Here is a 231,401-nt window from a genome sequence, read left to right as displayed (position 1 = left end):
GTTGCGGTCCAGCCCTCTGATAATAGGAACGAGACCCCCTTGGCGACGTCTGTCGCGAAGAATATGTCGTATGGCGGTCATCCTCTAGAAAGGGAGCGCCATGAAAGGACACTGGGGACACAGATCTGGCAGGGGAATGCCTTGCAAAGGATGTCCCTGGTGAGCAGTCAATGGGAGGGGGGCAGGGCTGCTGCTGCCTGCTGTGAGAGTCAGACGGAGTCTTAGAGAGCTCTGCAGCAGACTCTCGAAGAAGCCTCTCATTGTCTGTTGCCGGTGCCGGTGCCGAGCTCTGGTTTGTGGCCGGCTGTGTATTAGACTTGCTTTGTTGCGGTGCGGGTTGTTTTAGCGGTGCCGTTCCTTTAAGCGGCACCGGGGTTTTTCGCGGTGCCGGGGCTTGCAGCGGCGCCGCGGTTTGAAGCTGCGCCGGCTTTTCTTTTCGCCCGGGTTTCTCAGTGCGTTCCCGGGAGGGCTCAGAAGCAGCGCGCACCGGCGTTGATGTAGACCGGGAGGATTTTCCCTCTGCTTTATTAGCAGGGGTCCTCAGGTTTCTTTGCCCCTCTCCCTGGGTTTTGGGGGAGGAAGAAGGCGGGAGAGAGCGAGATGGTGAGGCTCTCTGCCTTGTAGGTTTCGTTGGCAGGGGAGTTTCATGCTGCAGTTCCCCCTGCTCTGAAGGCTGCAGATTCTTGTCAAATAAAATCATCCTCAGGCGGAGCTCTCTATCTTTTCTAGCTCTCGCCGTGAGGGAAGCACAGTGTGTGCAGCTGCGGGGTGAGTGAGCTTCCCCCAAGCAGCGGATACATTTCGTATGGCCGTCAGAAGCCGGCATAGGCTCGCGGCACTGGTCGCATTTTTTAAAGCCTGAGGAGGCAGACATATCTTGCTGCTTGTTTCTTTAAAGTGTTGGTATTTCGTTTCTTTTTCTTTCATATGGTTTATGTGTTTTTCTCTGGCTGAGGAGCCAGGAGAGAGGGAGCTCCGGTTCACCCGGGGCTCCGGTCTGAAGGGAGTTTTAGTCCCCGAGGGGGGATTTTGTTGTCAGTTTCGTTCTTCTTATAAAAAAATATTTTGTTATTATTTCAAAGAGAAAATAAGGGAAACTAACTTGGAGTAACGGGAAAAACTATGTAACCTAACTAATAGAAAATACAGTCTGAGAGACTGTGAGGGAGCTCCTGCTTGCTCCGTCCGCTGACGAGGGCGGTTAAAGAGGAACTGAAAGGGAGGGGGTTGAGCCGCGCGCTGCAGAGGGCGGGAAGGGCTCGAGACGCCCTCTGGGCATGCGTGGCTCAACAGGAGGAAAACTGCTTTGAAAAGCTCCGATCTGCGGCTCAGGGCGACCCTTCACCTAGAGTGGAGCACCCACGGGGACACTACTCGAAGAAGAACTAGAGGACACCAAATGAAATTAATGGGTAGCAGGTTTAAAACTAATAAAAGAAAGTTCTTCTTCACACAGCGTATAGTCAACCTGTGGAACTCCTTGCCAGAGGAGGCTGTGAAGGCTAGGACTATAACAGAGTTTAAAGAGAAGCTAGATAACTTCCTGGAAGTTAGGTCCATAAGAGGCTATTAGCCAGGGGATAGAAGTGGTGTCCCTGGCCTCTGTTTGTCAGAGGCTGGAGAAGGATGGCAGGCGACAATTTGCTGATCATTGTTTTCTGTCCACCCTCTCTGGGGCACCTGGTGCTGGCCACTGTTGGCAGACAGGCTACTGGGCTAGATGGACCTTTGGTATGACCCAGTACAGCCCTTCTTATGACTCTGCTGTTGCGTAGGGTGCCACCTTCTACGAGGCGCCCAATGGCGACGTCACGCCATTGACGGTCGTGTAGGTGGGGGCACTGATTGTGCGTTCCGCCTGGGGCACCAGTTGCCGCAGCCCACCTCGGGCCGCCCCGGGTACAAGAAGGGTCTTGGGGCAGGGTGTCTGGCCAGAAGGGAGGGTACAAGAGGGGATTTGGGGCAGGGTGTCAGAGCAAGCTGGGAATGCAGGCTCTTGGCAGGAGGAGAGGGGAGAGAGGGGGATATGGGTGCGAGGTCTGAGCATGAGGGGGATGCTTACCTAGCTTGGCACCCTGCTGCAGCAGGAAAAGCCTCCAGGCAGCACGCTCTTGTTCCTGGGGGAGGGAGTGAGCTCAGTTCTCCTTTCCCATGCAGTGGGGAACCCAGCGTAGATGCAGCACCAGGTCATGCTTCCCGCTGGCAGGGCGGTGGAAGGAGAAATCCCCGACCTTCCCCACCAAAACAAACTCTGCCACTTCCCCAGCAGGCTGGGGATGGGCACAGGGGAGAGAGAACAGCAGTACATTGGGGGCAGCAGAGCCTGAGCGCGCCCCAGGTGTGTGTGGGAGGGGGAGGGGCGAGAGGGAGGCAGCAGAGCCCGAGCCAGGTTCCACGCAGGCGGCAGTTTTAAAATGCCACGGTCTGAGAGCAGCTCGTCAGCTCTGGCCACCCATCCCCCTCCCAACAGCAGTGGCCACTGTAAAAGCTGCCACCTGCACACGAGGGGAGGAGGCTGCAAGGCACCAGGACAGGGGCAGTTCTGCGGGGTGAGGAGGGGCCATGCCATGCACAGGGGTGGGGCAGCCGCAGTGGATGGTGGAGCGTCCAAAGCCACAAGCCCCCAGAAGCCCGTTCTTGCCGGCAATGCCCCAATGGGAGCTGCCTATAGGTTCTGCAAGGGGCGAGGGAGCAGAATTTTTTCGTGGAACCCCAGGGTTCCACAGAGCACCATTTGGGAAATACTATTCCAGAGAATTTAGGACTTGTCTACACTAGAAAATTCCCTTTCATTCCCAAGCCCCTTCCAACTCTTGTCCCCTATAACAAAACCAAACCTTACCTCACTCAGAGTTTGACCTCTAAAAGGCGGACATGCCAGACACTTCAATTCCATTAGGAACTTTGCTCTTCCTATCAATTTATATGGAGAGCATTCAGATCCTTCACTTGATGGGAGGCAACATAAAACACTACAATAGCAAAAGTACTCAGGATCAAGCCCATAAACTACTAATGCTTCACATTATTGCTTGATTTTGTGTATGTGTCTGTCTCCCCTCCTCTCTGTGTGTCTTAGTAGGTTTTATGCCCCAATCTTGGAGTCTTTTATTCTATACTACTATTTTACTTTATTTTAAAAAAGTGTTTTAAAAGCCGCCTCAAATATTTTAAATAGAGAGTCGGGGTAAAAATATTTTAAAATAAAAAATAAACCATAACAGTGAGCACTAATCAGCTTCCAGGCCCAGCATTATAATGTAAGGCATGTATATTATGGCCTTCTTGAATGCAGTAACTAGAAACTAAAAAGATGGAAATGCCCACTGAGTTTGCTAAAAGGGGACCATGTCTGTGCCCTTGCAGTGCCAAGTATATGAGACTGTCACCACTGGATGTCATTGGATTCTTTGGATAGAAAATTGGCCGAGTGCACTTGATTGTAATCAGAGACTACAGTTTTGTACACACTTCATCATTGAAGCTTTACAAACCATCTGATCATTTGATCTCATTACTGCTTCCTAGTAAAACGATGTTGAATAAATAAACTTCAGGGACATGGATTCGTGTTTCATTTTGTTTAACTGACTCTGACAGTTTCAAATAGACATTTTTTATTTTCAACTCAGAGGTTGAACAGAACTGCTAATAAATGCCTGAACAAATCCTTCACGAGTTTTGACAGTACCTTTTAGCCTCTAAATGACCCAGAGATCTCTCACTTGCCAGTGCAACTCTGTATAGCAGATGGTGTAGAGTGTTTTCTCTAAGCTGAAAGAAAATTGGGTTACTCACTGATAGCGGACTTCTCCATGCAATCACATTCACTGAGCATAGTGCTCAGTTGGAGAGTCATTAACATTTAAAATACAAAATGCAGATTTGGGGGATTTCTAAATGCATTTACCAGCACATTTTCTATCACACCTGATGGTAGAGCACTCTTCAGTAGCTGTTTACCTGCTTGCTATGAGAAACTATTGACATGAAACTTTGCCTTATTTGTTTCTTACTGTTTTTTAACACAAAATCACTTAAATTTGTAGCTTGAATTCATATTAAAAAAGTATCCTTGTAAAGCAGTATCAGACTTAGGTGAACACAGTTATACTCTATTGTTATTGTGAGTTTCAAGGCACCCCCCCCCTTTTTTTTTAAAATCGAGGCAAGAGCCACCTAGAAAATGTTGAATTCTGATCTGGATCCTGGTCAGCCCGCAGTACTAGTATTTAGTGCTATATTTCAGGCTCTCAAAAAAAAAAAAGCTGTACAAATGCTAATTAAGATGTTCATGACAGATTAGTACTCCCTGTGCCTTAGATGGCTCGATCCTGATTTTTTGCTAAGCTATTTTTGTTGATCACTTGAATTCTAGTGGATAAGGGTTAAATGCTTTCTTCTTCTGGTCCTATAAAACCAGTCTTGTAACATTGTCTGAGATGTAGCCACAGTAAGATTTTTTTCATAACTATGATCAGGGTATATTGATTTTAAATCAATTTAAATCACAAAAAAATGACTTAAACCAAGTTTCCCACTGCTACTACTTCACATTTCTTCAAATAGTGGTGCAAATCTTGTCATTAAAACATGTTAATTTAGAGCTCAGTATAGCATTTTTACAACAACTAAGGGGATATGCTGTGTGTATTTTTTTTGTAGATAACTTGATTTTTATTAATTTAGGAAATCTGTATATTTTAGAGTGTGTCTGCGTGTCTGTCAGTCAGTTTGTTCAAGAACTCCTCCTAAATAGTAACAGCTATTGCCAACAAATTTGGTATGCATCTTCCTCTAACTTAAAGTAAGATCAGGGTTTGGTTGTACGAGGACAACCAAAAGCCCTGGGAAAAGGACTATTTTCCATAACACACGAAGGGAAGGGGCTGCTGTTTGGAGAGATGTGATACAAGTTCCATAGGAGGGAGCAAGCCTGCAGGGGAGAACTATCTTGCAGAGTGTCCACGGGGGCAACTCTACCACCAAGGGTGTGACCAGCAGAGCTGTGGCTCCGCCATCTTGCCTGTAGGCACACCAAGTAGTCCCTCAGCCCTAATCCCTATTCTGGCTCTTCGCCACAATGCCAGAAGGGAAGGCCTCTGGCAGACAGGAGAGGCCAGGGGGAGAGAAAACACTCCTCGTGGCCAGCCAGGGATGGGGTGAGAAAAGGCCCATGCTGGATGAGATTCCCCCACCCTGAGTCCTTCCTCATCCTCCAACCCTCACTCCCGCACCTTCCCCCCTCTGCAGCCTCCTGCACTCCGTCACACACATCCCCAAGGCCCTGCCCTGAATCCTGCCACCCCCTGAAGGACCCAGGCAACTCTGGATAAGTCTGCTAGTAATTTGTAATACTTATTACCTGTGTCAAGCTGCAGATGCAGCAGCAGCACATTAGGAATTAAATTGTACACACAATTTAAACTAAATGGTACACACAAACAAAATAGCACTTTAAATTAAATTTTAAATATTACATAAATGTTTCATATTTGCAATTGCAGTAGTCTCTTTATGCTGTCCTTAAACTTTTTTTAATTTTTCAAATGTTATTAACTGTAACAGACAAGTTCTCAGAACATTAAATGTATGGTGTCCTTAAAACTTCTACAGCTAGCTCATTTTCCTTTCTCCCAGTGAGATTTTGATTCCAAGTTATCAAAAATGCTAAAACTGACTGTGCTTAGAGTGCATGTAATTTTGGAGTAAGCCCCATTGAAAACAAGTATAGAATGGGATTCCTTTGGGAAAGCTGAGTTAAATCAAGTGAAATAGGGAACAGATTTACAGCATCACCATTATGGTCTGTGACTGTGGGTGCCCAATTTGTGTAGCTTATTTTGAGTCTATTTCGAAATAGTTTATTTCATATTTTGGCACTGTCTACACAGCTCCAAATTTCAAAATAAGTCACTATTCTAAAATTCCCCTTAACCCTCGTGGAATGAGGGCTACTGGGATGTCGGAATAAGCTGCCCATTATTTCAAAATAATGGGCTGCTTCAAAAGACGTGTTCCTCTGCTTGAATAATTGTGTTCATGCCCCACACACTGCAAAGTGATGTTCGAGTGATTATCAGTCATGACCAAGTCCTTATCAGTGTCATTACATCAAATGATAGCACCTCCCATCTTAACTGCAATCTACATTCTTTGTCCGTAGATGTTGACTTTCCATTTGAAAGTCAGTCATTTACCTTACCAACTAATCTAGGTCAACCTGTATAACTGAGCTGTGCACATTGCTTACTACTCCCTTCCCCCATTTTTGTCAACCTCCAATTTTTCCAGTAATTTTTATTTTTGGTCCAGGTAATTTATTGAAATAGTGAATAGCATTAGGCCAAGAACAGACCCTGAGATTTCACTCAACTCAACCTCACTGGAGGTTTACCAGTTTAAACTTACTGTTTGAAATTATCATTTAAGCAATATTTATTCTAATGTGGATTACACAGATTTTGTATACACTTTATTATAAGCAAGGCAGGTATCTATTCTTTGGATGCAAACAGGGTAACTATAATAAAGAGTATTTACGGTATGAAAGTGTTAATATATCATTAATAAAAACAATTACAAAAAGTTCTATAAAACACGTTAAATACAATACAAAGTTTATTAAAAATAGGTTGCAAGTGAAATACAGTAGAAATGGGAAACTACAGCAGTTTTGATGTTTTTCCATAATAATGCACAGACAAATATGAAAAGCACTTTTACACATATTCACACTTGACCTGAATGCCCAATAGCGGCCAAATCCACTCAACTGAAGGTTATATTTATATTTTTGCTAAGCCTTTTCAGATTCTAGCAGCGACAGTATTACAGCCACAGCATAATTTTTTTTCTTAGGAAAACAGTATTTTGTCACTGTAAGGCTGCTAGTGTTTTCTAGATAAATTGGGAGAGGCTTGCTTTTCCTGATTGACAGACATAGCAAGCATGCAAATCCTTCATTAACACTTTGAATCAGTTTAATCTCCTACTTCATATTTAACAGGTGAAACGGTAAAAGCACACTTTCAAATAAGAAACCTGAAGTATGTAAAAAAAACAAATATTTACACTCCAATTTTCATTAACTTGCATTTATTTATCATACAACTCTTATTAAAAGTGATATCTTTTCTAAGGCAGTGAAAGTCTACCCCTCTGTATTTGGAAGTGTGCATAATTCCCTAAATATATATTTATAAGAGAACAATATGATACAGAAAAATCATCTAAAGCCCAGTTTAGGGCTTTGCAAATAGAAAATTTGTCTGGAATCACAATAATATATTTTGTCTCAACATCACACAAAGAGAAACAAACTCTGATGAGGTCCTTATCCCCAACATCAGCCATATATGCATAGCTGAAGAAACAACAGTGGAAGGGACAAAAATTCAACAATTTAAAATTAAATAAGGCTATTACAAGGTGTAAAAATAGCTTGAACTGCTGAGCCGATTCTTTACAGTATAAACACAATATAAAAAGGATGCAAGTAAAACCAGATAGACTAAAGCATGACTACCACTAGTTTCAATAATGGAGGTATGCTGTCAGGATAATAAGCCAAGCCATTTCACTTTCAAATTCATATTCGCAGCCAGCAATATTGTATTTGATATTTCAAACAAGTATCAGTCTTACGCTATGCAATGCCCCTTTTTTTCCCCCTCCAAAAATAGCAGGTAGCTCAACTGCTATAAAACTCCCATCAATCATGATGAACACTATCCTATCCTGTTTGGGAAATGCATGCCTTGGTTTTGCTAGCTTTTGGAACTGGAATCATCACTTCCACCGTGAACATTTAACATTTTGGTCCTAGTTATGATAGGGCCACTAAGGTAGCCTGTTAAATATTGCTTGTTATAGTCTGGTATTTCAGTACAGTGTTAAACCAAACCAAACCAAAAAAAAAAAAAAAAAAAAAGGTAAGATTTTTTTATATCCACAGTTTTGTTTTCTTTGAAGAGATTTGTAAACAAGACACTTCATTTACAAGAGGGATGTACACATGTATATGCTTTTCCATGGTTATGGATTCAACAGCTTGTTATGCATCCATTTCAGACCGAAACAAAAATGCCAATAGGATTAAAACTATTTCAACTCAAACTGGTTATACTGTAATGCTAGGTAATAAGAGATTTGTGCTGATATGCTAATTGTCTGTATGAACAGAATACAATATGTCAAACTTGTGTATATATAAACTTAGACCTTCGTAAAACAGCTCAGAAATTGGCTTCTGCATCAAACAACCTACAGATATCAACAGCTAGTGCAGATTAATTTCAGCAGTTCAAGCTATTGTCACTCTTTCTGCTCAGCAGCTAAACACAAAGTATGTCTGTAAAAGACCAGGAAACAGAACTTATCTTTGACAAGTGCTACTTGGTCTATTGCAGAAAAAGTTAACACCCAAAACAAAAAGAAAAAAGTGACCTTCACGTGATTCATAGAATTAAAATTATACAGTGCTTTAATTGTATAAACCACAAGCTCTTGGTAATCAGTATTCTTGCTATTGCAAATCTCTACTCAATTAACAGTCAGATACAGAGGAATCAAACTCACTCTTCACAGACAATACACTCTTGTCTTGAACAGCCCCGTCCCATTCCCTTATTTCAGAGATCTTTCAGTAATATTTTATAAGGTGCTTTTATCTTATTTTGTGTTCAACTCATTTTCCAGTTCCATTAATTTCCTAGAAGCCTTTACTTTATTGGATACATCCTGGCCCTGGGAAAAAAGTCGTTGACGTTCCCTAAATGTCAAATTCTCTGGTGCTCCAGGTAGATCTGTATCTTGACTGAAAGAAACAAAATGTTTGTTACAAAACCTAATTTTAAACTTTTTTTCATAAACGTTTTGCATCCATGTAAGTGTAACTCAGAAGCACGAAGACTACCGACAAGGGAGAATGAAGTCTGCTCTACCACATGAGCTAACGGCCAACTGGCTCTCAGCTAAGGCTGTTAGAGGTACATAGCTTTAGCCCAGAGGTGGGCAATAATTTTTGAAGGGGGGGCTAGTTCTCAAATTTCTGAAGTGGTTGCAGGCCACCTCAGAAAGGGCGTGACCTTGGGTGGAAGGGGCAGCACCAGAGGCTTCCCATATTCCCCTGCCCACAGTCCTGGATTGCCAGCGGACAGGGGGAGTGCATTAAGTCTTTGCCCTCATCCCCAAGTGCCTAGAGAGAACTGCCATCTCCCCCACCCCCAGGTCTTGACTGGCCTGGGGGGCAACAGAGTGGCAGGGCAGCTGTGGGCTGGATCTGGCCCATGGAGGCTGTCTTGCCCACCCCTGGAGTAAGGGATTTTAGTGCAGTAAAACCTGTGAGGTCTGGGAGGGAGTTTGGGTTAAGGAGGAAGTTGTGACCTAGGGCACAGGATTGGGGTGCAGGGGTTTGGGTTGTGACCTAGGGTAGGGGGAGATTGTGATCTGGGGCAAGGGATTGGGATGCAGGGGATTGGGGGGGGAGACCAAGGGTTTGGCTTATGTGGGACGGGGATAGAAGTGGGGGGAACTAGGGCAGAAGGGAGGAGATGAGGTGCCAGAGGCAGGCTCTGGCTGGGAGACTTACCTGTGTAATGACTCCCAGCTAGCAGCCCAGCATATTTCTTAGGCAGGAGCCTGCCCAGTTCCCACACAGGCTGCAGGGCTATATGCTCTGTGAGTAAGAGCCAGAGGGAGGGGTGGATTGGTGCTTCACATGCCAGAAATCGGCCAATGGGATTGTGTTGGGGGTGGGAGCAGCCATGAAGCACCACTCCCCATTCCCCTCCGGGCTCACAGTTTGTGGAACACAAACAGTCCCACAACTGCTTTTCTGAGCAGGGGCAAGCAGGAAAGTCTGCCTGAGACTCCCTGCTGCATCTGTAGGCGGGATCCAGTGGCTTGGTAGGCTAGATCCAGCCCACGGAGGTTGTTTTGCCCAGGCCTGATTTAGACCCTAAGGTTGAAGGTTCAATTCCTGCTGCTGAAGACCAGGGCTCTTCAGCTCTACATTAGCTTATCTGGTATCTTCTTGCCTTCTAACTAAAAGATCAGGATTCAAGTCATGAATGGCTTTTTCTTAATGACGACACTACAGGGTTTTCATTGAGATGAGTCATTAAACAGAGGTCTTTTATGACCATGTCTGGTAGATGAACATGTAGATGAGATTCATCTTCCTTTACAAGTGCCACGTAAAGGGTGATTTGGCTCCACTTAAGGCTCATCAGAGTCTCTATTCAGTGAGCCTTATGAAATGCACACTGGCTGTCCCAACGCCTTTTCACCTTACAAGGTGTTAAAGAACCAAATTAAAGGCTCCTGTAGAACCCTTGACTCAATATACACTGTGATATGCATGTGACAAAGTGGGTCTTTGCCCACGAAAGCTTATGCTCCAATAAATCTTAGCCCAGTGGTCCCCAACGCGGTGCCTGCGGGCACCATGGCGCCCGCCGGGGCATTTGTGCGCGCCCGCCGACAACCTGGGCCGGCCCCGGCGCGCGGTGCACTGGAGGCGCCGGACCCAGGCGCGCAACACGCACTGGCGCCTGGTGCTCGGGCGGCCCCAGTCCCGGGGCACATGCGGGCACGCGGCTCCGGCGGCATCGCCGGCCCTGGGCTCATGGCACAAGGCGCTCGGGCGGCCCCGGGGCACATGCCAGCGCTGGGTGCAAGGGCATCCCCACCCCTGGCATGCCCCAGGACACGCAACCCCGCCCCCGGGTGCCCGGCGCGTGAGTGGCCCTGTCCCCGGGCACCCGGGAGCCTCTAAAGGTTGGGGACCACTGTCTTAGTCTATAAGGTGCCACAGGACTTGTCGTTGTTTTTGCAGATTCAGACTAACACGCCTACGCCTCTGATACTTGTAGTATCCTTGACTCAATATACACCTTCAATACACTTTGCAACTAAATTAGCCACATATGCAGGTGCAATGCAGTCTGTGTTAGCTATCTACTTTACAAGCTTAGTAAAAACTCCATGTGAAGTGTACTGCACTGTGTGTGTGTGCAAATTTATAAACCTGGTTGAGGTAGTCAAAAATCTTGTGATGCCTCTGTTTACACACACAATTACAATATTTACTTTAAAATACCATGTATATGAAAAAGCATATAAAGCCAAATTCTATTTTGATAATCTAAGACATCCCAAAACTAACTATAAAATTGTTTTACACTGTCCTGAATGTTCTTATGCTCTTTGAAAATATCTTTTCTAGGCTTAAATAAGAGCTTTTGACTTTAACCAATGAGAAAGATTTACATAGATATATGCATCAAATGGTATGAAATAAGAACTGAAAATATTCCAAAGATCATCAGCTAGTTACTCTGAACACAGATTACTATTTCAAGAACTTATTCTTTATTTCACCTTTTAGATCTTTTTTCTCTTGGATCCCGATAAACTTCATGGGCTCCAACAATTGCTCCTGTAGATCCAGTGTAAGAATTTGGTCCTTATGCAAAAGAATATAAAAGCTACAGTTGAAAGCTGGCAGTTATTATATAAAAAAGTTTCAATTTATTTTTAAAAGGTGCAGTGCTCTTTGCAAAAGTAAAACTCTCAAACTCTAACTTTCAAACTATTATTTCTAAACTTTGTAAAAGGAATAAAGATACTGTTTTGGAGCTTTCTCTGCATGCCAGTCTCTTCCTAAAATTGCAATTTAGCTTGATAAATAATAAAATTAGAGGATAAGAAAGCAAATTATATTTTCAACAAAGTGACATGTATCAAATTATAGTTATTTTTCTTGTGGCTCATTAATTAGAATACTACAAAAATGAAATTAAATATTAAGTATCTAGATCTAGAATTATGTACTTATGCGCAGCAATTTTTCTATGGATCTCGGTCACAAGGTTTTATTGTAGCAAAAAAAGCAACTCCAGCTAAGTTAACTAGGATAAATATTACTAGCAGTAGCGTGCGCCAATATGACCACTCAAAATTTTAAGTTATGTTATCTTTATTTAGCCAAGTTGTAAAAATAGCTGGAAACGGAAACTTGTAAAATTTAGAGGATGACTATTCAGATCTCACTTCTGTAATTATCTGTCTTCTTTCATCCAAACCGCTTACAGCGCTGCATCTTTAGTTTTAAGTTAATATAAAATACACAGTTCTACATAATATATTAATCCTTTCCAAAGGCCACAAGACTAAACATAGGTTTTCCAATTTAAAAGTTTTATCATAGTCAGCTTTTAAGTATATTTCTTAATCACTGGTATTTTTAGAACAGTCAAATAAAACCATCACGATTATCCAATTTGTTTTCAAACATTTTTTGTTTTCTGACAATATAAATGTCATGTCTTGTGAGCCTTTCTCCAAACAGAAGGAAATATTTGCTTCTTTCACTGGTGTATTTTGAACATCAGATAATTAAAAGGTTAATAAAATAACTTGTTTGGGTATTAATACATTGTACTTATTTAACAATTTAATACTTTATTGGACATTGTAATTGTTAGCTAAGTAGTAGTAGTTCAAATCATGTCTAAAAACTTGATTATATGCCTCAATTTGATAGAACCAATATTTTAAACCAGTCCTTAAGTAATCCAGTGGAAGAAGCTGGTAAAGTGCAGAAGCATGGTTACCAAGATTAGCATTTATAGCAGCAAAGAGCTGTGAAGAAGAAGAATGTGACAGTGCTAGCGAGATAGACAGATGGCAAGCTGCACAATGAATTCTGCATTTTGTGCAAACGGCTTTGTACTTGACGCGTCTTCACAGAAGGTTAAGCAATCAGGTGGAGTGTTTAACCTGTTCTTATAAGCTATTATCAAAGTGAGAAAAAGTAATTAGAATTAATTGTCTCGGTTTTGTATTAAGGTAAGGGTGAAGCATCATACTACAATGTTCAATTGTTTCCAAAACCACATACATTGATCTGACTTGGAAAAGGTCCTGAATGTTTATTGAAAAACTAAATGAGTATTGCTGGGTATCTCACTTAGAGATTCCACTTTCTGCTCTTTTTTCTTGGTATATGAAAGTCAACAGAATGCAGAATTGGAAAATTTAATTGAAAGGCAAAGGATTTACTGGTTGGTGGATGAGTGAGTGTGGATGGAGAGTGAACAGTGGCTACAAATTATTCAGCTTAAACACATATACAGCCATTGAACTACCTAATCAGAAAGAGCAGTAACAGCATTTTTAAGCCACTGTATTATGATTGAAGCATGTTTTACATTCAATCTCAAAATGGCTGTAGTTGAGAATTTCAAGTGTATAGAAAAGCAGAGTCTTTAGAAAGGATAAAAATTGCTAATTGTTAATTTTTAAGAGGTGTTAGTGCTGGGCCTGTTCCAGCATACTATTTATAATAAACAAATGGTCTCATCATTGAATGCATTTCTGATAATTAAGGGGAATATTTATTACAGACATATTTTCTTTTAAACATAATCAGCCACAATCAGTCATCTGGAGTACAAACACTTTGGAGGTAGGACTGAGTTGTGAAAAGAATGTTTACTTGCCCTAAAGTAAATGTGATGCTTTGAGATGATGTATTTGGTGTGGATTTCACCATAGGAGCACAGTCATCTCATGCATATAAGATTATGGATGTGAGCAAAAATCAAAAGCTTATCAGATATTCTACTAGTCCCTCAACTAGTCATTCCCCCCACCCTTGCTGACTATCAGAGGCAGTGGGGGGGGGTCATTTTAAAAGCTGGTTCTCCCCCCAGCACCATCTCTGTGGGGAGTAGCAGTGACCAGGTGTGAGCTAGGGAATCAGCTGATTTCTGGCTCATGCCCAGTCCCAGAGGCTGCACCTTTTTTTTTTTAATGTATTAAACACCCAGCAAGCTCTTAATATGTTTAAAAGTCAGAGCTCACTCTGGGTTAGCTCCCGGGGCCAGGAGCTAACCCCAATGCAGTTCCCCTACTTATCGATTAATCAACTAGTAGATGAAAAATCCACTGTCTAGTCAAGTCGTTTTTTAAACAAAATTTAACATCCCTAGTTTAAACAGTTAACTGATGAGCCTAGGCTCATTGGTTAACCTTAACGGTTCAACTCAAGGCCCTGCCCCCTGCCTCCCCACTGCTGCTTCTGTATCAGAAGCAGCTGGTAGAAGGGGAGGTGAGCCGGTGCTCACAGGGAGCCAACTTAAAAGCAGTTACACATTTATACCCTCCTGTCCCCAAAAAAGCATGTTAATGTCCCTATATAGGATTGATTGTGTGTGAGAGTGTGAGAGAGAGAGAGAGAGCGCGAGCTGCGTAGCAGTTCTGTCTCCCCCTGAGTCCCCCAGCAAGGGCTTAAAGGGCAGAGCAGTTACACTTATGGTTGTTCTTCAGACAAACCAAAACATTGATAATGCCCATCAACCAGAGAGATGAGTCTGTTACAGGCAGGGTTAAAACCCTGAAGATTTAGAGTCCACCATGATGGTTGATTTAAGGCACATCTCCCCACAATAAAGAAGGGTATGTATGGATTGGGGTTTTACTGAATCACCCAAATTAAATAAAATAGAGAATAAGAACGATAAAAATAGATTTTCTTTAACAAAGCTAGCTGAGAAGAGGACAAATATAATCACTGGATTCCATCTTGCTGCAATGGGTGGTAAGACATAATTGAGGGAACAGGAGCTCAGAGGTGCACAGGACATGTGGAGGTGCCAATGGACACTATTTTTAAAAATCCTGTGCATGATGCAACATGCACCTACAGTGAGATCCACACTGGTACATACTCAAAGGCTCAAGTGTTATGAAATTTCTCCTATTGAATCAAAAAATCTAGCAATGAACTTCAGTCTGGTCATAGTCAGGTTCTGTATACACTCAGAAGAAAAACTGTAGTGCTCTGCAGGCAATGGATGGTAGGAAAATTAATACAAGTAAAATGCTAATAAAGCTCTAATTACCAGTGTAACTGTGTTGAGCTTGCGGTATAAAGGGAAAGAAGACTGCAAAGGAACAGAAGACAGAAGGCTGGGAAGAGGAAAGGAGCAGAAAGAAAGCACTGGAAAAATAGGTTCTTGCCCCTCATGCATAAGGTAACCTGCATGAGAAATACAAAGACTACTATGTGCTGCCTAGAAAATTGTTTTCATTATGTCAAAAAGCCCCAAATATTTTAATTCTGAACAAGATTTAGAAGTGTTCAAGGATCCTTTTAAAGCCATTTGCACACCATATTTAAAAAAGTAAGAGTACCCCTTATGCCAACTACTAAAAGCAGAAGAAAAGCCTCCTCCCATTTAATTAAATTAATCAGTCAATCAGAAAACATGTTTTATATTTGCATGAAAAACATGTATAGAAGCATCCAGGGCACAGTCAATGAAATAAAATAACTGAGAAGGTACAGAATGAAAGCCAAAACCAACAGTACTTGCAACTGGTTGCGCAACCGTCAAATTGATTGTTTTTCCTTCATTGCGTGAAAGATGGGATTTTGAGAGGAACAAGAAAATATAAAAGATTAAAATGTTTACAAATAGGAGCATTCACACTGATATCAAGATTAAAGTTAGATCACCATGCTGAGAATAGTGACCAAGTGAGGAGGGGGGGAGGGGAGAGAAAAAAAATCACACAGGAAGTGATTATATCTACAGCACCACAGTGGAAAATGTGCAGACAGTTTAGTAGAGAAAGATTCTGATTTCATTTTTTGTTTCTACCTTTTGGGCTGCTGGGATAGAAGAAACTTGGTTTGTTTGATGGGGGTAGGGGATGACTTGTTTTGGAAGCAGTACTGTTGGCATTGACCGAGGGTGGCTGGAATGAGTTGGAAAGAAAGATGCCATCTGACACTGGGCGCGGCTGGTGGAAGGGCTGCTGCGGCGGAAGGGTGGCAGGAGGAAGGTCACCATAAGATTTTCTTGTGTTGGAGTACTTATCCTGACCTGCTAGAGTGGAATCCTCCTCATCATCATCATTGTATGCAACAAACTTGGCAGTATAAACCGTATCAGGGGAGAGGACCTGTGTTTTGAGGTAAGAGGTGTTTCGCTGAGGTGGGGGAGGAGGAGCATTAGATGAGGGGGGTGGGGGTGGGAGCTCATATTCCCGTGGAAGCGGAGGTCTGTACAGACCAGGCTCGTCAGGTTCCAGTAATCTTCGTTCTGCCTCATCATGCTGTCTACGCCTTTCAGCTTCTAAACGGTTGTAATATTCCTCCTCCTGTCGCCTCTGTAGACCCATAGAAAAGAAAAGTGCAGTGATCAAAACAAGAGAAACAGGATGGATTCAAGTTTTCCTCCCCAAGAGAAATGAGCATCTCCCTTTCCCTGTAATGAGTAAGGAAACCAACCAAATCATTATACAAAGAGTATATTTACTAGTATGAAATTGACAGAATTATTTAGTAACAATGTTAATTCTGAGTTATTTCTGGAGTTGCTGCATGGTCTGTGCTGACACCATACTTGTGTTAACAAAAATAAAACTCTGCTCCACTAATGAATTCCCTAAACTGACCTTTAAAAAAAAAAGTTTGAATTGATAAAGTAAGGATTTCACAAAGCTGAAAGTATTTAAGAAAAATGAAAGACAAATAGGTCATCATCTTATAAAGCAGAGCTACTCAACACATGGCCCATGGGCTGCATGTGGCCCACAGTCCATTTGTTTGCGGCTCGCGGTGCAGTTTGGGTTTACACGAGGCTCAACACACCGCCCACAGGTGGGATCCTTTGAACACAACTTCCGCTGGGAACACGCTCCACAACAGCAAGGCGTCTCCCCAGGGGGGTGAGCATTGAAAGACACAAGCAGATGGGCTGACTGGAAGAGATGTGTACGGGATGTCAGTGTTTCTAGACCCCAGAAAGGAGGAGCCAGGAGCACTGGGGCATTGTGGGAAAGTGCTTTGTATTCATGCCCATCAGTGTGAAAGAAGCTATTTTTTTGTGTGCGTCTGTGTGTGTGTGTGTGTGTATGCAACCCACTTAAGTTGCGGCCCTCGGCATGTGCTGTGAGTATCATTATGGCCCCCCAGGCTTCCAAAGTTGAGTAGCCCTATTATAAAGGAACTTTGCGAGAGAATACAATTGCCTTCTCTCTTCTGAATATGTCTTCAACAGACATTTGAAGCTCACTGATTCTATAGGCATAAACTATAGACATTGGAACAACAAACATCATGCAAGAACAAATTGCAAGTTCTGCAATTTAACCTTTTTTAAAAAATAATTTAAACTCTCTTCAAGTGTCTTCTACAAACTCATGAAGAAAACACTATACATGTGATATTTCTGTATGGCCATAAAAAATAACCTGCACTGAACTTTTGGGTGATTTTGACAAAAATAATGTGCTAGTGTACATATTTGAACTTTTTCATCCCAGGAGGTACGATGTTACTACCATATGTGAACTGTTTCCTATATTTTTCCAGTTCAGAGTTTTTATTGTTCTTAGAAATAAAAAGCACTTAATTTGCATGAACTCCTGTCAGAACTCTATTGTGAGTTAACAGTTCTATTTCAGACTTTCACTATAAACTGTGAAGGTCAAATTCTATCATTTTTTGATTCATTGACTTCTGGATATTTGTATTTTGGAATCAGACAGGCAGAACATTATTTCTTGTTAAATTAAGAGTGGATAGTACAGCTTCTTGGAAAAAACTTGCAATTTGTGGCAGGGTGCCTGCAGTTTTGGATATACATTTAAAAAATAAATTCAAATAAATAAATATATACCCTTCTTAAACAGCCCGAAAATCTTCTTAACTAACAAAGTCTGAGCTAGTTACCCTTCTGTTGGTTACAAATTTAGTGCCACCTAAATACTCTAAAGCAGCGTTTCTGAAAGTGTTCTGTGGAATCATTCTTAAACACATTAACTGGCCGCTTCAGTTTATTTACTGGCACCGCGGCCACAGAGGCTCGTGGCTCCCATTGGCTCCGTTTCATCCTTTGCATCCAAGGGGAGCCGCAGGAAGCGGCATGGGCTGGGCCACTGCTTCCCATGGCTCCCCTTGGCTGCAAAGGATGAAATGGAGCCAATGGAAGCTGTGAGGCTCCGTGGCAACGGCGCCGGTAAATAAACAAACTGGGACGGCCACTTAATGTGCTTGAAAGTGATTCCGCAGAACACTTTCAGAAACACAGCTTTAGAGCCTTCAAAATGGGAAGTGTGTCATACATAACCATCTCTGAGATTGATACGTAACTGTGTCAGATTGGTCAGATTTGCCAGTCAGAAAAGCCTTTCAACTGTAAGTGACCCAAATATCCTTAGGATGTTGTAAATCACTATAAAGTCTCAAAGTAGCTGTTTTAGTCTGCACCTTTAAAAACTAGTAGTTCTGTGGCACCTTGCAGACTATAACAAATATATAGTATCATGAGCTTTCAAGGGGGTTTTACCCACAAAAGCTCATGATAGAAATTACTGAAGTTAGAGATGGAGAATATCTATTACTGATCAATCTTATCCACCTCCACCTCTCACTTTCCTGTGATTATGACCTTTAGCACTTTGCGGAGTCCAACTGTGTGTGACATCCCGGTGACAGGGCTGTAACCACTTCCCCCGGAAAATGATTCATTCAGATTTATTTATTTATTGTTCACTGTTAGTCCATTACTCTTAGAACACTGAAAAACAGGTTTTAAAGCTTTTAAAATTTTCCCCTACTTGATCTTCTCCAGAGGTGCTCCTCCTAGCATTAAAACATCCTTCTCTATTCTGAAGTCACAATTTCATTACAATCCAATTTTTCATTTTAAAGAAACCTGCTCAGTGAAATCTTAGGCTATGTCTAGACTACATGGCTCAATCAACAGAGCCATGTAAAATAGTTTATTCTGCATAGTCAAAGAAATGGGGATTTAAATAATCCCTGCTTCATTAAAATAAAAATGGCCGCCGTGCTGTGCTGACGATCAGCTGATCTGACAGTGCGGCAGTCTAGATGCGGCGCGGTCGACAAAGGAGCAGTAAACCTCATTTCACGAGGTAATTATTTAAATCCCCGCTTCTTTGACTATGCCGAATAAACTATTTTACATGGCTCCATCGACAGAGCCATGTAATCTAGACGTATCCTTAAAGTGGGTAGGATAGTTCTACATCTACTACATTGAAAGTCAAGTAAAAAGATTGAAATCTTCTAAAAAAAATGTGAATAAACTCCTGTAAGATGCTAAGAAGTTTAAGGGATCTAAAAGTCTGGAGTTTTGGGCGTGTGCTTGAGTGTATAGTCCAATTTCTGCTAGATCACATTCAGTTCTAATAGCTTCCTGCATAAAAGATTCAAACAAACGTAACAAAAATACAGTGGAACATTCTTTCCACTTCTGCATCTCTGAATTCCATAGACTATATTTTTCTTTTTGTATAAAAACCAGATCTAAAACCTATAAGATCAAACTTAATTTTTTGTTTTCTGATTTTAATTTCAGTGAAGTTCACTAAAATATCCAACAAAGACAATACAAGATTCTTCTATCGAGTCACTGTAAGTCTTAGGTACTAAAACTCTGCATTAAGTTCCAGAATGATTACTGATAGGACAGTCAGCTCCAACTCAGATAAAAGCAGTGTAAGAATGATTCTTTCAGGCAGAAGAAACTAGAAAGCCAAGGTAAAGAAGGCTTTAAAGGTAAACTCTACTAGTGACAAACAAGCTCAGGGAGGATACTTAGCCTGAGATTTCTGTTGTGTTATTGCTTGAGAGTTACTAAAAAGTCAAGAATGATCTGAGTCTGGATGTTAAGCCAGGGTCTATACTATTATGGATGGTAGAGGGACTCAGCCCAGGAATATTACCATCATGTTAATATATTCACACACACCCCCATAGCAAAACCAAATTGTTAATGGTCAGGCTAAGTAGGTGAAGCCTACAAAGAATTCTTGCTGCACTCAGAGGACCATGACCTTTTCTTCAGCCTCTCTCTTGGTCCGCTCCTCCTCCTGGCGTCGGCGCTCTTCTTCTTGCCTGGCCCTGTCTTCTGCTTCTCGTTTACGCATCTCTTCTAACTGTTGCTGCCGTCTGCGCTCTTCATCCTGTAACTAACAAAGACTTGTCTTTAATTATTTATGAAATCATGTCCCCCTGAGAAGTGAGGTAGCATGTACCTGAAGCATTCATTTTAAAAACTGACCAATGTAATGCAAAACACCACACTACAGCAGACTAATAACCCTAACCCTGTCCAGATATGATTACATTTTCCCTCAAAGTCTCTAAAAACAAACAGATCTTCTAATAATTGTTGCACATAGTTACTGATGAGAAATGTATATGAGAGTATTTAATGCTTTAGGTATGGGAGACACAGACTGTTTAGTTCAGGGGTGGCCAACCCACAGCTTGCGAGCCGCATGCAGCTCTTCAAAGAAAAAATTGTTGCTCCCGTACCCACACTTCACAGCTCTGAAAGGGGCAGCGTGTTTCTGTCTGTACGGGTCATCGGTGAAGACTTCAAACTAGCTGCCTTAAAAGGGCAATGCCTGCTCTGCTCTTAAAAGGGCTGCAGCCTGGCCCTTTTTTCCACCTGCCCTTCCCCCCGCAACAACTTTTTTACCCTCAGCTCTTTGCTGTATCCACCTCTATTTTGGCTCTTCGTCTGTAACAGGTTGGCCACCCCTGGTTTAGTTCTACCTACATTGTGCTATTATGGAAAATTCTACATACAGTTAACTAAAATGACGCAGTAGAACTCTTAAACCAACCTTGGTAGCATAATTGTACATATGTACTGGACCCCTAAAGAGGTCCAGTCTGACTCACAGTCGCAGACTTATTCAGTAACAGTGAACTGAAATTAAACACTTGAAATTAACAGTCCACAGCTCCAACAGCTAAAAGCATGTTCATTTTAGATGAGGATTTAAAGCATTGGAAAATCATGACTTTTTATTTAAGGGGTCAATCCATTTAAAGTAAGAGGCCCATGTGGCAGTCTACAAATACCCAATAAAAAGTCTCCCAGTGTATCTGCAACAGATGCACACTAGGAAAATGGGCAACAAAGCAACTCTTGGCAACTTGAATCTAACATGGCCAATACAGAAACATCGCATAATTGTAGCTACAACTGTCTATCAGATATAATGTACCAATCACACAAACTAGTACCACTACAAACATATTTTTACATGGTTCACTGAAGTTGTTCAAGCAACAAGGAGTCCTGTGGCAGCTCAAAGACTAACAGATTTATTAAAGCATAAGCTTTTGTGGGCAAAGACACACTTTGTCGGATGCATCTAACGAAATGGGTCTTTGCCCATAAAAGCTTATGCCCAAATAAATGTTAGTCTTTAAGATGTCACAGGATTCCTCACTGTTTTTGCAGAGACAGCCTAACAACTACCCTTCTGATATTTTAAGCTGTTCAGGAACTGCTGCCAATGATGGAGTGTGCGCTTGCTCATTGGGATAACAGATCTCTAAAGTACAGAAACTATTTTATTTTCATTGTATTTCTTTGGTATATATGGTCATGCCAATTCTCTTTCAGAATTGGATCTGAGGAAGTGGGTCTGGCCCACGAAAGCTCATCACCTAATAAACCATCTTGTTAGTCTTTAAAATGCTGCATAGTCCTTTCTTTTGTTTCAGCAAGATCAGACTAACACGGCTACATCTCTCATTACTATTTTATTGCTATGAGCTTATATTTTTACATTAAACTTTTCAGTTTTTCTGTATTTTCTAAATTCATAATGTTTACATGTGGCTTTGTGTTACATATATTCAGTCTGCTCTTCTTCACAGTCAAGCAGTTTATGTGCATACATGTTATGTCTACACTGCAATTAGATGCCTGTGGCTGGCCTGACTCAAGCTCATGAGGCTTGGGCTAAGGAGGGGTATGGCTACACTACCACCCTAGTTCAAACTAGGGTGGTAATGTAGGCAACCGGAGTTGCAAATGAAGCCCGGGATTTGAATTTCCTGGGCTTCATTTGCATAAAGCCGGGCACCGCCATTTTTAAATGTCCGCTAGTGCGGACTCCATGCTGCACGGCTACACGCATGGACTAGGTAGTTCGGACTAGGCTTCACGTGGCACGGACTAGGTAGTTCGGACTAGCTTCACCAGGAGTAACGGTAGTTCAGACTAGGAAGCCTAGTCCAAACTACCTAGTCCGTGCCGCATGTAGCCGTGCAGCATGGAGTCCGCACTAGTGGACATTTAAAAATGGTGGCGCCCGGCTTTATGCAAATGAAGCCCGGGAAATTCAAATCCCGGGCTTCATTTGCAACTCCGGTTGCCTACATTACCACCCTAGTTCGAACTAGGGTGGTAGTGTAGACATACCCGAGCTGTTTAACTGCAGTGTAGATATTGGGGATCCAACTCCAGCCCAAACTCTAGGATTCTTCCACCTTTCAGAGTCTTAGACTGTGCACAGCAGCCAAAGTATATACATCCCGACAGAACACAGCAATAATAGATAAGTGGAACTTTAGAAACAATGATATTTTTGCAGGGAATCTTCATGTAAAAGGGATCTAAATTCTTTTATTTCCCATCTGTTTCAGTATGCAACTCCCATTAAATAGCAACAGAAGGGAGGATAAATGTTTGAAGGCAAAAGACCCTTTAAACTTATTTTGACATCTCGAGCGTCAAGTATTGATTGATGGTTTCCTAATGTTGCAATAGAATTTCTTAAACGGAATCTAAACAATTCTGTTTTTCCATTAAATGATTGACATCAGATTTATAGCTATACAGTTATTTAACCTAAAAACTGAAATACGCAGGCAAAATTCTATAAACACAGATTTTTTAAAAATATTGTTTCTCATTTATCTGTTTAATCTTTCTTTAACTGACAATTTCTTTGCTAACACTCTGGAAACTGGATTTACTTACATGTATCTGGTGGGGTCTGACATTAAGTAGCATATTCTATAGAGCAGTGTTGTCTCAGATCCATACACCCATAACTACATAAGCTGCTTATCAAGCATGCATTTCAAAGTAAGACTTGCTCTGATTAGACTGTCAGTTACAAACATCAAAGTGCCAATCTTTCAAGACCAGTTCATAGTCCTAAGAGTGATCCGAGGGATTTATTTGTTTAACAAAAAAATTTAGAATTCATATGGTCAGGCATCTGGTGAATATTTTTCAGAGGATGCCATCTTTGAACACCAGTTACAATAAAGTAAGTGGCTTTTATAATTCCTGACTGGATACTACACAAAGATAGAGGGAAGGCTCAAATACACTCAGTAATAGGAAAAGCAACTAAAGTTTTAAAATATGTGTTATAAAAGAATGGATCTGTTAATTAAAAAAAACAAAAACTTATAACCATTAAAAGCCTACTACTGGAATAAAGATCTCTTATTCCCTTCTGCCTTTTACAATAATTGATCAATTTAGCATAAGAATCTTATGGTACAAAATAATGATACGGAATGGCAGGAGAGGTGAAACACACAGAGAAGATGTCTTTAGGAAAAATACTTATCTTCCAAAGAAAAATTTGGCAAAAAAAAAAAAAAAAAAAAAAAAGTATTAATGAGAGAATAAAGGAGAACTTTCTGACTTTGCCCCAAACACATAAAGGGGAATACAGTGAAACCTTTGTTATCTGGTACTCTTAACCAGAAAACTTTTTTAAACAGGCATTGCCCCCAGCCACAATACTGTCACATTTTCAGGAACACAGGTCTGGCTTGGTTTAACCATGATTGGCTTAATTTTTTATTTAAGAAGTACTAATCATCTTTAACTCAAAATAGAAATGTGAGACCAACTGCCTCACACTACAAAACCCCCAATATTAAAAACTTGAGTTTTACTAGTATTGTCCATTGGTTTTTCCTAGGTTGATGGGACCCTCAGATAACGGAATTTTTAGATAACCAGAACATCCTAATCCCCGAATGTGCCAGATAACACAGGTTTTACTGTATTTGTATTTCTAGAGCACCAACATAGAAAGAAAAAAAAATCTATAGCAATGACAGTTTTGGAGTTGATGTCCATGTGCTGACCACAGTAATATTGGAAAGACAAATACATCAGGATGGAATGTGCCAGCCAGATCAGAGGCTATTCTAGATCCAAATCCTAGGAAACAGACCAAGAACAGACTAAATAAGGCTGTAGTGGGAGAGGATCAAGTGATACTCTAAAATGACATGTCATATCTGTATGACCTAGATAAGAAGAGGTTACGTACCTCGTAACTGTAGTTCTTCGAGATGTGTTGCTCATGTCCATTCTGATTAGGTGTACGCGCACTGCGTGCACGGATTCCGGAGCTTTTTTCCCTTAGCAGTATCCATAGGGCCAGCAGGGAGCCCCCTGGAGTGGCGCCGGTATACCGATGCATATATACCCCTGCTGGCCCTTCCACCCCCTCAGTTCCTTCTTGCCGGCTCCTTCCAACACGGGGAGGTGGGTGGGATGCAGAATGGACATGAGCAACACATCTCGAAGAACTACAGTTACGAGGTAAGTAACCTCTTCTTCTTCTTCGAGTGCTCGCTCATGTCCATTCTGATTAGGTGAGTCCCTAGCCGTGTCCCCCCTCCGGAGGTGGGGTCAGAAGGTGACTGACTACTATTTTATTATTCTGCAGAGCACAGAACTGCTGTCCCGACAGCAGCATCCTCCCTGGCCAGCTGCGTGATTGCATAATGCTCTGCAAAGGTGTGCACCGATGACCAGGTTGCTGCCCTACAGATTTCCAAGATCGGCACGCAGGCCAGGAACGTCGCCGACGTTGCCTGAGCTCTAGTGGAATGTGCTGTTATGCGCGGCGGTGGTCTACCTGCGTCCTCGTAGCACAGTCGAATGCAGGAAGTAATCCACGAGGATATATGCTGCGCCGAGACTGGCTGACCACACATCCTTTCCGCCACTGAAATAAACAATTGAGTTGACTTACGAAACTCTCGTGTCCTATCTATATAAAAAGCCAACGCCCTCCTAACGTCCAGGCAGTGCAGAGCCTGTTCCCTGGGCGACGCATGTGGCTTGGGGTAAAACACTGGCAGGTAAATATCTTGGGACATGTGGAAGTGCGAGACCACCTTCGGAAGAAACCCCGGGTGTGGACACAACCTCACCTTATCTTTAAAAAACACCGTGTAAGGTGGTTCTGAGGTGAGAGCCCTAAGCTCTGACACCTGTCTGCCCGAGGTAATGGCCACGAGGAAAGCTACCTTATAGGACAGATGTATCAAAGAGCATGAAGCCAGGGGCTCAAACAGGGGCTTCATAAGGGCAGTCAGGACCAGGTTAAGGTCCCAAGCCGGTACCGGAGGTCTCTCATATGGCATCATCCTGTCGACTCCCTTTAGAAATCTTTTAACCAAGGGATTGGCAAAGATAGACCTTTGCCCTCTCCCCCCCCCCGGCGTGGAAGGCCGCTATGGCCGCCAGGTACACCCTTAGGGAGGCTGTGGCCAGGCCCTGTTTCCGCAGGTGGAGAAGGAATTCCAGGAGAGTCGGAACTGCCCCTTTACCTGGAGCGAGCGTCCTGCCCTCCAGCCAGGAAGTAAACCTCTTCCACTTAGCCTCGTAAAGGGCTCTAGTGGACGGCTTTCTGCTTTCTAAGAGGACCTCCTGGACTGCTCTGGAGCAGGCTCACTCCGTCACTGAGAGCCACTGAGGAGCCACGCTGCTAGGTGGAGAGATGGAAGGCTTGGGTGGAGCGCCACCCCGGCCTCGCAGCTCTAAGTGATTAGATCTGGCACTAGGGGTAGCCTGAGTGGGCCCTCCACAGTCAGATCCAGCAGGGTGGTGAACCAGTACTGTCGAGGCCATACTGGCGCTATCAGGATGATCCGGGCCCTGAACCTCTGCACTCTGAGGAGTGTGTCATGGATCAGAGGGAACGGGGGGAAGGCATAGAGTAGGCCCTTGGGCCAGCTGACCTGCAGTGCATCTCCCCGAGAGCCCAGACCGTGCCCCATGTACGAACAGAACTCCTTGCACTTGGCGTTGCTCAGAGTTGCAAACAGGTCCAGGCGGGGAAACCCCCACCTTTGGAAGACCCCGTGAAGTACATCCCACCTTAGCACCCACTGGTGCGCCTGGATCGAACGGCTGAGCCTGTCCGCTAGCCCGTTCCTGGTTCCCGGAAGGTGAGATGCCTCCAGGAAAATACCGTGGGCTATACACAGTTCCCATAGATCTAGGGCTTTCCGGCACAAGGGAGAGGAACGTACCCCACCCTGCTTGTTGATATAGAACATGGCCGTAGTGTTGTCTGTCAGCACCGCCACCACTCTGTTCTGTAAGTGGGGAAGGAACACCCTGCAGGCCAACCTGACCACCCGCAGCTCCTTGATATTTATATGGAGGTGAGCCTCCTCTGTTGGCCATGTACCTTGCGTCCTGAGGTTGCCCAGGTGAGCGCCCCATCCCACGTCCGAAGCATCCGTGACCAGCTGCACTGACGGGGACAGCTTGGTGAATTGGACCCCCGCACACACCATGCCCTCGTCCTTCCACAAGTCCAGCGAACGAAGAATGTCCTGAGGGATAGTCACTACCGCGTCTAGCGGCGACCTCAAGGGGTTGTGCGCTACCTTGAGCCACCCCTGCAATGGGCGCATGCGCAGCCTGGCGTGTTGGACCACGTAAGTGCCTGCCGCCATATGGCCTAGGAGCCTCATGCAGGTCCTCGCCGTCGTAGTCGGGAACTCCTGCAGCCCCACTACCAGAGAGCGAATGGTCATAAATCTGTCTCTCGGTAGGGACGCCTTGCCCAAAGACAAGTCCAGATGGGCCCCCACAAAGTCTATGACTTGCGTGGGCTCTAGCAGTGATTTGGCCTCATTTATGAGGAGGCCGAGACCCTCAAACAAAACCCTGGCCCTTGAGACATGATCCAACACCTGTTCTCGAGACTTGCCCCTTATGAGCCAGTCGTCCAGGTATGGGAACACTTGGACCCTGTGCCGCTGCAGAAACGCGGCTACCACCGTCATACATTTGGTAAAGACTCTCGGGGCTGTACACAGTCCAAAAGGGAGGACTGTAAACTGGAAGTGATCCTGTCCCACCGTGAACCGTAGGAATTTTCTGTGACTTGGAAAAATTGAAATGTGGAAGTATGCATCCTTTAAATCGAGAGCAGCATACCAGTCCCCCTTTCTGAGTGATGGGATGATGCAGGCTAGCGTCACCATCCTGAACTTTGTCTTCCTTATAAAGGTGTTCAGGTTTCGGAGATCTAGTATGGGACGCATGCCCCCTTTCGCCTTGGGTACTAGGAAGTAGCGGGAGTAGAACCCCTTTCCCCTTACGTCTGGGGGCACTCTATGGCCCCTAGCGTCAACAGGTTGGACACCTCCTGCTGAAGGAGTGTCTCGTGAGAGGGGGTCCCTGAAAAGGGAAGGGGATGGGGGGTAGGAAAGGAAGGCGATAGTATATCCCTGCTTCACCAGGTCTAGGACCCAACGGTCCAACGTGATCTTTAACCATTCCTGGTAAAAGAGGGAAAGATGGTCCCCAAAGGGTGGACAGATAGGCGCTACTGGTACTCTGCTCTCTGGCATACCTTCAAAATGAGGGCTTAGTCTGGTGACCGGGTGACTGACCTGAGTCTCTCTCGGAGTCTGACCGAGGGCCCCTATGCCTGCCTCTGAAGAAGTCAGGACAGCTATTGTTGCAGCCTCTCCTGCGACCCCTATCATTGTTTTGCCCCCTTCTAGGGTAGGGTCTAGTCTGGAAAGAGCGCCTCTGAGGCGCCGGGGTATGTATCCCTAGCGACTTCAGGGTCGCTCTTGAGTCCTTCAAGCTATGCAGCTTGGAATCAATCTGCTCTGAAAACAAGGCCGGCCCCTCAAAGGGCAGGTCCCGAATGGTGGTCTGCACCTCGGGTGGGATGCCAGACACCTGCAGCCAGGCACTACGCCTCATAAAAACCCCTGTGGCCATAGTGCGGGCTGCCGAATCAGCTGCATTCAAGGCCACCTGGAGAGAGGTACGCGCCACTGCTTGTCCCTCTTCCGTCAGGGCCCCGAATTCCTGGCGGGATTCGGGAGGAAGCTGGCTGGCAAATTTCTGCATAGACGCCCATGTGTTAAAAGCATAACGCCCCAGCATCAGTTGCTGGTTAGCTATACACAGCTGGAGGTCCCCCGTGGCGTAGGCCTTCCGACCAAGTAGGTCCAATCTCCTAGGCTCCTTCGCCTTCGGAGTAGGACCTGGAGGCCCTTGGCGCTCCTTCTGCCCAGCGGCCTGAACCACTATGGATCCCGGAGCCGGGTGGGTAAAAAGATGCTCGTGCCCCTCCTGGGGTACATAGTACCTTCTCTCGACCCCCTTCTGGGTCAGTGCGATAGAAGCCGGTGTCTGCCACAGAGTTTTAGACAGCTTGTCCACCGTTTTATTCAGTGGGAGCGCCACTCGACCAGGGCCCGCTGCCGCTACGATGTCCACCATAGGATCTAGGTCCTCGTGAACCTCCTCATGCTGGACTGCAAGATTGACCGCCAGCCTTTGGAACAGCTCCTGGTGCGCCCTGGAGTCCATCGACGGGGGCTGGGGCGCGGGGTTGGCCAGGGCCTCGTCTGGTGAAGACGACGAGAACTCCCTTGAAGGAATTGCCTCTTCCTCAGCTATCTGTACCCCTGGTTCCCCCCGGGCAGAGATGTCCACATAGGTTGAGCCCAGCTGGGACATAGCCCCCTGCCCCTGACCAATAACCGGGGGTCTTGGCATCGCCACCATAGATGAGCTGCCTCCAGGCGGGGGGGCTGTCAAGGGGGTGGCAGACGGGGTGCTACTCCTTCGGGACGACCCCACTGCCAGCCCCGTAGGGGGAGGCCCCTGGGCCTGGTGGTATGCCCCTGGGCCTGGTGGTATGCCCAGGGCGTCCAGAAAGCCCACTGGGGTTGCCCCTGCCACTGCTGCTGGTCCACCGGCTCCCGGTGAGATGATCTGACCGATGAGCGAGACCTATGACGGGGCCGTGACCTATATGAAGACCTGGCCGATGCCACCGACTTGGCTGCATCTGATAGGCCGGTACATAACCCTCCGGTGCCATCATGTGCAGCGGTGCCGCGCCCTGCTGCTGCGCTCCCAAGGTGTAAGCAGGGATCAGTGCCGGGAGAGGCATCAGCGTCGGTGCCGTGCGGGGCGCCTGCTGTGGCACCGCAGATGGCGCATAGTACGGTGCGGGGCCCTGCACCGCCCAGGGGGCCGTGTGCAGCACCGGATCCTGCACCGGTGCCGTTGGCGCCGCAAGCGCACTCGCTCCCGGTGCCGTCGGGAAGGGGCCCGGGGTCAGTGCCGGTGTTCGTCCTGGCTCCGGTGTTCGTCCTGGCTCCGGTGTCGGTGTTCTTCCCGGCACCGAGGAAAACTGCTGCTGGGCCGAGGCCTGCCCTTCGTCCAGAGGGTCCCACGACCCGGCCATAGCCTGCTGGGGGGCACTTAAGGCCGGTGCCAGCGCGGTCCGCTCCTGCGGCACCGGGCCCTCCCCTTCATCCACAGCCATGTGAATGAGGTCCCGGGCCGCCTCAAAAGTTTCTGGGGTGGAGGGCCGACGGACCTCTCCTAGCCCCACGGGCTGCCCCGGGCTCTTGCCCCTGTCCGGGCTACGCCTCTTTTTGGAGGACTTAGAAGAAAGGTGCCCCTCCTTAGGGCGCACCTTCTGGGCACTCCTCTCTACCGAGCGTCCCCTCGAGCTCTTGGAGGCCCTCGGCACCGGGGACTGCGATCTGTGCCTCGGTGCCGTGCTGTCCGACAGGGGTGCCGCCGACGGTGTGCTGCGAGCAGAGTGAGGCCGCTCCTCGCTCTGATGCTGCAGTGCCGACTCCATTAGCAGGAGTTTCAGCCGGAAGTCCCTCTCCTTCTTGGTCCGGGGCTTAAAGCTCTTACAGACAGAGCAGCTTTCAGCTCGAGGGGCCTCACCCAGACACTTTAGGCAGTCTGAGTGGGGATCTCCGCAGGGCATAGGTTTGGAGCAGGAAGCACAGGGTTTAAAGCCCTGGGGCCCTGGCATGCCCTCCCCTCACGGGAGGGTTCCACTGCTCCCCCATCTAACTAAATATTTACAACACTTAACTACTTAACTAGATAAAAACTTCAACTAGAACTATAATACAACAGATAAGAAATAAGCTGCTAAGAGAGAGGCTATCAGCCTGAAGTATGCTCCAGCTACCGTCACGGGCAGTAAGAAGGAACTGGGGGTGGGAGTGCCAGCAGGGGTATATATGCACCGATATACCGGCACCACTCCAGGGGGCTCCCTGCTGGCCCTATGGATACTGCTAAGGGAAAAAAGCTCCGGAATCCGTGCACGCGGCACGCGTACACCTAATCAGAATGGACATGAGCAAGCACTTGAAGAAGAACTAGCTTCTATTTAGCAATAGTCACACACTAAGGAAGGACTGCTGAGATGGCAAGGCACTCCCACTGTTTGAAGAAATTCACTTCTGTGACCATATACAACAATACTCTACACTAACCTGACCAATGGTGAATGAAGCACAATTTAATTCCTAAATTTTCAGAACAGGGAAGAAAATTTACCCACAAGTCCCATTTACATCAATAGGACTCTTGAAATTAAGAGTCCCATGCACTAGTTTGATTATTTGGAGTCAAGTCTTTTCTAATCTTTTTTTTTTTTGCACACCTGTCTGGTCTGACATTGTAAAAGGGACATCTGTCAATGTTTAAGACCCACAGCACAGCTCAAGAGCTACAATACTACTTATGTGAAGAGAGATAAGTTACATACATATGAAAAACAAGTTCATTTGCTCTATACTCAGTATCTTTCCTTAGATATTTTGTGTTTAAATAGTAAAGGATAGAAAAAGAGGATACACAGATATCCAGGATGTAACAGGTGTAGGAACAAACTTTTTCTTTATCCTAGGAAGGTTGGTTTACCACATAAAACATCAAGAGTTCATCTGATGCCATGATCCTTGGTTTCCTGCTGTGTGGCCAGCCTGGATTTCCAACAGTCTAACTTGGGATCACAGCCAAGCAGCTTCTTCCAAGCTGTTCCCGCTAATAAGGAACTATATTATAACCATCATTGCTGCATAAGGTGAATAACTTCATCTTATTTATATTCATTACCATCAGCTTCCCTTTTTTTCCAGTTTAATATATTTTTATTTCTTGTAACTTGCCTTCACTTCTCCTTTAAGCTAGGTAGTTGGATTTTTTTTTTAAACCGTGACACTGCCTCCCTTGATGCTTTTGGGTCATTTAGTAAAATGTTTTTAAATAATCATCTCACTGGAGATATTTAAGAACAGTTAGCCAGACACCTGTCAGGGATGATCTAGACAGTGCTTGGTCCTGCTGTGAGGGCTGGGGACTGGACTCAATGACCTCTTGAGTTCCCTTCCACTTCTATTGATTCTGACACTAATTCTTCTCACATGGTACTGCTTTGACAAGTTAAGTGAATAACAGCCCAGACTGCACAAGTACCTATATATTCCCCAGTTCTCTAAAGGCAGCATGATGTGCCTCTGCTCAAAACTTAATACACAACGTCCATTAATTACATATCCCATCTTTAAGTAGATAGCCTATTTCCCTTACATGACAGCCCAAGGAGGTTAAAATTAAAAAAAAAAAAAAAAAAAAAACAGTGCAAAAAGAGCTGTTGATCTTAATTCATGGGAATAATGTGTGCACATTGGACTTCAAACTGTAAATATAAAGATGGGATTGTTAGAAACAGTAACTTTATTTTTATAAGTTAAAAAAATTAAATGTATCTTTATATACATGTTTAATATGAGGGAGGGTCAGTTAGAATCAGTAAAGGCCCCAGAGAATTTAAAGGAAAAACATCATGAAAACTAGCACACTGTCTTTAAAAAGACTGTCTTTAAAATGACGACTTTTTTAAAATAATACATTTGTGGCTCTTTTTATTTGTCTTCTTTTTTTTGCCTTTAGGGTTTACATTTTCAAGCTTTTCCAGAACACTGTAAAAATTAAAACTGAGATTCTCAACACAATGATTCCAAGAAATGGAGCTTTAAGAAAAAAAAACCACACCAAGTATTGCAAGAGATGCAATAAAAGCCGTGAGAGATGGCAAGCAACATCGGAAGCTGGAAAATTCATGACTTTTCTGAATATTCTTGTTTCATTTAGAAAACTGAGAAAGCGCAACTGTTTTGTTGCTGCCAGAGGACTTTGAGATTGCTTATAACAGTAATCTGGCACAGAAATACTAAATGCACATTATAAATTATGTGAAGCATACATTTTATAAATTGGTCTTATAAGGCAATGCCAGTTTTCTGGCTGTGTTTGTAAATTAGTTGGACATACTAGTTTAGGAGCTGTTGTCCTGAGTTTTCATTCTATTACCGAAAAATATAAGAAATTAAGAAAACATTGTTTGCCAATTAATGGAGAAACTAAGGTATATCACAAGGGGGGACAGGGAACATGCCTTTTTAATCTAATAGGCCATGTAAGTTTATGGTGTCATTGAATTGAAAAATCTTTTGCATTTAAGCTGCTAAAACAAGTTTATTTAAATCTCTGAAGAATGGAGGGGAGAAGGTTTCTATGATTAGGTTTTAAAAATGAAAAGTGAAAATGAAAATCTCATCCAACTGCTTAGTAAGATTTTAGGACTATATGTTTACATAGAAATATCAAACACGGAGTTTCATATTAGATCACAGCTGCAAACAATTCAAAGCCACCGACAGAACACAACATTTAAAAGGAGAGAAGCGGGGGCGAGAGAGAGGGGGAATAAGAACAGATTTAGAAATATTCAAAATGCATGCTTACAGTACTGTATCACACTTTGATTCAGAACACCCCAGAAATGGTAAAGACAACATCCAATGCATATCGGATCATTATTAATACAGAAAAACAAAAATACCAAGACGGGAAGAGGTATTGAAGAGAAAGAAACAAGAACATACCAAATCTAGAACAGAGATTGCTGGCACAGCAGTCTGCTGCAGATAATAAGAAAAGGGAAAAAAGAAAGATGCACAGTAAAAATAAAGGTAAGTTTAGATTTGCACTATGCCAAAAGCATTTCCCTTTGATTTGATACTTCAGCTGTTATAGAAAGGTAAACGCCAAAAAAAGGAAAAATTTTGGACACTATATAGCTAAACTATTTGAGCAGTGAAAACCTCCAGGGCCCTAACTGTGGTAACATTTCAGATTAGCTATTCATATACTCAAAAAACAGAGCTAATGATGATCGTCCTTAGAAATACCATGCTTATGTGCATCTCTGGATTGACAGATAACACCACAGCAGTACTGCAGACATTATCTTTTCTTAAAGAGCAGGCAAAGAGCTAATTTTAATTTAGGCATGAAGCTTTTTCCACATTATAATTCAGGCTAGGATTGTGCAAAGCCGCTAATGTTCTAAAATTCTGGAAAATGTCACCAACTAATATTTAAAATTCAGACCTCGTGGAGAAGAACGATATAATGTTATATAATACAGTTGGCTACTCAACCCATTAATGATGTGGTTTTTTACGTCAAACAATAATAAAAATGTTAGCACAAAGACTTTTTTGTGCAAATGGCAGTGTTATATGTATTTTAATGCCTGTAGTTAACTGCTTATGTGTTAAACACGGATTTATCACATTGCCAAGGATATATTTAGACTTCCATCAGTTTAAGTGTGGTGTATCTATTGCTTCAAAACAATCAAAGTTAGCCACAAGGTAAGAGGAAAGCAACAGACTGGCAAGGGCACAAAGATTAAGTTTAGGAATTCAAATGCTAGCAAGGCTTTAGTGCCAATGAAGCTAATATAAAGCCAAAAGCTGCCAGAAACAATCCAGAAGAAAAAAAGTTATTCTATACTGTCAAATAAATGTTCATAAATATTTCTTGTTGTGTTGCATTTGCTTTCTATAGAATTAAGTCAACTCTTATAAAGACATGTAGTAGTAAAGATGCTCAACCATCTAAGGAGCTAGTTTATATATCCTTCAAAGAAAAACTATTAACTTGTAATTTGGTATTCCTGTGGTGGTGTTTCATAAGAAAAATAATAGTTTCTATATGGAAACAAGTTTCTCAGTGAAGACAGAACAGGCAGAATAACTTTAGCAGATGACATACAGTTGCATTACCTTCTTTCATTTAACAGTTGTAAATATCAAGGGCTTTCACCAGTAAAGCCGCCAAATAAGAGCTATGGAGTTAAAATAAAGATACTAAAGAAACACTGCCCATTTTTGGTCCCTCTCCAAAGACCTTAATTTTCATCCTCCATAAGTAAAACTTCCAGAGTACACATGAGGCATAACTTGCTTATGTTACTTTGAGGAATTAGTCAATAACTATCCTTTTCCCTATCTACACAAGGAATGCCATTTCACCAAAGGAAAAGTTTTACAGCCAAAAAACATTTTGCTCTGATCTTTGCGATTAGTAGCATCATATTTTTATAATACACCATTTTAACTGGCCAAACCAAGGTTGTTGGAAACATTTTTCTTTAGCATTTTCTATATAATGAAAGACAGGGACATTAAGACAGTCCAGTCCTCCTTTATCCTATGACAATTTCAAATTTTGTTTAACCAGTCTACTAGAAAACACAGGTTTACTGCTATACTTGTGCCTAGAAAGGATTACCCCCTTTTACCCTTGCTCTTCTTTCAGCCTCCAGCCGTTGCATGATGAGCATGGTATCCACATCATCATCTTCTTCCTCGTCATCATCCTCATCTTTTTGCTTTGACTCTTGGAGTCTTTTTTGGAACTGCCACTCGAGCATAAGCTTGCGCAGGCGGTCGTTCTCTTCGGCTGTACGATCAGGCTTGTTTTGAAGTTCCTGAATCTCTTTACTCAGCATGTCCACAATGTGCATCTGTTGTTGTTTCTCTAGCTTCTCCTTAGCATCCCGTTTCCAGGGATCAGGAGACAAGCTATCACTAGAGGACAGTTCTTCTTTGCTAATGGTGATGTACTGCAGATCTCTTCGTTCAATGGTTCGGGGTTGCTGTTGTGGCTGTAGCTCTCGAATGACTGTGTCCTGGGACCTCTGCAATGTTGCAGGCTTTTCTAGTTTCAGCTGCTGCACAGAAACAGGAGGAACCATAGGCTGAGCAGGAATTAGTGGCTGAGTACGCATCTGGCCCAATTTCCTTTCCTGCTCACGACGCTTCCTCTCTCGCTCTTCCTCTAGACGTGCTTTCTCCTTTTCATACCACCGCTGATGCTCCTCTCTCTTTTTACGTTCTGCAGCCGCTACCTGTGAAGATAATTGTGTTCCTAGCTGGTTTGGAGGGGGAGGAGGTGGAAGAGGCAAAGACAAATCCATTTGCAGTCCATCAAAATCAGCTGCATAATGTACTGGTGGTGGAGGTGGTGGAGGAGGAAGGTCTGTTCTGATGGGCTGGGAAGCTGCCACTGGTGTTGGCTGACTGATAGCTGGAGTTTTCCAACGGCCAGGTCCACTTTTGGTTAAACAAGAACCAGGGGAAACTGGTTTGGAGGAATGGTTCAGATGCTCTTGGCTGGATGTGCTTGAATCTACAGATGAATTCATCCATGGATCACTATCTGACTTTCGATCAACATACTCTATATCCTTTCTTATAACCACCTCCAGACGATTCCTTTCTGGTTGGAAAACTTTATCATCTCGCAGTTCTTCCTGGGAATGAGCTGCACGCTGAAAGACATAAAATAAAGTATGTATATTAGTTAACATTTATACCCAATATAAAAACTAGTGGCTTGTAAAAAACACATTTCTACCTGACAAAATGCCTTCCTATCAATAAAATTAAATCTTTTTGGTAAAGCAGAAAACTTACATAAACAAATTTCCCAAGAATTTACTGTCAATACCACCATAACATTACCAACTCTTTTAAAACATACAAGCCCAGGAAGAGTTTGTAAAGCTCTGAGGCAGAGTTATCAAGCAACACTGAGGAAATGATGAAAACAAGGTATAACTCATGCCAACAGACTCCTCATCTCACAGAAATTCTCAGGGCTATCCTTAACAGTGCTCTCTCATTTCCAAACACAGGTGGTCTGCAACAGTAACTCAAGTCCAGTAACTCTCCAGTCCAGCCTATTTCTCGGCTGGCAAACATATTTCTTTCATGAGCACAGACACACAGAGTGCTGAGTGAAAAGGGGAGTCATCCAGCCACCCAATTGGGACATTCTCCCTTCTCTTGTTACTGTAGGAATCATTCAGGGAGAGGATTTGGGTGCTCAGAAGCCCAACCCTGCTCATCTGTCTCACAGGAATATTAAGTATTTATTAGTTTATATACTGATAGCATTTTAAAACATGTCAGGCATTATTACCACTGCACAGAAAATATTACAAGATATATTGAATATGAAAAATATTCAGAAATAATTAGGATGATGGAATCTTATCTAAATTTAATTTTATTCTTGAAGAAAATATATATTTGGAGTATTAGAAAATTTTCAGTATAGACACAGAACGTACAGACTTTCAGCGAGTGACAAAGGAGGAGACTAACAATGCAAAATTTCTTCCCCACCAATGACCTTAACTGAGAACTAGAAAGAATGCCTTGTTAGGGATGAAAGAGTGTATTTTTTATGCTCTATTAGTTCTGAAGTTCTGAACACACAGCTACTTGTGTCAGAAGCACTGGGGAGATGCACCTAGCCAAATGGTTTGCTAATGACATGCATTTAGAAGATAAAAACAGTGATTTTAAGTCAGCCATTAGTTACTACAACTTTCATGACCATGGCTCCAAATATAACTTAAGTGAAACTGCTGCTTAGAAGTGAATAACTAGTTAATTTGACAACAAAAAATAAGAGATCATTCACTAAAATATGATGTTACAATAAAAATGATTGAAAAACAGAGAAAATGATGTTTTTAAAAATAAAACCCTATAAAACAACATTAAAAAAGTAATCAATACTGTGAGATTTTTAAAGCTAGTTTTACTTTAACACTGAAACTGAAAAGAGCTGATTGGTATATGGGTTGTAAAAAGCTAACATATGCTTTTCAAGTACTTGTGAAAACTCCCAGCCATTTGCTTCCGTATAATGCATTTTTTCTGGCAGAATCAGGGTTTCAAGCTGCAACTCCAGATCCAGACTTATCATCAGCTTTCTAAATATGGGGTGGCAAATAGGTGTTGATATTTAGCTGAAATATTTGTATAGAGGTTAGCCATAATATGATGCTTTGATTTCCATCTAAAACCCTCATGAAAGTTAAACAAACACCAAGTTTGTGTTCTAAATTCTTAACAGCTGCGTATACTGGAAGTGCATCTTAAGCACCAACTGCACATCAGCACAATCATACTGAGGTTTTACCTGCAATCCTTTCTCAAGTGATTAGTCCATTGATTTCAGTGGCACTACTGACATGAGTGAGGGCTTACTCTCACAGCTTCCTACTTTTCCCAGAAGTATTAAGAAAAAAACAAACAGCTTTTCAAAAACTAAGTAAGGTTTAAACACCTAATTCTGAACATTTTCTGTGTTTACTACAAACATTGAGGGACTCAGTGGTGGTTTTACAGAGGAAGATAGTAGGTGAGTACTACTAGCATGGAAGATGGGAGACACTGGTTCAATTACCTGGTCCGCTGCAGATTTCTGAAGATTTGAGCAAATTGATCTGTGCCTCAGTTTCCCCACCAGCACAATGAAGTAACTATATTTCTCTATCACATAGCAATATTGTGAGGACAGCAGACACTGGGGTAAATGGTTTCCATAATAGTACAAATGATGCACTGTTTTTATAACCAGAGGCACAATTTACAGATAACTGAAGTAAACACATTTCACTATAGACCTTGGGTTGATCTTGAACTGCAAATATTTATCTGTTCCACTTTAAAACAAACACACACACACACACACACACACACACACACACACACACACACACACAGAGAGGAATCGGTCTTGAAAACTTTTTTGCTTTTTACAAAAATATTACATGTTTTGAAAGAGAAAACTTCATTTTATATTGATTTGTCTTCAGCAATCAGTGAACAGAAGGGAAAGGTTTTTAAATTCTTGATAGATTGTTTCTAACCTGCATTGCAGCACTAATAGAGTGATTACTCTCTGCCTGGATCTGTGGTTTATCTTCATAATTTGGCCACTGATTCTGAGCCGGACCCATTCGATCCTGGGATTTTGAAGCTGGGAATGTGAAATATTCTCTGGTATAGGTTTGCGTTGGTATAGGGTAAGCTTCAGGTCTTTGTGGCAGGGTCTGCTCCTGTAAAAGGGAGAGAGAATAGGTTAAAATGTACCTATCATACAGATTTCTGCAGATTTGATTTTAACTTCTAATTTCTTTTTTAACAAGTATATTTTTTAGGAATTGTTTTTAATCCCAGCTTCATCCAAAATAAATATGATTCTAAGGTTTTCTGAGATCAAATATGAACTAGTAATTAAGAGTCAGGGTTTGAGTGCTTTGGAACTAAATGCACAATGCTTATTGCATAAATTACTAACAGATTTGAATAGCTATGCAATTAATTACAATTTTGTGACAATTTCTGTTGCTGACTGATCAAATTAAGCAACAGGCAACAAGAATAATTATGTATCACTGAACAGTGGCATTCTATTAAAAACCTCCAATAAAACTTCAGCTTAACCCAAGCACACTACTTCTATTGAAATGTAAGTGACGTAAACAGCCAGTCCTTCTCTTGCTACTTCTGACCTCTGTACAAAGATTTCCAGTAGAGACTGAAGTTATCTTGTTGGTAGTTCCAGCAGCATAAGCATTTTTCCCTCCAGGGCTTGGAGGCTGATCTATTACAAAGTTAAAGTAAGCATTGTTAAACATCAGTAACAGTATTTTGTCCTATAGTAGAACAACCAATTAAACTTCATAATGTGGCAATAATAAAATATTAAATTAGTTGCCATAGCTCTTTAGTGAATGATTTTCCCCAAATTTTGTTGAAGTTATTACTGTTTCAGTATTTTAAATATAGGCTACATTTCAATCAAGTCATTTTCATATTTTTAGATTTCAAAGACTACAAATAATTTGCATGAAAAAATTCTTAAAAAGAAGAACAAAAGTGAAGTTTAGCTTACTTGCTACATTAGGACTGGAGCGGTGATCAGCTCGATTCTTCGTCAGTCTGTCATCCCCTGACAGCTTCTTTGGTTCATTATACTCTGCCCAAGGCAGCTGAGGGCTCTCAGGTGACCCATTCTGAGCGGAATTATTATACAGCTCAAAACCTTCACTCTTTGGTCGGGGTTTACCTAATCCACGGCGATCCGAAACTGCAACAGTATAAGACCTTTAAATTTGTGATCTTTCTACTTGAATAACTGTTTCCTTTTAGTTCTTGCTTAAAATTGTTTCTTTTATAGCTAAAATGAATCTTCTAGTAAAACATACTACATTTTAAAGTTAGAATTTTTTGGATACACAATCCCATTCTGTTATGCGGACAGTTCAAGATTCTTTTGATTTACAAGCTTCAAAAACGGATTTTGAAACTAAGTAACCACAATATTTGGCAAACCAGATGCACAATTACTGAAAGAAATCTCTTGATTAATCTGAAAGGCTTATGGTGTCTAGCATGGTGATGTAAACTGTGGTAATGAGGGTTTTTTTTTAACTCTTTCCTTCCTGTATTGTAGCATTCTTTATTAATGTTTAGAAAGTTCTCATAACACAATCAATCAATAGCTATATAAAAATTGCCACACAGTAATTAAAATACTATCTCTGAAAGAAATGTATTTATATTACAGAGAAAGCAATTATATATGGAAAAAATACCTAAGAATCCTAAATTTTAAAGGATCAGTTATAAAAAATTAAGAACTGCCATTTCAATAGAATGCTCAGTGAAAATCCATTACCAAACATGGCCCAATAGTTTCTCTTTTGTTTTAGAAGTATTTTACTATTTATCACAAGTATCATAGCTGCTCTGCCATCAGTGGTCTTTTGGAGATGGAGAAAAAGTAAATTAAATTCTTGATTCCTTTGTGACTTGTGTATTCCATTTATTTAGATTGTAAATTCCTCTTGTACTTTAAATCTATTAACGTGTTGATAAAACACTGACTTATGATTAGAATTGTGTTTGTAATATAACTTTAAACAATGGTTAAAGTAAGAGAAGTTGCATTGCCATTGCATGGTTTCTATATCTGTTTAAAATGTAAAATTTAGGGGATAAAATACTAAACCACTACTATCATCAGGAATGTGAGATGAATTATGCAACTCATGTACAATTCAGGTGTAAAATGCCACATTATCTAATTGTTCTTATTTCATTATGGAATTGAGTGATTATTTCTCCCTTTCACCAACGTGGGAGAAGAAACCCTAGACAAAATTTAGGCTCTTTAATTCAAGTAAACATTCCTATTTACAGCAATACTTAAACTCATGGTTAAAATTCAGCATGGGCATAGCTGCTTTACAGAACCACAGCTTTCAGTGCCAGGAAGAGGATACACAGCTGGTATTTCTACATTTTACATTCCGCACATGTGTTTGTAAAACATTCATAGGCATCAGTTCTATAGCACAAGCTACTGGCAAATCACTACTTTTCTACATTTGCAGCACATTAAAAAGTTAATCGGTTCTTTATTTTACCTCTTTGCATCATTGGGGATGGCTGGTTAAGCAGTGTTGCCAGACCATGATAAATTGCTCCTTGTTTTGCTACTTCTAGGGTCACTACAGAACCTGTTCTTGTCATGAGTTCTGCTGCCCTGTGACAGGAGTCAAACAGAAAAGAACTAAGTATAGTATTATTGAATTGGTACTCACTATGCAATTTTTTCTATGTTGCTAAACTAAGCATTCAGCAATATTTTATACCACCGCATTTAAGTCACTTATCCTCTTTGGACAATGAGATGATAGCATCTAAAGGACTTATGAATATAAAATGGGAAATATATGCAGGCAGTTACTATTCTTAATTTCTACAGTTCAATGCCAGATGTGAAAACGTTCAAGACAAAAGCTAGGATCGGTTTGCTTAAAAAGACTTTATTCTATGAATCAGAGTGTACATTAAGAAATTAATACAGTGATGTTTCTATATATGTATACCTGTATTACATCTATAGGAATATTTATTCTGAACATACTAAAAGAATGGAGTGAAACTTTTGCTCCTAAGGCTATAAGGAACAAATATCAACTAAGGCAGAAATATTCTTGAGTCTATTATTTTCACTGCACGCTCATTTTTAAAAGAGTATTTGCTTCCTCAATCTGAAAGCAAGACTGTGTACCTTTCTTGGGACAGACCCACTAAGCTTCGACCATCCACGCTGAGCAACTGATCCCCTGCAGCTAGCCGACCATCCTAATTACACATTCAAGAAAGAAAAACAACTTTGTATACACAGTCCTTGCATGGGATTAATCAAAATAAACACATATACATTTTATTAGTCCAATGAAGAGAATTACAAATATTTTTATTGCAAGAATCTCTAAATTTGACTGATATTTTAACAACTTTAATAGTTAAACATTACTAACCACATCTGCCGCACCTCCTTTTACAACAGATTTGACATAGATTCCAAGTTTATCTTGTCCTGCACCCTGTCGACAAAAAGACATTTATGAGGTAATATTTAAATCTTCTCTTTTGTAAGAATGTGCTCTATGAATCTGAATCAGTCTTACATTTACTCTGTCATATTTTTTAAAAATTTCCCCAACTTACAAAACCAGTGATACAGAAAAAGTTCACATCTTCATTACACCAAAAAGAAAGGGAAAAAAGGTGTTAATTATTAGACCTCTAGAAACCGTAGCAACTAGAGCACAGGAAAAGATTATTTGGTTCCATAAAAAGAAAAAGACTATGAATAATCTAACAAGAAAACAAATTCAACCTATTCTGAGGTTTAACACTTACAATTTTTAAACCTTTTTTTAAATTAAAGGATTTGTAGTTTTATAGGTATATTTATTAATTCATTATAAGAACCTGGCTGTATCGTCAACATTCCATGGTAAACCAAAGCGTTACACTGCTACCATGCTCGTCTGGCTGGTGAAAGTAAAGATAGTTTGGAAGTGACTTATTTAACTTTGAGATGACAAAATGACTTTTCACCCTTTCCTTTAAGTTCTTTGGGGTAGAGAGTCTGCCCTTATATTAGTATGTAGATGCACCATAAAAAAAGTTATGCATCACAAATAATAAACAATAGACACAGGAAAAAGAAGATGTAATAAACATTCACTTTCATAGTTAAGTCCATAATGTCAATCTACTGTAAAATATATAATTTTATTCTTAATGCCACTTTCTTGTTCTATAAATGTATCTATAACAAATCTTGTAAAGACACATGTAAACATACATTCAAGTCATGCTGTGGCACAATCATTTCAGATATCCTCACTGGCAAGCACCACAGACTGGATTAGTCTGAAGTTAGGGCTATAGGTTTCAAAAGTACAATGTTGAGTATAACAATGCTATTGTGTCATTATTATTTACTTCAGTGATTTGTGCCTTAAGTTGCTCTATCAATTGAAGTCTACCAACGGTACTGCTAGACAACTAACAACATATTTTCAGCTGAGATAATATAGATACAAATTGTTTCTCCTCAGATCATCACCCTAAATTACTTTGTTATAGAGCAGAGATCTCAAATGCATGGTGGAGGTGTAGGGAACATACAGAACCTATCTGGAAGAGGAGGCATTCAGAGACATGGGAAGCTTTACAGGACCAGCCACTCATGGCTAAGCACCTAGTTTTCAAGGTCACACCACCAGCAGCATCAGCAGAGAAGGGTGGTTAATTTTTTCCAACAAGCATTTGTGTGGTGTCTCATTCTGCACATCATACATAGGAAAAGCTCCCAGCTAGCATGCTCAAAGCCACTATGCTGTGCTTCAGAAAACTTGACAACAGTTCATGCAGCTGGTGTGCTGAGACTGCTGCCTACCAAACTGACCAATATTATCCACATTGTTTCCCTAGGTACTAGTGCTGTCTGTATCATTTATCCCCCTCTTTTTCTTATATTTATTGTGCTCTATGGGGAAAGTATGCTCTGTTTCATACTTTGTTTAGCACAGATCCACAAACTTACAAAAGTATGAAGCAACATCCTTCCAAATGCATGGATGTCAGCATCCAGGACTTACATTCTGAATATTTTGACCCAGTCCAAAACACACAGACAACACTGAGGAAGAATGATTCTCTGGTGAAAGACAAGTAACTTCAGAATTGGGGAACTCAGGCTTGTATCACTTCTGAGCCCCAAACTTCCTATGTGACCATGGGCATTTAGCCTCTCTCTAACTCAATTTCCCAGCTGTAAAATGGAGATAAATAGCTCACAGAGGTATTCTATGGAAGAATGCCTTAACAATGGTGAGGTGCTCAGAGACTACAACAATGGGGGCCATCTAAGTACCTAAGGGACAGAGCGCTTATGACTGAAGAGCAGTTTTTAGAATATAAATGTGACTATAAAAACATATTACCCATATATTATTTCCCAGAGTATCATTTAACAAAGATACACTGCAGTAAAATTTGGTCCTCTCTGGACAGGGTATAATACTAAAAATTCTCTCCGGGGTAAAAAGTTAAATTTACCTCTCCCATTAAAAAACCATTGCATCTTTATCTATGAAAATAGTGAATTTGCCCAAAAAGTAGAATTTCAGTAAAATAGTATTTGTTAACAGAAAGTAAAGCAGTTTGATATGCATAAAAAACACCAGGACTGGAAAAGCCAGAACTCCCAATAGCATAATACAGGTTAACAGTCAAAATTACTTAGAGCTATACAGTATATATACCAAAATGTATGGAAGAGCAGCACAAAACAAGAACATCTACAATACTCTTTTGTAGACCAAAATATTTCACTCAATTCCCTAAGCAAAGATCTGTCTGCAGAAGTTAACTTGAGAATTTCAGACCATTTCCTCTGTCTTTCCTCCCACTCAAATTATAATTTTTAAACATTCTTGCCCATGACAGAATGAAATTTTCAGTGCCAAGAGGTCCCTCTCTCCAAAGTAGACAAATGTGTCTATAACTAGAAAAGCCATACAAAAATACTAATGACAAAAATGTTAGTTACAGTTTAGCATTAACATTTTTTCTTATTTTCAACCAAGAGAGGTCTATAGGCAATGCTCTATTAACTGAGGGAAGCCTATTGCATGAGGCCACAACAAAACAAATACGTTTTATTAGTTACTTAAACTTCACAAAAAATCTAGATTCATGTTAAATGAACCAAGTTTAAAGAATATTACTGTCACTACTTCTTTCTCCATAAAAGTAACCATAGCAAAAAGGAAAGATGTGGATCCTGTTAATAAAGCTACACGTTCAGGTTCTTTGGTAGAAGTACTACAACAAAAAAAGTGTAGCAGAAAATAAAAAACAGTGAAAATATTACTACATGTAAATGGACTACAAGCAGCAGTTTCACAGGACTGTGTATGAATGTTCAAACCTCTTCTGAGCTCACAAGTTTTGGACAGTTCCATTCCATGTGTCAATTTTATGAAATGTTTTATATTAACATTGGCAGTATTACCCCCATTTTAGAGATGGGAAACTGATGCATGTTGATTAATGGCAACTTTCACTTTAATTTTGAGTGTCCAATCAGATAACGAACTGGTTTTTCAAAATACTTAGCATTAAACTGCAATTTAAATGTTTAAGCACAGCTCCCACTGATTTCAGTAGCAGCTGTTAGCGTTCAGCACATCTACAAATCAGACTCCTTATGTTAGGCATCCAGGAAATGAGGAACATATTAAATATTACTTGTGATATGCAGAGTTTAAGTGACTTGATTGGCATCATACAGGAATTCTGTGGCAAAAAGTGAGATAAAATCCAACTCACTAAGGCAGCACTCAACTTTCTTGAGCATTAAACCATTCTCTCTTTCGGCAAATAAGTATGGTAAATAAATTAGGTAACAGTCTGTCTGATAATGAAAGAGAATTTGATCTATGCTCTGTAACATAAATGAAGCTATATGTTCTATTGTGTGCTTTTATACCTTATCTCACAACTCTGATCACAAGTGCCGAAGTTGAAGCAAAAATTCATAGAATTAAGATGTGGATTTCTCTTATGGTGTACACTGATTACAATTCTAAACTACATTTTTAAATAATCTGCATAAATACTGATTTTCATGGATAAAAAGTTCCACATATAAAAGAATGCTGTTTACATTATAAAAATGCTTTAAAGCATATATTCAGAAATCACTTCCCCCAGTTAGCAAAACTAGTCTCTCTCAGGAGACTGTCTTGCTTACAACAATCTTGCAGCCCACTGAGATGGAGGAGGGCCACTCACTAGCCTAGGCTGCCCATTGCTGGGACAGATTTTTAAACCTCTTTTCTGCTCTGTGTTGCTGGGATAAATACCCAGAAGATTAGGGTGAGGGTCGGTCTCCAACTTCTAGTGGGAATCATTTTCCCATAGCTTCCAACACTGATCATTTGAGGGTGATGAATACTTAGCTAGGCGAGCTAAAGTTATCACTGTATTTAAACACTGGTGTGCAGAAATGCTTGGATCAGGCAGCCACAAAAGTGGCCCAGTACAGTGCATCAAAGTGGGACTGCACAGTCTATGTTCAGTTAAGAAGATGGTAGCAAGGATAAGTGCACATTCCTAAGGTAATTTGCAAACACTTTCTCTATACCGCTGACACTAATAATTTAATGCTGTGCAACAGCACAGACTAGCCATCAAACATTTGGTGAGCATTTCACTGGATGTTGTCACCAGGAGGTATAGATAACTTAAGAGTTTTCCCAACTTGAATTGGGTATTTCTAGAGTAAGAACTAAATATTATGAAAAACACCTTGGAAGAATTTTTCCAGATGTTAGAAGAAATATACAGAAAGTTAGCACGAGTGATTAGACCATCTCAAACATGTGTTAGGCATCTGTTTAATATATTTGCATACAAAGGTACTGTAGCTAAACCTGTATTTCTGCAAATAATTTATGGCAATGCCTCATCACTACAAGTTTCAGACAACTTTGTTTGCCCATACCTGTTCAGCTTCAAACACTTTGCTTTCTATTCAGTTAAAAATGCCAATAAAACTGGTAAAGCTAAGAATCATGCTTGATTAAGGGAGCAAAGCATTAATAATGTAAACGAGAATTGACTCGATTAACCGATAAGCCTAGGCTTATCAGTTAATCTTCTCAACTACCTACACTTCCTCCTCTCCCCTCCCGCCACTGGCTCTGTCTCAGAGGCAGCAAAGGGGGGGAGCTTTTAAGCCTGTTTCCCCCAGCACCAGCTCTACGGTGCCACCTGCCCTCGCTCCGTGTTGCTGCCTCTATTAATGGAAGTAACGCTGAGGGGGGAGAAGAGACTGCCATGAAGTAGCCTCTGCCTGCGGCAAACCTGCACCCACTGGAGCAGCCTCTATCTACAGCCAGCCCAAGCACCGCAGACAGAGGCTGCTTCATGGCAGCCTCCACCTTCCCTCTCTTTCCTTTACCCCCAACACCTGTATCGGGGCAGCAGTGTGGGGCAACAGGCAGCAAGTCTGTGGGGGGAGTTGGTTTTTAAACTGGCTCCCCTCACGGACCAGCTCCTAACTAACATCCTGCGCTGCTGCCTCAGATAGAGGTAGCAGTGGAGGTTGGCAGGGGGCTCCCCGGGAGTGGGTCCAGGAGTGCACTGACTGCCAGTCCTGCCTCTGGGGACTATAGCATATTTGAGTAACCAATAAGAATTCATGTGGTTACTCGACTATTCTATTACCTGATACCCAATATCCATAATTAATACACTCATTAATTATGTTAGTACAGGATGTTAATACTATTAACATCTACTTTAGGTTACAGGAAATATATTCAAATTTTACAAGTGACTTGAGTTAGAACTTGAAGCTTTAATTCTATGATCTCTTCCAACTGCTTGACAATTCATGTTTTTCATATTTTGGGGAAACAGATTTAAAACAAAAGATATCCAGATTTTACTATTATAAAGTAACATCTGATGTTATATTGGGCCCAGTTCTCCAACCATTCCCTGAGTACTATTCCCACTGACATGGTTTAAACATCAGGCTTATGTATCAAGCCAGGAACGCAAAAAACTTCATCAATCAGCAGTCATATTGGGCACCTGCCTTTTTTGTTAATGACAAAAATGAATATTATGTACAGGAAATACATATTTCAAAAAACATAAGAAAGGGCTGAGCTCCAAAAGAAGATAAATAAGAAAAATATTTTAACAAGTGAATAGAATAATTGGTATGCACTGTACACATGATTCAGCCATGGGAATAAAATAACGTTTGTTTCGGTCATGGAGATTTATTTTACAGTTTATTTGGGAAGGAAAGGGAATGATACAGAAAGGAACATAGATCTAAGAGAACACCACACTGGCTAAATCAATTTTTTATACTGAAAAACCATGCCATTTAAAATGGATTTCTGAAAAGATTAAGTATAAAAGTTTTGCTTGGAGTGGCCTGGTCTAAAATACACAGTTTGAAAAATAGCTAAAACATAACTTTATTACATTTAATAAAGATTAATCTGAAATATTTTAGATGATTGATCTACTCAACTGAATTGATAATTAAAAATCTCACTTCCTTTCATAATGCTTCATGAGTGAAGATACTGTATAATAGAGGGGGAAACAAAAGAAAACCTTTGTGTTCCTTTGGATTAGAAGGTTTTAATTTTGTGCATACACTAAGGCTTTGTCTAGACTATGGAATTTTTCTGGGATACCTCCCATTTAGGGAACGTGTCTGCTCGTCTGCTTTTTTTTTTTTGCAAAAGAGCAGACACGCTCTTTCGGAAGCCCTGTCTTCCTCCTTCCACGAGGAAGAAGGGCTCTTTTGAAAGAGGAGGATTTCCTGAAATCTGGTCCAGTGTAGATGGGCCAAATTTCGGCAAAGCCTCTTCCGAAAAAACTATTGGAAAAAGGTAGGCAAATTGCGGAGCACATTTTGGGTACCTTTTTCCAATAGATTATTGTTGTCTAGACATAGCCTAAGTGAGCATATTTTCAGGGATGCAAAAATCATCTCTGTAACTGGAACATTTTAGCAAACCGATACCACTTCCGCTCCATGATAAGAATGTCCCAACTTGATAACTAGATTTTTATTCCACTATTCCCACTGCCCCCCAAAACAGTAGTATTCACTGGTGTCAACAAGGCTAATTCTCATTTTCCAGTCCCTGTAAGCTTATACGGAAGATCAGAAGTTTTATAAACATCTTTAAAGGCAAGTTTATGCAATAGGATCAGTCTCAGCTTGACTTGTCTGGCAAGCAGTAAGTCTACAAAGCATTTAAATAAGTTACATTTATAAGCATTCTTTACTAAAACATGCCAGCTGGTTTACATATGCACTCACTATGAAATATTAAGCAAAGGCATCTTAAAAACCAGACGCCCACATTCCCTAAAAGTTGTATTATTTCACAGGTCAGTCTTGGACAGGAATAACCATGTAAATACGCTTATCTATATATAGATCATGTGACTTTTCTTAATTTGCCATAAATTCAAGAGAATGGAAAAAACTACAAGTCACTAACTACTGATTATACACTTAAAACAAGGACCAAAAGAATCTCAGCACTGAAGGTCAAAACCTCTTTGGCAGAGGAAGGTCAGTTCCCCGAAGTCCAATTTCAACTTTGGAAATCCATCATTATTAGACAAAATACTCTAAACCATACTCCATATAATCTCCAAATATAAATGAGGTGAACCGGCTTGCTGTATGTAAAACTGCTTCCTTTAATTATGGCTACAGTTGCTTTATTTCATGTGGCACTTCTCAAAATAAATAAATAAATAAATAAATAAATCATACTGATTTTTTTTTGGGGGGGGGGGGGGGGAGAGAAGAAAACTGACTCATGCTCCACATATGCAAACTTTTGTTTCTCTCTCCTTTGAAAAAACCAGAAACATTTTAGGAATTGGAAAAAATACAGCACTAAGCAAAAAAAACCCTCCTCCCATAAAACAAAGGGATATTCAAACATTAGCACCAAATATTGTCAATAGCCAGAAGAAGCACATAATGCACCTGAATTACAATGAACACATGAACATACTTTTGTTAAAAACCTAAGTAGCATGGGGTGGAAACAGACCAATTCAAACACCTAGGCTATGTCTCCACTGCCCGTTTTGCACAAAAAATATGCAAATGAGACAAAGCATGGAATATTGCCACACCTCATTTGCATAATTGAGGCTCCATTTTTTGCGCCAAAAAACCCTTTTGCGCAAGAGCCGTTCTTCCTCATTCTTTTCAGGAAGAACGACTCTTGTGCAAGAGGGGGGTTTTGCACAAAAACAGAACCTTATTAATTATGCAAATGAGGCACAGTGATATTCCACGCTTTGCTTCATTTGCATATTTTTTCCGCAACAAAACGGGGACCGTGTAGACATGGCCCTAAAGAGCTGGGAAAATGGCACAGTTCATCCAAGCACAATTTCAAAAGCATTCAGTGAATCTACTGAAACATATTGAATGTTTATAAACAATCCCAAGGAGAAGAAAATACAAATAGGGCTAAGTCAGCCCATGATTCAGTCACGAACTTTAATAAAACCATGATTTCACACTAGGTTTTTGTTAATTTATCATAAAAGTTGCCAGTGAAAACATATAGGCTTAAGTACAAAACATCAAGATAATTATACACTTCCTATATTTTCATAAGAATTGCTTCTTAAGTTAGATATAAAGAAAAAATAACCATAACATCTGTAAAAAATAATATCATTTTCTATTAAAGCAGCATCAAACATACCTATTTTCCTTCATTCTTAGCTTCATTTCTCTCTGGATTTGGTCCCCATCCAATGTAACTACTTTGCTGTTAATTCTAATAGGTTAGGGAGTGTTATTGACAGGTAATATCTACTTTCTAGACAAAAGTACATTGATTTAGGTGCCAAATCATCTATGTCTCAGCACTAAGTTGCACCCAACTAGAAATCAATCCCTTCCAAATAATCTCTCTCTACTGATGAAAAGTGCCACGACTACTCTAATGACAAAATAAATTAAAATTGAGTATGCAATCATTTTTTTACCCGCTGGAATTCTACTCACTCTAAAAAATATGAAAGAAAAAAAGAGAAAGTGAGAGGAGAAAGTATTTCAGTGCACTTAATGTTTCCTAAACCTTCAAGGAAAGTACCCACAAAGATTAGGGTATGTTGTTTAGTATTCCCCAGCTTTTGCACCAGAAATCTAAAACTTAATTCTGCATGGAACCCTTCACTTACCTCAAACTATGAACTTTCAAAATACAAAAGTCAATTATTAATTGAGATTCTTTGAGCTCAAAGTTTACCAGCTCAGGACTTTACTTTTTAACATACACTTTCAACTAATATTCAGATCTGTAATGCACAGAGATATTTGGAGCCATTTATCAGAAATGATGCTACTATTGAAACAGCAGCATTCTTCCCTTGTGAGTCAGTACTGAACTGAACTTATGCCTAAATCAGAATAGCTGGTGGTGTTACCTTGTAGGCAAGACATTAATTTGGCACCATCTCTGTTGTAGAATCCAAATATTCCAGTACAGTTTTTGGAAGAGATGGGATTTTAGTACCTGATGTTGAAACTGCCTATTTAGGTGGACAGTTTCAAATGGACAGAGTCTAAAGTCACATGTAATGTTGCCTGGTCCATTAAACAGCTAGCAATTTCCATACCAATTGTGACTACTTTTCATTGGTGATGGACACTACTTGTTTATGAATAATTTGTAGAACTTTTGCAACATATACTTTAAGATCCTCAAGAAGGAGAGAAATCCCTATTTGAGTTATTCCAGTGGCACTGGACCTAGGATATTTGAGATACAAGATAGGTGAAGTACTATTTTTTAATGCAGGAGTGGGGAATCTTTAATGCAGGAGTGGGGGGGCCACTGACCCACAGAAAATCAGTCAGGGGCTACACACAAATGAACGAGAAAAAAATCCACCATCAAAACCCCCTCACTGACATGGCCCTTGACTGAAAAGGAGAAAGACATTCCCCACATTCCTCTCACACACCCGAGCCTGGGGTGGGGCCAGGCTAATAGATTTTGTGTGCTCCAGCCCTGTGGGGAAGGTGAGGGGGAGGGGCTGAAAGAGAGGGAGATGGTCAAGCACCAACACAGGCTCCCCAATGCTGGGGGAGAGCCTCAAGCCTCAGAGGCTAGATCCAGGCAAACCGGGGGCTGCATCCAGCTCCCAGGCCTTAGGTTCCCCACCCATTTTAATGGGATAACTTCTGTTGGCAAAAAAGCTTTTCTTCAGATCTGGGAAAGGTGTTCAGAGTGTCAGTGCTAAATAACTGCTTATTTGTTTCATTCATAAAGCACATGTTGCTAAATGAAGGTGGGCAGTTAACACCTTTACAGTCATAAGACAAAGGAGTGGTAGTGAGTTAAAGACTGTTGTAATGAGCCGTAAGTCTTTATTCATTTTATGATTTTTTATATCCATCAGAGTTTGAATTTAATTTCTCAGGCTCATCTCTTCACAGTGATGCACAGGTTTCCTTTGTGGGCAAGAACTGAGAGGTCAGATATACAATAATCATTTTGTGAAAAGTGTTTACCCACAGACAGCATGCTGATTTTGTCTTTTATAATTTTTCGATGCAAGTACATTTGAGAATGTAGCAACTATCAGGTTTCATTCACCAGGCATGTAATGCACTGGATGAGGTACACGATACGTTGTAATAAACATGTGTAGGACTCCAGCGATCTTGATGGGTTCAATAAAGTTATCCAAAAGAAGCTAATCCAATTAAACATACTTTGTCTCTGTATTGTTTACAGAGCATAGCTAAAAGGCCTTTGAAAAATAAATTTCTTTAATGCCAAAGTTAATCAAGTCTGGTAGATGAATGCCAGATACTTATTGTATCCCCTTCCCCTGTCTAATCAACAGGAAAAACATTTGAATGCTGTATCTATTGTACAGTAAATTACTCACACACCTATCATTCTGAACTTTCAGCAAATGTAATCTATTTATGACCATCTTAATTTAAAAATAGATTGTGATTCTTGGACTCTTCTTTTGTGCTTTTTCTCCTTTCAACATGCTGCAGTCTTTGGAGAGGGGAGGAAAAGGGAAGCAATCAGAATGAAATAAAATCTGGAAGTATCTGAATATGGAAGCTATTACAGCACAGGTACAACTGGAATATTTACCTTATTTTGCAAGGAGCTTAGCTCCAGGGAGAAATGCTTTCCCAACAGATGACATTGAAACACAAATCTGGGTGACCCATTTACCATATATAGTTTAAAACATACATTGAGTGAAATCTTGTCACGTGAATCAAATTTGTGGACTCAAAGAGAGGGAGTGTCTGAACAGCCATGCTGACATAAGCTTATAAAAGAAATAGGAAGAAGCAGCTGCCTATCATTGAACTTCCCTCAGTACCTGAAGCTACAAAAAACTGAAAATGATGGGTTGATACCAACTCAGTTACCACCATGTTAACTGCTTATTTGTTTGTTCCATGGCATGAGCTGAACTGGCAGCTTTCATACTTACTTGTAGGATACAGAGGCAAGGAAAAAAAAAAACCTGTGGTGACAATACTAATGAAATGCTTTTGGTTCTAACGGGTTGTTAAGAAGCACAGATAGACAAGAGGACTGAGCTGAAATAATATTAGGCACCAGAAAAAAGTATTTGTTCAAAAATGTCAAACAACGCATAAGATTTGCTTTAAGAATGTAAAATAATGTTCAGACTGAGGAAGTATAAGTTTATCCACACCAAAACACTAGATTTCTACCACAAGAGAAGCTTGTACAATGTATTATTTCATTGTGGACATAAAAAGTATACCAATGCTTTGTAGTTTGCTAATTCACAGTTAATATACTCATACATATTTGTCAGTCTATACTGATAAAGTTCAGATCCTAACAGTACCATTTGTGAAAGACTAATTAAAGTTTTTTGGCTAAGTCAGTTAATTTTGGATTGCCTAACAAACAAGTTTTCTATGCCACATTTAAAATCTCAAAGAAATTTCTGATTTGCAGATCTCCCAATATATTCAAAATTCCTGAGATTAAAATAAATCCTATTGTCAGCCACTTTTTATACCATCACCTTATACTCATGTACATTATTGAACTAAATAACCAGTAGCTATTAATTCAATTAATGTATCACTTAATACAATTAATACATGTTAAGACTTTATACTAGAAAATAATTTATCCCATATTCTAATTAAATTATCCCTTAAAAAAAAAACTTTATTTCAGTAAGTTCAATGGAAATTCTTTATCCAATTACCATATTTTTACAGAAAAATACACTAATTTGTATTAGCATTTTCAAAGAAATGCTTCTCCTGAGTCAGATTTGTTGACCAGCTTTTTCCCTTGTGGTTGTAATAAATAACCAATTTTAATAAATGGAAGAGAAAGGGCCCATTATCCTTCAAAATACAAAATCATAAGATGATTTAAGTCAGTATTCACACCCCAGTTGTGTTCATTTATTAGCAGCTTTTCCTAAACAAGTTCTGCAAGCATAATAGATCAGAAGACTTTGAAACTCTACCTTATTTTGTACAATACCCAATCTAAATTTCTTCACTTTGTAAATTACACCTTAAATTAAATTGATCTATTGGAGCTCATTTTCTAGGTCTTACTTAGTATATTACTTAGTATATTCACACACAACATGCACAAACTACTAAAATATATAAGTATTATTGTTTAGGATGTCAATTTTAACTACTTGTACAACTTTACAAATGGCAAACAGGGACTTTTAGAGGACTCTGGATTAAAGCCAATTACTGACAAGCAGGCATCTCTCAAGTCATGCTATTTGTGCTCTCAAAGTAAAATAGCAGCAATCAATGCTGATACTTAAAGCTAAAAACTGTCACTGCTATGAATCTTTCTTTTGAGAGGGCATAAAAAGAAAGGACTTAAAAGTATGGGGTTATTTTTCCTTTCTAATGTTTTAATAGTTAGCCACCACCTGCACTGCATAACTGCATGCTACATTAAATAGCTGCTACAAGAACAAATACGTACTGACACGTTTAAACAAGCAAGAGTACAGGAAAAAATACAGGTATAACATTTAAAATTTTACAGCATTTCCAAATAGAACCTTGAACAAAACTTACCCCGGATTCTGTTCTTCCAACAACAGAAAACCACATTTTGATCTCTGGGATTATATATCCTTAAAAAAACCCTGCAACAAACAGTTCTCTGCTTCCTTCTCAGCCCTCAGCAACCAACACTACAGTATGCTGGATTTTTCAAGACACCCATCAAGATAATTCTGAACTGGATGCTATGACACTGTATGGCATTTATCAACACTAGCTATAACTAATACAATATTCAGACTCTTACGTAATCGCTTATGCGGCTCTGACTTTCATTTACTTTAAGAGCTTTATTCAACTTTGAAAACTGCTAGAAAAACAAAAAGGGAATCTCTTGTGCAAGAGACAAAAAATACTCCAAATTAAACACAGGAAGTAATGTGCTGGCCCACAGATGGGTAACAAGTCACATGTTAAACACCTCCCTCCCCCAAGTGATATTTTTAAAGTAAACTGCATGCACATACTACTTCCAAATCATCTGGATTTCATAAAATGTAACCACAATGTGGTTGGAGATTTAGGCAGCTTTTAACATCACAACATCTTTCAGGGTTAGAGCAGCCAAGTTCTGCACACAACCTCAAAAATCAGTACTGCCACTGATGCCCAACCACTCCCATCGTCCTAAAAATCAATGCCCTTTCAGAGCAATTCAAGACAATTACAAAGGGCTTTTCTACAGAAAAATATGCAACATTATAATAATGGTAGAACAGCAGTTAGACTTTCTAAAAAACACCACTTGACAATCTGTATAGTTGAAGCTTTTTAACCAGAACACAATTATTGAAAATTTTAGAAGAAGAAGTTGCAAGATATTTTTCTTAACTCAAAATCATTTTGATAACCTCTTCCAAGTACAAAACATATGTTTAATTACTAACATTTGTTTTCATTCATTGCACAAGCACGCTTGTTTTGTGGTGTCTCCAAAGCTATGTTGACTTAAACATGCTGTTGGTTTACAATGCAAAATTATACAAACTTGTTGAAGGGCAGGGCCAATTGTGAATCATATTTATAGTTGTCAGAATAAGCCAAAAATTAAAACATTAAAATTGGAAAAGAGAAGCTGTTAATATTCTAGACCTCTGATTAAGTGGAAAGAGACCAAATATTCGGTTTCTCACATAGTGCATATATGTTGTCATTCTTATGTTTTCTGTGTCATGCCTTAACTTAGCATTTGGGTTTGTGATCCCTTGTACTACAAACTCCATCATAAGCACAAGTAGGTGCAGCAAATTTCAGTGGAATTTCTGTTACTTTTCCTTACAACTTTAGGTTTGACCTGAACAGACTATCCTTTGAGATGACAGAATTCCTTCTTCAGGAGGAAGTGACAAAAGTACACCACTAAAGTCTTAATGTTTTTACTAGGGATGTAACCAGTAATCATCACCCTTATCAGGTGAGGCTGAACCAGTAACCAGTTAACTAGAGCCCTGGCAAGGCTGGTGCACTCCCTGCCTGACGTGGGTGGGGGAGCTTCTCCAGCTCAGCCTGTCACCCATGGCATAGTGTGACCTAGTCAGAGCAGCCCCTTGCATCAGTGCAACCTGGCCTAAGCAGCCCCCTGCCCACGGCATGGGGGGAGACCACTCCATCCCAGCCAGGCCCACCATAATGCAGACAAGGGGCCACTTCACGCAAGCCGGGCTCTCTGGCACCTACCCTGTGGTTAAATGTAATGTTTAATTGGTTAACTGATTAAGCAGGATTTTATATCCTTAGTTTGCTTGGGGGAAAGTTTTGCAAGTTTTTCATTATGACTCCTTGACTTCCATGGATTTTAACTGAGATGGTACAACACTGCCTTCCTTCCTTTATAGCACAAAATGAGTGTAATTTTTTGTCAATCAAGTCAGAAAGAGAGCAGTATTCATAATTTAAACTTAAGCATTGGAAGTATAAAGTATCTCCAACAGAATAAATTGATACTCCTGTTATACTGAACAGTGCCATCTATTGACCAATCATTGTAAAATACTCCTACCATTTCAAGGCCCAAAAGTTCCCTGTATTACAACAACCCACTTCAGGCACAGAGAAAGGTCTTAATTTGTTAGAAAAGTACTTGACTTTCAAATAATAATGTGAAATTTATATTTTATTCTGATTCTGAAGAGAAATACTGCAACAATTTAGCAAAAATGTTAACAACGGTGCACAAATGCAACCAAATTAATTCCGTTCAGATGACATCTAAATCTTTAGATACTTCATACATTTAAGAATTTCATTTTACAGCATAATTATTTTGTTTACACCAGGCAAATTTCAACCCATAAGATCTTTCTCACGCCTTGTTTTCTCCAGGGAAAAAAAAACAAAAACCCACTTCCCTCACCACCCCCATCCTAGAATTTCATTTTCTATATAAATGAAAAGGTAAGTAACAGAAAATGAGAAGTTAAATTCACTACTGTAGCTTCTCAGATATAATGTGCCTACTCTGAATTGCTCTTTTGTACACAGCCTGCTTGTACGCTTTTTGTAACTTAATACTTTTATAATGCATGAAAACTACAAAACCAGCTCTAATAAGCAATTCTCTGTTTTGAGCAACCACTTGAAAAATCTCTCTTGATATTTCTAGGGTAATTTGATTCAGCATCCAGTGAAAGACAATGCAGCCAATAAACAACTGATTTCTTATAGTCACAATACAGATTTCACTGTTCCCGTCAAATATTCCCTTCAAACAGCTGAGTGAAAAAAGATTTTCTACATCTCCCTAGATTATTTTTAAAAATTACAGGATAAGGGGATAGATCTTCTGCTTCTTACTAATTTCCACATAATTTTTTTTTTAGTATGAACTTTTTAAAATGTATTCTGACACGATCAGTTGTGCACTGCTGCTGTAAGTTAGGAAGAATATGCTTGCAGTTAAAATGAGACAGGGAAGTCAGTTCCAGTGGAAACTGAAGTTCCCCCCCCATCTCATATCCCTGCTCCTCCTTACACGAGAAAGATTTGTTCATGAACTATTATGACTTACCATTGATTTAATAAACTACAGTAAAACTCTAGTTGTTCGGCATCCAGTGGTCTGACACTCCGATAGTCTGGCACCAGCTGGAACCCGGAAGTGCTCTGGCCAGCCGGACAATTGGAGATACTCTGCCCCCAGCTTCGCCAAGTCCGAAGCTGGTCAGTTTCACGTTGAAGCAGCGGGGGACTTGGGGAAGTCATGGGGCAGAGCAGCTGGGGAGCTGCCCACACTGCACCTTCCGTGCTGACGCCCCCCTCCCCCGACACGTCATAGTCCCCCTTCCGGTACTCCGGCATATCCAATAATCCGGCACCCCCTGGCTCCCAAAGGTGCTGGATTATCGGAAGTTTACTGTAGTTCCATTTCACATTTCTAACTCCATCTCAATTGAAATTCAGTTGACAGTCAGAAGTCTGATGTGCAGATAAACTGGGATACTCTGAATACTCATGTATGATTAGTCTTTCAGATTACTACTGCACTACATGCCAAAAGCACAAACTTAAAATTTTTAGTTTCCAGTTAGATTTTGAAATTTTCTTGTAATCACAAAATGATTAGCTGTATACTACTGAACCCTTCCCCCTCATCTACAGATGGCAGGAACAGAATATTAAAAAATACAAAATAATACAGTCACCACCACCACAACAAGCAGGAACACATTCTGAAATATACACCTTTAAGAAAAATCATTACAAGTATTCAATCATGTCTGATAGCTCACAAGCCATCAAATATCTTTAATATGTAAACTTGCTGGGACAGGAGACTTAACTGTTTTGACACAGGTCATCTACTACACAGCAGAAAGACACTGTCTCATCTATTTATACATGGTCTCATGACTGAGGCTACTGGACCCCACAATTATTAATAAATAAATTACACTAATAATACGCTGAAAATCAAGAGAATGTTGTGTCTGATATGTAAAACTCATAGAATAAACAGACCTAACCAATAGGTAGAGCCCTCCATCTGGTGGCTAGAATTATATGTGCATTCTTTATGTTACCACAGTTAAGACAAATCAATAGCTAGTATCACAAAGATCAATAAGGTGAAAAAACAAAATTAAAATAATCCAAGCACCTAATTTCAATGCAATGCACAAAACAATAAGGTCTTGTTCTTCACTACAGAGAACAAACAGAAATTCCATTTACATACTTTAATCTTATTTTTCTAAGAACTCATTTTTGAACTTTAATGCATACCAAAAATATAACACTTGCATAAAAATGCTCATTAATTACGCCTTGTCCTAAAGGGTTTGCAACTTTTTAGCAGTAAATCTCTCTCTTTTTTTTTCATACTCAGATCAAAATATTCAAATACAAAGGGATGATACCATCAATTTTTAACTTAAAACAAATATACTAACAATTACTGTGATTTGGTCAATATTATTATTCCTCTTTCTTTGTTAGTATTCTGTGCATTTTGTAGACCAGCATTTCATAGCCAGGACTAAATATAGTGTGCAATATACACCTTCCCTAGATGCTTAAGGAAATATTTATTCCAAAATAAGTAGAAAGTATTGCTTGACAATTTTACTGCAATATGTTTTCATACCTTAGCAGCAACAATGCTTAGGCCCATTCCATTTTGTTTCTTTAATGTTACTGTGATGATTTCAGGTTCTTTCCTCAAAGGCTGAGCCTAACAATTGGGGAAGGGGTGGGGTGGGGGAGGGGGGGAGAGAAAAATCAGACAAACAAGTCAGTCTGCATTAACAGCAAAACTTAAGTTTGAAGATTTCTGCATAAAATAGTCTAAATCAATAAAACACTCAATAACGAATGATTGACTGGACTACCTGTTGACACACAAAGTTCCTTTTACAAATCATTTTCACTTTAACACGTGTAAATATTTATTTATTCATTCAGACAGTCAGTATTTAGACAGAGGATATTAGTATTACATCTGTACTCAAATCACTGCCAAAGGAGAGGTCAAAGTCTACCTAAAAACTTGGTGCGTCATATGATTTGATTATCAAGATACAAGAAAGAATGAGTTTATAAACAATTCCCAAATTGAGGTCTCAGAGATTTACAATTATAAAATGATTTAACAAAAATAAACATTGAAAACTAGTTAAATCACATTGTGATAACTGTGCACATTGAACTTTTAGGTTTTTTTCACCCAATCTTTAGATATTAAAATTCATGTGAAAAAATACGGAGGCAATTAATTTAAAGAGCAGATTAAAACTTTTAAATACTTTGCAAAAAAAGTATGTGAGATACTGAAGTTTGAAAAAAATTGCCTATGGATATTTGCAGTAGGTAACTGTCAGTTTTTTCTAATGGTGCCAATTCCCTGTTAATATTGTAGTGTCACCTACATTACCTAAGTATACAAAGCCCTACGTAAGTGTCCAAATGAAGCAAAACCCTGTCACTGTGTTGCATAAGAAAAAAAAAAAGTTACACGGCTTTCAAAAACAAAAAAAGGAAACACCATTGTAGTTAAGTTAAAAAATTTTTAAAAGCAAGGAAATTTTAAGCTAAGTTCTACTCTAGCACTGTTGTGTCAAAGACTGCAGAGAAACAGAAGTCTGCTCTTCTTTTATTTGATAGTTTTTCCACTGATCTAAATTGGAATACAATCATGCTTCAAGTATATTAAAAAGATGGAGAACAGACCCTTGGAATAGCTCCATTAGTGTTAACTATGTCACAGAGATACACCATCTAATAATTGGTAGAGATCCAGTCCCAAGACAAGTCAACCAGTCTATCATCCTTTTTAAGATCTTTGTGACCACTCTTGGAGGGGTAGCAAGACCAAACAGTAACATTTTGTACTAATAAAGCAATTGCTATGAATAAAGTGAAGATTAAGCTGATGAAAGTGTCATACTGTAAGTCTCTGATAGGTCCACTGACATGAGTTCATTTCCTGGAGAACTCAGAGACACAGAGGAAGACAATCTTCACCCTGACTTTTGTTTTCTTCATCCACCCCCTACAACCTTTTCAGTGCACACAGCCCAGATTCCACCAGAGGGGTTTTTTTCCCCACAATGAGGAATATGGAGTAGACCTTTGTGGCGCAGTGGGGATGCTGTCTGCCCTGTAACCCGGTGTCCCCCTGGGCTGTGATGCAATTCCCACTGACTCACCCAAATGCATATTAACCCCGACACCTAGGCTCAGCCTCCCAGGGAGAGAGACAAAGGGAAGAAGGCGGAAAGGGCCTGGCTGCAGCTAGCCACTCTAAACCAGCCCTTCAGTGCCACCCAGAGTGCATGGCCCAGTGTTCCGGCAGTGACTGAAAGGACCCAAGGCTCCTGCTGCCATTGTGGGAACCCTAGGCACTTTTAAACTGGTAGGCCTCAGACCAGCTGTCTCCTTTGCCTGAAGCTGTAGGTGGGCCCGGCACAGGGGTGGGCAATAATTTTTCTTCCGGGGGCCACTTCAGAAATTTCTGAGCCGCACAGGAAGGGGCGGGGCATCAAAAGTAATGGGGGCATTGCCAAGATACTTCTGAGCTCCCTGCCCCCAGACAATGATTGGTCTGGGGGTGAGGGAGTGCCTCTCCCCACCCCACCCCTAAGTCCCCCCTAGGTGCCCATGTCCCTGGCGTGAGAGGAGGCTTTGCGTGCTCCCCTGCCCCATGGCCAATTAGGGCAGGAGGAGGCTTCACACACTCCTGGGGGCAGCGGAGTAGCAGGGCCCCCGTGAGCCGGATCCACCCGCTTGGCAGGCTGGATCCCACCCGCGGAGGCCCTTTTGCCCACCCTTGGCCTGGCATCAGTTGTATTAATGAGGTATCCCCACAAAACCATTTTAGGCCCAAGGCAGGATGGATCTCAATATCTGAATTGAAAGGAGATTTTTTTTCTTTACTAACCAAATATTTGGTATGGTTTTGAAGGGGCTAAAGGTTCTTTACAATATTGCAACCTGAATATTGCAGTTTCAACAAAACAATTGCAAGTGAAGCTCCTAAAGGCATTTTGGAAATCCTGTCTAATGAAGATTTCTACCATCCTGTCCGCAGGGTCTAAGGAAACCAATCACCCTCTTATCAGGAACTGCCATTTTCTTTGAAGGGATGCCATTGCTCCATCAGACTTAGAAACGCTGAGGAAAAAAGCCAACTCCCCATGAGCACTGGTTCCTGCCTGCCCACCTCCCCTCCCCCCCCCATGGCTGTGTCTAGACTGCATCCCTTTTCTGTAAAAGGGATGCAAATTAGACACATCGCAATTGCAAACGAAGCGGGGATTTAAATCTCCCCCCCGCTTCATTTGCATAAACATGGCTGCCGCTTTTTTCCGGCTCGGAGCTTTGCTAGAAAAAAGCGCCAGTCTAGACGCAGATCTTTCGGAAAATAAACCCTTTTCCGAAAGATCCCTTATTCCTCTTAAAATAAGGAAAAGGGTTTATTTTCCAAAAGATCCACGTCTAGACTGGCGCTTTTTTCCAACAAGGCTCCAAGCTGGAAAAAAGCGGCAGCCATGTTTATGCAAATGAAGCGGGGGGGATTTAAATCCCCGCTTCATTTGCAATTGCAATGTGTCTAATTTGCATCCCTTTTACAGAAAAGGGATGCAGTCTAGACATAGCCCATGTGTAAATATGTAACCACTGAAAATGTCAGTGGCTATACGTTTACAAAAATAAATGCATTTTAACATGCTAGTTTAACATAGACAAAGATCAAGAAACATTGATATAAGCTGCTCTTGAAACACGTTCAGAAACTTATTTTTCTTTACTGCGAGTCTGTGTATTAACAAACAGCAATGAAATCTGTTCTTTAGAATAAGAATAAAGACTGAGAACACAAAATATTGTTCACTGCAGGTTAATATTTATAAATTCATGATCTGAATTCTCCCAAAATGAATACCTACTAGTTCGGCATTCTCACGTAACAGGTGACTTTCATAGTCGGCACCTTCAAAATATATTGTCCAAGTGCCTGGTGAACGTGGATGAGGTGTCAGTCTGCAAAAGCCTGGGGGTGGGAAAGCACAAGTAAACATGAATCACTTACTTGAAGAATTTAGCTAGTGAACCCGACAGTAATAAAAGATTTGCTGGTGCATTAATACCATACAGAATTGTTTATACTAATCTGTTTAAATGATTTGAATTTTGTATGCTGAATGAGAGATTACAGGCAAGAAAGAATTATACATTCTCACAAACACATGATTAAAATCACAATCTTACAGTTCTTTATGGCTGTAGTTCTTCAGGGAAGGCTGGTCAGGATTTACTGCCGAGGTGTCCTCACAGGTCTCTGGCTCCATTGATAGTTATAACCAGAAGGCTGCTTGCATGTGTGCTCAGTAACGTGTGCCGTGTCGACTTGTGCACATAGTCTCCAGAGCAGAGCCCAAGAGAGCCCCCAAAGACCCCAAACCAGATAAGGATCAAAGGTGCCAGGCCAGGTTTTACTGTGCTTTGCTCTACAATATAGACGTCAGTACACTCTACTGAACCACAACGCATATGTACTTGCCACAATGGAATGACTCAATCAGCGGGAGGTCCCACTGCCCCCATGGTCATTCAAAGGCTGTCCCCCCAAGACACCACCTTATATACAGGTACAAGTCACACCTCATTGTTGACGTATCAGGTTACCACACTCTCACGCTACTTAAATATCACCCTGTACCTTGGGGTTTGATTAGATTATCTCTATCATTCTGACATTTTAGACCCTTTCTTGAACCTGAGTCTGTTTCTGTGAGGAGTGGGTACCAAGGTCTTTTTTAATGAGCTTCTGATATTCTGTGCTTTCCACTTATGGCCAGGACCAATTATTGTTCTGCACCTGGGCCTATTACCAATCAGTGTTTTGCACTCTCAGCCCTGTTCATTTCAAGTTCTGTGAGCTGGGACCTCTTGCTCACAGCTTAGCTCTGCTCTGTGTTAGCCATGTTTTGCCCATTGTTAAGTAGACCTCAAGCCAGGCCTGTGCTGCATGGGCTTATGTTTTAGGCCCTCATCTTACTACAATGGCATCTTCCACCTGAGGAATGCAATGCACTTGCCAAATATTAAAAGAACATGAAAACAGTTATGACTACTTTTGAGCACCTAAGCTTTTCTACAGAGGGAGGACTGGCTGTACCATCAAAGCAGCAGTTCTACAGGTTGAACCTCCCTGGTCTGGCACCCTTGGTACCTGACCTATCCCGGATGAGGGATTTTTTTAGGCCCTCCTGTTGCCCCTTCCCTGCTTCTTGGCTCCTCCCCTGCATCCTGCTGCCTAGCTGAGCCTTATGCCTACTTCTGCCCCCCGAGCTTTCTACCAGCTTCTGTTCCCCCCCCCCCCCCCCCCCCCCCAGCCCAATGCACTGGGACATCTGTGGTCATGCCAGACCATGGATGTTGCCAGACCAGAGAATCCTGGAGTTTAGAGGTGCAACCTGTATTGTGCCTTTGAAAGACTTGGTGAAACACAAAGGAGACACTCAGTACTATCCTTAAGCACAGCCATCAGGCTAGCACTTCTGACAAAACTCTCTCTGCATACCCAGGACTGGGATCTAGATAAAGTCTGGATTTTGAATAGATGCGATTAGGGTGCCAAACTTCTTGATCTTATTTCCTTTTAGCACACTCATGGAACTGAAAGGCTAACTGGAACACTGAAGAATATATTTTAATTTCTCTGTAAGGATGCAAAGTCCAAAAACTTAAAGATAAAAAAACTGAAGCAGAGTGATTAAGTGGTTTGCTAAAGGTCATGCTGCCAAAAGGTATGGCAGAGATTGGAACAGAGCTAAGGTCTTCAGTCCTCTGCTTTTACCCTTAAAGTATTCTCATTCTAATCAGGGAGACTGAGAACCCAAGTTATAAATCAAGCTGAAAATCACTAAAAAGCACACCATAAATCATCACTGCACAGAAGTACAGTTTTCACCACTGCCACAAAACCATCAGCAATTTATTTCATTTTAGTATATTTTTAAACCGTTCCAAATTAACCCAGTGGGGCTTCTGTTAGAAAGAATTTTTCAGAACATATAAACAAAGAAAAATAACTTAAATAAAAGCTTATGGGTGCCACTTTAAGGATGGATTTGTTCAATCAGTTAAGACATTTTTAGTCTCAAGACTGCACATAAGATTAAGTGCTTTATAAACAGTAAACAAACTTAATTTCCCTAAAGGGTATTACTTCATTCGGAGAAACTAATCAGCTAGAGCAAGGAATTTCAAACCTCTTCCATAAAAACAGACCACATCTGAATAGAAAGACTGTCTTGCGAACCATCTCCCCTTTCCTATACCTTTACATATATCATCCCTATGAAAACTGTAAGTGTATGTCTACACAGCAAAGTTATTTCGGGATACCAAAGATATTCTGAAATAGCTAGCCCGTGTCTTTTGAACACATCTGCTATTTCAAAATATAGCGGACGTGCTATTTCGCCATCCCTGTAAACCTCATTGTACAAGGAGTAAGGGATGGCTTGAAATAGCACTGTATTTAGAAATTTGGCGCTGTCAAAGAAATACGCTATTTCAAAATAGACTTGAAATAAGCTACGCAATTTGCATAGCGCAAATTGCGTATCTTATTTAGAGTTCTGGGTGCTATGTAGACTTAGACTCATAGACTTTAAGGTCAGAAGGGACCATTATGATCATCTAGTCTGACCCCCTGCACAGTACAGGCCACAGAATCTCACCCACCCCTCGTAGAATAATCCTCTCACCTAAATACTTTGAAGACCCCAAGATGCAGAGATCCTCCAGCTGTGATCTGTACCCCATGCTACAGAGGAAGGCGAAAAACCTCCAGAGTCTCTGCCAATCTACTCTGGAGGAAAATTCCTTCCCGACCCCAAATATGGCGATCAGCTAAATCCTGAGCATGTGGGCAAGACTCACCAGCCAGACACCCAGAAAGTTCTTTATAGTAACTCCTATCATCCCTCCATTTACCTATTTCCCACTGATAATGAATGGTCAATTAGTTACCAAGATCATGTTATCTCATCAAACCATCCCCTTCATAAACCCATCTAGTTTAATCTTGAAACCAGATAGATCTTTTGCCCCCACTACTTCCCTTGGAAGGCTGTTCCAGAACTTCACTCCTCTAATGGTTAGAAACCTTCGTCTAATCTCAAGTCTAAACTTCCTACTAGCCAGCTTCTATCCATTTGTTCTTGTGTCCACATTGGTATTAAGCTTAAATAATTCCTCTCCCTCTCTGGTATTTATCCCTCTAATATATTTAAAGAGTGCAATCATGTCCCCCCTCAGCCTTCTTTTGGTTAAGGTAAACAAGCCAAGCTCCTTGAGTCTCCTTTCATAAGACAGGTTTTCCATTCCTCGGATCATCGTAGTGGCCCTTCTTTGTACCTGTTCCAGTTTGAATTCATCCTTCTTAAACATGGGAGACCAGAACTGCACACAGTATTCCAAATGGGGTCTCACCAATGCCTTGTATAATGGCACCTCCTTATCTCTACTGGAAATACCTCGCCTAATACATCCTAAGGCCGTATTAGCCTTTTTCACGGCCATGTCACAATGGCGGCTCATAGTCATCCTATAATCAACCAAGACTCCAAGGTCCTTTTCCTCCTCCGTTACTTCCAACTGATGTGTCCCCAGCTTATAACTAAAATTCTTGTTATTAATGTAGACGCACCCTGTCTACACAGGAAAGTATTATTAGGAAAGTTATGTAATGCATTTTAAGTGTCATTTAAGGTAGTTTAGCATCTGGAGACAAGGCTCAAAACTAACACCACGTGACCAGCCTCTGCTCTATGGACTACAATTCAGGAACCTTTGAGCTACATAAGTGGCTCCCAAGCTTTTTGAGCATACAGACACCTTTTCAATCTATTAAAATTTTATGGACTCCCGCTAACAATATAGCAGTTTTCAAACATTCCATTACTCGATAATCATTTGAAATGTAAAATAGTTCATGTTATCTAAACAAATATAGTCGTTTTGAGAGAGAATACAGGGTGTCCTCATTGGAGGTGCCATATATTTTTACTGAATAAAATATTATTGGACCCACTGATCCATTTTTGCTAGCGGCACAACTAAACCCTTCCATCACTCTAATAGTTTTTGAACAGTTAGAGTGAAATGACATATTCAAGTAACATGATAGTTAAAAAAAAAAAAAAAAAAAAAGAAAATGGCAAGAAGTGACTGACCCATTTATAAGCCAACCCCAGAGAACAGTCTCAGTTTGTCAGCTTCAGTGCAGGCTGAGGGACTGCAGACTGCAGGGCATGAAGCTTCTCAGCTCCCACTGGTTGTTGTTCCTTGTTCACAACCAATAGGAGCTAAGAGGCTCTGTGCCTGCAAGCAAGCAGTCTCAGACTGTGCAAGCAAACAAGCGTCCCAGCTGTGTACAGCATAGTCCACAGCACTTCCCAGGGTCACTTCCCAGCCCAGCAGGGCAAATCACTGGCATGCTAGAACTTTTTACCCATGTGGACCATCTGCAGGCTTGGAGCCTGTCAGCTCCCAGTCCCTGCCTTTTGCTGTTCTGGGTCAAGGGGAGTGGTGGGAAGTGGCAGCCATCATATCCCTTGGCCTGCATGGCTTCTTCAACTCCTGTCCCCTCCACCACTGCCATCCATGGAGGATACAGCAAGAGGGCTCTCATGGCCAAAGACAGCTCCTGCCTTGGCACCTCTGGGGGAGGATAAAAAAAAGAAAAGTAAGGATCAGGCCCACAGCGGGACTAGGAAGGGGGAAGAGGGCTGGAGCATAAACTGCAGCGGTGCAGGTTGCAAGAGGACGGATGGTCACAAATGGTGAGCCCCGGGTGAGAATAGCCTGGCAAAAAGTCCCAGTTGCACGGTGGGCCCGATTCTTACTTTTAAACTTTCTGCGGACCCCCCGATAGTACTGTCACGGATCACCAGGGGTCCACAGACCACAGGTTGGGAACCTCTGAGCTAGATGGATGAAAGAAAAAATGTGATGACAACCTTTGCCATCATTCTGAATTTCACTTCAATCCCACTGCATTCGCTTATTTCTTTCTTCACTCCTGCCCAACATCTTAAGAATTTCTAGATTTAAACCGCACCATTTTAAGCCTCGTCATTCACGATCAGGCTGCTTGTACATGTTTCATTTTGATACTTTCTGCTATTACGAGTAGGGAGGAGGGGGGGGAGCCAACAACTACGCTGGGCACCTGCGCTAGGTGGGAGGGGGGACTCTGCGCTCCCACAAAGAGCAGGGTTTCATATGGAAAGGGAAGGTACCAGCAACAGCAAGCGCACCATGCCAGCCCCCCACAACTCTCAGCACTGCCCAGAGCACATCGTAACCCCTTCATCAGAGTTGCCCAGAGCGCGCCACGCAGCACTCCGGCAGCAATTTAAAGGCAATGGGATCCGGGTGCCACCACTGATGTAGCAGTGGCTGGAAGCCCTGGGCTATTTAGAATCCATGGGCCTAGAGGGGGATGAATGCCAGGTAAGGGGAGGGCACAGGGATTCATGTGACTCCACCCTGCCCCCAGCCCCATTCTTCCCCTCCCCCATCCCATGTTCCTGGGGGAAAGTGGGGTCTGAGGGCATTGCAACAGCCAGAGGAACTGCTGGCAGTTCTCTTGCATTTCCAGCTCTGTCCCTGCCAGTGGGGAAAGGAGTAGAAGTTCCAGCCCTGCACCCTGCCACTCCACAGAGCTGTGTCTCCTCCAGCTCCATACAGAAGCAGCCCTGGCAGAGGACAGAACTGGGGGGAAGGGAGTTCTCCTTTCCCCACTGGGAGGAGCAGTGAAGAAAGGAGCAGATCACCCCCAGTAGCTCCTTTGACTGCCTAACCACTCCCAGCTCTCTTCCACCCCACCCCCAGTACAGACAGAGCCACAGGAAAGGTGCTGAGGTGTGGTACAGTGTCTTTCCAGTACACTGTACTGGCTAGAAATGTCTTGCTGGTATAGTATACCAGACCACACCAGCCTACTTGCACTGCTAGTTGTTACTATTTTAATACACACTTGCTGAAAAATATGTAATATTGTTCAGCGAACCATTTTACATCATATAAGAACGAGCATTTCTTATCAGTATTAGATCAGCAAATATCAATTTTCATATACCCATTAACGTGCAGCTCTCAAAAGTCAGCCTTAAATTTCATTCTAAGAACAAAATGGATTTTACCCAAAAGTTTAATTTGCCAGGAACTAGCAAGAAGTAAGGATGAAGAAGTGGTAGAGTTGGGCCAGGTAGCTCAAGTATTTCTATAAAGCCAATGGATGACAAAAAGCTTTTCACCTCTTACATTATGCTTACAATGTCTCTTCCTAGCTGCAGCATTTACATACAGCCTCATGCTTCCACTGCTAACAAAAGATGTGCATCTCCACTTTTGCTCTCAAACTCAGCAGTATTCCCTGGAAGCAAAATGGCACACAATCTGCCCTTTGCCTTTTTCGCCTCTTCTTCCAGTTCGTGCACTCTCCCAATTTTCTTTCATGCCACATTTCTCCTGCCTTTCCAATTATTTTTCCATTTTTCATTTAGTCAGAATCAGAAGTGGTAGCACGTTACAAAAAGAAGGACCACACAGAAAAATCTCTCTTTCTGCAGGCCCATGTATGAGGACCTTGATGTATGTGGTTACTAAGCAAACACTGTCAATACACAGAATCTCACTTCACTTACTTAGCCTGAAATAAATCTGTATTATGCCAAAAGGATTCACAATGTCATATGAAAGAAAGCTTCAGAAAAGTATGTACAAGTCTTACATTATCATGCGGTGGTGGGGGGTAAAATTCGACAGTTTAATGAAAGTGTATAGCAAAGGATAATAAAATAAGGATTGAACACTATTATTATTATTTTATTATTATTATTATTATTGAGGAAAAATAAATAAATACTGCTAAATAAACTTTAAGTTCTATGTTTACTATACTAGAAAAAACAACATTAACATACAGTTTAATAGTAGCAGGACTGACCTCTCTGGCATAGTGGATCTAAAAATTCTTGTAAACCATTTGGAATATTTCTGACAACATCACATGAATAGCCATCTTCTGGCAAAAGAAAAGGCAGTTGTAGATCAGGATCCTCTTCTAGCTGGACTTCTCTGCCATCACTACGAGCTAGTTCATCAGCTGTGTTTTCTGCAACAGCCACTACATTCTCTATCAACTCCTAGAAATAAGACAAAGAGTTAGCCAAATTTAGGAAACTGCAAAACTAAATTACACGTACAACCTAAACTCTACACTCATAAGTGTGCCTCTATATTACAATACAAGCTTTATCAAGTCTACTATCATGCAACATCATTTGCCAACCCTGTGCAGTATCTTCTGACATCTGTTCTTCCTTTAACATAAGTCAATATACAGTAAAATTCCATTAGTCCGGCAATCCAATGCTCCGGGACTCCTGATGGTCCGGCACCATCAGGAACCCAGAAGTGCTGGGGCAGCCGGACAGGCTTCCCCCATTCAGCTGCTGAAACTGACCAGCAGCTGAATCGGGGAAGCCGGGAGCAGAGCAGCTGCGGTGCTGCCGGGTTGGTCTCATAGCACTGCCCCTCGGGGCTGCGGGACCAACCCGGCAGGACCCCAGCTGCTCTACCCCAGGGGTCCCTGATTCAGCCGCTGTTGAAACAGAACAGCGGCTGATTCCAGGAAGCCCGGGGCTCTGCCCCGGGCTTCCTGGAATCAGCCGCTGATCTGTTTCAGCAGCGGCTGACTTGGGGACTCCTAGGGCAGAGCAGCTGGGGTCCTGCCGGGTTGGTCCCGCAGCACCGAGGGGCGGCGCTACGGGACCAACCCGGCAGCACCCCAGCTGCTTTGCCCCAGGCGTCGGGATTCAGCCACTGCTGAAACTAACCAGCAGCGTCAGTTTCACCAGCAGGCTGAATCCGGACGCCTGGGGCAGAGCAGCTGGGGTGCTGCGGGGTTGGTCTTGCAGCGCCGCCTCTCGGTGCTGCGGGACCAACCCCACAGCACCCCAGCTTTTCTGCGCCAGGGGTCCCCAAGAGCAGCTGGGGTGCTGCCGGGTTGGTGCTGTAGTGCTGCCCCTCAGCGCTGCGGGACCAACCCGGCAGCACCCCAGCTGCTCTATTGCAGGCATCCCCGTTTCAGCTGCTGCTGAAACTGACCAGCAGCGGCTGAATCAGGAATGCCTGGGGCAGAGCCGGACTATCGTAAAGGGGGGCTATGAGGGGGCTGGGATGGCATCCCCTCCCACCCCACTCCAGACCCCTCATAGCCCCCCCTTCTGATAGTCCGGCATATCTGATAATCCGGCACCCCCTGGGTCCTAAAGGTGCCGGATTATCGGAAGTTTACTGTACATAATGCCCATATCTGAGAATTAGCACGTGAACATGAAATTTAAAAATACAATGCAATGCATATGCACAGTCAAGTAAAATTGCATGTGCAACCTTAATTTTGACATTTCTTATGCTGTAAACAAAGTCTAATATAATTTTTGAATAATTTGTCCTTTTTTGTACAAAACAATGATGTAAGAGAATGCATAAGGTGGCTGCTTAAAATATGAATGATCAGTGGCTCACAAATAATTGTGAATGTATAATTCCATAATCTGGGACTATTTAGCCAGAATGCCCTGACCCACACATCTTAGATGGTTCACTGGAGGGACAGCCCTTATCTTGTACCATAGTAAATAAATCCAAAGGGCCCCATATCATAAAAACTTTTGCAATTATCAAACGTACATAAAAGCGATTCTCTCACTTGCACATATGTAGTGCAAAATAGCCCTTCATATCTTGCAAAGTTTCATGTACAGCTTCAGAACACATTTTACTGTGCAGCAAAACTAGCAACACAGAGTGAGGTCTCCTTAATTGAGCTTTTTATGATCTTAGCAAAAGATATTCAAAAGCTAACAATGGTCACATCATGTTCCCTTTTCACTGAAATATTCAAAGGGAAGACCATCTCCATGCCACAATTCTCTCTCTGGCTGTCTCCACTCTACAGCTGTTCAAACACCACCACATTTTTAAAAATAAGACATTGTCTCTTTGGGTACATATTTGTCAGTGCTGGTCTGAGAAACTCTGGAAAATTTTAATCTGAAATGTGAATGTATAAGATGCTCCTAAGACATAGTGTTTTAGAAGCAGACATAAAAGAACCCACCATATTAACCACCTTTTAGTTCCTCTCCAAATCAGAAGAAAAAAATGTAACACCGCAAATCAGAATGGGGGAAGAGGTTCAATACACAGAAGCAAAACTTGTGTTAGGGATAACAGAAAAAAAGTTACTTGCCAGTAACCAAATGGACTTGCTTAATAGTAATGATAATCCTGAGAACAGCTGAACGTGTGACTCCTTACTAAGCCTGGATGACCAGGTAGCATCAATACATAAAAATGTCTTTTCTCTTCCAGCTACCTAGCAACTGAAGTCCTTTCCACAAGGATCCACGCATTTGTCACCTCCAGGCTGAATTACTTATTTAATTCACTGTATCTAAAGATGAATATCAAGATGGTGTACAGGCTTCAGCTGGTACCTGTGCTTGCCAGCCTTCTCCATGATTTAAGTCATCATGAGCACATCAGGCTGATACTTCAGTCCCTATACTAGTTTAGGATCTAACTCAAGTTCTAAATTATACAGCAAATTTTGCTTTATGATCTATTTGACAGATCACAAAGCCCAAGACAAAACTCATGAGAATAAGGGCAAAGGATTCTCGGTTAAGAAGATCCTGATAGGGAATAAACTTTTAGAGAAGAAGCAAATCCAGAATTTGATTGTCTTTAGGTATTACATTTTTTTTAAGAATGACATTAAAAACAATGAAACACTCCCCACATAAAAAAGCCCCTCATCAGCCAATAAAGAGACGCTGATCCAAATCAACCTTAAAAACAAAAAGACAAAAATCAAAGCCCAACCCTAAGCATATTTTCACCCAAAAAGGGGAAAATGACAGACATTTCATGAAATCCATTAGAAACTTTGCTATTGCTATCGATTTTACATGGAAGGCACACAGATACTATAGTGATGGGCAGTAGTATAAGACTATATTCAAGATAGATGGCACCATTAGAGATTAAAATATTGCTCTTTCAAAGTAATGTCTGGTCTGTTTTAAAAAGTTAAGTTTATCCAATATATTGCTCAGGAGTGTGAAAAACGCACGCTCCCCTGAGCAAGATATTTAAACTGACCCAACACCAGATGTAGATAGCACTTGGATCACAGAATAATTCTTCCTTCAACCTAGCTACCACTCTTAGGAAGATTACCTATGCTAAAAAGAGAAAAAACTCCCATCAGTGTAAGCAGTATGTACACTGAAAAGCTACGGCAGTGGTGCTATTGACAAGCATCTGATCTGGATATACAATTAAGAGAACAGAGCTTTATGAAAGCATGAACTGAAATAGAGGCTACAGCTTTTGCAAATGTCTCACAGGCTGCATAGCTTTAGTGAGCGAGGAGGATTCAGGATCAAGGACTGATTTGCATTACTCAATAACCCACAGTCTGGAAGATCTCAAAAGTAGGGCCCTAAACAGATGCTGGCTCTAAAACACAAGAAACAAACATACAATCTTATATCTGAAAAAATCCTAACTCCTCCAGGTCTTCCAAATATCTAGGTGAGTTCAGAACAACTTGGATCCTCTTCTGTTAGAATCTAGGGCCTCTTCTCAGACTTTAGGGGTATGATCAGATGTACCCAGTCTTCCCTATTGTAAATTCACATATGTAGGACACCACTATGAAGTAGCTAACAGCAAAGGTTTTTTTTTTTAATAGCAAACTATTATTAATGCAAAGACAACAATTTAATCAATTTTCTTCGAGTCTCTAACAGCAAATGAATGAATAAAATGAATGAATCTGGCCTGTAAAACTGGCAAATTAAATTAAGCTATGTTTTGCAATAGAATATGGAAAATAGTATTTATTGTCAAATTTAGGCCATATTCACAGGATTTGAATTGGCGGACATTTAAAATTATACTATAGAATCAGTTCTGCCGTATTTACTAAGACTTTACAATGGCTATCTTGTGATTTATGGTTTATTTTCAGATCTCAGAGTATGTCTATGCTATGGTTGGGATATGTGATTCCCAGCACAGGCAGATAAATTTGGGGCTAGCTCAGCTTGAGTTAGCACACTAAAAATAGCAATGTGAATGTTGTGCCACATATGGACAGCAGGTTGGGCAATTGCTATTCTTAGCTATTTCTCGGCTACTTTTAGTGTGCTGCAGCTAGCACAAGCAGATCTAGCTCAACACTGTCTACCCAGTGCTGGAAATCAAACCTGGCAGCTGCAGTATTAACATACCCTTAGTATTGTGTGTGCGCACACAAAATCAGAGTTGCTATTGGGCAAGATTTATAACAGATTTTTCAAGCAATTGTGTGACAACCTTAGATCTGGTTCAGTAAGCAAAAAGACTGTATGTATCTCCCATCTGAAGGTGTTTCCAATAGCCTGTTCTATAGAAATGACTCAGATTAAGAATTTCTACCTACTCTTTAAAGAAAACAAAATATTTCTTCCATTCATTTAAATTCTTCGTTAAAGATTTTTAACACTATTTCTTCTACATCTATAAAAGTGATATTCAATCAATGCACTATTTTACAAGGCAAGTGGTGATTAAACTCTATATGTAACCCACACACTTAGTGAGGCACTTAGACCACTTACAGAGAGAGAGAACAACAAGAGAGCTCTACAGCCTAAGCTGAGAAGCAGTTGGCTTTTAGCTCAAGCAGTAGCAGCAATGTCTACCAAGCAGTAAACTCCAGAGGTTCCAGGTTCAAAGCTGCCTGGTGGAAGATACCTATAGCCAAGGTATTCCTCCCAGAAATGGTAAACAAACATATACTTACTGTTGGGATAAATGGTTCATCTGGAGCACAGTGATAATTCTGCAATAATGCCTGTAGTTGTAGAGAGTTCAACTTAAAGCAGGTACTGTTAATATTTGGAATGTCATCATGTGAATACTTATCCATGGTAAGTAGTGTAGTTGCCTAAAAAAAAACCCACACCGGAAACTTAATTATAATTTAACATAACCATAGCCCTTTTATATTTCAGTTTCTATTCCTCTACAAGGCAGGCAGAGCAGGGGATACCATGCAGCAAGAAGCCAGAATTGCTGCAGTGATGTAAACTTCATTTTTTAAATTTCTCTTCTACAACACAAGTACTCTGCCTCTAGGTTCAGGAACCAAGGGAACCTTAAATTAGGTAACAAGCTTAGTTTGCATGCATACAGTAGCTGGAAATTAATCAAACTTCTTGTATTGGGGGAGAAACTGATTTAAATTGCTTGGGGGGAAAACACACCCAGATAGGTACATCATTTAGTGAAAATGAAATTACTAATATACAGAGACATTTTTACAAAATCACACACACTGAACCAGGGTTTTAGAATATATTTAAACAAGTTACATCATGCTGGATTGTTGGGGGGGAAAAAGCCACACACTTACAAGGAGTACATGTTTTACTGAGACCCCAAAACAGTATTCACCTGCACTATCCTGCTTAAGTGGCAATCAGCAGCCAATTCTAGACCCTGTTTTTCTGCCCATGCCTCGATATGGCCCAACTGCTGACGGATGATGGCTCCCCAATAATGTGAACACAATCCTGAATCTGGGTCAGTAACCAATCTATTAAAAAGCCACATGTTGATAAAGTGAAAGAGCTGGGAGAAGAGCTGTATAGTCAGTGCAGCATTCACTCTACATCGTCGCAACAGGGACATAGCTCCAGTTAGTGTATGCAAGACATCATCTACAGAAACAAAGAAGAATGTATTAGTACAAATTAGTATTTATGGTTCAACAAAAAGTAAGTTGAGGCATCCAGTTTGAATTTAATATTGGTATTAGGTACTATTACATGAATTATGAAAGACAAATTAGAACACTGTTCCAGAATGACACCTACACACTTGATATTTATTCCAGAATATATTTCAAGAATTTAACTGATAAAAATCTGTTTTAAAAATTAAGATTTAAGTGAATAAAGTTGAATTTTTATGGCTTTTTATAAGGTGTTCAAGTACAGAAACCAACTAATTATACATTTTAGATTCCAACACAAAATAAATACATTAAAATTCTTATAAAGTTAGAGTTCTTATGCACAGAATACATTTTAGCTATATCATACTAGTAATAATTAACATGCACTTTTTCAGAAGACAAATAATTATTGGTTTTTCCACTTCTAACAGAATATAGCCAAGGATTATAGTGTAAGCTCAAGTTAATAGATGGCACAAGGTAGTTAAAATTGCCTAAAATGTACTCTCGTTCACAAATGCCTATGTTTAAATTAAATTCTAGTTCAACCTTTCTACCACTACATTATATAATAGACACGTTGCACTCCTACTAGCTTTAATTCAAGCAGGTAACTTGCTAGAGATTTCCTGATAAAGAAGTCTATTAATACTCTGTAATGCATGTTTAGTTTTTCAAATGAAGAAACTATCACTAATGCTCAAAGATGGCAGTGGTGGTTGTTTGGAGAGGTGTGTGGGTTTTTTTTTTTTTTTAACATACATATGGACTAACTAGAACGTCAAGTTCTTATTAAATAAACTAGCTATATTTTTCATCTTGTCTCAAACATTTAAAAGTACTGCGATTGACAAAATGAGGTCCAGGTACAGTGGTAGAACTAATAGGGCTCCACTGACAACTCCAACAGGGGGGTGAACCATAGTCATTTCAGAGCCAGAAACATTACATCTTCTCCATCTCTGTCTCTCTTCAGCAGGACCTTGTGAACCAGCAGTATTGGGAGAAACACATACATTAGCTACTCTCCCCTCCCCATGAATCATGAACACATCTGTTCAGGAATGAACAGAACACATTGCTCTTCTTGTTTACCCTGATGGTGAATAAGTCTAGTCAGGAAAACTCCCATCTCAGGAAAACTGAACGGATAACATCTGTTCTGATGGACTACTCATGTGCAAGAAACGTTAGGCTTAGACTGTTAGGCCAGGTTGTTCCGCAAATCTGGTAAGTATTGGGTCTTGAGGTGAATGGAGTGTGCTATGCAGATGTGCGAAAGATGTAGGGCTTCTTGGCAGGAAGTGTACGACCTCGCTCCCCCTTGTCTGTTTATGTAAAACATGGCAGTGGTGTTGTTTGTCAATACTACCATACACTGTCCTCGAATTTAGGGCTGGAAAACCCGGAAGATTAGTGGGAGATGGATGTTTGAAAGACTCCCACGCACGCTTTGTGAAGGTCCACCTACCAGTTGCAAAATGGTGAACACATTGTTGGGAATTGGACTTGACTCTTTCAGACAAAGGCTACCACAACCTCCATGCATTTGGTGAACATGCACAGGGCGGTGGACAGGCCACATCCGAGAACTGTAAACAGAATATGGTTGCGGTTCACCATGAATCTGAGATATTGCCTGTGTGCTGGGAGAACTGCGATGTGAAAGTGTGTGTCTTTCATATTGAAGGGGGCATATCAGTCGCCCGGATCCAATAAAAGGATAATGCTAGCTAGGGATACCATGCAGAATTTCAGCCTCTTCATGTATTGGTTGAGGCCTCTTAAATGTAATATGGGCCTCAGACCACTCTCGGCCTTGTGGATTCGGACATATCAGGAGTAAAACCCTTTGCCTCTTACATTATGAGGGGCCTCTTAAACCGTGCCTAGTTTAGGAGCTATTGCATTTCCTTTATAAGGAGTTGCTCATGGTGGCAGGGGTGGGGGAGTGTGACTGAAGAGGGACAGGGAAGGGAGTTAGGAGAACTGAAAGGAATATCTCACAACACCAACTGTGCTTAAAACCCGTAAGTCTGATATAATATGCATGGTCTCATATCACAAGTGGAAGAGTCAGTTCAGAAAGCATGGATGTGGATCCTGGGTTAGAGCTGGTACGCTGTCCTTGAGTGCACTTTCAAAACCCTTGTTTGGGGCCTGTAGCAGACTTGACGGAGTTATAGCCCTGTTCTACAGGCTGATTAGAAGACTTGCACCTCTTTCTGTTCTAATGACATTCCTGTCTGGGCCTCAGTGTATATCTGATGTGACGGCTGTAGCCTAAATGGTTTCCTTTGAGGGAATGGAGTACATATACCAAGTGATTTCATAGTAGCTTTTGAGTCCTTCAGTGAGCGGAGCTTAAAACTTGTTTCCTCCAAAAATAGATCCTTCCCTTCAAATAGGAGGTTTTAGAGGGTTCTCTGGACCTCTGGTAATAGCCCAGAAGCCTGAAGCCAGAAGGCCCACCACATGACTATCCCTGAGGGCAAGGTCCTGGCTGCTTAGTCAGCCAAATCAAGTGAGGCTTGCAGTGAAGTTCTGATAACAGTCTTACCCTTTTAAATGAACAATGAAACATATGCTCATCACTTTTAGGATGCTATCTACTGAGGATAGCCTTTTGGTTGGCTATTCTTAGTTGAAGACCATCTGCTACACAAATCTTCCTACCAAAGAGGTCTAATATTTTGGCCTCTTTGGCTTTGGGGTCTGGCACTTGCTGGCTTTGCCTCTTTTGTTCACTTCAGATACGATCAGCAAAGTAGGATAAGTGTAGGAAAAAACAGGAATTTGTACCCCCTAGAGAAAACCAAATTTCTTTCTATCTCCTTAGCCAGAGGGGGCAATGAAGCTGTGTTTGCCACAACATATTGTTCACCAGTATAGTCTTTATAATTGATAAAGCTATCCTAGAAGGTCCCTCTGGCACTAAGATATCCACTCTGGGATACTCAGTTCTTGGACCTCCTCCACCTGCTAATTTAAGTTGCAGACCACTCAGAGATCTTCATAGGCTTTATGGTCTATTGATGGAGGCCCAATAGTGCAGATGCATGCCACCACTTCATCTAGCAATATGCAGAATCGGGCTCTGAAGTCACCCCAGTGTCCATGGACTCCTCCAGAGGTCTAGGGACCATAGCTTTTAGGGCTTATGAAGCTCAGGCATCCCTTGACAATCTGGAACAGTGGTGAGTCAAGGCCACTGACCTAGATCCCCTGGATGCACTGACTGATAAGCCTATGGTGTGCAGAAAGGCCACTGTGGGTATCAGGGCACCAATTTTTCCCATCTATGCCTGCTGGTATGGCTTCTGCTAAAATATTGCAAGGCACATCTGATTCAGAACCAGATGGAAATGACCGTAGGGGTGCTGATGAGCCCAGAGCCTGTAGAGAGTTGACAGTGGTACTGGAGAATGGTGCCTAGATGACTAAGATGATTATCATATGCGGGACTGAGAAAAATGCCATTTGCTTGGCACCAGATTTTAGGCTGAGGGCCAGGAAGATAGCTTTCCAACCACTCAGTGCTGGTAAGTCCAAGTGTCTGAGGGGAGACAGATCCATTCCTGTGTCAGTCCAGTGACATGGGTTGCCTCAGCATAGCAGGCTTGCCCTTGGATTGAGGTACTCTAGGCAGCATTGGTGACTTCTCCTGCAGAGCCCGCACCAAACTCTGAGATCTCTATGAGGGTCTCTCACTACCTCATGGGTATCCAGAGTGGATGGGGAGTTTATAACCTCCACCGGACTCTGGTTCCCTGGGGAAGTGTGCCTGCATCGACGCCGGAGTCGTCAACTAGTCATGCTGGCCTGGCCTTAGGTAAGCCTGCCCACTAATTATTGGTTTTACAATGGAAAACTACTAAGTGTTTGAATAGATAATGAAACAGATTGTACTAAACTAGCTAAGGCAACAGAGGCTTGCTGATGAAAGACAGATACGAAGTTCCAATGCCACCACAGACAGTAAGAAGGAACTGAAGGGGGTCAGGATAGTCATGGTATATAAAGGCCTTCCATCTTCTTATCCAAAATATCTAAACTTTATATTTTAGAAGAATGTTAAGTGTTTTTGTTCAAGTCTAACAGTATATTATTTAATAATTTTGTCAGTGGAAGACATACCAAGTAATACAGGGTGGACCCCCCTAGGGATGTAAGTAACTAGTCGACTATCCCATAACCATAAGCCACCACTTATGGGATAGTCGACTAGTTGCTTCTCCCCCCCCCCCCCCACCTTGCTGTCTCTTTTACGAAGCATAACTCCTTTTTGCGCTACAGCTATTGTGCAAAAAGGCAAGTGTGGACGCTCTAGGGGGGTTTCTTGCACCCTATAGAAAAAGCACAGGTGCTCTGATGGCCATTCTGTGAATGGCAACAGAGCTTTCTTGCACAAGAGCATCCATGCAGTGCAGACGCTCTCTTGTGCTCCGAGGTGTGAACGGGCTTTTGCACAAGAAGTTTTTGCGCAAAAAATCTTGCACAAAAGGCTTCTTGTGCAAGAAGCATGTAGTGTAGACTTAGCCATAGAGTCTAGTCTACTATCCATATGTAATGAATTTAAACACAACTAAAGCTTTAGTGAGACCATTTAACTTTCTCATCAATGGTAAAAACAGACCAGCTCAATCCATTAACTGCAGCTATAATCTGTTCACTAAATAGCAAGACAAAAAGTTCAAGCAACTCTAACCTATTTTAGGTCTTTGAAGATTATTTTCATCTGGATCATCAAGGAATGCTGGCATGTAATTGTTAAGCTCTGACTGAAGACAGTGAACTAAATATCTGAAAAAGAACAGAGTTTAGATTTTCCATTATTACAAATTTTGCTTGACTTATATGGAATCTGTTATCCAGAACATATATTAGAACCCCATATACATTATTTAAATCTGGAGCTATTAGTAGCAATAATAGCTTACATTATTAGGAAACAGGTGCAAATATGGTTCCTATTCTGTAGAGTTGCCCTAATGCAATTTTGGAAGTCATGCACATGTCAATTATGCATGTTATTTTGTAAGCAAAGTACCACAATTTGCTGTAAAAGTCATAAAATGCCTAATACTGTCATTAGCATAAGACTGAATCTGAACCAATATGCTTCTTGAAATGATACATGTGACCAAGCGCTAACACCTCCTTTCTAGAAACATGCAACCAGTAATTCACCATTAAGAAGATTCTTTGGACATTTGAAACTGAATCTTTGAAATATTCATTTTGTGAATGTCATGAATTAATTTTTATCAGAGAGAGCTTTTGTCAGGCCAAAACTGACCCATAATTTAGTGTTTTGTGAAAGTGACCCTCACACAACGTTTTTTATTTTTTGTTTAATTCCAGTGGAAATACTGTAAAACAACAATAGCTCCGTCAGTATTTGTAATCTAAACATTCTAGCACTGAGCTAGCGTAAGAGAACCTACATTTCGTAGGTTTTTTTTAATCTTGCTTATTTTTTGCATTTCACTCAACTTGGAGAGAGAGAAAAGTAATTTAATTTTAAAACTTTTAGTTTAATATTAATGACTTTTTTCTGGATATTGTTTTGCAGAGTTTCTCATTCATAACATTTGTGTGTGTTGCGGAATGCTAAAATTAAAACCCAACTAGTTGATAGGAATCAAGCTGTAATATTTTCCTCAAGTCTTTACGTAATGACTTTTATGGCTTCCTTCAATAAAGCTTTGAGGAAAGTTTTACTTCCCTACCTTGCTGTTCCATCTTAACACATTTCTAATTATGTAAAGTACCTGATTTTAAAAATCTCATTGCAAATAATTTCAACAAATTCTGGTAGACTTTTTGATCATGCAACTAAATAAATACTTTCAGAGCAGACTTTTTAACCTTGTAATATGTTATATAGTTGGACAAGGCTAAGAAAGCATATACACTATACTCCATATTTCCCACATGAGAAGTGGGTAAATTCTGTTCACCTGCACGTACCCTCAACTACACTACTAATTTTGTGTTCATGTGTCATAAATGAAAAAGCAAATTTGTAAGTTATGTGAAGTTGGTACTAGTCTTCTGGCAGCTTAGAAGTTACAATGTGATGATAAAAGATATATTCAAAAGATGGTGACTGTGTGAATAACTGTTAGAATCAGTTTAGCTACAAAACAAATACATTGCCATCCACAGTCATAAAAAATTGTATAATGTACAAGCTAATGTGTGACGAAGACAGCAAATGATTTGGAAGATTGCATTTCAAACCAGTAACACAACACTGATCTAGGAGAAGTTCTACCCTGACTGAACTTTCAATCACTAAGTAACTTATGTTTAACATCAATTTGCACAGTTGATTGTTGTAAGTTGCTATTCTGATCCTAATTACTTTCTTGTAGTAATTGCTATATGAAAAGAATATTCTGTGTGGATTCATTTTCATGGGTCTGACATTCTTGCCCACAAATTAAGAGACTATACTAGGTAATGACAGAGTTTGGAATCCCACAATTAAGGTCTTATTCCACAACAAAATACACATATATTCTCACTTTTTAGCCCCAGGCCATCAGCCCATTCCCATTCCCTTTTAAATTAAATCATGTGGTGCATCACTACCTGATCTGCTACATATCCCTTCATAACCCTAAAGACAATCTTAAGAAACAGAAGCCTTGTATTCCAAATTAAAGCTTGAATATTTAACACTCTCGTAAATTGTGTCTTATTATTTGGTGCTGAACCTTGAAAACTCATTAAGACCGTATCTACACTCCAAGATTATCTGAGCAACTATCTTAAACAAATCCTCAATATCAGATGTCCAGAAATGTAGAGGGGAAAAAAAATCAAATTACTTCGTAGACAGATGAAACAAAAATACATAGTACAAATGTAGTAAGACTAAGGCCTAAAACATTAGTCTATGTAGCTTAGGCCTGGTTAGAGGCCTAAGGCCTAGCTAACAATGGACGAAACATGGCTAACAAAGCAAAGCTAAGCTGTGAGCAAGAGGCAGTCCCCTGCTAACAGAACTTGGCATGAACAGGGCTGAGTACGCAAAACACTAACTGGTAATAGGCCCAGGTGTAGAATAGTAATTGGTACTGGTCATAAGTTGAAAGCTAGTGGTACCACCAGTTCATTAAAAAAGACCTTGGTACACACTCCCCACAGATACAAACCCATGTTCAGGAAAGCATCTAAAATGACAGTATAATGGATAGAGATCTAATCAAACCGCGAGGTACAGGTTGATGAGTGGTATCTAAGTAGCGTCAGAGGGTGGTAACCTGACATGTCAGCAGTGATGCGTAACTTGTTTGTACCTGTATATAAAATGGTATCTTGGGGGGCAATCTTTGGATGACCTATTGAGTCATTCCATTGTTACGAATGCGTAGCAGTTCAGTAGAGTCTTCTGACAATTATTACTGTCCTTCACTTAACAATAAACCTGGCCATCCACCTTCGATCCTTATCTGATTTGTGGTCTTTGGGGGCTTTCTTGGGGTCTGCTGTGGAGACTAAGTGCACAAGTCCACACAGCACACATTACTGAGAACACACGCAAGCAGCCTTCTGGTTATCATCATCAATGGAGCCAGAGACCTGTGAGGACTCCTCAGCAGTAAATCCTGACTCCTCCTGACTAACAGCAGGAAATTATAGAATGAAATAGCTCCAGCTATTATTATAGGCTAATACAATGCATAGCTGCTAAGATTGAACCTCTCTGGTCTGGCAATATCTGTAGTTGGGCATGATTTTAGTTAGACAGATGTCCACTTATGGGTGTGATCAAGTTTATAGTCCCCATCAAGTTTGTGTACAGCCACCAGTCCTGGCTCTCAATGTTCAGTACTGTTATTTATCCCTAATTTATCCCTAAATGTCTTATAAGAGCCCAGTAAGCACTGGAAGTGTAGGTAATGCTGCTAGACAATATTGACCTCCCATAGTTTGGCAAAATTCTCTGGTTCAGCACTGGTCAGGTCCCAATGGTGCCAGACTAGAGAGATTCAACCTGTACTGATTAATCCACAAACAACCTAATTAGGGATTAAGCAATGTGACTGAAGGTGTTACCATTATACTTGTTTCTGACATTTTGGTAAATAACTTTGGTATTTCAAAATTTCCATGATCAGATGTATAAAAATTGGCTAGCTACCATACCCCATTATAAAGAATATGCATACTGGTTTAAACAAACTTAGTTAGTGCCTGACCACTCAGGACAAGATCTCTCTAAGAATTTGCTTAGCAAGGAACACAACAAAGAAATGCAGTTTACATTTTCTACTACTATCACCATGAAATAACTAACAGAACGGAGTGCCTGTCTACTATTCATGTGTTGAAACTGTTAAAAAAATGCAACTAAAGAATCATGACATATATAACTTGAAAAAAAATGCAGAGTACTTTCCAAAAGTATAGCTATAAAGCTTAATACTTCCACATAGCAAATACAAAAAAACCCAATATTCTAGTGCCCTTACTTGAAAGCCATTTGAACCAAATGTGCCAAAACGTCCTGCGCATCTAAAGTAATTCGGCTAAGGTCGCGGTCTTGTTTAATGAAGTTGAGCAATTCAGATGCATTTGCCATCCAAAAGGCAAGTGCCCCAGCAATATTCTTCTGCTTCTATAAATAAAAAAAACAAGTAGCAAACAATACAGGGCAGGTCCTTTCTGATCAGAAATTATTAGATTAAGAGCTCCACAGATAGACCAGCACATTTCCCATTTCAAACATACCTCAGATACCAGATATCTGCAAAATATTTTTCTATATATAACAAATGATAATACTGCAATTATTCCAACTGCAATTATTCCAACAAATAAACTACATTGTAAATATATACAGTATATTCAAAATTCTGTCCAGTAGCCATTAGTGAAATCAATGGAATAATGGCATTAGCATCTAGTTATGCAATGCTGAAAGCTTAGCTGTATGCATTATCTGGTAATCTGCGTGTGCAGAAGCTCCTATTTGCTGTTACCCACTGCCACCCTGATACTGCTAGTCACTGGCTTTGACACCAAGCAACTCCGTATCGAGTACTGATCTATCTCACCATCTCCCGACCACAAATGCCAGGCTAGGCAACCTCAGATGAGATCCAAAGAATAGGAACCACAGACAAAAAAAAATAAATAAAGGGAAGAAAAAGAACTTTGGTCATTTCATATTCACACTGAAGTGCATTAAGCAGAAATTATGGAATGCCGATAAAGGTTGCACAGTCAAAAAGAATTTTAGTACTGCATGTTCCAGTTGCTGAATGAGTGTTATGAACTGTTCAGTCCAGCTGTTTGAGTATTGTATTTGACATGGAAGCAGCATGAGAAACTGAGCTAAGCCAATATAGCTAGGATCAGTTCCCAGCAGTATATCCTACCTGATCAACCTGGTCTACCTCCTGGAGAAAAACGGACGAAGGAAATCAAACAGAACAGAAGAAAGAAACTTGTGAACAATCATGGTAGTTTTAGAAATCAAACACTAAATATGAAGGTATAACACTTAGGTTAACAGATACACCTAAAAAATTTCATTAGTAGCTGTGATACAACTGAGACCACTTATATTTTATGTGGACCAGTAATACAACAGCAAAGAACCAGAGTACCAATCTGGGGTACTTAGTTCAAGGAATGCCCTTGAACCTGCTGGCTGTTTCAGAGTCAGCACATCACAGACTTTCTGTAGAGCATTCCCCAAGTCACTCTGTAGCAGCATGAATACTAATTCCAGAGCTACTTGCCCACACTACTGAAATGAAGACAATGTACAAACACAAACAGGGACAAAAGGAAAATTAAAAAATAAAATACAAAGGGTGAACAGATTAATACATGATTTTCAATTTAAAACAATGCTTTGGGGTTTTTTTAATAAAAATATTGAGTCACGTAAAAGTTCGGCAACCTACACTACATTCTGACTTCTACTTTAATTCATAAAGATGTATTAAGATGAATAAATTGTCAATTGACAAAAAAGGTCTTATCTCATTATATTTTATTTCTAAAAGTGTTGATTGACATTCCAATAGAATTTCAGTTAGAATTGGCAAATTGTCCCCAACAGAACTCTGAACTGGCTTATGACCAGTAGTTATCTACAAAAGGAGATATTCTCACCGAAAGCAGACATTTAGAAATCTTGGAGGGCCAATAACACAATACAATGACTTCAGACCAGCAACAGACATAAAAACAGGTTTGTTTATAAAATAATTAAAGTAGGTTGCTAGAGCGCTATTCCAATATAGACTACTTCATTACTCAACTTTTTCAGATGCTTCCATAAAATTACTCCTTATCACATGAAATCTTTATCTTTTGTGCTGTTCATCATTCCTACCACCAAAGATTGTGAAAATACTTCACAAAATAATTAAGAGTAGCAGCATTTGGAAATTATACTAGATGACTTAAGTGTCTCTACAATTCTGATGAGAAAAAAAAATCAGAATTGTGACACGTATCTCCTCTTTTCAATCTCTGGCACAGATGTTTATGTGCTTTCCTCCTCTATCTCCTCTCCAGTGATCTCATCCCATCTACCTTGCATGTCCCACTCATCAATTCCATTTAACTTTCTCCTTAACTTCTCCTCAAGCTCTTCCCTTCACAATACAAGCCTGGCTGTAGTCTTTCCCCTTCTAAAAGCCCTCCACTTTTTACTCCACTTGCCTAACTACTGTCCCATCTCCCTTATTCCCTTTACTTGTTAGCTCTCTGTACACACAAACTCCAAAGTGACTCTCCTTCAACTGCTCTCTGTATGGTCCTCCAACCCAGCTTCCACCAATGGCTCCAATGAACATCTCCTGGCCAAAACTCTGACTTAGCATATTTTGTCTTTATCCACCTTAGCATGCCAGCCACCTTCATTACAATTTATCGTGCTCAACCTGAAATCGTGTCTCGCACTTGGTTACCATGACTGTCCTTTCCTGGTAGTTCTCTCTCTGTAATCACTCGTTCAGAGGATTAGCCTCATCCTCTCCTGTGTGTGTGTTGGGGGGGAAGGGAGGAAGGTGTTCCACAGGGCTCAGTCCTGGATTCACTCTTCTCCCTTCAGACTGTCTCCAAGTGATCTCATTCAGAATTTCAACTATCATCTCTATGCTAATGTGTCTTAAATTTACCTCTCCGCTCCTGACTTGCCTCATTCTGCCAAAACTAAAGTGCTACCGTTTCCCTGACTCCTCATGGATGTCTAGCCATCAACTTACACTCAACATGAAGCTCTTCATCTTTGCCTCTTAAACCCTCACCCTGCCTCTCCTTTCTCAGTCACTGTGGAAAACAGTATCATCTTCTCTGGGCATAATCTTTGACTCAGGCCTCTCCGAAGATGTTCACATCCAGACTATATCTGAAGCCTACCACTTCATCCTGCACAACGTGTAAGATCAAGCCTTTCCTCTCCAGTTATGCAGCCAAATCTCTTATCTAGGATCTCCTTATTTCTTTCTTATCTGTTACAACATCCTCCTTTATGGCCAAGAGGAATCCCCTCTGTCTACCTATATTCATTCAAAATTCTGCTGAAAAGAATTTTCCTGGCTCACCACTTGAATTATCACTAACTCTCTCAACTTGCTACCCCCTCACCACATCAAACTGTCTTCACTTTTATGGCTTCTCAGCATCTATGACTGCCCCATTTATTATCCCTTATTATTTTGAGATATGAGCCTCTTCTGCATTCTTCACGTTAAGTCTTGATTTCCTTTTATACAAATTCTTACAAATGATACTACACTTTCTCCAATGTCACCTTATCCATGGGAGGAACATTTTGTAAACATCTGCAAAGCCACTTCAGTTTTCTCCTCTCTTCTTAAAACTCTTCTCTACTGCAATGCCCAGGGCTCAACAAATAATGCAATCTACTCGCCGTGGCGAGTAGATTGCAACCCGGAAGAGCCAGGTTCAGGTGATCTGCACATGCGCAGATCGCCGGACAGCGCAGCTGGCGAGCGGAGCTCCCCGCAGTTCGGCGAGCCCTGGCAATGCCTATAAAATGTTTAACAGTAGGTTTGCTGTAACCAAGGTTTTCAAGCTGACCAGCACAGTTTTGTTATGTTCCCTCTGTTTTATCTACCTGTTCATACTTTTACAGGGATTATGTCTCTTTGTTATATGTTTGTACAATGCCTAGCACAATGGGACCCTGAGTCTGTACGCAACCCCAGAAATACATACATGATATATAATAATTGATTCATTGATAATTTTAAAGAGAACTCATATAAGCTTTATGTATTATAAAGAACATGGATTTTGATGCTCCCACTGAGAAAAATCTGCAACTGATCAGTTAGTGCTATTAACAACACATGAAATATAACTACGCTCTCAGAGTATTATGGGAAAATTAAATACTGTAGCAGTATATTGGAGACAATACAAGATATTCCTACTGTGGATCTGGTCCTATATTCTTTGTAAAAGCAAAAATGCTAAAGGCTTCAGTGGGATTTTTGTAAGAAATTAAGGAACGCATTTCATACTATACACTACAATTTTTATCCTAATATTTCTTAGTGCAAGACATATCAGTATCAGCATACTTGAGAAAACAAACAGCAATACTGAATGCTGTATTATCATGCTGTGCTATCTCTGTGTGTATGTAGTAAGAGAAAAAGGATCAAAGTTCAATAATTAATTCTTTTTTTAAAAATTAAGCATTTTCTATACCACATTTAGTGGATCAATATCAATCATTAGTAAAAAACAATTACAATAAACATCATAATTGCTTAAGGATCAAAAATACGTAATGGGAAAAACTATTTTAGAACTGTTTGGGATGTGGTGAGGTTTTTTTTGGTTTGCTATGAAGAATGGGACAACAAGGTGGGGATGAAAAAAAAAATCTTACTCTAACCATCTAGGTATTCATCAGCCACAAATTTCTCCCAAGGGAATGTAGTTTAGCACCTCACAAGAAAAAAAAATCTTTACAAGAGAAATATATTACAGGCTGATACTCTACAGGAAACTTTCAGTGAAACCCTAGAGCAGGGGGAAAAAAAACCTTTTCCAAATATATTTAAATTATAGCCTACAATGTTTGCATTTTACATACTTTTGGCTTGTCTCTGCAGATCAAACTCACCTGTATAACTCCTTCCATCATGCTCACCATCTTGTTGACTATTGCAATGACTTTGTGAGTACGCTCAGTAGGACTGATGTCAGGTCTGTACTGGTTTGACAATACATACCGACATGTCATGTACAAAACATAAGTAGGTGATAATTTAAAATGAACAGTTGAGCTGTTGGTATAATTAATAATGGCAGATAAGAAGGCATCTTCAGCTGTGGAAACAAAAACATATATCACCAAAAGAGAGGAAGAATAAAATAAAATTTCATAAAGCAAAGTAATATGATGGGTTTCTTCTGTTTTTTGTTTTTTTTTAGCACATATGTTCCTATTTGTCCCAACTATGTACAGTACTACAATTACTAAGGTACAACAAAACAACTGGCTACAAGTAGAAAATTATGTAAGAGGAAATGGCTCAACATTATTTCCCATTTATGTACAGTAGAACCTCAGAGTTACAAACACCAGAATTATGATCTGACTACTAAACCACACCCCTCATTTGCAACCAAAACCATGCAGTGATATTAAAAAAAAAAATGTACAGTCAAGTACTGTATTAAACATACACCACTAAAAAGGTAACACCACTAAAAAGGTAAAGGGAAAGCTTAAAAAAGATTTGACAACATAAGGAAACTGTGCATGTTGCATTTAAAATTAAGATGGTTAAAAGCAGAATTTTTCTTCTCCATTGCAAAGTTGTATTAAATCAATAGTCAACTGTAAAATTTTGAAAGACCAACCATAACATTTTGCTCAGGATTACAAACATTTCAGAGTCATGAACAACCTCCTTTCCTGAAGTGTTTGTAACTCTGAAGTTCTACAATATCAAGTAAATAAAATTTTCCCTTTTCACTGCACTCATCCAAAGCTTTCTTACAGTCAAAACAGTGTTTGTTTGCCCACCAAACATCATATGTTCAAGTATTCCAATATTGTGAAGTTTCAATCTCTGGTCTGAAATTTTCTTATACAACTGGTGGTTGTTTTAAATACATAAAAATGTCATAGTACAGGAAGTCTCCGGGTTACGTACAAAATTGGGACTGTAGGTTTGTTCTTAAGTTGAATTTGTATGTAAGTCGGAATTGGTATGCTAAGTTGAATTTGGATGTAAGTCGGCCTCGGCGCGGGGGTTTTTTTTTAAAGCGGCCCCGGCAGCGCTTCGCATCCCCTCCCCCCACCCTGCGGCCGGTCTCTGGGGCTGGGGCCAAGTGTACTCCGTGCGCCCCAACCGGCCGCTGCAGCGCCCGGAGGCTGCAGCCCGGCGCAAGGCCGGGTGTTTAATGGCGGAGGCAGATTCCCCTTTAAATCTCCCCGCCTCCTCCTCCCCCCCAGGTCTCCCTCTTACCACAATGCACCAGGCACTCCGGGCTCCCTCAGCACCGCCAGAATGTAAATGCCGCCGCCAGGGCGCAGCTAGTGCAGGGTGCCTCCCCCACTGTCGCTTCCCCTCCCCCGTTCGTAACTAGGAATCCAACGTAAGTCGGATTGATGTAACCTGGGGACTTCTTGTAAAGCTGAGAGTCTACAATATTTCCATCAGTAAAAAAAAAATGAGATTATCTAAACTAATGTTTTAAATTAATACTCTTATGGATTAACAACTTGAAATTGGACTTTTGACCAAGACCTAGTTTATAAATTAATAATATGGAGAATTTTTATTAAGGGGAATGGTTTTGATCTGATCTCTCTTTTCTATTAACAACTCTGATTGCAATTTAATTTATTTTGTAGACAGGGAATTTCAATGTAGTTATACAAGGACCCATTAATAACCTGAATAATTTTTCTTTCTTTTCAAGCCAGCCTTTTTGGTAAAATAAATGTTTTTTTTTAAAGTTATTTCTGAACTTTACTAATATGTGTCCTTTTGTGCTTTCAAAGTGATTAAGAAATGAACTTTTTTACCTTATTGTTTTATTTAATATTTTAAATAGTTGCTAACAACTATTAAATACTCACAGCTTTCCTTGAATTCGATGCTTGCAGGTAATACGAGTTCTGGCCCAACTTCCTGAGATCTAAAGAAAGAATGAATATTAAAAAAAAAATAAAAAAAATAAATTCACACAAGTAAAGTTAATTCAACTGTCAAATGATGTGTTTTTCTCCAAGGGCTTTGTTTTTGAGTTTCTATTTTCCAAAAAAGTGTACATTGCAAATATAAACTCTTTCTATTCAACTGTTTCCTCCTCTTAAATTCACACACTGTGCTTTTTGAAAGAAAACAGATGTCAATAATACTTAATTGTGGAGTATAGTATTAATGAATATCCTCCTTTGCACTGTATGTTATAATAATTAAGTCATTTTGCCACATGATATTTGAGTCCTGTCAATGTCATTACTAAAAAAAACCCTCAGGGATAAACAGGGGAAAAGCTAATCAAACTAAGCCTAAAGAACTAGTTTAATTGTAAATATTTACTGAACAAGCTTTTATGAAGCAACTTCACCAGATATTTTAGAAGCAGCTTGAGACTACATTTTTATTTCTAATAGTGATGAATCAAGTTCCCTTTAATCTTCATCTAATTACAGTACCATCCTGTACAGCAGTGGTCGGCAACCTACGGCAAAAATGCCACTTATGGCAGGTAAGCCTATTTTCAGCGGCAGGAAACCACTGGAGAATGATCCGTCCCCTCTGCAGCAGGTTAGGCTGTGGTAGGAAGAGGTAGCACTGGGGCTGATGCTCCTCAGCAATGCCTTGGTGATAAAGAAATTATTTATTAGTTCCCATAATAGAAGAACTAGAGGACACCAAATGAAATTAATGGGTAGCAGGTTTAAAACTAATAAAAGAAAGTTCTTCTTCACACAGCGTGTAGTCAACCTGTGGAACTCCTCACGAGAGGAGGCTGTGAAGGCTAGGACTGTAACAAAGTTTAAAGAGAAGCTAGATAATTTCCTGGAGGTTAGGTCCATAAAAGGCTATTAGCCAGTTGACAGAATTGGTGTCCCTGGCCTCTGTTTGTCAGAGGCTGGAGAGGGATGTCAGGAGACAAATTGCTTGATCACTGTCTTCGGTCCACCCTCTCTGGGGCACCTGGTGCTGGCCACTGTCGGCAGACAGGATACTGGGCTAGATGGACCTTTGGTCTGACCCAGTACGGCCGTTCTTATGTTTGTCAGAGGCTGGAGAATAGGAGACATGGGAGGGATCACCTGATTATCTGTTCTGTTCATTCCTTTTGGAGCATCTGGCATTGGCCACTGTCATAGCGGACTACAAGCTAAATACAAGTCAACAGTGTGACACTGTTGCAAAAAAAGCAAATGTGATTCTGGGATGCATTAACAGGAGTGTGGCAAGACACGAGAAATAATTATTCTGCGCTGATTAGGCCTCAGTTGAAATAGTGTCCAGTTCTGGGCACCACATTTTGGGAGGGATATGGAGAAATTGGAGATGATCCAAAGAAGAGCAACAAAAATGATTCAAGGCCTAGAAAACATGTCCCATGGGGAAAGGCTGAAAGAACTAGGGTTATTTAGTTTAGAAAAGAGAAGACAGAGGAGACATGATAGCAGTTTTCAAGTACAGGCAGTCCCCGAGTTACGCGGATCCAACTTATGTCGGATCTGCAGTTACGAACGGGGATTTTTCTCGTCCCGGAGGATTGGAGCGGCGGGACGCCTGGTCCCGCCGTCCGCCTCCTCCGGGGTGAGAAAAGCTGCTCCCCGTCTCCCTGGTCTGCTGGGGGAGCCAGCAGACCAGGGAGACGGGGAGCAAAGCGGCGGAGGACCCGGGGCCAGACCCGCGGCGCTTCCAGATCAGCGGGAAGCGCCGCGGTCCGGCCCGGGTCCTCCGCCGCTTTGCTCCGCATCTCCCTGGTGGTCTGGGGGAGGGGGGGACGCAGTTAGTGCCCCCCCCTCCCCCCCAGCAGACCAGGGAGACGTGGAGCAAAGCCCCGGGCCTGTGGTAGAGCAGGTGGGGCGCTGCCGGTTGGTACCGCAGCACCGCTCCTTGGCGCTACTGGACCAACCCGGCAGCACCCCAGCTGCTCTGCCCCAGGAGTCCTGATTCAGCCGCTGCTGATCAGTTTCAGCAGTGGCTGAATCAGGATGCCTGGGGCAGAGCAGCTGGGGTGCTGCTGGGTTGGTCCAGTAGCGCCGAGGAGCGGCCACGCTACTGGACCAACCCAGCAGCACCCGAGCTGCTCTGCCCCAGGCGTCCCCAAGTTAGCCGCTGCTGAAACTGGCCAGCGGCTGACTACAGGAAGCCCGAGGCAGAGTTGCTCTGCCCCGGGCTTCTTGGAATCAGCTGCTGATCAGTTTCAGCAGCAGCTGACTTGGGGACGCCTGGGGTTCTTACGTTGAATCTGTATGTAAGTCAGAACTGGTGTCCAGATTCAGCCGCTGTTGAAACTGATCAGTTTCAGCAGCGGCTGAATCTGGATGCCAGTTCCGACTTACATACAGATTCAACTTAAGAACAAACCTACAGTCCCTATCTTGTACGTAACCCAGGGACTGCCTGTATCTAAAAGGGTGTTACAAAGAGGAGGGAGAAAAATTGTTCTCTTTGGCCTCTGAGGATACGACAAGCAGCAATGGGCTTAAACTACAGCAAGGGAGGTTTAGGTTTGACATCAGGAAAAATTTCCTAGTTGTCAGCGTGGTTAAACACTGGAATAAACACTCTAGGGAGGTTGTGGAATCTCCATCACTGGAGATATTTAAGAGCAGGTTAGACAGACATCTGTCAGGGATGATCTACAAGGTGCTTAGTCCTTTCGTCAGGGTAAGGGACGGGACTCAATGACCTCTCAAGGTCCTTCAGTTCTAGTATTCTATGACTATGTTCACTGCTAACCAGGAAAGCCCAGCTGCAAGTCACACAGATTTTGAATCCTGAGCGTACTAGGCATTTCATACAGGGAGAAGGATGATCAGATTAGGAGATTTCACACACACACACACACACACACACACACACCCACCCACCCACCCCCCCCGGCATTCCCCAAGACTATTAAACTACTCTAAGTGTAAACTAGCTAAAACTGGTTTCATAGCCTTCTTCACAACTAGTTGTAAATAGCCAAACTAACACTGGAGAAGTAGTCTCAGACCACAGGTGGTAGAAAAGAAACGGAGAGGTTGTCACTCCCTGCCACCCATTCTACCTGAAAGGACATGGACCAGTGGATATTGCTGGAAAATGTCTTTCAGTCTTAGATGCATGCGAATTTCAAATACAATACATGCAGGGGTCATTAATCAAAGAACTTAAAATTTAAGAACCAGTTTTAGGAAGACTCTCAGAGACAAACATCATACTTTGTTTTCTCAAGTTGTGCTAAATGTTTCACAAATTAGGAAGGACTGAAATGGTCTGTCCACAAATCCTGCCAACTGCTTTGCTACAAGGACTAAAAGTGCCTATGGCTGTGTTTTTCTGTCTAAATATGGAGCACGTCAACCCAGTTGACAAATGTGGAAGCCCAACCAACAGATGTCAAGAAATTCTGTACTTCTTAAAAATATTCTATTAGATGTGTTTAAATGACCAAATAAATTAACAATGATATTACAAATTGAGAAAACAGCAATTTGTCTGGGAAAGACAGACACAAACTGTAGAAAAATAAAACACATAAAAATAAGGTATTTTAATGTTCTTAATTTCTGCATTACAGTGGAATGGGTTAGAGTGGATCTCTTCATTAAACACTTTTTTCCCCAGGGAAGAACCAGGCAAACACCTACCATTTTATACATTTTGATGAAACCTTGCTTCATGCTTCCAGAAAGAAATGTATATTTACTGACATTAGAAGCGATACAATGTGTACTCCTACCTGCCATCCTGCCTGCGATAATCTTGCTGCTGTTCCACTCTAATCATTGGCTTCACCATTCCTCGTTCAGCTGTACTGGATGCTGATGGAGTTCTGTCACCATCCAGTCTGTTGATGCTCTAACTCAAACAGGAAGACAAATCTTTAACAGGCATGCATTAAATCAGCCAAAACTCATGTTCATCTCTATGGAAAAAGCTTATTAATTCAAGACTACCAGAAGCGGACAGGGAACAGAAGACTGCAGGACAAAAGACAGCAATGCAGCATGTATTCTCACCACAGTGAAATATTCAAAATATCACAACAGCCATCTAGAAACAAATTTTTGGCAACATACTGGCAAGAATTTAAACAACAGCACAACACTAACAGAAAGCCAGTAACAATCTTTATAATGGTACAAAGGTTCTACAGATCCTTACTTAAAACCACTTTAATACATAATTCCAAAATTAGGAACAACAGGCTGCCTTTCTCCGAAATGTTATTGCTGAGGTTTTATTGAACCTCAGTAACTAAAATAAAAGAAAGAACAAGCTTTTAAACAGTCAAATTAAAAATGGTCTCTCCTCAATTGCACAGAGTTTATGCTTCTGATGTACACTCCAATTTCATTAGCTTTCCAATATTCAGTCCCACCCCAGAGCTAGATGGGACCTGAATTTCTAATATGGAAAAAGCAGGGAACACTCCTATTTTTGAGAAAAAAACATCTTGCTATTGTTTACACATAATAAAGAAGTATAAAAACATACAACCACTTTTCCCTCTTTATAGGTCAGCGATAGTCAGCACTACGGGCTGATTTAATGCATTTGTAATAAAAATTTGTCTTAAAATTCATTTTTCCCAACTTCATTGGCTCATCCACCTTTAACCATGTAATTTGTCCTCTGCCCTGTAAAGCCATTTTTTCCAGAATTTATGTTAATACAGGTTGAACCTCTATGTAGTCTGACACCCTTGTAACCTGACCAGCGCCAAACCAGATAATTTATCAGACCAAGGAAGGTCAATATAGTCTAGCAGCATTGCCAGCACTTCTACTGCTTACTGGGCTCTTACTAGACATTTAAGGCTAAATTAGAGCTAAACAACAGCACAGAACACTGGGCCAGGACTGGTGGATGTAAACTAACTTTATGAGACCACAAGAAACTTGGCCACACTCATAAGTAAACATCTGGTAACTAAAATAATGCTGGACCTTGGATGTTGCCAGACCAGAGTGTACTGGATATTACAGGGGTTCAACCTGTACTCCAAAACTCTTATGTTGCAAAATATTTTTTAGAAAGTTTACCTGCTGCCACCCGAGAATCAAATAATTGGTGAGAATCATGAATAAAATGGGAATATAAACAATGAAATTTATCATTTTTGACCAATCTAGTCTGTTTGTTACCTTGCTTGCTGGTAATGCTGTTCCACTGTGAACATCTCCCTCCAGATCAAATGTTGTTTCTTGAACAACCCTGAGAAGATTAAGACCAAAAAGACCTCAAGTAACAATCAGAAGAAACAAATTTGCAATATAAACAATGATACATAGTAGGAGGAGAGCTCTAGGGTCCAGAATGAGTTTCTAATCTCCCTCATTTGTGAATTAGAAAGAAAGAAGGGTAAAACCCCTTGCTTCATAGATGTTAAGGTACTGGTTCTAATTCTCCTAAGTGCAGGAAGTTAAGCCGGCTCCTGGCATGCTACCTCTGTATGAGAAGCATAACCATGATACAGAAGTAGCAGCACAGGGCAGCAGCCAGCTCCCTTTCAGCCAGCGTGTCCTAGGAGTTGACTTTAAAGCCAGCTCCCGAACCACATCAGCTCCTGCCTGCAGCCCCGCGCCCAAGAAGCTATATGCCGCTCTCACGTTGCTGACTCTCATAGTGCCAGCAACATGGCGTGGCAGCCAGCTACCCAGGAACGGGGCGGAAGCCTGTGTATAACCGCTAACGGTAACCGATAAGCCCAGGCTTATTTGTTAACTATTTCAATGGTTATGTTTTTACAGCCCTAGTTTTTAACAGTGATTTATCTAGCTGAAGAACATACAACAGTTTTAATTGCATAAATTAAACAATGTGTACAAGTTTTACAAAGGACACACTTTTTCTTCACTTTCAATTATGATTATATTTTTGAATGATCACCAAGGAGAGAAAAACTCCCTCTTCACATTCAATTAATTGCTCCATCTTTGGACTGTAAATATTTATAAATTTGTGTGTGTTAAAAATATGTTACTGTCCAAGAGTTGAAACGTGGATTTTGTGATCTTGAAAGGAACGTAAAATCTATAACCTGTACTTCAAGAGTTTATTGAGTCTATGTCTAGACTACATCCCTCTTTCGAAAGAGGGATGTAAATTAGACATATCGAAATGGCAAATGAAGCCAGAATTTGAATTTCCTGCGCTTCATTTGCATAATCGCGTCATGGCAGTCTTTCAAAAAAATGCTATTTTGAAAGTGAAACCACACACTAGATGCAGTTCTTTTGAAAAGAAGAGATCTAGACCAGTTTCACTTTCAAAATAACGTTTTTTGAAAGAACGTCGTGCCACGATTATGCAAATGAAGCGCAGGAAATTCAAATCCCAGCTTCATTTGCAATTTTGATATGTCTAATTTACATCCCTCTTTCGAAAGAGGGATGGATGTAGTCTAGACGTACCGAGACTTCCTCTTATACAATAAAAAAATCATCAAAAGGGACAGAAATCCATTGACTGATTCTGGACCAATGACTCTGAAGATGTAACCTTTCATTCATACTGAAGATCACAGAAAAGCAGTTTTCACAAAATTCTCTGTAACTTCCTATAGTAAATGCACACATTTTTAATCTCCCTAAAGATGTATTTTGAGTTTTAAATAAAAATATACAGAATAGGAAAATGACTATGGCAAAAGTATAGATTTTAAAAGTCAACTGGCAATTCAATGACAACATCATATGCCTTTTCTCATTCAATGCGTTTCACAATGGATAATTTCTTACATAATCAGCTTTTGTGCCTTAGTTTTTCCCCTTCCCCTCAGAACATCTTACTTGAGTAGTTTCCTTTGGACCCAACAGACAGGAGAACAGATAATTAATATTCTACAACTTTCAAGTAGTTTCACCTAACGTTGGGGCTCTCTGCATATTTCCATTCCCAATGAGCACGAAGCCCTAAGGCCAGGCAATATTAGCCCTCCTATCTAATCTAGATGTTTATATTGCTTCCACCAAAATAATATGAGCACAATCCATTTCTATGTCTGAGGGGAAAATTAATGTATTTTAGTAACTGTTATTACACAGACTGTATCTGGATTTTAACTGGCAAACAGCATAGATGAACCCACATTACATCTTTTTTTATTTTGTTTATTCACATCCAGCCAAATGACTCTTCTGATATTATTGTTTAAAGAAAAAGAAAGACATGGGAAATAAGCAAGCCAGACTTATTATGTATGGTAATTAAATTCTTTATGTTCCTGGTGTCTGACTGAGCTATATTATAATCTTCTTCTCTCCTCCACCCCACCCCCCACCCCAATTTTAGACTTGTGAATCAGTGTCATCAGAAAAAAAATATACCTCTATCATTAACCAAGTCCCAAAAACTTCACAAGGTGGAGCTAAAGTATTATACTACCTATTTCTGCTATAAGTTTAACTTAAAACAATTAAGAGTAGCCACTCATAGCCTGATGGTCTTACACAAAGTTATTTTCATTGCTCTATATTCATAGAATCATAGAGCTGGAAGAGACCTCAGGAGGTCATTAAAGTCCAGCCTCTTGCCCAAGGCAGGACCAATCCCAACTAAATCAACCCAGCCAGGGCTTTGTCAAGCTCAGACTTAAAAACCTCTAGGGATGAAGATTCCACCACCTCCCTAGGTGACCCATTCTAGTACTTTTCTCATTCAATGTGTTTCACAATGGATAATTTCTTACATAATCAGCTTATATTACTTCCATCCCCAAAATTGATTGTGTACTCACCCAGTTTTGTGCCTTGGCCCTTTGATCATCAGACCTCCATCTAGAGTTCTTTTAGGAATGATGTGGTCCTGACTGGGATCCACAAATTTAAATACATGAGATGATCCAAACTGAACCTTCATACCACTTTGCAGCATTGTGGTCTCTGAAATACGCTGACCTTCTACATAAGTCTCAGCGTCAATGCTTCTTGGTGTAACGGTAACAACTCCATCCATATTGGTGAGGTCACAATGATGAGGCTGAATTCCTGGTCCAAACAACTGGAAATACAAATACTCAATAGTTCTAAAATTATCTAACTCAGCATCACTGCAAAAACAAAGCACAACTGTGAACTACAATGTATCCTAATTGCAGTGTATTGCTATAGTTTAACTCCAGCCTCTGTATTTTCATTTGAAATTTATCAATTATAGGCATCAATAATTTAACCTTACATAAGCTTTGCTCAAAGTGAAAACAACCATAACATGTTTTTGCAGCATATTTTAAGCATTTCCACTCAAAGTATAATTTGCACATTATTAATAGGTTGTTTGGTTACAAATATGCTGCCCATAACTATGCTTCAGGATCTAAAATGAGATTCAGATTTTAAGTCAGAATTTTATGTACTGCTATGATCCAAATAAATCTGCCTAAAACTCCTTTGGTGCCTAAATTTTTGGTTTAGATGTTCCTTAGGTGCCTAAGTTTCTACTTCTGGACATGCACATACAGTTGCCAGAAACTCCATGTTTCGAATGGAGAAAATAGGACAATCAACTGGTTACCTGAAGTGTTTGTACACTAATGCGAGACGCCTGGGCAACAAACAGGAAGAACTGGAGGCCCTAGCCCAGACCAAGAAATATGATTTAATTGGGATAACAGAGACTTGGTGGGATGACTCGCATGACTGGAGCGCTGTCATGGAAGGGTATAGACTGTTCAGGAACAACAGGCAGGGGAGAAAAAGGGGAGAAGTTGCACTATATGTAAGAGAGCACTACGATTGCTCTGAACTCCAGTATAAAGAGGGAGAAAAACCTGTTGAAAGTCTATGGGTTAAGTTTAAAGGAGCAAACAACAGCAGTGATGTTGTGGTTGGTGTCAGTGTCTAATACAGGCCACTGAATCAGGTGGATGAGGTAGATGAGGCTTTCTTCGGACAACTGAGCAAAGCTTCCAGATCGCAGGCCCTGGTTCTCGTGGGGGACTTTAATCACCCTGACATCTGTTGGAAAACCAATACGGCAGTACACAAGCAATCCAGGAAGTTTTTGGAGAATGTTGGGAATAACTTCTTGACAAGTGCTGAAGGATCCGACCAGGGGCCGTGCTAATAGGGAGGAACTAATAGGGGAAGTGGAGGTGGGTGACAACCTGGGAAGCAGTGATCATGAAATGGTAGATTTCAGGATCCTGACCAAAGGAAGAAAAGAGAATAGTAAAATACACACCTTGGACTTCAAAAAAAGCAGATTTTGACTCCCTCAGAGATCTGATGGGCAGAATCCCCTGGGATGTTAACATGAAGGGAAAAGGAGTCCAGGACAGCTGGCAGTATTTTAAAGAAGCCTTACTGAAGGCACAGAAAGAAACCATCCCGACGCGTAGCAAGAGAAGCAAACATGGTAGGAGACCAGATTGGCTTACAGGGGAAATCCTTGATGAACTTAAGCACAAAAAGGAAGCTTACAAAGAGTGGAAACTTGGACAAATGACCAGGGAGGAGTTTAAAGGTATAGCTCGAGAATGCCGGGGGGTTATCAGGGAGGCGAAAGCGCAAATGGAATTGCGACTGGCTAAGGATGTGAAGGATAACAAGAAAGGTTTCTACAGGCATGTTAACAAGAAGAAGGTGATCAGAGAGGGTGTGCGGCCCCTAATGGATGAAGGAGGTAACCTAGTGACAGATGATGTGGGGAAAGCTGAAGTACTCAATGCTTTCTTTGCCTCTGTATTCACGGACAAGGTCAGCTCCTGGACTTCTGCGCCAAGTGACGCAAGATGGGATGAAGATGGACAGCCCGTGGTGGGTAAAGAACAGATTAGGAACTATCTAGAAAAGCTAAACGTACATAAATCCATGGGTCCGGACTTAGTGCATCCGAGGGTAATGAGGGAGTTGGCAAATGTCATTGAGGAGCCTTTGGCTATTATCTTTGAAAAGTCGTGGAGATCGGGAGAAATCCTGGATGATTGGAAAAAGGCAAATGTAGTGCCCATCTTCAAAAAAGGGAAGAAGGATGATCTAGGGAACTATAGGCCGGTCAGTCTTACCTCGGTTCCTGGAAAAATCATGGAAGGGATCCTTAAGGAATCCATTTTGAGGCACTTGGATGAGAGGAAAGTGATTAGGAATAGTCAGCATGGATTCACAAAGGGCAAGTCATGCCTGACCAATCTGATTAGCTTCTATGATGAGGTAACTGGCTCGGTGGACATGGGGAAGTCAGTGGATGTTATATAACTTGACTTTAGCAAGGCTTTTGATACGGTCTCCCACAATATTCTTGCCAGCAAGTTAAAGGAACGTGGGTTGGATGAATGGATGGTAAGATGGATAGAAAGATGGCTAGAAGGCCGGATGGATTGCACCCTCAGCAAGTTTGCGGATGACACTAAGCTGGGGGGAGAGGTAGATACGCTTAAGGGCAGCGATAGGGTCCAGAATGACTTAGACAAATTGGAGGATTGGGCCACAAGAAATCTGATGAGGTTCAACAAGGACAAGTGTAGAGTCCTGCACTTGAGACGGAAGAATCCCAAGCATAGTTACAAGCTGGGGACCAACCGGTTAAGTAGTAGTTCTGCAGAAAAGGACCTGAGGGTTACAGTGGATGAGAAGCTGGATATGAGTCAACAGTGTGCCCTTGTAGCCAAGAAGGCTAATGGCATATTAGGTTGCATTAAGAAGAGCATTGCCAGCAGATCCAGAGATGTCATTATTCCCCTTTATTCGGCTTTGGTGAGGCCACATCTGGAGTATTGTGTCCAGTTCTGGGCCCCCCACTACAAAAAGGATGTGGACGCATTGGAGAGGGTCCAGCGGAGGGCAACCAAAATGATTAGGGGGTTGGAGCATATGACTTATGAGGAGAGGCTGAGGGACTTGGGTCTGTTTAGTCTGCAGAAGCAAAGAGTGAGGGGGGATTTGATAGCAGCCTTCAACTTCCTGAAGGGAGGTTCCAAAGAGGATGGAGAGAGGCTGTTCTCAGTAGTGACAGATGGTAGAACAAGGAGCAATGGTCTCAAGTTGTGGTGGGAGAGGTCCAGGTCGGATATTAGGAAAAACTATTTCACTAGGAGGGTGGTGAAGCACTGGAATGGGTTACCTAGGGAAGTAGTGGAGTCTCCATCCCTAGAGGTGTTTAAGTCTCGGCTTGATAAAGCCCTGGCCCGGTTGATTTAGTTGGAATTGGTCCTGCCTAGAGCAGGGGGCTGGACTTGATGACCTTCTGAGGTCTCTTCCAGTTCTATGATTTCCCAATTCGTCATGATCATTTTGAATTATGACTCTATCCTCCAACGCACTTGCAACCCTTCCCAAATTGGTATAATCTGCAAACTTAATAAGTGTACTCTTGATACCAATATCTAAGCTGAAGATATTAAATAGAACCAGTCCCAAAACAGACCCCCATGGAACCGCATTTATCATGCGGTTGCAGCGTGACTGTGAACCATTAATAATACTTGCTGAGAATGGTTATCCAGCCAGTTATGCACCCACATTATAGTAGCCCCATCTAAGTTTTATTTGCCTAGTTTATTGATAAGAAGGTCATGAGAGACCCTATCAAATGCTTTACTAAAGTCTAGGTATAACACATCTACCACGTCTTCCTTATCTACATGACTTGTATCCTATCAAAAGAAAGCTATCAGATTGGTTTGACATGATTTGTTCTTTACAAATCCATGCTGGTTGTCACCTATCACCTTATTATCTTCCAGATGTTTGTAGATGGAGTCCTTAATTCCTTGCTCCATTATCTTCCCTGGCACAGAAGTTAAACTGACTGGTGTGTAGTTTCCTGAGTTTTTCTTATTTCTCTTTTTATAGATGGGCACTAGATTTGCCCTTTTACAGCCCTCTGGAATCTCTCCAGACTTCCATGATTTTTCAAAGATAATAGCTGAAAGCTCAGGTAACAGCTCTTACAGCCATTTCTACAAGCACTTCCCTGCAGCCTGGATTTTGCCATGAAACTCCAAGAGATGGATGGAGCTTTGGTAATACCCCAGCTAGCAGGTTGGATTTTGTGGATCTCATTCCCTGGGTGCTTATACCCTTCCATTATTTTTTAGGGATCTAAGGTATCTAAAACTCCATGTTTGTGAGTAATTTTCAAGGGGTCAAAAAAGGCAGACATAGTAACAACTGAGTCCATTTATAGATAAGATTTGAACCTGCAAATACTTACATATTAGTAAAGTGGATGAGGATGCATGGTTCAGTGATTAGGGTAGTAGTTGGGACATGAGACACTTCTATACTACAAATGTGTGTGACCTAGTGCAAGTTACAGTCTCTGTGCCTTAGTTCTCCATGGGGATAACAGTATTTCCCTAGATGATAGGATTGTTGAGGATAAATACATTAAAACTGAGGCACTTTGACGCCAAAGGAGTTACAGTAGAACAGGTACCTATGGTAAGATCGAGAATTTTTGTCAATGGATTATTCATTTTTGTGTTTAAATGTTCAAGCTTCCAGTTCCTTCTTTAAGCAGAGCAAAACCAAATGAATGCATTCTGATCCAAAGAAAATAATTTGGTTTTGCACTTAAGACTTATCTGCCCTTCTGACTTGTGAGAGTAAGTCAGTTCAGCCAGATGACATCAAGATGAAGTATATTGGTAGAGACAGAGTGTCTTTTTAAGTGCATTTTGCATTAATGCTTACTAACAGGAAAGCCTTTGGCCCATGCTCAGGGGACTAAATAATTAAGATCCTCAGTGAACTGAGAGTTCCCATGATTACACATGCGATTGGTTGATGTTCAGATCAGCTCTGTCTCTTGAGGCTACTTTTCCTCACCTGGATGGAATTGTCATCAAATTTTTCTGTTCCAACTTCAGTGACACTCAGTTGTAGTCGATACAGTTTTGGCTTATCTCTGGAGTCAGAACCATCTGTAGAGTGAGCATAAAAACACTTCATTTGCAAATATTATAGCTTGATTATTTCTAATTCATTACAGAGCTCAAAATATCTAATTCTGAAAATTAATCCGATATATCCTTAAACTCCATTAGAAACACGGAAGAATTACTAAAGTTTGTGTGTAAAAAGATAATGAGTGGTAAATATTAAAGAGCAAAGTTCATGCAACCGAAAATTGTTTTAGCAACTTTAGAAAGAGAAATAATCTTTTCCTTATACCTTTTATATTTCTATTTGTGTTTTAAAGGGGAGCTTACAATGTACAAGAAGTCATTTTCTTCAAGCTTCTGATATATAGTAACCGAAAAAAAAATGGGTTTCAAAAATAGTTGTATGAAATACGCAGACGTCAGCACCACCACCACAGTTCTAAGCCTTGTCTCTATCACAGCACTTCTAATGAAATGGATGGTACCCTCAATACCTCCTATCACTGTGTCAGCCCGTGACACCAACTTTTTTCCTTTTTACCAGATGCTGAAACAAGGCAAAAAAAAAGTTTCTTGTAAAAATTCTGTTGCCTTACTAGACGTATACCTATATGCCAGCTTCTTCCCCTGGATGAGAAGTGACAAGACATATTTTAAGAGGACTATGACTGTAGTAATGTTCCACCAGAGTTTATCTTCAGTTCCAGCAACCTACATTTTGATCTCCCAGAAAATAAATAAAACCAGGGATAAAAGAGCAACCGGAGACCTTAAGATTGTTCTCTTTAAAATGCATTCCCACCAAATGTGTGTGCACACCCACGCGCATACACACAGTTTAGTAAGACCTGGTAAAAAGGAGAGAACTTCGCTGTCATCTCTTCTAGATATCTACCACTGATATCTGTTTTACAAGTAGGTATTAAAGCTTTTAATATTAGTGGAAATTGAAGCATCTTACTTTTCCTCCTCAAGAGCAAGAGCAGAAATTCAAAATTTGTATGTCTGATATAAAATGGGATACAGCTAGTCACAAGATGAAAATTATTGTTGCCTACAAATAATATACCAATTGTTTTAGTTTCAGTCTGCACACAAAAGCACTAGAGGATGCTATTCAAATTACAGCACATGTAGAAATGCTCACTTAATGGGTGCAGTAGTAATCTTGTAAATTAAAATGGAAGCCAATACATAGGATCTTTTTCCTTCATGAAGATCCTGGAAATTTCTCAAAACAGTTGTATTGCAAATTAGTGTGGGAAACAATTGTGTGTCTAGAATGCTTAAACAGCCCTAATATACAGCTTTTATAGTAATCAAAAATGTATACTCAGTTCAATGACTAAAACAAGAGGTAGGCATAGCGTCTATCAACATTCTGTCAGTCAGAAATTTAAAATGTATTCATAGTCCAAAGTTCAAACAATCATATCTTTGAAAGACTATGTACCAGTGCATTATTGTACAGGATATTAATGAATTAAACCTAATTGCCAGCATACAGAAGACAGCAAAGTGGTTGATTAGAGCCATATACAGACCAGAAAAAAAAGGAAAACATAGGCAAAAGGATAAGTGTTCATGTAGAAGAGAAGAGAAAAATAATGTTAAGGTGGATGAAAGAAACAGCAGAACAGAAATGAACAAGACAAGGTGCTAAAAATGAGAGAACAGTAATTTACCTATGTTCATTTAAATGTGGCATGCTCAACAGGCAAAAAGCTACCCCTGTGTGTGATACCAGGAATGCACAACTCAAGTCACTGCAGCCTACTGAAATTTACTGTTAACTTTGGCAAACACAGTAGTTCTGATGGGTGCCCATTTTGTTAATATAAATGGATAAATACTACACAATAGCAAATAAACTCATATCTAAAATTTCCCCATATGGTGTATTCCTTTAAACTCCAGGCATCTGTTTACACTATTTTAGAAAGCTATTAAACAATTTTTTGCACATGCACAAAAATATGGAGGCAAAAATCAATGTGATAAATATCAAACACCATGATTTATTTACACCTTTAATCATCTCACCTACACTCTACCATTAAATACTTCTCTCAAGGACTTATTTTTACATTACAAATTTAGAAATAGTGAAGTTTTGTTTTTAAACATACAAATGTTTCCTCCTCACAAATACAAAGTCCCTACCACCATAAATACAAATTACACTTGACTGAGGCCCTGAAAATGCAAGATTCAGGTCTGTACTAGTGACTATTATTATTTTACACCTAATAATACCACTTTTTTCTGCAGCCAGAATTTCAGTCATGCTAACAATGACACTCACACCAACATTTTCCTGCAGAGAGATATGAAAAAGGATCCCAAGTAATACACTCCTAAAATAATAAACTTCTAAAATATTCCCACCCCCAAAAAACTTGGTTTAAGAAAGCTATTCCCTTCCCTAACAGATCAAAGGTTTCAAACTTTAAACCTGTCACTTGACCCAGGAAAAGGTATTTGGTGAAAGGACAAGAAGGGGTGAGGGTGGGGGTGGATGTGAGACACACATTTGAGATTTAAAGAAAATATCTGGCAGGATACTAATTTTAAAACTATCAATTATTTTAAAGCGCTGAACTTAGAAATGTTGTATGATTCCTAGAGATGTGCATTATTGGGCACAGTGCATATGAAGTAATAGAGGGTGCACAATAAAGTTTACTACACTGATCTGTTGTCATGTATCTGTATAGGTATAAAACAGACACATGACAATATAGTCATAATTTTTACTATTGTAGAAGTATAAACAACATAGTAAAGATGGCTGCCCCATATCTCCATTACATTTGCCACTACTGGTGGCACTAGTAGGGTTGCCAGGTGTCCGGTATTCACCCGGACAGTCTTGTATTTTCGTCTTCCATCCGGTAAAAAAAGTTCAGAGAATACCGGACACCTAAAATGTCCAGTATTTTCTGAATTTTTCCCTGGCCAGGAGGTGAAAATGCCGGGCACCTGGCAACCCTACAAATACTCAGCATCCCGTTCCCCCCTTCCCATTCCCCCCCGGGAGGTCCCCCTGATCCCCAACACCCACAGCCCCCGTGCTTACCTGGTTCCCCAAGACTGCTGGCACAAAATGATTGCCAGCCAAAAGACCTAGGGGAAGCAATGCTTTCCCCTGGGTCTTAGAGCTCAACCACTCCCCTGTTCCTATCCCTGCACTCACTCTTAAAGGAGACATGCTGTTTAATTTTAATTTTTTTGGGCTCAACAACTTTGGTCTCCCCTTCCCCCCCACCCTCAACAGAATTTTTTCCCTTGGGGGGAGGGGTGGCATTTTTGTTTCAACCATCTGGCAACCCTAAGCACTAGCAGAGAAGCACATGTGAAGAAAAATGCTTACAGATTTTCACTGTAAACACAATTGGTTAGCTGTAACTTGGTATGTACATTATAAGCCAATATGAAAGTATAAAACCTTAAATAACCAAGGCAGATCAAGGTAGCCTTAGTCATTTATGTGGCTCAGGCCTTTCTAGACCACTGTGTATGGATAGAACTGTATCTTTTGAAATGCCTTGTTAAGATATTTCTCTCTGAAGAAATTAATATTAAGGAAACCATAGGTTTGTATCTGCATGCATACATTCCTACACAGTGCCCAAAATCATGTGGAAAGCTAATATTTGAAGTAACAAAAATCTGCAAAGGTGGATCTTGCTACCTCAGACTTTTCAGGGAATAGGCATTTAAGATTTCTGATTTACCAGAATCAAAATAAAGTTGTAATTAGAGTAGTTGGAAATTTGGTGATGAAACAATTTTGATGGAAATATTGACTCACAGAACCTGAAAAGTTTCACAAAACACCAGATTCAGCTAATTTTGTCAAGGATCCATGGAGCATATTTAATTTCAGAGACACCATGTTTCAGTGGTTCTTAATTTGTATTTTATTTTATTTTTGAAATCCCTGAGTGATTTTTAAAAAATTAGTTTGTTTTTACATTATAAAATGCCCTCCAAATTCCAAATTGACCAGCTCTGGTTGTAATAAGCATGTACTATTAAACCAAAACCCCACAACAATGCCCACAACAAATACTTCATTAAAATAGAACAAGTTGCTAACGTGAGGCACTATTAACTTTCCTTCTGTTTCATCAATCTTTTAGCTTTAAAATGCTAAATGAAAGACATAACTTCATCCAATACTTGTTTTGCAAAACTAGTTCTGAACTAAACTTTCATATATTTAAGCATTATACCAAAAAACATCCTGTGGAATGCCCCACTGATACTCAGCCACTTTCATAATTGTACCAATTCAAAGATATCACATGCTGAATTTATAAATTTGAGGAAGCAGACTCTTGAAACAAAGTATACTATCATTCAGTATTCCGTACTCTGGAGATACAGATATAAGACTGTCACCAGTTTCATTAAAGGTGTAATTTTAAACTAAATTTAGTTAAACCCTGTACAAGGCAATGTTGGACATGCACGTCCATTTAAACTAGGTAGGCTTACTTCACTGGTGTATATACTCCAAAAGGGGCCATTGTCATTAATTAGTCTGACCTCCACCTCCTGTATAAAAACAAAAGCCACAGAACGTCCCCCAATAATTTCTAGAGCAGATCTAACATCTAAACAAGAGTTTGGGCACTGAGACAGATAATCCACCATGACCCTTGCTAAGTTGTTTCAACAGGGAATTACTTTCACTGTTAAAAATGTATATCTTACTTTCAGTCTGAGTTTGTCTAGCATCTATTTCCAGCCATTGGATCATATTATATCTTTCTGCATGGTAGAAGAGCCAATCATTAATATTATCTCTCCATATAGGTATTTATAAACGGCAGTCAAGTCACCCTTAATCTTCACATTAAGCTAACTAGATTGAGCTCCTTAAGTCTCTCAATACAACGTAGAGTTTCTAGTTCTTTAATTATTCTCATAGCTCTCCTCTGAACTCTCCCCTAATTATCAAGATCCTTCTTGAATTGTGGACACCAAAGCTGGACAAAGTATTCCAAAGCAGCTGCACCAGTACCAAATAAAGGCAAAATAAACTCTATACACTTATTCAAGATTCCTGTTTATTCATTCTAGAACTGCATTAGCCTTCAGGATCACAGCACTGCATTAGGAGTTCATGTTTAACTGATGGTAACTATGACCCCCAAATCTGTTTTAGAAGTCTCTGCTTTCGAGGATAGAATCCCTTATGTTGTAAGTATGAACAAAAATGTTGGCCATAGATATACATTTATATTTTGCCATGTTAAAATGCTTATTGTTTACTTGTACCCAATTTACCTCACACTCCAGATCATTCCCAAGCAGTGACTTGTCCTATTCGTTATTTGCCCCAACTCTTAATTTTGTATGTCATCGGCAAATTTTATCCAGATTTTACATTTTCTTCCAGGTTACTACTCAAACAGTTAAATAGTGTAGTGCCAAGAACCAATCCCTTATGGAACCTCCCCTCCCCCTTGATGTTCCAATATTGACTGAAATCAACATTAATGATCCAGACAGCTCTTTTAAAACACTCTGATGCAAGTTATCTGCACCTGCTCATTTAAAATTGTCTAACTTTAGAAGCTTCTTTTTAACATCTAATTGAGATACTAGTGGACTTGAAAGAGTATTGTATGTAACTATATCACTGTTTTTCCCCTCAAATACAACACAAATATTTATTGAATATTTATTTACTGAGTCTTTGTTCCATTATTGAGAACAGTAGTATTTCCATCTAGCAAGGAACCAATAATTACTAGGATTCTCGTTATTTCCAGTAACATTTTTAAACTCCTTTTTATTGATTATAAATTGTGCTAGCCATCAATTTCTCCTTGTGTTGCTTTGCTCTTCTCAATTTTCTACAATTCCTTGTTTTTTATTTATATTCAGTACTATCAGCTTCCACTTTCTTCCATTTGTTATACATTATTTTATTGCTGCCTTCACTTCCCCTCTAAACCCAGCTTTAAAAAAAAAAAAAAAATCAATATGGCTTTCTTCCTTGATTGTGGCATAATGACTTTTTGGGCATCTAGTAAAGGAGTCCTAAATAATTCCCAATCATTGATATTTTTCTTATTACATTCTACATAAAGGTTTAGTTGAAATCCCTGTGTGGATAATCTTACTTCTGTTTAGCTTAAATCTATTCATCAACTACAGCTAATCCTGATAAGGGTATGTCTATACAGGCAGTCCCCGGGTTACGTACAAGATAGGGACTGTAGGTTTGTTCTTAAGTCGAATCTGTAAGTAAGTCGGAACTGGCGTCCAGATTCAGCCACTGCTGAAACAGATCAGTTTCAACAGCGGCTGAATCTGGACGCCAGTTCTGACTTACATACAGATTCAACTTAAGAACCCCAGGCATCCCCAAGTCAGCTGCTGCTGAAATTGATCAGCGGCTGATTCCAGGAAGCCCGGGGCAGGGGCTTCCTGTAGTCAGCCACTGGTCAGTTTCAGCAGCGGCTGACTTGGGGACGCCTGGGGCAAAGCAGCTGGGGTGCTGCTGGGTTGGTCCAGTAGCGCCAAGGAGCGGTGCTGCAGGACCAACCGGCAGCGCCCCACCTGCTCTACCACAGGCCTGGGGCTTTGCTCCACGTCTCCCTGGTCTGCTGGGAGGGGGACACTAGCTGCGCCCCCCCCCCGCCCCCCCCCCAGCAGACCAGGGACACGGCTTTGCTCCCAGTGTCTCTGGTCTGCTGGAGACGGTCCCCAGCAGACCAGAGGCACCGGGAGCAAAGCGGCAGCGGGGTGCCGCGTCTCTGAGGCTTTGCTCTGGCAAAGCCTCAGAGGCGCGGGACCCCTCCGCCTCCCCAGCTTTGCTCCGGGTGTCCCTGGTCTGCTGGAGACGGTCCTCAGCAGACCAGAGGCACCGGGAGCAAAGCGGTGGCGGCCCGCGCCTCTGAGGCTTTGCCACAGCAAAACCTCAGAGGCGCAGGACCCCTTCGCCTCCCCGGCTTTGCTCCAGGTGTCCCATGTCTGCTGGAGATGGTCCCCCTTTCTCACCCCGGAGGTCGAGGTGGCGGGACCGCTGCGCTCTGGGCGGTCCCGCTGCCTGCGAGCTCCGGGGCGAGAAAGCCCCGTTCGTAAGTGCGGATCCGACATAAGTCGGATCCGCGTAACTCGGGGACTGCCTGTACTACATCCATTACAGTGGAACAACTATAGTGTTGCAGTTTTGCTGATGTAGCACCATAGCATATCCATTTCCTACACTGGCAGAAGAGGTTTTTCCATCAATATAAGCAATCCACCTCTCAGACAGTGTCATCATGCTGATGGAATAATTGTTCTGTGAATCTAGCTACTTCTATACTAGGTGCTTTGTTGACCTGACTATGGTGCTTAGGGAGCAAAATTTCTCTCAACCCTCGGCAACACAGGTTAATGCAAGTTTTAGGATGTACCAGGACCTACTTGATTTTTTTTAATGAAATCACAAGTTTGGCTGTCAAAGAATAGTGTAATATATTTAGACTTCTATAATTTGACTTGATGTCAAAATATTTTGTGTAAAAACTAGAATGATAAAAAATGTGTGTGTCACATATTATGGATTAAACACTAACTGATAGGTCTCAAATTATAACTATACAGAGAATCACTACTGAGCTGAGGTGTTCATAGTGGAGTGCCTTGCTCAGTTTGCAGCTTCTCAGCATTTAAGTCCTTTCCCCCTTAGTTATATTTCCTGCCTCTGTCTCCCAATGTTGCCAATCCTCAAAATCATGTTTTTCTTAAAGCCTGAATTCCTGGAGTTTAGTTATTGTATAAAAGAATCTCTGCTTTTATTTTTAAAAAGCATCTAGACCCTTGGATGAAGATTAAATCTTGAAAATATGATATCTAAAGGCTCAGAAGCGAAAAGTTTTTCTTCAAAGTACTGATTTCTTTGAACAGCTGGGATTGATGGTATTTCTCTCTACACTAACAACCTGGGGAATTTGTTCTTTGAGATCACCCTGGTCAGGAATCCTGAACACAGGCAACAGTCATATATGCCTCTTCTTCATCTTATCTTACTGTGTCTGATGGGACTGGGGAAACAATTCACCATTACAAAGTGTTTAATTACAATATACATTATTCTGGTATTTTGAAACAAGGTATGGCTGAATTCTGGAAAGCTATTAGTTTTGCCTGGACCATCCATGCCCATCAATACAACCCTAGGTTTGTGAGGGAGTCCCATGAACTGTAGGATCCTCTGCAAATTCTCTCTGAGTGGGCGAAGGAATTTGGCACAATCACAATTCAGGTTGCAGAATATATTGTAGCCTCCTATTTACTCTTCCTATTGCACCAGTCAATCTGAATCTCCAGCTGCATCAGCTCTACTCCCTGTGCCAGTATGGCTCCAGTTCCCAACCTTTCTCTCCTAATTTGGATGCTGGGCCATTATCCTTAACTTCCCGTTGTTTATGTCAGAACTATGCTTGCAAAATACACAGTGGGGAAAGCACAAGGGATGGTACAAAAGAGAAATTAATGTACATTTTCACATCCTGATTGATTAGTCAACTGCTCTATGGGGAGAACAATAGTATACATTAGATAAAGTATGAGGGATGCATCTGGCAGCAAAATGCACAATGATCAGGCAGTAGGTGCAATTGTGCCATGAAACTAGTCAGACTAGTCTGCCAGACCCTTATGGCAAGGTAGAGTAAATGGCTAAGTCTGTGACCACAATACACCCCCAGTGAAGGGGAAACTTCTACTCTAAACAGAAGACTTAGAAAAACTGGAGAACACCTTAATGAAGATGGGCCTAGCAGACTCGAATATATAAAGAGAACCAACAAAGAAAATGAGTCTTCCGCAATCTTAAATATAATGTCCTAAAGTAGGAATTTGTGAAAATTACATTAAATATTTTAAAGGGACAAAACTTTGAGTGGAAAATGTGCAATTATAGTAAGAGTTATTCCTCCAGGATGAAATCTATTCTCTGCAATCAACCAAGATTTCACAAGGCTCCTCAACTCCCTTAGTCTGGCAAAATCCCTCAGTTGGGACCAGTCAAGTCCCTAGGGTGCCGGACAAGGGAAGTCCAACCTGCACACTAATACTCTAATAGCACTGCTGATGATAAAACACTGTCTATGCTATGGAACAAAACCAGAAGGAGATAACTGCTGAATAAATTTGGAAATGGTAAAGGTTTTACCAAAGTAATTTTTCAAGTAGTAAGCAAGCTGCTTTGTACTCTTCTTCTGTTTGACAAAACAGGGTGCGACTGCATACTATGTTATATTAGGAGAATCAAAGAACACTGCAATGATTTGTAAAATAGGTTATGTTCTGAGCAGAGCTTTCAAACTTGAGATTTTATGTTTCCCTTGGCTCAGAATGAGGGGCTCTGCCCTAGGAAGCAGTGACTCTGGAAAAGATTTTAGAGGTAAATCAGCTGAACATAAGTTTGCAGTGTGACAGCATGATCAAAAGGGCTAATATGATTCTTGGGTGCACACCTACATGAATCTTGAGTAGGAGTAGAGATTATTTTAGTCACTTACTAGCACTGGTGCAAACACTACTGGAATATTGCGTTCAGTTCTCATGTCCACAATTCAAGAAGGATGTTGAAAAGTTGGAGAGGGCCCAGAGGAGAGCAATCAGAATGATTAAAAAAATAGACAAAATGCCTTATATTGATAGGCTCAAGAACTCAGTCTATTTAGCTTAAAAAGAATGTTATGGAGAGGAAAGGGGACTACAGTTTACAAGTACTTACATGGGCAACAGATATTTGATAATGAGCTCCTAAATCTAGCAGAAGAAGGTGTAATAAGAACCAATGGCTGGAAATTGAAGGTAAACAAATTCAGATTGGAAATAAGGCCCACATTTTTAAACAGTGAATGTCATTAACTACTGGAACATTTTTACCACTGTTATGGCAGATTTTTCATTACTGGCGATTTTAAAAATCAAATCAAGCTTTTCCAAATAAGATGGGATTCTTTTCCAAACAAGACAGGATTCTTTTCTAAAGATATGCTCTAGGAATCATTTTGGGGAAGTTTTATGGCTTGTGTAATAACAGGAAATCAGATTAGATCATCAGGTTCTTTCTGTCCTGGAAATCTATTGAGGCTGAGTCCCTTTGATCAAAGCTCTGCCTAACAGACATTCCATGCAGAAATGGGAATAAAAGTATCTAGCTTGTGAGAGAAATATTGAAGAATGCCACTAAGATTCCAGGGAAGAGTGTGTTCTTCAATAGTCCAAGCATCTGCCTAAGCAGCAAAGATTACTGAATACTTCATCCCCCATTTGGGCAGCAGAGAGCATGCATCAAGAAGAAAAACTCCATTCCCTCTAGAGTCAGGGAGAGGGAGGTTAAAAAAAAAAATCACCTCCCTTGTGTTCCGCAAGAAGGTGGATAAGAGAGCACTTTCCTTCACAGTAGAGTGCTGTCCTTTAACCACAGGGAAGGGTCTTAGGAAACAGTTGTTTAGCTTAGTTTTTGGGTTAACAGCATCTTGTTAAATTTAAATCAACTTACTAATGATGAAGTGACAAATAAGTCTTGAATAATTATATCTGATATATCCAGAATAATAAGTGTTTCATATCATAAACTGCCAATCAAAAACAAGAATAGTCTTTCATTCATTGGGAGAAAATGTTGGGTGGGTTCTTTTTTGGCCAGAACTGTTTTTAGTGTCTAGGGAGAAAGAACAGTATTAAATATAGCATTACCTTCAAAAGTGTGATAGTTGTAGTAGGCAAAGTGATTCCTTCTCCCTGGGGTTAGAAACACATGCACAGGACCCAGGTGAAGGCAGCACCAGCAGGACAGATACCATGCAGAACATGCGGAAGAAGGCAGGAAAAGAAAAGACAGGAAAGGGTGAAACTGTAGCCAGACAATGCTTATTCAATTTAAAAGGATGCAGTGCATTTAACACTCTCGAGTTTAAAAACCTATACAGACATTAATCCTGCAAAGTAAGTAAATGGATTAATTTCTATTATTGTCAGAAGCCAACAACAAGCTGTTAGCAGAAAGCACAAACAATAGATCAGTGTCCAAGCAATGTGCACAGACTGTAGTTAGTTAACTATACACAGTAGCCACCTATCTCATTTAAGATTATTTTTTGACGGATTATTTGTTGTCTCATTCCACAGCCAAACACATAGTATTTTAATACTAAAACAAGTAGGCTCCATACGCAGATAATTTAGACTGGAACCAAAACCTTTTCTTCCTTTAAAATTCCAAGGCAAATCTCATTAACTTTTGTCCTCAAATGTACAAACATTTCTGGCTTGCTGTTCTGCTGACTTACTGGCCATTATCTGAATTTTTATTGATTTAAATACAATGATTTAAAATAGCATCACAGGGACACTGCAGCCAAAAGGTTAACTGATTCAAAAATACAAAGTGTCTCATTCTTGTCTCAAAAGTTAACAGACCACTACAACTTTCAAATTCCAGAACAAATATAACAAATTACATCTGCTAAAAGAATCAATTCAAAAACACAAACTACAGCCAAATTACATAATCAGAACTACAAATAACTAAGACTAACTAAAAGTAAATATTTTTTTAAATCTATGTTTAATCCCTAAAAGGCTAAAATGCTAAAGATACACTGGAAAACAAAATTATACATTTATTATAACAAATCCCTGATATGCTATGTAAAAGTTATTATATTGGGAGAATAAGTGTACTTCAAGATGCGTTTCCTTCAGGTGCATGTATGCTGCATGCGCCTTTGATCAAAGATTTTCATCAGTAATGTCCATTCAGCTTGTCCATATGCTGTGTTGATATCCTCATGCCCCCCACAGAGGCTATAAAAAGCATCCTTAGTTCCTTCTCCATCGCTGAGAGCAGGTCTACACTAGAAGCACTATATTGGCATAACTGCACTGCCACTGTAACTGGTTTGGTGAAGACACTTGATCCTGACAAGAGAGCACTCTCAAATCAGCACAATTATTCCACTTCCGCAAAAGACAGAAGCTATGTCAACAGGAAAGTGTTTCCTACCAACAATGCACAAGTGTGGACAGGGCATGGGTTGCTGCAACTTGCCTCACTCAGGTGCGTGTCTTTCATACCTGAGCAATGCAAGTTACATTGACTTAAGAGGTAGTGTGGAGCTGCTCTGAGTCTTAGTAGGAAATGCTAAAGCAGGGGAAGGAGGGCGGATAATGGAGCACTCAGAGGATGATACACATTGAAGAACTCCAGTTATTGCACAGGATGAATAACCTCTTCTGAATAATTTATCCCTATCTGCTCCAATTCAGAGGACTCCTCAGCAATATCCCTGTTAGAAGGAAGGAACTTCATAGTTAAGTCCATGACAGAGGAAAGATCAAGCTATGATATATCATGGAATGTATTTTGTTAGCCTCTGGATAGGAACAGAGCTCTGATCTGTCTGGAAACAAAGCAAACAGCCTAGGGTATTTGTGAAATGGTTTAGTCTTATGCAGGTAGAGGGATAAACTCTTGAAGAGTGATTGGGAGATTAAGAGAGCCCTGCAAATCTGTGGATATCTATGGACCATTCCCACAGATCAGATATGGATACAAATTTTGCATCTGCTCATGGATTTAGAGCAGGGGATCTCAAGACCACTACTCTAAAGGTTTACTAGTGGTCAGAGAGTTATGTGGAAGCAGTAAAAAATCATGCTTGCCTCAATCACACTGGAGCAAGTAGAACGTCTCTAGTTGCCCTATTCTGACACTGTCCATCATTCTGTGGATCAGAAGCATTGGAGGAGAAAAGCATAAATAGTTTTGCTACTCAAGGGACCAGAAGACATCCTCCATGGAACTGTGACCTAAATGCCACTTTGAACAAAACAGGCGGCATGGATTTTTTCATAGTTGTTGCAAAGAGGTCAAATTTTAGAAGTTCCCAAAACTAAAAATGCTGACTGAGACTTGGGGATTCAGCCACTGCTCTTAGTCTTGGGGAAAATACCTGCTGAGAAGAGTCAGCTATGATGTTTTCTGCCTAGAATATACATATCTGATATTCCCATGGAATGTTTTATGCACCAGTTCCATAATCTTATTGCTTCACCAACTGATATAGAACATGCAGATCACATGTCTCTTGTAATCCTGAAAAAGGGTAAAAAAATGAAGGCACACATTCTGACTGCTCTGAGCTCCAGCAGGTTGAGATGGAGGGTGGTTTCTTAAGATGAACATTTGTCCTGGACTGCCAGAGGTAATGGTATCTCTCTCATTTTGAAAAAAAAAAAAAACCATAAAAATGCATTTGTAGTTTTAGTTATCATTGGGGTTAGTTGAAGAAAAGGAACTCCTACACTGCAAAGAAGCTTCCATCCGTCTAGAGAATGAGAAGTGATTTCTTCATCCACCCTAGTTTTTTTGGCTCCAAATATTCCCTACTGTGACCGATGAGAAGTTTGAATCAGCTCCATTTTAGAGAGTTAGGGCCCTGGACAAGTGTCAATGATAAACTTTCCCGCTATGCCAATATGGACACTGAGGCCCATATGGGGTAGATGGCAGATCCCAGGTTGCTCCACCAGGGATGAGGTCCTTGAGTATCATCCCTACTTTTCCAAGAAAAGGGGTGTGTGGGTATGATATGCATATATAGGAAATCTTCATAGTCATTTTCTTCTTCTATTGGTAAAGCTACTACAAAAAGTGGAATGACAGCACAAAAGGATGTATAGACCTCCAAAGACCAAGTACTCTCCATACCAAAAGATGCTTGGTACCTGCAGCAATGTCTGTCTTGTTCTATAGTCACTGTAAGTCCTTTGCATACCTAAAATCTCGTGGCACCAAATGATATTAGGATACTGAATCTTGTTGAAACACAATAGTACCGCAGAACCAACAGGTGCCGTGGCATTACAAATCAGTATGCTTGTCCTTCCTGATCTATGCTGATTGCTTAGGCACCGACAGCACCAATTTGGCTGACAGCTTAATATAGTACCAAAAAACTCAAGAGGGCTACTTGTCCAACAGTACCAATATCCTGTGGTTGCTCTGTCCATGTGCATTAAATAGTTCTATGGTCTTTCCAGTATCATGCCTGCAATTAAGAGTTGCAAATCTTTTTTGATTTTCCAGTAACAAGCCTCGAGGACACCATTTCTGAAGCTGTTGACCTGGTTGGGGAAAGGTTGGGGAAACCTTTCTGAGGTTGATCCCTTAGGAAAGGAATTGAAGCTCCTTCTCTTGGATGTTTAGAGAAGGACTCAGAGGATCTCCCTCTTCTGGGAGAGCAATGTGCTGAGTTCAAAGAGGGACTAGAGGCCCCTTTGGAGTCATGTGCAGTGGTGGGGCGGTCCTGATTCAGCTCTGCAGCAAAAGGAACACACATCAGTTGTTTCCTAGAATTGAAGGTTAAACCAAAGTTACACTTCTGAGGAACATCCAACTCTCCTAAGCAACAAATGCACTTTAACCATCTGTTGCTGATCAGAACAGCCTCTGTATATAACAGACAACATTTAATCCCTCGTCAACCAGGCATGCCCCCAACAGGGAAGATTTCCCAGGAGGAAAAGAAAAAAAACCTGACAAACAACTAGTACTAAGTTGAGATTAAAAAGTACAGCAAAAGCCAAGGGAAACATGGACAAGCAAAAGCAGTTAATAAGGAACAGAAGGAGGTTCACCTGGGCAGACTGATGATATAGCCTTAATATAAATGGCACATGTGCAGGCTGAATAGACACTGCTAATGAAAATCTCCACTCAAATGTGCATGAAGTGCACAAGCACCTGATGTGGAACACCCACAGGGACATTACACAAAGAAGAAACAGCAGGTACTAGCACTTCAGGTTGATTTACATAAAATCATTTGTTGATGGTTGAGCAGCCTGAACAAAAGAAATAAATGTACACAATAAAATCTAAATTTTTGCTATTTGAAGACCCACTTGCAGACTACAGAATTTTTGCATATTAGAAAATAAAACAAATGATTTTTAAGAAAAAAATCCAAGAAATATATCAAGTATACACATGTAGATATTTTAATAAATATATTCACAGCACATAGGATTTAAAAACTATACTGCAATGTGTGTCAAAGCAATTAAGTAATTCACATTTCAGCAACGGAAGTTGAAGTTACATGACCCTATTTCTACCAATCTGCTGAAGCATAAAATATGTACACAATCTATATACTTGTAAAGAATAAATGAAACAAATTTCTATGAAAACCTCAGGTTATTCAATTTAAAGTGGCAACTCTGTGTACAACTTCTTTCAGTATTAAGGTGTATATAAAAAGATACTTATAAGGTGTTAAATGCTGATATAAGTATATAAGAAATCTAAATACAGTGATCAAGTTTGGCATTCAAAAATTCCATACAAAACTCAAGGTGTATGCTCTCCTTTTAATAATGAAAACTTTACTGGTACATTTTTAATCTTTAGGAAACATTAACATTTTCTTCTGACTGCTCAAGCATGGTTTAATTGTACTGTTTCATTCCCTTCAACAAGTCTCATTTTGGATACACACTAAATCCAACAACTTTTTTCATCATTATCTCAAATTATCTTGACAAATTCAAACTCCTATAAACAACCAGGCAGTCTAATCTTTTTACACTGTCAGTTTATTAAAACATGACCAGCCTTCAAGCTAACTTATTTTTAGAGATTACTCTTCTAAAACATGGAAAGTTAAATGACAGTGATCAATGGTTCTTTTAAAACACATTTTTGTAACCAGCCAGTAAAAGCCCAGGGACAATCCATTAAGCATTTTAAGAGTATAGTGGCTTAAAGTATCACATCTGAAATATAACAAATTTATAATTCAATCTGAAGCATGATTAGTTATAAAAAAAAACTCCATCAGTTAAATATCAGAACTCTTACCTGGGCTTAATTCCACCAGGTAAGGTAGTTTCTCAGGAGGAAGGCAAGAGCCATAGCCAGACCCATCAACTCTTTCCTTCCCCTTTAATGGCTTTCCATCAGTTTGTTTCTTGGATTTCTTTGGGATATAGTCAGGAGGTCGTCTTTTTAATTGAAAGACTAGTATTCCTAAAACACAACATTATTTCTGTCCATGAGTCCTTCTAATTAGTGTATAATGAATATAACACTCACAAAGCAATACATTTTCTTCATATCGTTTATAAACATGGCATATGTTCTTCATGTTTTTATTAAATCAAATTACTTAAGATTCATGTAACTATGGGGGTTTTTTTTATACCCCCATTGGTCAAATAAGGACTTTCATACATTTTTCACTTTATTGTACATTTTGAAAATGAATATAACCATAAAGAATAAGAAAATAAATACTGTCAGCCTTGAACTTCACCCTGGAAATTTTGGACGTGGACTATTTTTGAAAAGTAAGTAAAATACAACTGAACATTGCAAAATATAATTTCAAGGAAACTCTTACGTCACAAAGTTTTACACTGACAACATGTAACATCTTACATTTTGGATATTTTAAGTGTACCTTTATCACTAGACCATTCCCTGAAAATTTGAAGTGGGCACTCATCATCATCAAGTATAATTTCTTTAGCACTTTTATCATCAGAGTGCTGAGCACCAGGAGGAAGCATAACCTATAAAAGGAAAGTTAACTATGAGTTTCTGCTGAAAAAAGGATTCGTATAGCCAACCTAGGGATGGATTTCTCTCACTACACCTATTTTAAGATAACGAATTATGCAACTTGAAATATAAAACACCTTGACAAGCAACATATTAACCTATTTTCTGATGTTCTTCCTATGCCTTTAGTTGAACTAGGGACAATTACACTTCTCACGGCCAAGAAAAATAAATTTCACTGAAGATACACGGCCATCCTCTAATAAAAGCAATTAATTTTCTCTTCACAATCTGCAAATCAAAATCAATGTAAGAATATAAGAATGGCCATACTGGGTCAGACCAAACGTCCGTCTAACCGAGTATCCTGTCTTCTGACAGTGGCCAGTGCCAGAAGCCCCAGAGGGAGTGAACAGAAACAAGTAATCATCAAGCAATCCCTCTCCAATCATCCATTTCCAGCCCGTCACCGACAGAGGATAGGGAAACCATATCTAATAAGTGGCTAATAAGTATTGATGGACCTAACCTCAATGAATTTATCTAGTTATTTTTTGAACCCTGTTAAAGTCCTTGTCTTCACGACATCCTTTGGCAAGGAGTTCCACAGGCTGACTGTGTGCTGAGTGAATAAAAACTTCCTTTTGTGTGTTTTAAACCTGCTACCTATTAATTTCCATTTGGTGACCCCTTAGTTCTTGTTATGGGAACATGCTTATTTCCCCTCCCCCCACACACACTTATTTTTCACTTGAATTCCCCCTACATATACACACCATATAATTATTTTGTCCCACACAATTAATGTACTGAACTAGATCTGTCCCTTCCCCTCTCCCCTTTGAAAATTGGGCTACTATGGTAATGCAAAGCAATTTTAAGATTGGCTTGATGGACTAGTGGAGGATTGATTATCTTTGCAAAAAAAACACTGCAAACCTCTAACAAACCACTGCTGATTATGTGTTAACTGATTTTTTCCCCCAGAGTTGTAGAACCTGGACAAATTTTAGCGGATTTTCACGGGGGCAAGAAGTGGTCACTTATACTCAGCATTCCACAGCCAAGTGGAATCACAGCATGTCAATGACACAGATGAGGGGTTTAAAAATGGACAAAATACTTTTCAAAGACTGTTTTAAATTATGAGCATAACATACACAAGGTAAATCTCAATATAGAACTATCTTTTAAAACACTGGAGGAAGAACAGAAAACTGGATGCTGACAGACAGCTGTCATTCACTAAATGTCATGTGAACAGTACAGGCAGTCCCCGAGTTACGTGGATCCAACTTACGTCGGATCCCTACATACGAATGGGGCTTTTCTCGCCGTGGAGGACGCGGGCGGCGGGACAGCCCAGACGCACCGCGGTCCTGCCGCCCGTGTCCTTCGCAGCGAGAAAAGCTGCTCCACATCTCCCTAGTCTGCTGGGGGGGAGGGGGAGGCCCGCAGACCAGGGAGACGGGAAGGAAAGCCACAGAGGACGCGGGCGGCGGGACTGTGGCGCATCTCGGCGGTCCCGCCGCCCGCGTCTCCCCGGTTTGCTTTGGGGGGGGTGGGAGTGCGCGCAGCTAGCGCACTCCCCTGCCCCCCCAGCGGACCAGGCTTTTCTCGCCAATGCCTGGGGTAGAGCAGCTGGGGCGCTGCCAGGTTGGTCCCGCAGCGCCGCTCCTCGGTGCTACTGGACCAATCCGGCAGCACCCCAGCTGCTCTGCCCCAGGCGTCCCCAAGTCAGCCACTGCTGAAACTCATCAGCAGCTGATTCCAGGAAGCCCGGGGCAGAGCAGCTCTGCCCCGGACTTCCTGGAATCAGCCGCTGGTCAGTTTCAACAGCGGATGAATCTGGACGCCTGGGACAGAGTAGCTGGGGCGCTGCCGGGTAGTTATTTAGTTAGAATTAGGTTTTCAAGTTATTTCCATCTCACAGTAAATTTCATCCATATACAGTAAAACTCCAATAGTCCGGCATCCAGTGGTCCGGCACTCCTGATAGTCCGGCACCAACTGGAACCCAGAAGTGCTCCAGCCAGCTGGACAACTGGAGCTACCCAGAGGCAGCAGCAGAAAGGGGGAGAGAGGCAGGCAGCGTTCCCTGCCCATCCCCACCCGCCTTAAACACCTGCCTGCCTCTCGCCCCCTCTCCGCCGCTGCCACTTGCAAGCAGGCTGCACGGGGCTTCCACCGCCTCCCCGCAACATGGCGGAGGGTTCGCCCCTTGCTGCGCTGTTCCCCTCCAACACCCACTCCCACGCAGTCTTGGTCCCGGAAGACCCATCTCAGCACCCCGCCGGAGTACCTCCCAATACTCCAGCATATCCGATAATCCGGCACCCCCAAGTCCCAACGGTGCCGGATTACTAGAAGTCTACTGTACTATTGTAGGGTCAGAAGTGTGGAAAATTTAGATCCATTAGTCAAGAGTACAAGATAATATGCAACTGCATTGACTCTGCAGTGCCTATGGAGGTAATACAAAGCCAGTATTCTATGATTCAAAGTATGAAACATTTTTTCAGTACACATTGCCATGCAACAAAGCAGCAATAAAAGGTTGGGCTTTCAGTTGGCTGTAAAGATTTATTTACACAACTAAAAATGAATAAATTAAGAACTAGTAACATATCTAAGTGACAAGATACAAGTTCTAAAATTGATATATCAAAAACTTTTATAAAAAAAAAAAACTTTAAAAAAAGTTGCTTCAAGGAAAAAACAATCAAATATAAGCACCGGAAGTGTTTTGATGTTAATACCATTACCTACCCGAGCAATACAGTAATCCTTGGGATTCTCCTTTTCCAGACCATACTTCTCCAGTGCTTCAATAACTGCAAAGTCTGCAGTATCCGTAGTGGACAGCAGGATGGTCTTATATGGTATATTTGGTTTTAAACTGTCTGCATAAATCCTCAAGGTCCCACCTTCAAAATAAATTAGTTACCATTTTATCCAAGCAAAAGATTATGCAACCACAGACTTAAGTCCTAAACATTTTAACAGGCTTATTTGCCAGCCCATATAACCTACAAATCCCTCCTACATAGATTCTAGCAATTTTGCATATCCATATAGCAAAAGCTACCTTTTAGTGCATTATACAAAAGGATTCTAATTTGTTACTATAAATATTTAATTTCATTCATCTGAGAACAACTGTGCTTATAAAACCCCAGTTTACAGCTTTCTTCCAAATTTCCCCAAAAGATCCATTTCTCCCTCATTTTAATGAAAATATCTTGGGATAAGATAAGCATGAAGTTGCTTTACCGAAACTAAAACTGTTCCCCAGAGTCTTTTCTGAAATGTAAATTACTTGAATGGGAAACCACACATTCTAGCAATAGATCTTACAATCTGACACACACACTCAGCAAAAGAGCATTAATTATCTTAATTCATCTGAATTACTTAACACGGCCGCACATTAGTACACTGAAGTTGAGAAATTTTACAGGGGTATTTTTACTTAGTTTGGTAACTGTTTTTTGCAAACTCTAACCAGTTTTTTGGAGATGTTACTGGCTATGAGATCCAAGTGAACAATCAGTAACCAGGTATAAGAAACTGACTTTTGTATGAGTACATTTGAAAAAGGAAAGTTAGATTTCATTGGACAAATTTAATAAACTTTCAAGAATTGCTGACAATGTAAAAAAAGGGCTACATGTCCATATATATATATATATATATATATATATATATATAGACACACACACACACAAATGAAGATTGCCTATCTCCTAGAACTGGAAGGGACCTTGAAAGGTCATTGAGTCAAGTCCCCTGCCTTCATAGCAGGACCAAGTACCATCCCTGACAAATTTTTGCCCCGAATCCCTAAATGGCCTCCTTAAGGACTCAACTCACAACCCTGGGTTTAGCAAGCCAATGCTCGAACCACTGAGCTATCCCTCCCCCCTATCCTTGAAATAGCATATGCTATCCTTTAAATAGCACATCAAAGTAAAACATACAGGAAGCAAATCTGAATCACTACCTGAGTCTGGACGGCCATCAGAGCTGCGAAATTCCTGCATTCTTTTCTCTAGCTTCTGCTGTCGCCTTCGTTTCATGACTACTTCAGGATTGGATATTGTGCGAGTGAAGCTGGTCTCTGGCATATCTTTGTACACCTCTGCTGCAAGTCGAGAATTCTCACTGTCAAAAATAAAAAAGAAGAAGAAAGGAAATATATTGTTCAATATATTGAAACATCTAAACATACTCTAATTACCACATGAACTATTAAACAGATATACACCATGACAGAAAACATACTACACAAGGATAATGTTTTCACTTACCATACCTCTGTTAGAATATTCACTCACATACAATAGATAGCAACCAAGAGTCTCTCATTAATATGTGTGTTACAAAGGCAAGAGAATCAAGGTATTTCTTCTAAAAAAACATTACAATTATGAAACGCTACTCAGATTTTCACACATTTAAGTTTATTCTGGCCTGAAACTACTATAGACCATCTGGAAGCAACTAGAGTTGGTATATTGTTTGTGAATTGACATTCATTTTATTTCATTCGAGTGGAATCACAAAGCCAAGTTCAAGCAAAATTACATCAGAGAAGGCTAACAAGGTTATTTTGAATATGAAGGCATAACAATCACCAAACACACACACATGCAGAGAGAACTCTAGACAAAATGAGACATCTGTACTCTACTAAAAATTCAAATGAACAATTAAACCCACTGACATGTCAATCAATTTATATTAATGTAATAACACAATTTCTTTTTAGTGCAAATTTAAGTTAAGTTAAAATCCTATCATTAATACACAAGAATATAATATTGTGGAGTCAAGATTGCTCTACAGAGTATGTTTAACAAAATGATATTGAGATGATTCAGAGAAGAGCCATGAGAATTATTAAAGGATTAGAAACTTGGCTCCTTGAGTATATAGGCTAACAAAGAACGTTAAGGGGTGACTTGACTAAAAGTACCTACATGGGGAACAAATATTTAATAATTGGCTCTTCAATCTAGCAGAGAAAAGGCATAACATAATGGTTGGAACTAGACACATTCAAATGACAAATAAACTGTAAATTTAAACACTTGGGCTACGTCTACACTGGCATGATTTTCCAGAAATGCTTTTAACGGAAAAGTTTTCCGTTAAAAGCATTTTTGGAAAAGCGCGTCTAGATTGGCAGGACGCTTTTCCGCAAAAGCAATTTTACGGAAAAGCGTCCATGACCAATCTAGACGCGCTTTTCCGCAAAAAAGCCCCAATCGCCATTTTCGCGATCGGGACTTTTTTGCGGAAAACAAATCTCTGCTGTCTACATTGGCCCTTTTGCACAAAAGTTTTTTGGAAAAAGACTTTTGCCCGAACGGGAGCAGCATAGTATTTTCGCAAAAGCACTGACAATCTTACATGAGATCGTCAGTGCTTTTGCGGAAATTCAAGCGACCAGTGTAGACAGCTGGCAAGTTTTTCCACAAAAGCAGATGATTTTGAGGAAAAACTTGCCAGTCTAGACGCAACCTGAGTAATTAGGCAGTGGAACAATATAATATACCAGTGGCTGTGGTGGATTCTCTGTTGGCAATTTTAAAATCAAGACTGAATGTTTTTATAAAAAAAGATACCCAAAACAATTTGTAGAAGGCAAGTTCTATGGCCTGTGTTAAACAGGTCAGACAAGTTAATCACAATGCATAAAGATTCTGGTCTTCTGCAAAGTAGCCTTGATTTTTGTCAAAGATCTCTACAGTGCAAACTACAGCACACTAGTCAACACTTTTCTACACACAATACAAGCCCCCAAACTAGGATACAGGGAACATTACTAAGAACATAAATAACATATAACCCTATTATTCAGAAGCCATTTTAAGTGGTTTCTGAATTCAACACCAGAGAAAGGAAGTTAATCATTTTGTGCATTGTAGTTAACAAAAAAGACATTTAAAACCACATAATGTTTTTTAAAAGTTACAGCCCTATAAAAAAAAAAATCACCAAACATTCACTAGTCATAGTAGTTTTGGATTTCTATAGTAGGCAGTTTTTCAGCTAGAGGTCCCTGAAGATTTGAGAGATTTAATGTAAATTTTTTCTCCAGAGCTTTACAAGATCACAGTTTTCCTGAAGTCCACAAAGTACATGTGGAAGTTATCATGCCAATTTACACTAAAAGTCCATCTACTCTGGTAGTCTTTTTTTCCCTGCCAGTGGCCAGTACCAGATGCTTCAAAAATCACGCACAAAAAACCTCACAATGAATAATCATGAAATAACCTGTCTACAGATGAAGTTTCTTACTAACATCAGACAGTAAGTAGCTGGTGTAAACACTAAAGCATGAGAGTTTTGATACCCTTTTATCCTATTCTGACATGGATGTTAATATCACCCATATATATACAGGCAGTCCCCGACTTACGCGGATCCGACTTATGCTACCTGCGAGCTCCGGGGCGAGAAAGCCCCGTTCGTAAGCTGCTCTGGTGCCCCTGGTCTGCTGGAGACCGTCTCCAGCAGACCAGGGGCACTTGGCGGGTTCCCACGCTTCTGAGGCTTTGCCAGAGCAAAGCCTCAGAAGCGCGGGGAACCGCCGCTGCTGCCGCTCCAGTCCGGGTGCCTGTGGTCTGCTGGGGACGGTCCCCAGCAGACCACAGGCACCGGGACTGAAGCCACAGCCGCGGGGGGGTCCCGCACCTCTGAGACTTTGCCAGAGCAAAGCCTCAGAGGCGCGGCACCCCGCTGCCGCTGCGGCTCTGCTCCCGGTGTCCCTGGTCTGCTGGGGGTGGGGGTGCGGCTAGTGTGCCCCTCCCCAGCAGACCAGGCTTTTGTTTGGACCCTGGAGCAGAGCAGCTGGGGCGCTGCCGATTGGTCCTGCAACGCCGCTCTGGGCACTACTGGACCAACCCGGCAGCACCCCAGCTGCTCTGCCCCAGGAGTCCTGATTCAGCCACTGCTGGTCAGTTTCAGCAGTGGCTGAATCAGGACGCCTGGGCAGAGCAGCTGGGGTGCTGCTGGGTTGGTCCAGTAGCGCCGAGGAGCGGTGCTACTGGAGCAACCCAGCAGCACCCCAGCTGCTCTGCCCCAGGCGTCCCCAAGTCAGCTGCTGCTGAAACTGACCAGCGCTGACTACAGGAAGCCCGAGGCAGAGTTGCTCTGCCCCAGGCTTCCTGGAATCAGCGCTGATCAGTTTCAGCAGCAGCTGACTTGGGGAAGCTTGGGGTTGTTAAGTTGAATCTGTATGTAAGTCAGAACTGGCGGTCAGTTTCAGCAGCGGCTGAATCTGGACGCCAGTTCCGACTTACATACAGATTCAACTTAAGAACAAACCTACAGTCCCTATCTTGTATGTAACCCGGGGACTGCCTGTATCCAATTCCTTTTTTAAAACCTCAAAAGGTCTTCGCTGCCACAAAGTATCATTGAAACGAATTACACTTTTAGCAGCTTTAAATTTGTCTTTCCATGACACGACTGTCTCATAATATAAGAGTCAAATAGGTATGCCTAACTCATCAGTATTTCTTAAACTGTTCCGTGGAACACAGCTGTGCCGCGAAGAACAGAGTTCAAAATAGCCGCCCTCAAAAGGCAGGCAACCTTTTATTTTGCTCTAACTCTCCTTCCCTCCTGCCCGTGCTTTTTTTTTTTGGCGCTAAATAACTTTTTCCCAGCCCTTCCCTCCCCCCCCCCTTTATTTTTCTTCTCAACAAAAAAATCCTTGGTGTCCCTCAAAAAAATTTTTTGGTGTTCCGTAGTCTTAAAAAGTTTAAGAAACACTGGTTTATACCATTCTTTATTTTGTTTACCTAGTTCACGTTACTTTTTTTTACTCCTATCTTTTTCAATCACTCCTCATACGGCAGTTTCATCAAGCATCTATTTTCCCCACTTACCTCTGGACCTCTTTTTTCTGTTCTTTTTTTAATAGGATAATCAGAATTGAACATGGCGTTTGAGTGAAGATGTGCATATACATACAATTTTCTATTCCGTTCCTTATACATGCTAGTATTTTGCTTCTTCACCAAAGGTGGTCATTGGGCAAATGTTTTCTTTGAAATATCCACAATGAGGCTTATGTGAATACAGAAGGTATTTGTTAAATCTCTGTTGCAAATATAGCTGCAAAGCAGAAGCAAGGAGAAATGTGATGGTCTTAAGTCCCAGAGTGAATTAATTCTACTGACTGGGGACAGCTGGGAGAAGAAAAGTTATGAATGGCCCCAAATTTTCTATTTAGATGAAAGTGTTTTTGCCAAATAAAATATCCAGGTCGAAAAATGAAAGAAAGAAATTGCAGGAAAGACAGTTACCTTTTTGTAACTGGTGTTCTTGGAGATGTGCTGCTCACGTCCATTCTACAGTAGATGTGAGCGCTCACCATGTGCATCGGTGCCAGAAAGTTCTCTCAGCAGTGAAAGAGGAGAGTGGTACCTCCATAGTGTAGTATAAGGGGCGCTGTGCGCTCCCCGACCCTCAGTTCCTTCTTGCCAGAAACTCCTACGCTGGGGAAGGAGAGCAGGGTGTGGAATGAACATGAGCAACACATCTTGCAGAAAACCAATTACGAAAAGAGAATTTTGCTTTCTTTGAGTCCTTGCTTATGTGTCCATTCCACTGTAGGTGACTCCAGCAATATCCACGGAAGTAAGTAGTAGTTCAAAGCCATGCTGACTATAGCACAGCTCTGCTAAACCCAGCATCATCTCTGGCTTGCTGAGTAATGGCATAGTGAGATGTGAATGTGTGAACTGAGGACCGCACTGCAGCTCTACAAATGTCCTGGGATTAGTACATGCATCAAAAAGGGCGCCACCAAGGCTTAAGAACTAAATGTGTGAGCTCTGATGGCAGGTGATGGAGAAGTCTTTGTGAGCTTGTACACAAGCTGATCCAGTTCAAAATGTCAATGAGTAGACACCAGCAAATCCTTCATTCTATCCGCCATATTGACAAATAGCCATGTCAATCTACAGATAGACTTGGTCCACTCCAGGTAGAATACCATGGTCCTCCTGACATCTGTGCATGAAACTACTTCTCTTCTGCTGACCCATTCCCGACAGGAATAGATCCTGATTAACGTGGAAGGCAGAGATGACTTTCAGTAGGAAGGCCAGATGAGGCCTCAGTTGGAACTTGTCCATGTAGAAGACAGAGTACAGGGACTCAGAGGTCACGGCTCTTATCGCCGAGATCTGCTTCGCAGAGACACCATCACCATGCCAGGTGGGACAGAGAGCAGGAACTGAGTAGGGATGTGAAAGGTTAATCAATAAACATCACTCTCAACAGTTGGTGCTTACCAGTTCTGATTAACCATTAACCAATGAGGGCTGGATCATCTCCCCACCAGCTGCAGGCAGAAGGGTGCTCCAGCCCTGCAGGGGGTCCACTGCAGACAGGGATTGCTCTGGTCATCTGGAGCAACCCGTCTGGAACACGCCTGGGCCCACTGCTGACAGGGCCAGACTGGAGCAGTCCCTGCCTGTGGCTGGGGGAGGGAGGGGGAGACGACACAATGAGAGGGAGGGCTGCACCCCCTTTAATCAATTAACCAGTTAAATGGGATTTTACATCCCTATAACCAAGGGGTTCGAAGGGCAGCCCAGGGAGCAAGGATAGAAAGGATAGAACTAGACTGAGGTCCCATAGAGGCACCTGTGCATAGAGCTTCCTCAGGTCTCGCAACAACCTCACCATCATGCCATGAAGAGAACATCTGCCCTTGGATTGGCTCATGGAAAGCAGAGATGGCTGCAAGATGTACCCGGATGGAGGAACATGCTAGCCCTTGGTTTCTGAGCTCTAGCAAGTAGTGGAGGATGGCCTGCATTGGAGCATGTTCAGGCAAGATACTGCACTTCAAAGCCCAAAGGAAGAGCCTCATCCATGTTTCCTGATCTGTTAATTATAAAAATCCCTTCCTGCTACAAAAGGAGGACCCGTCAAATCTCCTCTGATCAGGTACACTCCTCCATGTTCAACCAAGGAGCAGCCATGCTGACAAGTGCGGGGATGCGAGACTGAGATGAAGAAATCAACTGTCATCCTGCAACAAGAGGTCTAGGCTGTTTGGAAGGGGCCAAGGAGGGGTAAAACTCCACATGCATGGACTGTACCAAAATCACCATTGGCAGGGCCATGCCAGAGTGATCATGATCACTCAGACCCTGTCCTGCTTGATGCAAACTAGGACCTGGCTGATGAGAGGAATCAACAGAAATGTGTACAATAGGTCCTTGGACCATGATAGGTGAAACACACAATTGAGAAAACTATACGCACAAAGACAGCTGCTTTCACAGTTAAGCTGTCTGGAGCACAGCAGTTTTGATGATCACCACTGATGGCAAAAAGGAACTGAGGGGCGAGGGGAGTGGCACAGTGCCCCATATACGGTGCCATGGAGGTGCCACTCCAGGGGTTGCTACAGCTGCTTCCCTATGGATACTGTTAGGGGATGGAGAGGGAAACTTCCAGAACACAAACCTACTGTGAAACAGACAGGAGCAAGTTCTCAGAGAAAGTTAAGCAGTTCTGAAGAAACAAAAGAAGTGCTGCCATCCTCCAAAGTAGGTGTGAACTCAGGCTTCAAAAAGAAATACAAGCAATGTGCTAGCATTTGTAGCAGGTAAAAATGGAAAAGGAAATCTCATAGATCCCTCTGGATGAGATAAATGGGCAGCAGCATCAGAAACAGCCATGGATCAGTCAGAATAGTCATGGATCAGAAACATGAGAAACTTATTGCATACATTTTAAAGAACACCAGGATTTCAGAACAAATGTGTGTAATTTGACTGAATTAACATTTAGGAGAACTTTAACTTTTTCAGGCTATGAAATAAAAGTTTAAAAGCATATGCTAATATAACATTAAGATTATAAATACATGATTGTATATATATTAATTTTCCTGTAAAATCCTGATTTATTTGGTTTACAATTTTCATCCTGCAAAGCTCATGGCAAATGTTTTTTAAAAAGGGTGCCTAAACTAGACACCTAAATCCATTTTTAGGCACCTAAACAAGTGGCTTGATTTTCAAAGTAATCACTACCCATATGCTGCTTCCATAGGAATGATGGATGCTCAGCATTTTTGAAAGTCAGGTATCTTATTTAGGTGCCTGAATGAAAGTTCAGAAACCTAACTTTTGCAATTCATTTCTAAAACTCTTACCTGTAAGTTTATCACTTTGACATAACCAAGAATTGTAGCTTATCACAACTCCCAATGTTAGCCACATTTGTGAAATACGAAGAGTTATAATACAGCTAATTTGTGTATTTGGCTTTTTAATACTAAATTAGCAAATTAACTAGACCTCCACAAGGGAAAACCTACTTGACTATTTCAATTTTTCATGTTTAGCCATTTGAATTGTATGACCATAATCCAAACACCTTACAGTAGGATTTTCCCCACTAACTTCCCAGAACTCAGAAGTTAACTACACAAAGAAAACTTCAATCCAATCTCAGTGTTTTTTTAAAGTTACAAGCAAATCCAAATGACAGAGGTTGTGATCAAAGTCTTAACTAGTGCCTTTTAAATATGCATTTCTCTTGAATGCACAATACTAAAAGAACAGAATAAGAAAGAAACATACTACTTCAATGTTACATTTTTAGCTATACTCCAACTGTCAGAGACCCATGTAGTCAGTAATTCAGCAGAATTCATTCCTGACGTACTCCAAATCAGATTTTTTATAAAGAATGATTCTAGCCTTTACAGTTGCAAAAACAACCTTGAAAACAACACGAAACTCAAAATATAAGACATGGATACGGATTACAGGGCTACAAAATTTGGCACATTTACAAGATACCATGGAATTTAGTATTTATTCTACAGAAACCATTTTCCTGCAGCCAACATTTTCTTTTGTCTGTGAGCTCTAGTAGGACCTGCCTACATTATTGTTTGCTCTCCAGTTTTCCCAAAAAGTTAAGTTCCATACACTCCTTCTGACAGGAGGAGGGTATGGCAAGAGGGGCAACTGCCCTGGGGCCCAGCCATTCAATGGTGCCTAGGACTCCCAGCCAGTGCTGCTACTACTGAGACAGCAGCAGAGCCCTATCCCTTTAAATCGCCACCACAGCCTCAGGTGGTGAATTCAAGGCGATACACTGGCCCTGCCATCTGAGGCCCTGGCCCTTCTGGGAGTTCAGAGTTAGTTTTCCTGGCCCCACCTTGTCCTGGGGCCTGGCGAGTTTGCCTGCTTCCCTGGTTCCATGCAAGGATTAATAGTGAATGGTCCCTGCAATGTTCCACTAAGCAAGACAGAAATATATGGGGGAGTTAGAGATGAGTTGCATTTAGGTAACTGCAGAAGCCAGAACTGTAGGTAGAGACAATCAACAGCCTAGAGAACAGGGAAGGCCCAAGGAGCTAAGGAAATGATTCACTGAAGCCCAACACAAGCTACTCTGTTTCCTAACAGACGCATGTATGGAGGGGAAAAGGTTCTCAACTGGGTCAACTTGGACAAGACTTCAAGAGTCAAGGTCCAGGAGGGCAACAGGAGAAAATCATCTTTTAAAGTAATCATTTACAAAAGAATCAAAAAATTTCTGAAAAATATTTTCATCAATGAGCAATAGCTGTAGATTTTCATCTAGGAAGAGAGACAGGAGTGAAAGATGTCTCAACAAACAATTTAATTGTGAAAATTATAGGTTGACAACACTTTAGGCGTTGCTGCAATAAAATCTGGTCCTACGGTGGCAGCCAAATGCTATTTATTTTGAATTATTCTCTCTCCACCCCAAATGTTAAATGGTTAATTATTTAATGTTTGTGAGCTATCATAATACAATTCATTGATATCAATTAACTAATCAAAATTAAACTTACATATCATCTCCATGAAAAGGTCTATCATCTCTATCTGATGCTTGTCGCAATGCCTCTTTCTCTCGCCTCTTCTTTTCTTTTTTTTCTTTCTTAGATAGAGTCCGTTTGAAGTTCTGGATCACACCCTCTTTTTCTTGTTTTTCAGGCCCATTGCTCTGAGCCTTCTGAAACAAATCAAGTTAAACTACTGTTGTTACTTGGTCTATTGCAAAGTTTCTAATGATATCTAGCTACCATCATAAATTAGATTTAGTAGTGTTAAGTCTGGAAAGCAGAAACCAACACACAACACCATACTGGAAAAAGATACAGGAAAAGCGACAAACTCTCCATTGCAAGAAGTGCAGGGGATGGATGCATTTGCAATTAAATATTTGATTTCTATGCCTAAAAACATATTCTTCAAAGAATTATGAAATGTCAAATCTTGTAGCAGGTTCAACACCTCAGTACCACCTCCGCAACTAACCTGCAGTACTTACTGGCATCTTAAAATTTACTTTCTTCTTTTATACTTTAACGGAAATATGAAGTTAGAGGCATACAGTAAACTTCCGATAATCCAGCACCTTTACGACCCAGGGTGTGCCAGATTATCAAATATACCGGACTATCAGAAGGGGGGGCTATGAGCGGTCTGGGGTGGGATGGGAGGAGTGGGGGGAGGGGAGCGCTGCAGGACCAGCCCGGCAGTATCCCAGCTGCTCTGCCCCGGGAGTCCCCAAGTCAGCCGCTGCTGAAACTGACCAGCGGCTGACTCAGGGAAGCCCGGGGCAGAACAGCTGGGCTGCTGCCAGGTTGGTCCCGCAGCGACGAGGGGTGGTGCTATGGGACCAACCTGACAGCACCCCCGTTGCTCTGCACCAGGCGTCCCCAAGTCAGCCGCTGCTGAAACTGACCAGCGGCTGACTCCGGGAAGCCTGGGGCACAGCAGCTCCAATTGTCTGGCTGCCTGGAGCACTTCCGGGTTCCAGGTGGTGCCGGACTATCAGGAGTGCCGGAACACTGGATGCCGGACAACTGGAGTTGTACTGTACTTTGATATTTCCTCTCCCTCTTATAATATACCTTCCTGTCTTTTTGGCATAGACTCAATTTTTGTTATACTGATTATATTTCTTGCAGCTTCTTTTCCTGACAAGACTACCCAAGTGTATTTTTAGGGAAAACATAGCATTAAGCTGCTGGGGTGTCCAGAAGCAATCAAGACTGCCTCTCCCAAACTGCCTCTGACAATGAGATCCTTGCAAGCTATTGAGTGTGGCTGGCTAACTTAATTGCTTGGCAGCCTCTTCAAAAACCTCTTCCGTTTCTGATATTTCTAGAAAGGGGATCTGGTGAAGCCAAACATCTATACAGGGAGGTACTGATTTCCCTTGTGGTAGGCCAGAGCATCAGTATGAATACTGGCTCACACACCTCTCAACATGGGAAGAGATTGATCGAAATATATGACAACCCTGCCCAGTTGATAAGTTGAATGGAACCAAGCTTGTAGACACCACAAGTGAAATCCTGTGAAAGGCATCTGGCTGATTCATGTGGCCTAACAGCAAGATGAACTATAGACCAGAGTGGGGAACTTCAGGCCTGGGGACTGGATGCATCTTCTGGCTTGCATGGATCCGGTCCCTAGGCTCAGGGCCCCACCCAGCATTGGGGAACTTGCAACAGTGCTCCAGTGCCCCGACTGCCCCATCATGTGGCTGGAGCACACAAAATCTACAAGGCTGGGCCCCCCTAGGCTCTGGTGTGTGTGTGTGGGGGGGGGGGGGGAGATATGAGGAATGTCTTTTTCCTTCTCTGGTTGAGGGCCATTTCAGTGAGGGGTTTTCTTTTGGGGGGGGGGGGCGCTTCTCACTTGTGTGGCCCCCAACTGACTTTTCTGAGAGTCAGTGGACCTTTATCCAAAAAAGGTTCCCTACCCCTGCCACAGATCAAGGTTTGTGGGTGATCAAAAAGATCAGGTTGCTTGTTGCGTAAAATCTGCAGGAATGAAATCTCTCAGAGATTGAGTATAAAATGGATTGTCATTATGGGTGACAAAAAGTTGTGTGTTTGCATAAACGAAGACAAAAGGTGGCAAGGACACACTGAAGTAACTAGTGCTTATACTGTATAACTTCTTAGAGGAACTGGCCTACCAGGAGAAAGTTGTCTAGGTATGGAAACACCATATCTCTCTAATGTATTATCCAGGCCAATTGCACTGCAAAAATGTTCGTTAACACCATGGGCACTATATTGAGAGTTCAAAGAAAAGAATGCAGAGTTGGTAGCATTGCTCACCAACCATGAAACACAGAAACTTTGTGTGTTGATGAATTCTCATGTGCAAGTATGCATCCTTCAGGTTGAGAGCTGCATACTATAATCCCTCCTGAAGCGAAGGGATTACAAATGCCAGTATCATCCTGGATTTCAGCTTTCAGATAAAAAAAAAAAAAAGTTGAGCTGCTGAAAGGTCCAGGATAGGTTTTCTGTGCTCTGTCCTGTTTCAGAATTATGAAATATAGAGAGTAGAACCCTCTTCCCCAGTACTGAAAAGAGGATGCTCTCTATCACTGCCTGGAATTAAATAGATTCTGATTCCTGTTGAAGAATCAACTGGTGAGAGGAATCCCTAAAGGGGTTTGGGAAGATAGTTTGCATGGAGGGAAGGAGGGAAACTCAATGGAGTATCCCTGATGGACAGTCTCCAGAACCCAAATGCCTGCGTAACCTTATTCCAACTGTGGGAGAAGGAATTAAGATGGTCCTCAAAGATGACAGAAGGAGATGTAGGTATATCAGTAATGATAAATGGACCTCAATGTTCATGTCAAAAAAGTCCTCTGGTCTCAGGCTGAGAGGATGTGGCGGGCATACCAGTGGAGGGAGTGAAGAAACAGGACCTATGGTTCATGTAGACACTCATAGCTGAGGTATGTAAATTGGGATTGATAGATAGATTAGATAGATACAAACACACACACTTTCTCTAGGCCCTCCCACCTTCTGACGGCCTCACCACTCAACTCCTTCCCCCTCCTCCCTTCTAGCGCCTAGCTCTGCCATCCCAGCTTTTTCACAGTGTGCAGGAAGTGGTGGCAGGGTTGGAGCAGAACAGGGATGAGTCAGACTCAGAGGATGTGACAGAATTGGATAGGAAAGGCAGTGGCTGCAGTGGAGCGGGGGTTTGGGCCTGTGATCATAGTTGAAAGAGCTGTCTCTGGTGTTTCTTTCTAGGGGCTGGAGAGCTGTGTCTAGTGTTTATTTCTAGGGGCTGGAGTGTAAGTCCCCAGAGATGACAAGGTGACTCTTGAACCCAAGTAAGAGCAAAGAAACGAGCGTGTCTTTTCATTAAAAAGGTTGGATTCCAAGAGAGGAAGGAAGAGGAGGAAGAGTATTTTGGACTTCAGACTCTGACTTTAAGGCCAGAAGGAACCGCCATGATCATCTAGTCTGACCATCTGCACATTGCAGGCCAAAGAACCTCACCCACTCACTGCTGTATTAGACCCCTAACTTCTAGTTGAGTTACTAAACTCCTCAAATCATGGTTCAAATAATTCAATTAACAGAAAACTCAATTTACACTACAGGTTGAAAGATTCTTAATGGAGATTCTCTGGTCCAGCAACTTCCAGGGTCCGGCAGGCCAGCAGCATGGACCCCTGTGGGGCTAGCAGCTCACAGCTGCCCGGTGGGTCTCAGAGCTGCTAAAGGTCGGCACATCAGTGGGGCCAACAGGTGGTAGGGAGCCAGCTGGAAGCCCAGCAGGCCAGGCCAGGCCGACCAGTAGCAAGGGTCCAGAGATGTCCTCCACTGGTCCAGCAAAATCCCTTATCCAAGACTGGTCAGGTCCCAAAGGTTCTGCAACAGGGAGGTCCAACCTGTAGTTTAAACCTGCAAGTTACCCATAGCCCATGAAGCAGGAGAAAGTGGAAAAACCTGCAGGGTCTCTGCCAATTTGACACAGGGGAAATTTCTTCCTGACCTCCAAACATGGGGATCAGTTAGACCCTGAAAACATGGGTAAGATCCACCAGGCAGATACTTAAGAAAATTCTCTGTACAGGCTGAACCTCTCTAATCTGGCACCCTCAGGACCTGACCGGTGCCAAACCAGAGAATTTGCTGAACCAAGGGAAGTCCATCTTATCTAGCAGCATTACCAACACTTCCACTGCTTACTGGGCTCTGAAGGCATTTAGGAGTAAATTAGAGCTAAATAGCACAGAACACCAAGAGTCAGGACTGGTGGCTGTAAAAACAACTTTATGGGACTGCAGGAAATTACTCCAAGAACCATCATCACTTGGCCTTGTCCACTAAGCTCCCATCCACACTCCACCCCCAGTCTGCCCCAAGCCCAAGCCCAACCCCGTCCTCCAAAAGGTTTCCCCTGCACCTCTGACCCTACCCTAAGGGCTCTCTGCCTGCTGCCCACATCTCTTTGTCTCCAATGGGACAAAGAGAAATCAGCAAGGAGAGGGGATACAGAGGAAAACAGCGGGAAAGCAGCACGAGTTGGAGGGGGGAAGGGAACAGAACTGGAGCCACATGAGTGGTCCTCCATTTCAGTGGGATGCAGCAGCCCATGGCGCACTGGCGTTTCACCTATGGCCTGCACACTCCCCATCTGTTCCCCTCCCCCACACGCCTCTCGTGCATCGGAGCCCTGCAGTTCCTCATACTCCTTCCTCCTGCCAGCACTTTTGGAGTGCCATGAATCCACCGATCTCACTCCATCCCCATTCCTCCTTCCCAGAGCCTGAACAGCTGTTTTGCACTGTTCCAACTCTGGGAGGGGGAGGAGCTGGGACAGAGCGCAAATCTGTGGATTCAAGTCACCTCTGAAAGCATTGGGATGGAGGGGGGAGCTCCAGGGCCCAATGTGCAAGAGGTACATGAGGCAAACAGGGGGTGTGGCACATGTGCTTTCTCCTGGGTACGTTTCTGAGAAACCCCATGCATGGTCTCCCAGACACTGAAAGCTCTCCTGTTCTGTTCTTATGTCCTACTGTCTGCCCTCCCCAGCTCTGCAGAAATGGGATACATTGGCAGGGGGAGATAGCAAGCATGCATGTGCATGACAGAGTATGTTTTTGTATGAAAGAGAGTCAGACTGAACTGGCTGCTGGAGAAATCTCAGGTTAAATTGTGCACTGCCTCTTGAAGAAAGGGAATCACCCTTCAGTGTAGAGACCTCAGCAAGATTTGTCCTGAGCCAGGCTCTGTCTCCCCACCCCTGATCTGAGGAGATGGGGTATAGAGAGCATGACTATGAGTGTGTGCACAGGCAAAAGAGTGCACACATGCAAGCTGAGGAAATCTCAAACAGTGCATTCTCTCTAATAAAAGCAGGCAGTCATTCAAGGTTCAAACTGCATCAGTTCAAACAGCTTGGAGCTCTTCGGATCTAGGCTGTGGGTCTTCCCCTTCTTCCCTGCTCTGTGGAGCTGAATTACGGGGGCAAGAGGACACGCTGACATCAGCACTTCCCTTTGCCCTGCTCTGCACAGCTAGCAGGAGGGTCCCTCCCATGAGCAGCTGCAGGACAAAGCCAGGTGGGAAAGGGGAACCTGAATACATGCTGTCAGTGGTGTGTGCTCTGCTAATGAGCTGCATGTGAATCGCAGCTGTGCATATGTGCAACTTACAGGGAACACATTGCCACTGTGCGGAGAATGGGGGGGCCCTCCTACAGGTGCCCTTTTGACAGTAGCACACCAAAGGCTGCAGGCCAATGGTGTGCCTTGAATGGAAGGTGCACTGCATCCTGTTTGGGCATGATTAGCCTCCTTCTGCCTATTATACCTGCTGCTCATAATGGCAACTCTATGGCTGTGTCTACACTGGCATGAATTTCCTGAACTGCTTAAAACGGAATACTATTCCGTTTTCAGTTTTTCCGGAAAAGGAGCGTCTACATTGGCAAGCTGCTTTTCCGAAAAAGCCCTTTTTCCAGAAAAGCGTCTATGGCCAATGTAGACGCGCTTTTCCGGAAAAGAGCCCCGATCGCCATTTTCACAATCGGGGCTTTTTTCCGGAAAAGACTACTGGGCTGTCTACACTGGCCCTTTTCCGGAACAGTGTTCCGGAATAAGGACTTATGCCTGAGTGGGCGCAGAATAGTTTTTCCGGAATAGCAGCTGATTTTGTACAGTAGAGCATCGTTGCTTTTCCGGAAATTCAAGGGCCAGTGTAGACAGCTCACAGCTTATTCCGGAAAAGCAGCTGATTTTCCGGGATAAGTGGCCCAGTGTAGAGACAGCCTATGGGTGCAGAGATTTTAAACCAGTTCTTCACAATCTACACTGTCTGCCAGTGGATTTGCAGGAAAAGCTTAAGTGGTTGCTTTGGCCTTCAAAGTCCTCATCAAGTTTGAGAGAGTAACAAACTCTCTTACAGTGCCATACTTCCATAGCTGGGATCAGCAAAATGCTCAAACTGAGATGCCAATAATGTAAATCAGAAGGGGCTGCTGGCAAGGAATGCTTTAAGAAATCTTCAGAGCTTTAGAATTCATTCTCTCTGTACTGTTAGTGGGCTAATTTAACTGGTACTGAAGCACAAACTATTTTAAACTTATGTCATGGGCTTCCTAGAGCATATGAATAGGTACAGTTTTTAATACATCTAAATATTTAAGTTGAAAAAGTCTTAAAACAGCACAAGTGCTTTCCTAAAAACTAAAAACATCACCACAATCTTGTATATTATCTTACCTTTGGAGGAAGAGCATCATTTTCATTCTTGAGAACAAACCTCCCTTCTCGGTCATCTTTGTTCCAATTTAATTGTACAACAAGAGGCTTCTCATCTATATCTAATCTTCTTTCTTCTTCAAAATATGAAAGAGAAAATTGATAACTAAAGATTATTCTGCACCTTAACACTGAACAATTATAGTAGGTTACCCTGGCTTAGAGCTGACAAATTGAACAAAATGAGTCTCTCTCAAAAGAATGGTTTGCTGTGCAGCCGGTCTGCTGATGCTTTCCTACTGCCACAGAGAAAGAATGCAAACTACAGGGCTTCCCAATACATGGAGCTATGCCTTTTCCAGTGACTAACATGAGATCCACTATAATTAGATCTGTGGACCTTGTATGGCAGTGATAGTGAAATCTGGAAAGGACAAACTTCCCATGCATAACTACGGTCGGCGTGCACAGCAATATTTATAGTTATGAATGAAATGAAATCTGAATTTCATACAAAATATGTTAAGGCCTAATGTTATTTCATACTATCAATAAATAAATAAATAGAGCAGAATTCATGAGACCTCTATCGAAGACTGAATTAAAGTTGCTTTTCTATAGAAAAATAAAATTGTGGGGGAAGGGAAAGAAGAAGAAACGTAATTTTTGAGATGACATTTTATAAATAAGGCACAATACATCCTGTACTGTATTAAGGGCTTGACCACATGGGGGATCCAGAGGTTGTGCAAGAGACTGCAAAGTTAGCACAGGCTTTGAGGCTTGGCCTCTGACTCCAAGAATATGTCTAGACTACAGGGATTTCTGCATCTGGACTGCTGACATGTTCTTTCGAAAGTAAATCCAAAGAACACGGCAGGTTTTTTTATCTTGGAAAACCTCGTTTTACGAGGAAGAACGCCTTTTTTTCCCCAAAAGTGCTCTTTCGAAAAAAGGCGCTATGTAATGCAAACTGTGCGTTTTTGAAAGAGAGCATCTAGACTGCCTGGGTGCTCTCTTTTGAAAAAGCAGTTTGCTTTTTCGAAAGTACTGGTTATAGTCTAGACGCTCTTTTTTGAAAGAGGCTTTTTCAAAAGTATCTTTTGAAAAAAAGACTCTTTCAAAAGAGGCTTGCAGTCTACATGTAGCCCAAGAGACGCTCAAAAGGATCATACACTGAGCACACCTGTGTGGTCTCATACGCCCATTTTATACTTTCTCCCTACCTGTGCTCTGATTGGCTCAAATTATTGGTATTAGTTATGACTTTACACATTTTGGAAACTCACTTTCCAACTTTAAGAAAAACAACGAGCTGCCCAGTGATGATTTTGGATACTTCAAGTGAACAGATTTGGTTTGTCTCCCTTCATATGTACACCAACACAGACAAACAAACCTATTAATTTTCCAGCTGCCTTCTTCTTTAGTTTATTTATAAAATACAGCAGTGCAATGATAACAGTCCAAGAATCCTGCTCTTATTTTACTAGGGGAAGGATAGGGCCAGAGAGGGTTATATAACAAGGGGGGGGAAAAAGCAGAATGAGCTACCAGACAGGAGAAACATTGGTGTCAAGGTAGGATAATGCAGCTTCTAGTGTTCGTTTTAACACATGGGTCTTGGAAGGAAAAACCTATAGCTGTAGGTTGTAATAAAGGCACTGTTTGGGATCTTTTAAAGAAAATCCTATGCATCATGGTAAGAAAAGAACATGTGCCAAGTGTAAACAATGCAACAAAGAGGTACAAGTCCTGGTTGTTGGAAAGAAAAATTAAGAAAAATGCTCCTCAGAAGAATTATTTTGAAGATATTATGAGGACATGTCTAGATAATTTGGATCAATGGATTAGTAAATGTATTTTTGTACCATTATTACAGATTGTCTTACGTAGTTTTGTTGGTCCCAGGATATTAGAAAAACAAGATGGGTGAAGTAATATCTTTTGTTCGATCAATTCGAAGTGTAGGTAGATAACTTGCTCTCTCACTAGTAGAAGATGATTTAAAAGAGATATTACCTCAGCTACCTTTTGTGTCTAACATATCATAAATTTGTGTTTTGGGTGGGTAACTGGTTTATAAAACTTTAAAATGTTTGTGTTCAAATATAAATTGGTATGTTAGTTTTTTGTGGGACTACAACATTTACATTTTTACTGTTACTGCTGACTCCTGAAATGGATTTTTATTGCTCAGTAAATCAAACATTCTAGGTAACGATTTTCTGTTTTAAAAGCAAAGTCTAATCAGGGATTTATTAATTTTAACATTTAGAAAAAGATTTTTTTCCAAGATGTTTGATATGTTGACAGAAATAAAGGTTTACATAGATTTATATAATTTTTATGATATATTATTTTCCCTATAAAACTGGGTTTAGAATAATTAATAATTACACAAATTCCTTTTAAAAAAAAAAAAAAAGCAGTGCACTGAGTAACAGTGAGTAACTGAGTGCGACTTGATCTTTTTGTTTCAGGGTCCATCTTGGACATAAGGGATTATGAAGAACATAAATCATCTGCAATGTCTACAACTTGGAGACATAGCAGTACTGCAATTAAATTACCTTACTTGAATAAAGTGGTTTTTTGGTTTTTTTAATCATCCAGCAAAAATTATGGATGAGCTCAATCAAGTCCTGCAAATTCCACCAATATCACTTGGTTTATTTATGCAACAAGTTCTTCCTTTCCATCTTGTTCAAAACAAACACTGCATTCACGTGGTTCAATCATTATGACCAGACTACACTCCAACTGGAAAAGCAGACATTGCTGGAAGGTTACCGGATTCAACGTATGAGAAGGAAATTGAACAGTGGGCAAAAAACATTGATAAATTTGTTGATAGAGTCTTGATGGATAAAGCAATATACAAAAAGGTTCAATACATGCTTGTGTGACAAGATGCAGTTGTTTCTCTTACAAAAAGAGCTAATGTCAGAAAATGCCCATTCAAAAGACTGCTTAAAAAATAGCAGTAAAAGCTATCACAAATTGCGAACAAAAATTGAAGTGTTAAATGCGTTAACTGTCAGACAATGCTACAAATGTGACAGGAGGAAAAAAATCTAGAGAAGATAATGAAGGAAACCTGAAATTTATAACATATGGGTGCTGTGCGTACTTGATGAATTTTTTAGCTGAAGACTTCAGTACAGCTCCAGAATCAAAAGAAAATATTGCTTAAGAGAGCAGCAGGATTCAATCTAACTCTCCACACGATGTACATTAGAATTCTGTGGTTGACTGTTGAGCTATTTATTAAAAATTGATCTATTCTGAGTACAATTTGTGTACAAAACAACAACACACACAGATGGAGCTCTCACACCTAAACCAGTCAACTTCAATGCTTGTGGATAGCCAGCTAGATTACCTGTTCTTTTCACTCCCTCTGGGGCATCTGGCATTGGGCATTGTTGGAAGACAGGATACTGGGCGAAATGAACCTTGGGTCTGAGCAGTATGACTGGTCTTAGGTTCTAAGCCAGTTCCTCACAGGCATCAGCTCCTGCCCCGCCCTTGCTGCCTCTGATTCAGAGGCAGCAGAGGGGGAAGTGCCCAGGCTTATCAGTTAATCGTGTAGTCAACTACACACTGACATCCCTAATATCACATATTTTATAACAAGTGGTAGCTGCCATATGCCTCAAAAGTCATAGGCAGGTGTATGCAGACACCCATGTGCTATCTGAGATCACCGATATGAGGGAGGTCATTACTCTGAATCAAGGCATCAGTAATGATGTTTTGGCCTCCACTGAGTTCAGGTGTGCTCCTATGTAGTCCAATTGTACTTGGAGTTAGGGTAAATGTTTTGCTCTTTGACTTGTCGTCCTGAGGAATGGAAGAGCGCTATGGTTTCCTCAAGTGACGTGTAATCTTTCTGTCCAGTTACGGCCTTTTAGCAGGCAGTCATCGAGATACAAGAAGATCAATATACTTTGTCTGCAAAAACGTGTTGTTACTGCCACTAGGGTTTTGATAAAAACTCATGGAGCCATCGATCATCCAAATGGCAATTCTCTGTATTGGACGTGATCTTGTCCCACTGTGAATTGTAGAAATTACCTGAGACACAGAAATGGTAATATGAAAACAGCCATACTGTAAGGTAGAGGACTGAGAACCAGTCCCCTTGTTCCAGCAGAGGGATGATCAAGATCAGTGTGACCATTCTGAATCTGTGGGATGGACAAATTAGTTGAGTTCTCTCAGATCTGGAATGGATCTCCAACTTCCATTTTTCTTTTGAGTCTGGAAATAGGAATAAATTCTCTTCCCTCTGTGCTGTGTTGGGAACTCGTTCCACAGACCGTAACTGTAGACGGTGATGTATTACTTGTCTCAAAAAGGTGCTCATAAGAAGGATTCCCTAAAGAGTAGTGGGTAGATGATATGGAGGTAAAGGGAATGGTATAACCCATACAAATTATTTCTAAAAAACTCATTGGTCCATGGTGATAGAAGCCCACCTATGACATAATGCTCACAGACAATGACCAAAGGTTTGTGATACTCTGCTTATTTGCATTGGTGGTTAGGGGGGGATGTCAGTCAGATCCTGGATTGTTTCAAAATTGTGTTATGTTTGATGGTGCTTAGGATATTGTAGCCTGAGACAGGATATGGTCACATTTCTGTGGTCTTGTCTTTCTGTGCCTTTGTCTTTGGTTATCGTATGGTGTCTACTGGTGCTGCAAGACATTTTCTGCTACAGTTGTAAGGCTGGTATCAAGGTGTCCACAGTGTCGCTAGAGAGTCCTTTGTGAAATGGAGGACCAGCAGTGAAGATAGGGCCAGGCCCCGCACTTCAAATAGGCCCCACGCACACGCTACTACCTGTTGGCTATGGCTGTGGCCCATGCGCGAAATTGTGCTGCCCCGGGCCCCGTGCTCCAATAGGCCCCACAAAACTCTCATCTGCCCCTGTGGAAAACCTCCATAACCTTAGCAGAAAAGAAAGTGTTCCTGTCAAAAGGCAGATCCTCTACTTCATTCTCAAGTTCCCTTGGGATAATCAATGAATGTAACCAAGATGCTCTGCTCATCTTGATAGCTATTGCTATCATGTGTGCTGCTGCATCTGCTATGTCAAGGGATGCCTGGTTTGCTGTTCTAGCAATAAGCTGTCCCTCACTGTCAATGGCTCAGAATTGGTCTCTCTTTTCCCTCCAGAATTTCCTATGCAATATCATTCCTTGTGGTATAACTGTCGTGACAGTAGTTAGCAAATAATGATTTTAAAAGAGGCTTTCCACCTGGTGATTTAAATCAATCCATCTAGTTCTACAGTCAACATTTCCTATTCTAGAAAGTTCTCTTTCCTCTATTGCTATTTCTCTATTCAAAGAGACAATAGGAGAAACTCTGTATACTATCAGAAGAGGAAAACTCAAGATACACTGAATACTATCAAATGCACTAAATTAGGGTACGGCTAGACGGGGGGGGAGGTTCAGGATACTGGAGGTAGCCCCAATAAAACCTCTGCTGCATCCAGGGAATGTTTGCGCACTTCCGCTTCTTTTTTGCGGATGAGCAAACACGCTCTTTTGGAAGCCCCTGTATTCCTCGTTCAACAAGCAAGGCGGTGGCTTTCGAAAAAGGGTTTTTTTCTGAAATTTCTCCCAGTCTAGACACGCATTTTGCTTATCTTTTTCCCATAGATCCACACAGTTTAGCCCTACCCTAACATTCTCACCTGTATCTTTCAGGCAGTAGATTTTGACACTACTTGTAACAGGCAAAAGTAACCCTGAAAAACTACAGGACTATGTAGCACTTTAAAGACTAACAAGATGGTTTATTAGATGATAAGCTTTCGTGGGCCAGACCCACTTCCTCAGATCAAATCCTGAAAAAATGTTTTTAAACTTGATATTGTCCTTTCATTAGATAGTGTTGCTTTAATTGTAACTATGCTGTGCACTCCATCTAAATTAGCTTAGTAGTTTTTCAATGGACTGCCTTTTATTTAGAAATGAATGATGACAGTGTAGGAATATTCACCTACTTGATATCAAGTGTAATGTTTTCAAAAAAGGTCACAACACCATCACAGTTTGTACAAATTGCGTCTATGATACACCCCGTTCTATTTTGAAATACTACCACCAATTGAGAACTCTTTGCCAAAAGAAATCAAAGTACATTTGTCATGGTAATTAGTAGGAAACATTTATCATCTTTCTGTATCAAGAAAAAAAAAAACAGGAATAAGACCATCCAGACACTGTACTAACCTCCACTGACGTGCACCTCATAAAGTGAGTATTTAGGAGATGACAACATCCGCATGTCTGGTCGGAATTTCTCTGCAAGGGTTTCTATTACATCTTGCGTTGTGGCAGTACTAGAAACACGAATACATTTTGTTGCAAAGTTTCCAGCTGCTTTGTCTTGAAAATAAAATCTCATTACTCCATGAAACTCCAAATCCTGTAAAGAAATAAAAAATTAACATTAATTCTGACTGGTGACCGAAAAGCTTTATTTTCTTCTTGGGAATGGAAGAAGTTATTCCAGCCATAAATCACTGATTCATGTCTGTATGAGGAAAGGAAGTTGGGAACACCTGGGATAATCTAAAAATGCACGTTTATTTTTACATATTCTTCACTGCTATGGATGGTTTTATGAGCTATGAGTTTAATATTCAACACACGGACAATCAGGAATCATCAGTTTTACCTGAGGAAGAATTAACTTCATCCTTCCAAGGTAAGCTTAAAATAGACAGTTTACTCAAAAACTTGTGTCATCTTTTAATTGAGAGCTTAAACACCAAGATTCAGTCTGCTTTGCAAGGATATTTAATATCCTAACGCATCTTCCTAACAGACTTTGTTCCGGGATACTGGCCACAACTTATGGGAGGCTGTTGTCTAAAAGTTTTGAGCTAACAGCCAGTTTACACCCTGAATATCAATTTAATAGCACTGTCGACTGCACCTTTGGCTTGCAAATAGTTAACAGTAGGTGACTACCAAGAAAAACTTTAACAAACCTCCCCCGGCACAAAGAGAAATTAAGCTTCTTCTAGTGAAAACATGCCTTGAAAGAACCATGCACACTTAATGAACTATAGAAATAAACAGATATGGTGAGTAATATCAAAATCATTAATCTGCTGTACACAAACGTTACAATATTTTCAGTACACGGGATTAGATATTCTATGTTTACTGGGTGATGCTTACTAGGTAAATGGGAAACCAGTGGATCAACTGGGCTGGAGCAGCCCCATGCCTGCAGCAGATGGTGGCTGTTCCAGCCCAGTCGGGCCCACTGCACCATGCCACAGGCCAGGGGGCCCACTCCAGCCTGGTTGAGCCTACCACTCCAGCCTGGCTGAGCCTGCCACAGTGTGGTGCAGCCAGGACCCAGCCCAACCAGCCCTTGCCTGAGGTGCAGACGGCTCAGCCCAGCCCCCACCCACGGTATAGTGTGCCCAACTGGACTGGAGCAGACCCTTTCGGGCAGGCGTTTAACATTTAACTGATGAACTTTTTAAATGGGATTTTACATTTCTATTCTATGTAAGTAAACAGAATATACAGTAATGTCTTACAAAACTGGAAAACTTTTTTGAAGCTTTTAAAGCACCATATTAATTATAATGTAAAAGGGCAGATTTAAGAGAGAAAAATGGCACCCCATAATAAAGGAAGGAAGTAGATTAAAATAGAAGAACCCCATCAGCTTGTCCATGCAAATATAGAGGTTTGATAAGTTCTGCTTTGAAATACTGTTATCTTTCCTCTTCCCTTATTCTATACTAAAACTAACTGAAAATAGTTGCCACAAAATGTTTTATTTTTAAATCAGCAGGCATTTTTTTCATATGTATTTACATAAGACAAGCATTGACTCCAAAGGTTTTAATTGCTGCACAGATTTTCAATTTGTACACTGAGGGATCCTCTCCTATTTAGGATAGTGATAGAAATGTAGCTGTGTTAATCTGGTGTAGCTGAAACAAAAAACAGGACTATGTAGCACTTTAAAGACTAACAAGATGGTTCATTAGATGAGCTTTCGTGGGCCAGACCCACTTCCTCAGATCAAATAGTGGAAGAAAATTGTCACAACTATATATACACCAAAGGATACAATTTTAAAAAAAAGTGAACACATGAAAAGGACAAATCAAATTTCAGAACAGAAGGGGGATGGGAGGGGAGGTAAATTTTAGTATCCTGTTCCAGTATAGGCTGTAGTTTATTGATAATGTGTTGGACAGGTTTAAGTTGGGGGCTGTAGGTGATGACAAGAGGTGTTCTATTGTTGGTTTTCTTGGGTCTGCTTTGTCTTATTCATGTGTGTTCACTTTTTTTTTTTTAATTGTATCCTTTGGTATATATGGTTGTGACAATTTTCTTGCACTATTTGATCTGAGGAAGTGGGTCTGACCCACGAAAGCTCATCACCTAATAAACCATCTTGTTAGTCTTTAAAGTGCTACATAGTCCTGTTTTTTGTTCCTCCTATTCAGGTTTATCATTCCAGTTCAAATTTAATCTCTTCCCCTAAATTCTGGCAATTTCAATTTTTGTATGCAATATAAAAACAGTGAACTACTTATTCGTTCTGAAAATAGAAAATGTGCACAGTTTTAAAGTTGTAATAGGATTTTATTTCATTCTATTCAAATTCATGTACCTAAATTTTAAATTTTGCATTGCCATATACAAGTGACAGTCTATTTCAAGTAAAAAAAGTTGCAAAGGCACTCTACTCAAACTAATTGCAGTTCTCCAGAACAATCATCAGTACGAGGATGTAGGTGCAAACTACAAATAGTGGGGGGAGGAGATAAAAGGAAGGTATAGTATGCCACATTTCCCAGACCAATTTCACTTGGCTGCTATTTGTTGTTTTATTTGAAAATTTGTACAAATGTGGGCCTTATTATTTATAACAAGTTTACGTTTACCATTATGAAGCATTTCTAAATATAAATGCACCATTGTTGGTAGGAAATGGGGGCAACTGAAATAGATTATAATTTGGGTCTTAAATTCACTGATCCCAATTAAAAGTAAGATTCAGAAGGATGAGTAGATCCTGTTTCCAAGAGACAGATAAGAATCAGCAAAAATCTGAACATAAATATCCAGCTAAATGTCAGTATATTTTTTTTAACTTTAGGATACTATTAAATCATGAAATGATTTAATCATGGCAAGGAGGACACAAAAGTTAAATAATTCATGCTTAGACGTTTACGTTTATTACATACTCAATTTTCCTCGGTCACTTTTTAAAAATTATATGGATTACAAATTGAGAGCTGAATCAGTAACTGCCTAATGTGAGTCTTTAGGGGATGGGGCTTAACCGGGAGGGGGGGGGGGGGGAAATTTAAAAATGTGGAAATGGATGAAGTGCCATGGGAGCTTCCATCTTGAAAACCATCCTCTACAAAGGCATCTCAGGAAAAGTCTCTTTCATTGTAACCTTACGGGTAGATAGGAAGAGTTAGCATGCTACCATTCTGTATTATGGATGTGAAAGTGTAACTGTGCACACAGGCCCCCTGATATGCATAGGGAGATGTTGTAAAAGCCACCTTCTTGTGTGCACAGGAGCTGCGCGGTACTGGTGCCGCCTCCATATCAGAGGCAGCAGCACAAGGGTGGGGGCAGACGAGAGCCAGTGCACTTGGGGGCCCAGCTTAAAAGCCAGCTCCCCACATGCACTGGCTCCAGGGACCTGACTTCTGCCCTGCGTGTAACCCAGGGGTGGGCAATAATTTTTGATAGGGGGTCACTCCAAGATTTTGGAAAGTCGTTGAGGGCCGCACTCTACTATGGTATTAATGGAGGAGATACGGGGTCTGGGTAAAGGACTGGGGTGCAGGAGGAAGAGTGGGGTCTGGGAGGGAGTTTGGGTGAAGGAGGCAGTTGTGACCTAGGGCAGGAGATTAGGGTGCAGCATTTTGGAATGTGACCCAAGGCAGGAGGGAGTTGTGACCTAGGGGAAGGGACTGGGGTGCACAAGTTTGAGTTGTAACCTAGGGTAGGAGGGAACTGTGATCTGGGGCAGACAATTTGGGTGCCAGATCGGGGGGGAGTGGAGATATTAGAGGCAGGCTCTGGCCAGGAGACTTACTAGGCAGCAGCCTAGCCAGCCTGCCTGCCGAGCTAAATGTTTGGAGAGGGTAACAAAATTTCTTAGCCAGCCTGCCTGTCTGCCCCACCCCTGCACAGGCTACATAGCCATGTGCTTGTGTGAATAACTGAGCCAGAGGGGTGGGGAGCATGGCACTGTGTGCTGCCTGTTACTTGAACAGGCAGCTCCCACTGGCCAGTTTCTGGCCAGAAGCTGGCCAATGGGTTTGTGCTGGGGACGGGTGTTACGCCTGAAACCTTCTACCCCTCTCCTCCAGGCTCTCAGTTTTTAAAAGAGAAACAGCCCAGCAGTTGCTTTTCTGAGTGGTTTGTGGGGGTGCGGCAAACAGAGGAGCCTGCTTGAGGCTCCCTGCTGCACCCATGGGCCAGATCCGGTGGCTTGGCGAGCTGGATGCAGCCCGTGGACCATATTTTGCCCAGGCCGGATTTAACTTGTTCTTTTCGTTTTGGTTTCAAATCTTTCCCCCTTATTAATACTGTGCTCTGTATTTGATCATCATTAACCTTAAAGACAGAACCAAAACATGAATTAAATATCTCAATCTTCTTGATGTCATGTTCCTCTACTAATATATTTTAAAAATCTCTTCTTACTGACTTGTCCCTTGCTAAGTATATATCTCATTTTGTGCCTTAGCCTTTCTGATTTTGTCTCCACACACTTGTGCTAGTCGTGTACTTCTCCTGAGCAATTTGTTCATATTTCCACTATTCATTTCCACTTCTTGATTTTTCAGGTCACCAAAGAGCTTCTGATGGAACTTTCCATCCATGGGATTCTACCCACCAGCTCTCTTGAGCTTGCCAAAGTGTTTTACTGCGGTCAATCATCCCCACTCTGCTGCTCTAACTCCTTCCTTTCCTTAGGGTCAGAATCTCTATCATTTCATGATCGCTTCTCCCCAAATTATTTTCCACCTTCAGATTTATGGCCAATTCTTCTATTAGTCAAATCTAAAATGGCTGTTGCTTTAATTACATCTTCCATTTTTTGAAAGAAAAAGTTGACCACAATACATTCTAACAATGTATTTAAAAATTTCTGGTTTGATGTATTCTCTCTCAAACACATGTCTGGGTACTAGTCCTCTGTAACAACTAGGCCCACATACCAGATCTCTGCCACACGTTTTAGAAATGCCTCATCTATCTCCTCTGCCTTATTTGGTTGTCTATAGTAAGCCTTCCTACTGTAACAACCCCTATTCTTTTGCCAGTAATTCACTCTCTCTCACCCTTCCCCTATATGTATTTTCCCACATGCAAGATGATGCCAGAAAAAGACCTATCAGAACAACTTAATCTATGCAGTTGCATATCAGCAATTCCTCAACAAAAATGGTAAGGGCAGCATAAAACTATCTAGAATTGTAATTTTTCATGCTGTTCCTACAAGCATTGCTAAGAGGAAGTATTTCTGTATAAGCACAGGTGTGGATCTTTACGGGTGTTTCTACTGCAGTCTTCCCGCTTCAAAAAAGGCAGGAGAATGGGACTGGGAAGAAGAAACTGGGAATTCAGTGCTCCTGTACTATATTTACATCCCCAAAAGACACAAGTACATTTAGTGTTCACACCATGTATTGCAAAGCACTGTAAGCACCTAAGACCAAAGTCCTGTGACCACAGAAGAGGCAGCAGTCAATCCCCATCTTGCCCTCCCAATCCTTTATTGGAGGACTCATTTTAGAAGAGAGTATCGATTAATCTCTAAGCTAATTCATATGTAAAGTTTTCTGCTGAATGCACCAACCAGAATGATAGCACCTAGTAATATGGACTCATTTACTGGCAGCACACAAATCTATTAAACTTTGCTTAAATCAATAATTAAAGATGGTAAAAAAATCTGACTCTCCTCCAATTAATGTTACATTGAAAGTAAAAAGTGAAAGGCTCCAAATACTACAAACTGAACATCAATTCCAACAACATTGTGGTTGGTCCAGCATGATTTTTAGTAAGCCAGATGTCTACTAATCGTAGATTTGGCCAAGTGTGTTTACAGCTACCAGTCCTGTTTCTCAATGTTCTGTGCTGATATTTAGCTCTAATTTACCCCTAAATGTCTTCCATGAGCCCAATATGCAGTGGAATTGTTGGTAGTGCTGCTAGACAATATTGACCTCTTTTGGTTTTGCACCTGTCAGGTCCTGAGGGTGCTGGACTGGAGAGGCTCAAACCTGTATTTAGTAATCCCCTGAACTCGCATGCATCCCCCAATTCAAACTTTTAAAAGAAGAAACTGAGCACTTCATTTGTATGCAATATTTACTTTGCCGTTCATTTAAGCTGATGAATTTTATACTAGGGATTTAAGAGCGTAGCCATTTAAATGGGAAAGCAATACGCTCATGCTTGTGGTTACTCAAACAGCTACATGCGGCTCCCTGTCCAAATCCTGAGAGCTGTATGCTGCCCCGCACTGCTGCCTCTGTATCAAGGCAGCAGCCTGCTCCCTGGGAGCAGAGTGGCAGGCAGGAGCCAGTTACTGCCCCACATATATCCATGTAACCGATTACAGAGTTAATCAATTACACACATTTTAACATCCATATATAAGAATGTTGCCTTACAAGATAGGAAATAAGGAGACCAGAGCACATCATTCCAAGCAGCCACATTTTTATGTATTTATTTATTTTGTAATTATAGTACAACAATTGTATCTGAACTAGAGATCAATACATTGTCAAATTTCAGACAAACTTTTTATTCCTTTTAAGTGCAGCATATATGGGTTTCTCTTTAGGACACTTGCCAGAATTTTGCTGGGACATCCCTGAAAGAACACTTTTGGCATCAGCCCTGACAAGCAGAGGGGGTTTTTTGGTTTGGCAAGTTGTTTTGCTTTCTGAGCGACTATTTCCTAGCCCCAATTGACATAGTAAGATTTTTTTTCTTTCCAGGTACCCAACATGAAAGCATTATTGCAATGACAATAACTCTCGACTCCATCCAGTCCCCTAGATCTCTGCAGAGCCAGAAATAAACAAGACAGGACTGAAATTCAAACTTATCTACGGACTGTTATTCCAATAAACAGATAAATATTTTTCCAAGTGTTCTGCGAACTTAATATGAATATCAATCAAAAACTTTTAAACCAACAATTAATCTTTTAATTAATTTTAAATTAATATGAATTAATTTCAGGACACACCCTACATACAAAGTCAGGCATAACCATAAAACTCCTATTGGAGAAATTGCTGGCAAAACTCATGAGATGCCTGCACTCTGACCTGTAGAAAAATGCTTCATAGATTACAATGGAATCAGTCCCTCCCTCTCTCCATAACCACAAATATGCACTCAGTCATCCTTAAGACTACCACAGACAACACAAAGGAAAAAGGAGTGACAAGATTTTAAAACTAAGGATGCTTAGTCATCATATATGAGTCAGCATGTATGTTTAATTCATGCCTATTATAAGAATGTTTTTAGCATGCTCTCACCACCTACATGTTAGATTTCAGGGAACACCATGACTACACTCTGGTATTGAAAAATCCTAATTGCACTTCAAAAAGATGGATGGTACTACTCGTGGCAATTGCTTTAGACTGCCTTCCATCATTCTAAAACAATGATTTTTGCTTACCTGTAGCATGCAGCCAGCTTTTTTTAAAAAAATGCAGCTTTATTATCAAGATAAAACCTTCTGAACAGCCAGAAGTCTCAAAATGTGACTTTAAAAGTTCTTACACAGATACTTCTGAACCCATTCATAGGGTTCCAAATGTCCAACATAGTTGCATGGAAAATAAACCTATGGTTGGCTGATATTAAAATGAAGCAAATCCATACTTTTAAAAGGAAATTCACTTGATTTAAAAGAGAACTGTAGTAATCTTTTCCAGTTTCCTAAGGTATATTCTCTTTGGTTAGTAGTAAGGACAAAACATTTGTCACCTATTTTTATGTATTAAAAGTATGAGTTGCTTAATTTTTTAATAAAGGAAACATTGTTTGCCTCCTAACCCAAAAAAGGTTGGTACACAGTAAAATTGTAGAAGTCGTTTCAGCTACATTTTTAAAGTTGGCATAATAATAGGCAAATTATTAAAGAGGAAGACAAGTTCTCACCACAAAGCTGATTTGCTCCAAAACTGCTACACGTTGCACCTCTATAAACCAGAACTCTCTGGTCAGGCAACACCTGTGGAGTAGCAGGATCATGGATATTCTAGGATCAAAGTCCCACCATGCAGCCCAGCTGGGCTTGGAGAGTGTGGGGGAGTTGGGAAGGCCAGCACACATCCCAGCTGGGCTGCAGACGTGGGGTGGGAAGCCTGGCACATACGACCCAGCTGGGCTGCCCGGGAAGCCTGACATGTGGCCCAGTTACATCAAGGAAGAGATATTGGGAAAGAGGGGGGGAGGGGTCAAGAAGCCCAGCAAGTGACAGAGCTGAGCTGCAAGGAGAGGCAGGAAAGCCTGGTGGGGCAGCAGGGCAGAGAGGGGCCCGCAGCAGGCAGGCTAGAAATGACCTCCCCTGGTCTGGCAAAATCCCTCGTCCGGGACCACTTAGGTCCCCAGGGTGTAGGACTAGGGAGGTTCAACCTGTATTTATAATTTACACTACACTACTCACTCTTCAGTAGTTACCAAAATGAGAACAGTAACACTCCCACAGATTTTTCTAAGGGCCTACTGCACTATATGGGGAGACATTATGGTCACCCATCACACAACAGAATCTGACTTGCTCCCCCATAGGCACACACATTATGGAACAATAGCAGAATTAAATTGCAGCATATTTGTTTATGTTGTTGAGGGAGTGAAATGACTAGGTATGACCCCAAATATACAGGAGGCACTTCTAAATAAGAAAGTAGTATTTTTTAAAAAAATAGTCAACTTCTCAGAAAAGAGCTACATCACATCCTTTTAAATCCAATTTATAAAATTTTCCTGATTAAAATTCTTCCTTAAAATGTCATGAGGCATTTAATTTTTTTCTTTAAAAAACGCTATTTAAGAGAACTACAGACAAAATTCTGTAGCCAAATTAAGAGGCACTACACAGCATGTGGTCAGTTTTCACTTTGCATTTTTTGGTGATATTCAGAAATCAGTGCACAAATGTCTTAGCATTCTTGAAGGGATTATATAACAAACAACATTTAATGATGTTTGAACATCCAAAGCTCCATATCTTAAGCTAGTTGAGGTAAGCTTGTTTTTAACCAAACAAACCAAACCATCAATAAAGGAGCACTAAACATATGAAGAATGATTGCCACCTAGGGGCTCTTGTTAAACTGCAGTTTACAGTTGAAAGTACAGTATTCCTCAAATAGCAGCAAATCAAAACATTATAGTTTTCACCATTATACTTGTAACAGGAAAAGCAGCCTACTACAGGAAGGCCCGAACCAAAGAGTTTGCAGAGCCTAAAGCAGCATGCTGACAGCGGGCCCCAGCTGGTGGATGTTCTACTATAAGGCTGTGTCCAGACTCAAGGGTTTTTTCGAAAAAAGTAGCCTTTTTTCGAAAAAACTTCACCTGCGTCTAGACTACAGCCACATTCTTTCGACATTAAATCGAAAGAATGCGGCTTTTCTTTCGACGGCGGAAAACCTCATTTCACGAGGAAGAACGCCTTTTTTTGAAAGTGCTCTTTCGAAAAAAGGCGTTCTTGAATGCAAACAGGGCTTTTTTGAAAGAGAGCATCCAGACTGCCTGGGTGCTTTCTTTCGAAAAAGCGGCTTGCTTTTTTGAAAGTACTGCTTGCAGTCTAGACGCTCTTTTTCAAGAGGCTTTTTCGAAAGTATCTTTCGAAAAAGCCTCTTTCGAAAGAGGCTTGCAGTCTAGACGTAGCCTAAGTCAAACCAAATTGACAGATTACAGAGTCCAGACTGGGCAGCACAAGTCACTCACTGGATATATTCCACAACACACTGGCCAGATCAGATTCTCTGCTGACCTGTGAGACTCCCTACCCTTCATACCGATACAACACAATCTGAGGCAGACTGGGAAAAAGGCGAGCAGCTCCAAGACTGCATCCCGGCTCACTATAGCCAAACACAGCCTAGAGCTGTCAACACATGCGCAGGCCAAGCCAGCTCCTGCAGCCTTGCCAATGAAGACAGGCTGGAGACCAGCTGCCTGCAGCGTAAGGCGCGGGGGGGGGGGGGGGGGGGACCCTGGCTGGGGCAATGGCAAGGCCCCCGGCTACAGGGCTGGTCAGGTGGGTACCTATAGAGATCTCCTGCATGAAGGCAAGCGAGATGAGCAGCAGCGGCAGCCCCACGGCAACACAGATAATCAGCTTGCCAGCATCAGCTCCAACCGCAGCTCCTTGTACTTGGACTCCCATAACTGGTATCCACTCATGACCATAACTGGATATGGTTAAACCCTGGATGCCTCCCTGCCCCGCCCCATGTATGGCTGAACCACTGATGCCTTCCCTCTGTGTCTGAGGTAACAGTCTCTTGTCACCTGAAATTTGATCCTCAGTCCACATCAGAATGACAAGCGATTGTAGTGGTGGTGTTTGTACAGAGAAAGGGAGTAGTCAACATGCATCAGAAGCAGCAAGGGGGGGCACAGGAGCTGCTTCTCCCAGCACCATCTCTGCAGTGCCACCTGTTTCCCCCTCCCCGCCCACTGCTGCCTGTAGCAAAAGCAGCTGGTAGAATGGGGGGGGGGGGGGGCAGGAGCTGCTGCCGCAAAGCACAACCCCCATGCTCTGGGGATCCCAGCAGGAAGTTGAGACCTCCTGCACACGAGCTGCTGCTGCAAAGCAGCCTTTGTCCACAGCTAGGCCACACCATGGCCCAACTCTGCTGGGACCCCTCCGCCCCTCGCCCCCTCCCTCCATGTACAGGGGCTCTTGCCGGCTGTGCAGGCAGCCCAGCTCAGTCCCAGCTTGCACCAGGAACAGGACCAAATCCCACTGCAGCACTGCAATTTAAAAGGCAATAGGAGCCAGGCAGCCTACCCCCCAGCTCCTACTGTGTTTTAAATTGCAGAGCCACAGCCGCAGAGTTTGATCCTGCACCCGGCACAAGCCAGGACTGAGCTGGGCCGCCTATCGACTAACCAAGTAGTTGATAAAAATTCTACTACTCGATAAGTTAAATACCCACCTCTTAACATCCCTAGTACAGAAAGAGCCAAGCATGCACCCACAACCTCTAAGGAAGGCTCTGCCTCTTGTCTTTCACCATCTCATCGTGTACCTATTCTGGGAGTGGCCTCCCCAGTCCATCAAGCTTCCCCCACAGAGCAGGAGCAAGGACTCAGATATCCAGGTGATGGCGCCCTTTGGGTGCATGCTCTACAGAGTGGCCGTTGGGTGGGTGAGGAGGCAGTGGCAGCTGCTCCTCAGGGAATTGCGCTTCCATGTTTTGGGGTGAGAGGCTAGACAGAGGGTGGCAGCAGGAGCAGGGCAGAAGGATGGTGGTTGTGGGGCAGGCTGGCAGTCAGCAGAAGCACGAAGCTTGCTCCTAAGGCACACGCCGCACTGCTAAGCGGAAGGAGGACAAGTGTTAAAGGCAGAAACTGCAGTGGCCAAGGCACATGGAGGAAGCACGGGGCCCAAGGCAACCACCTTGCTAGCCTTGCCCTAAGGCTGGGGTTGACTACAGGCAAGTGCATCATATTAAATCTCAGAGTACATAGCAAAGGAAAGTGATATAGAAGATAAAAGTGTAAAATATTGTTTGGAAATCTAGATATAATTTAATTTTAATATGAAATAGTTCTTACTCTGTTCATATTACATGACCAATTGGGAGGTAAGTCAGTAGTCGATTACTTGACTATTGTGGACAACTCGACTACTCACTTCCCTTCCCCAGTTGCTACTCCTGCATAAAAGGCAGCTGGGGGAGAGGGAAGGAACAGGAGCCGGTGCTGGAAGAAGCCATCCTAAAAGTCAGTTCCCCCCAGCACCATCTTCGCAGTGCTTCCCAGTCCTCCCTCCACCCTTCGTCTCTGTTAGGCAGCAGCCCATTTGAAACAGCTTCTGTCCGCAGTAGCCAGGGCTCAGCGCGGCCAGGGGCTGCTGTACTCAGCACAAGCTGGAACCGAGCAGTCCCAGTTTGCGCTGGTCTGGGACACTGCGCCTCTGCATTTTAAATGTAGTAACACCCTGGCGGCTCTTGCATCTAAAATGCAGAGTGGGTGGCTCCCAGACTTGGCACAAGCCAGGATTGCTCAATGCCAGCTCCAGGAGCTACCTCGCTGCTGCTCTGCAGAGCGGCCCTTAACTCATCATGTAGTCAATACAAATTGTATCAACTACTCAATTAGCCAGATAACTGCAATTTAACATCCTTAATGACCAACTTAGGAGTCTTATCTCTACCAAGTTACAACAGCAGAAACAATTCTAGTTATATTTCATTAAAAACAAAAATAAAAATATAATCCATTGTAGGCTAGATATCCTTTAAAGATAATGAAGTTAGATTTTGAAGAATATGGAGTTAGGAAATCAGAACTCCAGGACTAAGCATGGACACTAAATATAGTATATCAGAGTTACTAGTAAGTGGTGGTGGGGGGGTGACCCTTGTTGTCTTCCCACTCCAGGCCTCACATCCCTCCCCTCCAAAGACCATTTGGGGCCGCTGCCACAGTGGCCCCAAAAGCACAGGGGCTGGGGCAGCTGCCCTAATTTTTCCTATGGACTGGATGGCTCTGCCTGGGAGGAGAAGAGCACCCACAAGCTGTCTACAAGCTGCACAGCTCCACTATGTACAAGATACACATCCCCCAGCCCTATCAAATCTTACTACTCCAAGCAACTCACAGGCATCCCCAAATCCTCTATTTAAGCTATACAGTGGTGGGAGAATTTTACACCCACCCACACCCACACCCCTCCTCCACCAGGGCAATGACCCCCAGAATCTGTTTATATAGAGTACTTAGACATTTTTGTCAATTATACAGCGACACAGCAGACATAAGGGTGTCGCCATTTAGTCATTTGTCACCGATTTCAATGATTTACATCAGAGATTGGATCCTTAGTCGTTAAATCTGCCAAACTACTGATGAGAGGAGCAAGAGCTATTGTAGGAGGCAGCACAAAAGAATGCATACTTAAAGTGAACAGAAAAGAGGCCTATCCTGTAAGCCATCTGTATTTCACAAACACGCACCCCATCACTACAGCTTTGAGAAAAGGTTTCCTATGTTGGAAAAAACATTTAAAATTAGTATGTGTGTCAGCTTTCAGATCCTTTATTTTAACTTTATGGCAGAAACCAAAATCAATCAATCATAATTAATGCTGATACTTTCTATTTTGTTTGCATACTGTCAATGAGCAAGATTTTACTTGAACCATTTTTAACCTCCATTACCTGAAATTCTCTCTTAAACCAATTTTTAAAATGTGTTTGGGAGGAGAGTAGGCTAAAATAAGTATTCATTTTCACTAGAAGTGGCCAATTATTTCTCATTATCCTCAGCTTGTTACTTTTTCTATCTAGAACATCTAATCTTTGACCCTTAATTCCATCCAAAAGCTCTCAATGTTTACATATCTGGTCTATATGCGCTTTTTCTTGCAAACAGTTACATTCAACACCTTTTTATTCTGATTGTGCTCTTGATAAACTATATGGTAAACAAATAACATTGTGTAATTATTAAATCAATTCCCATTTCGACTATGTTATACTAGAACTGTTATTTGGTCATAACATTTTTTAAATAAATGTCAAGGCAGAAGTGTGAAGAAAAGATGAAGCCATGGAAAGACAGCTGGGGAGTCATATCCCAGGGGATGGTTGAAGGGGGTTAGGGCTGGGGAGCAAGGCCCAGGCCACACTCACCCCACAGTGGTGGCTCCTGTCCTGCAGAGTCTATGCTAAGCTCCCAATACTAAAAACAGCAGGCAAATTCATTCAGGATGTAACATATCCAGACAGTTGCCATGACTTAGAGCAGCAGTTTCAAACCACCAGGTCGTGGACCGGCACCAGGCCACGAACCACCGGCTGTGGGCTGAAATGGCTCTGGGGGCCAGGGTTAGGGCACACCACCCAGCATCTCCCCTCCCACTGCAGCTGTTGAGAGAAGCATGCCCTGCCCCATCTCTCAGCCAATCAGCACCAGGCAGAGGAGCTGGGAGGCAGGGCAGGCACTGGAGGTTCCAGGAGTGAGAGGCTAGCACTAAGGGCTCTGGGGGCAAAGCTAATACTGGGGAACTTTAGGGGAAGGGCTAGTATGGGAAAGCTCTGGATATGCAAATAAAATGGTACCAGTCTGCCAAAAGTTTGTGAATGGTTTTGCCTGTCCATGGTATAAAAAAGGATGGGGAACCACTGACTCAGAGAGACTCTTCAGTGTGGCTCCAGGAGCATGGTGCTCCAGCAGTGATTTAAAGGGCCCAAGGCCAAGCGCTGCAGTAGAGGCAGCAATGCCTGGTAGTCCTGGGCCCTTTAGAATTGCTGGACCACTACCCCCTTTGCCCCTCCCCTTTGGCAAGCCTACAGACTCCTGGCTGGCTGCCCCCTGCCTTGTCTCCCCACTCCATTCTGGAAGCAGGGGAGACCGAGAGCAAGGTCCAGCCACTTGCAGCCCCAACCATGAGCAGGGTCCAGCCATCTAGCTCTCCAAGGGAGTGGAGGGCAGCAGAACTCTAGCTGCCCAGCTTTCCTGTCAATTTCACAGCTCCAGTGAAATTGACAGGAGAACCAACAGACTTAAATAAAAGAATCCCACATGCAGATAGAATACAGGCTGTCAGGAACAGTATCCCTGATGATGCCACAGCACAACTGGTGGCTGAACTCTGTGAATTTATCCTCATACACAACTATTTCAGATTTGGTTACAATATATACCTTCAGACCAGTGGCACTGCTATGGGCACCCGCATGGCCCCTCAATACGCCAACATTTTTATATGGCTGACCTAGAACAATGCTTCCTCAGCTCTCATCCACTTATGCCCCTTCTCTACCTACTCTACATCAATGACATCTTCGTCATCTGGACCCATGGGAAAGAGACTCTGGAAGAATTTCACCTCAATTTCAACAGCTTCCACCCCACCAACCACCTCAGCATGGACCAGTCTACACTGGAGGTCCATTTCCTGGACACCATGGTGCAAATAAGTGACGGTCACATTCACACCACCCTATACCGAAAGCCTACCGACCGCTATGCTTACCTGCATGCCTCCAGCTTCCATCCCGGACACACCACACGATCCACTGTTTACAGCTAAGCACTGAGGTACAACCAAATATGCTCCAACCCCTCAGACAGAGACCTACACCTACAAGATCTTCAACAAGCATTCTGTAAACTACGATACCCACACGAGGAAGTGAGGAGACAGACTGACAGAGCCAGACGTGAACCCAGAAGCCTCCTGCTATGGAACAAGCCCAAGAAAGAAACCAACAGAACACCACTGGCCATCACCTACAGTCCTCAGCTAAAACCTCTCCAATGCATTATTAGTGATCTACAACCCATCCTGGACAATGATTCCTCGCTTTCACAGGCCTTGGGAGGCAGGCCAGTCCTTGCCCACAGACAACCCACCAACCTGAAGCATATTCTCACCAGCAACTACACACCGCACCATAATAACTCGAACTCAGGAACCAATCCATGCAACAAACCTCGGTGCCAACTCTGCCCACATATATACACCAACACCACCATCACAGGACCTAACCAGATCAGCCATACTGTCACTGGTTCATTCTCCTGCACATCTACTAACGTAATATATGCCATCATGTGCCAACAATGCCCCACTGCTATATACATCGGCCAAACTGGACAGTCCCTACGTAAAAGAATCAATGGACACAAATCAGATATTAGGAATGGCAACATATAAAAACCTGTAGGAGAACACTTCAATCTCCCTGGACACACAATTGCAGATCTAAAGGTAGCCATCCTGCAGCAAAAAAACTTCAGGACCAAACTTCAAAGAGAACCTACTGAGCTACATTTAATCTTCAAGTTTGACACAATCGACTCAGGATTAAACAGAGACTGTGAATGGCTTGCTAACTACAAAAGCAGCTTCTCCTCTCTTGGAATTCACACCTCCAGATCAGCTACTAGAAGTGGGCCTCATCCTCCCTGATTGGATCCACCTAGTCATCTCCAGCCTGATTCTAGCCTGCATATTTATACCTGCCTCTGGAAATTTCCACTACATGCATCTGACAAAGTGGGTCTTTGCCCACAAAAGCTTATGCTCCAACACTTCAGTTAGTCTATAAGGTGCCACAGGACTCCTCACCGCTTTTGCAGATTCAGACTAACATGGCTCCCCCTCTGATACTTAAATAAAACAGTATCTACAGACATACCAACATGCTAATTACACAGACAAAAGCACTACGCCTCTTATGAAAGAGAAACTATTAACACTGGTGTTGTAGGGCACTTACATTGGCAGGACAATGCCGTAGTGTAGACACCCACATAATTAGGTTAACTTAAGCTGCCTTACATCATCCTACCTATGTAGTCTAGACCAGGCCTTATAGGCAAATATACCCAATTTAGTCTAGTCTACTTGGACAATCAGATTTTTTCCACAAACCACATTCCCTTCTTGGAATTTACTCTAAAAATTTAGTCTATTGATACTGTGTATGTGAGAGAAATTATTATGTTCGCTCTTAAAATTGCACAAATAGATCATTTAAGTTTTGATTACACAAACTTTTTAGCTGCAAACCTTCATGCAATTACAGGATTTTATTCCTTAATTTCCCCAGACAAAACTTTCACTAAAATGGGGTAAAACACTGGAAGCATGCATTGTTAAGGCTATCCTATCCTAGTGAGACACGTGTTCCTCAGCAGCTGCACCATTGTAAAGTTGCTTGTGTAGTCAGCCCATTGGGATGGGAAAGAGCTCTCTTGCTGACATAATTAAACCATACCAACATGTGGCAGTAACTATGTCAGCAAGAGAGCATTTCCCACCAACAGTGCTGCCCACACCAACACTTTTGTTGACAAAATTTATGTTGGTTAGAGGAGGCTGGTTTTTTCCCTCACCTCTGACAGTTTTGCCAAAAAATGTTAGCATATACAAAGCATAACTTAAGGTAGGGAAAAAAGCAGATGCAAAATTCATGTATTTCCATACTTTACAGTAAAGCCAGTCCTCGAGCTGCGAACGGTTAACTTACAACCACTGGTAATTACAACCAAAGCTGTCTTAAATGGAGGACCCAGAGTTACGAACGCGATCCGCGCTTACGAACAGCACAGTCGTGTGTAACTCTACGAAGTCCAACTTACGAACGAATCAAGTTACAACCAATTGCTTCGTCCATAACCGGTTTGTAAGTTGGGAAGAGGCTGTATGCTTTTTTAACCATAAACCTAACTTTTTGAATTGCCTTACTTTTGAGTGACTGTACCTGCTTTGAAGTATTCTCAACTTTCTCACCAGATAAGCACTATCCTAGTGCTCTTCATGAGCAGAAAAGGAAGCACAAGATAATGACCAGTATAACCTGTTAAATCCCAAACACTTAGACCAAGTCTACACTTAAAACTTGTATTATCCTAGTTATGTCAGGGATGTGAAAAGCAACTCCACACCACTCGTGATTTTATATACCTCTCCCTTCCAAACCCCTAATCATTTTAGTTGCCCGTCTCTGAACCTTTTCTAATGCCAGTATATCTTTTCTGAGATGAGGAGACCACATCTGTATGCAGTATTCAAGGTGTGGGCATACCATGGATTTATATAAGGGCAATAAGATTGTCTGTCTTATTCTCTATCCCTTTTTTAATGATTCCACTATGGACAGAAACCTGGCTCTGGGGAGGAGTGCTCTCGCCACCCTGGTATCCAGGAGGACACCTACAAATTCGAGGTGCTGGGAGGGAATCAACGATGACTTTTCCTTGTTTAGCATGAGTCCCAGCCTTATGAAGCAGGCCCTTGTGAGGGAAACATGGGCCTCCACTTGGCCGTAGGAACGACCATGAATCAGCCAGTCGTCTAGGTACGGAAAGACGTGTACTCCTTTTTTGCGGAGGAACGCCGCTACGACAGCCATGCATTTTGTAAAGTCCCTGGGTGCTGTTGAAAGGCCAAATGGAAGCACTGTAAATTGGAAGTGACATCGGGAAACAATAAAACAGAGAAACCTCCTGTGGCTGGGTTTTATTGCCACATGGAAGTAAGCATCCTTGAGTTCGAGAGTTGCGTACCAGTCTCCTAACTGTAAAACCGGGATAACCAAGGCCAGGGTTACCATTCTGAACTTGGATTTCACCATCATCTTGTTGAGGTCCCTGAGATCTAAGATGGAACGAACCCCGCCCTTGGGTTTTGGGACAACGAAATACCGGGAGTAAAACCACTTGCCCTTCAGATGTGAAGGGACCCTCTCCATGGCTCTCTTTTTGAGGAGCACTAACCCCTCCTGACGGACGATGCCTTCATGAGAGGTGTCCCTGAAAAGGGACGGGGTGAGCGGGTTGGAAGGGGGCGAGCCCAGAAAGGAGATGGTATAGCCATTTCTGACTATTTTTAGAACCCAGGCGTCAGTGGTGATTTCTGCCCAGGCTTGGGCAAACCGGGATAACCTGACCCCAAATGGGGGGTCACGGTGGGAGGCTGGTGCGCAACTCTCTAGCAGCCCGTCAAAACTGGTACTTGGGCTGCTGGGAGGGAGCCTTGGCCAACCCTATGGGGGTTGTCCCCTCTCGGGCGACATCGACAACCCTTTGTGGACGAGGGGCCCGCAGCCACCCCCGCACCCCCACTGGGGGCATGAGGACAGCATCTCCAGTAATTCCCATGGGGGACCTGGGACTGCATTCTCCCCTGCTGTCTGTAGGGCAGGTGATGACGCTGAGGGGCCGGCGTGTGAATCCCCAAGGACCGGAGAGTAGACCTCGTGTCCTTAAGCATATGGAGCCTGGAGTCCGTGTGCTCCAAAAACAACGCTTTGCCATCAAAAGGCAGGTCCTGGATCATAGTTTGGATGTCCAGAGTTATTCCAGACACCTGCAGCCAGGCATGATGGCGCATAACTACACCTGACGCCATGGTGCGGGCCGCAGAGTCAACAGCATCCAGGGAAGCCTGAAGGGCCATGCGGGCGATGGTTCTGCCCTCCGAAGTCATGGCCGCAAACTCCTGATGGACCTCAGCAGGGAGCTTATCCTTAAACTTATCCACCACCTGCCATGTATTACAAGTATAACGACTCAGCATCACTTGCTGGTTAGCAATGCGGAGTTGTACCCCACCAGTGGCATACACCTTACGGCCCATCAGGTCAAGGCGTTTAGGCTCCCTAGCCTTTAGGCTCCCTAGCCTTCAGGGACGGCCCCGGCTAGGGAAGCCTCTCCTTTTGAGCCGCAGCCTGAACAACCAAGGACCCCGGAACAGGTTGGGAATACAAGTGTTCATGCCCTGACTGGGGAACATAATAGCGCCTCTCGACTCCCTTTGAGATAGGGGTCAGGAACGCCGGGGTCTGCCACGGGGCATTAGTAATCTTGGCCAGTTTTATTAAGTGGCAAAGCCAAGCAGGTGGGGGCATCATCAGAGAGGATGTCAATTATGGAGTCCATATCCTTCACTACTGGCTCCACTGGGACACCCAGATTGGAGGCCAGATGCCTAAGCAGATCCTCATGCGCTCAAGCATCCATAGTAGGCAACGCCGGTGCGGGATATGCCAAGGCTTCATCAGGAGACGAAGATGACGACGACTCCTGGTTTGATTCCAGAACCAATGCAGGGCCTGGTTGAGGAGCCGGCTGGGCAGGAGGCACCGTTTGCGGAAGCGGCTCCGGCACCAGCATCTGTAGTAACCGACCTCTGGGAGCAAGGAGGGGGTCGTGACAGCGAGGCCGACGGTTGTGCTCAGTGCCCCGAGACACCGGACACCACAGAGGAGGGCACAGGCCCCTGCCACTGGTGGTAAGCCCACAGCGTCCAGAAGGGCCACTGTGGTTGAGGCGGCCAAGTCTGCTGCACACGCGAACGATCATGCCGGTGCCGGGAACGGGATCTATGACTCAAGGAAGCTCCAGAGGACTCTGACCTTAACGAGGCCGCATCAGAATCCAACGAGTAGTCAGACTCAGGCCAGGGAGGTGCAGACAACGAATGTCCTGCCACCAAAGGGTGTCGGGGGTGGAGCCAACACGGTGCATGGCTGTGCTGTCAAAGTCGGTATCGGTTGCGAGACAAACCTCGAAGAGACCGACGTTACTGGCGATGGCAGCACTGGCATGGCCCACGGAGTCGATGCCAGTGCCTGTAATGGTACCAAAACCTGCATCAGTGCCGAAGAGGCTGATGCTGAAGGGCCTGGTGCCGGAGACAGGAGCGGCACCCCGGGAAAGTTGCTCAGCGCTGGTACGATGGTGCCATAGATGGTGCCGCAAGGCCTGGGTGATACAGCACCAGTGCAGTCAAGACGGGGTCTGGAAGAGATCCCAGCACTGAGGGAGGTCGAGCGCCGAGTGAAGCCTGGCAGCCTGCGTCGAGGCTGGCACCGATGTGGAGGCAAGTGGTACTGGTGCCATCCGGTCATGCCAGTGCGAAGGCGAAGCTGGTGCCAACACAGCCTCCAGCGTAGGCGACCTCAACCTCTCCGCCTCAACCGACGACAGAGGGGAAGTCGTGATGCTAGTAAGATCATGCGCTGCCTCAAAACTGTGTGGCATGGAGGGGCGGTGCAAGGGTAGCTGCCTTGGGCTGGATGGGCATCCCACTCGCTTACGCCGCACAGTGGTAGATGAGGCCGTGCGCACCGGAGACTCGGCACTGCGGTGTAGGCCCAACTTGGACTTCCGGCTTGGAAACCTACCACGGGACGTTCTTGATCTCTCTGCTGCCGGGGAGTGAGAACGGTGCCGAGCCCTCAATACCAAGGCCCACTCTTGAGATGAAGCATCATGCGTGGACACCGGTGCACTGCACACCGCAGAGTGTCCAGTCGGTGCTGGCTATAAAGCCGCCTCCATGAGGAGAAGTTTTAAACAAGAGTTTCTCCCCCTCTTAGTGCATGGCTTAAACGACTTGCAGATCTTACAGGCGTCTGTAAGGTGGCCCTCACCCAGACACCTCAGACAACTGTCGTGAGGGTCTCTTTTGGGCATAAACTTCACGCAGACAGCGCACGCCTCAAAGCCTTGCAGCCCTGGCATTCCTCACCCCCAAAGGGGGAGAAGAAAAAACAAAGAGACACTAACTAATTGAACAATTTAGAACTATTTACAACACTACGAGAAACGGGAACCATTAACAGAGAGACACGCTCCAACGACCGTCACGGGCGGTAAGAAGGAACTGAGGTAGGGGAGCGCCGGCAGGGGTACTTATGCCCCACCATGGCGGCGCCACTCTGGGGGCCTCCCTGCCGGCTCTACAGGTACCGCTAGGAAAAACGCTCCAGAAGACACGGTAAGCACACCTAATTCGAATGGACATGAGCAACCACTCGAAGAAGAGTAAGTTGAAAAGGATTGGTACTAGGACTGACCCTGGGGGAACACCACTAGTTACCCCTCTCCATTCTGAACATTTACCATTTATTCCTTCCCTTTGTTTCCCGTCTTTTAACCAGTTGTCAGTCCATGAAAGGATCTTCCCTCTTATCCCATAACAACTTAATTTATGTAAGAGCCTTTGGTGAGGGACCTTGTCAAAGGCTTTCTGGAAGTCTAAGTATACTATATCTACTGGATCCCTCCTGTCCACACGTTTGTTGACCCCTTCAAAGAACTCTAATAGATTAGTAAGACATCATTTCTCTTTACAGAAACCATATTGATTTTTGCCCAAGAAATTATGTTCTTCTATGTGTCTGACAATTTTATTCTTTACTATTGTTTCAACTAATTTGCCCGGTACTGATGTTAGACATACCGGTCTGTAATTGCCAGGATCGCCTCTAGAGCCTTTTTTAAATATTGGCGTTACATTAGCTATCTTCCAGTCCCTGGGTACAGAACCTGATTTAAAAAGATAGGTTACAAACTAGAATTAATAGTTCCGCAATTTCACATTTGAGTTTTCAGAACTCTTGGGTGAATGCCATCTGGTCCTGGTGACTTGTTACTGTTAAGTTTATCAATTAATTCCAAAACCACCTCTAATGACACTTCAATCTGTGACAAGTCCTCAGATTTGTCATCTACAAAGGATGGGTCAGGTTTGGGAATCACCCCAACATCCTCAGCCATGAAGGCTGAAGCAAAGAATATAGTTTCTCCACAATGGACTTCATCGTCTTTAAGTGCTCCTTTTGTATCTCAATCATCTAGGGGCCCCACTGGTTGTTTAGCAGGCTTCCTGCTTCTGATATACTTAACATTTTGTTAATATACAGGACCTTTTGAGTTTTTGGCTAGCTGTTCTTCAACCTCCTTTTTGGCTTTTCTTATTACATTTTTACATTTAATTTGGCAGTGTTTATGCTCCTTTCTATTTACCTCACTAGAATTTGACTTCCGATTTTTAAGAGATGTCTTTTTATCTCACTGCTTCTTTTACACGGTTGTTAAGCCACGGTGCCTCTTTTTTAGTTCTACTATGTTTTTTAATTTGGGGTATACATTTAAGTTGGGCCTGTATTATGGTGTCTTTAGTATCTCTCTGACATACTACATGGTGGAGGATAAGCAGAGCTACAACAGCAGAATTAAGGTTATGCAGGGTATCTTAAATCTACATTTCTAGACTTCCCAGAAATCTTGTTTTCAAACATAACTAATACTGAATTTCCTCACTTTGGGACTTTAATAAGTCATCAATATGCATCATAGAATACTAGGACTGGAAGGGACCTCGAGAGGTCATCGAGTCCAGTCCCCTGCCCTTATGGCAGCACCAAATACTGTCTAGACCATCCCTGATAGACATTTATGTAACTTACTCTTAAATATCTCCAGAGATGGAGATTCCACAACCTCCCTGGGCAATTTATTCCAGTGTTTGACTACCCTGACAGTTAGGAACTTTTTCCTAACGTCCAACCTAAACCTCCCTTGATGCAGTTTAAGCCCATTGCTTCTTGCTCTATCACCAGAGGCCAAGATGAACAAGTTTTCTCCCTCCTCCTTATGATACCCTTTTAGATATATGAAAACTGCTATCATGTCCCCCCTCAATCTTCTCTTTTCTAAACTAAACAAACCCAATTCCTTCAGTCTTCCCTCATAGGTCATGTTTTCTAGACCTTTAATCATTCTCGTTGCTCTTCTCTGGACCTTCTCCAATTTCTCCACATCTTTCTTGAAATGCAGTGCCCAGAACTGGACACAATACTCCAACTGAGGCCTAACCAGCGCAGAGCAGAACAGAAGAATGACTTACTTTTCATGTCACTTACTTTTCAGTCTAAGAATTTCCTTTGATCTTTCCTTAATTTTTTTTGGTTTGTTTTTAACTACTTCAGTAATTGATAACCATTATTGGCTCTCAAACCTTTGCTAGCTTTTTAAAAACTATCTTAACATGTTTCAAATAGTAGATGGGGAAGCCCACAAGTAACAGTTACACAAGATGTAACAGAACATCTCATACTACATATCCAGCTTTCAAGCACTATTCACATATTAATTACAGCACGCAGTAATAGTATAGTTTCATTCATCAGGAGTGACTAGAGCTACTATTACCAATGTTGTGCCTTACAGCAGAATTCTAAAATAGCTCAGATTAACTTAATTTTCCACCTACTCACTTATAAGTGATCAGTATTTAATTCCTAAATATTTCAGTTACATTTTTAATATGAAATAAGATAAATGTCATAGGTTTGACAAAAATTCACAAAATAGCAGTCCTTTAATTCTGCACCACACAGTCTAGTTTCTTTGTAAACAGCACTATATATTTGTACAATATTAGCTTCAGGACTATTAGATTACATGCAAGAGTACTGTAATAAAACAAATCACAGATATAACGACAAAAGAACACAGCACCACTTACTCACAAGAACCTCTGGTTACAATTACTTATTTTCTACTGAGGTTCATAGGAAACAGAGTGATTGATCACAGTTTTAAGTCTATAATAGTATATTTATTATATCGTTCATTACAAATACCGATTTTTAAGTATACACGTACACATGTTTGACTCTTCATTAGACGGCATTAAAATGTATAGCAAGAAATTTTGCAAGCATTAATGAACAGCAGAGAAGTTGGTACCTGACACACTGGGTGTAAACTATCTGGCAGCCAGCCCTAATAAGTCAGGAGTTCCACAGAGGAATGCTGACAAGCTTAAGAAACAAGCACCTGACTTTCCTCCAGTAGACAGAACAGCAGCAGAGTGAGCTCAAAGAATTCTCAAGGCTTGAAAACACCAAATATACTGAGTCACTCACTCTTTTGGAGCAAGGACCTATAAGAAAGATTAAGCCTTTCATTATACTTTATCATAAATACCATATTTTAAGTAAATACATTTGTTCATGAAACACTGTACATTAGATCCTATCCTTTTTAATTCTGTGGCTTGGACTCTAAGCAGTCTTACCCTCTTCTATTTGAAATCTGAGTCACAGGATGCCCCTTTTTACCTGATGACTAGCTGTAAGATGGACCAGAATTGAAGAGCATGCAGGTTTTCATAAAATAAGCTTTCATAATTTAATGACGTAGCTCAAGATTTTGCCAAAAACTAATATGGAACACAAGCTCTGTGTTGGACTATTAGCCAGCTTCATTAAGTTTTCTTATTTACTGATTTAACTAGAGATGAAAGTAAGGCGTTGTGTCCAGTTTGCCACTTCACTGAGAGATGGCTGGAGGGTTGCGCAACTTGCAATGCATTGTCCCAGCCGACCTCCTGTTGCAAGCTGGCATTGGCAACCTGGCAGGTGCAGCTAGGTGAAGTAGACAGACTAAAGGGGCCAGCTGGGGTGCACTGTATGGGACACGTGTGCTCCCAGCATCCACGCCTGTCTTGCTGCCCTTCAGTGGCCGCCAGACAGTTCACATGCCATTTATGTCATGAACCTAGGACGAAGCCAGGGGAAGGCAGCAGCACGCCAAAGGGATCTCTCACACTGCTAGCAGTTTCCCTGCAGCAATGCCCCCAAAGAGCCAGTCCACAGGTCCTTTGTGGCAGCAGCAGCAGCCAATAGGAGCATCAGAGTAGGACGGGTTCACTAGCCAGGTAAGATAACCTGGCCCCAGGGCCCCTCCTACACACACTCCTCCATTTGCAGCCCCTCCCCAGCCTTCTGTCCTGACTCCTGCACACCCACACCCACACCCCACTCTCTACCCTGAGACCCCTGCACACCACACCATACTTAAATTTCTTATAGGTACTTGCTAAGACAGGGAACCAGGTTTATTTTCTCCTGACCACAATATGCAGTGAAGCATGGCTGGAAGCTCTGATTGCTATATAAACATAAAATATACAGAAAGATATGCTATTTTCTCTATTACAATTACTGAAAATGAAGGACACCCCATCAAGTATATTTTAGACTGCTTTTTAAAAACCATGAGCCGATACCATTAGTTAATATCAACTGGAGGACTAACATACTAATTCTCCTTAAAACAAGTCAGGTCACACCCCATACTCCACAAGATACTAAAATAATTGTATTCGTTATCACATTATTTTTGGTTGCTTGATATCGATACCAGAGTACCTTAGGGTAGAGTTAGCCTGAGAAATCTTTAATACTGTAACTATAATACTTTAGCAAATTTATCTGCTAATAGCCTTTCCTCCATAAATCCTACTTAATCCTGTTGTATAATAGTTGGCAGCAATTTCTCTGGACATTCTGCATCAACTCTATTAATGCTGTATAGCTTCAGCTAATTTTAATTTATTCCAAGGAAGGTTTTTACTTTCAACAATGGTTTTCAACAGTGACTACAAGGGCTTCATACCAGTTCTAAATCCCCAATCCACACTCCTCTGAAGCACTGTACATTCTATTGTTATTCAAACATGTTAAAACTAAATTCCTCAGTTCCAACATGGAAACTAATCTCAAGGAAACCAAATTATGCCATATAATCTATCATTTCAAAACATCTATCCTTACGTTACCAATTAACTATTTGACAAAAAGGTTGGTTCTTTTCCTGCCAGAGTCCCAAGATAATTAACTATATAATCTCCAATTATCAGGTTATTAGTATTGCATATTTGTTCTGGCATTCTTTATTTCACCACCATAAATTAAATATTTTTACCCTTCATATTCCACCAAGAATGTTTTATCCTAAAAATGATCCAATGGTTGTTGATTACAATGATCGTTTCAAATTTTCTAGAGAAGGAGCAGGACTCATTAGTCGATTATCTTACCCCTCAATGGAAATTTTTTTGCATTCAGATCTCCCTGGCTCCAAATTCTTTCCCCCTCACAAATCCTGCCAGCTGTGTCCTGTATCTTACTCAGATACATTTACCAGTGAATTTTATATTAAAGGGGAATGGGAATTCTGTAAGGCTATAACCTAACTCAAGCCAAAGTTGAAGTTACTTTTCTAATTATGTTTGCAATAACTGAAATGACACTTTGCCCATTACTTCAGAACCTTGCACACTGACCTCCAATTAATTTGTTGGAGGGGGGGAACTGCCCATGGTTACCCAATCATTCTGCTAACACCTTTTCCAAAACATTTTATTGACTAAGATTTCAAATTATGATAAGAGTTACTTTTAAGAATATCTATTATTTAGCTTTTAAAACTTAAGTTTGGATGGAGCATCAATCTAAAATTCAGTTGTGCTTTCCATTTTCTGATAGTTTCAAACACTGCTTCTGTTCACTAGAAAAATACTACCAATTGGCAATTTCACCATGTAAGTGTCCTGGCCCCACCTTCCGCCTGAGACCCCGCCCCTTCCGGGGAAGCCCAGGACCACTTCAAATTTCTGAAGTGACCCCCAGTCAAAAATGATTGCCCACCCAGAGTTAAAACACCACCATGTTTTGGAGGATAAAGTTAGAGAATGAAAATGGGAGGGTTGGGGGAGGAGTAGAATCTATAAACCTATATAGGATAGGGATCAGAATTCTTCACAGAACATAACCTATATCACCAACCTATTAACTTACAATGCAGTTCAATGCAGCTTTTTTGGGGGGTGGGGGAGGGTTGTTTGTTTAATTTAGGAGACTGAGAAGGTGGTGTGTCAAACCGGGACTAGTTAGAACAATAAAACACTCCCTTCACTCCCCCCCACCACAAAAGTATTTATTACACAGCCACATTGCTGGAAGCTACTGTTCCAGTAACATGATTGTATAAGGCAGTGCTAAGAAGCATGATCTTTGATAAATAGAATTTACAACACATGAATGATTATAAGGGGTTATTTTGTATTATAGCATTCATGTCAATATTTAATTATACTCAATGGACTAGTTATCTAGAGGTAAAACAAACAGTTTTGTTTCCAAACAGGTACACCAGATGATCCTCCAAGTCAACTCCACTACTTGATGGGCTTTTCACTACTTGATGGATGGGAAACCAACACCTTTCAATAAAAAGGAAAAGTCAGTGGCCTAGTTAATTCATAGAATTTTTCTGTTGGAACTAATATCATTCCTATATTGCCTGGGTTTAGACAGAGCTAGATTTATATCTAGGAACTAATTTCTTGTCAGCATTATATCATCCTTTTGACGGTGTTCAGAGCCAGCCCAAGCTACGGGCTGACTGGGCTACCCGAGGCGCCCCATTGTAGGGGGCGTCGCACTGCGCATGCGCCAGGCGCCGGGAGGCAGGGTCACGCTCCCAGAGCACACGAATGGCTTGGGCCAGCCCTGATGGTGTTGACTGTGGAAACTAAGATACACAGCTGAGTATCAACTAATTATTGGCAAAGTAGTAATGTCTCATCACCTCTCCAAACTGTCTCATAGTAACAATGAGGCCAACAGACTTGTAAGGCTCCTGCACAAGGCCTGGAAGGGTGAGGGGGGCCGCTCCATGCTCCCAAAAAGGGCAGGGGCAGGGCAGCCTGACCTTGATGCTACCTGGAGCATTACAGTGTTGACCACCCTAAGCCCTAGCCAGCCCTGAGAGCCACTCAGAGCATGCCAACCAGGAAATTAAAGGGAAATTTAAAGGGTAGTGGAGGTGGCATGGGGCTTCAGGACTCAGAGCAACTGCCCCTTCCCCACCTCCGTCAGCAGGCCTCCATGATAATACTGAGGAGGGGAGTGGGATAGAAAGTCCTTTGCAAAATTTCACATGTGAAAACCTTGGAGAACTACTTCTCATTGTCCACCACCATTCTATGGGTCCTCTATAGAAAAATAACTGCACTCAATGTACTGCTGCACCATTTAATTCAGCTAGGTCAAGTAAACAAGTTTATAGTACTTTGCTTGCAAGTGGCAAGGTGCGCAGAGGTCAAGCACCATGAGCACTGAAAGATCGCCTTCACCAAATGATGCTGTGCTGCGTCGTGGTCTAAAGCCAAACTGAAAAGCCTTCAGGACGATAGTGCCACATGCTGTCAGATTAGCTGCACTGTTTTCCCAGTGATACTGTCTAGTAACAAGAGGTTGGAGACAGGACAAGCTAGAGAATAGACAGGTTACATTTTTCTGCATCAAGAATTAGCTTTTTAAAGGTCAGATAGACAATGTTATTTTTCTAAGTGGATGACAGAGTCACATCTCCAAAATAAAAGCTGATAATTTCAGGGCAGGGAATGTTTTTGTTAAGTTTCCCAAATCAGGATGGTCACAGATAGCTTTCACGCTTTTGAACTTAAAATATTTATAAACAATTATACAGCTGCATTTTATGGGATTGTTCTAAATTTCCTCAGGAATCTTTTGGCAATTTGGGAAGTTAGTAATGAAAGGAAGGGGGAAAATGTAGCAATGGTTCTGGAACTGAACCTCAAGGTAGAAAGAAATAAAAGAAAGAACTACATGACAAAGGTATGGCCTGTCTAGCAATAAAAAGGAAGAAAACCAAGGATTTTGATACTTTGGAGTCTGTGTTAAGACATTCTGCAGACAAGAAATAGTACAGCTCCAATGAAGGCAATGATAACACAGTGATTTCCACCAACTGAAGATGTGGCCCTTTAGGCGATCCTTTGCATTACAGAGGCTGATCAACATTTGGCCATTTATCAAAAGACTGTCTTAACCTGAATGTGAGACATGTTCCTTCCCGCTATCTAAAGGAAATCACATTTTCCTGTTGATCCATCTGTAGACTGACACCTATTCCACCAATCTGAAACTACCTATAAAACATTACAGAAGGTCAAGTACAAAATTTCAAACTTTCTTTTCTATTTATGGACTTTCACAATCCTATTTTTAAAAGTAGTATGCTACTAATTTACTTATTTATACAAAAAGGGTAAATAAATAGCATATTTATGTGAATACAGTAGCAGCATATATTTAATTACCAAAGAGAACAAAAGTGTGTAATATTGACATTACAAGAAATAAGTTTATCCTTTATTTAAAAGATTCAACTATCAGGTAGAAATTTTTAAAAATGGTGTATAACAAGGCAGTTATAGAGGAACATTAAAAATATATTCTATCATAAGAATCCTTTCTTCATATCTTAAGACCTTCAGAAAACAAAACTACTATTATATCTACCCTTACTACCAGTCTCCCACATTTTTCAAGGTGGGGGGGAGGGGGGGAGGGAGAGAGAGAGAGTGAGAGAGAATGCAAGTTCAAACAACAGTCATGCCTCAATTTGAAGTAATTACTTCATGATATCAACAAAACTTCTAAGATATCACATGATCATACTTTTTATGCACTCTCACAGAATTCATTTTTACTGTTTGGCTTTATTACATGTTTATGATTTTGTATTCCTCTACCTGCAAGGTCAAGATATCTTGGTACTAAGAGTCCAACAGAGAAAAGTCACCCTTAGTGGGGCTACTGTTTAAAAGACTATTTTCCAAACTCAAGGCAGGATTGCAAATTTAGTGACTCAGTAATAGCCACTTCTATTCCCTCTAGAGGAAACAGCAGTTGACTACTTAATTACACACAAACACCCCCTTTCCCCCCATTTTCTGTGTGGTTTTCTCCATAACTTGCACAAATAATGTGGAAAAAGATAGCATGCGGTACTCACACACAAACCACTTTTAGCATCTAACTTGTCAAATGATATTTCATCAGAAATTATAACAACCCTTTGGTCTAAGCTTTTCAAACACTGGAATTCAGGTATTTGTACAGCAAATGTTTCAAATAGTTAGTGGCCTGAGGTTAAGTCCTCGATCTACAAATAATAAAAGTATTCTTACTGAAAGTCTGTTCAAGTTAAGCGTCTCAACCTTTCTTTGAAAGACTGAAATGACTTGATTGTAAGATGGGAGGAAGAAAATAGCCATGCAAGACACTAATTTTTAAAGAAGAATTTCTATTTTCAAAATTTAATAAAATTGCTTTTTTCCTTCCCATTTATATATTAATCTGTACTTTATATTTTGTTTAGTTTTATGTGTATATATTTTATGCCAACTGTCCTCCGAGCTGTGTGATTGGAAAGGAGGCAAACATAAGTTCACTTTGAGTGCATAAATACATTGAGAAGTTGAAAAGATGAACTAGCAATTAATTCACTAATAGTATTAAAACCAAAATTTTTTCAAAATTACGTGGTGGGTGTTAAAAATAATTAGACAGCATGCTTAAGTGCCTGATTCAGTTTTTAATATAAATATCAAATAATTTTTTTTTAATTACCATTAATAGCATGAGCAGGCAAATCCACCAGAGTCATTTCATGGCTGCTTGATTGTCAAATCACAAACAAAACAACCACTGTTACTGTTGGCACTTTAATGATCAAGTAAGGTACCAAACACTGATTCACTACACAGAGAATCTGAACTATTCTAAATCCTTGAGCAATTTCCTCCTATGTCACAGTGCAGGATACAATGATATGGTCATGCACGGAAGCTTACACTTTCTCTGCTGTAGATCATCTGTAATGAATAGAGGAGCCCTTCACTCTCTACTAATAATTTCAGTACTTTCAAGAAACAAACTGAACTTTAAAAAAAAAAAAAAAAAAAAAGCTTGTGAATTTTTATCAGCACAACTAACAAAAACAGAGCATTTTAAAATGTTAGCTATAATACGTACATAGATTAATACAATATCTCAGGACCAAAAGGCAAATATTTATTCTTCCAAAATATTGCAATAAAAGATAAGTCATCAGTAAATAAACGGAACATAGTGAAAAATCTTAGGAAAAATGAAAACTAAGCTGAAGAGCTATATTCTAAAACTCTGGTAGTTTTTCTTAACCATCTTTGACAAATTAGAAATTTGGTTTATTACTTCAAAGCACTGAATACATACACCAATATAATCTTGCATGGTCTGGTCACTAAATATCTGCCTATAGGAAAAAAAAAATTTAAATGGAGATTGCCTATCTCCTAGAACTGGAAGGGACCTTGAAAGGTCATCAAGACCAGTCCCCTGCCTTCACAGCAGGACCAAATACCATCCCAGAAATATTTTTGCCCCAAATCCCTAAATGGCCTCCACAAGGATTGAATTCACAACCCTGGGTTTAGCAGGCCAATGCTCAAACCACTGAGCTATCCCTCCCCCTATTATTATGAGACTGTTTTTTCATGTGACAACTAATATGGTCATGTACTTGCCAAATATCTGCAAAACATCATTTTTTTAAATTGTATCCTTTGGTATATATGGTTGTGACTATTTTCTTCCACTATTTGATCTGAGGAAGTGGGTCTGGCCCACGAAAGCTCATCATCTAATAAACCATCTTGTTAGTCTTTAAAGTGCTACATAGTCCTGTATTTTGCTTCAGCTACACCAGACTAACACAGCTACATTTCTATTACTATTATAGAACAGGAAGGAACTTCAAGTGGTCATCAAGGCCAATCCCCTGCACTCATGGCAAGATCAAGCACCATCCAGACTAACTCTAACAGGTATCTAACCTGCTCTTAAAAACCTGCAATGATGGAGATTCCACAACCTCCAAAAGCAATTTATTCCAGAAAAAAAACCTCTCAAAGTGCTCGCAATTCCAAAATATTAATATGCATCCTGTACTCTTGAAATGTCCAAGTGTTCTGCATTGTGCAGCTGTCCATCTAAACTCCTCAGTCTTAAAGGAAGGCATCTCATTTTTTGTGAGAGACTTAAACACCATTTCATGAAACCATATTTCAGCACTAGATACACAAATGAACTACAAGTCTAAAAACATGGCTCTACAGAAATCAAAGTTTGTCAGCTGCATCAAACTTCAGTAAACCAAGAGGAGAAATCTATTTCAGCAAGTGACTAAGAATTGTCAAATGACCATACTTCCGCTAACCTTTTATTTTCCTTTGAGGATATAAAGTGACTTTTAATCTTGTCTGCCAGAAGACTTTGGACTGATGGGTGGGTGACAGGTAATCAACCCTTAAAGTTGCCAAGTTACCCTCAAGCCATTAAAATAAAGGGCAGACATAACATTTAAAATGGGGATTTTACAGTTGATTCTGTACTTTTGTTTGCCACATTTTCCCCAATGCCCCTTCACCATTAAGATTTTCCTGATATGCTCCTGTTGCTTCTGTGACGTGGCAGCAGAGTGAAACTCATGAAATATTATTGGCTTCACTGTCCTCCTTTTCCAGGAATATAGGGAAATTTAATGAAAGAGCAATAGTGCAAGCTTGATCCTGAAAGAGAGGAAGGAAAGTTGTCACAAACAAGAGACAAGATGAGAAAACAGGAACAAAGAGATAATGAAGTGGATTAAGGAAAGAAGGGAAGCATACAGAAAAAGGTGTATTAATACACACTAGGCTACCCACAGCAGCTGAGTATGAACCTTCCTTTTTCACTTCATACAGCAGGAAGCACTTGAATTGTTACTAAGGCAGGTTTCTCACATTGTTATACAGGGACCTCAGAGTAACTGAAAGAGCAAGATAAATCAATAACGGACCACTGTTGCTGAATTGGAGAGAAGGTGACTGCTAGGTGTTGCTTTTAAGGAAGGAAAGAATGGGGAGAGGCCAACAGAAATAAATTAGGGAGGAGTATGAGACAATAGCTTTATTTTAGAAAGATAAATGCATCTGAGGCTAATTTACAACACCCTATCTTGAAATACTAGTCAATCAACTCAATCTTAAAGACTACCCTTAAATTGATAAGCATTCATCACTTAAAAGTACAGCAGAAAAGAACAAATACCGACAATGACTTAAGCATTTGAAAAGTACCAAATGATGGAGCAGCTAATATGCTGTATTTCACATTTTAAACAATAAAAACACAATCAGGAGCAACTGAGACACCATCTGGCCTATAAAACTGTTTCTAAAATTTATATTTCATGTCTCAGTTTATATTTTGAAGATGACAGGAATACAACAACTACACTATTTAACAGACAGTTAAAGTTTGCATGTCTTCAGCATGCACTTTTAGCCTCTCAAACTGCTGTATTTTGCAGGGAAAAATCGATATCAAGCCACGAATCAGACACCATGCTAATTAACATATTTGTTGTAACCAATGCTACAAACAGCTACACCAAACATGAAGGCAGATGAAAAGAACTTACAGAGAAGAGGAAAATCAAGTAAATGGAACCTTCTCATACAGATTAGAGCTATTCACCTTTACATAAAATACTATGGCTATGCTTTTAAAATTTTCAAAACCCATTTTCATTTGTCTACCTGATAATCTAAGACACGTTCTGTCTTAGAAAGTAGTTTCCAAACTGCAGCTCACTAGAGGAATACAGACTACATTCACTTGGTTGGTGAAGAACACTATTCACAGGCATTTAATTAGACATTAGAATTATACTGTCATTTGAATAATATGAAATCTGGAATCACAGCAGGATGTGATAATATTTCAGAGTTCTTGAAACACCTTGGTTGGAACCAACATCCATCAATGGCTATCCAAATTCCTGAAGCTGGTTGCTAATGAGAGTAAATGATTTGAAGGACTTCAAAAGCGATTCCCCATTTAAAACTCAGAAAGTACCCACACAATGTGGCAAACTACTGACTAATATCTCTCTCTGCTATCAGTTATCTTCAAAGTCCCGAAGAAGGTTATCCTCCAGCATAAAACTCCACAGGTGGAGACTGCTGTCAGCACCTACCTACCTTAGTGCGCAGAAGGGTCGAAGCACATCCAGCCATGTTCTAGTCCTAGATACATATATAGAAAATGGATTTAAACAGATTTTGGAAGATAGGAACGGTTTTTGGAAGATAGGAACTTCACCAATCAATCCATTTTTCACTTAGTTGGCAGCTGCAATATTACAAGCTAACCACAAAGACTTCCAAGAAAGAGATGGTAGACATGACCTGAATTTTTAATATAAACAAACTTATTTCTAACTGGCTTTTAAAGCCTTTTTTGTATATCAAAGTAGCAACTACAACAGTTCTATGTGACTGTTGGAGTATTTTAGATTAGGATTACAGCAACACTGGGATAGAACTTTGCTAATTTTGAATATTACTAAGAAAACTATGCTTTCTTGCAGGTTCACTTCTCTATGTCAGTTAAGTTCAAATATAAAAACTGAACTATTTGAACTGATTGTCTGTTTATCAAACTATTATAGCTGTTTTAGTATTTCTTTTGTAAAGTGTTTTAAGTAGCACTGTCAACCAATTTAAAAAATAATTGTGATTGCCAGATAAAAATAATTATGATTAACTTCAGTTTTGATCATGTTGTTACACATTAATAGAATATTCTTTTAAATATATTTTTGAATGTTTTCAAATATATTGATTTCAATTCCAAAACAGAGTACAAAGTCCTCACTAAATTAATGACTCAAAATATTTTCACTGTTAAAAAAAAGATAGTATTTTTCAATTCACTTCATACAAATGATGTAGTGCAATATCTTAATTGTGAAAGTGCAACTTACAAACAGATTTTTTCCATAACTGCACTCAAAAACAAAATGTACAACATTAGAACCTACAAATCCTCAATCCTGCTACTTGTTTAGCCAATCGCTAAAGCATACAAGTTTGTTTACGTTTACTGGAGATTATGCTGCCTGCTTATTTACCACAACTGAAAGTGAAAATGAGCATTCCTACAGCACTGCCATAGACAATGTTGCAAGATATTTATGTGCTGGGTATGCCAAACATTCATATACCCCTTCATGCTTCTGTCACTATTCCAGGGGACATGTTTCCATGCTGATGATGCTTGTTAAAAAATTAATGCACTTGGGGGTAAATTGTACATCATACTACATTCTTGTGCCTTATATTTTATGTTTGGCAGTCTCATGTTGACCCAGCACATGTCTGATTTAAGAACTCGCAGCAGATTTGACAAAATGTAAAAGTCCCAATATGAGACTTCTTGAGACCGCTACAGCATTCAACCCCAGGTTTAAGAATCTGAAGTTCTTTCCAAAATCAGAGAGATGAGGTTGGGAACATGCTATCAGAAGTCTTCAAAAGGGCAACCTTCTTGATGCAGAAACTACAGAACCTGAACAATCAGATAAGAAAATCAACCTACTGGTGATGACAGCACATAAGACGAATAAGGAAAATGAATGTGTGTCAGTGCACGCTGCTTTGGATTATTACTGAGCATAACCCACAATCAGCATGGAAGCATGTCCTCTGGGATGGTGGTTGAAGCATAAAGGGGTACAGAAATGCTTTGCATATCTAGTGCGTAAATATCTTATACCACCAGCTATAAAAGTGCCATGTGGCTGTTCTCACTTTCAAGGTGAGACTGTAAATAAGAAGCAGGCAGCATTATCTCCCAAAAACGTAAACAAAATTGTCTTACTGATGACTTTTGAGTGCTGTTATGTAACAAAAAATATCTACATTTTTAGATGTTACACTTTTGCAACAGATAGTACTACAGTACTTTCTTTTATATGGGGAAATGAAAAAATATTCCTTTATCTTTTTACAGTGCAAATATTTGTAATAAAAATACTATAATGTGAATACTGGACACTTTGTAGTTTCTGTTGTAACTGAAATCAATACATTCGAAAATGTAGAAAAACATTCAAAATATTTGTAATTTCAACTAGCATTCTATTACTGTTTAACAGTGGTTTACAATTAGTCACAATTTTTTAAATCATTAATTGCTTTAGTAAACTGCAGTTCACATCCCTAATTTCAAGATACTTCACAAGGTATTATCAGTTAAATCAGCAGTTCCCAACCGCCGGCCCATGGACCAGTGCCGAGCTGCAAACCGCAAGGCCATCGCAGCTGCTGGACTGAAGCCAGCTGTTTGCAGCGGCTCAGAGGGTTGGGGTGTACCCTATGCCCTGCCCAAGAGCTGCCGCAAACAGCCTCCTCCCACACCTTGCCCAGTGGCCCACGTGGCCCCACTGGTTCTTGAGTGGGAGGTGCAGAAGCGAATGCTGAGAGCTATTGAAGATCAGTTAGGTAAATTAAGTTATTAACCTAAACCGAGAAACTATCCGAAACACAAAGCTTAAAGACAAATGTTTGAGACTAATGTCACAAACGTGCTAACTTCTAGGTCTTATGCAAATATCTGATGTTCTAGAAATAGTACTCAAGACTTCCTCAAAATTCTGTTTCTGTGTTTGTTGCTGGGGATATGTGAAATACCACACATTGTCAAATCAATCCTTCAAATAATCAATGCTTGTGTGCAAAGACCAAAGATGTTCACTACCATGGAAATGTTTGGCAGCCTGCCTTGTATGAACATGTGCAAGTGCAGCACAGGTGAGGGTCAGTGTGATGTGTGGAAATGACACTCATGATGACTTTGAGGAACAAACGTGTTCAGTCCTATGTGTCAAGATTAATTTCCCTAGGATTACCAAAGATCAATGTCTTTTTTATGTAAGCAACTAGAGGATTTACCCAGCATTGTTTGGGTCCTTATGATGTAACAATATGTTTTTTCTGTACCTATATTGGAAGGCCTGTGGCCATATCGGTAGGCCTAAAGCCTTTCTCTGCAGCCAGACTGAAGAGCAGCAGCCATTAGCTGTACGTCTGAGTATGTGACTCCAGGCTGATCTAAACTGCATTAAAACAGTGTCACATCAGACTATTAAGGATATCCTGTCCTAATGGTACCCCATCACCAGATAAAGAAATAGATATCAAGAAGCGTAGATAAATTTTATCTTAACAGCGTTTTGTATGTATTGTCCTCACTTTCCTATTATCTGTCTGTATGATCTCTCTGGACAGTAACTCTACCTGTCTGCTGTATAATTAATTTTGCAAGGTGTAAATGAACTAAGGTGGTAGGTATGATTGGTTAGGTAATTCTGTTACAATACATTATGATTCGTTAGTAATATTATACTAAAATAATTGGTTACGGTATAGCTAAGCAGGACTCAAATTTCACTAGATAAACTGAGGTCCAAGAAGGAGACCAGAAGGAAAAGGGAAAAAGGGAAGAAAGAACATCAAGAAAGAGGAGGAAAGGCCTGGAAGAACTCCTCACCTCCAAGACATAGCCTAAGACCAGAGCTGCCAGAACTCCTCTGCACAACCATGACATGCAGCTGCTAGGATCCCAAGAGAGTGACCATGCCTGGCCAGCAAGGGAAGTCTGCCTGCCTTTATCAGCAAAATGCAGGACAATGTAGCACTTTAAAGACTAACAAGATGGTTTATTCGATGATGAGCTTTCGTGGGCCAGACCCACTTCCTCAGATCAAATAGTGGAAGAAAGTAGTCACAACCATATATACCAAAGGATACAATTAAAAAAATGAACAAATATGAAAAGGACAAATCACATTGCAGAAGAGGAGGGGGTGCGGGGGGGGGGGGAAGGAAGGAAGGAAGGTAAGTGTCTGTGAATTGATGATATTAGAGGTAGGGAGAGTGGGATGTTTGTGAGTTAATGGTATTAGAGGTGATAATTGGGGAAACTGTCTTGGTAATGGGTGAGATAGTTCGAATGTTTGTTAAGTCCTTGTTGGCAAGTGTCGAATTTTAACATGAATGACAGTTCAGAGGATTCCCTTTCAAGTGCAGATGTAAAAGGTCTTTGTAGCAGAATGCAGGTGGTCAAGTCATTGAGAGAGTGTCCTTTCTGGTTAAAATGGCAAGAAACTGTTTTCTCTTTGTGATCTTGTCTGATATCTGTTTTGTAGGCATTAATCCTTTGGCGAAGTGTCTGAGATGTTTGTCCAATGTACATAGCAGACGGACACTTTCGGCACATGATAGCATAGATTATATTTCTGGATGCGCAGGAATATGTGTTCTTGATCTTATAACTCACTTGGTTAGCAGGATACTGTATGCTTAGCATGTGTATTCTGCTTGTTTGAGAATTGTCAATACAGGCAGTCCCCGGGTTACGTACAAGATAAGGACTGTAGGTTTGTTCTTAAGTTGAATCTGTATGTAAGTCGGAACTGGCGTCCAGATTCCGCCGCTGAATCTGGACACCAGTTCTGACTTACATACAGATTCAACTTAAGAACCCCAGGCGTCCCCAAATCAGCTGCTGCTGAAACTGATCAGCAGCTGATTCCAGGAAGCCCGGGGCAGAGCAGCTCTGCCTTGGGCTTCCTGTAGACAGCTGCTGGTCAGTTTCAGCAGCGGCTAACTTGGGGACGCCTGGGGTAGAGCAGCTCGGGTGCTGCTGGGTTGGTCCAGTAGCGCAGCCGCTCCTCGGCGCTACTGGACCAACCCAGCAGCACCCCAGCTGCTCTGCCCCAGGCGTCCTGATTCAGCCACTGCTGAAACTGATCAGCAGCGGCTGAATCAGGACTCCTGGGGCAGAGTAGCTGGGGTGCTGCCGGGTTGGTCCAGTAGCGCCAAGGAGCGGTGCTGCGGGACCAACCGGCAGCACCCCACCTGCTCTACCACAGGCCCCGGGCTTTGCTCCCCATCTCCCTGGTCTGCTGAGGGGGGCACTAGCTGCGTCCCCCCCAGCAGACCAGAGAGACGCGGAGCAAAGCGGCGGAGGACCCAGGCCGGACCCGCAGCGCTTCCAGATCAGCTGGAAGCGCCACGGTCTGGCCCGGATCCTGCGCCGCTTTGCTCAGCGTCTCCCTGGTCTGCTGGCTCCCGCAGGAGGCCAGAGAGACGGGGAGCAGCCTGGTCCCGCCGCCCACCTCCTCCGGGGCGAGAAAATCCCCGTTCGTATCTGCGGATCCTACTTAAGTCGGATCCGCGTAACTCGGGGACTGCCTGTAAATAGAGAATAAAAATATTACTGCGTAAGGATCTTTCAGTGGCAAAATATCCTGCAGATCCGCAGGAAGTTACACCCTGAGCCCTAGGAATTGGGTAAGGGTGGGTGTCCCTGAACTGTGGAAGCAATAGAGAAATGTGTATGGGTAACAATAGGGGCTCAGGGCAGGAGGTGGGGGGGAGCATGCAGCAATCAGGGAAGAGGGCTGGGAGTTGTGGGGGACTGAGGACACAGGGTGAGGGTGTAAGAGTCAGTGCAGCAGGTGGGGAGCTCAAGACGGGGTGGGAGCTGTAGGGGAGATCAGGACAGGAGTGTGAACATGATTTAAGGCAGGGAGATACTCAGACCATGGGGCTCAGGGCAGGGGGTTGGGAGCTGAAGCCAGCTGCTATGCAGCATCTCTGAGGGCCAGGGTTGGGGTGCATATTTTGGCAGTCCAGAAACATTTGCATATTCATGGTTTGCATAATGAATATGCAAATAAAATGTTGGCAGACCACCAGCTGGTCCATGGTAATAAAAAAGGTTGGGAACCACTGAGTTAAAATGACTGTATAATTAGTGAACCACCAATATGAAATTTTAATAGTGACATTTTAAAGAATTTCCCAAATTAAGACACTTGAAATCAGGATATTGTTCTTTTTCGGTTCAGGAAGCTAATTTTTTTTTCTTTAAGTGAAAATATAATATAAATTATCAACTCATTCTAAATATGAAGGGCTCATCACTACATTTCATCCTACATAACTATCCCATGCAGCACAAAAATGAATGTTCCCAACTAAATTATAAATATGAATACAAATTGCTTTAAGTTTTGTATTCAGATGCCTATAGAAATTAAAAGGGATAATTATAAAATATACGTGATTTGTAAGTTAACATTTATAAACAGTAATGGGGTACAGAACAGAACCACCAGATGGAGAGTCTGGAGACCTGGGTTCTAATTTTAGCTCTGCGCTATGAGATTTGGATAAGTTCCTTCACTCTTTATGCCTCCTCTTCACCCCACACTTGATATACTTTACAGGGCTCTCACTTAACTGAAACTCATCTCAGATAGGTCCTCCATGATAGTACTACTGTAATACAAACACCACATTCACACAATCAAAAATCAGAAGATGAAACCGAGCAGCAGAAAGCAACACATTTAATCGTAAAATTCAAGAAATGCAGGCTAAATATCTACACACAATTTAACAGAGGTAGAAGATCAGAGATCTTATATAACTAAAACACGCAATGCAATCATAAGCAAACTGATTATTTCTAATGATTCATTACTAGCACTGTTAATAAAAGCACTTCTGAAAAATGGGCTCTTTACACAATTGAGCTACCAGTAAAAATAGCATCAAATATTCTTAAGTGTATTTCAAAAGAAAGCTGCTAAGTTATGAAAGATCCTAATCAATACGCAAGCTATCATTCAAGCTGCAACTACAGCAGGCTTACATTTAATAGAATGCCATTTCTAAACCCTGATAAGCAAAAAACATAAAAGGAAATATATCTGCATATGTAAGAAAAAAGTTCAGGACCATTTAACAAATGTACATGATCTTTATTAATTTGAAAATGATATTTGGGCCACAAAGGAACTTTGACTTAAATCACTTCACAGGAAGCAATATTTAGGACACTACATAGAACACAAATTAGTAACCATTTCAACTGCTTTGAATAATAGCATCAATAAACCATGGAATACCCAGGCTGGTCAAAAGAAGAGAACTCAAAGGGAAAGCAGTCAAGTAATTATTAGGGTTCTTATGTGAAACTAAAATTCTGAAGACCAGATTCACAGATTCCAATGCCAGAAGGGAGCACTATGATCATCTAGTCTGACCCCCAGTTATTTTACAGGCCAGAGAACCTTCAACAAAATAATAACTAGAACACTGTTTGTTTTTTTAAATCCAACCTAGATTTAAAAATTACTGCAGATGGATAATATACTATGACCTTTGGTAAACTGATCCAATGGTTAAATATCCTTTATGTTAATAATTTAAGTTTTATTTCCAGCCTGAATTTCTCTAGCTCCAACTTCCAGCCACTGGATTCTGTTATACCTTTCTTGGCTAGACTGAAGAATCTATTATCAAGTATTTCCTTCCCTAAGTAGGCACTTTTAGACCATAATCATGTTACCACTTCATCTCTTTGTAAGCTAAATAGATGGGGCTTGTCGAGTTTAATCACTGTAAGACATGTTTTCTAATCCTTTAATCATTCTCAGGGCTCTTCTCTGAGCCCTCTTCAATTTAACATTCTTCTTGAATTATGGACACCGGAACTGGGAACTGTATTCCATTACAATCACATAAGTGCCAAATACAGGAGTAAAATAACCTCACTGCTCCTATACAAGAATTCCATGTACGCATCCAAGGAACACTGTTACACAAGAGCTCACATTCAGCTGATTGTCCATCATGAGAGAAAGAGGGCTTAACCTAGAGGATGAAATTACAGATTAAAAGGTAGATCTGGACAAGGATATGGGGCTCACAGCAGAATCACCTGGTGTGGCAGGCAGCCATGAATTCTTCTCAAGTCTGGAGGCAAATGGCAAGTTTCAGAAGCAGCTGGACAGGAAGCAGGAAGCAAGGGAAGCAACACAGGGTAAGTGGCTCTGGCTTGGGGCATGCAGGAGCAGACTTGAGGATGCAGGGGTGGGGTCACAGAAAGGTAAAAGGGTTGCTGTTTTTCTGTGAGCTAGAATAACCTGGGCCCTGCACGGCGAGACATTATGTCCAAGCAAGGTATGTCAATTGAATCTTGCAGAGAGATGTTCTGGAAACTTTATCTTAAGTATTTATTGGGTTTCTCTCGCACATTCCATGGCAGAGCAGCCATGTATCCTTCCCACTCTTCCTCCTGCCCAATGTACAATACTCTTCCATATCATTCTTTAAATCAGCGTTGTGAGAATCAAAGTGGCATGTAATTCAGCTTCATAAGGATTAGGGAAACACCTGCTAGCATCCAGAAGTAGAGCCCAGGTTTCCCTGCTTATCTTCATGATTGAGATATCAGCAAGAATGATGCCAGCCTGTGGACATTAGAATTATTTCCATGAGAACTCGCTATACAACCCAGGACTATTTTGTTATGCCCATATGCGTGTTCCTCATCCTCCTCTCCCCCCTCCCCCGTTTCTCCAAATTCACATTTACAGTGCCTGCAGAGATGCGAGTGTTTTGCAAGAACCTGTAGGAAACTGGCTGCATATGATAAAAAGGTGTTTTTGGAATGAAATGTTTTAACCTTGAGCAGGAATTTAACAATCCCTCTTTTGTCACATTCTGTGTTGCAGAGGACGGACATCTTAACGCAGAAAATCTCTCCACTGACAGACTGTCAACTAACAAGGACACCCAAGCTAAATAGGGAGAGGAACTTGTGAAGGAGGGTTTGAAACATGTCACAATGAAAGAACAGAAAAAATGGAGCATTGGAGAGTGAAAGAAAAGATGTCACTGATTGTATGATCAAGATTACAGAAGAACGAACAAAGATACTCAAGTGTTTAATCAAGATACAGAGTGAATAGCAATGGCCTCAACCACTTCTTCAACAGATACAGAATTCTTTGTCCAGCAACACACCCTCTAAACCCATACATTCCTTTTCACTGTCTGGGAATGTCCATTTTCAGCCCCATTCCATTCCCTATCTTACATCCCTTTCTTTCATGGAAATGCCTTACCTCAGATGAGGAATGGGGTGCATCAAGGAAGCAATCGCAGAAGTGAGATATTTCAGTGCCCTTCATTGTCAAAGCAGTTCCTCTAAGCCTCCCTGATGTTAAAGGGAGCCTGTGACAGGGTGTCAGAAGCCCGGAAAGCGCAAACCCCTGAACCCTGCACTGACGCGGTGATCTGCACCAGCACTGCAGCGCTCAGACGGCTGTGCCAGGACTGCTCCACAGCCGCTGCGCCAGCATACCAGCGGGAGGGCGCTAGCTTTGAAAAGTGGGCAGCCCCTCCAGGGAGCAGGGGACGGATGTGAGAAAGAGGGCAGCAACTTTGGCGAGCGGGGGGGAGGAGAGAGGACCCCCACACCCAGGTCTAAACCACATTGGTGAGAGGGTTGACGGACGGACCACATCAGTGGGAGACAACTGGAGTCACGCGAGGGGAGTGGTGCTCCAGAGACCAGCTGCAGGGCAGGAAGCAGCCCAGGACAGGGTGAAGAGAACACCCGCGGGTCGGTGACTTGCGGGCATGGCCCCACCGACAGAACAGAAGGTCGTCCTATTCTTAGGGACCTGGGCTGAGACCTGGAGTGAGGGTGGGTCCAGGTCTCCCTACCCTCCCTGAACGGGGTTGACCAGGGACTACATAGAGTGAGTAACTCAAGGACCGTAGATGGACACAAAGGACTAATAACTAGTCAACGGGTAAGGGTCACAGGGTGAGAAAACCCCCTGCCCAGGAGGGAGACTGTAACAGAGCCCTATTGGCTCCTTTCACAGCCCTAGGGTCTGGCTGCTCAAACTGTGCCTCAGTGCTCCACCCATGAGAATAACCTCTCTTATTTTCACATATTATGCAAAGAACAACATGTGGTTATAATCCTGGGGGATATGATCCTCCATAAAAATCTAGCCTGTCCTAGAGATACCTCCATCTCCCTTTCAATCAACCAAAGGCACTTCCCACTACCATGCGGCATCAGCTCGACCTGTTGAACCACTCCTTACTCCTGTCCAGGTGCACTACATAAGGTTTCATAAGCCAGGGCAATATTAAGTCAGGTCACCTAGGATCACTATGAGCATTTCCACATCCCCCACTATAATCCTGTGGTTGGAAGAAAGTCCCTACCTACAGCTTTCTATACAGGCCAGCATTCCTGAAGATGTATGCATCATGCACCTTTCAAGACCATCCTCATTTATGTCTGTGGAACATCCAGAGTCAGTGCTCACTATAAGCTGAACAGTTGGGTGGCCACCCAAGAAAGAGTCTAATTCCGCCCCCTGATTAGCAGAGTGCCAACAGTGCCCACAGGTGGCAACATGTGTTTCTACTGGTGGGGCACATTCACACATGACTAGATGCACATATAATTTATTCTGCACATGGATGGAAAAAATTAAAGGGAACACTACCCACAGTGATCCACAAATGTCTGAAGCACCATCAAGAAGTATCCCTTCCTGTGGCAAAGAGAGCAGACACTACAATTGGAACATGTGCACCATCAATGGCCCCGCCAGTTAGGAAAGCCCATTTTTCAAACCAACCACTATGTCATCCACGTTTTCCAGAGTCACACTCCTCCGCAGCAGAATGCAATTTATCACCCTGCACACTTGCAAAAGGGCAGTCCCAACAATAGACTTCCCCACTCCAAACGGATTTGCAACAGACTGGTAACAAATCGGGAGTTGCCATCTTCTACACAGCAATCGGCACATGCTTCTCTACCAAGAGGGCAGTTCTCACTCGGATGTTCTTGCTCTGCAGATCGGGGGGCTCCCCATTGCCACTTCTGTCCCCTTTTTCCTCCCATGGGGCTGCCAACTCCCAGCCAGACCCCATTTAATCAGTTAAAATTGACTAATAAAATGAGAGTTTACATCCTTAGGGTAAACCTGATTTGAAGACTTTTTGACAACTTCTGCATGTCAACATTTAGTCACCAAAATCTTGCAGTGTAGACACAGCCTAAGTCTGCCTACAGTTATTTTTTAAACAAATTAGACCGTGAAGCTATTCAGTGTTTGGAAGGTTAAGTGTGAACTAATGCAGTACAGAAGCTTCAGGGGGTAGCCGAGTTAGTCTGTACAGGATAAGTCTATACAGGATAAACTTAACAAATGGTCTGGTAGCACTTTATAGATTCTGTTTGGAGGGTGGAAGAAGCTCAGAAAGAAAAAGGTTAAGAACCCCAGACTTAGCAGACTGTACCGCATTAACTTAAAAAACAACAAATGATCTGGTAGCACTTAGTAGACTAACAAAACATGTAGATGGTATCATGAGCTACTTCTTCAGATGACCGGAGAAGTGGGCTCTGCCCACGAAAGCTCATGATACCATCTACATGTTTTGCTGGTCTATTAAGTGCTACCAGACCATTTGTTGTTTTTTAAGTTAATGCAGTACAGTCTGCTAAGTCTGGGGTTCTTAACCTTTTTCTTTCTGAGCTTCTTCCACCCTCCAAACAGAATCTATAAACTCCAGGGCCCAGTGGGAAAGCTTGAGACTCTAGGTGGCAGGACTGGAGATATCCTGCTTCAAAGGGCACTGAGACTTGGGGCATCAGCTTCAGGGTGCTGGACTTCAACATAGGGCAGAGGGCTCAAGGCTCTGAGCTTTTTACTCTTGGCCCCAGACTAACACTGGCCCTGCTTTGCAAGCCCCCCTGAAACTGGCTTAACATTTCCCCAGCTTGAAAACCACTGTTCTAAGTCACCAGGCACGCAGCTTCTGTATCTTCATTGCTGCTCATCATTTTACTAAGCTGCATAAGAATAAATAGTGATAAGATTGTGGAGAGTACTTACTGCTAATATTGACAGGCCTTGGGAAGCCATAACACTAACAAAAATCAAATGAATATGATTTCTCATGCTACTTAAGAAAGCTATTAATACCAACAGTCAACAAAGCTATCCACTAAGGAAGAAATTCAAAAAGGTAAGGTGGGAGAAGCTTTGGAACAGTAAAACTCAGACTGAGGCTTTCAACCAGCTCTTTAATAGGTCTCCTATGGCTTTTTGCAGTACGTGATATTAAAGTACTATGTGATTTAATTATTAACCAATCAAGATGCTTATACAACATTAACTAATTGTATTTAATACAAATACTTGGTCACTCATTTTGCTGTGAGAATTTTGTTTATATATTATTACATAAAAAAGAATTAATTCATGTTATTATGGCTCTTTTGGGTAATTTGATTACTAATTTAGCTCCCGAACCACTGAGGTCTGAGTATCAGATACACCACATTACAGCAACCAAAACTAAGAAAAAGCAGAAATTCTCATGCCCATTTGACTGTGATCCTAAAGCTCTGGGAGTAGGAGCAGGAGGAGGAAGATACTTCTCCTTCCTTTTAGCAGTCATGGGTATTTGGGGGAGCTTCAAATTCACCTGCCATTTATTAGTTAAAGACTACGATGAAACTGCTGAGGATAGCCTAGGGACAGCACAAGAACCTTTGACAGCAGCTAGAGGGGGAGAGAGTCTTTAACTAGTTGTACCTAGACAAGGAATGTCAAATTGGCCTTTGGAGGGCCACATGCGGCCCGATCAAAATTTTTTGCAGCCCAGCAGAACATTTTTATAAAAAAAAATGAAGTGCGGCCCGCTGGCCACTCGGAGCAAGTGGCCAAGTGCCTGCTCACAGCCAGCCAAGCCGCTCTGCACCGCAGCAACTGCTCACAGCCAGCCTGGCTGCTCTGCGCACGAGCTCATGGCTGGCTGGGCACTCTGAGCTGGGCTCTCCAGCAGGTGCTCACAGCCGGCTGGACCACTCTGAGCATGGCCAGCTGGGCGCTCTGTGCTGGGCGCTCCAGCAGGCGCTCACAGCTAGCCACTGTGCTCAGCCGCCCTAGGTATTAGGTTGAGGGAGCTGGCTCTGGGGCATGGAGGGGGATTGGGTTAGAACAGGGTATGGGAGTGCCTGGCTCTGGAGGAGAGGAAGGGGTTATTTATTTTGTTTATTTATTTATTCCCAAATAAAAACAACAAAATGTATATTAATTTTATATCAATAAATGTCAATTTTTTGCAATTCCATGAATAATTATATCTTTATGCAAAATCTCAAACTTACAAAGTATCTGAAATTTTCACAGAAGCCTGTTCTATTTGATTAACCATGATCTATCCTAGTTTTTATTTCAACAAAACAAATTATGTATCATACACAAAATGTAAAAGTACCTTATATTTAAATTAAAAGTTATGTAACATTAATTTTAAAATTATTTAACATGAGCAAATAATTTTACACATCAAATTACTGCATTATCAAATATACCCAAAACAATTTATAAAATAAATACCTTCAACTTTCCGACAAAGTACATTTTCTTTGGTGGCCCTAGGGTTGCCAGGTGTCTGGCATCTAAAATGCTTTGTTGTTTGTTTTTTTGCTTGACAACAAATTTTTTCTTTTTTGATCAAACCATCTGGGAACCCTAGTTGGCCTGAAAGCTATCAGCTTTTGTTTGTGCAGCCCTCAGTAGGCTTCGAGTTTGACACGCCTGCCCTAGACAGTGGTGGGAAGCTTTCTTCAGTTGCTAAGTTTATACATTTAGCTGCCATGTGTAGTAATAATTGTAAGTGCTATACAAGGTGATGGATGCAAACATAGAATTATGGTGCAAATTAGAAAAGAGAAATATGTTATTGATAAAGATATTCTGGGTGAGAAGTAGGAGAGCACATATGAGAATAAATACAAATACAGAACAAAGGGAAAAAAGATTAGTTACAACATGGAATCTATTCAGGTGAGGTTGGAGGTTTTATTCAGGAAGTGTAAAAAAAACCAGTGCCTGGGCTCATCAGTTAACATTCATGGTTACATGCAGGCCTCCCACCCCTACCCTACTGTCTCTGTATCAGAAGAAGCATTGTGGGGAGGGATTTCCATCGACTAGTCGATTAGTTAATAAGGAGTGAAAACTGCAGCCCCCCACTGTGGCTCTGCCTTTTAAATGTATTAAGAGCCTCCAGGACAGCCGATTCCCAGTTCACGCCCAGTCTCCTGTTATGCATCTGCCTTCCCTGCCACCCCTCAGAGATGGTGCTGGGGGGAACCAGCTCCTGCTCCCTCCCCTTGCTGCCTCTCTCTGATAAAGGCAGCAATAGAGCAGGGGGGAAGCAACTAGTTGAGTATCCGATTAGCATATGTTTATCAGATAATCGACTAGTCACAACTCTATTGTAAACAGGATTACAATTGTGTCATGGAATCCATGACTTCCAGAGACCTCCATAACTTGCACTCCGGGCATCTGCAGGGGCTGAGCTCCCAGCCACAGAGGACAGCCGGGGTGCCCCACAGCCAAGGCTGGGGATGGGGTGCCCCAGAGCTTGTGGGCAATGGAGCTCCCAGGGACTTCTGGGTGCCCCCCCCAGCTCCGAGTCACTACAAAGGTAACCCCAGAGGTTGGAGTGACTAGCAGTTGGGGACCCTGCTGCACCAAGCTAGCCCCTCCTCCCCCATTCCCCAGGTGGTGCAGGGAGCATGAAGCTCCCCATTTTATCATGCATACTTTTTAGTACATGCTGATTTCATGAGGGAGACTCAAATTGGCAGCCCTGACACACTAGTGAGTTGCAGGGGTGGGGAGGAAGGTCACACAGTTATTTGTGGGTGAAAGGTTACAGTACTGCTATCCTAATTTCTGGCAGCAGCTCTATCTGTAAAACTGGGACTTCAATAAGCAACTGCCACCCTCCTGCCACCCAACTCCGAAAGCAGCAGCGCAGAAGTAAGGGTGGCATGGTAGGCTACTAAGACCAGAGCTGCGTGTCTGGAGAGCAGCAGCTGTTGGACACTTGTCCAGCCCTGATGGAAGAGTCTCTCCAGCAGCCGTGAGAAGTAAAGATCTCATGAGACCCTTGTTTCTGCACTGCTGCCTTCAGGATTTGGATGGCCGAAGAGTGACGGCTGCCAACTGATGACCCAGCTCTGCAAGCAGAGCTGCTGCCAGCAGCAGCAGCACAGAAGTCAAGGGTACCAGTACCACAATTCCTCCTACAGTAACTGTGACCACCCGGTGTAACTCCTTTTTAAGTCAGGATTCCTATTATTACAACACTGAAATTTCAAGATCTTAATAGATGAAATCATAAAATGTATGATGATTTTTAAAATCCTAGAACTGTTAATTCACCAAAATGGACCATGAATTTGGTATGGCTCGAAGTATATCCCAAAGGTGGCAATATATACATGGAAAACTAATAACTAATAATTAATAAGAGTATTATTAATACTCTTTCCTGATGTATGTATGGTAAATGCACAAGTGACTTTATACGTGTGCTGAAAGTATGTTCCAAAAAACCATATTTGGCAAGCAGTGCTAAGCCACACCTTGTCTAGGCCAAAAGTGTCATTCCAACTGAATGAATGAATCTCCAATGTAAACCAAACAAGGTATGATCAAAGACAAAGAACAGCATATTTACAGACAAAAATAAAGGAGCCATCAGGAGAGTAAGTGGGAAAAGGTGACTAATCTCAACAGGAGGATTGAGACTGCACCCCAGGCAGCCTTCCTGCCTCTTGAAGGAGGGTCAATTAACTGGAAAATTGAAGAGGAGAAAAGGCCATTTTGTCATCCTTCACCTAAACCAACAAAGAAACTAAGCACTTTGAGGTTTGTGAAGGGTCCTGGCAAGAGAAGATGGTCATCCAAGCTGGAAGAGGGACTTCATGAGACCTTTTATTTGAAAAAGAAACTAGTTTCTTAAATCAAGCTTTAGTTTTAGAAGAATATTTTTACTTTTTTTAAAACATGTAACCCTGTCTTTATTCCTTATACTTTCTATCACTTTAAGCTATGTCCTTCTGTTTAATAAACTTGTTTTACTTTCACTAGATACCAATTCAATGTTTAGATTACAAAAGAATGTTTCTTAACCTCAGTAAAGGTAAACATTTTTCTGGATACCACCTCTTATAGGGACCAATGGACTAAACTTGAAGTGAGAGGGCTGGACCCTACAGTGCAGATGGTTTTGGGGAAACATGGGACTAGGAAGGTGTTGGGGTCACCCTGTCAGGCATAATAGAAGCCAAGGTGAGATTATTGTGCTGTGGGTGCTTTGGTGGTGCCAAAACTCAGGACCAAGGCTGCACAGCACAAACACACCCAGGGTTACAGGGCAGGCAGTGACAACAGCTTACCTGTTTGGGCTGCTGAACCCCAAAACATCATAGCATATCAATCATTACCTGTTTGAAAAGGACAGGATACAACACCAAGGCTAACACAAAACTTTTCACTTATACCTTGTGTGCTCAACAAAGATCATATAGCTTTAATACTACACAGAATCTGAACACATTTTACAGCTCTGTAACATTCATTTTTAAAAAGAGATCTGGTCTTTCATGCCTTCCTTTGGAACTGCTCAGATTTTTAAAATTCTTTACTCTTAATTTAAAAAGGCAATGTTCAACAAAACTAACGGAATTAGATGTCACATTAATATTAACTAAAGTTATCTTTTGAGTTTCCCTGTAAGTTAGAGCTAAAATGCTGCCCCTAAATCTACAAATGGGAAGAAAAAGTTAATTCACCAAAATGGAAATAATCAGAGTTAAGTACTTTGTTTTAATTGCCGTAATTATAAAAAAAAAAAACTTAAGAATTTTAAAACTTTAAAATCCAATTAATCACAACATAATTTGACTAATTTTTCAGATTATAAATACCACTTCAAGAAAAAACTACCTTCAGTATAAAATTATCTTGCCACAGAATGCATTTCTCCTGAAAAGTTGTATATTTTAAATATGGAGAAAATAGAAGTGATATTTACATTTAATTCTTCAATCACTGGAATGTGGAAAAAAATCTTTCATAACATATTCCTGCCTTCCACAATTGTTATAGAACACAGTAGAACATATGTAGTGTTCAGATATTAATCTTGGCTCCAATTAATAAAAAAGTGTAAGATGGTCTTGATACAACAGTTACTAAAATATCAAGGAGACATATCTCTTTCACCTGTGCTCTTTACTACATTTGGCTTTGGCAATTAAATGTACATTTAAGTAGTTTATACCAAAAACGTTTGGAAATATTTACAATGTTTTATTTTAGAAATGTTTTCTTCTCTTCCATTTCAGTGTGAATACTTTTAATTGAATATTCCTCTAAAGGTCTGGACCTAAACAGCATCACACTAATACTTGTGAATCACAAAGCAAGAGAGAGACCAATTATTAAAATGTGCATTTTGAGTATATGCAAGTAAATAGACATGGCATTAAGAACATGGATTTTTCAAAATGTTCATTTAACTTATTGGTAATGTTAAGATTTGGTACTAAAGCACAAAATGTATACTGTAAGCTCTCTGGAGCAAGAAATGTCTTCCTTTGGATGCATGGCACATTATCTTACACATATTAATGATTTAACCAACCAAACAATGAAGATGCTAATGGTTTTGATATCTGTGTAGAAACTGGTGTTGGTCATCTTCCTTTCCAAGTGCAAACTAATGGTTCTTATCCTCTTGTAACTATTTAGTCTTTAAGGTGCTACTAGACTACTGTTATTGTTGTTTTTGTTGTTTAAGTTTTTCCTGTTACAGACTAACTCCACTATCCCTGTGAAGCTTATCTACTCACTGTCTTTTTTTTTTTCTTCCTCCTCTCTATTTTTTTCCCCTTTTCCCCCCTCTCCCTCCTTCCCTTATGCATTCTTGTATCTGGATTTCCAACACTCCTGTCATCTGAAAAAGTGGGTTGTGCCCACGAAAGCTCATGATACCATCTACATGTTTTGTTAATCTTTAAGGTGCTACCAGACTATTTGTTTAAGGTTTTTTTTAATTTTTTGTACACCTATTAGGACAACAGGTACCTGCTCCTTGCTTGGAGTTCACCAGCAATACCATAGTATGCTAAGGACATTAAGAAGCGGGTTACTGTCTAAACATGTACAGGCAGTCCCCGAGTTACGCGGATTCGACTTAGGTCGGATCCGCAGTTACGAACGGGGCTTTCCTCGCCCCAGAGGACGGGAGCGGCAGGACACCCAGATGCGCGTGGTCCCGCCGCCCGCGTACTCCGGGGCGAGAAAAGCTGCTCCGCATCTCCCTGGTCTGCTGGGGGGGGGGGGGGGGGGGGGAAGCCCCCCAGCAGACCAGGGAGACGGGGAGCAAAGCCTCGGGGGACGCCGGCAGCGGGAGAGCCGCGGCGCATCTGGGCTGTCCTGCTGCCCGCGTGCTCCGCGGCTTTGCTCCGCTTCTCCCTGGTCTGCTGGGGGGGGGGGGGGGGGGGGAAGCCCCCCAGCAGACCAGGGAGACGGGGAGCAAAGCCTCGGGGGACGCCGGCAGCGGGAGAGCCGCGGCGCATCTGGGCTGTCCTGCTGCCCGCGTGCTCCGCGGCTTTGCTCCGCTTCTCCCTGGTCTGCTGGGGGGGGGGCTCCCCCCAGCAGACCAGGGAGTCGGGGAGCAAAGCCGCGGAGGACCCGGGCGGCGGGACCTGCAGCTAGTGCGCCCCTCCCCCTCCCCCAGCAGACCAGGCTTTTCTCCGGACGCCTGTGGTAGAGCAGCTGGGGCTAGACGTACCCACAGATTCAACTTAAGAACAAACCTACAGTCCCTATCTTGTACGTAACCCGGGGACTGCCTGTACTCAACACAATTAGTAAGGGGCCCCGCTGCTATTCTGCAGTTTAATGTAGTAGGAGCCAGTCATGCAGGCAGCCCAGCTCCTACTACATTAAGTCCAGGACCCAGTGCATAAGTCCCGGAACACTGAGCCTCTGCCTTCTAAATGTAGTAAGAGCCACCTGAATCTTACTACATTTAAAAGGCAGAGGCACAGTGGGGGGTAGGTGTGGGACATGGCACGAGCTAGGACTGATGAGTCCTGACTAACGCTAGGTCCCAGACTGCTGAGCCTCTTCCTCCCCAGCCCCACTCCACGCTCCCCCTCCCCCACACCCTCTGCATGGCAGAGATGGTCCTGGGGGGAACCAGCTTTTAAGACGGCTCCTCCATCACTGGCTCCTGCTCTCCCCCCTGCTGTCACTGTATCAGACGCAGCGGGGGGAGAGGGGGAGCGGAGACAAGTAGTGACTAAACTAGTCGCTTACATCCCTATAGTATACATAATGCAAAATAATAAATCACTGTTTAAGTCTATAAAACCTATAAGATATTTAGTGATAAAGTTCACATTGAGATGTTTTCTTAACACAAAAGGCAGCTTAGCTTGTCAGACTAGCTGGGGGGAAAAGCTACATTAAAAAAAGCTAGTGGGAGGTCCATTAAAAGTAAGTAGTTAAATTCTGTGTGGCTTGCTAGGACAACAAAGGTCAACTTATTTTGGCAACATATACTTGCCTAACATACAAATGAATCATTTACTACTTCATCTGTTTTGCTATGAAGGTGCTCTCAACCATGCACTACAAGGGAGAACATAACTAGGGCAAGCATAAAATATATCATTCACCAAGAAATTTATAAAAATGATATTCTACTGTTGTAACTAGAGCTAAGCAGCAAGTTACTGACCGATCATTCATTAGAAGTTCAAAATTAAAAATTAAAAACCAACAGACTTGAGAGAAGAAAACAACTTGGATCTTAATCTTGCCAACACAGACCTTGTCTACATGAGGAAAATGACTGACATACTTATTGCAAAATAAACTATTCCTCATTAGTTATGCCTGAATAGCTCCCCAAAATGGTGCTCTATTAAGTCTGGTCTGCACTAACAGAGTAAGTCAACTTAAGATATGCAACTCCAGCTACGTTAATTACACAGCTGGAGTTGGAGTTGGAAGTATCTTAAAAGGCATTTTGGTGCCATGATCTCAGTGGAAGGTCAACGGGAGCACGCTCTCCCATCTACTTCCCTTATCTCTCATAGGAGTAGAGCTACCGGCGCCGATGGAAGCACTCTCTCAGTTCAGATTAGCATGTCTACACTAGACTCTAATTTGAAACCCAAAAAGATTGACTGCAGCAGCTGCAATCTACTCTCAAGTGTAGACAAGCCCTTACAGAATAAGAATAATTTTTATTCTGGAATAATTATTTTGCTTCCAATTAAAATAAAATCCTCTGGTTTTAAATGAGTATGAAGAAATAAAAACAGTACAGTAAATCTTGTATTAGATAAATACAATTTTCCATTTTGGAAAATGTTCTAATTTTACAATACCCTCAAATTTTTTTAATGTAAGCAAAAAAAAAAAATATTAACACCACACGACTAGGGATGTAATAGTGTAGTCGATTAACCGCTAAGCAAAAGCTTATAGGTTAATGCTATAGACTACACGCATTCCCAACCCCCTTGCCAGTAAATATTTTAGAGGACTGGTCAGCAACAGGTCTGCTGTGGCTCCGCATTTAAAGCATATTAGGAGTCAGGCAGGCAGGCAGCCCAGATCAGTTTTAGCTCATGCTGGGTCTGGGAGCTCAAGACCCCCCAGACAGGGGCTGCTACCTCTTTATTAGAGGCAGCAGCACAGGGTGACGAGCAGCCAGTTCACGAGGGGAGCTTGTTTTTAAAACGGGCTCCCCTCACGGACCAGCCCCCACCTGCCACCCTGCGCTGCTGCCCCAATACAGAGACAGCAGTGCAGAGTGGCAGGGGACCCCTCAGGAGAGAGGCTGAAGCACACTGGCTGCCGGCCCCACCCTCAGGGACTATAAAATAGTCAAATTACTTATAAGAGTTCATGAGGTTACTCAACTATTCAATTAACTGATATTTAACATCCATCCCTACACACAACTGCATGTTACAAACTGTCAGATGAAAACCAGGTTTTAATCTGAAAAACGAACAGTTTCAATTTTTGCCACCCAGAAATTTTTACATTAGAAAAACGGGATACATATTTGCTTTCCCTTTATTTTTTTTGACAAAAAAAGTTTTTATAAAGCCGGAACTAATACTTGTATAACTCAGAGAAAAAATTATCACATTCCTAAGGAACATTCTAAACGGAAGGGCTAAATATTTCCATATTTTTTTAATGAAAACTTTGACTTTGCAAACGGCAGATTCACAGGAGCCCATATATATAATGAACTAGGACATGGGTGGCCAAACCCGAGGCTCATGAGCCGCATGCGGCTCTATGATTAAAAAAATGCGTCTCCTGCTGGTACCGCTCAGGCCAGCAACTCTGTGCCGCATTCCAGCGAGCTCACAGCCGGCCGCTCAGCACACACCACCCAGCGCCTGGAGGGAGATGCGTTTGGCTGTAGTGGCATTAGGTTAGAGCTATGCTGGCAGGCAGGGAACTCAGCTGCGTTGCGGGACTGGGAAAGTGCCAGGAACCAGGCGCGTGGCTCAGCAGGGCTGCAGGAGGGGGAAGGTGCCGGGTGCATGGCTCAGCAGGACTGCAGAAGGGGGGAGGTGCCCGGCGTGGGGCTCAGCTGGGCTGCGGGAGGTGCCAGGAACTGGGTGTTGTCTGTCATCTGGGCTGCCTAGGGACTGGACTCAAGGGGAACGAGGGAGAGGGAGGGGCAAGGAACCAGCTCTGGACTCAGCAGGTCTGCAGAGTTTGCAAGGAGGTGCAGGGAAACAGGGCTCAGCTGGGCTGAGGGGAGGGAACAGACAGGCAGCTCAGCTGGGCTGCAAGGGAGGGGGTTGCAGGGAACTGGTGCTGGGCTCTTGAGTTGTGGGGGAAGGTCTTTTGGGGAGGTGCAGGAAAGGGAGGAGTCTCAGCTGGGTTGCAAGGGAGGGAGATGCAAAAAAGCATAGCAAAGAGGGGGCAGCAACAGGAGGCCTGAAATTACCTGCCTGGTCCAAAAAAATCCCGCATCTGTGACCAGTCAGGTCCAGACAGTGCAAGACCGGGACTGGCTCTGGGAAAGGGAAAAGGGACAGGGTTAGAGCGGGGTGGTGGTGGTGCCTAGCTCTGGGGAAGGGGAGGGGGATTGGGTTTGGTCACCAGCCTGTCGATTGTGATCTCCTGGTCGATTGCGGGGGCACGACAGTTGATCACTAGGTGTTCCAGCCCCCCCCCCCCATTTCCTCCCACCCCCAAGAAGCCCATGCTGACGCTACCTTCTGCGAAAATGTAGGTAGCACGCTGCCTTTCTGCAGCATTGGAGGGGGAGGGGGGAGTCTTGAAGCTACAAGCTAGGTTTTGTATCTCAGGAAGTAAGCGGGCTGCTCTTCCTCTCCCCTAAACAGCCGGCGAGCCTCCTGAAAAAAGTCGCGTCTGTGGCACGCCAGCGACTTCTTTCCCCCGCTGCCTTCCTGCATGGGGGAAGGGGAGTAGGAGTCCCGGGACCGCTCCAGCTCCAACTGCTCAGGAAGCATGTGGCTGTCATGTGGAGCGAGGAGCAGTGCATGGGCTTCCTGAGCAGTTGGAGCTGGAGCAGTCCCAGGACTTCCCGCCCCCCCCCCCCCCCCCCATATACAGGCAGGCAGCAGGAGAAAGAAGTTGCTGGTTCGCCACAGACCTGGCTGTTTGGGGGAGGGGGAAGCAGCGCATGTGCTTCCTGAGACCCCAGACCTTGTGTGCAGCTGCAGGATCCACAGGTACTAGCCCCAGCTGTCCCTGTCCCCTCCCCTGGTCACACACCCCCATGAGCACCCTGTCCCAGCACCCAGCCCCCACAAGCACAGATCAGGCCACATTAGTGAGGCTTGGGTTTTTTTTTTTTTTGGAGTGGTTGTTTTTTTTGCATCTCACTTGTGTGGCCCCAACTGACTTTTCTGTGGGTCAGTGACCCCCTGACTCAAAACAGGTTCCCCGCCCCTCTCAAATAAAGACAATGCTGACACATTTTGTGTTTGACATAGTATTTTATTTAAAAATGAAGCCTGGCCAACAAGCCCCCAATTGGAGCCAAATCCCCATCTGGCTGCAGCATCATAATACTCCTGCACCCCCCCAGACCTCAAACCTGAGCCTATCATACACTGGAACCCCCGTCCTGAGCCTCTCACATCCCCAAACTCCCGCACCCCCACATCCCCAGTCTTCTGCCACAACACCCCTGCACCATCCACACACTGCAAATCTGTGTCCTGAGCCCATCATACTCCCAAGCCTCCCTGCTCTGAGCCCCTCACACAGCCCAGTCCAAACTCCTGCACCCTCACAGCCAAAAGCCTGCGGCTTGCTCAGCACCCTAACCTTCCCCCTAACCCCAACACTCTCCAGCCTGGAGCCTCCTCCCTGAGCCAGCATCTTCTTCTCGACTTCCTTCTGCACCCAAATTCCCTCCCAGAGCTTGTACCTGTCACCGCTTCCCAGGGGTTTTTTTTTGTGATGGTATGCCCCGGGACCGTGTACCAACACCTATTTTTCCCCCCGCCTGGCTCAACAACTCTCCCCGCCCCCAGTACATGGCTCTTCACACTTTATCAACTGCTATTTTGGCTCTTCATCTCTCACGGGTTGGCCACTAGAAGGTAGACATATATCACTCAAAGGAATAGTGTCTGGTTGCTAATCAATAGCAAACAAGCTCTCGAAGCCAACAGAAATAAATGTACTAAAATGCATATAACAATTTATTATTGAGAATAAAACAAGCTGACAACAATACAGTCCTAAAATATATTGAAGCACATTAAGCAGCTAGACTATTTAGCAAGAACTAAGTAGCCATAACTAGTAATCTCTTCTCCAGAAAAGTATATACGACTCAAATAGATATTCCAGGTTTAGTGGTCTGCATGACAAGCGTATATAACATCCTTAATGACACAGTATCTTGCTCTCATCAGGCTTCTTTATTTATGAACAGTAAGAATAAAAAATAAAAACAAGCCAAGAAATTAAAACTTAAGCTAACTCTGCAAACATGTTGACATCTACTTTCCTGACACAGCATGCTTTTCCAGTTATCCTATGGAACATGGTATATTGAGTCTTTAATTCACCATCTTAGACTGAGCACTTTTGTTTCCCAGTTAATTCCTTTAAGGATAGGTTTTATTAAGGCTGTAGTTCCCAGAAAAAAAATGTGACTATAGAAATACCTCCTGAGAATGAGGATAATAAAATCTCTCTCTTCTGAGCAACAGACACAACTAGGAAGGGCTATAGGTTGTTGGCAATAGGGATGTGAATGTATAACCATGTAAAATGGTTAACTCGTAAGCCTGATCTGTTGGTTAACTTTCATGGTAAGGATGTTAAAATCAGATCAATCAACTAATCATATAGTCGATGGAATTTCAAATAGTCAAGAAAGACACTTCTACTTTGAAATGCAGGAAGAGCCTGTCCAGCTGCTGCTACATTTCGAAGGCAGAAGTGGGAGCCAAGGGGCAGCGGGGGACTCCGAGTCCTCTGCTGGCCCCAGGCTCCATTCGGCACTTCCACTTCTAAATGTACAAGAGCCCCAATAGGGACTCTTGTGCATTTCAAAGATAGAACATTGCCAAAGCGCCCCTCCCATGGAGCTGGAGGAAACCAGCTTTTAAGCCAGCTCCCCCCAGTACCCTTCTCTCCTTTCCCTTGCTGTCTGACAGAGGCATCAAGGGAGGGAAACAACTTGTGTCGACTAGCCGATACGCTTTTACTTATCAGACAGTCAACTAATTAATTCTTCACTTACATCCCTAGTTCATGGTTATATGCAGATTCCCTTCCCCCATTCCTGGGGAGTCAGCTGCCACCCTGCGCTGCTGCCTCTGTATTAGAGGCAGCAACTCGGGGGCAGCATGCAGCTCTCCAAGAGAGAGGCTGCAGGCAGGAGCCAGTGAGCCCCAGGAGCTGACTTAAAAGCAGGTGTGTGTAACGCTGAGTTTTCCAGCAGTTACATGTTACAAAATTACCCACATTTTAACATTCCTAGTTGGCAGGGCTTCTACACTGAAGCTATGGGTAGGACCTGACGTATAGTTTCCAACTGAGAAGGAACCAGGCTATGTAATTGGGCTAAAGATGCACTGAGGAACAGCTAGGCCGAAGGTCACAGCAGCAAAGTAAGCATTTCAGATAAGGAAGCCACCCTGGGAACTGGAGGGAGAACGGAAATAGGATCATGAGGCTGAAACTATCCTGTCACGTCACTGTTCTGGGGCCCACAGTTGGAATCCACTGTAGAAGGACACAGTGCCACTGGGGGCAACTTTGTGAGACCCCTTCCGCTAAAAGGAAAAGGGAGTGTTGACTTCCAAATCAAGGGAAATGAAGAAGGTAGGGGTCAAATACATTCAAATACTTTTTGGAGAAGCCTTCGCTTTGGAATTTTTGCTGAACTAGGAAGGAGGGTAGGAAGGAGGGATTTTAGTTTAATGAGGGGGCAGACTAGCATACCAGTGGGAAAAAACTGAGATCTAACTGCAACTCAATGACTGAGGGATCAAAAACTCTGTTATGTTAAATCATACCACGAAGAATTGTTCTCCCACTGTGAGAATATACGTTGTCTCCAGAATTTTGTAAATCTTGGAACAACTGCAAAAGGCAATAGTCCCATTAAACAAAAACAAAAACAAACAAGCAGAGAATTTCCAGTCTGACTAGCAATGAAGTTCCAAAAGAGTAGAGGACAAGGAGAGAGCAGAAAACAACAAGATTGCACAGCTCCTGTAAGTGTATGCACTGGCTCTGGTCTGCTGCCCCGAGCTGCTACCTCTGACCAAGAGGCAACAGTGAAGGAGGTAGCCAGCGTTTAACTGTTTGGGTAACCAACACACTCATGCTTATTGGTTACCCTTTTTAACATCCCTACTTAAATACAGCTTACAAACTGTATTATGCAGAAAAAATTGTTTTCAGCCATCTTAAGTTAAATGAAACAGGAATAGAAAGTTTCCTACTTTGTTAAGTCTTTTTTAAAAGCTCTCTTTTTTTTTTAAGTAATTATTGAATACAGTACTATATTCCCGCCCTCCTCCCTGCGCCCCTTTTCTGGGGTCTCCACCTACTGCCTGATAGCACAGTTCTGGTTTAAAATGAGGCATGTGGTTGATCAGTCAGTTCATAATTCTGAGATTTTACTGTAATGGTAATGCAAGTATTGTGTGGGGCTTCCAGTAGGACAAGACCCTTAAATTTAATGCAATAGAGCAGAAAGAGCCACCAGAGTGATTCACAAGGGACAACAAGGGAAAGGTTGGGTGACATGGACAAGAAAACTGATTGTAGCACTACCACAAGATTCTTTTAAAAGACAAATTACGTATAGGAGTAGAGTTAAGGTTGAACACTAAGCTTTAAATATGCATTTCTTAACTTTGGAGTATTTGCATTTTTTAAACTTAAATTTTCCATTATAATTGACTATTAACAATATCTTTAAACCTTTTGTAATGCAAAACTTATGAGGAAAAAGTGCATGACCATATCAGCAAGAGGGCAACAATTTCAAAGGTAGAAGTCAAGACTCTACTAAATCATTTACAAACTAATAAAATATCATACTTTTCCTAATTTTAGCTCCCTAAAATTAATTTTACTTTGCTGTATTATGCATAAAAACTCTGCCATGTATTAGGGACAAATATATTTTGCTCCAAATTCTTGAGATGTCCACTGAAGTTTAAAATACTAAAAGTTTTGAAAAACACAGAATTTCCTTCTAATACAGTATATTTGAAATCTAGCTTCACTGACAACCTGGCATATCATTCAATTATTACTTCATCCTGTGGCTTCCTACTCCACCTTCAGCAATACAACACACTTGCCAAACTAGAATTTATTTCTCACACACCTCTCCGGATTTTATGAGTCACTTTACTTCCCTTAGTTAATAAAGCATCTGTTCAAATAAAAAAAAGCATTCTGACAATCAACTTTAAAAGCAAGCATGTTTTCATTCGCAGCCATATAATCACTATCTACACTACTGAAATGAAAACAAGGCAAAATTAAATATGCCCAATCGGCCCAATTCTTAAAATTATTTTTAAATTTCAGACGATCTTCATAAGTGATCTGGATAGGCACATTTCTTTATGATTAAGAGGAACATATAATTCTTATTCTGGTATTTTTGCATTACAGGAGCATCATTCTACATGAATTTAAAAGCATTTCCATTTTCTTTATTTTGTTAAACCTGCTTTAACTAGAATGCATCAAGAAGTCTCATGTTTTATTGTCAAGAAAAGCACATTTGTACCAACAATGCCCCAATAGTTCAAAAGGATTCATTTTTCTCAAGAGAAAAGTAACATTTAGCATTTAAGTCAATAACAAATTCACCCATCATAAGGGAATGCTTCAAAAAAGTATCTGTAGGAACCTTACAGAATTAATTAGCCATTAGCTCAAGTAGTAACTTGTATAAGAAATATTCAGAGGGAAACATAGGATTTTCCATGTAAGAAGATGCACTATGGGCCACAGCTATGTTGCCTTTGGTATGCTATAGCAGCCAAGAATTTACACTTATTTTGGTTCTTAAGACAGCTCACAATAATGCTCAGTTTCCAAAGACTGCACATTGACTTTACTCAGTTAATGAGAAGCTGGTATAAGTAAAACAACCTTTAATCAAGCATACATTCATCACCTACTTTTCCGTACATTAGCTGTTCAACCTAGCTTCCATGCTGAACTGTGAATCAATGGTGAGCCACATGAGTAATTCCATAGTTCAAATTTAAATTTGACTCTTATAAAATGTCAAACAAATTTAAAAGGTATCCCTACTTTTATCTTTTGTAAAATGGTAAAATGAGTCACATTGAAATCATTATAAAGTCTTCTATTCACTAAAAAATGTTCCTGCATACTTTTCTTCAAGCCCAATCTTCAGGGGATTCCCTGAAAAAAATTCATTCCGATTTTGGTAATCTCTGAAAACAATCTTAAAAAGTAAACAGTCTTAAGCCTTTTCAGATCCATAATTTCTAACTGGTGAAGCTCGTCAAGCAGTAGAACACACGGAAGCTGTAGTGGACACCAAGCACAAACAAGGTTACCAGTGTTTTTAAGGCAATGTTGTCTAACCTTGTTCTGCACAGGGTTGGATGACAGTGGTAGAAATGCACAATTCAAACCTACACTTCAGTTTTCATCCAGGGCTGCCATTAATGAAGTTCTATACATTGGGAAATAAGTATTTGAAAAATCAAGAAGTGTTCAAAAGGCCTATGAACTCATGTCACAAACTCAAATGATGATGATTTTAACCTCTATCAGTAACCCAGGATCAGATCAGAATCTATCACCTAAAGGTAAAAAAATTACATCTCACCCCCTTTCCCCAAGCTGTCCAATCAACAGCTCACCATTTCTCCTGAACACATATAAAAGCCAATTATGTAAATCAGAGGTGTACTTTCTACCAAGTTATTTACACTTACATGGTCTCTGACCGCCCCTCCTCCCCCCCCCCCCCAAAAAAGTCAACAACAAAACCCCTCAATGCTGAGATTGGAACTACAGGTTGAAACTCTCTTAACTGGGATTCTCTGGCCCTGCAACACCCATAATCGGGCATGGATGTTGCCGGGCCAGAGTGTCCCAGTGGAGGGCCAGCAGCAAGGATCCCTGTGGGGCTGGCAGGACAGTAGGCTGCCCACAGGTAGCTTATGATGGAGCCACCCAGCACATGGCAGCAGGGCTGCCCTGCGGAGTTGGGAGACCTGGTGCGGGGCTGCCCAGGGAACCCTGGTGAAGCGCATGCATCTGCTCAAGACCACCCAGTATGTGGGCCCAAAAGCCCCAGCGCATGGTGTGTGCAGCTGCCTGGAGACCCAGCCCAGCATCGGACAGCACAGGAGAGCAACAGCAGTGTTGGCTGCCCAGCAGGGCAACAGAGCAGCAAAGTCTGCAGGAGGTGGGGAGCCGGCTGGGAAGCCAATGGCCAGGCCCCAGGGAGCTGGTGGCAGGGGGTCCATAAATTGATCTTCCCTGGTCTGGCAAAATCCCTCATCCGGGATCACTCTGCTCCTGAGGGTGCTGGACCAGGGAGGTCAAATGTGTATTCAGAGATAGCCTAACATATGCTGCCTTTCAATCTACAAAAAGCAGATTTGATATCTGCAGACAAAATCTACAAAAAGTAAATTTCTGAAAAAAATTATCTAGAAGACAGTAACTGATATGAAACCATCTAATGAACTTCAAAAGCTAGATTTAACATTAAACAAAATACAAGATTTACAAAAGCTATCCATAAACTTAGATATACACGACAAGTACAGTACATGTTAAATGAAAATATTAATTATAATAATTTTTCTAGAATTTCTAAATAAAATAAATTCGGTTCACACCCCCATCCTAGTCAGTAACTGTTGTGCAAGTTTAAAACTGCACTAAAGTTCTCAAAAAATAAATCTAACTCAATATGTAACATCCTACAAAGCTAAGAAAAATGAATTGTCAATATTATGAAAACCACAATCATTCTTTCTTTTCACTTTGATTTGAGTGTAAGATGCACAGTAAAGTTAAAGCTATACTGTCATCAAGAGAATTAATACTAATTTCTAGTTTTTACAGACACAGCTTTTCACAGATATATTCCAATGTGCTTTACAAAAAAAAATAAAAATGAGGTGTACTATTACAGTCAGACACCTAATTTTTCAGTTTGCCAGCAGTCTCCCCCTTTCTCCCCCCCCCCCCAAAAAAAAGTTTCAGGTCAAGCTGAACAAAAACTGAAAATTTAAAGAGTGTCATTGAATCAAAAAAGTTAAGAAAATTTTCAATTTTGTTGAATGAAACATTTCTTTTGACCCTGGTTAGATTGATTAAATAGCTAGAGGCAGACTCTGACAAGAAGGTGGTGGTGATGCCTATCTTACAACCTTTGGCACAGTGGTTAGGGCCAGGGGCGGCCCATCCATATAGGCGAACTAGGCGGTCGCCTAGGGCACCAAGTTAAATGGGGCGCTAAATGGTGGCGCAATATCATTGAGGGGTTTGGAGGTGGGGGCGTCGATTGCATGGTTAGCCCAGGGCGCCAGGTACAGGCAGCTAGTCTAGGGCCGCCCCTGGTTAGGTCACTCACCCAGTTCAGTTCCCCCCTCTATCTGATGAGAAGGAGGAATCTGAACTAGGGTCTCCAAGTGCCCCAGCCACTGGGCTTTGGGATACTAGGAAGATCTCACTTTTTCCTGGTCAAGCAGTTCCTCTGTGTATAAATAATAAGCAGGAAGATTTGAACTTGCAAATCCCACCACCCAAATACGTGCCCTAACCACTAGACCCTGAAGTCATTTTAATTCTCTCTCATCCACTGAGTGTATTTCCCTTCAAAAAAAATTAACAGCCTGTTTTAAACAAAGTAGATTATTTTCATGGCAAAAAATTAAGTGAAAAATTTGTAAGTTGAACGGAATTTAAGTAGTGGCACCCTACTTAATCTATGAACAATTTAAAAAATATTTGCTACTGAATAATATTTTTATCTAGTTTATGGTAGTAACCAAACCACCAAATCAATAGAACCCTGCAAATCTGCAGCTATTCACTTTCTCTCTCCAGATATGGATTAGGGATGTATATTCACGTTTAACCAGTTAACTGTTTAAATGGGGGTCGAGTGGGTATCCGCATCCGCGGATCATTTTTTATAGATGAGGATACCAATTTTATATCTGCGCAGTGCTTCACAAATTAAGTTCACAGTACCGGTGTTGTATGATATCCAAATACACGATGTTGCAAAAAGCTCAAATTCTAAATAGATAAAACAAATCCAGCAACAGACTAACAAATTAGGGAAACTTTAAGAGTACAAGAATGTTAATTCCATTTTCTTTTTGGAAGGGAGTTGTTTTGGTTTGGACTTTTTTTGCTTATGACATTTGAAGAAATCAACACATATTACTCAAGTTACCACTAACTTACTGTGCCTTAGATGAGCTAGCATTTTTTTAAATGTTGAATACTTAAATAGATCTTTCAAAACAATTTGTTCCAATTTAACCAAAACTCAAACAAATCTCTCAGTATTGCATAAACCACAGCAAAGCAAATTCTTAAAAATATGAAATGACAGCATTCTACTATTTTCATCAATCTTGACAACATAAGATTTCTGTTTGTTAGTTACTCCGATATTGACTTAAGTCGTAACATACAGTATTTTATATTCATTACATTTCTTAGGCCAGGAACCTCATCTTGATGTCTGTAAGAGTCATATACTGTGGATCTGGGGCAGTAATAAGTAACATGGACTTTTAAAGGATTTCTGAAACACACTAATCTTAAAAAAAAAAGTTAAATGCCTGCAATATTAGGTATAAATGTTGAATTACTTTCAGTAAGTCCACACATTGCTTCTATGAAAATATTTGTATTTAAAGTGGCAATGATAAAATACATTTATTTTTGCAAATGTGTAATCATTGAAAATTTCAGCGATCACACATTTACATGCAGGGGACAGGTAGGAGCCAGTGCTCACAGGGCGCCGGCTCCCCGCAAGCACCAGGTCCTGCCTGCTCTCCCCTTCCCCCAGATGAAAACCAGCTCTCTCCAAGCACCCACTTCCGCTTGCTCCCCCGAAATGCTGCCTTGGTGGGAGACAGCAGGAGGGGAACAGGCAGCTCCGTGGGAGACAGCTCCCCATGTGGACTGGGTACCACCTAATACAAAAGGCAGCAGCGTGCAGGGGGAGGGCTGGCTCAGCAGGAGCTGGCTTTTAAACTGGCTGCCCACAAGTACTGGCTCCCTCCAGCCAATCCTTCCAACTGCTGCCTCTGTGGGATGAGCCCAGGCTTATCAGTTAACCATGTACACGGGTACACATTCACATCCCTAATTTAAAGAGGTTTGTTCACAGTGTAACAAAATATGAACCTCTAGAAGTGCACTATCCACTTTACTTAGCGAAAAATCTTGAACTTTTACCATGTAAAACACTTTGCAACTTTCATCTATAGAACTTAAGCTCTTTAGCAAAATGATACTTGAAAAAACATACAGAATGTATGGGAAATAGAAGCCAACAAAAATTATGAAATTTGCTCAAATCAAACGGCAAGCCAGGGAGAAATGGAAATAGAACTCAAATTCTATATCCTACCTAGTAGCTCACCCTGTCGATTACTTGTAAAAATAAAACTAGAGTTTTCAAAGAAGCCCAAAGGGAGTAAAAAATGTCAATGGAATGTGCACACCTAACCCCCTGAGGACTGATCCACACAAACACACACTGAAATAGCATACATTACAAAATAAGAGTATCCACATAGACTTGCAACATAACATTCGGTATGAATTAAAACTGATTATTTCAGTACAAGTTACTGTATGGATCAATCTTTTGGCTCATTTAAAAATCCCAGCCTACATGTCTGTAAAACAGCACTACAATTCACAATCAAATCAACAGGACAACTCACAGTAATAAAATTAAGTATGTGCATCTGCAGAAGCTTGGGCCTAAACTGCCAATCTATGACTCCAAGTAAAATATAATTTCTCACTACAACCATGCTAAAGGGCAAGCAAGTAGCAAAAGTACAAGGACCAGTAAATCTCCATGGTAAACATGCAAAGCCAACTTAAAGTAATGATTTTTTCAAGCTGGCTGTCTCTAGCACAGTTACACAGCAGAAACAATTTGCCATAAATGGAAAGAAAGGGGGATAAGACTGGAAACACTAAGGAGAGAATTAATAGAGAATAGGTAAAAATTCAGCTACTGGTAGTATTTTGTGTCAACCTATAAGTAACTCCTGAGAGAATTCTACACCAAGTGAAAACAAAAACACTGTGCCTAAAAGCTCTGTTTGTCTTGTTTATTAAAGTAACGATATAATCTCACCAGTTTCAATTATTTTAATAATTTATTTCAAAATATCTGTCAGCAAGTATGTATGTAACAATACATAGAACAAAAAAAAAGATTCCCCCAGGAGTAGAGAGCAAAGGAAACCCCTATGGCAACCCAGTTCCTGTTATGCTTTTGTCGGGCACCTTAATCTGGTGTCTCACATGTGCCAACTAAGCACACCTTGGGGGAAAACCTGCCTCAAGTCTTTTAATCGATTCTCATTTTTTCATTCTGCCCCTGAAAGAGTTCCCATATTTCAATTTCCCAAATAATGGACCCTTCTGGGGACATTTTTTTTTGGGGGGGGGGGAGGGGGAGGAGAGGGAGTGTATGCAGGGACTGTATGGGGTCACTCCTACCCCAGACACTAATCCTTCTTCCTCCACAGCCCTGATGCAGGCTCCACTCCACATAACCGTAATACTGTCCCACAAGTTAGAGAGACCCCATACCACCGGGTGGGTGGTGCCACAATGTAAAAGGTTCAGCTGACTATGGAACAACCCAAGTCATGCCCCCAACAGGACCCTTCCCTGCCTCAGTCTTCCCTCCCAGAAAGCAGCAGCCCTTTGCTGAAGCCCCCAGCAGTTGCCCCTGCCTCTCTCTTCAGGGCACAGCTTGCCAGCTCCAACAGCTGCCATGCAGGGAAGAGGCTCAGACACACCATGTGACAAAGTGGGGCCAACAAACTCAGGAACTGCAGCCCATCTGGGCCTTCCATGCAATCACGCTGCAACCTGGGGAACCCAGCCTATGCCTGGTCAACCTGCACTTAGTGACAACCAGCAGCTCCACAGCACCAACTGTGTGGGGGAAAAAAATGAAATTACATAAAGAACATTAATTCTGCTATGCACAATGGTCCAGAACTCCCCCAGGAATAACAGGCTGTCACTGAGAGTACTTCGGTCCCAGGACAAGCTATGGAAACTGCATTAGCAGTAGCTCCTACTTTAAGCAAGTGCTTACAGGATATCAGTGTTTTTTGTAATACCTAATGAAAAAAAATGTAGCAATATACCACAAAATACCCAGGATCCTTATATTGGTAATATTAATGGCATAAACAGTTTGCAACAGTGCATAGAACAGACCACACACAATTACATATTTTTCAAGCTTTAATAATTATATTGCTTTTAGCTTTTTTATGGTTTTCCTGCATCTATGTTAATCTGTACCTGGGACTCAAACTGGGATTGCAATTTAAAAGAAGGCTACTACAGAATTCTTCTGGGACCTTTGTTAATAAACAACCGTAAATAGGTCCAGGTCAAAAGCAAGTATTAATTTCCTTTTCCCTGGGAACATGCACATGATCAGTTTCCACCCTATAAGCAGGGACCCTGATGTCATAGACAAATAGGACTATAACCTACCTACCCAAGCCCTCCCCCACACCCTTTCAAAGCAGACACACAACACTGACCAGCTGGAGTGAGTATGACAAGAGGTAGCAGTGGGGTGTGGCTTGTTATTTAAAAAAAAAAAACAATCCCAGCTTCATTCCAGTCATTAAACACCCGCCCATTTCATTAGAAAGAAATCACCCACTGTGTTTTTCCGGTACAACATGTGAACTCTCAGGACTAGGAATCTGCCCGATATTTACTTTAAACTGAACATTGGCAACCTCAAAGTTTTCAGACACATTAAGCCAAAAAGGCTCCGTCGTTACGCCCTTGGAAAGTTACCCAGGAGATTTCACCCTGAGCTGGGAAGTAAGAGCAGCTGCGTTTTAAAGGGGGCATTTTCCGCACAAAGTGAAACCTTTTAAACACTCCCAGACTCTCCTCTCTCACCGGTCGCCGCTCTCTGCTGCAGCGTTACAACGCACAGCCCCCCAAATCGGTGCTCCTCTTTCCAGCCCCTCCACAGCCCAGAGGGTCCCTCCCTGTCCCCACTTGGCCGGGCTGAGAGGAGACTTTGTGATCTCTCCTCTTTCCTCTCGGTTGCAAACCTGCTCTCACCCGTGACCCTGGGGCACTGCAAGAGCGAAAGCTGCTCCCACCTTGTCCCCGGGCAGCAGCCCCACCTCGGCCGGGGAACAGTCACCTTCGGACGGGGGGGGGGGGAGGGGGAGTCTTAACTTCCCGCTCCCCTGCTGCCCGAGCGCGCACTGACAACAGCGCCCCGGCGGGGGGAGGGGGGCGGGAGGGGGAGAACCTGGCCCGGTTTCCCCCTTCCCCCTCCCCCGGCCTGAGGGAGAGTTTCGGGGAGGGGCGCGCCAGGCTGACCCGGTGGCTGCGGGGGGCGGGGCGGGCGCGGCCTGTGCCGGGCGCGGCGTCTCACCTCGCGGGGGAGGGAGAAAGCGTCCCAGCGCCCGGGCCGGGCTGCACTGGGGGGGGGGGGGGGCAGGTGGTGGGAGCAGAGGGGGCGCCGTGAGGCCGGGCCCGCCCTCGCTGGAGTCAGGTGGCCGGGGGGGGGGGGGGTCGCTGGGGCCGATGGCGCGCAGGGGCAGGTGGCCCGGCGGCGGCGGCGGGGGGGGGCGGCGCAGGGGCAGGTGGCGGGGGGGGGGGTCTCACCTCGGTGGGGGGGCTGATCTCGAACAGGTCCAGCCGGTTCGCGTTCCAGTGGTTGATGATATCGGCGAGCTTGCGCCGCTCCTCCTCCCGGCTGCCGCCGCCCGACATCCTCCTCCTCCTCCTCCGCCGCCGGGGCGCTCGGTGCGGGGCCGCTGGGCCGGGGTCTCCTGGGGCCGGGGCGCTCCGCGCGCTCGGATTGTTTTTATCCCGGGCGCGCCCGGCTGCTCGGTGATAACGCGCGGGGGGGGGGGGGCGGCGCCTCCTGCTCGGCAGCGTCTTGCCGGAGCCGAGCGCAGCCGCTGCCCCGGTGTCTCCCTCACACACACACACACCGTCCCGTGCGCGCCCCCGCCTCTCGGCGCGCGCTCCCCTCCCACGCCAGTCACCTCCCCGCGCCCGGGCGGCTGCGGCGGGAGCGCGCCTCGCAAGGTTCGGCCCCGCTGCAGCCAGGGCGGGGTGGGGCGGCAGCGCTGCGCTCTCCCGGGCCGGGATCCCGCTGGGGCGGGCCGGGGTAGGCGGCGCTGCGGAGACTCAGGCCACCGCTCCTGGGTTGTACGACCGACCAGGGCGGAGCCGGGATCCGCGCCGCACCCCCCTCGCGGGGCAGGATCGGGGCCCGGTGCTTCACTCCCGGTGAATAAAAGGTGGATCCAGCCCTTTTCCCTGAGCTGATCAGCGAGTCGGTCTGTTTTACAGGCGGCTTGTTTTTTCATTTTCGGAAGGAATAACAGTTTTGCTCTTTGTATTTCTTGGCTCTCTTGGCAATCGCACGCTTTGAGCAGACAAAAACCCCTGCAACTGGAGCACATGGCTGGGAGAGAGCCCGAGCGCTCTTTATACTCTGTCACTGGCTCACCAGGTGGCCCTGAGCAAGTCACTTCACCTCTAGTCTATACCTCAAACCTTTCTCCCCATGTAAAAGGATAATGGTACTTTGCTGGCTCAAAAGGGTGTTGCAATGTTTAATGCCATTTCCCCAACCTTGGTAGCCTTGCATGAAAGCATCTGTATAAGAGCAAAGTGTTGGTATGAAATGTCACAGCTTGAGATAAATCTGATTTTAAAGTTTCAGGAGGGTTTTTTTTGTTTTGTTTTGGGGGTTTGTTTTGTTTTGTTTCTGTTTTTTGAAAAATCTATTGATTATTTATGCCCTATAAGAATTTGCATCAGATTTTGAAAGGCAACAAGTTTTCTTTCCGTTCGGAATTCCAAGTATTTAACCAGTTGCAATCCCCCTACCATTTTACATGTTTTTAGTAGTGCAACATTGTTATTAAATTTTCACTGGAAAATGAAAATAAAACAACCCCCTTCCTCACATGCCCACTCTGGGCCCTATTAGCGAACAAACCTAAAGCATGTTTTTTTATCTGAAATAACAATAAACTAATAATTTAGTATCTGTTATGATAGAGCTGTGAAATGTACTTGGCAGAGTATTTCAAGTCCCTCCTTAGCTAAACAGTTCAGATTGTTTTTGTTGATGAGGTTTTCATTGGCTGCACTGTTTTAAAATGGAGATTCTTGTAGGCCTTGTCCACACTCAAGAATTAACCATTGTTATTTTAACCCATGTTGATGGCACCAATGCAAGTATTGCAATGGTGGATGCAGCTGGTCTATTGTATTGTACCAGTGCACAGCCTTGTGGAAACCTATGCCACAATTCCCATGACTGCCCTGAAGCTGTGACCTTAGCAACATTTTAAAAGATTCTAGGAGATTTCTGGACATTTTGGTGAATTATAAGAGAAGAAATTAATTTTCATAGTCCACTATGAAAGTCTCATAAATCTGGTAATATGAGCAACTTTTCTTAGTCCTTTATCAAAATGGAAAATCTAGCTCTCATTTCTTATTCAGCAAGAAAAGCTTCTGCTAGAGTTCTTTTAAAAGCAGCCTGGCTGTATGTCAGATAACGGAGGATGTTCTGGCAGTGCCTGCAGAGAGCTAGAGACCATATGAACTTCCTGCTACAATAGTTGTGTGTGCACCCACCACTGCATGAGTAGACAAATCTATGCTTTGCTTACAGATTATATTTGCTGACTGGAGTGCTGCTTTTGGATCTTCACCCCTTCTAGACTGGTGAAACTAAATTATTCTCAAAACCTGCAATGAGCAATAGTGGCTGTTTAACTTTGGGATTAGAAAGAAAGCTGTTCTGTGCCTGTTGTAAACTAATCCCAACATTGCTGTGCGCCAGACCAAAAGGATGATAATATTAATAATAAATTGAATTATCCAACAGAGTTTCAAAGCTATAATCAAAAGTCATCTTTAAGACATCTCTTGATGTTATTTGGAACTATTAAAATATGTTCTGGAATCTGTTTTGAGATTTATTTTTTTCCGTTAACACTTCTATAGAGTGCCATAAATGGAAATGATGCTTCACACAAAAATGAGAAAATAAGGTCCCTGTGGCAGGAAATTATAGCTTAATGCCCAATCCTACTAAAATTATTCCCACAAAATAGTTCCACTCAAGTCAACAGGACAACTGGATTGGATTCTAAATTAGACAAAGCATCAAACAGTTGATGACAAAGGAGTAAGACTGACAGAAACAACAGAAGAAAAAGGAAAAAAACTGCTATAAGGAAAGGATTATTTACAAAATGTTCATGTAATAAAATTTGAAAAAGCAACTTTACAATGGAATGTTTGATTTACTTTAAAAATAATCCTAGGTAATTGGGTAATTAAAGTACCATTTAAAGCCATTGTGTTTATTTATACAGTGCCCAATGCATGACAGCCACTTTCCTGAACAAATAAGACACATGCCCTTCACCATGGAGCTTATGATCTAATTTTAGTTCTGACTATCACTGAGCACAATAAACAGTAGGGTTGTGGGACTAGGAATGATGGTTAAAATATTAAAGATATGTGGTTTGTTATACACATCTTGCTCATTGTGCTGTATTAGACTATTGCTTTCTTTGTCCCTCAAATTTGTTGATAGGACCCACAGACAAAATATGTCAGTAGGAGTGATTTGAATGAAGAGAGGAAGGCAACCTAGCACATTGGGATGGAGTGGTCATTTTATACAAAGGAGCAACATAGAAGAAAGTAATGATGCAGATCTGAAGGCAGGTAGCAAAAAGGTTCATAAGTATATATATAAGAATGAAACCTGATGTGCCAAACCAAGGCAGAATTATGAAGGGTCTTGAAAGTGGTGAACCCACAAAGTAAACAATATTGTGAAAAATAGAGCTATTTGAGGTAGGGAGTGCCACTGTCTGATTTTAGTAGCTGTATTTGAAACCAATTGGTAGGAAATGAATGTGCATATTAGAGAGGATACAGGGAAGGAGGTTTCAGAAGCAAGATGGAAGATTACCAACATGTAGAGAAGTGCCTCAGCTGTTGAAAGAGAAAGAAAGCATCAGAATTTTTGAAATATTGAAGGGTAAAAAGCAGCATGACTTAATAACAGTCCTGATGAGGGGTAAGAAGGAGAGAGAAATCAAAGATTACCCCAAAGCTGAGTGACTGAGAAAATAGTGCTATCCACAATAATGGATAAGCAAAGGCACAGAGTTTGGGAAGAAAAAATAAGTTCAGTTTTGGCAGCAGATATGTAGTTATCACCTACACAAATACAAGGTAGAAGACAAATGAAGCTACAGTGGCCTGTGCCAATACTAGACAAGGTTTGGAGTAAAGCAGACTTTAGAGACTTTCCCTCTTTGGTGCCCATGATCATATGAGGGAAAGGGATGTTGTGACAGGCCCCATCTTGGGAGGGTACAGCAGCTAGGTCAACCACTGGCTTAAAGAGAACCGCCCACTGGCCAAGATCTCAGAAATCAGCCTCTGCTGGGAAGGGTTCTTACTGTGGGGGTGAAATAACTGCATCTACACACCCCGCTACTTCCAAGTCCTTGAGGCCAGTTTAAGACAAGTTGAGAATAGAGCTGTGCTTGAAGGGCAACCCTCTTTTTGAGATTCTGGCTGCTAGACACCAACCACCATGGTGCCAGTGCCCAGAATTAAGTATATAAATTTAAAAGCATCTAGCACACAAACTCAGACACTAACACCATAGCTTATGGATGAGTATGAAGAAATTCAGGGTGAAACTATGATCTAACCCTAGTTGAAGCCACGCACTTTTGTTTTTGCATGTACTGTAATTCATATAATGCAACACAACTCCTACATTAAAGCAATATTAACATTGCAAACTTAGATCACCAAGTAGCAGTCTTTAATTGGGGGAAAATATCCACTGAAATCAACAGATTAGCTGGAATAAGAACTGCAATGCCAGACAGTATAAATTTACACAAGTCACGTAGAGGAAAAGGTGTTTTTCATTGTAACAGTAAGGCTATGTCTAGACTGCAGGCTTCTTTCAGAAGAAGCTTTTCGGAAAGAGATCTTCCAAAAAAACTTCTTTGGAAAAAGAGTGTCTACACAGCAAAAGCACATCAAAAAAGTGATATGCTTTTTCGAAAGATAGTGTCCACACTGAATGTACGCTATCTCGTATTTAAGCTGTGATTACTAAGGATAGAGTAGCCACCTGTAGGGCACCTGTGCTTTTTCCTCTTCTTTCAAAAGAACTCCTTCTTCCCCATCCATGCATGCCTTTTTTCGAAAGAGCTCTTTTGCAAAAAGGCTTCTTCCTCGTGGAAAGAGGTTTACCAATGTTGGAAAAACCCCTCTGTTCTTTCAATTTTTTTCGAAAGAACGCGATTGCAGTGTGGACATAAGTGAAGTTTTTTTTTTTTTTGAAAAGTTAATATTACATTAAAAATTTATTTATTTTCTATGGCTTTAGGATGTTGAAATCTGCAGCCTTACCCTTGTAGCAATGTTGGGTCTTTTATTTAATTTGACTTTTTTTTTTAAAACAACAGTGAAGGAGTTGAACAAAATCAAGTTATGCAGCGGTATTTTGTGGAGCTCTTTGGATTTTAAACTCACCTGTCATCACTCTCTCTGTTTTTTGGTGGGCCCCAATGCCATACTTAATCTCATAATTTAAACAAAATATCATACCTTATTTCGTACATTGAAGATTCACAGACCAGTCAAGTGGATTTTGCTAAGCAAAATATTTATTTTTCATTAAACAAAGAAAAAAGATCCTAGGTAGTTTAGAGACAAAACCCAGTCTTGCCAATTACCAGAAGTTGGTTTCCCTTTCCCATCTTCTAATTCAAGACCACCTGAAGCTATCCTGAACAACTCTGACTTTAACCTATGAACCCCGTCTTGAAAGGATTATGCAGGCCCATAATCAGGGGGCGTGCCAAGGGTGCAACCCCTCCCTCCCATGATCACCCAAGGAAGCATGCTCCAGCTGGCCAGGGGAAGACAGGAGCAGCGTGGTGCTTGAGCCTCCCTCTGCCATGTTCTGACCAGCCAGGAGAAGGCTGGGGCTGATTTCCTTGCTTACTTGGGGGATCATAAGCGGTGCATTCACACCCTTGTGGTCCACATTTACCAAAAAAAGCATTTCCCCCCTCCACAGAAAATCCTGCCTAGGGGTCTGATATGCATCTGATTAATCCAATTGACAATGACATGGTGCAGGCACATAAGTGTTTGGATCAGGGCCCAAGATCTCAATTCTGCTCCTACTGAAGTCAGTTCTTTAGCTTGAATTCACAAGACATTTATGTATGTACCTATCTTTAAGCATGTGACTCATCCCATTCATTGCAACAAGAGCATGATCCGTCTTCAATGGGACAACTGTTAGAAAGCAGGATTCTTAACTACCTTGGTGAATTGGACCTTAACTTGCCCAAGTCTTAGTTTTAAATATTCACTCTCATTAACCACTAAAATAAACTGTCAGGGAAAGTTACTGGATTCTCCATCTCTTGATATCTTCAGATGAAGTCTGGATGGCTTCCTGAAAAATATGCTTTAGCCAAACAGAAATTCTTCAAGGGAAACTAGGAAAATTTAAATGCCTGTGAAACAGAGGAGGTCAGATTAGATGATGTCATGGTTTTTCTGACCTTCAATTCTATACATCTATTTTTAAAAACGTTTAAGTAGTTTCAAGTACTTACTCCCAGGGCTCCCTGCAATAAGTATTGGGTTTTAAATTATATTTTCTTATTTTAAAATGTTTTACTCTACCTTGTTGCTTTGTGAAAGACCCATATAAACAGAGGAAATTAGGTAACCATGAAGAGAGGAAAGAGAAACAGACTCTCTACACAGTGTCATCAAACAAGCAATGTAAACAAACTAAGGAAGAAACCCACCAGAAATATGTAGCCTCTAATTTAGTTTATGCTAGGTGCTGCTTATAACTATTGCAGATAAAAATGTTTACGCAGAGATTTTATTTTTAAATTGGCAGTGACATATCAATCAATATGGTCAAATAAATTATTAGTTGTAACAATGTATAATTTTTCCAGGTTGCCCTGCTTTCTGTCAGATCTAATTACTTGAATTAGTAAAATATAACCATGTATCTAACATGCCTTTACTAAAATACTAAAAATATTTTATATACTCACACAGTGATTACATGTGATGTTCTACAAATCAGCAGCTTTTGAATTCTTCATACAAAAAGAAATCTTACATATCTTTTTAATGAAGAGAAAATGTGTGTTTGCAAGGGGGGAAATAAGGGCAGGAAACAGGGGTGTTCCTTCAATAGCTAAGGACTGGAGGGATTTTCTTCAAAAATAACTTAGCAGTGGCATAAGAATGGGGACAAGACTTGAGCTCCTTACTCTAGCAAAATCTCCAGAGAAATCAGTGATACTTTTGCTCAATTAATGATTGCAGAATCAGGTCCTGAGCATAGTTTTAGCTTCAATAGAGAATGTTTTAGAAAGTTGTTATATGTGAAAACTTTGGTGTAAACTGGTGGAATGAATCAGCTGGTTCAGTATACCAAAACTGTCCTGCAGTTGGCAAGTTTTCCTATATAGTCTCTTAATAACTCTTGAGGTCTTAGAATGTATTGGTTACAAGAATAACAAAGAGTTGTTTTCATACATAGAAAAGAACAATTACAGCAAACTCAAGGGAACCCCACCCCAATAACTTGGTGTTGTATTCTACCTTCTAAAAGACTTCTCCAACATTCTATGAAATAATGTCACTTCTCTTTTAGCATATCCTACTACAATTTCTTACAAAATACAACTGGATTTTCAGTCTTACTTGATCACATGACCTCCTACATCCATAAAAGAGTTAAGCATAGAGTTCCCTACTTGCCACTTCCATTCATCAGACTCTCTCCTTCTTGGAGAGATCTAAGAGAACTGTCAATACTTAAAATATTCTGCAGTCCACAGAATTGCACAGCTGCCAAGTTTTAGGCCTCCAGACTCATGAAAAACTGCATCCCATATATAGTAAGGGGAGAATTCAGAGATATACAAATGTAAATACTTTTTGAAGGCACAGATCTTCTCAAGACCTATTAATTTCAATGTAACCTTGGAAAGCAGATATACAGAGCCAGAACTTTTTGATTTTCAGTTTTCACAACATGCAACACCAGGTTTTAAACTGATGTTAAGAAAACAAAAGTTGACTGTGGTCATTTAAAAGTATTGGTCTCCATGACTTCAGTTAGGCTCCAGAAGAGAAAAACAAGATCTTCATTAATTATTATTCTCTTTTAAAAATAACAATTTTCCTTTAGCAGCTTATTAGGAAAATTTGCACTCTAACTAGGCTTTGAGATGTTTGTACAGTACTCTGTTGGATTAATTGAATATACAATTTAAGAAGGCTGGGTCACCACTGTCTTAGTCCACTTCCTGTGCCAATACTGAAATCAGTTCAGTTACACCAGTGGTTCTCAACTTAGTTCCACAGCGGACCTCATCAAATATAATCTGTAAGGTCCTGAGGATGTCACATGGGTTGCAGCTGTATGTTGATCTGGGCAAGTTACATCCAGCCAAAACAGGAATAAGGCCGTTGTTGTGAATCAAGCCTAATATGTTAAAAGACTCTTTTCATTACTGACACAACATTTTCCAAGTTATATCCTGATCCTGCTTCTCTTGAAAGTAAATGGAAGTTGTGCTGTTGACTTTAGTGAAAGCAGGATTGGGCATTTAAAATGAGGGGGTTAAAAGTTTTTTGCAAAGGGACTTTTACTTATTCTAAGTAATGACATAAAAGAAGACTTTGAAAGCTTAATAGGCATGCAGAAGAAGAAATCAAGGAAGATTAAAATCTCTGACATTCAAAATGTAAATGAATATTCAGTTTAGAAGAATATTTTCCCCTTCTTTAAGACCACAATTCAAAAAAGTTCAGGTAGTCACTTAAGGATGTGCTACATTCATCCATGTTCAGGAACATAATTACACTCATTCTTTAAGTTAAGAATATGTGTAGGCACCCTTCCTGAATAAGAATATTTTTTTTGAATTCAGATCTTAAGATTTTTACATAAAGACTGTTAACTATTTGTCCCTCATGATATAGTAGAATGTTCATATGATAGGATTCAATATCCACTGAAAACTTCCCCATCTATAAGTTGGGGATAATACTAACCTCCTTTTTTAAAGTACTTTGAGATCTACAGATAAAAATGCTATAATATGCTACTTCAAACAGCAGATTGTTTTCAGGAGCTGGGTCAAAAATAAAGAGAATTTCTAATAATCAGTTGTATTAAATCTGTCTCTTTCTTTCACAAAGCTTTTCACCAGCACAAATAAGTCTACTAACACTTATGATGAATATAATAAAACTAATACCACCATGCTCTTGTCTACCACTTTTCATCCCTACATATCAAAGCATTTTAGAACAGTGAGTAAGTATTGTAACTGTCGTTTTACAGAGCAGGACACAGACATAAAAAGGATAAGGGCGATCTGTACTACAAAAATAAGTTGCCATAAGTTTTGTTGACATACAGCCACTGCAGTAATTGAATGGCTTTGCATATCCTCACTAAAATCCTTGTGTCATCAGGAGTACTTGCACTGATTTATCTGTCAGTGTTGAGGCATTGTGGGATGACTTCTGAAAGACAGCAAAAGTTGATGAAAGCAAGGAAGTGACTGTGCTTAAACTGTATTAACCTAACTACGTCATGCTAAGCGCTATACCTCTTGTGGAGGAGGAGTTATTAATTCAGTGCAGTGGGTGAGCTACATTAGTGGGAGCCATTGTACCTCTAATATGCTATGTTGTATCCTCCATTTCTCTTATGCTTCTTTTGTGCTGTAACTTTTGCCTTGTTAATTATTACAATCAATGTTCCCTCTAACTTTTTCCATCCATGTGCAGAATAAATTTTATATGCACTGAGGCATGTGCACCACCAATAGACACACATGCTGTGGGCACTCTTGCTTATCATCTTGGTGGCACTTGAATCTCTCCTGGGCATCCACCCAAGTGCTCTGCTTACAGGGAACACTAACTACTACTGTTAATTATTTATAATGAAGTACCACCCAAAACCCTAATCAGGACCAGATGTTCCTTTATGCTAGGCACTGTACATGTATCTCATAGTTAGCCAGTCCCTACCCCACAGAGCTTAGAATCTAGGCTGATAAAATGGGCTTGAGCAGACAGACTTTTCCGGCCATTTTTCCAGAAAGCTCTGCAGTATAGATACAGCAGCATTATTTCAGAATAACTGATATTATTCTGAAATAACATACTGTAGTCTGCATCTTACACTACAAGCCTTTATTTCAAAATAATATTGAACTGGAGGACTTTTTACTGCGACTCATGGTAACCCTTATTTCATGAGGCATAAGGGAAGTCAAAGGAAGAATGTTCTTCCTTTGACTTCCTGCTGTGTAGACAGCGCCAAAAGCTGAATTAAGCTATTTCAACTTCAGCTACGCAATTGACATAGCTGAAGTTGCGTAGCTTAATTCGACTTTTAGCCTGCTGTGTAGACATGCCCTGAGTATCAGAAGCAGGCCCTGGATTACAAGGGATGGATCACTTAGGGTATGTCTAGACTACATGCCTCTGCCGACAGAGGCATGTAAATTAGACAAACTGACATAGTCAATGAAGCGGGGATTTAAATATCCCCCGCTTCATTAGAATAAAAATGGCCACCACATTGTGCCAGCTCAGCTGTATGTCGGCACAAAGCGGCAGTCAAGACGGGGATTGGTCGGCAAGGAAAGCCTTTGTCGTCCAATCCCTTATGCCTCGTGCAATGGCAGAGGCATGTAGTCTAGACATAGCCTCAGTGACTGCCTGTTCTATTCATTCTCTGAAACACCTGGCACTGCCCACTGTCTGAAGACAGCATAGTGGACTAGGCAGACAACTTCTCTGACCCAATATAGCCATTCTTATGTTCTTATTTATTTCATTCGCCCTACCAAGAGAATGCACTTACTTACAAAACTTTGAAGAATAAAAAGGTACATGAATTCAATACAAATTGACCTGTCCTTTAACCAGGAACAAATCTGCTTATTGTTTTGTTAACAAATTCAGTAAAAATTACTTTACCAATACATAATACCTTGAGTCTGTCATTTGACAAGCAAAGCTAAAGTCATGCAGATAAGCTCTGGAAGAAGTCATTAGTAACTAAGTAATAATTTGAAAGTTTTCTGTTTCTCTTTCATGAAGAATTTCATGCAGTACCATCATATTTTAAAATTAATTTTAGCAACCAAATATAAAATGTTATATATAGCTAGATTAGTCGAATTTAGACTATGCTTGTTTTCATACTAAGAAAAATCAGAATAGGTGCAGATTTGTTTATTAGTCCAGATCATCAGCTGCTATACAGCAGTATAACTTCAATGACTCAGCACTGAATGATATTCATGTACAAGAACAAAAGGCAAAGACGTGAGTGGCACTACATGGATTTACACCAGCTGAGGTTCCGATGTGACTCTTTAGATAAAGTGAAAAAACAGTGAGAAATGATTGCTACTCATGTAACGTGAATTTTAATATATATATTTATGTGTATTTATATTTACACATTATAAAAATACACACACACATATATCCCCTTCTAATATCTATCATGGGTTTAATGTGTGTTAGGAAAGCTGAAGGACCACAGTCAGGGTTGCTGACAACCTCTGCAGGCCCCTGCACCAGGGAGCTGGGCGGCTTCATGCTATGAGAAGGGACAGGGCCTTAGGCAGAAGGGACGGGGATGGGGCAGCTAGCCTGCCATGCTGCTGCCTCGCCCCCACCCCTCGGAGTCATTTGGAGCTCCAGCTGTGATTTAATGAGGCACAACTGCCCGGGAGCCCCCCCCCCCTTCAGCGAGTCTAACCACAGTTTAACCCACTGTGCACACTGCTACTGAATCTGCAGGTAAAGCAGCAGGTGGCTAGCTTGTAAGGCCTCATTTCTGTAGTCTTATTGAGACCCTTCCTCCCCTAATAGACCCAACTGTGGAAGCTCACATGTATAGGACTCTAGGTTCATTCAATAGCCTTCTAGTCCAAGCTTCTTGTCTTTGCTTCTATGGCAGTGGCACTTGGCTCAGCCTTGAGAGATATCAATGGACTACTCCTACCCCCAGGAACACGTAGCCTTTCAGTGAGTGGAAGAATGGCAAAAGAGACTGGAGTCTCTGGAAAGATGACTCATAAAAGAAATGCAAAAAAGTAAAGCAATGAGGAAAAGGGCTAAAGAGATGACAGGAAAGAACGAAGAGAATGGACAAAAGGAGAAGCAACTAGAAAGAAAAACAGGCAATAGGCAGAAATAGAAGAGCTGTTGATAACTATCAGGACATGCTGCATTAAGAAGGCAATGGTGGGTGCCCATCTGCCAAGTTATCTCAAGAGGAAGGAACCACTACTTTAAAGACTTCTTCAGGTTGCAGCCTTTAGCTGTGTTCCCCTAACTACTTCTCTGGGTACCTCATGCCTGTGAATTCTTTCTTTCTCAGTTTTGGCAGACTGTGAGCATGTTTTTAGTTTCTCTTTTGTTCCCACCTTCCCTCTAATCTGTCAGTGCATTAGAAGCCCTATAAGGATATGTGTGGCAGCCCAGCTCTGTCAGCAGCTTTGATTATCTCTACTAGACTGTATATATAATTTGTTGGAGTTTATCTTTCCATTCCTCATAAAAAAGCCACAGGTGTAATGTTTTGTGTCTTTTAAGCACCCTAAGGCAACACTTCTTACTAGAACTGATTTTTATTTTTATCTGCTCATTCTAACTGCAAACATAAGTCACTCTATAAAGAAGGGATATAAAACAAGCTAATCAGATTTATGCAAACAGCATGTTCTGTGCAACAGGCATCTTAAAAGGTGACATTCCAATGAAGCCGGTTTTCAACTGGAATGTCATAACAGGCAAAACTTCTATGGTCCCTGATCACTGTTACTGTAATTCCCAGTCCTCGTGGGCAGAACCAGCTATGGAACCTAGATCATCTCAGTGATAGGATTAGTTTATATGGGACTGCAGATCTTATGTAACATTTTAAACATTATTATTTAAATGGGTGTAGCTATTGATGTGCTTGAATGTAATTTTTCCTCTATTGAGATGAAGATTCCAGAAGATAAACAGTGTGACTTGTAGCTTACTTCCAAAATAGAAAAAATACTGTAAATCCTTTGTCTGAGAAGAAAATGGAGGTGATGAAACTGAGAAGTGATCATAACTGTTCAAATCTATTTTTAATTGTTTAGACAAATGCTGCATGACTTGCTGATAGGATTCTTTTCCAATCAGTTATTTTTATAGGATTTTTTTGTTTAACTTCCTGTAAAACTTGTAACACACCTGGATCAGACCACACCAATATTCTAAAATCTGGTCTCCTGGGTCCAGATGCTTGATAGTTATGAGGGAGATGATACAAATTTCAGTCCCTATGGTACGCAAAAACACAATTTTTTTTTAAATTTCTAATTTAAATGTTTTTCCCCCAACTTGATGCTAACTAAGGATGACCTAGCTCGAACCTGATTGGACCAAACTGCAGGACATCAAAATTGGCCTTGCACGTGATTTCTCCAAGGGAAATTCTGCAAGATGGAATAAGATAAGAACTATAAGAATCAAGGGTAAGGCTGAGAAATCTCTCTTTGGGTGATCAAGCTGCCTACAGGAAGTATGATATTCTACAATATCCAAGACCCTTTCAGCACAGAAAATTAAAACCTTATCAAATAGGCTATGATGACCTTTGACTAGTCTCTCTGGGTATGTCTACACAGCAGGGCTAAACTCAAACTAAGTTACGCAATTTGAGCTATGCAAATTATGTAGCTTAAGTTGAAATAGCTTATTTTGAATTTGGGCACATCTACACAGCACTTATTTCAAAATAGAGCACTTTTCCTCTGACTTCCCCTACTCCTCATACAATGAGGTTTACAGAAGTCAGAGTAAGAAGCCCATTATTTTGAATTTATTTTGAAATAATGGGCTTGCTGTGTAGACGTGCAATACATTATTTCAGAATAACTGACATTATTCTGAAATAAGCTTGCTGTGTAGAAATACCCTACCTGCGCCTGCACTATCAAGACAACTTCAAGAGCAGAAGAGTTTGCAAAATCCTGTTAAATTAACTTATTTCCCTTTTCTGTTTTAATTGGCGGAGAGCCTTTTTGTAGTTATTCAAATTTGGGTGTGAAGGTATTACGTGCACACATGTGTGTGCCAGTGCCCATAAAGATCATATGGGGAATGCACCAGAAAGGAAAATTCCCCAGATTTAAACAGCCCTAAATAGTATCTGATAAGACCATTCATCAGAGTTGTGTTTAGAAGTCCTGACATCCTTGAAATTGTCATCTATTTTCTGGTGAATAACTTCTGCTTATCAAGGGTCTTTTATTAACATCTGTATTAAAATAACTTAATTGGGGGTAAAAGAGGAAAGGGTTAGGACCAGAGATTTTTCCCCAAAGGTATGAAGTACCCCGGCGGCTTAGGCACTTTAGAAATTCCCACTAGGCACCTCTCTGCATGTTTGGGTACCTAATTACCTTTGAAAATCTGGTACTTGGCTATCACTTAAGAATACAGTTCTAAGAAGAATGCTTTATATTTGGCTCTGAGGTCATGATTTAAATGTTAGGCAGGTTGATTTCAGTAAAAGATACTCAGCTACTAACATTAAATATTCTATTTACTATGATTACATTATTTAGTTGGGACTTAGTTATCCAAAAAGGACCGCTAGCTTCCGAGACTCTTAGAATGTGTAAGTATGATTATCTTTGGTGTGTGTTTGATCATTTAACTAATTTGATGTAATACCAAAACAGTGTCAAGACTAACTTGTTTTTTATTTTATCTTGATATGATTTTGATCTGATAGATGGGAGGCTTTAGTGCTGGTTATGGTTAATAAACAATATTAATAGTATAGCTTTGGTGGTAGATTTTCTTGATGTTTATCTTTGAAGTATATTAATGTGTTTAATAAAACTGAACCATATTTCTTGTAAAATGACCCAGAATATCAGAAACCAAGGTGAGGATGGTCAGGCCTAAGGTTCAGAGTCAAAGGTCATAGCTAAAATCAGGAGTCAAGAGCATATTTGGAAGAACTCAAGAATAGGGCTGGAGCCAGAACAGGACTGGGGACAAGATTAGACGAGAAAATAACCAGAAAACAGACTTAAAACAATAAAAGATTATATATGCATGCTAATAAGCTTACTAGAGATGAATTCCTCACTTCTACAAGAGCCCTGACATATAGTCATTCAAACCCTACCTAAGATTTTTATTGTGGTAGCACAAAACAAGCACACATACTGGACCATATCTTTCCAACCTTTCCCAGAAGGACTAGAACTCCCTTTGGACCTCAAGTCCTGTCCTTTTATTGAAACAGAAGGCCCAGAGTCAGTTTTAACTCAGGCTATTTAATTAAAAGTTCTGTTTCTGTCTGTGGGCCCTTAGAGAATCCAGTTTGTACTAGTATATGTTAGCCTCTCTCCAGGTGGTGATAGCTATCAGCAGGTGCTACAACTCTGGAGATTTTGCTTCACAACACTTCACTGTTTTTAGTTATTGGAGTGTTGTAGATCTCTTCCCCCATGGAAATATACACAATTCCTGGTGATACACAATAGTAATTCAATAGGGGTTGTTGTCGAGGATATTTCAGGAAATTGCCGTATGTCCCAATATCACTTCTTAAAGGGAGCCTGTGCAAATGTGAATTTTAAAGAATTCAGGACAAAACAACAATACAAAAGCTTTCTCGTATGTGGTTGTATTATAGAAAGGTCTGGACCTATTTGTACTTACACAGATGTATACTAAAATAGTTCAAAAGTCTCAATGCAAGCACCAACATTGAGAAATGGTACAAAGCTTTTGGTTTCTGGGAATTTTAAGAAAATGAAATTCTGTGCTTACACTGCGGGCCCATGTGGGTAACCTTTCCTTACTTTAATTATGTTCTCATGAAATCAGATGATCTACTCTTTGTAAGTACTTACCAATGTAAGAGTAGTACAGGTAGGCCATGTACATTTTCATGCTCTTTAAAATGTAATTGTATCCAGTTTTCTTGTAGCAGAATGCTGTAGTTTAAAAAGATAACTTTTCATCGGGGCATATGGAGACACAATCCTTTGCTATTATATTTCTTTGTTGTTGGCTTCTGGATAAAGAAAGTGGCTGCAGGTTTGTTTTGTTTTTCCTTTAGAATATCACATATGAACAGGAAATTGTTCTCTTGATACAACAGAGGCTTCAACATTTTGTAGAAATGTTGCCTGCATTTCAGTGATGTGAGACACATGTCACACGCCTACTTTTTGGCTTGGGTATGTCATTTGAGGTTGCTTATGTAAAAGATTGCCATATCAAAATACCTCCCAATTTTGTTTCATTTTAATCTTAAATTGTTCAAATTACTGAATAACTGCAAAATGTTTATTGTATAAAAACAAAAAATACCTTTACATTTTAAAAAGGAATTGGAACAAGAGCAAATCACTGTTATATCACTCTTACCAAATGCAGAAGTGAAAACCACAGCAGGAAACCATCAAAACCAAATGTGTTGAATCTTCCTGTGTACCGTGGTTAGTTCTCACATCATGTAACTGGTGCAGAATCTTTTCCATCTGATTACTTATTTGAAGAGACCTATCAAATGGAATATCTCAAAATCATTATTTCTGGTGCTGTGGATATACCTTCTTTCTTGATCAATGTATTATTATTCTATATCTATTTTATAAAATCAAGTTTATCAATCAAAATTTAAATAAAATAAGACCTTGTTTTAAATGACACCTATGTTGGAAATACCTTTTACCAGCTATGGTTGGCAGAAACATCTGAAATTTCTTCCAGATCATATGCATGTAAATTATATCAATTTAACTTCCTTCCCACATCTATAGAGTAGGAGGGAGTGGATCTGAATAACTGCTCATCAACAGGAGTAAAGTATTCACAGTTTGGCCCTGTGTGACTATTCCATGGATACCAAAGAAACTAATAGCAGAATTAGGTATCACTCAACTTGACTAAGGGCTGCAGAATCTGGCCCTATGTATTTTTTTTTAAAAATTAGGGTGGCAGTGTTTAATGTTTCTTATAATTGATTGCAGAAGTTTTGCTCATTCTATCATGATTTTCACCTATAGTTAGATGCTTCCGGTAATAATTAATAGAAACTGGATTTGCATTACTGTTTTCCAACAGCAGTTTGTTAAGTTTAGACCTGTAAGTATAAGTTATGGATTTGGGGGCAAATGCTAAACCCCATCTTTTCCCAGAACACAATCTTCAACCTTGGACACCAGCACTGACAATGTAATTTCTTTGAGTGTGGGTGAGAGTGAGGCTTGCAAGATTTGGGAAGTCTGGCTACGACTCTCCCACACTCCATTAAAGCTGTCCTTAAGAATGTCATACTGGGTCAAACCAATGATCCATCTATCCCAGTGTTCTGTTTTTCAGCA

The 231,401-nt window shown here is 41.6% G+C and overlaps 1 protein-coding gene and 1 pseudogene across 24 annotated transcripts; both read right to left on the bottom strand.

The window, feature by feature from the left end:
- Nucleotides 1-6,608: 6,608 nt before the first annotated feature.
- On the bottom strand, nucleotides 6,609-214,965 carry AFDN (afadin, adherens junction formation factor). 23 transcript variants are annotated; one of them, XM_089777349.1, is made up of 35 exons: nucleotides 214,504-214,965; nucleotides 145,441-145,636; nucleotides 139,208-139,323; nucleotides 132,495-132,658; nucleotides 123,624-123,784; nucleotides 122,390-122,547; nucleotides 119,520-119,631; nucleotides 118,919-119,086; nucleotides 113,749-113,793; nucleotides 102,971-103,065; nucleotides 97,939-98,201; nucleotides 95,345-95,414; nucleotides 93,937-94,055; nucleotides 90,092-90,150; nucleotides 88,121-88,326; nucleotides 84,381-84,401; nucleotides 83,472-83,617; nucleotides 79,694-79,788; nucleotides 74,703-74,968; nucleotides 74,050-74,193; nucleotides 69,133-69,331; nucleotides 62,054-62,157; nucleotides 58,753-58,839; nucleotides 41,476-41,541; nucleotides 41,223-41,296; nucleotides 40,573-40,691; nucleotides 39,036-39,230; nucleotides 38,653-38,744; nucleotides 38,008-38,196; nucleotides 34,579-35,610; nucleotides 32,873-32,908; nucleotides 19,885-20,019; nucleotides 15,675-16,185; nucleotides 11,386-11,470; nucleotides 6,609-8,818 (listed from the first exon to the last, which is right to left on the bottom strand). In XM_089777349.1, the coding sequence occupies exons 1-35, from the start codon at nucleotides 214,609-214,611 to the stop codon at nucleotides 8,674-8,676; spliced, it is 5,781 nt and encodes a 1,926-aa protein (XP_089633475.1). In that variant the 5' UTR covers nucleotides 214,612-214,965; the 3' UTR covers nucleotides 6,609-8,673. The 23 variants fall into 23 exon arrangements, 22 of the variants coding, with proteins under 22 accessions (XP_089633475.1, XP_089633467.1, XP_089633466.1 ...); XM_089777341.1 differs by lacking the exon at nucleotides 113,749-113,793 and adding an exon at nucleotides 15,383-15,421 and having other exon boundaries at nucleotides 139,208-139,320; XM_089777340.1 differs by lacking the exon at nucleotides 113,749-113,793 and adding an exon at nucleotides 15,383-15,421 and having other exon boundaries at nucleotides 214,504-214,964.
- LOC149524722 (uncharacterized) lies at nucleotides 20,026-25,571 on the bottom strand (annotated as a pseudogene). The gene is made up of 2 exons (XR_016349229.1): nucleotides 22,274-25,571; nucleotides 20,026-21,836 (listed from the first exon to the last, which is right to left on the bottom strand). The product of XR_016349229.1 is annotated as an uncharacterized LOC149524722 (transcript).
- Nucleotides 214,966-231,401: the final 16,436 nt, after the last annotated feature.

This window comes from Pelodiscus sinensis, chromosome 3 (assembly GCF_052426305.1).
Source record: "Pelodiscus sinensis isolate ZL-2025 chromosome 3, ASM5242630v1, whole genome shotgun sequence".
Taxonomy (NCBI): Eukaryota; Metazoa; Chordata; order Testudines; family Trionychidae; genus Pelodiscus; species Pelodiscus sinensis.
The sequence above is the reverse complement of the archived record's forward strand: the minus strand, read 5'-3'. Positions and strand labels throughout refer to the sequence as shown.

Coding starts and splice junctions, on each gene's coding strand:
- AFDN (XM_089777349.1), bottom strand. CDS start 214,611: ATGTCGGGCGGCGGCAGCCGGGAGGAGGAGCGGCGCAAGCTCGCCGAT. Junction 94,056..95,344: donor CAGCATTACCAGCAAGCAAG/GTAACAAACAGA, acceptor TGTTTGAGTTAG/AGCATCAACAGACTGGATGG. Junction 79,789..83,471: donor TTGGTTCAAATGGCTTTCAA/GTAAGGGCACTA, acceptor GTTCTTTTTCAG/ATATTTAGTTCACTGTCTTC.